General features: G+C 38.7%; 6 protein-coding genes across 7 annotated transcripts; 4 read left to right on the top strand and 2 right to left on the bottom strand.

Moving 5' to 3' along the window:
* Positions 1-8,736: 8,736 nt before the first annotated feature.
* cdk19 (cyclin dependent kinase 19) lies at positions 8,737-70,776 on the bottom strand. 2 transcript variants are annotated; one of them, XM_066698984.1, is made up of 13 exons: positions 70,446-70,776; positions 61,450-61,525; positions 42,301-42,372; positions 41,570-41,710; positions 30,703-30,760; positions 28,914-29,045; positions 27,955-28,098; positions 26,989-27,058; positions 26,733-26,805; positions 25,941-26,038; positions 25,201-25,279; positions 24,579-24,827; positions 8,737-13,967 (listed from the first exon to the last, which is right to left on the bottom strand). In XM_066698984.1, the coding sequence occupies exons 1-13, from the start codon at positions 70,571-70,573 to the stop codon at positions 13,842-13,844; spliced, it is 1,446 nt and encodes a 481-aa protein (XP_066555081.1). In that variant the 5' UTR covers positions 70,574-70,776; the 3' UTR covers positions 8,737-13,841. The 2 variants fall into 2 exon arrangements, with proteins under 2 accessions (XP_066555081.1, XP_066555071.1); XM_066698974.1 differs by having other exon boundaries at positions 42,262-42,372; positions 70,446-70,775.
* A 1,893-nt stretch (positions 70,777-72,669) lies between these two features.
* Positions 72,670-91,259, top strand: amd1 (adenosylmethionine decarboxylase 1). Its single transcript, XM_066698962.1, has 9 exons — positions 72,670-72,995; positions 81,072-81,158; positions 84,917-85,043; positions 85,193-85,295; positions 85,752-85,794; positions 86,235-86,379; positions 86,709-86,801; positions 87,024-87,179; positions 87,381-91,259. Exons 1-9 carry the CDS (start codon positions 72,886-72,888, stop codon positions 87,522-87,524), a joined length of 1,008 nt encoding a protein of 335 aa, XP_066555059.1. The 5' UTR covers positions 72,670-72,885; the 3' UTR covers positions 87,525-91,259.
* A 2,295-nt stretch (positions 91,260-93,554) lies between these two features.
* Positions 93,555-97,542, top strand: rpf2 (ribosome production factor 2 homolog). The gene is made up of 10 exons (XM_066698949.1): positions 93,555-93,699; positions 94,772-94,904; positions 95,074-95,111; positions 95,340-95,379; positions 95,687-95,768; positions 95,876-95,952; positions 96,113-96,212; positions 96,560-96,662; positions 96,790-96,934; positions 97,209-97,542. Exons 1-10 carry the CDS (start codon positions 93,677-93,679, stop codon positions 97,413-97,415), a joined length of 948 nt encoding a protein of 315 aa, XP_066555046.1. The 5' UTR covers positions 93,555-93,676; the 3' UTR covers positions 97,416-97,542.
* A 9,764-nt stretch (positions 97,543-107,306) lies between these two features.
* On the top strand, positions 107,307-152,562 carry slc16a10 (solute carrier family 16 member 10). Its single transcript, XM_066698939.1, has 6 exons — positions 107,307-107,925; positions 133,256-133,400; positions 133,951-134,377; positions 142,424-142,567; positions 142,880-143,108; positions 147,425-152,562. The coding sequence occupies exons 1-6, from the start codon at positions 107,586-107,588 to the stop codon at positions 147,646-147,648; spliced, it is 1,509 nt and encodes a 502-aa protein (XP_066555036.1). The 5' UTR covers positions 107,307-107,585; the 3' UTR covers positions 147,649-152,562.
* A 3,815-nt stretch (positions 152,563-156,377) lies between these two features.
* Positions 156,378-167,000, top strand: slc60a2b (solute carrier family 60 member 2b). The gene is made up of 4 exons (XM_066698927.1): positions 156,378-156,898; positions 160,065-160,233; positions 161,052-161,168; positions 161,640-167,000. Exons 1-4 carry the CDS (start codon positions 156,617-156,619, stop codon positions 163,013-163,015), a joined length of 1,944 nt encoding a protein of 647 aa, XP_066555024.1. The 5' UTR covers positions 156,378-156,616; the 3' UTR covers positions 163,016-167,000.
* rev3l (REV3 like, DNA directed polymerase zeta catalytic subunit) lies at positions 166,988-238,603 on the bottom strand. Its single transcript, XM_066698917.1, has 32 exons — positions 237,764-238,603; positions 214,041-214,230; positions 213,137-213,211; positions 210,590-210,750; positions 204,896-205,046; positions 203,734-203,828; positions 202,777-202,881; positions 202,532-202,616; positions 201,197-201,339; positions 199,590-199,718; positions 198,766-199,000; positions 196,767-196,909; positions 191,277-195,375; positions 186,888-187,807; positions 186,645-186,724; positions 186,075-186,200; positions 182,466-182,658; positions 182,220-182,331; positions 181,265-181,380; positions 179,591-179,709; positions 179,218-179,336; positions 178,676-178,817; positions 177,597-177,841; positions 177,234-177,342; positions 176,619-176,825; positions 176,150-176,259; positions 175,759-175,873; positions 174,532-174,669; positions 172,757-172,947; positions 172,014-172,260; positions 170,182-170,391; positions 166,988-168,216 (listed from the first exon to the last, which is right to left on the bottom strand). Exons 1-32 carry the CDS (start codon positions 237,900-237,902, stop codon positions 168,076-168,078), a joined length of 9,390 nt encoding a protein of 3,129 aa, XP_066555014.1. The 5' UTR covers positions 237,903-238,603; the 3' UTR covers positions 166,988-168,075.
* Positions 238,604-239,391: the final 788 nt, after the last annotated feature.

The raw sequence follows: 239,391 nt of genomic DNA, 5'->3' as shown, positions 1-239,391 counted from the left end.
CACAACGCTCCCATAGTATACGTGCGGCTTTTGCATTTGTATGGAAAGATTGAAAAGTCATAAATGCAAGTGCAATACCATCTGCTCCGTCTACCTGCTTTTTTTTTTTTTTTTTTTTTCCTGTTGTGCGTTTAGAAAAAACTGTTCTCGGATGCTGTCACTTTCATCTTTTGCATTGCATTCAAATTCATTTGCTACTGAGGTGAAGGACCGTTACCCCTACGCATCACTGCTAGTGTTGATGTGACAGGAGGAAACTCAATATTTTCAGAAATATACATATTTATCTTTAGTGCCGCGCAGTGCTTAAACGCGACAAAATGTGAAACGGCATGCATGCATATTAAGTTAAAGTGCATCTTACATGTAGTAAGAACAATGCTTTACATAAGCGTATACAAATACATAATATCTGACAATATGCATAATGTATATGCTTGTCTTCCAGAAGAGGATAATAATTGAACACCATTGTAACCATTGTTTCCACTCACAGGTGTCCATATTCCATAATGCTAGCTAAATGGATTAAGTTAGAATATTTGTGCCATCCAAAGTCATGAAAAAGTTCAAGGAAACAGCAGTCCTTCACTCATCACACACACACAAAGTCTGACCCTAAGCTCCTTTATTTAAGAAACATTCTGTCATTTAATAATATGATAATAATACAAATAATAATTGATTGAAAAGTAATATTAATCTAGAGAAACATTCAGTGACCAATTATTATAATATTAGGGAATTCATACAGTGCATATTTCTCATTACATAGATCTGACATTGAGGGGTGCATTTCTAAATCATACAAGATTGTCAAATTAAATGGTTCTGATAGCAGCCTTTCAGAAAGACGTATCATAAGGAGATCTCACCTATTGTACCAATGGATAAGGGAATGAAACTGCATAGGAGGATGGATATGTGTGGCAAAACAGTGTATAATTAATATGCAATTCTGTGATTGCACTGTACAGCTCCCACTTCAAAATGGGCAACATTCACTTGAATATAAGTTATTATTTAAAATGTGAATACTTTCAGCTGCTTCTGCTTGTTTCCCAAGAAAAAATACATTATTTATTTATTTATTCTAAGTATATAGATTATAAAGAAATGTAGAGCTAACTCCACATATACCCAAGATGATGAAGTGACAAGACATGTGAAAAATGAGGTGCTTGAGGTCAGTGCCCTTGCGTGGGTGGTCGTCTTTGTGGTAATGGCGTGCGGGGGAGTCGCAAGGAAATGGCCCAGTGCTCACGATAACATACAACACAGGGTAACAGGGAGAAGGTCATTCTTCACAGAAAGGGAATTCAAATAAGCAAATGTATTTACATTTAAACAAACCCCCAAAACTGATAGATTGAAAAATTGAATATTTTTTAAATGTATATTTTCCAACCAACTAACATTCAAGTTATATATATATATATATATATATATATATATATATATCAACCAATGTATTTATTTAGAAATATGCAAATTAATTTATGAAAATGCAATTAAGTTTTTTGTAGTTTTTCTGCTATCCAGGATGTTATGACACAACACACCCTGAAACCCTAAAAGAGTAGACATTTGAAAGTTTTAAAAGTTGTTTATATGATTGAATCAATCTGGAAGAGTGCTATACATCTTATTTATACACTATAGCATAAAGACTAATAGAGGCATAAAAAACATAATTTTAGGAACCATGCATGTTCCCTTTTAATGATTATTTTTGGCCCACATTTATCTTTAATGGGACTTTCACAGATCTGTGTTTTTGTTGTTTGCATGTTTATGACTGAATTTTTTCCATGTGCCTGTGGAATCTTACAAAAGTCCCACTGTGTATTTGCTTTAGAAATCAAAATACTAGGGTGTTGGTCTTCAACTCTAACCTGTTGTAACTTGTTATGCAATTAAAAGAGAGAACAGATGTGAGTAAAACATAGTTTCCATTTAGAATTCACATTATACACAACAGAAGAAAAGTATGAAAGTAACCATACAATAAATAAAGAAATACATACATAATTTAAATAGTATATAAAATGCCTGAACAGATTGTTAAATGTCAAAGCTGTTAAATGTTTATATATTTACCATGAAGAGCACAACTGTTTATATGTACATACAGACAGATGTGTGATACATGTGTGCATATGGACTTGATCTAAAAAACTTTTTACCAGCAATTCTTATTTTAATTCTCTTGGACACAAAATATTAAAACGAATGACTCATTAATAAGTTACAAAAACTATGACACATCAATGACTTAGTAAGGTCTAGGAGAACAAGAACAGGAAATTCCAAAGCAGGTGAATGTACCGAAATGTGAAAATGTCAGTTGCAAACAGATTCTGGCAAATGGACAGTTTTGACAATGTATTACAAAGTTTTAATGTACTATTGCAATTTAAGATTTGATAGTGAAAAGCGTTACAAAACATTCAAAAGGTCAAATAAATTGTACAATTGTGTATATATAATATGGAGAGACAATTGTTTTAGGATTTAACATTAATTATTAGTAATAATATCAGCTCTACATAATGATAGTATCAACAGCTGTGGTCAGCTCTTGTGTTTTGAGCATGAAAAATGCAGCTTAATTTTGATGTAGATGTACAAACTATCTTTTCAAAGCAATCAAAACACTTGTTCAGGTATCTTTTATTATTATTATTATTATTATTTGTATTTCTTGGCAGACGCCCTTATCTTGTTTGCTTCTTTATTAGTTTACATTAGCAAAAGGGTTTTTACATTTCATTGATTAAAGAAATGTTCTTAATTAATATGAATAGCTATTTTTTTAATATATCTGAAGCGTTTCTGCATCTTACATATTTTGATTAGTACTCTAAATCATGTTATCTTAGGTTTTCTATGTTGGACGAGAGTAAGTGAGAGAACAGATGTTGAAAGCCTTGCTCTTGAGTTTCTTGGAGAAATGAAACTACACAGCACAGTGTGTTCAATCCAGTGACTCACTCACTCACTCACTCCAGCCTAGTATCTGAACAGCGAACGACCCCCACAAACTTAATTGCAGAAACCACACAATCGCACAAGCCTGGTGTTTATCCACACCACAGTAACATGGCAGAGAAATACAATTACAATCACTTTTGTTTGGGCTTCTAACACTACCTGCTATTGTTTAAGGGTATCTTGACAAACGTTTGATGCCAAAGGGGGTGGGGGGCAGGGAATACCTTCACATTTGAAAGGTACAGTTTGCATATAATACGTGAATAATATGTCCAAACCACACAGTCAAATTAAATGTAACTACTTCCTTTGATTTGATTTTTTTTTTTTTCACATTTTATAAAAAGAGGTATGTGTAGCTTAAGCAGTATTTTGGTAACCTTGGGAAAGCCTGTGTCCCCTGCACTCAGCACAAGCAGGGCAGGCTGAACTCCTCGCCGGACTGAGGCGTCTCTCTGTGCCAGGCAGGAACTCCAAGTAAGGAGGCTTTGACACTGACTCACTCTCAGAGCGGACACACCCATCGAGAGTGGGATGGGAGGAGGGGACTGCTCCAGTTCCTTAGGTTTCTTGTAAGTAACTCATTGCCATGTAAGGCAGAGGCATCAATTACATTTTTCCTATCATTTCTCTCACGCAACGAGAATGAATACAGTTTCTGATATATGAGGGGAAACACAAAATAATTTTACTTTACCAGGATTCAGACTGGCATCAACCAAATGTTGATAAAATGACATGTAAAGCACTTGTGATATATAGGGAATCATACATAGGCATTAGTAGTAGTAGTAGTAGTAGTAGTAGTAGTAGTAGTAGTATTGTTAGTTGCCCCTGATTTGAAGAGAACTTTCCCATGTTCCCCGATTTTTCTGGTTCCTTGATTCATTCGGATACATTCCTCTCATATTCCATCTGAGCAAATTCACTGATGACATTTGAATATCCTATTGCTTAAACAAGAAAGCATTGAGTGAGTGCTTGTTTCTATTAATCAACAAAAATTGTCACCAATTGCCATGAGTACTTTGCAACAAGTCATATCTTGCCAATAATTTCAGGAATGAGTCTTTGCTGCAGGTTTAATACGTCGCTTGAAATGTGCGTTGGTCATGTTTGCTTGAAATCTATATAATACGATAATAAGATGTTTTGTTAGTCCTGTATTAATACACATTTAAAACCCATTGTGTGACATTATACAGTGCAATTGCTATACCGAAGTTACTATGAACCATGACAATATTCCCCTTTATTCTGACCCCTTTATTCCCCCTTCTCCTTTGTCTCGTTATTTAGATTTGTTGCATGAACAGTTGGAGAAAGCAATTTAAATGAGTAATAATAGTGCTGTTTTATTGTACTGTACTGCACTGTAAAGTGGACCCGACCGATCAAACACTGACAGTGTGTAGTATACCGTGACATCTGGGTGTAACTGGTTCTTTTCAATTTTATATTTCTGATTACTTTTCCTTTTATACATTTATACTGAAGTGACAATTGTGAACTATATAACTTTTTATAGTTCCCATTTATGTTTATAACATAGGTGTCGAATGTGAGTTATCTTGGGTAATCAATCAATCAGTCAATAAATATGTAATACAATTCTTCATATATTAGGACTTTCTGTGCTAAGAGCTTTTACAATGATATATATTTAGAAAAGCACAAAGGTCCCAACAGACTTCTTCCACTACTGACTGAAGAATTATTCAGTCCAGGACCAGTAATTTAATCAGCAGAGCTGGCCATCTGGTTTATGTAGGTTTCCAAAACAGAAAGTTGCAGGCAAAGCAGGCCCTACAAACAGGCCACTCATACGACTCTGATAATCACCAAGAACCTCCAGATAATACAGCCAGCTCTGGCAGAGACTATATCAGTACAAACATTCATAAGCAGGCTAAAATATTGTCCGTGGGAAAATAGACAATTAACAGGTAAAGATATATTGGCAATTTATCACCTGGAAAGAAAAAAAACAACTACACATAAATATCAATCAAAGGAGTATCAAGACTTTTATTTTGGATACAGCATTCAAGTGTTTTAGTGTTGTTTGTTTGTTTATTGTCTCATAATTATTATTTTGATCAGTTTCTACATGAACTGCTTTCTCAGACCTACTTGCTGACACAGTCTAGTCAGTTAAAGTTTTAGGGGAATTTAATATTTGATTTTTATTAAGAAACCTGCGTGACAGGCCTGGCATTAAGGAGGCTGAACTCCGAAGGAGATCAACTGCACACAACAGCTCAGCTAAACTTGAATTTCCAGATTCAGTTGAATATAACAGCTTGTTGGACTCAAATACAAGCAATTCCATGTACGGTTTTTTGTTACACAGTCAGTTGAATCATTTTCTTCATCCTATAACACCATGTTCCAAAATGGAGATTGGAGCAGTAGGAATGGAGACTCCCAATGGAAAATACAATTAAAATGGCAGTTGAACTAACATTCATCACATGGCCCCACAACTTATCAGTGCTTCTAGTTTATTAAAGCCTTTTAGCAGCACACTGGCATTCCACATGTAGAGTACAGTGTGTGTTGTGATAAAACACAGACCCGGCACCACTTCCAATCAGCAGCTCCTCAGAGGATGGTGTAAACACAACTAATAGCATCTTTACAGAGTGATATTTCACCTGCGCTAAAACGTTTACCTAACCTTCACAAACAATGCTGAATAATACATTTGATGAATAACTTCCCTGTTTTTTTGTGGTTCTTTTCCTTTTCTTTGAATATTATCAATAACCTACAAGATCACAGGTGAACGAGCACTAGAAATGACACCGCAAAGGATCACTTATAAGGTCTAAATGCAATCCCGCAAAGCAAGAAAGAAATAACCTTTTAAACAGGCATTTTGTCTTTCTGTAGTTGATATCCCTTACATTCTTACATTTGTCCAGCTGTAAAGAAGTTCTAGTTTGCAGTTGGCTGTGGGTGTGTAGGCAGTCAACCGGCAATATAATAAATTGAGGGGAAGGGACTTTGAGACAGAATGGAAATATGATCAAAACATGTTAAAAACATTCTACTGCTATCTCTGCAGCTCTTAAATGTGCCTGGTTCACGGGTTATTTCATTTGATTTTCTCCGTTCTCCTGCTTGTGCTGAGTGCTGTAGACACACTCACACACATTCCTTTACATGCATCATCTTTAACCCCAGTCTTAAGCCTTTTCTGAACCTCTAACCATATCCTTATCCTAACCACATGACCCTGATCAAAGCCCAATCACTAACCTCAGCCTTAACTCAGACCCTACCCATTGAAATGAATGCTTAACACACCTTATATCATAACTCGGATTTATCAGATGCAATCTATACAGTTTTCCCTAGGCTCAATCAGTGTTCAACAAATTCTGAAAATACATACTTGATAATTAAATATGATTTCATGAACAATATCAATGAAAATAAATGAATCACTGAATTATGTTGTTTCCAAAGAAGGGTGTGGATACTTTCAGCTATAAATGTATGTATATAAAGAGAAAAATACCCAGGTAAACAGAGAGCAGGCTGTGCATAACTGCGGGAGAAGAGATGTCACAACAGAGATGTGCTTCTTACTACACAGAATTAATTCGATAAGTACTGAGATTAATAGTGAAACACTTCATTAACATGTTTTATATACATGCAAAGCAAAAATTAATCTCCTGCATAATCACATTTTTGTTATGACAGGAAAATCCATGACAGCTTTTTTAACATCTGCTCTTGACCACAATAGTCTCTCACCCATGTAGAACAGGAAGTGAGGATCGGTGTCTCATGCCCGGCATTGCCAAACAGGTTTGGGTGGGCATGTCCACACAGAGTAACTTTGATCCTGCCCTGTTGGAGCATAGCATCTTGAACAAGAAAGAGACAACAATAACAAGAGAAATGTGAAATAAAAAAACACATTGTCACTAAATAAAACACATTTTTTGTTTGATGATTATTATTTGAATAAATTTAACATGGCCACCAAAATAAAAATGAATGAATAACAGCGGAGGTGATATTTAAAACTTTGGTGCACAATATGGTTCCAGTAATGGAAAGTGAAGGGGGAAAAAAGTGACATCCAGTATTCTCACTGTTAAGGAGATAAACCCCTCTGGGTGAAAAGTACAATGAAATCAATTTCAGACAAGTCTCCCTTGCCCAACCATTTGACTGAAAATCGAACACTGCCATCTATTGGCCGAAAAAAACATATTTTTAAAATGTTTTGATTATATTTCTGGATTTTCTGATTTTAATTTCAGAAATTTCTGATTTTTATTTTTTTTCCTTATTATTTTCTGGTTTGTATAATTTAACTAAAATATCATTCAAGCTACAGAATGCCTTTTACAGTCTAAAATCTGATTTGTGGACATCATATGATTGAATACACAACTTACCAAAAACCTCATGAAAACCCCCCAAAACTAATAGAACAATTGAACCTTCCTACAAAACCCCAATGTATAAGATTTTTTAGATATTAGATATTTTTTGTATTACATATTAGAAATCCCCAACCAATTAGAAAAAAGATAATTAAACAACTTATTAATTAGTTTAGTAAACAGGAGTTCAGTGAGATTATGTATCTTCCCCTTTTCCCTCTTCAGTCCCTCTCATAACCTCATATCTCTTGCTGTCTTTGTTATTTCCTCCTGGATGCACTCATATCATCTCAAGCTTAACCTTTCCAAATCGGACGATCTCTTCTTTCCTTCCTCCTCCTCCTCCTCATCCTCTTCTAATCTCTCGTTTAATCGCTCGTCCAGACCCCGTTTCTCTCCCATCTTGATACCTGCAACAACCGCCTGCCTGGCCTGCCTGCATCTGCTACCCGCTCGCTCCTGCTCATCCAGACCTCGGCTGCTCATCTGGCGTCTCTCGGCCTCGATTCACACAACCTACTCCACTACTGTGCTCTCGCCACTGATCTCAGCTCATATTCAGTTCAAGACTTTGGTTCTTGCCTACCGTTGCATTTCCTCAACCAGTCTGCCCTGAGATACCTCCACACACTCCTCTCCTCTTCCTCTGCGTCAGTCTTCCCCTGCCAGAAGTCTCACTGTATCCCCTCTCCACTCTCCTTCCTCCAGAGACGCTCCTTCTCATCCCTGGCCCCTAAGTGGTGGAACGACCTGCCCACCGAAGTCAAAACCGCAGAGTCTCTGACCTCCTTCCAGCAATTACTCAATACACGTGTTCAGCCTGTACCTGTAATACAGCAGCCTTATCTCCTGGGCCGCTCAGCACTCTGGCTCTTTATGCACTTTTTTTTAAATTATTAAACTATGGTCCCTCATGGTCCTGTTTACTTATGCATTGTTAGCACTTATATAATATTACTGTGACTTCTCCTATGCCTACCCCACCTTTAAGCACATACCTGGGATTTAACTGTGTTTTGTCTGCACTTGTAGCACTTTTGCCCCAGGATGCATGCTTATTGTAAGCTGTATATTATATTTTGAACTGATTGTACCTTATGCTTGTAATACTTGGAAAATGTAAATGTTTCTTGTGAAGTCTCCCTGGGTAAGGGTGTCTGCTAATACATTAATAATAATAATAATAATAATAATAATAATAATAATAATAATAATAATAATAATAAATTAAAAGCTGCAAGAAAATTACCATCAAGGAGATTTTACAGAGCTCAGTTCTTACTCACAATACACATTTGTCGAGTTAACAAATCAGTGTATGAAAACCAGCACATCGGAAGCAAAATTGATTTTATTACAATAGAGGATATAAAATAAATATACATGACTTTTTCATTTAACAGTCATTTATACAGTGAAGTTAGGGCAAGTTTGCTAAAAGCAGCTGTACAAGTATAAATGTTATTCCTGCACTGTGCTATTCTCATATTGCCTTATCTTTAAAAGCTATGGAATCACAGCCGTTACTTTACAAGTTTGTGTGTGTGGATATATATAAATAAATACATACATACACACACACACCAGAAACACTCACACACCTACACAGAGACTAGATGAGAGCAATTTTCCAATTTTGGAAAAGTACGAATGGGGTCAATAATTTGTGGTGTTGCACGGCAACACATTTGTGTGTGATTGAGCCTCGGCCCAGAATATGTCGGATGGGGAGCTGAGAAGCGTGCTTTTGGATGCTCTCATTGGGAGGGGCTGGGTAGAGCTGACAATGGGGGTTGTGTCTGGTAATCAAATTGGTCAGCCAATTCTTTGCAAAAATGAAATTGAGAAATGCAGTACGGCCTGAGTAAGTGTGATAGACATAGTGTACACGGTTCTAGGATAAACCCAAACCTGTGTTCTTTACAAATAAGGGGAATCTATTTGCTTATGTTCAGTCTCTGTGAATAACTATGTACATGCATGAGTGAAGTAAGTGCTAACGTTTTTGATTGGGAAAGACAAGCACATGCAACACACATTAACAAGGATAAATGCAAACAGTGCAGAATTAGAAGTGCACTATCAAATATGTATGTTTGTTTGTATGCATGCATGCATGTATGTATACACACTTTAAAAAACTCTCATACATAATTGTTAAAAAGGACATTCTCTGCCCGTTTTTTGTAACTCATATTTTTGTGTCTAAACAAGACATAGAAAATACATATTAAATAGCATTAATTACCACTAAATATTTCGGCAATGACAGTGCATTTAGGACAGTTATTATAGAAATACAATTCTCTATTCCACGATGAAGAATTCTCAAGATGTGGTTTTATGTACAGCACTTCAAATTCATGTTAATGATGAAAAGAACAATTCCTTGGAACAGACAAACCATTTCATTTGCTAAATAGTCTTTTCACAATCTTTTCTTTACATGACAGAATTATTTCAATCAATAGCACTGTATCTAGCTGCTGCGGTCACACTGTGTTGTACATTACTCTGCAAAGACATTAACCAGTAAATGAAACAAAACTCTCGGAGAAGGCAAAATAAAAACGTCCTGAATGCTAGATGAGACACCCAGACTTGAAAAGGCACTGTCCACAGACTGAAATGTATTGTTTTACTTGAACTCAAACAAAAAGAAACAAATTAAGTTTGAAGATCCCTGCTGAAAATACTGACCTCAGAAGAATGCACAGGAATTGGCATAGGGCAGCTGACAGAACAAAGTGATTATGCAGCAGAGAAGATACTTCAGCAAAAAATATATTTCAACCACAAATAATAAACCGTCATAGTAACAACCCAAATAGCTGACAACCTTTTCTCCTTCTTTTATGCTAATGTTATGTCTGTTTTCTATCTAATTTGGACTCCCTCACTGCTCACACAAGACAAGAACCTTCACAATCATCAGGCATTCATTCCCACTGACAAAACAAACATACATTAGAGAGGGAGCTTTAAGAAATAATTCAATGTACAAAAATCCTCTTGATATATATATTTAGTTGTTTTGCATGAGGAAATGTTAACAACAGGATTAATAAGCATCACAGAAGCTACTAGAACCTTAAATGATTCCATATTATTTTTACAGTGCAATACAGATTTTTCTTCTACCCTGAAAGACAAAATACAATGTTAGCATCAGGCAAGCCCAAAGTTGTATCCTGGTTGTTGTGTAATTATGCAATTGGGTTCTATCAAGCCGAATTAAACCCACTTTCCACTGATTTAACATGTCTACACCCCCTGGTTACAACATCAAAATGCATGTCCCGTTTCTTCTCAGTTTAAAAAATATTACCTAAATATTTATTAATATGACTGCATACTGTTCCTGTACAATTCTCAGATTTGGTGAATTCATAAGTTGTATAACAACATCTATAAAACTAACACCATCCAAACGAATTAGTTAATTCATTCATTAATTTCTCAAACGGTCTACACTTTTGAAATCTGTAGAAAATGCAACTCCTTGTAAAATAGTACTGAGTTCACAGTGCTTTAAGTACACAATTTGGCATTTTCGTCTCAAAACAAAAAACGACAGGGTTTCTTAGTAAATATATATTTTTTAAATAACAAACTGATACTCTTAATCAGTTTGGGAAATTATTTAGTTTTTGCATAGGAAGCACATAACTGCATTTATTTGTCTGGCCTGACATTGAGCAAGCGGAAAAATAAATATTAGGATACAGTTATAAAGGGCACTCAACATTCAATACTTCAGACCTCGGCTTATCGTTTATCATTTTTTACATTATGGATGTAGATTCTTTTTCCTTCAGCAAAGCATTTAAAAAAAAAAAACTAATATTATAACATTAACATGGTCAATACATAAATGTGTTATTTTAAGACAATGTAAAAGCTGCTGGTATTAGTCAGAATGCATGCAACAATTTTTAAAACTTGACATCACAAATATTTTGCAGTTTTTCTTACTGTGAGACCAAAAAACAGAAACTTAAAAATAAAAGAATGTAACAAATACTCATATAAAATAGATATAAAAAAAACTGGTCAGACAACTCTTAAGAAATCCATTTAAAAATGAGCAGTGCCTTTTACATATCTGGTGCCACCTCCATATAGCCAGAAAGTGTAAATGAAAACCCTACTTGGCAATATTGCTAGTTTCAAAAGATCTTGAATAAGTCAGTCTATAAAAAAACATAAGAACCATGTATGGGTGGTCAGTAGCCAAAGAGGGGGTGAAATACTTGTCTAGGTTGCTGTCAGTCAGATGTTCTCTTGCTCAGATTGGAACCAAAACACCTTCAAAAGAACCAGAATAATGCAAAACAGTAACAAAAAGAACTGAGGATGACTAGTTGTAGCTCATTTGATTCTTGTAAAAGCATCTCTTTTGTCTGTGAAATGCCAGTACCACTAATCGACACAATCAGTGCACCATCGCAAAGCAAGACTGTAAACTCGTCCTTTCTAGAATGCCAATTTCCAGATTTTTATGGAGTGACATTTGTAATTCCCAGTGTGTGCCAAGTGAGTTTTACAATTAATGTAATTTGTTTTAAACGCAGGTTCATCTTTTCTTTTTTTGGATCGTCTGTTGGTGTGATAGAACAGAAAGTTACATGGTTTAAAGGCATTGCTACTTCCTATTCCTGCTTTGTGTGCTAAGCAGTGGCGTTTGAGAGAAGCTCAGATTGCACTGTGACCAGCAGAGGTCAGTATGGCATTGCCTTACACTGTCCTTGTTTCTGGCCCATGCTGAATGTTTGGGTGGGTGTGATTGTCCATTCCTCCACATTAAACTTAGTTTGAGTTTGCACAGAGTAGCTCCTGTATAATATTTCCACAGAAGAGACACCACCAAGAGTGACACAAAAGAAATAAAAAAGAAGAGTGTAGTTCTCTCCTTTTTAGCTCCAGCTGCTTTGCTGGGACAGCATCCAAGTCTTCACATTCAGCTACTGTATTTTTCTGTTCTTGTGTCTCTTGGATGCCAAACTGGCAATGTCACCCCTTAAACCAAGATAATAATTAATAATTAATAATAATAATAATCATCATCATCAGAAAAATAGGTAAGTCTCTGCAATGGATGCAGGCAGTTTCACTGGTTTCCTTATCCTCATTATAAAGGCCTGTCTACAATCCTACATATACATCATTGGCAGCTCTTACAGGAGGAAAAAAAATGCCTGATGTGTTCTTAATAACAAATTAAATACAAAAATAATGGTTTGTAAAAATGTAAAAAAAATATACAAAAAAATGAAATAAAACTCCAAACCCCTTGAGTGAATACAGTGATAGGCTAATGCATTTCAAAAAACAAAAAGCCTGATTAACTTCAAGGGGAAACATTACTGTAATACAGTTCATAAAAAAGAAAGACCAAAACGTGTTTCATATACAGCTGGTTTGAAAATGATACCAGTGCTGACCGATGTTGATGACATGGTATCTTCTGGAGAACGTGTGTCAAAGAATGGCTTTAGGAAATTCAAGGACATATTCCAAGTGCTGCTGGACAGGAGCTCGATTGCTGTGTTATTGCCAAGCTCAGCCGGAGACGACCATCTTTGGAAGGCAGGAGGGATTGGAGTATTCTGTTCGCATATCCAGTAGTGCACATTTGTACAAATACAGGCATCTAACTCAATCTTAGAAAACAAATAAACATCATAAATTTACACATACAATATATTTATACATTCCCTGCAAGGACTTCAGCTGCTCAGTTGTCATGCCACCTTTACAAACTAATTTGCTAGTAGGCTGTCAAGGAAGAATTTCCAATAGCTGTTTAAGGTAAACACTCCTTTCTCCTTTTTTCTTCTTCGTTTTTTGTTTTCAATTTCAATATCCAAGAGAGAAACTGGATAGTGTGTGGAAAAAGACTGAATATAACGGTGTTCATCTGTGCATCTTATCCCATCAGTCAAGTTTAGAAAAATATTTACAAAAACACAACAAACAAACACGAAAAGCTCAAAGTCAACTTAACGCTCTACTGAGCAACAAACAAAACAAGGCTCTGGTTAAACACATATAAAAGGTGCTGTTCAGCAATAAGAGCTGCAATTCCTCCAAATGAAGGATGTTTGTGTTTTAAGTGCTGTGGTTCAAAATGACGGTCATTTGTGTGGCAGGGTTTCCACAGACACACGAGATGCATCTGAACCAAGTTGTCAATTTATGAAGAAAACAAGACAAATCTCCATCTTCTTTTTCTTTTGTGCTTTGCTAAAAAAGCATGGTAATACTCTGAACAAAATCCCAAATTCCCTTTTCCCTTTATTGTTACCCAGTGTTTTGGGTATGGGAGGGTGCCTGTGTCAGTATTTTTTGGTTCCTCTTTTCAGTTTCACTTCATATTGTGGTGGCACTGCGTGTTTGGTGTGTGGCGATACTGGTCACACAGAGCCGGCTGGGGCCTCAGTACCGGTGCGACTGGTGGGAGTACTGGGAGCTCTGCTGAGATGACGAAGAGTATCCCATGGTGGTCTGGGACTGAGTGGAGCCCTGGATGTTGCTTTGGTAACCCAGGCGTGAACCGGAGTGCTGAAGTGAAAACGAGAGGGGAAAAAGAAACTGCCAGTCATTCTCAATGAAGTCATGTTTATATCTGGCTTACACAGCAGGTAAAATAATCATCATAAAACTGTCCTGTTGGGAAAAAAAGTCATGTCATGTGATATAAACACAACCGCCAACCAAAAAGAAATGAAAGGGTTTACAGAATTACATAAGCCATGTCTACAGAACACAACCCTCCACCTCACTGACCTGGGTGGATATAGACAGCGCTCCCTACTGCCAAACAGAGACACGAGGAAAGGTTGTCAAGAGTTGAGTGAGTACGTTTTGGTATAAATCAGAAGAAGAAAGCCCATAGGTTTAACGCTGTAGTGTAGTGAGTTCAGACTGGCCGTACCCCTGCTAGTGATATTTATACCTCTGCTGAGATGTGACTTTGGATCTCCTCACAGCTGCCTATGTGCCGGCTCAGGCCCTGCTAAATATAGCGCTGTGCATTACAAGGTGACACAGAGTTTGCTATCAGGTTAGAGGGAGATTAATAACACAAAGGGGAATCCTGTCTGCTTGAGTCAAATGCAATCTTCTCTGTCCTCCAACAGCGATTCCTCTTCAGGGAGGAGACAAGCTGAGTCGACACCCATCGTCTGAGTGACAAAGCAGGTGATAGACAGGATGATGCAATACCGTCACCGCATTTTCAGCACGACTGGGTGAATCCAGTTATACACTTGTTTCCAAAAACTCAAAAGAAAGAGAATAAAAATCACCTCAAAAGGTATTTCTGAATTGTAGGAAACTCAAGACTGCTGGTTGTATTTTTAGCTATGGGAGATATATTTATTTTCCTTCCATATAGTCAGAGACTCCCACTTCTGAGAATGCATTTACACAGAGACATTTCCCAGAGTGTTTGCATGGTTAGAATACTATGAACACTGCAGTCTATTTTAGGTGCTTGTGTTATTTTTTTTTTTAATTTCTTAGATAACTAACAACTACAGAAAAAATAATAACCACAAAGCTATTATCTATGGCAATGCTAAAACTAGTAAACCTAAAGATAACAAATTACTTTCCAGTGTATAGAATCCTGCAAAATTCCAATTAAACCAAACAAACAAAATACATTTACAGTAATTAAATTCGTCAATACAAATTGGAGTGGAATGTTTTGCAAAAAGAGATTAGATTATGTGCTAAATTTGAAGTATGACTGTGGAGACTTTGCCAAAATCTTGATCGATATTAACAATTATATAAGGACCTCCAGACACAAGTGGAGCTTAAAGGCATTCAAACAGAAAACGGAAGACATTTCTTGGGGGGGTCTGGAACAAACTACATAGCCATTTTGTTGAAACACTGAGTGATTATTCAAGAAGAGACTTGATGTGATTATAGGAACATTAAGTTGATGTAAATAAGTGGGACATAATATGTAGAAAAATCCTATTAAAATATGAACTCAAGATGTTAAATACATTATCTATGACTAATACTGTGAAGAAATAAGTTACATTAACTTTTAACTGCACAACAGAATGGCCATAACTGTGTTAAAAGCCACTGGAATTCAGACAGTAATCTGCAGTAATCAGCAAAACACTCAGTTAAATTGTGAGATATTAAGGTTATGAAATACGAATTTGTATTTAAAGTATGATGACAGAGCTTAAAGGGGAACACAAGTGATTAAATTGTTATGCGCTTTAAAAAGTTATGGGATTGTATGTTGTATCACAAAATTACTATTCTAAATAAATCTCTTGCTATATATTGTGTTGCTTTATACACAAACACGTGTTATGAAGTGTTGTATAGGTGTATGGGAAGCCAAATTAACATTTAGAGATGTTGAATGAGTAAACAGGAAGTGATACAGGAAGTGATACTCTCTGCAAAAAAAAAAAAAAACAGTTTGGAAAATCTCGAAAATCCTTCTCCTTGGACTCATGCGTATGCGTCCACTGCAACGCTGGGTAAGCACCCACAGGCTGCACCCAGCGAGAGACAGACACCGTGACTCTAGCATGCAGGAGGGCAATCCCTTGGTAGCAGGAGTACTACAATTTATGCCTCGGATCCTGTCAGACAAGCATGTCTTAGATCAACCACCAAGGGGGCATGCACTCAGCCGAACTGCATCATGCAGCGTGCAAAATTCTCCTGTGGCCTCAGGACCATCTCGCTTGATAAGGGCAATACACCAGCCAGGTGTGTCCAACACAGTGGTGGATATACTCTCTTGAGGAGGACCAGACAGCTCAGAGTGTAGATATAGGAAAAGGTTGGACGAGCTCAAGTCAACGTCTTTGCTACTCAGGAAACGACTCAGTGTCCCCTGTGGTTCTCACTGGAAGCAGGAGGGGGACCCCTGGATATGCACGCCCTTGCTTACCTGTGGCCTCAGGAACTGCTATATGCCTTCCCCCACTGCCAATTTTTCCACTGAAACTGGAGAGGATTTGCCAGGAAGAAGGCCCACGTACTCCTGATCGGCCCCAAGGGGCCGAGACAGTTATTGTTCGCGACACTGACGCAGATGCTCAGTGGGGAACCCTGGCAGCTCCCGCTACGTAAAGACTTGCTGAGTCAAGCGGACAGACACCTGTGGCACCCTACCCAGCACAGCTGCAGCTGTGGCTCTGGCCCCTGAAAGGCTCCATCTACTGGCAACGGGACTGCCAGATAGCGGTGTGGAGATGCTGTAGTCGGCCAGAGCCCCCACTACCAGAGCTTAATAAGCCTACAAGTGGACAATCTTCCAGAACTGGTGTCTGGCCAGCCAGGTGGACCCGGTGTCCTGCCCCATAATGACCATACTGTGCTTCCTACAAAGTTTGCTAGAGTAAGGCAAGTCGGCATTCACCCTCAAGGTTTATCTGGCTGCTATCTCAGCATGATCAGAGCTCACTTCTTGGCTACCCAGTTCCTGAAGGGAGCGAGGCGGCTCAGACCACCATTGAAGGACACAATTCCAGTGTGGTATCTGGAGCCGGTCCTTCAGGGGCTTAGCGGAGCTCCCTTTTAGCCCATTTCCACAACGGAGCTCCGCTTTCTCTCGCTCAAGGTTGCCTTCCTTGTAGCGATTACTTTGGCAAGGAGAATTGGGGAATGTGGATAAAGCCTGTCTGACCTTCTCTGGAAGCAACGACAGTGTCACTCTGAGGACAACCGGCCTTCCCACCTAAGTGTGTCAGTGTTACACATTAATCAATCAACCTATCGTCCTCAAGACATTTCTCCCCCTCCACACGAGTGGGATGAAGACTGCAGATTTCACACACTGTGTCCAGTCAGGGCTTTGAAGTGTTATATGGAGAGGACTGCTCACCTTTGCAGCTCCAACCAACTTTTGGTCTGCTATGCGTCTACCACCAGAGGGCAGGCGGTGACGAAACAACGACTGGCTCACTGGGTGACGGACGCTATCCATCTCCTCTACAAAAATGCAGGGGTTTCCGTACCAGAACACAGCTCGGCACACTCCACAAGGGGACAGGCCACGTCATGGGCTCTCTTTCGTGGCGCTTCACTGGAGGACCTGTGTAACGCTGTGACCTGGTCCGGTGGTCAAACTTTCACACGGTTCTAACGTCTGAATGTAGCAGACTGGGCACTCAGGTACTGCAGGTGACTCCGTCGTGAGGCTCAGCTGCACTTGCCATGGATGGGATGAGACATGAATTAGGTGTCAGGACTTTGCGACAGCTCTAGTATAGCCTTCCCATTCGGTAATGACTGTCTTTCAATTTGAAAGGGAACATTGGGTTATTATTATAACCATGGTTCCCTGAAAATGAAAGACAGCCATTACCCTTCAGGGGTTGCATGGTCAGATGACCTTCATGACGAAGAAATGGCAGGCAGCTACTTAAGAGAAGGGAGATTCTGCAGGCACGGTGGTACTCCTCCTTCCAACAGGGAAGCTAGTGTGCAATTCAAGGATCATGTATACATTATACATTGCATATATAAGTATATTTTACTTTTTATTGAGTGAGTGTTGTGCTATTTTGTGGTTTAAGGAACTTGAGGCTTGCAAATTAGCGACAGCTTCCTCTGACATTCTGAAAAAGGTCAACATACATCTCTGAACTCCACAGGCTTGTGAGATGCAACTGAGTCTTTAGGGCAAACCAATCTGATAGTTGATCAAGGGTATTACGTACAGTCTTACAGTAAGACTTACAGTCTTGTTTTCTAACATCAGTTACTACCATACAACCTTAATAACTAAATAGTTACAAGGGCTCCTGAGTAACTGAGTAGGACTTCTACCAAGACTTCTGCCTGAAGAATTGCTTTAACTCTATAGTTCAGATATTACTAATCTGAGAGCTAAATGCTACTGGAATTTCCCAAAGGGTGGGGAGCAAAGTGGATAAGCATTTCGGGGGCTGGGTAGGCCTCAAATCAGCAAGGGTTTCTTCTGCCATTGTGATTTAATCCACTATGGCCATCCACAGGATAACTTAAGAGTGGACAGCACTTGTTGATCTCAAAATGTAAATTCTTGTCTAGAGCAAAGTGGAATGATTCCAGTCAACTGAAGTGAGTTAGAAATCAATAAAGTAACAATCCAATGTTTACATACCTCTGACTCAGTAAACTGAAATCTTTAACATTTTCTGTCATATACATATATACACAAACTTATATATATACCAATATATAATGAACCTTATCTAAAATTTAAACTTTCATGTTTGACAGCAAGTCAATTGTTGTAACTGTTATGTATTTGATGTCTTACACAGTGTACATGTTGTACTATGCATACTGTATACTATGTACAGTGAGGGGAAAACGTATTTGATCCCCTGCTGATTTTGTACGTTTGCCCACTGACAAAGAAATGATCAGTCTATAATTTTAATGGTAGGTGTATTTTAACAGTGAGAGACAGGATAACAACAAAAAAATCCAGAAAAACGCATTTCAAAAAAGTTATACATTGATTTGCATGTTAATGAGGGAAATAAGTATTTGACCCCTTCGACTTAGTACTTGGTGGCAAAACCCTTGTTGGCAATCACAGAGGTCAGACGTTTCTTGCAGTTGGCCACCAGGTTTGCACACATCTCAGGAGGGATTTTGTCCCACTCCTCTTTGCAGATCCTCTCCAAGTCATTAAGGTTTCCAGGCTGACGTTTGGCAACTCGAACCTTCAGCTCCCTCCACAGATTTTCTATGGGATTAAGGTCTGGAGACTGGCTAGGCCACTCCAGGACCTTAATGTGCTTCTTCTTGAGCCACTCCTTTGTTGCCTTGGCTGTGTGTTTTGGGTCATTGTCATGCTGGAATACCCATCCACGACCCATTTTCAATGCCCTGGCTGAGGGAAGGAGGTTCTCATCCAAGATTTGACGGTACATGGCCCCGTCCATCGTCCCTTTGATGCGGTGCAGTTGTCCTGTCCCCTTAACAGAAAAACACCTCCAATGCATAAAGTTTCCACCTCCATGTTTGACGGTGGGGATGGTGTTCTTGGGGTCATTCCTCCTCCTTCAAACACGGCGAGTTGAGTTGATGCCAAAGAGCTTGATTTTGGTCTCATCTGACCACAACACTTTCACCCAGTTCTCCTCTGAATCATTCAGATGTTCATTGGCAAACTCCAGACAGGTCTGTACATGTGCTTTCTTGAGCAGGGGGGCCTTGCGGGCGCTGCAGGATTTCAGTCCTTCACGGCGTAGTGTGTTACCAATTGTTTTCTTGGTGACTATGGTCCCAGCTGCCTTGAGATCATTAACAAGATCCTCCCGTGTAGTTCTGGGCTGATTCCTCACCATTCTCATGATCATTGAAACTCCACGAGGTGAGATCTTGCATGGAGCCCCAGACCGAGGGAGACTGACAGTTATTTTGTGTTTCTTCCATTTGCGAATAATCGCACCGACTGTTGTCACCTTCTCACCAAGCTGCTTGGCGATGGTCTTGTAGCCCATTCCAGCCTTGTGTAGATCTACAATCTTGTCCCTGACATGCTTGGACAGCTCTTTGTTCTTGGCCATGGTGGAGAGTTTGGAATCTGATTGATTGATTGCTTCTGTGGACAGGTGTCTTTTATACAGGTAACGAGCTGAGATTAGGAGAGTCCCTTTAAGAGAGTGCTCCTAATCTCAGCTCGTTACCTGTATAAAAGACACCTGGGAGCCAGAAATCTTGCTGATTGATAGGGGATCAAATACTTATTTCCCTCATTAACATGCAAATCAATTTATAACTTTTTTGAAATGCGTTTTTCTGGATTTTTTTGTTGTTATTCTGTCTCTCACTGTTAAAATACACCTACCATTAAAATTATAGACTCATTTCTTTGTCAGTGGGAAAACGTACAAAATCAGCAGGGGATCAAATACTTTTTTCCTTCACTGTACTATGTATTCATTCTACTTTATCATAGAAAGGTTACTAATTTAGATAGTATTTACAAGTCACAAGCTTATGTTCTTATGTAACTTCTCATGTTCAGAACAAAACTGTCAAATTCCAGCTGAATTGTGTAGAACCTGATCATATGCTGTAAATAAATAATATAATGATAGAAACAATATATTTCCAGAATGCCTTAAACTCTTGGAGACCAGGACGGATTACATCACATATCCTACTATCCTCCAGCAGGTGATCTGTTTTAAAAAGTAGAAGCTGCCCCCTCTTTAATGACAATAAAAAAGTGAATGTTCTGGATGAGTTTGTTATGCCTATTATACCATGTTTCCTGAGAAGTGGTAAAAGCTCAAATAAATACATATTTATAATAGCTCACAGCTTCAAAATAAATTAAAATGATTAAAATATATATATATTTGCAGATTTGATGTATGCTTTTCTACAGAGCACTTAAAGGGGCATGGTGTAATATTAAAAGTAGAATAACTCGTGAGCACGCGAATAACATATGTTGTTCTCAAGACTTAGTATATCGTGCTCACGAGTTAAGCCTGATTTATACTTCTGCATCTGCATCTCTGTGTACATGCGCGGGCGTCATATCTAATATAAGCATAATCTGAGGCTTTGTGGAAAGGCTTGAAACATGAGAACGATTGTGTTCAACTTTGCTGGAGATGGGGTGCAAACAACATTTAAAAAAATAATCCAACCAGAAAATAGGACACCACTCAATCAGTGAAGTTTAAATATACTTCATTAAACCGTAACATGCATGGTTCCTAAAATTATTTTTTTAAACATCTTTAAATGTTCTTATAGTGTATAACTAAGATTTATAGCACTCTTCTAGATTGATTCTATCATATGCGTAATTTTAAAAACTTTACCATTTAAAACGTACCAAATAATGGCAGATATAAAAAGAGAGCATGTATGTTCCAGTGTTTCAGGATGTGTTGTGTCATAACTTCCTGCATAGTGGAAAAATGCACACTAATGTATGTTATAATGTGTGATTTCTGATTAAAAAATACATAGATATTTAAATATATATTTTTAAAATTTATATTTTCAGAAAGTATTTAAATAAAAACAACAACAAATGACTGAAAGTTGATGCTTTTTTGATTTTTCATACAGTATAGCCTTCCTTTTAATCTTTTGGAAAGACAACTGAGTATTTCAGCGCTCTCTTGGCTGTTTGAGCTGGGAGCTGGGCACTATTTTCATTACAGTGCATGTAAATGTAATGTAGTGTAGTGCAATGTGAAATACACCAAATTGAGAATAATTCCAATGAATACAATGTATTGCAAAGGTATTCACCCCCTGGAAAGTTTCCACATGTTGTTGTCTGAGTTTGCAATCATGAAACTTTCAAGTAGGGGTGAAAGATTTGTTTGAAAGGTTACAAACTTTGTGTTATGCTCTCTGTCTCATTACAACCGTAATTTAACGTTTGATCAAACATATTACGTTTGCAAGAGATTTACAGTCTTGTTTTGGCAGTTACTCCCATACATCCTTCAGAACTACAGTTACAAGGAATTCTAACATGACTGCTGCCTGGAGTGTTGCTTTTGCTAGTCTGAGAGCCAAGTAATACTGGAATTCCCCGAAGGGTGGGGAGCAATGTGGATAAGCATTTCTGGAGCTGGGAAGGGTCCAAATCCTCAAGGTTTTCTTCTGCCATTGTGATTTTATCCACTCTGGCTTTCCACATGATAATTTACGATTGGACAGCACTTCTAAATCTAAACAAAAGAGTGCCATTTTAATGTAATTTAATGTTAAGAAATTTAGCATAATTAAAAAATAAAACTAAAACAAAATCAAACCTGTTGCAAAATTCTGTTAGACTATAACATGTTAAAGCAAATAAGAAGGAAGCTCAGTTCAAGTCTTGTTACAAATTTGCGGAACGCTGGTTCAGTTCAGTGCAGTGTCTCAAAGTGTGGCTCCTGGACACCAGTGGTCCATTACGGGCCTGTGGTTGATGCAAATGCAGGTTAATCCAAAAATAATGACAATGTTTGTACCTTTTGTTTTGGAAATTAATAAAAATTTTACATATGATATTTAATTAAAAATGAAATTAGCTAAACTACCCTGATTAAATAAAAGCAACACTCTTACCAGCTGGAGAAGCTGTCCCCACTGAGCTGCTGCTCTCTGACACCGCAATGAAGCACCATTCGTCCCATCAGGAGGGCGAATGGGAGAGGATGAGGTAAGTGCAGTGGCGATTTAAGTGTTATATATAATGTTGGGATAAGATCTAAATGTCCCCCTCCCCACATAAAACTAAAAGTATAGCTGCATCAAAAAAAGTGTTTATGTTCCGGTAATATCAATCATTTTGTATTACTGGAATTTAGAGATAAGCAAAACCACGGGTGGGGGGCTGGGTGGTCCGCAGAAATTGTTTGCATTGGCTGAGTGTTCTGTGGGTCAAAACAGGTTGAGAAAAACAGCCTAGTCTTGAGAAAACTGGAATGATTTCACTCAACTGAAGTGAGTTAGAAATCAACAGTGACAATCCAATGTTTACATACTCTTAACTCACTTGAATAAACTGAAATCTTTAATTTTCTCTCAGCTGAACTCACTGAACTCTGAAAAGATATCACTGATACACGTATATAGTTTATTTAATAAACTATAACAATCACAGAATAACACATTCAAATGAAGGTCAGAGATGGAGTCTCAAGACAGGGCTCTTGGTCTTGTTTTCTGCACCTCAAGTCTTGGTCTGGGTCTCAGTCTCTGTCATGGTAGTGGTCACAGCACGTAAAGTCTTATTTATTTAAATTATAATCATGATGTCTGTGTTTTTGCAAAACAAAATAAAGATTTTCAAAATTCACAATTATTTATGAGTTGTGAGTTGTGTATCATACAGTACTCTCTCTAGTAACATTCAGAGTGATATAGTTTAGTTTTCTTGATAAAATGACTGATCAATTTTAAATTCATTAAGTACAAGTGAAAGTATAATACAATCAAATTATCATTCAACCATCTGTTTTAAACAATGCATAACGAATCCCTCCGCTCACCTACCTAATTTGCCTAATTTTACAATTACGTTGAAAACACGGAAACAAACCACTTGAATAATTTGCCCTTTAGTTATGGTTTTCATTAAAAACTTTCAAATTTCAGCAATTTTTGACCTCTGCTCTGAATATAGTCCTGAATATATCTGCCTTGCTAACGCTCCAACAGTAAAACATGTTGTTCTGAATTTTAAAAGCATTAAAAAGCAAACTAATTATTATTATTATTATTATTTCTTGGCAGACGCCCTTATCCAGGGCAACTTACAACATAAGTGCAAAAATACAGTAAGTACAAGGCATCAATCATTACAAATTCAATTTAACTATAGCAATTCAAGATAATACATTTTACAAATTCCAATTATCATTGCAGCTCTAGTTTCTATTCACAATGTTATTTAGATTATAAGGCTGGTTATATTATACAAATATACTGATCTTGGTCTAGATCTTGAGCAATTCAGACTTGGTCTCGGTCTCGACAGCTTGGTCTCGGTCTGGGTCTCAAGACACCTGGTCTTGACCTCATCTCTGATTAAGGGTGTGAATATTTTTCATCAATAGTCATATTTGTATTTAAGTGCCCAGATATACAGTCCAATCTACATATACCACAGATGTCCAGGACTATTAAGATGAGTCTATCATTCTGAAACAATAATATTTAAAGCTTTCTTTACCAAAAAAACAAACAGCGCTCAATGTTAACTTCAGCTGCCAATGGCCACATATATACACTCATCCCGTGACTTACGACGTCTCGTCTTACGTTTACAAGTTAACACTGTGCAGAGCATAAGTTTGTTATGTTTAATTTAACCATTTACTCCTGAATTTTCACGATGGCTTCGAATAGGGACGATACTGCTTCAACATACGTCTCCACTTATGTTGCCGGTATGGAAACCAATTACGATTTCAGGGCACACAGATGCAATTGATCCACACTCACAGCAACTTGATATAGCAGACAAGCAAGCTGATACGCACTGGAGCTTAGTCCTAAAGTCACATACTATCTGTGTGTGTGTTTAAAGTAGGATGTCCACGATCACTGAAGGATACATTTCCTTATTTATTGATATTAATAGCTTTTACCAGTAGTCATTTCTCAGGTTTTCTGCCCCGATATGGAGATACTAATGGAAGGAGATGGGAGTGTTACCTGGTACTCTGACTGCATGACCCCAGCGCCTGAGCCTGCTCCAGATGGGCCGAGGCGAGATTTCTTGTTGGGTGGGCCCTGGTCCTGGCTGTGCTGCATCCCCCCACCCGTGGCACCTGCTGTGTTGCCCCCAGTCCCATTGGTTTGCGTGCTGTTTTGCTGTGAGGGGGCTTGCTGTGGCGCGGCCTGCTGCTGCTGCTGCGCCTGGGGCTGGCCGGCCTGCTGCTGCTGGGGCTGCTGCTGCTGGTTCTGGGGACACAGGAACACAGTCACACCCTGCCACCCTCGCCCCTCAGTGGGGCAACGACTTAACATGTGATGAGATACTGAAAGAATTCCTAAAATATATTTCAAGTTATCTTACAGATTGACATACCCTTCTTCCACTGGCATGGAAGGTACCATTTAGAGTCAAATGATACGTTTAGACTGTTTAAACATCCTATACCATCATCTTGTGTGTCATCTTGTAAATATGTAAATTTACATACACAGTATTTAAGGGGCATGACGAGAAGAATATACCATATTTTATACCATATACATATACTTTCTCTCAGGCAGTTGGTTTTTGACACTTTTGCATTAATATCAAAATGACATGTAAAGTTCTCATTTTTACCTTATCGGCTTTTTCTTCTGGTTCATCTTCAGCTAGAAATTCTCTTCTAGGGTATGGTATCTGACACCCAGCAAACACACTGGAAGTAAAATAATGGCAAGGGCTTTAATGTTATTTGTATAAAGCCCTCCACTTCCACAGCTAAACTAACTATAATTAAAACTGCATGTATGATTCTTACATCCTATTTCACTATTGTCAATGAATACTTATGACATTGATTATATATTTCTACTTCAAAGGGCCCAATAACTTAACTTGTAAAAAATACAAGCTTTTGAAAATTGTATTTAATAAATTAGGAGGGGAAAAAAATGTATGTTTAGGATTCCATGTCACAGTGCTCTCAGACATGCATTAAATTGCTCAAGAATAGTTTTCATACTTTCTGATCCACTATCAAACCGGATGTTTTCGGATCCATAAATCACAATGACAGTTCCTCCACCCCACCCCATCAACACAAGTGATTCACTGTAACGTCTTTCAAGCACTCCTGACACTGTTCATGTTCTCTAATCACGAAGATTTATCCACATCATTGTCAAAAGCAAGCATTTATATGCCAATCAATAACAGTATTAACACAACACACTCCTAAATTGTAAAAAAAGTGTAATGCATTTATGGGGGCAAGGCAAAGCTGAAAGATCTTTGGACAGGCATAATGAAGAAGATGTCCTCAGAAAGTCAGAATTAACCAGACTTTATTGTGTGGGAGCAATATAATATACACATACTCAGATGTGGGTAAGGGATCCTCCAGAAAGTAAGGGTCCTGCAGTGCCTGTTCTGAGGTAATCCTTTTCGTTGGATCCATTGTGAGGAGTTTTTGCAGCTGAAAAATCACAAAAACGCAAACTTAATACTGAAGACAGGCAAACACAATATGTAGCTATAGTTAATTACAGTACTTTTATATTTCCACATTCCTGTTCTTGTTTTGGGCTGTAAGTAATGATTTGTTAGAGCCTCCCCTTGTAATTTGCTAAATATATTTTTGCATGAGTTCAATTAACACTCCTTAATAAACTTGCATGTAATCCATAATAATAGAATAACATGTTGGTGCCTTTTTTGAAAAAATCTTTAGATCACTAATCCTATTTCTGTCAGTTAAATTTGTTGAATGTGTAATTGATATTTATGAAAAACACAGAGCTATGTTCCTTACTAATTAAAGGAAAACATGACAATATTTAGCAGTCACATATTCTGCTGGGTTTTTTCAAATGATTTTCTTGCCAATTAAACATACATAACATTAATCAATTAAATGAAGGTAGATTATAAATTGAATAGTTAAGAAGCACCTTGTTTCTTGCCTTATTTATAATTACCATTTTCAAAATTTAGATTCTCACTCTTTGACTTCATTTGTATTTAAGGCTATATAATAACTAGTTAAGAAAAGTTAAGAAATGCAAAGAAAGTCAAAGTTGTTAAAACAAAAATACTTAAAATAACCCCCTCTCCTCTCAAAGGTATTAGTTCAAATCTTTGACGTAATGATGTATATAAAGTCCACTTACCAGTAGGAAAACTTTGCTGTCAGGTTTTACTTTATGCTTTTCCATATATTTGATGAGGCTGCTGTTTGCATACCTGAGAAAGTAACCAAACAAAATAAGAGTACAAAAGGAAGTCATGAGTTTCAAATAATTAAGAATGATTTGAAATAAACAGTATAAAATAACTGAAAAGGCCTGGACTGAGCCATCTGCTTTAAACAGATGGCAAACAAAAAAAACACATTAATGAAAAAGTATCCAGAATACGCCTACTTACGTTGTTCTTCTGAAGTCTTTCTGAAGTGTTGGGTATTCTGGCATTTTTCTAATATCTTCCCAGTCTTTATCTAAAGAATAGAAGGAATGTGCAGAACAGATAAGTAAAATGTTGCAGGAGATGTGCATTACTGTATATATAAACTTTGTATAAATCAGTTGTTTGGCAAAGCAATGTTGTTGGTTGGATAGACTGTGTGGCTACAGTAAGTATTCATCAAAATACTTTAAAGACATTCAATGTGGATTTACATATATACAATCTGAGCAAAGAAAAGTAAGTAACTTTAAGACAAAAATAACTGCTCACAATGTATTCCACACTGCTGAGAGATAGACAGAGAGAGAGCACTATTCTAACTGGGAATGTTATGTTGCCAGTGATGTTACTATCCTTCCTCCAGTTATATGTGTGTAAAATGTCCTTTATTTAAGCTTTGTGAAACTCACAGAAATTACATTTTAGGAGATTTTCCAAAAAGTGCAAATAACACAATAAACTTAGCTTCTCAGATTGCCAAAGGAAAACAAACAGTACATACAGGAGTTTCCCGGACTTTGTTTTAAGTAATCAAAACACTCTGTTCTAAGCTGTTTAGTGTCAAATTAACTCTGTTTGGTAAGGCAGGTTCAAGTTACCTTTGTATCTGGTGTTTGAGCTATACATTGAAGGCATATATAGTAAATAAGACACTTGTCTGTATTATTACAGTTAATGACCAATTCCTTAGAGATCACATTATTCCAATAGATAAATATACTTCATTTTTCACTTGTTGATACTTCTGTCATGACTTTAATATTAATAGGAACTCAGTAAAGACTGCTGTGTGTTCTTCTTTCAGGACTAAAGTTTATTACTTTTCTATAGAGACAAACAGACTTGTGTTTAGCAATATTAACCATGGGAGTTTATACTCTGTGATAAAGATAATTGATTGTTGACTCATAAATGTATGATTATTACCTGCGGGAAAGCCCATCACACTGAATATCCTGTCCAGCTGGTCATGGTGAAAAGGGTTGCTGGTTTTGATGTCTTCTTGGCGACAGTGAAAGATAGGTTCGGATGTAAGCAGTTCTGCAAAGATACACCCAATGGCCCATATGTCTGTACAGAAAGAAAAGTTTTCAGACTCACGACTGACAGTGTGTATGAGCAAGACTGAACACAGACATCCTAAATTAATAACAGGGTGTCATATAAATGCTCAATGTTTCTTCAAAGTATGTACAATAATCCTTTATTAAACCCTTCTAAAAGAAAGTCCTTCAATGTGATTACTTCAGAAATGCTGTATATCATGAGTCAACTAGTGTGAGCATCAGCAGACAAGCCCATAGCTTTTGGCGACTAGCAGCACTGTATCATAAGAACATCATTCAACAGAGGTGACAGTGTATCGAGCAGGCTGAGGACTTACAGAGGTACTGGCACAAAACATAAAGGTGTTCTGTACAAACAAACCAGATTTCCTGTCATGAGCTCTAACTATACAGCTCTGGACGTGTATAGGACAGTTAAACACTGTACACTAGTGTTCCCTTATAAACTTAATATTTAAACAACAGATACAATTACCGTGTTATTCATATACAGATGTATTTAAAAGTATTCACACCCTTCATTTTTCTGTGATTCACTTAAAAAATATTGTATGTTAAACAACACATTTATCAATTATATATTTTCAGAGTTTGTTGAACATTTCTTCAGTCTAGAGAAAACTGTGAAGAATCCAGTTAATTGAAGATAGAACCGGGGATGTGGAACGTGAGGAAAGCTGCTTCTGTGTAAATAAATATAACTATATCAATCAATCTAATTCCATATATGATTGCAATGCCTGGATGCTGTGTGTTTGGCTATTTCTTTACCTCCACCATATCCTGCCATGTTTATCACATCCCTCCTCAAGCACTCACCGATTGCTTTAGTGTAATGCCTCGCTCCTAGCAGCAGCTCGGGCGCTCGGTACCAAAACGTCACCACAACTGGGTCCAGGTCAGCCAGCGGCTTCAGAGGTGAGTTAAAAAGCCTTGCAAAGCCCATGTCAGCTACAAAGAGAAGAGAGAAATATATATTTATAAATATATATATATATATGTATATATATTGAAAACTACTGTGTGAACATAATTTAAATATATTTAAACATCCATTTGACAAGTAATATCTTGGTGGTTAAACATTGTGTAACAGAGGTCTATCTGAAATAGGTTGCCAGCATTAGTTAATATTCCCATAAGGTGCTTTGCAAAGTCAATGGGGATGTTTTATTTCAGGATAGGATTCATCATGAACAATTTCTCCACATGAATAATTTAAATAGTTATGGGTAATAATATCCCTTTTTTTTAACAATATAAAAATAACATTCTTGGGGGCTCTCAAGTAGCTAAACCGGTAAAAGCCTCCAGTCGGAACACAGGTAGAGCCCTAGAGTCCAGACATCGCTGGTGTGGACTTGGACTTTGGTTTCCCCACGTGGGCAGGGCACAACGGGCATAGCGCGCTGCCAGGGGTGCGTGGGCTTGATTTCGGCCAGGGCTTCTCTGCCCAGCTGCACAACAGCGCCCCTTGTGGCTTACTGGGCAACTGGAAGCCCATAGTGTTCTCAGAGAGAGTTGCATTAGTCCTTCCTACAATGCTATCGCACTGCTGTTTGCGCTGTGGACTCACAGTGTGAAAAGAACCTGATGGCTTGACAGCGCACGTTTCGGAGGACGCATGTGTCTGGCTTCGTCTCTCCCTTGGTGTGAGGGTCATGGCGGTGAGCCGAGTTGATTGACAATTGCCGATTCCAAAATTGAGAGGGAGTAAAAAAATAATTGCAGATTCCACATTTAAGGATCAATCAATCAATAACATTCTTTATTCTTTCCATAACCAATTTTCTGCATTTTTCTCATTGCTAATTTTTATCCTGGCTTTTCGGTGACATATATGAATTCCCCCCTTGGTAAAAATGTTTCTATTTCAGTAGAAGAATGCCTTCCTACTATATAAGACCCCACATCACATGTTATGGTAGACATGAGGCTCAGCTGAGCTCTAAATATCAATAGCACAGTAAATCAAAAACATCAAAAACCATGCATCCTGCAGACTAAAGCCACAACATGAAGAGCTTCATTCATTACACCAAGTCTTGAGGATAATATAGAACACACTTACAAGATGACTTTCAAAGCTTTTTTCCCCAACAATGTTTAAATGAAAAACATTCATTGCATTCTTTCCACACACGCCTAATTTTCTCATTCTGGAGTTCAAATATTTCACATTTACAATGTCTTACAAAATAAGGATTCAATTTATCCCTGCAGCCAATAACCTTTGAAAACCACTGTTTCAGTTTGGGCAGCAAAGCAAAGACAATTAAGGGTATTATTAACCTGATAAAGAATGTAAACAGAGTAGAAAACTCACAGTATAATTATTTAAATGCTTGGAGGCACAGGACAATGTTTCTCGGAGTGTCTGGTCATCTGATTTGAATAGACCTACAGACCTTTATAGAGTTTATCAGAGCCTGAGAGACCACCCCAGTAGATTTGTGTATAATGCTAGACATGACTGTGGGAAAAACTCAAATGAAGGATTTCTTGGAGCCCAGTTTCAGTAATCAACCCTTTATATTTTGAGCAGAGGTTAAATATTAAAAGAAATATACTGAAAACTATTAACTTGTAGGTTTCTGCACTGACTTACCAATTTTAACTCTCCCTCGTTCTGGGCCCTCTCCCATTACCAAAATGTTTGCTGGTTTCTAGGAAGAAACAAAAAAAAGACAAAATCTTAGACAACAAAGGCTCCTCACTGTTAAAACATTCAAGAAAAGGTTCATGCCTATTCAACACAACCATGAATAAAAATTAGTTGTTTACATGAATTTCAGCAGAGATGTTAGATGGCAAGTTTGTTGGAGCATTATTATTATTAACAGCTGGAGGTTAGCAAGAAAAAAAAAAGAAACATGGGTTTGACATTTCAAATAGTGCAGAGCAGTTGGCAATTAAATAAAGTGCACACATAGTTATTATTTATTTTGTATTTACTTTTTATTTTTGCTGACTGACAAATGAACAAAAAGAAGGCAAACAATACAAATACATCACTCAGGCAACCATGTGTTAAAGGCTTAATATATTATTAAATACCTTTTCTTTGTTAGGATCTCTAAATTATTTAATTTGATCGTTTGCAATTATTTATCATTTTTTAATGACTTATAAATGTAATCATGTTGGCTGTCATGATTGAGGCGATTTGTAACTTGCTCTTCTTGAAAGTACAAACATCTTCATAGAAAGTGACCTTGTGACCTACCATTGTTATTATAATAATTATAATATATTATATAATAAATCTCTCAATTATTATTATTGAGGATGAAGGACATTTCAACAAGGTATGCTAATGTATACAATAAAGTGGTCTAAGCACACATATTGTCCTCTGTATCATGAGTCTCATTGTTTGTTAGTGCAGGCAGGATGGCGTTAGAAGGCTATGGCAATTTGCCAATAACTCGTGTTGTTTTCTTGATGTAGCCCCTCCCTTCATAATATTAAAATAGGAAGAAATAATTTGCCTAAATAACATGAGAAAGTCACTTAAGCAATATCACTATATGTTTAGCTGCCTGTGAGACTGAAATTATAGCAGTAGTTTTTTGTTTTGCTTTGTTTTTAACACATTAAAAGGAACTTGTTCCACTGATTTCTGACAGGAAATCATATATAAGTCATAGCGGCTACAATAATTATTTATATACCAGGTTAATAGTGCCTGCAATAATTATGTATACACCAGATGTACACATATTCACTAAACGTAAATGTAAATGATTATTAATGCTTAGAAAATGTTGCCACTAGCTAGTTTATTTGTATATGTTATCTGGAATCTGTCTACTTTTCACATCTCCTTTAGAAGAAGATTTTATTGTTATAAAATATTTGATGTACACCTAGTTCTTTGCAAGTAATTATTTTATCCACTGTATACATTTTATATTGTAGCCTATACCTTTGTAAAACTATTCAATGCATAGGTTTTAAATGTTAGGCATAGGCTGCACTGATAAGTGCTGAATAATGGAAAATGTTATTTTGTGTATGCTCAGGAAGGTCAAAGAAATGCAGTGTGTTATGTCCTTATTAACTTGAATACACTTGTTGCAATGCACTGGAAACAACAAAAGCACAACACATATGACACTTCAGGTTCTGCCAGAGAATTGAATATGCTGCTTAGCTCTCAGCTTATTCCTTAAGCAGTTTTGTTGCTATGAGAACAGCACTACTAATGAGTCCAATAATTCAAACATACAAGATGCTGCTGCTGTGAGAAGACCCGCTGAATGTGTTACTCGCCCACATTACGCAGACAGTGCACAGCAACCAATTTTTCAGCACTGCAAAGCAGACAAGTACATTGGGAGAAAAGGAGTATTTCAAATTGAGATTGCACAGTGAATTAACATTGACTGGTATATTTTCATACAAACCACCCCCAGAAGTATTTATAATCATAAAACTGCACACTTTTCGGTCACAATAGGGTCTTTATGTAGTGAATATCACTTGGGAAATACAATATTCTGTTTTCTCCTTGTCATGATTTGTGTTACATGCAGGTCACACAGCAAGCCTGTATTGAAAAGGCAGTATAGTCAACATTGTGAGTTAAAAAGAACAAATGTTTTTATAAATGCAAACCAATTATGAGAAACAGGGAAATGATTGTAAAAGTAGTATGTTCCCCCAGTTGTCATGTAGTATTATCTTTCTTTAACTAAGTGAGTCAGTAGTTTGGAGAGCCAAGGCCCACACAGAGGGCCGGCCTCTACGATGTCTCCCTAACTCTGAATTTAGACCATCACTCAGCAATCATACATACGCAAAATGAGGTGGTCAAAAGCTCCTTATAAGGACACACTGCAAGCAAACCAGGAATTAACAAAAATAGTAATATGTTTTAAATACACATCTGCTGTTGTAGTGTAGGATTCATTAGTGGGTCTACACATTATAAATAAATAGGGCAAAATCCAATGTTGATAACATTCTGCTTTCAGATTACTCAGCAGCTGTGTTTTTTAAGAAAAGATCGAAAACTGTATACAGGTAATCTTGTCATCTTAAGTAATACAGAATGCTATTTTGGGATTGCTAGTAATATTTCATCTGAGAAGGACAAAGTGACATTAATGATTAAAGTCACTGTACAATTTACAGATATACATATATACATAATACTTTCTTAAATTTCTTTCTTAAGTTGAATGTGGTTTCCGTGTCATGTTATTTAATCCCTTAGAGAGAGGAAAAAAAAAACTGGTTGTTTAAAACATGACAATTATTTTTCCCTCCTTAATAAACTAAACCATGCTTCTTAAATTATTATTTTTGGTTAAGGAGTTTCCATGATTTTCCACATAATCTAAACAGGGAGGCAGTGTATAATGTACAGCTGACTGAGTGGGCACTTCCATTTTGTCCAGTGCAGGAGATCTCTACGTCACAGAGTATCTGACAGAGATCAGAGAGGGCTGCATTGGAAGAGAAGGCAGCTGAAGCTGTGTGTAAGAACACAATACAGCAATCAGTGTAACCTGCTGTTGAACTCCAATACTTTCTAAATTAAAGCTTAATAATAATACAATTCATTTTTCACAATTTACTGAAATCAATGCAGTTACAGTGAATATATATTTATGTTCTACTTTCTACAGCAGATTAAATTGTACAGTTTAATTAAGGAAGGTTTCATTATTAATAAAAAAGATAATGAAGTCCATGTTTTCCGAGCCCATTCTGTTCCCCCAAAGATAAGGTTTATTCAGTTGAAAGTGCTTTTACAATAGTGTTGAATGTTCTTATGCTTCAAGTGTGCAAATGCAAAGCAAATTTACATCAATGTATTGCCTTTCTAACCTTGCTGCTTTAACAAGAGCAAACCATTCAAATGCCTGCTTTCTAAAGCAGACTGAGCTATTCTGTGATGCATTGTAGGCCTTCGCGAATACAAATTCCCAGCAAGATCAGAAGGGAAGGCCGAAAAGGCAACCAAAAACAGTTATATGGAATGGGATTGGGTTTGTTATATAAGAGGTTTAGCAGATGAGGGCATTTTATTTTAGCCGCTGTACAGTGTAAATATAATCATCCAGGAAAAGTGTTGCATAAGAGAAAATTAGTAAAACACTAATATGCTGAGACCAATATCTGACACTCTTATTGGTTAGTGAAATCATTCACAACAACAACAAGCCCCAAACTGTCCCTCCGCCCTACACATGGCCCTGTGTCCATAGGCTTCTCCCACTGCAGTCCATCAATACATTTTTTCATTGAGTACAGTCAGCTCAGCCCACTGGCGCTGTACTAGTGTAGTGTTTGTATAGCAAGAACGCATTCCCCAGGGCTGAGGGGCATCACGTGCATGTGGCCACAGCACCAAAGGAGAATCTATCTGAAAGAGTTTACTTAAAAGCATGATTCAGCTGAATTGAGAATAATAAATAAAACCTGAGGAAAAAAAGAGAGGGATACAAATGGAAAAGAAGCATGTAACAGTGCATGTAACACCATCTTTTAAAACACGATTCATGCAATAATAATACAAATTCAAACTTATACCTACACAAATTACTGCGGAAAAGTTTAGTTTTAAACAATGTTACATTATTTGCATCTTTTTATTTTATTGTATTAATATAATTGAAAATGCAAAACTTTGACAACACTAGTGTATTATTTTTCAAGCTAACAGCTACTAGTTTAATGAAAAAGTCCAAATAAGTACCAAGCCAAGAGAAAAATAAGAAAATAAAAGAAAATACAAACTCACTAATAACCATGTTATGCTCTCACAATAAACATTTAGACATTTCAGACTCCTTAAGGTATAATTTTAGTGAAGATTAAATTTAATTAATAAAACACACCTCACAAAATAGCTTGAAGTAACTTAGATACTAGTACTATCCACTTAATTGCAATTTGTGACGCCACAACAGGAACTGTCAATTAAGTGGGTATTTTTAAGATGAGGATATACTCAAGGGATTGGCAAACACAAAAATGTATGGTACATGTTACTACTATTAACTAAAGGGGAACAAATGTTAAAAAAACAACATTCAAAGCTTCACAAACACTACATTCTTTATAAAATAAAGATAAGATTTTCAGAAATCAGCAAAAATACAGATTATAAAATGTAATTGGTGTCCTGTCATACAACATGTACAGTCAGACTTTATTAAGTAGGCTATTCAGTTAAAGGTTCAATCATCTACCCAGAATTAATTTAGATTTTCCACATACAAATGTAATAAAATAATACAAAAACACAATATATATATATATATATATATATATATATATATATATATATATATATATATATATATAAGTTATCAATCCCCATTCCCCTAAGTTTTCCTGTGTTCTCATTTGTGAACTCCTTTATGGGGTCTGGTGCACCAAAATGATAATTGATGGATTAGCCAGCTGAAGAGGAGACCAACGCACCATGTCTGGTCAATCTGTTAATGAGGTCTTGGCACAGGCTTAACCCACAATTAGAGTTATGCGATTGTTTGAAATAGGTATTTACTATATGCTGGTGCCTTTCTCCTGTTTTGTTCTGGAGATGTTCAGTGGAGATAGACATTATAAAGCTATAGGTACAAGAATAGCGTGTAACATCTTCACTAGACAAATCAATACATAATTAAGCATAATGCTTTTGTAGTTACAACTACCAAACTATTTCTGATGGGACAGAACTTTTAAGTGAAACAATATGAGGTGTATGCGGTAACAATAACCAAATAATTAAAAACACACAATTTCCTTTTGAGTACAAAACACAAGATATTAAGCAGAAACTATTTGTGTGGTTTATGAGCAGAACAGCTTAAAAGCTGAGGCTGCACAACCATTAGCTTCTATAGGTTTAATAGCTAGGTGTGCAAGGCCTAGAGGAATAGATGGTCTCCATGAATTACAGCAGTTTTGACAAGGAACAGATGTACGGTATATATATACTGTAGGGTGGTGCTGTCTTAGTCAGGAATTGGTGTTGATTTTTGTGTGCCTTACAGACGTAACAGTGCTACAGCAAAGTCAGATATTGGTGGAGACTGTTCTGTTTTGTTCTTTTTACTTTACATAAATAAAAAGATTCAAGAGCACAGCCCGTTCTTCCTCCTTATTAAATCAATAATACGCAAGATACCTTCTACTGTGGTACAATAGAATTAAAAAATAAACCTTGAAAAACATGAAAACTATGCAGATGTATACTGATCTAATCTTACATTGCTACCATACAGCAGAAGTTGGTGGTTATTCGCCATTGAAAAACAGAACCAAATATTCACACACAGCATTCATAATTTCATAATAATGTGTAATAGTGTAAATGGAATTTGAATTACATACATACAGATTCAAATTATTCAGGATTATCTTTACTTTCACACACTCAATCATAAAAAGCATAAAAAAACAACACTTCTACAGAAAGAGAAAATACGAAGGCACACCAATTTACATGTGAAACCTATACAGAACAACGATCGGAATTTAACACACTGAGCTTGAATCGTAACAATAAAGAAGCCTTGATGAATAATCCGATATATCCAACAACAAAAATCATGCTAGGTTTTAAGAGGGCCATTCAAGACAGGAAGAAACAGCATAAAGAAAATAAACAGACACTTCTAGCTACAAGTAAATAGGCTGTCTCAATGACAGTACAATAAGAAACTTTAGAATGAGAAGGGTATGATTGCACCATTTAGTCTTGAAGCAGGAACAGCTGAAAACCATTTGGCTTGAAAGCATAACCAAGGGTGGGACACAGCACATGGATGTTTTTCATTTTTGTGTGTAAAGACCAATCAAAGGCCTCAATAACTCAAAACAAACTGTGAAGGAGGATACAGACATTGGCACACTCCCTTCACAATATAATATATTTAAAAATCTTGTTCAGAAACATATCAGGAAGAGCTTTGCAATCTGCAAATTCAGAAGGCAGCATGGGTTCAATATCTCAAGATCTATATCAAACCTGATGGTCTCATGCTAATTATCTTCTAGACATACTGGCACCATCTGATTAATAATATTTAAAGGAAAACTCTGGTTCTTAAACTCTGCTAATAGTAAGCCTAATGCAAATGTTTTAATAAATAAAAGGTGGGACACTTTTTTTGTAGCACACTGCAAAGAGAAAATAGAATAAATACGCTCCCGCTACAGAGGTAAAGACCTGATAGTTGGTTCATAACTGTTCATAGCCTGTTAGGTGCACCTAACACCGGTGCGTGCTGATGCGCTGGGGAGGAAAAATAAACTGATCCCCAGAGTCGTCATTACAGTTCAGCAATCAGTACCAGGCAGAAGTCTACATCTACATCATCAGTTGGAAGGAAATGTAAGAGGCTGCACATGCAGATTGAGTCCTCACATACAGATGGATTACATTAGGTTACTGTAAAGGTAAGTATGAATTATCTTGGAGAGAGCTGAGTTCAAGTATACATACAGTTTCAGCACCTCCTCTCATGTTACGGAAATCAGCTTTATTCCAAAATGAATACATTAATTCAAAGTAATTCTATTTTCTTTTACATATGGTAAGTATTTGTCCATTTCCAATTTATAGTCAACATCAAATCCTGGAATAGATTATAATGTGCGGCACCGTGGTGGGTTGGACCCGGTGCTGGAGATCTCAGGCGGGAGCTCAGGAAACACAGAAGCAGTTCACAATGCAAATAATGTGATTTATTCTGCATGTTCAAAACAAAAGGACATACAGTAAATCAAACCCTAGCTCCTCTCAAGCCTAACTAAAAAAGTGAACAGGTCCCTTTCTAAACATACAACTAATAATAAGACAAACCGCAACCATACAAAATTCATGATCCGTAATCATACTCGTAGTTCCACAGCAAAGCCCAGACCATAATCCTTCTTGTTCGCTTCCCTGTTTTATTGAGGAGGGGAGCCAATAATTGAGCATGCCACATGTTTTTTATTCATTGCCATGTCCTTACCTATTTTACATAGGGAAACGTGATTTTTATTTTCTTTCTAAATGCTTATTGTTATACTTGAATGTCTAAAGTGAAGCATTATATATTAGGGCTGTCAAGAGTCCAGCTGTTCAGATTAACGTTTCTTTAAGTGTTTATCTGAACTTACACATAGGAATTGAGTGTTTCAGTTCTTGAATCACGCAATTAGGTATACCTGATCAATATTCATTTATATATATAGTTAGGTGAACACTTCAGGTTTGCAATAGACGGATGAAATAGGCAGAGGACTCCACAATAATATCAAATGAGGGAACTTGTAGTCACTAATTAAAAATTTAACAAATAGAAACTGGCTTGGTGGACCAAAATGAAAATTATAACTTATTAAATATGAATATCAGCTGTAGCACTATTAACTTTCTCTGCTAGCCCAGGTATGATGCCATTTCCACGAGACTCCAACTTCATTAATTTCAACAGCTCAGTTCCAACAACTCTCAGCTGGAACTATCTACTTATAGCTTGCCTGATGTCCATCCCATATGTACATATCAAGAGATTTCTAGCTTTTTCTACATACAAGTCAATGGAGCTAAAGGCAAACTTAAATGCTGAATAAGTATATATCTAATCTATATTAATGATCTGGAATCTGGGATAGTTAGCAAACTTGTCAAATTTGCAGATGATACTAAAATAGGTGGCTCAGCAGATACAATCTTGGCAGCACAGGCTATTAAAAGGTACTTAGATAATATTAATTTGTGGGCCGACACCTGGCAGATGAAATCAATGTGGACAAGTGCAAGGTATTACATGCAGGTAACAAAAATGTCCACTATAATTACACTATGGGAGGTACAGATCTAGATGAAGTATCGCATGAGAAAGACCTAGGAGTCTATGTGGACTCCTCACTTTCTCCATCCAAGCAATGTGGGGAAGCAATAAAAAAGGCAAACAATGTTAGGGTATCTTGTCAAAAGTATAGAATTGAGAACAAGGGCAGTGATGTTCAGACTGTACAATGCACTAGTTAGACCTCATCTGGATACTGTGGACAGTTCTGGGCTCCACACTTCAAGAAAGATATTGCTGCTGTAGAGGCAGTTCAGAGGAGAGCAACCAGACTTATTCCAGGTCTGAAGGGAATGTCCTACTGAGAGACTGAGGGACCTGAACCTTTTCACCCTGGAACAGAGGAGACTGCGTGGGGACTTGATTCAAGTCTTCAAAAGCATGAAAGGCTTCGACCACATCAAAGCAGAGGAGCTTTTCCAGATCAGCAGGGACACACGCACCCGGGGACACAAATGGAAATTGGGCTTCAAGGCATTCAAGACAGAAAACAGGAGACACTTCTTCACACAGAGAGGCGTCACAATCTGGAACAAACTCCCCAGCGATGTGGTAGAAGCTGAAAGTTTGGGAACATTTAAAAATAGACTGGATAGGATCCTTGGATCACTTAGATATTAATGGACACCAAACGAGCACGATGGGTCGAATGGCCTCCTCTCGATTGTAAACTTTCTTTTGTTCTTATGTATGAACTCTGGAAACGTATATTATCGAAAGTAATAGGATACAATTAAAACCCACAGTGAAAAGAACTTAAGAACAGTCTGGAATATTATATTACTGAGAAAGTATGCTATTCAGCTAATTACTAATTTTTGGAACTGTAATAAAACTTTTTTTTTTAGCAAAATACACATTTGTACCCCCCCCTCCCCACCCCTGGGGTGAAAGGTGCACTCAGTAAACAATGGAGGGTGCAGAGCAGGTGAAAAACAGCCCTTATCAGGGAAGGACTGTGGGAAAACAAGGGGAAAGCACTCTCACAGGAATACAATGGGAGGCGACAGTCTGGGCAATGAATTTTTCTAGGCTATGAAGAACAGTTTATACATTCCATTAGAGCTAATCACGAACTGAAACTACCCATAGCACTCACATCCTGAGGAGTTACATAAATACAGAGGCTAAAAGCAAGACTGAATTACTTTTTATGTTTCCAGTATTAACATCTATGCATCGAAACAAAAGGGTATTTGAAAGAAAATACCATAAATAAATGATAAATGTGGGCACACTGAAACATTAATTATAAGAGTTTTACAATAAATAAAAGGTCATTTGGTCACATTTGGAATGAATGGGCAGTAAACTGCACAAATTGACCCTTTTATTTTTTGGCAAACATGTCCAGAGTTTAAATTTCTAGGACTTCTTACTCTTCCCATGCACAATGCAATTATTATGAACTATTGGCAGATTAAATAAATAAAGGAATCATATATTTGATTGATTTTATGAAGATACATGGATTTAAATGAACCAGATTTCTGAACTTAACATACAGGTTAAATAAAAAAGTATCTTGACTGAATATTATAACTCCTTGCCATGCCTGAGTACATGTGTCACATAAGCCTTAAACTGAGGGGAAATCATTCTACATGTTGCTAGAAAAATGTATAAAGTTTGTTTTCGTTGTTACAGAAATTACGTGGATTGTGCATTTTTGAGCAACTTTGTTGCTTGCAACTTTATCAAATGAGTTTTGATTTTGTAGAAGCAAATTTATGTAATAGAATTATTTAACTAATCAAAGTTGTGAGAAGAGTCATGTGACTAACTGCTGCGCCTCTGAATAAGCCGAAAATGGGTTGTCGATTTTTTTCTGGGTGGATATAAGTATTTGTACTTATTACTAGAGGCGAGTCAATAAGTATTAAAAGGTCTCTTCATTTTAATGCGACTAGGTGAATTTTTGCAGAATTAGTTAGAGAGTAACTTAACTTCTTTGATGGACCTGTTTCCAAATTGATGATGATAACCTATTTTGGAATATTTAATTTATTATGTAGAACTGATACTGACTGGGCAAATTTCAACTGTGATGTATTTATTAACTGCCATTTTGCCACCAATCGACTGAATTTGTATTGGCATGTTCATTTTAAAAAGCAACACAAGAGACAACACATTTCTATTGCATTTCAGATCTATGGAAAGTAAACTATAGTTAAATCATACTATACAAAGTATTTTAAGTTGTATTAAGTATTTATGTTGTACTGTTGGTTTTGTCTCTGTTTTTGTGCAAAGTTGTTGCATATTCTAAGAGAACACGATTTTCATCGATGAAGATCGAGGGGCGCAACAATAGCTTATCCGTTGCCTTGTTTAATGATGGTACTATAGAAAACATGGAACAAACATTTAAACGTTTTCCTATTTACAGTTAGGTTCATTAACACATTTATTTATTCAATAATATTAAATATTGTAATAATATAACCTAATAATAATGAAAAATATTGATGAAACATATTCAATCTTTAATTGTTAATAATCTACATTATTACAGAATGTAGAATGGTGTCCCCTGAAAGTAGAAGCAACAACAATTTTCTAGCAAAATGTGGACTGGTGTCCGCTCAGCTTTAGCTATTGGGATTGTGCAGTTAATGTGGTAAAGCTCAGAGATGCATTACTTACAAGGTCCCTGTGAAGCACCCAGTTTGCATGTAGATAATGAATTCCATCAAGAATCTGGTAAAGTAGTGATTTCACCATTCCTCTTGGCAGCTGCATGGGCTTCTTATTTGCTTTCGAGGCACGGTGATATTTTATAATGTGCTGCAAAAACAAAAAATATATGGGAAACAATAGTGAAAAAATTAATGTTTTTTACTATATAATAGTTCAACACATTAAAGACAAACTGGATTATTTCTCTGAATCTGGAAGATACTAACAACTTAACAGACTTTTATTATTATGATTTAATTCTATATATCACAAGCATTCTTATGTATCTCACTGTAGGAAAATACAAAACAAAATGCCAATACAGAAAGCTCTTTAATAAAACACGTAAAACAAACACCACAGGTACACATAAGTGGTAAAAGGTGACCAATGTTAAAGAATACACTTTGTAAAACACTTATTTAGTTAATAAATACACAGGCAATTAGTCTGTAGTCATCCTGCATGGCTTAATGAGCCATTCTCCTTTACTGATCTCTCCTGTTCTTAAATTGATTTCTGTGGAAAAGTGAATTGTCCAAAATGTCATAATTTATTAAGAAAATGGCACAATTGCACCAAACTCCATCATAGTTAAGCAATAATAATAATAATAATAATAATAATAATAATAACAGTGTCGTTCTGCTGACACATACCCATAAATCATGTTCAGCATAATCGAAGAGAAGCCATACTTTCCTATCGCTGTGAGACAGGAAAACTTTCTGCAGTGCAATCACGTTGGGGTGCTTCAACTCTCTCAACAGCTGAAAAAGGCATTATATACAAGTTAGTCGTGAATATATATAATTTAAAGGAACAGAAAATGACAAGCACACAATATAAACAGCATTTACTTTAAACTATGTTAGTCAGGACCATTCAGTAGGTATAATACAATCAAGTGCACTCGTACAGTTGTAGAACTCAAATTAAGCATTCAACTGAAATAATATTATTTGCAAATTATGTGATTGTTTGGGATTCACTCTTGTTTAACTAAATACATAATATGACTTATACGTTATAGATAGGTCTACATGCTTTTTTAAACCTTTAAAATCCTAACAGACTGGAAAAAAATGTTTTAATTTTAAAGGTGTCCTGCTGGGGTGCCATGCTTAATACGCATTCACTATGAACTCAACATGAGAAAGTATTTAATTCATGGATAATAACATTTAATGGAATTTATAATACTCATAAAACTGAACGACTGTAAAGCTAATATATTAAAAGCATTTTATCATTCAAAAAAAAAAGTTCTGGAGAATCAAGGCTTAGTTGCACTTCTTAGACTACGAGACGATATGTTAAAAAATGTTCGCACTGTGGATCGCTCACAGAAACATTTCAGTGCTAAACATTTGTGGTATCAAATAAAAAAAGATATACGGTGCCAAATGAGTTTCTAACAAATCTTGTCTCACACAACAATGCCTTAGGATTGGTCACATTTAAGCATTATTAAATTAAGAAAACACTTCCAATAAAACCATCTGCAAAGGCACTCACAACTCCTCTCAGGATTATTCCAAAATGCAAAAAAGGCACCTTAGGCAAATATAAGAGATAAAAGTGGTGCATTATTCAACACATTATTCATAACAAGTCAAAAATCAAACAAAGCACATTTTCCTTAACTGCAGTCAGACTAACCCTTCTCCTTGAAAAAATTGTTGACAACGGTAGATCAGTTTAACTTCATTATTATATAAAAAAAAAAATGTAAAAATGTTGAAAAGGAATATAAATAATGGGCCCAAAATATACCGGAAATGAAAGTTCTGACGGAGATTCTAAAATGAACATGGAACTTTGGCAGATTCAAATTAAAATTCCAATATAGAGTTAATTATTATTTGTATTATTGTTAATTTATCAAACCAATGTTTTTATTAACAGCACATTTATATTAGTATTTTACGCATTTTAATGGTTGTTTTTGCACTTAGGAAACCTATCCCCATTAATTCAATGTATGCATGACCAAGTTTAGCATGAATTTCGTTCCCCTGTTCTCACCAACATGGAGGACAGTGCGGTGTCCTCCTCCTCTCACTCCAGAGGTAAGAGTGTCGCTAACGTTCGTCCAGAGAGCGTGCAATCTCCCCTGTCGGAGTAGACCGGGCTGAGGCTGGTTCCTGGGGCGGCCAGATTAGAGTGACCCAATAACTGGAGCTTCATTAGTGCGGGTTCTGGTGTTTAGAGTACCTATGACAGCTATGATGCAACGTGTGAGAGTGCGACGTCGAGGGAGACCACTGGGGCTTACTGGCCTGAGGTGAGCCAGCTCGATCTGGACAGCATGTGGGCTAAGGTGATAGTAGGGAAGCCAAAGACACTGGAAAGGGTCTCAAAGACAGGTATAGGGGTGGATCCAGTGGAACAAGGGGAGCTCCAGCCATGCACAAACTCTTTACATGTTACGAGCGCTCCACCATAGCTAAGGTAGGGTATGTGGTTCAGTGGTTAAAGATCAGGGCTTATAACTAGAAGGTTTCTGGTTCAAGTTCAGCCACTGACTCATTGTGTGACCCTGAGCAAATCACTTCAGGTGAGATGTAATTGCATAGTTCACACACCCTACCTAGTCTCTGTAAGTCGCCTTGGATAAAATACAAAAATAATATGGACTGGTCCGCTGCACTGACAGGCCTCAGTGTGGCGAAAAGCAACCGAATGATACATGGCTTATATAGACAGTCAATAATATGTGAAATTTAACTGTTTCAGTGCGTCTGTACACTGTATTGATAATGCAGATGAGGGAGAGGGCTTGTCTGAGTAACTAGGCCTATCCGCAGCTTTTTTCCATAGTCCCCTTTGGGAGTTATTTTCGACTTTAAAGGAAACTTAAATGAAAACAAGAATCTTAGGCGATGATCATCAGAGCCATGGGCAGAAATAGATCAGAAAACTCAGAAATAAAAGCATTTCCTGAAACTGCACTAAATGTTATGGACCGGTTTGTTAAATAAATCATAGAAGGCATGCTATGAAAATACAATAACATGACTTGTATTTTTTTTTTTTTAAGTTCATATTAATGACTATGCTACTTTTTCCAAAACAAACCCAGACTAGAGAAAACACATATTTCTATTCAGTTACTTGATCCTTCAGAAAAGTTTGAAGAACATCTATTTTCATGTTGCAACAAGCTTAATCTTCTGAAACAATATTAATATTCTACTGGGTTTTTTCAGGCCTTCTGATTAATAATATGCTGCGCAGAAAAGCTCTTGGAGATGTGCCACCGTTCATCAGAAAGCCCAGTGGGAAAGGAATTGTAAACACGACTGTGGGAGCACACCCATAAGGGAGTGGAACAAAACAAGCAAGCAAGCAATTTATAAATCCCACAGAAATGTGTGGCAGTGCATAACAGGGCTAAAATAACCCTGGCACACAGAAATGGAATAGTGATTAATGTTTTTTTCTCTGATTTGTATTCATAATAACATGCATCTTTATTGTTATTGAATGACCTTTACTAACCTTTACATTGTATTTCCCAGCCAATTTAAGGCAGCAGGGCAATCATTATGTAATTGTGTTTCAGATGCCTTTAAAGTGAGTCTTTTGATGTTCAAATGAAAATGTAATTGTGTCATACTCTGTAGTATTTCTTAGAATTATACTAAAGGTTCACACACACACACACACACACACAAAAAAACATATCAACCTGCCATTCATATTGCACAATTTTGTGAGTCTGCACACCTGATTTGATTTTAAATTCAGTTGGACTGGATGTATTAATCAGGAAAAGTTACCAGGATGCTTAGCATTACATGTATTCAAGTGGGATTCCCCACATAATTCAATCCACAGTGGTAGGACCAGAAATACCACTTTGGCGTCACTGCATAGCTGTGGCACAACGTTTGTGTGTGCTGCAGATGATGTGATTAAGTCCAGGGCTGATGGCTGTCACTAATACAGTCCATCTCTCTTACAGATATTCAGCTTTTTACAGGATCCATTTCAAAAGAAACCTATAAAGATTTACTGATCAATATAGCTGTCTACGATCATAATTGTGGGGTTCTAACAATTTATTTAATCTTCTATATAGATATTAAACTTTTGTTTTTCAGGAAAAGGCTATACATTATTAGACTATTTTGTTGGCAATGGTTGGCAACCATTTGCTTGTTCAAAACACTAAGAAAATATGGTAAATAGGTAAGTCAATAGAATTTTTTAAATTAAAATACATGTACACTATGTGTCATGATATCTTTCACGTGACTATGTGGTTCACCCTACTGGCTTTTACACGTTTAAAAGTGTAAAAACACATTCTATCCATTTTAAATATTGATCATTGTGATTATTGTAGGACAATTAACCTTTGCAAGCATGCTCAAAAGATATTGGGTATTCCTGGTTATTAGACTGAAATATTATACTGTACAAGGTTTACATTCATTATTTTTTAAAGAGGGAAAACTAGTGTTATGAACAGGTTTGTAATTTCAGAGCTGCTTTGATGACTGATGACAGAAGGACATGGGCCACCTCTATGATTTATTAATCACAAGCTATTTTGTGGATAGCTTGTGAAGTACTATCCTGTAGACAATCTATCCTGTCCACATGATAGTACAGAAATTTGATAATCCCCTGACTATTTTCACATTGCCTACAGCAGGTCCTAACATACTGCTGGAATAAAAACATAAATTAGAATAATAATACACTGACTGTTATTCAGGACTGCAATGGTGCCTATTATGAGTTAGCATTTGGTAAGGGAAATCAAGATTGTGGTTTCCATTAATCAAAAACTACTCCCTTGTTAATACACAGCATTGTACTAATGAGCTCTGAGCTTAAGGGCCTATTTCTACAATGCAGTACTGTCTAGATATTAGAATTTGTAGAGCTTCTGAATTGCATTTTACACAGACAAAAAGCATCTTCCACCTTAATTCATTTGTTTATGTCAACCTTATTCAACCTTATTCTTAACTACAAACACAACTGAACAATTCTGGTAAGTGTTCATAACTTGTTACGTATTGCTACTGTTTAAAAATAAATCACTAGTGCTGAAAGGTTAATTATATATTTCACTTATTATAAAGTGTGTTTCACCTGAAACCAGGATGTTACCCATATGTTAATTGTGCCCCATGCAACAATATAATTAGTGATTCTTTTGCTTATTCCACTACATGTAAATACATTCACTGACTATCAGAATGGCTTACAAAAAACTCAGTATTAAGGGAAGGTTAAAAGGTAAATTAGAGCCGCATGAATAGAGATATTTTATATAATTAAACAACATGCAATGCACAGGAAACATCATATAATATTGAAATGGGATTAAGATATATTAATAGTACCTGTAATGGAAATGTAATGTAATGCAGAAATATCTTCAGATGTCTACACTGAGAAAAAATGAGAACAAAAAGAGTGAGGTGACTACTCTGGACAGCACCTCAACCCTCTGTTACTGAACGTTTGTAATCTCCTTTCTGTAGCCTGACTCAAAAAGGCAGACATCTAAAAGTCTTCTTTTATATTCAACAAAAAGCAGTTTCTTTGATACAGGGCTCTGTAGGAGTCAAGTGAAGGTTACATTTCCATCACAATGCCTGCCATTTCACTAACCTGTTCAGAGCAGGTGGACACATAAATCCTGCTCACCCTGACACCACCAGCCATGATTCACCAGAACTCAGCACATTTGTATTCACAAATCTTATTGATTCAGCACATTGGACAATATACAGGCAGATGGAATAATATTTAACACTGAATGATATCAGGTGCATTTCAGGAACTTTGGCCGAACCCTAATTACACTTCGATGGATGGAGTGTAATAATATAATTAGACTTTTAGATGAGGCAACAGAAACTCCAAATGCTGTGGAATAGCCAGTGTGTTTTCTTCAACAATGGTGTTTGGGGAGGATGGAGGAATGTGAAGCAACAAATGCTGGGAAAGCCAACTATTTATATGTACTGTGGTCGGGATTAGGGTCTGACCCCTGTCCCGAAATTTTGTTTACAGCTCCAAATCTAATACTGGGATTGACAGCATAGGTCAGATGCCTACACAAGGAATGTCAAGCTAATTGCTAGTGGTAAGCAAAGCCCCTGAACTGGACACTGATATTGTGTACAACAATACAAGCACAATCTAAATCTCAACTTGCATTCATTTGTAAAAGCATGAAAAGCAGAAAATGAAAATGTGATTATTTTTATTCCAAAATATATTTTATTTTCTGTGCTCAGTAACCATTTAAAACAAGGAATAAGGAAAACAGGCATTTAATAATTTGCTGCCCAGAGTTAAGCAGAACCCAACTCAACTACAGGATGGTAATGAAGTGTGGAAAACCATGAGATCTCAAGTTCTGCACTTCTTTGCTATTGTTGTTTATGTTTTTGTACCATCTCTTCAGAAAAGTTGAGCTCCTGTATCATAGACATAGGCTATGTTACAATGGCATTAAACCCCCAACCTGAATCTACCTATATCTTTCATAGGTGAAAAACTATTTGAATAGGAATACATTAAACAAGATATTTACATTTGTGAAGACAAGAATGTTCACCTGCTTTCATATAACACAGGTTAAAACAGCATTGATAGCATGCATATATCAGTGTGCAGTAATTATTAGTGCTTGCAAATACAGTTAAGCTTAAGTAAACATTTGGAAAACAGTACAGGATGTTCAAGTTCACAAATGCATTCAGTAATAGCAGTATGGTTTAGACACTAAGACTAAGAGAAAGCAAGGAATAAACTATAGCAACAAACCAAATAATAGAAGACATGCTTCCGACCTGTCCTGAAATGTTTTAAAAGTGATTGCAGTGTGACTAGTGTGATTAAAGGCTGTTCACATAGTTTTAAACAACATGTTTAGAAGATTTTCAAATGTATGCTTTTATAAGGATTCACTTATGGAAATGTCACCAGCTTTTATACTCCACATCAAATTCCAATCATGCCAGCTTTGGATATTTAATTCTAGCCAGTTCCACCATCTTTATATAAAGATGTTGGAAAAGCAACATACAAATGCACTTGTAACTATCCAGGACACCTACACAGATGGCACTGGCTCTCTCCTGTTCATGGTTTAATCAGACATGAAAAAATCACTCCTGGGTTCCAGGTTTTATGAGGTACAGCAGACTCCTACATATCAATCTCCATTAGATGCAGTACAGTTAATTCTTGCTACTTTATCCATTTGCATTATGACATTAGATTAAAATAATATTTACAGTGAGGGAAAAAAGTATTTGATCCCCTGCTGATTTTGTACTTTTGCCCACTGACAAAGAAATGATCAGTCTATAATTGTAATGGTAGGTGTATTTTAACAGTGAGAGACAGAATTTTCCCAGGCCTAAGAAATATGACCATATCCCTCACTGGGTGTAGTCTACATGGGATTTGTATATGGCTGGTAAAGCATGTAAGGTAACATCAAGCAAAACAAAGCAGAAATTATGTAGTTTACATGCATTAGTAGGGCTGTTCCAAAGGGCAATTTTGACCATCAAAGGTCCAAAACACATTGCCAAATGAAACATTTATTTGTGAAGTCATTGTAACTTTATATTTACATTTTAAAAATAATCTTGTATAAGTACATATATTAAATTGGTATGGAGATTTACATAGAGTAACAATAGGTAACAATGCAAGAGCACAGTATTGCAACCAATAAAGAACTGCAGTTCAATTAAGCAAAATAAAGCTTTCCTTAACAGTTCCATTAAGGTCAAAAATCATACTATGAATTATTCTACCTAATAAACATCTAAAAATAAATAGCAATCAGATCAGAGTAACTGTAACAGATAGATCATCAGGTTATTTAAACTGCATTAACTACTCAGGTTTGGTTTTTACCATACTGGTACTCATAACACAAGTACTTCTGCATACCATACAAATGTTTATTATAATAATATTATTATTATTTGTAGTAATAATAATAATAATAATAATAATAATAATAATACAACTTGAAATGTCAGAGAAACATACCAACAACTTGAGTATTAGTGAGGTTTTCATTTTGTTCTCAATCCACATTTTACAATTTAGCCACAATAGCAATCTTTGTCTTAAGATGGTATTCATAATTACCCTTGCAAAATCAGCAATATTGTGTTTTTAGGATTTACATCAGTACCATTTCTAGAGTTCTTCAAATGAGCTCTTTGTTCCTAGAAACAATTTTCCTATTGTTACCCCACCGATCTGTGGGAGGAAACTGTCACAATAGATAAACAGATCCCTATTATATCTCTGTCCTATAAAAAGGCACCATAAATAAAAAATAAAGCAAAATGAGAAAAACAAATGCGGCTTTATATTCAGATAAAACAGAGTGATAAACAAGTTGGCTGTTTATGCCAACATGTGGGTTTGTATTCATCAGTCATATTGCTCAGGATTTCAACTGTGGCCAAAAAACTGAGTGTTGTAACTTGGCTAAGGGGGAAACAAGGGTTGGAGAGCCCATGTGTACGGCGTTGTGGTAAACATGTTCAGCAAATGTTTTCCATGCCTGCAGGCATGATCCTATCGAACTAAAATAATATTGTAATATTGTGTGAACTTAACTGAAGCAAAAATGAAAGATTTATTAGCTAATATAAATCATATTATTTCCCCCTTCATAAATATTTAGGAATGTAATGTTTAGGTTCACTAAATACATTAAGGATTTTCACAAAGTCTCACAAAGTTTCAATGAGTTTCCAAAGAGGGCATCTTGAGTGGCTGCTGTGATAAGATTCCCTGGAAGCAGGAAAAGCAGGGCCTATAACTTGGATCTCCCTGGTCCAAATCCATTCCAGGCCAAAAACCCGGTATGGTGGGTAGCCTCAGGATGTTTGCACACATCTGACTGAGTGACCCAGGCAAGAGCGGTTAGCAGGATCTGTGGTTTACCACACTGCACTGACACCTCGGCCTGCTTTTACCAGTCCTGGACTGGGGTGCCAAAAGAAAAAAATGGTGAGCATCTAAGAGGATGTGTGAATGTGTGCACTTTCAACCACATGCAAACTGTATTGTAGTGAGTCAGTAATAATTGGTTATTCAAAATTGGTTGTTAAAAAAAGTCCAAATTTATATTTTTCTAACAATACAAAAACAAACACTCCCAGAGAAATAGAAAGACTATACTTAAATATGCTGCAAAATAACAAAGGAAGTCAGCCATTTCACAAAGCCCTTCTATGACTTAGCAGGTTGCTAGTTTGGAAAGTTTTAAACTGGATTAAACTTTTTGCTAGCTACAAGTGCTTTGTGAAAATGGCCCAAGGTTCAGCTTCATATACTGTACATCCATCAATATGTATGGTGTTTAGTAAAATAAATACAAACTAGAGTATATTTCATTACTTTATTGTTCGTGATGATATCAGCCTTTCCTGGTCCTTCGTTCCCACTGCCATTAATCTCTGGTGAAAGTACATTATATTTATTTATCCTTACTTGAGCAGCTAATTGCTGTGATGTTGCCTGAAAGGGTTTGTTTAAGGAATTGAAGCTTTGCCCAGGGTAACAGAGTGTGTGGGGGTGCCTGATCGCTCCCTCTATAAACACAAAGAAAGCATGTGGAGCACTCTCTCCTCCCAGTCACTCATGGTCAAATACACGTTTTCAAATGTATTATGCAGAGTGCTATGGTGTGTATTCTAGCTCCTGCTCAAGAGTCAACTAAATCACAGTTTGACAGCACTTTCATGGAAAATATCAGACTCTATCATCTTTTGTGGGGCAAATACTCTTTAACCTGAACATCACTGAAGTAAGCATTTGATTGTTGCCATTGTTTTAACAGGTTTTATTAATTATACTGTTTTTGGTGCAGTTTAAAACAATACTGCTTGTTTTCCTCCAGCAAACAAAAACTGTCAGAAGGCATTTTATTCCTTCTCCACAAACCCTCAGAAGACAAATGAGCGCATACAGAGCTCTACTGTTTATAGTGTACCAAATTATTAATATCAGGTATATATATCAAATTATTGTGTGTTTATCCCACTGCAGCAGGATACATTATTTATGGCACACAATACAGTTTTTTCCAGGGCTGAACAGTTCAGTTTTAAATAACAGCCTACATCTTTCAGTCCCAGGAAATAAGGAATAATATAGATTGTTTTTAAAGTAGAAGCATATCCCCAAAATAACTTTTTTTGCAATAGACTTAAACAAAAGCCATTGTCAGATAAGGAGAATTCAATGGAAACTAACGGGAGAATGAGCATTGTGTTGGAAGGACAGCTGATATGACAAAATACATCTGGACTCAAACCCATAGCAAACAACAACAAAAAATACAGCTTGTCTGGGAGCTGCCTGAAACTTGGAAAAAGAAATATCATATTCATATGTGTAAGGCATATAGTTCCTCATGCTCACTGGTGTTTACGGTTACATAAAACTCCTGAAGCTGACCTCACTCAAACACTGCTCCTGGAAATGCAATAATGCAGAAGGCTGTAATGTAATGAAACAAACAACAGCAGAGAGACTGAGGACTCACTGAACCAATCCTACTGAGTTTAAATAGAGGTAAACACCCTGGTTTGAGGGGGATGCGTTAGTTAGACTTTCTGTATTGCTAAATGACATCCAAGGCATCATATTGATTAGCAAGACAGGAGGTCTAACAGTAACTATATTGCTTTTATTTTCAATAAAGTTTGAGATGATTCGTTTATAAGAAAAGGCATGTGAGGAAACCATATTGGACACTTTTGAGTTGACATGGAGACATTTTTGTTATAGGTTGTTCTAATGATTAAATTATTATTGTTTAAAAACAAAATGGTTAAATATAATCATTCCATTTATTCTCCTGTACTCTCCTAATTTAATAGAGGAATCTTAATTGTTAACGGAAGGCCTACACCTAAAAAATCTTGGTGATTGTTGTTCAAGCTGTGCTGTCAGTTATTCAAATCAGTTCTTAACGAACAACTATTTAACAGCTGGCAATAAATGAAAAGGTCAAATTAAACAATTAAAGGTCAAGTAAAGGTCAATCTAGTACTTTTGAAAAATAAAATTGAAGACAGTCCACTTCCCTAATGGACCTGTTTACTGTATAGAGTGGACATAAGAAGCCAACCTTTACTCATACATTTCTAAGAACAAAAGACAGGGGCAAACCTATAACACATGAGACCTATCAGTGACCGATCAACCTATCAGCAACACTGTAACACTCAGTGTCAAAAGTGTTTGTAGAACTACAAAATAGAGCATCCACAACGTTTTCCAATTGTGCCCAATTATAAACAACTACAGGGGAGGACAATTCATTTGGAATCAAAAACTTGAAATTACTTCATGTAATTTACAAGGTCTTTAAATGTATCAACATCTGAAAGCCTTGTTATAAAAAACGTCCTTAATTACTTGAAAAGAGAATTGTAAATCTTAAACTTGCACTGTGCCACTTACCTAAATATGTGTCTGCCCAGCGTCCTTTCAAAGCAAAATTAAGCTACTATTTCAAGAGGAGTAGCATGTTAGCTGAGATATCGACAGACTTGCTCTTACACTGTAACCATGAAACCCATCATTAATCGGGGTTGCAGGTCAAACCAGTAAATCAATGCAGGGCGTTCCGACGGGTTATAAGGAAAACATGACAAGTATTCCTCAGGTCTATATTAATAATAAAAAACTGTTCTGAGTAATACAGTAAACAATTCAGTTTTATACTTAGAGACATTTTAGTACATGTGAGGATGTGTACCCTGTGCTCTTATTAGATTTTGCTCCTGGGCAATATTAGCAAAGCCAATTACCTCTCTTAAATCTATTTTTACTATATTTCATACCTCCCTTTACTCTAACTATCTATTTACATGTTTGTCTTTCTGAAACATACGAGTAAACTGAATATGGTACTGCACTAATAAACTGAGTAGCAAACACAGTGAGATTCAGAATGATTAATAATCTTAAAAAATGAATATTCCATGTGACCGGCACAGTTTTGTTTTTGTCTCTTATTTCTCTGAAGTATGTATTTAGTGCATTCCTGTGTATGTTGGTATCGGTTGTTTTGACTGAATCAAGTGTTACATTCTGTTAGCTACACTGCTTCTTGTAACATTTATTTTGTTTTAGTTTATCTGTTGTTCAAATTCCCTCAAATATATTATATATAATTTTGTTTTATTTTATTTATTTATTTATTTTAAGAAAGATCAGTCCAAAGCTGACTGGGTTTGAAAGATTAAACCTTTAAGCCAAACCGTTTAATTTCCCACTGAATATTTTTTAAGTTTAAAAGTTTACTTTTAAATAAACAGTGAACTTTTTCACATGTTGTTGTTGTTATGTTGCAATCTGGAACGAAAATTGATTCAATTGGGATTCTCTAATTTTGATTAAGACTACATACACAACACCTTGAAGGTGCAAAATATTTGTTTATTGTGAAACAAAAGTTAATTAAACATACAAAACTGAAATTTGTTTGTTGCACCAGTATTCACAGCAATGAGTTAATACTTGGTAGAACCACCTTTGGCAGCAATTACAGCTGTGAGACATTTTGGGTAAGTCTCTAACAACATCCGTTACCTGTAATTGTGCAGATTCTTCTTGATGAAATTGCTCAAGCTCTCTCAATTTGGATCGGCACCAATGGTTAATGGTAACTTTCAAGTCTTGCCACAGATTCTCAAATGGACCGAGGTCTGAGCCTTGACTGGGCCATTCTAGGACACTCAGCCTCGTTTTTAAACCACTCCGGTGTAGCCTTGGCTGTGTGTTTAGGATCACTGTCTTGCTGAAAGTAGAAACTCCAATAAAATAAAATCAATAACCTCAACAAAAAAAAAACCTACGTTTTAAAAAGGTGAAAGATAACGACAACTTTAAAATAATGTATTCTAGAGTAATAATTTTACACAATACAAGGATTGTTCCGGATAGGATATTTTAGTTTAATTAATAGTGTAGTTTGTCCCTCTTTGGTTTGTTCTTCTTGCAATGTGTCCGGTCCACTGCCATTTTAATATTTTCACTTTTTTAATGATGTCAGATACTCTTCAAGCAAAAGTAGATTTCCTTTCAACAAAGTGTAGTTATTTTGATTTCTTCCATAAGATCTCCATCTGTGTTGTTTTTCTGTGCAAGGTGGACATAACTTTTGTCTTATTCAATCAACTTTGAAACCAATATTCCAGTTTTCATACTTACATCCAAAAGTTCTTGTCAGGATTTCAGCTGTTCAAATTATTTTTCATTCATATCTTCTTCTGAACAGATGAATATTAATTCAATGCATTTCAGTTCTTAAATCACACAACTAGCATCTGCTGCATATAGTCTCATGCTCTCTAATCAAAATTAATTGTCTCTATTTACCAGTTCATTGTCACCTCATATCTACAAACTATTTGTTTTATCTAGAAATAAATATATTAAATACATCATATTTACATGTTTAAGTGTAACACTTCAATTTCATTTTGGCGAGGGTCACACAAGTTTATTGCTGTACATAACCCAGTATCATTATATTACATTATAAGTAGCCAAGAGTGAAGCAGTTCATGAGTCCCTCTCGCCAGGGCCAATAAGCAGTGCACTGCACGATGCCAGTGCTCCCTGTCCCTATCTTGTGGAACAAATCTAATGGAACATTTATTTTATTGTGTTTTTGATAGTGCTAAAGTAATTTTATTACCCTGGTTATGTCATCCAAACAACCACCTAATGCTAATGGCTTTACTGGGCAAAACATGCAGTGTAAATCCATCGCTTTGGAATTGAAAATGCAGATGGTAACATCAGAAGTGAAGAGGCTTGTTCCCAGCAGACAAAGTGAAGGGTTCCCTTCAATGCAGCAATCTACTGCATATTTTATGGTTTTTGGAAACATTTCACATTATATTTGTTTAGCATTTAATTCTATTTTCCCACTGTAACCTGACACCCACCTTTTTGTGAATTCCTGGAACGCATCCCTATGCCTCCTATGTTACTTCTAACTCTCATATGAAGTTTCTTATAACAAAGTGCTGTCATGGAACACATATATCTAGTTAACCGAGATATTACTGTAGTTTGTCCTAAACAATGTTCCTCAAGTAGGTGTATTCATACAAACATGCATAATGATTATCAACTTCATATTGTGGGTGTTTCTGTTAAAATTGTATGCATTTTAATTAAATTCCATGTTAAGCAGAACGTTTGCAATAATAAATCAACATTGTATCAATCAATATATAAATACATATAAACTTATCAAATAGATTGACAGTACCATTGTCAAATTATTCTGCATATTGAGGACAATTGGCTCATTATGTATTTTCTCACAAAAATATTTCAAATGGACACAATTTGGTGGCTAAAATTTACGGCGCTGTTTAGAACTGAAATATTGTTTTATGCTTGTAATTACCTTTAAATAAACCTAAATAAAATCAGCACATACACATCTCACAGAAAGACCTAACTGTAGATGACACTTATGGGTGTACTTCAGTAAAATGTAGTTCATAATTAAATAACCTTTTCAGTTTGAAATACTAGATATCAAATGAATGTATGGCATCATCTGAATCACAGTACTGTAAACTTTTGAAATATGCATCAAAAGACTTTTGGTGGTAAACATTGTAGAACAGAATGCTAGCTAACCTGAAGGTAAAGCACTTTTGTGTCGGATGAATGTCACACCAAATAATGGTTTATTACACTTAACCACAGCTCTATATAAACAGCAGATGCTACATTTATGAAAGGACTTTGATCTCTCCAGGTAAACTGTCTGTCTCCACAGGAACAGCACTGTTGCCAGGGAAGAACCTATCCAAAGGTCATACGTGACGTTAGCATGAAACAAAATGAATAAACAAATACAAACAAACATCAAAGGAATGAAAACAAGGCATATCAGTAAATCGGGAAACCTTCTCTTTATTTACTAGACATGAGAAGCAGCATGGGAAGGAAACTTAGGAGGAAAAAAATAATCATTTTGTTGGCTTTATATTGTGTTACATCAATGGCATTCAAGCAACAAAGTATAACAAATGTATATAAATTGACATTAACCCAACCATACAGTAAACATCATCAATCAAGGTAGAAGAGATAACCAGCCTGTAGAGGGGTTTTGTGTAACTTACACAAAGTACTGAAACAGATCCTAATTTGTAACATATGATTAATTTTACTGCTTTACCTTCTGTGACATAGTGAACAATCCAAGCTCCTTTTCAGAAGGACCAGCTACAAAAATAAAATAAGGACACCAGTAAAGCAAGTAAAGGAGACTTGGCATTTCAAGGAATACACTATGTACTATAAAGGTGTAACTCTAATAATACATGTAAAATGCCTTATTTGTGAATTTGTCCTTTTAAAAAGCATTCGAGCATCGTCTGTTCTGTAATTTTTAAAGTTAAAAAGAACATAAACTACTGTAATCCATATATAATTAATATTGTTGGATCTGACAGGGCAGCACCTTAACCTGATATATTCTACAGCTTCAAACCTTCCCTATCCTCAATCAGTGGTGGAACTAGAGTTTTATACACGGGGTGGCCAGGGGGTGGCCAAGGCTACTTCAGGGGGTCCATAGACCATGATAGAAAATTTGTGTGTAACCCTAACCTGGCATCTAAGGAGCATGAATGAATCCTATGATTGCTGATTAGAGGTAGTGATAATTCACTTAACCCGGTGTTCTTCAATGTGGTGGATAGTGTGGTCTTAAAGGGTTACTTTCCTAGAACTCTTTAACATGATATAACTACTATAACTAGTCAGTGTCTCTACCTGGGAACTGTTTGCACCTGATCTGCCTGTTTGTGCTTCTTTAAAAAGAAGTCTGATATTTCTCCCTTTCTTTTCATGTTAAATTGACCCTATGCAAAAATAAGACAGTCTAAGGTTACATCTAAGCATCCAATTATCCACATTGTAGTCCAATCTCAATCTTAATTACAAATCGCCATTATCATAACTGTATCCTTAAAATTGACTAACAGTCTAAGTTACAAGTGGCTAGCCCTACTCTGCAGTAAGTAACTTAGCAAGCTATAATTTCTTACACCTTTACGATAACAAACAGGCTATCTGCAAATAGTGGTAATCTTTTGAGTAACATTAACAGATTGATAATTGTTCGTTTTGAGTTCAAGTTCGAAAATCTAACCGAGTTCAAATTTCAAATTGTTAAATGTTAACTTGCTGAACACTGACAGCTGTAGCCTACTCGTTACCCCACATTAGCTAAACATGCGTATACTGTAACTTACGACACTGTACTGTATGCGTGTATCAATAGCACAGATGTAAACATAATATTAGGGTAAATGTTAAACAGATCTCTCATCTGATTAACTGTCTGTTAACTTACACAGCGACTCAACTTTTGTAAAAGTTGTTCAGGAAACCTAAACCCGATGCTAAACCTTAAAACTTTAACGCCAGTGTCCTCAATATAATAAGAAATGCAAAGATAATTAATTTAAGCATATAATTCATAAAGCAGAAAAGGCACAACTGATGTGAAATTTCCATTCCCATTTTCTTTCTGTTAATTGTGTTATTGCACTTATGTTGTAAGTCGCTCCTGGATAAGGGCATCTGCCAAGAAATAAAAATAAAAATAATAGAAGTACAGAAAATAAACTATTTGACTGAAGGGTTTATTATGTTTTTCTAATCTCCAATAATTTTTCCCTCTTTTTTTAACCAATTTAGGACCAGCTCACCACTACAACCTCCATACTTCTTCAGGAGGGATGAGACAAAACACACTTCCTACCAATTGGAGGACTTGGTGCAGATGAAACAGCCAATGTCCCAAACCTATAGGTACATGAGAAACTATTGGCCAGCTTTTACCCACTATTCCTTGACACCGCTCTTTTGTGCACTGCACTGTGCGAACTTCTGGCCTAAGCCAAGATACACACATTTACTTTAAAAAGCGGTTAGGTTTTCTCATAGATGTTTGAATTTATTTGTGTGGTTTCCTTCCATATCTGTCTGATATTATTTAATACCCCATAAGGTACAAATCACAACAATTGTCCTTAAATTCCTGCAGCTGTTTCTCAAGTGCAGACAATTCGCCAGGAAAATATAATTACCCAAAGTATCACTTGCAACCTTATTCACAAAACCAGGTTTATTTCTTTAGAGAGATAGTAAATCAAATACAACTTGTTGTTGCACATTTCTTCCACTCAATCTAATTAATAAACAGCAGTAGCATGACAGCCCCTGGATACACTATTTTCATCCATTTGCATGACTGAGGAAACTTTTAAACCTAGTGGTTAGGGATTCCTGGCTAATGTGTAGATCAAATCATTACTATAGCAGTTCACATAGAGAGAGATCACATGCATTAGCTCGCTTGTTTTGTTGTTTCCTTAGTAATAATTTTCAGTTCTTGTAATGCAATTTTGACAATGAGCAAGGACCAAGAGAGACTAACTGAGAAAGCAATTTCCCACATCAGAATACAATGAATCCAGAAATCTAAAGATACCTTTAATACAGATACTCACCTCAAGAGTTGACAGTCAATGAAGCAAAGATAATCAGTGCTAACTGAAGCTCACTAAAGAATGAGCATTTTAAATGAGAATAGTTTTTTTCTTTTGCAAGAGGTTTCTTTTTTGTGCTACATAAACAATATCTCCATATGATATGAGTCAGTGAAAATACTACAACAGTGAAATAAAGAATCCAAAGACTTGTAACCAAAAGGAAAAGCTTATAATATAATCATGAAGAGATTTTTTCATTAGAAGAAATTAAACCTGCTATAAACACACAGCTGAGAAAATGCAGACAATGACGAGCTAAAGTGAATCACATTTTTCAAATGTTAGTGTGAGAGGTTTATCATCCCAGGAAAATGTTCTACCACACTGTTCTAGTGAAGATCAGGAAAAAGCATACACTCTCCTTGAATACTAACTAATAATAATTTTACATTGTCAAAATAAAGAAGAATTATTTGTCAAGGCCTCATGTTCATTTACTTATATCAAATAAGATACTACAGTAACTAAATAATTTACCCACAGGGTCACTAGATATGACTTCACAGCACACAGAACACTAACCTAGAAAAAGTTAAAGAAATCTGCCTCTAGACTCGGAAAGCCTGTCCAATCGCCATGGTTAGTGGACATCTCCTTCCAGCAATAAGACCCTTTAATTACACTCTGTGCTTCTAGAGGGCAACCTGTTTTATCTGTGGAAGAGCTAAAACCTCGGGAGCAATGAATGCTGTGAATCTGCTGACAGCCACGGTCTAAAAATAGCCAACTGTCTGTTTTCAAAGCATTTCCAGGAACCTTCACTCCCTGGTGTATATCAAGAATCAGATGAGATTGCTGCTGCACAGTCCCTCCCTTCCATTAAGTTCAGTCAAGCCCAAATTGCTTTAAACGGAATAAATAGGAATTTGTGGACACATTATTATTTTTTATTCAGATTTGATCTTTTTTTATGCAAAATGTTTAATCATGGTGATACTAAATCATAGTCCTGCCCATGTCAGCAGGTTACTCAACTCATTATTGGAATACACAATATAATGGCATGCTTTCCCATGGCATTGTCCCATGTTTATTCTACCAGTCTCACAGTGTGAACCTTACAGTAGTAAACAACAACGTACCTTATCTAAGCCAACAAAGTGTGTTTTCCCAATGCCACAAGATATGGCATCATATTTCCCAAATCTGCTTGCCAAGGTCTTCAGAAATGAGACAATAAACAATGAGCTGCCTTATAGTACTCTTGCTATAAGTTCCTTGCTTTGCATAATAAGGGCTATAATAGCAATCACTAAGCACAAAAGTACTTTGTTCTGGATTTATAAGGTACAAAAATGTTCTTATCCTCCTTCTTATAGTAAATGTAACTAAGTAAATGTAGCTGTGGGTGAGCAAAGTTATGCATGTATAATACAACCAAATAATTATTTTCACTGAAGAATCTAACTCCATCCATTCTGCAAGCCATTCAGCATTGCTATCATTTTCCGACTACTGTGCATATATACAGTAAGGGATAAGAGTCACACAACATTCCAAACCTCTTGCATAACAGTTTACCCCTCCGTCTCTGGGTTTACATGTCCTAATGTCTCAGCTCCCATTTCTTGCAGATTGCAGATTTCTCTCACCACACCACAGAAAGTTTTGAAAAGATTTTGTGCTAACAAATAATATAAGCCTTGCTTGATTTCAAATCATTCTTCTGCCAAATGTATCTGCCAAGACATCTGTCCAATTTAGATTCTGGATTTAGAGGTCTGGATGGTGAATTCTAAAATATGAAATGGTAGTAGGGAAAACATCCTGTGTTTGATTTTAGATGAAAAGCACCTTTCTTTTAAGTACAATTTAGCCTTTAGTAGGCCGATCATGAAAAAAATGTTGTTTTGTTTTTGTGTTACAGTGAAGTCTTTGACATGCATGTGTCTTTTGTTTTGTGTTTTGTCTCTTTTTGGTTGGCCCTTGGTTGCCTGTTTGTTTGTTTTTCGTTACCTGCGGTCTCTCTGAGCCTCCGGCCACCACAGCAACATAAGCAGTAAGAGCATAAGTGGATACCCCTAGACCAGGCCTACCTTTTACAGTATTGTGACATTAGTGATGTTATATAATTTGATAATGTTTTGACAATAAAGATAGTAAACATTAATAATCAATGTTAATCTTATTGCTTACATATCTATGTAAAATCTAATGTGATTAACCAGGGCATGCCATGACTCGAGTTGAGCAGTTTTAATAGTAAATGTTGTAACTTACCGCAATCTCCCTGCAAGCTGACATTGATATTCCAGTACCTTCGATTTGTTTCAGTGCATATTCCTTCTCATCTTTCCTACAAAGCCAAGAAACAAAGAAAAATATCATAAAAACAATCGGCATAACATTGGGGCATTTTTTTAAATTAAACCTATGGTAGCTACACAGGAAAGTCTCATTACATGACATAGAGATTATATGTATGTGACAGCACGGTAGGGTGAGGTGAGGGAACTGCATGTGTAACCAGAAACTATCTTGGCCAAGTCATCATTAAAGGCCTAACAGACTGACGATGGAAGCATAAGTTCTGTGGGAATTAAATAATTCTGCTGTTCAGCAATGTTACATGGCCTTAGATAATATGAGTCTATTTTACCTGACACTGTTTGGATACATTCTTTAGCTAGGACACAATTAAATACATGCGTGTGTACAATTTAATCTGATCTTTTCACACTGAGTACAGCAAGAGTCTAGAGAAAAAGCAAAAAAACATATCAAAACAATACTATAACACTGTGGTTAGCATCACTTCACTTCATAATCAGAACACAAATTCGTATTAGTTAAATATGTCTAACCAGATATTTATTATATAAAACATACACCAGCACGGAGAAGTAGGGAATCAACCAAGAATTGACACAATTCAACTATTAGTTTCACTATCAATGGTAACACAGACCAATTGCAGGTAAAACAGAACCAATTTATATTGTTCTTCAATGTTCATTTTTACAATGCTTTTCCTGCTCAAAACTAACAGTCCCTTCTCTTCCAGATCCTTTTTATTCTACTTCTGCTCCCTTCCGTCTTGTTTGGGATCTGAAGTGTTCTGTAACTGCCTGGTGATATTCAAGAGGATTATTCTGCATGTAGTGCCATCAATATCCTCTCCAGAAACTCAGACTAGGGGTCTGATCTCCTCCACACACAGTATGTGGACCATGATTATAAAAACATATCACTAACAATTTGACTTTTATTCACTGGAATATTGTATTTAAAAATCAAATATTAAGCAAAATATTGTGTTTTGGCTTGCTGTCTCTACATCTATAGGCTATTTATAACAAAGTTATCTATACCAAAAACGGTACTTAGTAATAAAGTAATAAACATTCACTTTTACAAATATAAAGAGCTATAGTTCCAGATTTTCTCAATCACATCTGGGGGATGCCTGGAGCTGTCAAAAACAGCTGACAGCACAAGCTGCTTTTAAGAGGCTCAGTATCAATAATTCACTGATAGATCTATGATCTACATTCAAATGTATACTAGCCAACCAATTCTAAAAAAACTATTGAAACTAAACTGAAGACACTTAAAGTAACTTCCAATGACAATGCTGAATAAAGGCCTCCATAGCTGTCGGCCTTTCTGTCACCCGCCACACTCTCCACCTGTCTTTATCTCATGGAAACTCATACACCGCTATGTTTGAACATCCAAGTATAACAAAAGCTGCTCAGGACCTGCACAACGCTAAACTCTGTCCTAAAATCTCCTTTGTGTCAATGCTTTGTTTGCACTGTTTGCCTTAACAAATACATAAACGGGAAGTTTAGCAGAACCGGTTATTAGCAACAACTAGCCATACCACAATCCCTACTTAAAAAAATTTAAAAATTAAAATTTCTAGTTTTCCTTTTTTTGATTTTGAAATACCTTATCAAAATAATGTATCTTCATAAACCAATGACAACATGATAATCAAATATAGCTTTACTGAAGGACAGTAACACTGCTAAATGCATCATTGGGGTTTTACTTTATTTCTTCCTATCTTTTAATCATTAGGTATTTCAAATTCCAAACAACTCTTTCCTTTAAGCTCTAAATAATGGGAATAGCAAATTACAGCTGTTATGAGCATTCACGTTCAATTAAAATCCAAACCTACTGGCAACTTTGGATCGGAGCCAAACTCAGAAGAACTGCCGCAGAGTCTACAACACCTTTTGTGCCTCACAGTCGGCTGCACTCTGCCATTTGCTCAGTTCTCACACTGTTTTTGTGCAGTTATTTTTATTTTATTAAAACGACTGTTGGTTAAATATGTTTATAATATATATTATACAAACACAGGCATACATGCACATTTCAGAAGTCCCTTATTACAAATGATTCAGAAGGAAACAATGTTTTGTCTGGCCAGTATTAACAAATACAAAACAGCAACATCCCTTAACTGCTTTTTGCTTGTCAACTACAGTTGAATGCATCCTTGGCTCTTTCTTTGATCTATCAAGAGCATGCATGCCTCTAGATCAGAATGGTGCACGTAAATTGCCAATCCAACAGTGTAATCCAGGTATTTTTTAACCATGGGTTCATGCACCCGGGGATGCGAGATGCCCTTCCTGGGTGTGTGAGACAGACTTTTTTTTTTTTAGAACAGGGTTTCTTAAAGGGGGGTGTCCACCCAGGGGATAAAGGAAGGGAGTCCAGGTCTGATAATTCAACTACACAGCACCAGTACCCCCCACCCCGGTCAACACATTGACCTGATGGGGGTGTGGGGTTTCCCTGGATCGCTGCACTGGGTGCGAGCCTGTAAAAGTTTAACAGCCACTGCTGTAATCTAGAGCTTTGTGCAGAATAAGGATGTCTATTTCTCAAGCAGCTACATTTTAAAATAGTTGAATCCATGTTATTATATAATCTTATATTTAAGGACATACAATGAATGTGAACTTTTTCTACTTTCCAGTTATATTTTTGTGTCAGGACAAATGCATCCTTGTGCAACTGCCTCTGTACACCGACATTCAAATTTGTTACCAAAGAAACTACAGCGTTTGCATTGCACTATTACTAAGCAATAAGAGAAGATACACATTTCCAACTTTCAAACAAGGCAACAAAATAAGTGAGTGTATGATCAATTACAGCTAGAGTACATGTTACACAATGTTAATGTCAGGTTGGTCAGATTTGCAGTGCAGGTTATTCTGTAAACCAACCCTCCTGTGACCCATAGTGGCTATGCATGATCAATTTCCATGGCCTGCCTGCCTGCATCTGTAACTACCTGCATTACCCTGACTGCACACTCAGCCTCTTAATCTTAACAATCCCTAATGGAGAACAATAAACACGACAATCAGAAGATCACAAAGAGATTGAAAAAGTTAATAACACTAATAAGTATTACAGGTGATTTAATACATTAATCAATAATGTCTCATTGTGAACTCTGTGTGCAGGCCTATCACATGATCTCTAAAATAAACCACCCACTGCAAATGTTCTGTGTCCTAAACACAGTATTTTACTATTTTAGTATTGTAAATGCACCATTATTTTGTATGTACGTGTTAAATACTGGTTTTGTTTTTGTCACATTTCTCAATCAGTCCATTCAAACAGACAGACAGCTTAATCTGTCAACAAATACATTCTCAACTTACCTGTCAAATCTTGCAAATAAGAGCATTGTAATATATTGTAAGCAAATTTGAGTCCAAGAATGGCATAAGAAATTAGAAGATATAAGGCTTGAATAAAAAAATATACATTTAACTTATTATTGGTATTTAACTGTACATAACATCACTCAAAATCCTTCTAAAGAAACCTATGATGTTAGGAAACAAAAATTACTATGTCTGATTTTATGGCTTTCTATTTTGTACTCCTGCAGTGGGTATTACTTTTAATAGCACATCCTGGGAGTCCACAGTGTCATCAGTGCATTATACCTCTCTATGACCCTACAGCTGTTTTTGAGCTGTGGACTCACAGTGTGAAATTAAGCAAATGGCTTTGCAGCATGTTGGAAGCCATTTAACGCAACATTAAATGCAGGCAGATTACAATCATAAAGTGGTAAAAAGACCAGAAAATAAATAGAAAAACACTGACATTTAATGAAATATTTATATTTCCAACATTTAGCACCCAAATATTTAAACGTTATGTAAAACATTTGCCCCATAGCAAATTTAGTTTATGTGAAATTAAAAAAAGGAACTTAGATTATAAATAGAATGTTAAGCATGGTTTAAAATGCCAATGTATAGTTTTATCCATTTCAAAAACTGTCCTATATGCACATTACCGGTCAAAAGTTTTAGAATACCTCCTTTTTTCCATTTTTTATTGAAATTTACACAGTTTAATATCTCAGTTTACTCTCTGAAATTAAAGCATAGAACAAATAAATAATTTGTTTGTTTGTTTTACAAAATGTAACCCATATTCCAAATCCGTGTGCTTCTATTTAATCCCATGTGTACTCTCCACTGTTGTGTTGTTTGCCAAGTGTTTGGTATCCCATGAAAGCCGAGACTGTCAGCTTTCTAACGATGTGAAAAAAATGTTTTGTATACCCCCCCTGCATTTAAGCCCCCCCCTCCAATTCTGCAATGGGGGGGTGGGGGGATACTTGGTCTGAGTAGGAATACAAAGTTTCTGAAAATATGGACAATTACGACATTCTGGAACCAGACAGACTACTGATCAAAACAAGACATCCACGTTTTGGTAGAAGCAACACACACCCGTAGAGAGCTCAAAATGTCAAGATGGAAAACTCTGTTTACAGTGTACTAATACACAACGATTTTACATGACTGGATCCAAACTTCTCTGTATTTGATAGATCAAGTAATATATACTAGATTAATCGTTAGGTTGTTCTGAACAATACAAGCCTATTTGCAAAGAAATCCGATTGAAACCGAGTGATCTGCGACCGTCTGAATGAGACCCCCCCCCCCCCCCCACCAAGCAGACTGTGCGTTTACCCCCCGGGCTCTGAATGATGGCGGGCGGAAACTGTAAATCAGATGTGTTTAAGAATGAAACGCACTGGTAGCCAAGAGAATAAGCTTTCAAACGATGTGTGCATTGTAGGAATACAGTATAACTTCTGTACACAGGAGCTCCGCATATCACTGCCAAATAATGCTTAAGAGGGTGTAGTAACACAGTATATAACACATTATTTTTCAGTGTTTGGTAACCTAAACTTTTATTTTAACGTCTGTCAGTTCACCGCTTAACTTTGTACCATTTCAGGTAATTCACTGGACTTGAACTGCTTCAATTTCAATAAAAACTGGAAAAATGGGGGTGTAATAACCGGTAGTGTATATCTAACTTGCTTTATTTACCTTTTCTTTCAAATTAAACTGCATATTTTTCTGTGTGATGCGTTCAACAAATTACTATCTGCCGTTTAAAAAAAAAAATGAAGTTGATTTTCTGATATAGCCATAATACCCCTGCCAATTAGTGTGTATTTTACTACAGATCCTACAGGCTCTTTGTGTATCAGCACAATCTTTGTGTTGTCTGCCATTAGTTTTTGTAAAGATTTGTAAAGATGGGCATAGATGTCTGATGGTGGCTCTATTCATGTTTTGGTACACATCCATGTTCCCAATTTCATGGAGAGAGAGTGTTTTTGAATGGGAATCAGCAGTCAAAGGACATAAGAGGAGGGACGGGTTGATGAAATGAAATCTAAAACTAGAAACCACTGAATGCATTACTGTTTTGCATAATTAATGCATTAGTGTTTTTATCAATATACCATATTACAACACTTTTTGTATTTCATTGCCAACTTTGGTTTCTAAGGATGTACAGTTATTGAAATTTAAACCTAAAATGTCCTAATTTTCATGAACAAATCGGGTGATTCTCATTATGGAAAGGTGGGGACTTGAAAACCCAGCACATGCATGTGCCCTCAAACTGAGTGTATAGTCACTGCTAGTACCAGACAGGCGTTGTGACCTAATGTAACTCAATCCAACAGTCTTGAGTTGACGATTGGAGTCTGTAAAGATGCTGACTGGCACCAACTGGTGATTTTCTTAGCTACCTAGTGTCCAGAAACTTTGAAATGGAGTCAAGTGAAGATGAACAGCTCTGAATTATTGCTATGATGGGTATTGTTTTGGTGTTCAAATGTCAATGTTAATGTAGGGAGCAGTAGTTCATGCTAGGACAAAAAAAAGCATGTTTCTGGTACTTTGATCATTGCCCACTGTAACAGTAGTTTTGTTTTTCGCTGACAGGAGTAGACGTTGTTTAGGTCTTCGGGTGCCCTACCCCACCTGTGACAAGGTAAGAAGAGTTGTGTGTTCTGATACACCTCTACAGCACCACTATTGTGCTCAGCTGTCATTTGACCGAATGTAGCCTGTTTGTCACCGGACCGCTGTTAGCTGGGTGTTTATTGGGTGGTGGACGATTCTTGATACACCCGTGACATTGTGCGTGACAAGCCCAGCAAGGTTACTGTTTCTGACACACTCATACCAGCACGTCTGGTGCCAACTGTTATGCCCCTTGAAATATTTTGTGTTGCCAATCCTCCATCTAAATTGCACACACACAATCACCATGTACCTGCTTAAATAGCATAGTCAGCACCACATAATAATAATTACCTAATTAATAATTAATATTAATTATAAAACATCTTTATATCTTATGGATTTATGGCAAATATTTTACTTTTAGTGCTCTCCTGCTGGACCTGATAAGCATGTTAAACAATGTGCTGAATTACTTGATAACTGTTAAAGTTTAGACACACTGTTTTGACTTGACCTTCACTGTTACAATGCCGTGATGAGAAATTCTAATTATAATACAACACTGAGACACTCATTTTACACATTTTACACCTCCCAAAAAAATCAAGTCAAGCCTAACTTAAAAATCAACACACTAAGTGAACTATGAAAAAATTACATGATTGACGTTAAGTGAAAATGGTGTACATTCTCCTTGTAAATTCAGTGTGAAGTAGCCTATATACATACGCGTTTGTTTTTTTGTCTGTTTTGTGCATGTATGTCTATCTACACTACTGGTCAAAAGTTTTAGAACACCTCAATTTTTCCAGTTTTTATTTAAATGTATGCAGTTTAATGTCTCAATGTATTCTTTCCACAATGGAAATCAAATATTGTTCAGAAAGTTCTTCTTCCCAACACTGTTGCAGACGTTCCCACAAACGTGTTGCACTTTTTGCAAATGTGTTTTTTTTTTTTTTTCACCCTTCTGTCCAGTTGTCCCATGTTTTGTGTCATTATCTTGAGGTTGGATTAACCCCCGACCAACTAGGCATACACCAGAGAGTATTGCATGGCGCTGCAAAATGTTGTGGTAGCTGGTCTGGTTCAGAGTGCCACTCATTCTGCGCAAGTCACCGACTCTGGATCCAGCAAAAGAGCCTCAGACCACAGTTGGTGTCACACACTGAGGAACCATCCTTTCGCCTAATCGAAGGCGTACAAAAACCCTGTGTGATGAACCGAAGATTTCAAATTTTGATTAATCGGTCCATAAGACCTTCTTTTAGTCTTCAGTAATCCACTGGTGGTGCTTCATGGCCCAGGCACGCCTCTTTTTCTTATTTTGCCATCTTCGCAATGACTTTCTTACTGCCACTCGACCTGTCAAATCTGCAGCTCAAAGTCTTCTCTTCACAGTTGACACTGAGACTTGCCCACTTCGACCAATGTTAAGCTGTGCTTGAAGCTGTTGTCCTGTGAGCCGCCTATCATGCAAGCTGTTGACTCTCAGAAACTTGTCTTCTGATTCTCTTGTGGCTTTGGGTCTGCCAGACCTCTTCCTGTCAGAGCTTCCTCCAGTTTCCAAGTGCCTTTTGATTGTGTAGGAAACTACTTAAAAACTGTGCTTAAATTTCAGTACAAACTGGAAATATTGGGGTGTTCTAAAACTTCTGACCAGAAGTGTAGGTACTAATGAACACATCTGGTAGTTTGAACTAAATAAAATTAGCTTATAGTTTGAGAAATGCATATACAGTGAATGCTTCAAATAAAATGTACTGCAACAATTTTGTATATTATTCCTGCAATATTATAAGCAATAATAATAAATAACTTGTACGTGTGATGGTATCTTACATCTCAGGATCAGTGTTTGTTTTCATGCAAGCACAATGCAGCACATGTTCCCCAATAATAGTAACGCATTATTACATCTAAAGCAAAGCAGAAACGAAACCATTACAATTCACTGGCAATGAAGAAACCGCGCTTTTTGCTGGCAAGTGTACAATTATTCATAGCATAAGGGTGCATGCTTAGATCGTTCATACTGAAAGTGTAAAGGAATCAATAGGAAACACGCATGTACGTTTGCGGTATAGTTTGCGCAAGCATTATCCGCAGAGTCCTGTGGTGTCAGGCTGTGCCTCGGCGGGCTCCAGTGCAGTCCCTACAGTCTCTCCATCTCCATACATGAACACACCGCAGTTCCAGCATTTTATCATTGTTATACACACATCGGACACAGATTAAACATCCTCAGAAATGACACACAACACTGAAGGCTGATCGAGGGTGGGTAACCTCAGAGAAGTGCCTCCATGACGGACCTCAAAACAAACAAGTGCAGCAGCGCTGAGCGGGGAAGTCACCGCACAATAGAACCGGCCCTACGTGCATATCAACAATGTGCAATCGTTCAAAGCATATTCAAATGCATCATATATCAACTACAGTGCTGGTAACCTAACCATAATATTATTATCCGTTTGCTGTGGCGGACTACTACTTTTTTGGGCAAGTGTTTAAGTAGATTTGAAGGTGCGGGAGCAGCCTTCCCTTGAACAATATTGACTGGACCAGTCTGAACGGATACAATCCGCAGTAAAGCGCACAAGTTTTCAACCGACACGGAGGCTGGGCTTGTTGCATTGCCAGCTGTGCTCAAACCCACGGCGGATTATTGTTATGTAACGGGCTATATCATGAAAGTGTTGCATGTCAATATGTTTCTATACGACCCCCCTGCGGACTCGGACAATAAATAAACACGTTATTCGCCGTGTTTCACTTGGGGAGGGGGGTCTGTGAGGAGCTGAGTGCATAAAATACAGTCAAAGTAGGTTTAAAAAGGCTTTCAAAAATATCTCCGGAAAACAAACAGCGCAGCGCATGTATGCAAAAATGTCCATGTTTAAATCATAACACTATGTTTGCTGTTTTTCTTACCCGTCTTTGCGCTTGGCTTTATAAACATGCCCGTAGGTGCCTCGACCCACTTTACAACCTTCATATTCAAACAGATCCTCCACTCTCTCCCTCTCGGCCGCCAGCTTCGTTTTGAAATCGTAATCCATTTTAACCCATAAACATTTCTTAATTTAAAATAAAAAATAAAATATTAATTATCAGATGCATTAATTAAATAATCTAAGCGTTTTATTCCCCCATCATTTCCTTGTTTAGGATTTTGGTCTGCTCCGCTTAATGTTCACTGGCTCGTTGACGTTTCTGACGACCGCGCTAGGAGTTCTGGGTAGCGTAGTCTTTGCACGCAACCCTGTCGCTGCGCCAGAGTGGAGCCGATGCGGCCCAAAGACTACAATCCTCACAGTGCCCTGCGCTCGCCTGCGCCTGCGCACCCTGGACTTACACTCCAAAAAATGCAGCGGCACGGGATCGGCTGCTAATTTCGCACGTTTTAGTCCTAAAACAATTCGATTTTGGAATGCAGTGTATTCTGGAATGTATTAATTAAATCGCTGTTTGTCATTTAAGCAGATTTTTCTCATTTATTTCGATTTTTTGCCAAGTATAATGCAGAGCGTCAGTTTTGACGGGCTCTGGAATGTCCTGTGATTACCTAATCGCTTTCTGACGCTGTCCCTCCCCCATCTCATCTGCAAACCCTGACTGGCTACTAGTGTTGTTGTGCAGCGGTCATCTCAAGAGCATGAGCTGCATTTAGTTGTTTTATTAAACGAGAAGGGAGATCATAACGTTTTTATTGTTATGTGTATATGACAAGGAACACTATCAATCATGTCATCAGTTGTTGTTAATATGATTAAGGGGTTCATAGTGTGGATGTGTATAAACACACTATTGGGTCATGTGCATAAGTGTCATATTTCCCTGCACTCTCATATGACTTAAATATGCTAAACTTGACACAGTTATCAAACTATTTAGTTGTCAGCACATCTTTACAAATATAGGCATACACATAAGAGATTCATCTCATAAATATAATCACCTAATGTCCACATATCACAGAACTGGTGAATATTTATTTATTTCCATGTTTGTTTGTTTTTTCCCAACGTGTTTTTTTACATCAAGTTGTATATTATTCAATTATAAATGATCTATGTTCTGGATTTTAAAGCTGGCCTGTATTCTAATGCCAGATATTTGGGCCTAGAGTAAGGACACGCACATTTGTGGATGGGATTATAAATTGAAGATAACAAATATTATAAATTGGGCACAGGGAGCTAGGGAAGACATAATGTGAGCCTCGATATTTCAACTGCAAAATAAAAAAAGATATCATTATTACAGTATTAATAGAGCAAGTAGGGGGTTATACTGTCAAAGCTGTTTTTGTGAAAAATACATTTGTATAGATGCTCTCCTCATTTAGTTCATTGTTGTTTTATGTAAAGGACTTTTCAACTGAAGCATTTCACTTGAATTAATGTTACAATTGCCATTTCCAAGACAGAGACATTATTTCACTGTTCTGATATCTATTGCACAGTATTGAATACGTCTACCGTACGCAGAATGCATTCAACTGGTGACATGTACAGCGTGCAAAATACCAGCAAATGTATGTCAGTTTTCTTGTCCATGCATTTTTATTCATAACACAGTTATATTAACTATTAACAGAATCTCGCAGCGTTTCTCTCATCTGGATTTGGTTACATTTGGATGTCTATGAAACGAGTTGCTAAATAAGGGTCCCAACCTGTTATTTATTCTCACGGAATCGCGCATTCTTAAGTTCCAAGCATTTATTAGAGGTGCCGCAAATCTTTAGACGCATCGAAGCAACACAATAGATGTGATATCTGAAAGCTCATTTATAGCTGTGTGTGTTAGATTCGGAATACGTTGTTTTAAAACTAGAAAAGAAAAGCAGGGTTTTTAGCAATGTTATATTTCAAAGGCAATCGTATGTGGAACACCTGTTATATAACTTGTCACTATTAACGTCATGTACTTATTATTACTACTTAAAAGTGGCTTTTAGCAAGCCAGCATGTTTTCTCAGTATATTAGCTTATTATACGTTTGGGCAATCACCGACACATTGCAGTCGGAGCCTTTGAAGAGTTAATGGCGGCCGTCGCGGCCAATGAAATACCCGCCGAGGGAAAAAAAAGCGAGGCTGGGGCCGAGGATGACGTAGCAGAGGAGTTTATAAAAGCCCTGCGCAGACAGGCATCTTGGCTTTACACAGTATGGCCGGCGATATTAGCTAGCGCTCGCTAAACGGTATTCTCTGCAAAAGGGAAGACGGTAAAATCAAGCAAAGACACCTGGATTGCTAAAGGACTGTACAAACAAATCTTAAGTTATAAATCTCAAACTAGGATTTACTGAATTTGGAAAACAAAACCAACGTATAATTTCTGTTGTCGGTGTCTGTTGTCTCACGATGGAAGAGAACGGTGCACACTTCTTCGAGGGGACCGAGAAGCTGCTGGAGGTGTGGTTTTCCCGGCAAGATGAGACCAAAGGAACAGGGGACCTCCGCAACATCCCGAGGTGAGTGCGACACGGGTACAAGATGAATATATATTAAAAAATAAATAAAATAAAAAAAACTGTCCACCATTTTTAAAAATCAATATTAATGTGAGGTTTGTTTTGCCACTCAAACTGAGTCGATCGGTTGTTTTTTTTGCGTGTGAAATCGTATTTTACATCCCGGAAAACGAGCTGTTTGGCCGGGTCTGCGGCGCGTCGTGGAGGCGAGCCGAGAGCCGTGTTGAATCCGCGAACTACCATCCCCCATGAGCGGCCATTCAGCGCCCATTCAAAGTGTCCTACCTGCTCCCCACGGCAGCGTGAACTGCGCGGAAATACGGCCTTTAACACGATTGCTTTCTTTTAAAAACAGCTCCAGGGCCGTTAAATACCCTGTCGTTTATGTATAAATGTATTAAACGAGCTGGTCATCGCCAACAGTGAAGTAGCTCGTCATGACCGTCGCTACTGCGCATGATTATTACATTATACGTGAGGTTGCTTTTTTAAAGATTTTAAGATCGTGATTGGACTTCCTGGTACTAGTTAGCACTCGGAGGGCATCCAAAGTTGGTTTATCCCGGTTGTGCCCAAGTGATTGACCGCCTGTCGGGCCGGGTGACGCACGGGCGAGGCATGTGGTCCGGCGGGGCAGGGGCGGCTGTCTGCTCCGGGTTGACGGGCACGGTGTGGGCTTGTGCCGCAGTGGCGATCCGTCAATCGCCCAAGATGTCCTGGCATTGCTGCCCGACAATTCGTTGATACATCCTGTAATTTCAGCAGCCATGACCAGGGTTGAATGCAAGCTTGATTACGACTATAAACTCTTTAGGTGTCTGATCTAATCTGGAGCGATAGCTGCCGTCTGCTGATAATTCGTGTTGTAACATGAGGTGTAGCAGGGGGCGAGCATGTCAAGGGAGGCAGCAGCAGCCATGTGCATGAGCTGATCCAGCCCGGATCGTCGCCAGCAGCCCTGAAGGAAAGACCCCCGCCACTCGAGGGCAAGATTTAATTTCCCGTGTGACGCCAGGTTTTATAGGAATTGGATGGCTAGTTGGGGTTTTCTTTTGTTGGAAGGTAATGTCTCTCAACTCCAACGTGCCTTTCGACCTGGGGGACATTCACGTTTTCAGTCCAGGACACAACGCCCCTCCCAGGCCTCCCATTGGCCAGCGGCGCGCTGGGGTTCGGAGATTACGACATTCTCGAACGCTGGCACCTCCGGGACAGAGCGACCCCAGTCACACGAGAGTGCCTAAATCGCGGCAACTCTTAAAGGAGACGTGCAATGCGCATGTCTGTAATTCACATGTATGAAGGGAAATCACTGTCATGGACATTAAACAACGAGAAAAAAATCGACTTGTGAAAGTAGTCTGCATTAAACTCCCCCGATCTCTGTTAATATAGCTCTAATAGTACATTCTAAGCAGCCAATTTACAATACCTATATAGTCAGTACACTTCTTTGTGAATCCATTTGACAAACGCAAAATGTTTAGCTGTGTTTTGTGGTTTTAGCTGCTCTAGATCTGTTTAATATTACATTTTCTCAACCTGTTAATGTAGAAGATGCATAACATGTTGGGTGAAGTAATGAGTAGTGTGGCAAGTTGTTACTTTATGTGTACAGGGCAGGCAGAGGGCCACTCCTCAGACTCCGAGCAGGCTCCTGCACAGGCTTGCGATTCATAGGCCCGCGCTGCCTGGTGGCGGCCAGCTGTGGCACCTGCTGCGTGCTGAGGTGTCAGTGCTGTCACATGCAGCTCCACATGAGAAGCCCATGGCCAGCTGGGGCCCCGTCCTCCTCTGAGGATAGGGGCATTTCTCATGGGTGTCGCCAGCTCGTGTGTCAGAGTTACAAAACCCAGATGTCAGGGCTGTTTGCTGAAGGTGATTGTGTTCAGTTGTGAAATGCACATGTCAGACTGCCCTTGGACTGCACTGTGGTTTTGAGCAAATAAGGTGCTGCAGTCCCTGTCCTCAGAGTGAACACCAGTGTATGAGGCCATATAATTTGGTCGCTTTACTTTGCCAAATACTAGAGCATTATTTCTAGAAGTTTATGAAGTTAGATTTGGGAAGTTAACTTGGCTTCCCCATTCCCCCACCCTCTCTACTCTGTAGTGTATTGTGTAAAAGGGATAAACAGCAGCATAGGTCTTTCCTGCTTCAGTTTTTATGGTTACATTTTTTGGCATAATTGGATGTTGCACATTTCCATCACTTCAAATAAAGTTTTCACCGAGGCTTAATAGTTAATTCTAGAGATTTGTGTACTTGGAGGAATGTTACCTAACTAATCTGCTGCCCTTCTGATCAAGTTTCCATTGAATCAGGCCATGACTGTGAATATTTTCTAGAGTTCTGCTGATTTACAGTAGAATAACGTTAGGCTGAAATTATACAAGGGTGTTAGTGCATTTTCTGCATTACACAAATATATGTATGTATTTGATTATGCTTGTGCATAACATCTGTCAATTTCAGTCCATTTGTTACCATGAAGATTTTGGTTTCAATATATTTTGCAAACCCTTAGGGGACATAATCAACATATTTAGGCCTAATTGTTTTTATAGATTAGTTTGCTTCTAATGAAATACTATATCTGACTAAATATTTCATTGATACCGCTGTGTGAATCTTTCTACAACCTTGAGAATTGAAATTGTGCATAGCTGTTTTATATACCCTGTATGACACATTTCTGCATTTGCACTCACCCGAGTCTTGGATAAGCACAGCAGTACATTTATGACTGATCTTTATCATAAGTTTTAAATTACCACTTACATGCAACTGGGGTATCTTGACTTGATGCAATTACAATTTTTTGATGAGATTGCTAATGGATGCAAATTAGTGTTACTTTAGAAAAATGTGAATGTAAGTTGAGCTAAAATGTGAGTTCAGTATAATTGTAAAGTTGAGACTTTGCCCATTGTTTTAAGTGTTCACCTTTTTCCATGATCTGATATTCATGTCTGTATATAAGGGTTCTAGTTTCAACTCACTGAACATTTGTTTGTCTTTCCAGAAAGTCTTTTATGCGTATCATAATTGACATTCATGTTAATTTTGTTTAATTGTTTTTTCCCCCCCTCCAGTATAGGGAAGATATTTATTCTGGCATTATTTTCATTGTTCAGTATTTAAGAAGGCAATCTTTTTGCATTCGGATGAATGTTTAAAGTATGTTCTGGCCAACACCCTATTCAATCCCAGTTGGCAATGTTGGCAAGATTCTCTTAGTTGTGATCTTACTTTGTTCAGTGCGTTCATGATTTATGAAACCTGAACATGGTTAATGCCATTACTACCTTCATGGTTCAAAATACATTACTGCAGAATGTTTTTTGAGACTAATGTTTTAGTGCATTTTATACATTTAAATGCTTTTCCCCCCACCTTTAATGCGTTTCAGTACTGTGAAATCATACACCTTTACAGTGTCCTACAGATATCAGATTCTCAGTGGCTATATTATTGTTTAGCAATACAGCAATAATTTCAGTAACCATGGTACTACAGGATGGTTTGTACAAAAAGGTTTGATCGTAGCTTCAGTGCTAATTCTGCAGCACTAGATTTCTACTAGAATGGTCAGGTCTGTCTTGTGCAGCCAATACTTTGACAGATTGTCTAATACTCTTCTGTGGAAATGTGTTGTGCTTTGTTTTGGCAAATGTGCAGTACTGAAGATTACACACCTGCAAACAATGTATTGAAGGTCTAACTTATTTATCGCTTATCAAGGTCATGATTGTTTTTCCCATTTTAACTTTAATATGATTTCTGATGCTTAATTGGGAGTTGCAAAATATGGGAGTATAAAATATTATACTGGTAAATGTACTGAGAGCATTAATTTGCTTTCTTCTATCCTATAGGGGAATGATACCTTATTCATGTTAATATGGTAAATCATGTTGTAATAGTGTAGCATAGTAATTCAGATTGGAAGCATCTTCTTGAATAGTGTATGCTTTAAGTGGAAAAAAACTCAACACTACTTAAGGATGTTACAAGTAAGAAATGAGATCAATTATAGAGATACTAAGACGTTCCAGAAATGTTGCTGGTATTTAGTTTTTTTTGGTCATGGATGAGAAACTAAATTTCAACAAAAAAAAAAATTAGACTAGTGTGTAAAAGATGTGTATGACAGCATGGTTTATAGAAACAGTTTCATGAAGAGCTTCTGCAGTGTGACACCTTGTGCTGAGACGGTTAGAACTGGCTCTCGAGTGATCAGACCGAGGGTTGTGCGAGAGCGGCTCTGGAACGAGATCTTCACGGCTAGTGTTACAATAAGTGAAATGATGGCACTTGAGTGAGGTGCTGATGAATTCCTTCTGCACAGTGAATGACTCCAGGATTTAATTACAGCTGGCAAACTTAGTGGGTAATGTCAAGGGGGACACCAGTAGAGGATAGCCTAATCTTGTAGTGGCTGGTAGACTGCCATTGTCCAAATAAGTTCATGAGAAAATCTGATTCACAAAAATCACACCCATCAATGGGCTTAAGTACAGCAGTCACTGTGGTTTCAAGGAATGTTTAAAGCTAATTTATACCTTGTTCTTAAGTCTCACTCTTTGCCCAGGGTTTTATTTTAGTATTTGAAGGCTTCTGCTTAAGCCGGGGGCAGTTTAGCCATGTCCTCCAGTGATATTAGAATCCACATTCTCTAAAGGAGGTCTACAATTTCTATTTAGTATTAAATCCTTTAATCAGATTCAATCAGTACAGTATATTAGACTATTAATTGGGAAGAGGCCAAGAGGATGTTGGATTAAGTGCAATTCAAGTTGGTTATGCTTGACAACAGCTTGGATCAATAAACGCTCCTATAACTGGTGCTGTTTGCTGGTGGCACCTTTGCCAGTTTGGTCTGTAAAACTGCTCCTTCATATGCAGGAATTGTGCTATAGTATCTAAATTTAAGAGGCTGCTTTGACATATGTAGCAGTTTCTCCTTGAAGTGGCTAATTTTCTTTTTTGGGCTATTAATACACATTTGGGAAAAACGCATTTGGTTTCAACTGTACTTAAATTGGTTATTAATTGAATCCTAGTTGTCATTGATTTTCCTTCATGCTCTTGTTAAATTTGCAATTCGTAAGTATAAGTAGATGCACTATATGTGAAAGTTACATTAAATTGTTGAAATACTATGATGGGACGTGGGGAGTAAGCAGGTGTTGATTATACGCACATTTTTTTAAAAATAGGAAGGAAACAGTCAATGTGAAGGTTACTTGCAAGATTGTGAATATATTTTAAATTGCGGATGCCTTACTGATATTGATGATAGAAATTTAAAAATGACAAATGTAAGATGAAAGTCACAGCCAGCTGCTGTATACAGTTAATTTGCAACCATGTTCATGGATAGTCCTGCATGTTTTATAGATTTCTCAATCAATAACCAAGTACATTGACCACATTGAACACATGATGAAATCAGATGTGTTTTTCCCCCTCAAACTGTTAAATAACTTAAGATTGCATGACTCTCTGTGACCAGGGTTCTCTGGCCCTGATGTAAAGCCTGGTAACAAAAATACAAATAGTGATTTTTAAGGTGTGTAATTGAAAAAGGGTTCACTGAATAAAATGTACATTGGTGCTTCTCTGGGGTTTAGATCTTGTAATTCTGCAATTCTAAATAAAAAAATATGGACTTCAATAAAAATCTTAATATAATCAGTTTGATTAATATGATCAGTTTATTTTTTGGCCTCTTGCATTACATTGTTAGGCTCAACTGACAGTCCCAATTTAAAGCATAATTTTAAATACTGAATTGCATGAAACTACATCACTCAATGAATGTGTGAATTTCGGTTATTAGATTTAGATGCATTATTTTTACATTGAACAGAATACTTAGTGTCTTGTTTTGTTATCTTTGCTATGGGGTTTATCCTGGCAGATTTTATGGACAACCTTTTCCACAGGCGAGTAAGATTCATTACAGTACCTGATCCCTGTACTGCAGTAACTTCACTCACTACAGTATTCAGGTCTTAACTCATAACTTATTCAAGCACAGATGGGCGTCATGTCTCCAGCTGATAAGAACGGACTGAAGAGTCTGAGAAAGGCGTGGGAAACAGGTGCTGAATCTTCATGACAAGTGTGTCCTGTTTAGATTGACTCATACTGCTGGCCAGCAGATTAATATAACATGGTGTACTAGGACTGATATGTTTGTAGTTTGCAACAAGAATTTGGTCAGAAGTATTCTAGAATATCCACTTCCTTTTTCAAGTGAAAGGTTACAGGGTTATCACGACTATCTGCTTACTTTTTACAGAGAAGTTCAGCTGTAGTGAAAAGAACAATGTCCCTTGAAGAGGTAGGGTCAAAGATTTTTCTTTTGTGCCATGTTGCTTAGTTTCCGATAAATCTTGGGCCTCTTCAGGAAGCTGTCCTGAGGACGAATGGGCACTGCAGCACAGAGTCCAGATTACCAGAGCTGAACACAGGCTTCAGATTAATCAACCTGAGACCGTGCAAAGCTGTATTCCATGAAATCTAATATGCTGAATATATCCTTTGTTTTAGTTCAGTTGACAGTGCAGTGTTCTCAGATCAATTGATAAGTACATTATATCATGATACCAAAATCAAATAATTACTAATAGAGATTTTAAAAAATCCTGAGAAATTGATTTATTTTTTGCTGTATGTGTATTAGTTATCCTAGACTAATTGTGAAGCTTCACCTGCAGAGAAATTGAAAAATACTTTTTTAAACTGAAAAGCATTTTTGAAAGATTTCACAACTCATACAACACTTTGTAATAAGCATATATTGTGCTCTGTGTAATTTAAAATATTCTGGAAAGCAATGCATGAATCACCAGATCTCTGCAAATACAAAAAATACATGGATTGACACTAAGTGCCAACTACAGCTTTAAAACTAGTTGCCAGATCTAAACATGCAAAGCAGGCAGCCCAACTTAGTATCCTCCATATGTATCTAACTGTGACATAATTTAACAGCAGGAAAAATGCAAGTGTACTTTTTTGGGGTTCAAATGGGAAGTGTATAAAATTTTAAAAGTACATGAAGCAACATATATTTGCACACTTGCATTTCTTTGTTACAATTTATCAAAGGTATTAATGTCCTAAGTTCATGACCGCTGTTAGAAGTGGTCATTTAATGTTAGTTGCACATTGATTTTGTCAACAGGATTGAGTTTATATTTGTAAAATGAAACCATAAGATCCCCCCTATAAAATATGTACATATATAAATAACTGTAGCTTTTCAACATTTCCTAAACCGTATCATTATGAAGTGTGGTGTGACCTGGAACAAGAAATCCCAGCCCAGTGTTTAGAGTCCATTGACCCTCATCTGACCTGATAACACGTCTGAAGACTGAACTGTTTTGTTTTTCAATTCATATAGTAAATGGCTTTTGTAAAGCAGTTTTTTTTCCCTTCTGGACAAGAATAGGATTTTCAAATCTGATTGTCTGCTGCAAGTGTTTGGTCTCCCATGGAGGTGGGTGGTTGGCTGTGGAATTGAGGGGGTGAGGTAGTTATATTGACACCCAACTATAAATGAAAGCATTTTTTAGATGCTGTAATGCAAATCTGTTTCAATAGTCTGCTTGAGAAAACAGTTTTAGATTGTCTGCTGAAACCAAATTCTTAAATGCATTTTCATACATCTGACACTCTGGGCTCTTCCTGCAATCCAATATGGCGAGTTTTGATTTTTAACAAGTCGGGTTCAGCTTTTCCTCGGGCTTCCCCCCCTCCACCATGTGAAACTGCTGTGTTTAATGACGTGTCTTAATGTCTTAACATCTTCACAGGTGAACCATTTGTGTGAGGAATCAACTTTTATTAATGAAAAGGTTTAGTAGTTAATTTTTATTTCTTAGTTAAATTTACTGTGCAATGAACTTGATTTGATTTTCATGTACATGTGTAAGACTTCTGTTTCACAAGTCTGGTCCTGACCTTGGCCAAAAGAGGGGAAAAGCATTTGGGGTGAATTGCTGGTCAGCTGCTCTTGACACATTATGCCATTTAACTCCTCTTTCTGTGTTCCTGTAGGTTTGAGTGGGACAAACTGCTGGAGAATGTGCATTGTTTGATCATAAGTGTGACAAAGACTGACAAGCAGGAAGCTTATATACTCAGGTGAGTATTCGTTCACATTTATGCATGTAAATGCACATTGGAAAGGCTTTAATTTATCATTCAACCATTTTAATAAGCAGTGATAAGTAAGTATTCATGTTGACTTAAGAATCATTGACCCAGACCTTGTTCATTTGAAGGTTGATTCCTGGCAGGTGTGTGGTAAGAGAAGTACTTTGCCTTGTGTGGATCTGGTGAAACTGGTGTAACTAATGTGTACAAATGAATAGTCAGGACCTTTTAAAGTTGCCGTTTTGTTTTTTGGGGCTGCCTGCCCTTACTATAGCTGCAGGAAACCCTGTATACAGACAATACATAAACCGAAGTAGTACATTTTGAGACTAGTGTAACATGGAAAATGATGTACAAGATCTAACCTCATATCATTCCTGTAGTCTTACAACTGCTTTAGAACAATTTTTCCCTTGTCTACAATGTGCAGTGCAATATTTTAGTTCTGTTGCAACAATCTTGAAAAAATGACTGCAGTAGGTTGGACAATGTTCCATATTACTTTGAATGTACAGTCGGTAAGATGTCCTAGTTATAAATGTTTTCAGATAATCTCTTAAGTATTCCAAGGATCATTTGCAGAATTTCACTTGGTAACTCAGTGGTCTGGTGGTTATGGATTCTCAAGCTTTTTGCTTTGCATTTGAAAGGTGGCCAGCTTCCCACAGTCATTCAGGTCTGAGTCCCATGAAGATAAATCAGCCACTAAGATCAATGCATCACCAGTGACACTGTGTAGTAATTAGTATTCACTTTCAACTGCTGCAGCACCTTTCTCTTCAAACAAGTTAATCTGTCACTTTCAAAGTTGTCTTCATTGACAAGTGATGAGCACAACTGAACCCATGCTTGTAGATATTTTGAAAAACATGCTCTTGCATCAGCCTACCCCCTTCATTAGGGAACCTGCTGTGAATTGCAATATAGTAGACTTGTGGTTATCTGAATGTCAGAGAGTGAGAACTGTCCTGCTTCCCGCAGGTCGAGTTAAGGCTGCTGAGAATAACAGCAGATTAGGAGATGAGACAAAGCCGATTAGTCTGCCTGTGAAGTTGACCTTGGTTCAAATAAGTGTGCAACTTGCAGGTGCAGTAGTCTGCACGGTGGTAGAAAACTGCCAACAGTTTGTATCCAAGGAACCATGGTTTCCTCTGCAGATTCCCGTGTGTCCTGTGGGTTGAAAGTGTGCTTATTGTTAGTTGTAGCTCTTGTTAGAATGGTATCTTAGGAACTCATTGTGATTGGTAAGATCCGCCCAGAGCTATTTAACAAGTTGGACCACAACCGAGTGCTGTGCTGCCCTTACCTCTGCATTGTACCGTCAGTCTATTGGAAGGGAAGTTCCAGTAGGTTCATTTTGACCTTCGAAGGTTCAGAACAGGCTAAAGTTAATATCTTTTATAGTGTGAATTTGCATAATTCGTAATTTGATTAAAGGTAATCAAAGTGAGTTATCAAATTTTTATGTATTCTATAAAAAAAAGTGTAGAAACAGTTTTTATTGTACATGCAACAAATGTTTAAGTACATATCAGATGCATCTTACCATGTCTATATATATATAATCTTGCATTGCAATATGTAATGAAATGCAAATTTGAACAGTAATGGTAAGAGTACATTTGAAAATATGGACCTTCGATTTTAACAGCGTTATTTGTTGGATAAAAAAAAAAAACATACAAGAAACCAGTGTGCTGTATTATAATTTGCCTACTTCAGTTTGATCAAGCTTGTTATTACAAACGTGGGTTAGTACACCTCTACCCCGATATAACACATCTTACTGTGTAATAGGTGAAACCATATCAAACTTGCTTTGGCCTCAAGCATTTACTTTATTAATAGTCAGCAAATCATTTGTTGAAACATGTTGTTCGCAGTAAATCTGTTCTACAGTGGTTAAATTGTTTTTAAAATATGTACAACACTTCTAAGCTTACTTTAAAGGTAGTGTATTAATACAGTAAACACTGCTAAATGCAAACCATGTGGTTTAGGTTTCACACATCAATACAAAATCAGATGGCATTATATTGAGGTAGAGGTGTATTTGACTGACAAGTACTAATCTGACTGCTCTGAAGAACCTTTGAAGGTTCATAACTCTTTGTATACCTGTCTGGTAAACAAACCTCCTAGCCTTTGAGTTCAGTTCTGAAGACACTATCTAGCACTTTCTAGAAATTCACATCCTACTTGGATTACTCTCATACTATGGTTGCTTTATTAACTTATAAACTACATTTATAGTGCTTTTACAATAATTTGGTTTTTATCTATACTATAAGGAATGTTTGGAGCCCTGCCAGATTTCACTGTTGTAATAGCCTGCTTTCATCATCCATCATGCATAAAATGTTAACGGTTAGTGTTTGTCAGTTTTAATTGTGAAATCTGTTTTTACACGAGTCTGAATGTCAAAACATCCTTACTACAGTTTTGTTGCAACTTCTCCCCATTATCAAACAATAGCTCAGGTTCCTAAACAATAGACCGAGCCCTGGAGCCTGAAAAGGTGCAGGTCCGATGACCTAGACCACTCCAAATTATATCCTATCACTGATTGTGATTCCTCTCGGAGCAGAACTCAATTGGCCGAGACAGAGTTGGGTACATTTCAGTCTCACAGTTTGTCGGTTAAACAGCCTACTGTGGCGTATTTGGTGCCTGTGAGCAGGCAGGGTTATCAGTGAGCCACATACGCTCTCCTTATGATACAGAGCTGCTGTTGGTGTTGGAGAATTGCAAAGAAAATAAGCTGGTGGATTGACATTGTGTATTAGGTATATATCCCAGGAATGCAGGGTTCTCTCCAGTGAGTTCAGATGAACAATTAATAGAAACATATTTAGGTGAAAACAAGAACAAACATGATCCAGTAAACGTTTTCTAAAAGGTTTCAAGAACATTAGTTTGTAAAACTCCACCTAGCTTTTCTTCTGAATGTTTGGCTTACATGTACATTTATAATCTAAAACCTTTCAATGAGTGATTTTTAGTTAATTACAGCTTGCAACTTAAATTTCAGAACTTGTCCCCTCAATAGTCAATGCACTCTAGAGTTTTGTTGCAGTTATGCTCTCATTTATTCAGCAAAGCTGATACTCGTCAGACCTACTAGTGTCTTATTTTACTCCTTCCAGACTGACTTTGACATGTTATCACTAACCCCCCAACCCCTTCCAATAGCTGCGTCTCAGGCAGCAATAATCAGTGTGAATGTCTTTGACTTTACTAAATGTCTGAATTTGATTCTTTGAAGTAATCAAGATGATTGTTTAATCAAGGCTTAATAAAGTGGCAACCGACAAAACTGCCAAAAGTTAAAGTAAGCAGGTTTTATTTTCTTTCAAATTGAGCAAACAGACAGTGAGTGTTTGGTAATAGGAATCCTCCCACCCCACAGACAAAAAGGAGCTAGTTAGTTAATGTGCTTAAGTCTTCCCGTTTATCCTATAACAGTCCTTTACTAAAAACAATTATCAGGAGCCTTGAATAGAAATGAAGGCAAATTAAAAACCTTAGATGAGTACTGAACCTCTGCACACAATTCTGAGCAGCCAACCACTAATGTGATGCTTTCCATGGTTTTATATCTTTCCATATATGTAAACAAAAAATCATTTACCTTACAGATGTTGCCCCTGATTCCCCTCAGACAATTTACTGTCCCAGACCTAGAAAGCCCCCCTCCATATGACTTTTAATAGGACTTGGCTAATCTTTTTTCTTCTCTTCAACAGTGAGAGTAGTATGTTTGTCTCCAAGAGACGTTTCATTTTGAAGACCTGTGGTACCACCCTCTTACTGCAAGCACTGGTTCCTCTGTTGGAGCTCGCTCGGGAATACTGTGGCTTTGATGCAATTGAGGTATGGACTTTCTCTTGCTCTGTCCAGGTTCATCAATTCAAAGAGAGAATCCAAGGATCATATTCCAAGGGCTTTTGTTGTTTTCAGCTCCACCTATAAATACATTTAGTGGACAACAAAATAATGCCATTGATCTTTGAATTCTACAGAACTTCTTCTATTCCCGCAAGAACTTCATGAAGCCAGCCCATCAGGAATTCCCTCACAGGAATTTCCAGGAGGAAGTGGAATTTCTCAACCAGATATTCCCAAGTAAGACCTCTAACTCAGATCTTAACATAGTTCAGATTTAGGAGCTTTCCAGGACCTTAAGGAGCAAACCACTACTGTAGTTGAGTTTGCATGTATTCAGATTGTTCTCAAGGCATAATTAAGTGGCCCAATCCTTCTCAGGGATAACGTGGTCTGTGTTTATTTTACTCTGAAGTGTTTGCTGTTAACCTGACATGCAAAAGGACACAATTCATATGCAGCTTTCTGTGTTCCTCTTGTGCTGTTGTCACGGGAGAATGTCAGGAAGTGTTTTAAATGCACAGAGAATTACATAATTACATAATGAAATCCTTTGTTGTCCTGACATCTTGTAACCAACATATATATAGTATATATTAGTATGTATATTGCCAATGAAATTTAGGCAAAATTTAGAATTGTTTATAATCTAATAAAGTGCCAGTACATTCTACATGAATTATATTTATTTTACAGATGGGGCAGCATACTGTATGGGACGTTTGAATTCTGATTGCTGGTAAGACTTTGCTTGAAACATTGCAGTTTTCTGTCTGCATGGAGCATTTTTAGATTTAAAAAATACTTAATACATTTTAGAAGATACCTAATAAAATAGTAGATATATTTGAGAATGTATTTTTCTTAATTCATTATAAATTTGCATATATATAGTTTTTAAATTAAGGTCCTTTTAGTCTTGTATGGCCCTGGATCTCTGCAGCCCCTTCTCTTTTTTGAGATAACCCTGAACTTGCTCATGCTGAGTCAGCTGAGCGAATTTAAATGGCCAGCAAAGATTAAAAGAGCACAGAGCCATTGTCTGATACCAGCGCTTATCAGAGGGAGAGGATCGCTGTGCTGCACAGGAGCATGGGTGTGGCTGTTGATCTGGAATTCATTTCTAGCAAGACGAAACACGGCAAAATTAATGCTGGATCTGTTCTCCATTTTCCCCAGGTACCTGTTTACTCTGGATTTGCCAGAGTTTTGGGAGAACAAGCAGGCGGATCAGACGCTGGAAGTCCTGATGAGTGATCTTGACCCAGCGGTTATGGACCAGTTCTACATGAAAGATGGTGTTTCTGCAAATGATGTCACTCGTGTAAGGAGACCACACCTACATTGTTGTGTGTAGTTTAATGTAATGTCTAACAGCCTACAGAATGAATTAGTTTTACTCTTCATTCCAGTGATATTCATGGACTGTTCCATTGCTGCGGCACATATGGTGTTTAGAGTTGTTTAGCCAATTCATTTTTTTTATAGTTTAGAAAGTACACTAGAGAAAACCTCATGTGGACTGTTTAAACGCATAAACAAAACTATTTACACACTGCTGCTTTAACTGGGATTTGAAATGTTGTGCATTTTTCTAAATTGTTCCAGCAAACCACACTTGGTAACAATCTCCTTTTTTTTGTTTTTGTTCAGATGAGTGGAATTCGTGACCTGATACCAGGTTCTGTGATCGATGCCACCATGTTCAATCCATGTGGCTATTCTATGAATGGAATGAAAACTGATGTAAGTAGAAATTTTGTTCATCTTAAGACTGTTCTGTTAAAGTGTATGTGTGTTCCAAACGACAAGACACTTCTAATTGGAAACTATCATTTGAAAGGATACATTTCTGTACTACCTCATGGATGCTTCATTTCCCTCTGCAGTATTTGGTAGTAAACTGAGGGTGACACTGCTGTTTGACAGTGGCCATGAATTCTTATTACAAATGTTTTTCTTCTGCAGGGAACTTACTGGACGATCCACATCACTCCAGAGCCAGAGTTCTCCTACGTTAGCTTCGAAACCAACCTCTCCCAGACCACCTACGATGAGCTGATCAGGAAGGTTGTGGATGTCTTCAAGCCAGGGAAATTTGTGACTACACTTTTTGTTAATCAGGTATGCATTACGACTAAACTATCTGCCAAGAAATAAAGTAATAATCCGGCTGATGCAGCATTCTTTACTTTTTTGTTGCTTTATCTCTAATACTACTATACATACAACACAAGTACCAACTGAAACTGACAGTGGGAATGCTAGAGTATACATTTTTTCCTGTCACTAATCTTGAACTGTACTTTTGTTTTTGTTCTGCAGAACTCGAAATGTCGCAGTGTCTTTTCTTCCGCCCAGAAAGTCGAAGGGTACAAGCGCCTCGATCGCCAGTTGGCCCAGTTCAACGATTACAACTTTATTTTTACCAGTTACGCCAAGAATCGTCAGCAGAATCAGCAGAGTTGAGCCGAGAATATGAAGAAGCGTAAAAAGAAAGCCAGCTGCCGGTTAGTCCTCAGTGGCAGCTGGCTTCACCTTTGTGCAGAGTATCATCTGAAATTCTGCCGCCACTGTTTAGAATTCATTGGCCATGGTGATTACATGGGCCCTAGTTTAACCTCGAGTTTGAATTGTACACATTATTGTATCTATGACTTAGATATCTTGCATGAATGCTCTTTTCTCCGTTTAGATATTCTAGCTCACTCTTGCTGTGATCTTGAAGTGCATGTAGAGAAATTAAGCACTTGCTGTATGAGGCTTTCCAACACTTACAAGAGTGCAAGCTGCAGCTCGGTCTCTTGTGGCCCTTTCTTACAGGTGTCTCCCCTGATTCCCCACAGACAAGGCTTTCGTGCTCACTAGGCCGAGCCCTGGCATGCTGAGATGGGATGTGTGTTTATTGTAGGGTTTACACATTCACTAACATTTCCCCGAGTGTTAAGTAATTCAACTTTGACCATTACTTGTTAACGATACAAAAGTTTTAGCTTTTTAACAGAGCACACACTTTTTCAAGGGGAAGGAGTGTGGGATAATTACTATACTAACTTTGTGTTCCAGTGTTTGCAGTTTTTTGGTTCGACGCACAACTGTTAAAGCACTTGATTGAAGTCTGTGGCATTCTCGTATTTTGGGTCCTTGTGTGGAACAGTGAGGGGGTGGGGAGGCACTGTTCCTTGGTTTGCCCAACTAATGTGTACTGTTTGCAATGTTATTTAATCACTTTCCCTCAATTTAAAGAACTTAAAATAATAAAATTGTAAAATGGCAGATTGAGTGACTCACTTATCCATCAGCTCTCCCTTTGAATCTAAGACGTATGGAACAATTAGTGACCAGTTACCAATATTTCTCTTGCATTCACCTTTAGATTAACCTCTGCACACTAGCCATATTCCAAACCTATATGTACCTCGTGCAAACCCAAGAAAGGGTTGTATGCTCATCATTTAACTATTATGAGCCAAAACCAAATAACTATTGTCTCGTCAGAATTAGTTAACCAATTCTATACCCAGTTTGACCTTTAAACTTATTGTAGCTATTAAAAAGGAATGAAAATCTAATATTAACCAAAGGTTCATGGTTTTACACTGATACTATCCAGTTAATTACAGAAATATATAGTTCACTGACACCACAAACGGAACACAGGATACATTTAAAATTCACTTTGTATCAACATATGCACTAGTTTGTTTTTGCAATTAAGGCCATAGTTAAGCATTTAAACCATTTATTTTTATGGTAGCGTCTGTGTTCTTCCCTTAATCCTGCCATATAGTTAGCTTTTCTTTTTAAAAGCTGGAATTAGTTTTAATAGGTCTTAAACTGTTAGTGCTCAGGTTGGAAGAAAACCGTGAGACGCCATGGATTAGGAAACTGATTTAATAGTTAAAAGTATCTTAAGCTTTGTTATATTGAAACCTGGATTGGCCTGTTGATTTAAAAAAAAAAAAAAAATCATGAGTATTTTTTAAATGACTACAATTTGTTATTCCTATGGTATTGTATACTAATAGAAAATCTGACCTTGCATCTTAACTCAAATAGAAATAGTCAATGCAATGTGTACGGCAGACTTTAATTGTTTTTTCATAGGCAAGATCACTCCAGGCTTAGTTTCACTGGTGTTGGGTAAAACTGGGATACAAGAATAAAAGACTGGTTGATATTTAGAGCACCGAACCAGATTATAAAGCCTCACTACACATACCTAATATTTTGCAATTTGTGGATGCTGTACTCCCTAACCGAAGATGGACCTTGATTGAAAAGTTGGTAATGATTAGAAGACCTACATTAAAAGGTCTATGTAATATTTAGTCAATAGCATGTTAGTCACCTTAAATACCTAGATCTGTGGTTTCAGGTAAGCAGGAGGAAATGCCAAGGAAGTGTTAGTCTGAGCTGATGCAGTAATGTGGCCTGGAGTAGAACAATCTACCAGCGTGATTTCCCCTTTGTAGTGAGACCGTGATTGTACATGAATGACACTGCAGCCAGAGAATGGTGCTTGACATTGTGTGTAGCTCCCCCAGTAGCGCCGTGCTGGACTGACTGAATGTAATGAATTAGATTCTTTGCTTAGAGAGGTGGTTTATTTAAACGATATATATATTTTTTTTTTGTAGAGAAATTGGTAACCATACAATAGACGCACACTGATCTGAGCATGCCAGGGTCATCCCGGATCATTCTACATATAAGTGTTGCATAAACTGTCACTTTATTAATTTAATTGTGAACAGATGTTTCTGCAGTGAATTGGTCCAAAATGTGACTGCATTGCAGTTTTCGGAGCAGCATCAATGCCCTTTGTTCAGTGACGGAAAAATCCTGTGACATTGTGGTGCATGTGACTACTAGTGCTGTATTGCTCAAAAGTGTTGTTCGCTGCGTTCTGTTCCTCCTATACAAGGTAATGTGCTAAATCTTAATGACGTTTTGTCAGCTGTAATTACCATAATGGGACGGGGTTCTTCTGGTAATGGTTTAATTGAACTTGATCTTTTTTTCTTTGCCATGGTTAAGAATTGGACAGTGCTTGTAAACTACATTTCTTGCCATGTAAAACTATAGTGCTTAAAGAAAATCCTAAATACACTGACTCTGGTGTTTATTGAATGATTAAATGGTGTCATAATTAATGATGTTGGGCAGTGAATCAATGTTTTTAATTATGAATCCAAAATGCTTCTGCTTCTACCAGAATCGCATACATTGATCTGACCTAAGTAACAGGTGCTTGCAGGTGACTTCAATACTGTATCAAAAAAACCAGGACCACTTTCAGCACTATAGCTAACTTTTATGTTTTAATTTTCTTTGTTTTGAGTTTCTTATGGGATGTTAAAGAAAGCTCCTAAAAACAATAAGAGTATACTGCTGAATGAGCAGAGATTCAAATTACTGCCTCAATTACTGATTTCTACTGTAAAGGACCACTTGAAACCCACCTGCAGCTCAAGCAAGGACCCAGTAAAAAAAAAAAAAAAAAGACACCAGTAAAGTGTGCAGTCAACTGACTTACTTGGGTCTGTATTTCCTAAGGACCAACCCTAAGAATGGTCCTTGCTGTGGCTGCCAAGTTGAACCCCTACGGGAAACTGCCCAAACATTTTACAGCAGCCACACTAATAGGAGCTCTGAGGTAATTGGTTAAAGGTATTGGCACCTGTCCTCTCCAAAAACATCTTTGAGGTGACAATTATGGATTTTTTTTTTTTTTTAACTTAATTTCCCATTACAAAGTGATTGGGGTCTTCTAGTTTGGAACATTTTTTTCTTCTATAAAACTAGGTCATTTGCTTTAACTTTTGGTATTTTATTTTTATTTTTTTACTGAAAAAAGAAACAAGCATTTTTACTGCGGACCAATTTTTTTCTTCTGTAATTTTTATTTTAAGTGTTCCAAATGACTGGGGGATTTTTGTTCACAAGTTGGGTGGTAAGAATGGAGTTTACCAAAATAAAAAAATCCCCCCTTGATAGTGTGTGGTGGATATTCAGGCGGAAATTATTACACGCCTCCGATAACAATAGGTTAATAGGTGCCGTTGCAGGACTGTGTCGGGATGCTTTGAAGGGAAACTTTGGTGTTTAAATTCTGTTTTTGCTCTTCCTTGGTTGGTTAAGATGTGCGAAAATATATCTGTACCATGAGCTTGATGCTTTAATAAATGAGTTTGCTTTCTATGTTGTTTTACTTTATTTAAAGAAGTTCCCCGGATTCTTGCATTTCGCCTATGCAGAGTGCACAGCACTGGTCCTAATTAATTTGATTCTCTTTAACCAGGAGCAGGCTTAAAAATAGTTATGTCTTTAAATAAGAGTTCTTGCAAGTCATAGTCAAAGATCTGTATAGTATGTATACTCCACACAAAAAATAAACGTCTCTTTTTGTAAAATTCCAAATAACTTTACAGGTCTTTATTGTAAAGGGTTTAAACTATGCCTGTTCAATGAACCATAAACAATTAATGAACACGCACCTGTGGAACGGGCGTTAAGACACTAACACCTTACAGACGTAGGCAATTAAGGTCACAGTTATAAAAACTTAGGACACTAAAGAGACCTTTCTACTGGATCTGAAAAACACCAAAAGAAAGATGCCCAGGGTCCCTGCTCATCTGCGTGAATGTGTTTTAGGCATGCTGCAAGGAGGCATGAGGACTGCAGATGTGGCCAGGGCAATACATTGCAATGTCTGTACTGTGAGATGCCTAAGACAGCACTACAGGGAGACAGGAAGGACAGCTGATCGTCCTTGCAGTGGCAGACCACATGTAACAACACCTGCACAGGATCGGTACATCCCAGTATCACACCTGCGGGACAGGTACAGGATCAACAACAACTGCCCGAGTTACACCAGGAACGCACAATCCCTCCATCAGTGCTCAGACTGTCCGCAATTGGCTGAGAGAGGCTGGACTGAGGGCTTGTAGGCCTGTTGTAAGGCAGGTCCTCACCAGACATCTCCAGGAACAACGTCACCTATGGGCACAAACCCACCTTCACTGGACGTGATTTCCTGCAGGACAGGAATGTCGGTGTTCTGCCATTGAAGAGCGTGGATCTCAATCCCATTGAGCACGTCTGGGACCTGTTGGATCGGAGGGTGAGGGCTAGGGCCATTCCCCCAGAAATGTCCGGGAACTTGCAAGTGCCTTGGTGGAAGAGTGGGGTAACATCTCACAGCAAGAACTGGCACATCTGGTGCAGTCCAGGAGGAGGAGATGCACTGCAGCACAGATACTGACTGTCCCTTTGTTCACGGACACATTATTCCATTTCTGTTAGTCACATGTCTGTGAAACTTGTTCAGTTTATGTCTTAGTTGTTGAATATTTTTATGTGCATACAAATATTTACATGTTAAGTTTGCTGAAAATAAAAGAGAGGACGTTTCTTTTTTGCCGAGTATATTTGTCTTAGTCTTTGGTGTCTTAGTCTGAAACCTGGTGTCCTAAATCTCGTTAACTGTTCATTATCATAAATATATATTACATTCATGACACCTAATTCACCTAACATGTTAATTTAACTTGGTTTGTAGTTCTAAAGTTAAAAGTCCACTACCAACAAGAGACTTTTTTGAGGTGTATTAAGAAATGAAGTGATACACACTGATCTTTCTGGTAAGTCTTAATTTAGGATGTAATGGAGTATGATAGTCCTTTCTTTGTGAAAGTTACATAGGGAATAGGCTACATATATTTTTGATCCATGAAGAAAGACTAACAGCTGTGCAGAAATCTTTTGCAAGATTGCATTTCACACATGGGTTTCTCTGGGTATGTCAAATGACTGGCAATCTGAATGCATTTGTTGAATAAATTATTTTCATAAAATCATAAACAAGGAATATATTAAATACTGATGACTCAAAAAATGTTAAATAAGTTACTTTCCATCATGCTACATTTTTCCTTATTCGGAAAGAACAGGTGTAAATTAAATAGTCTTGGATACATGTTTTAAGCGGCCTAGACAGTTTGCGGACAATGGCCATTCATTTGCATTTTTTTGCGTTGCCAGAGACGGGCCAAGACAGTGTTTTCCAGCACCTATATGATTTTATATCCCCGCCATCCCCAACAAAAAAAGTGTTATTTTGTTAAAAGTCTCTTGTGTTGAAAAATACAGCGAACAGTATGGCCTTCAATTGTAAGCAAGAGCAGCATTGCGTCCGCTGTCATTTGGAGACATCTTGCGGCGCTGCCGTCCCCTCGCCATGTGCCACTGCCACCCAGGCGGGCGGGGCAAATAACACCATTGTCCAGGGAATGACATGGATACGATAATGCAATAAAACGGTGAGAATAAAATGTTGTTTAACATGACTTTCAGGCAGGCTTTTATATTGATACATTAACGAGTGCAGTAAAGTAACATGAATATTGCTGTCCAGGCGACGTCTACAATCCAGCCGTGAAAAAGTGTCGTGAACACGGAACTGCGACTCATCGATATCTATGGTCGCAGCGACCGCTCTTTCAAAGGAAATGACGCACTGAGAGGGGAGTGCGCGGAGTGCTTCCGGGTCGCCTGCTCTGGTGGACTCACGTGTTTCTAGGCGATACAAGCGTGCTCTCTGGCCGGTGAAAATGACGCAGCTGGACGCAGTGGTGTAAGTAACATATGTTTCTATATGTGCATTATATTATTGTGTAAGAAGTTCTGTTGAATGGTATTTTTTTGTTCTATTTCTCACGTTGATATAGTATGTTATGCTGTATTTCACATGCCAGAAAACAGTAGGGGGTGATCAGAGATTGGGATCCGGTCTCAGTTGTTTAGAGTTGTTGAAATCACAAAAATGTCTCGAATATTTTTATTTTATAGACACTTTGTGTGTATATGTCAGTTTTAAATACTGGGGATTAATGAGATGTAAAGATACATTTTAATCTACCATATTCCCCTTCTTTCTCCAGTGACCGGAAATTAAGTGATTTAAAGTTTTTTAACCCCCAATAAATAGCAGCTGCATGGATTCCCGAAGAGTCTGACACGTGTAACTCCTGACCATAATGCTGTCTTCGTCAACACCGTTACTTACAAATATCTGCTGACACAGCATCATTGTCAGATCTGTGTACACTGATATGTTGTCCAGTTAACTGACCGTCAGTGCAAATACCATCTGCTCATATTGGCTTTTGTTGATTCTAAAACAAAACAAAAAACGTATGACATATAATATATAATAAATGCTTATTTATTACTCAAAACTTTACTTTGTCACTACATGGTTTTCCAGACAATGAAAATGGTAAGATCTTAATGTAATAATGTTATGCCACAATGTTTTCACTATGTATAATTGAATTAAACCGTTATCAATAAGCTGGGTTACATATGTCATGAATTTTCATTCATAAGATAAGCTTTAATCCAAATCAAAGCTTTAATACACTTGAAATCAAGATACATATGTAATGCATGTATTGGATCATTACAGTTTGAGCTTTGCCTAGGTTTAACCACGATAACAGAAGTCTAACCTTGGTATATTTGTATCTCATTTTAAAAGGCAATTTAATCTTGTTTTCCAGACTGTCTTTAATGAACATGCGTTATTCTGAATTGAAAGCACATTCCTTGAACATGTAGACCTACAACTGACATTTGTCTTTATAATATCACCCATCTCTTCCATCTTAAATATTTTAATTTCCCCTTTCTTTTCTTTCTTTCAGGAAACCAAAAACAAAGCGGTCAAAAAGATTTCTCCAAAGTAGAGAGCCCAAGCTTACAGAGAACACTAAAAATGCTATGCTCATCAAAGGAGGCAACACAAGTGAGACTGTCACACAGGCCCTGAAGGACATCGTAAGTGCTTATTTTATATAATGTATATATACTGTATATATAGAACACTTTTGTTGTGTACTGCACATAAAACTTTATGGTCCTTAATTAGCCTAATCATATTTTGTAATCCTGCAGGCATTTTTGTTTTATTATGCAGATTGCATTATAATGTTTTCTTCTTTCATAGTACTCCCTGAAGAAACCAAATGCTGTTTTATACAAAAAGTAAGTAAAAAAGGAAAGATTTAATTCATTAAAAAATAAAAATAAAATAAAAAAATCTGCTGCTTTTATTATTTTTCAGAAGTTCTTTTGAACAAAGTGTTAATTCCTACATGAAAATCAATCAATTAACCATCCCTTAAAGTCCCATCACGCACACAGTAAATACAAAATAAATCAAAGTGTGACTACATAAGTCTGTATTTTTATTGGATCCATTATATTTTCCAGAAAAAATATAACGCGGCCCTTTGAAGACCAAACATCATTGGTAAGTGAGGAATTGCTACTTCCTTTCGCTCAAATAAGTACCCTGCGTATATTTATAGAAACCAGCATTCATTATCCAGCTCACATTGTCAATTTCAGCCCATCATTGAATTTTACAAAAACTTAATTCCACCAGTTCCTGTAAGATCCTTGTGTGTTACACCGGGGTCTCATTGTGTTGAAGGTGTAAAATACATTCATGTACTTAAGCTTTTCCTAAAAGATGGCGGAAGGTGTTGCTTTACAAACTGTATAGTAATATCAATTGAATCCATAGTAATGATGTGTATTATTTATTTTTCTTCCAGGAATTCTTTTCAAAGAAATCTGACTGCTCTTTGTTCTTATTTGGCTCCCATAACAAGAAACGACCAAACAACCTGACATTTGGTAAGGTTACTATTGTTGACGATAGCATGCATTTTTCATTTAAGCACCAAAGCACACTGTGCTGCAGTTAAGACTCTGAACATCTGCATTTGTTTTTCACTGTACAGGTCGCATGTTTGATTTCCATGTGCTGGACATGATTGAGCTGGGCATTGAGAAGTTTATTCCTCTGAAAGGTATCAAGGTAAGGTGGCTTTAAAGGAGCAACATACATGATTGCTATGTGGTAAACCATAACAAGATAGTGTTTCTCTGAAAAAACACAATCAAATTTACAATTTATAAATATGAATGTAATTCATGTATATTTGTAGTTTGAATATAATTTTGTTTTTGGTTAACAGAACAGTAAGTGTCCTGAAGGAACAAAACCCTTGCTAGTATTTACCGGCGACTCCTTTGAAACAGATAATGAACTCAAAAAGCTGAAGAGTCTTCTAACAGGTATGTTCTCTAGTAAACGTACCAGTTTGGCAGTGAATGTAATTTGGGAGTGAAATCAACCTGTACATGTGTATCATTTTGATCTCTAAGCAAGTAATGGGGTTCCAAGCACATACTGTTGCACACTACAGAGGTTACACAGTTCCAAACGAAACGAGACACACTTCAGTCTGCATCAAATTATCGGTGCAAAAGGCCCCAAAGATTCAAGACCATCCATCTGTGTGCCAGATATGTAGATTTAAAAGAAATATTGCTCACATTATCAGTCTAGCCTCCTGTGCCATCAGCTCCTAACATCTTAGGTTGAGTTTATTTGTCACACCTGGTTGATGTCTGTTTTTCAGATTTTTTCAGAGGGCCAACGGTACCCTCAATACGTTTGGCTGGGCTGGAGCATGTTCTGCACTTCACTGCCCTGGATGGGAAGATCTACTTGAGGAGCTACAAGTAAGATTGCAGATGCTAGATGTTGCCTATAGCTCTTGTTAACAGACGCCCACACATTCCCTTAGAGTTTAACACCTCGATCAAACTCTTGGGTAACTTCTGTTTGTGTCCTCTGTGTTTGGTGTAGAGTGCTGCTGAAGAAGTCCGGATGCCGGACTCCCAGGATAGAGCTGGAGGAAATGGGCCCGTCCTTTGACTTTGTCATGCGGAGAACACACTTGGCGTCCGATGACCTCTACAAGACAGCTCACAGGCAGCCCAAGGCCCTTAAGGTATAACGATCACTTTCTGTGAACTAAAACCATTCTACCCATTTTTAAGAATGATTTGAAACTAACCATATCCGAGGAAGAGGGGTTGTGATTGACGTGTGGTCATATTTGATCATGAAAATGTTTGCTCTTCTGAAGAATAAGCTCAGCACATTTTGTGCTGTGTTTATTTACTCTGCAATGCCACTGAACTTTAGAAGTGGGAAACCATTGTTTGGTATTACTTGTTATAATCAATCTGTTCTTTAATGTTTGTCATAATTTATCCTTCCAGGCTAAGAAGAAGAAGAACATTTCCCACGATACCTTCGGCACCAAGTATGGTCGGTTGCACATGCAGAAGCAGGACTTGAGCAAGCTGCAGACCCGGAAAATGAAGGGGCTGAAGAAGAGGAGAGGAGAAGCAGCAGCAGCAGCAGCGGCGGAGGCAGAGGAAGACCCCGCCGCAAAAAAGCAAAAACCGAATGAGCATGATGCTTAGGAATGCTTCCAAGCTTTTTGTGAACTGTGGACTTTCTAGTGGTATCTAATGGAGGTTGTCAAATTGTCACACTTCTATACGAACTGTTAATAATTCATTAAAATACCAGCATGGCTGTCTGTTTTTAGTTCTGTATGGTTATATTTTCTTATGTTTTTTTTGCTGTGGGATGCCCTTCAATATGTGAGATTTCAATATGTGAAAATACAGTATACAACTTCAGTCCTAATAAAAGTCAAATGAACTAGAAGGCAGTACACTGTACACTTCATGATTCTGCTAAGGGAGAGTTCAGGTAAGATTTCAGATAAGAGCAGAAAATATGGCAATAGTTAAATTGGTGCTGCATGCCCATGTTCTGTATGTAATCAGACAAAGTATAAATGTCACTGGGATTTTTTTATTTACATTTATTTGCTGTCTGACCAGGTAAGAATGTAACTCTACCTCCCATTCTCCAACCAATATATTTCTAACTTTGGTATAATTCCTGCTTGAATTCCATTAATTTATTCCACAGTTCTTTGCTTGAGATTGTTTCAACTGCAACTCTGTGGTGTTCTATGGTCGACACCTTCATCACCTCTCTACTGCTGGTGTAATACTATGCTAGTCAAAATCATGAGTGAATGCTGCTCCACCCTGTGTGTGTGTGTATACAGTGAGGGGAAAAAAGTATCTGATCCCCTGCTGATTTTGTATGTTTGCCCACTGACAAATAAATGATCAGTCTATAATTTTAATGGTAGGTGTATTTTAAAAATCCAGAAAAATGCATTTCAAAAAAGTTATAAATTGATTTGCATGTTAATGAGGGAAATAAGTATTTGATCCCCTATCAATCAGCAAGATTTCTGGCTCCCAGGTGTCTTTTATACAGGTAACGAGCTGAGATTAGGAGCACTCTCTTAAAGGGACTGCTCCTAATCTCAGCTCGTTACCTGTGTAAAAGACACCTGTCCACAGAAGCAATCAATCAGATTCCAAACTCTCCACCATGGCCAAGAACAAAGAGCTGTCCAAGGATGTCAGGGACAAGATTGTAGACCTACACAAGGCTGGAATGGGCTACAAGACCATCGCCAAGCAGCTTGGTGAGAAGGTGACAACAGTTGGTGCGATTATTCGCAAATGGAAGAAACACAAAATAACTGTCAGTCTCCCTCGGTCTGGGGCTCCATGCAAGATCTCACCTCGTGGAGTTTCAATGATCATGAGAATGGTGAGGAATCAGCCCAGAACTACACGGGAGGATCTTGTTAATGATCTCAAGGCAGCTGGGACTATAGTCACCAAGAAAACAATTGGTAACACACTACGCCGTGAAGGACTGAAATCCTGCAGCGCCCGCAAGGTCCCCCTGCTCAAGAAAGCACATGTACAGGCCCGTCTGAAGTTTGCCAATGAACATCTGAATGATTCAGAGGAGAACAGGGTGAAAGTGTTGTGGTCAGATGAGACCAAAATCGAGCTCTTTGGCATCAACTCAACTCGCCGTGTTTGGAGGAGGAGGAATGACCCCAAGAACACCATCCCCACCGTCAAACATGGAGGTGGAAACATTATGCTATGGGGGTGTTTTTCTGCTAAGGGGACAGGACAACTGCACCGCATCAAAGGGACGATGGACGGGGCCATGTACCGTCAAATCTTGGGTGAGAACCTCCTTCCCTCAGCCAGGGCATTGAAAATGGGTCGTGGATGGGTATTCTAGCATGACAATGACCCAAAACACACAGCCAAGGCAACAAAGGAGTGGCTCAAGAAGAAGCACATTAAGGTCCTGGAGTGGCCTAGCCAGTCTCCAGACCTTAATCCCATAGAAAATCTGTGGAGGGAGCTGAAGGTTCGAGTTGCCAAACGTCAGCCTCGAAACCTTAATGACTTGGAGAGGATCTGCAAAGAGGAGTGGGACAAAATCCCTCCTGAGATGTGTGCAAACCTGGTGGCCAACTGCAAGAAACGTCTGACCTCTGTGATTGCCAACAAGGGTTTTGCCACCAAGTACTAAGTCGAAGGGGTCAAATACTTATTAGAGTGCTCCTAATCTCAGCTCGTTACCTGTATAAAAGACACCTGGGAGCCAGAAATCTTGCTGATTGATAGGGGATCAAATACTTATTTCCCTCATTAACATGCAAATTAATTTATAACTTTTTTGAAATGTGTTTTTCTGGATTTTTTTGTTGTTATTCTGTCTCTCACTGTTAAAATGCACCTACCATTAAAATTATAGACTGATCATTTCTTTGTCAGTGGGGAAACTTACAAAATCAGCAGGGGATCAAATACTTTTTTCCCTCACTGTATATATACACACACAGTGTACAAAACATTGAGAACACCTGCACTTTCCATGAAACAGACTAGCTATGATCACTTATTGATGTATTATTATTATTATTATTATTTCTTAGTAGATGCCCTAGTCCAGTGTGATTTTTTTTAAGGTGAAGAAGAGGAATGTTCTGCAGTGGCCAAGTCAATCACCTGACCTGAATCCAATTGAGCAGCATTTCACTTGCTGAAGGCAAAACTGAAGGCCAAACGCCCCAAGAACAAGCAGGAACTAAAGACAGCTGCAGTGCAGGCCTGGCAGAGCATCACCAGGGAAGAAACCCAGCATCTGGTGATGTCTATGGGTTCCAGACTTCAGACAGTCATTGACTGCAAAGGATTTGCAACCAAGTATTGAAACTCATAATTCAATTCATGTTTGTCCAGTTTGTCCAATTACTTTTGAGCCCCTAAAATTGGGGGATCACATATAAAAATTGGTGTAATTCCTACACCGTTCACCCAATGTGGATGTAACTACCCTCAAATGAAATATGAAAGTCTACACTTTAAGCACATCTTAATTGTTTCAAATCCATTGTGGTGGATGATGACAATTGTGTCACTGCTCAGATATTTATGGACCTAACTGTATATATCATAGAGGGATGTTAGTCATAACTCACTACGTTGGCCAGGTGGATTGAACATCTTTAGACAGATGTATTGGGTGTTTTACAGCTCTCTCACCTTACACATCTACTTTCTCCACACCACGACAGTACAGTGAAGTCTGTTTATTAACAAACTGAAAAGTGTTTACAGGCTGTTTCTCAGCTTCCCCTTAAATAGCCATATAGCCAACTGGTATCAGTTAATATTAGCTTTTTGACACCAGTACACAAGAAGATGGAGAAGGAATGGAAAAGATTTGTGCAAACATTTTCACAATGTGTCTCAGAATTAAACAAATCCCAGATAAATGGAAGAATGCAACTTTCACAGGAAAGGACACAAAGTTTATCTGAAGAACTACAGGTCCATAAGTCTATTTCCCATCTTATATAAAGTATTTACAAATACATTACCACCTCCTTCAAGAAATCTTGGCTTTTACCCAACCAAAGGATCATGCTGTTTCAGAAGTGGATATAACATGATGGATCATATACAAGTTGTCCAACAGGTATTACAAAGATGTATAGAATATGAGCTTCCCCTGTGCCTGGGCTGTACTGACTACATGAAAGCATTTGATTCAATATATACAAATCAGGGCACCACAAATCAACATTGAAGAAACATCTATAACTCAAATTAAATATATACAACAATGCCCCATCAACAGACCAACTCCACAAGACACTGTCAATATCAAAATCTGCAAAGGAGTACGTCAAAGGAGACACAATCACTCCAAAACTCAAGTGAGTTTTAGAGAGATTGCAGAAGTGTTCAAGACTTTGGACTGGGAAGAAAAAGAAACCAAGTTAAACAGTTTATTTGAACACTTACAATTTGCTGATGACTGTTATATTTGCACACACACACACACACACACACACACACACACACACACACACACACACAAATGAAGAACTGCAAAATGAAGAACTTCAAATTCAAGAACTCTCAAATGGAAGCAAGAAAACTGAACTTAAAATTAACTCGAGTAAAACCGGTCATGTTTAAAAACTTAGTTAAATCTTTAAGTAGTTTTAAGTAATGGATACTTCAAGGAATCAAATTTGATGTCTACCTTGGGCATAAAATGAGTGTGGTTGGAGATATTATGGAAGAAATGAAAAGAAGAGTGAAAATGGGATGGAGTACTTTTGTATGAAATAGTACACCTTTGAAAGGAAGTCTACCTGTTTGGCTGAAGAGAATAGTATTTGATCAGTGCATACTATCAGCGCTCACATACAGCTCTGAAACCTGGGCACTTCACACAAAATATTACAATGTTAAATGGGCCACACATTGAGACAGAGAGATATTGTAATACTGTACATTAAAGCATATGTTAGATAAACATAATGTAATCACAACTTTTCTGAATTACCCACCGTCACCACATTAAATTATATGTCCACATCTGCGAACTTTTTGATGTCTCTTTTATCAGTGTAATTTCAGTTGTGTATTATTTTAATTTGTGTTTTATATTATTACACTAGGTGTCGCTATAATACGTCTAATTCAATCTCAAAGACGCTCATGGAATGATTTATCTTTGAAACGAAAACACATAAAAACTGTACGTCGAGTATTTTTCAATTAGATTTATCGCCAGGTAACAAAAAGTGTTTTATCAAGCTATTGGAACGATTTCATATACTTACAGGCTATAGAAGAGAAGAGAAGAGAACAGAATATAGTGGAATAAAATAGAATAGAATACAATGTAATATACTGTAAAACAATGTAAAGGTTTATGAGTCGTTTTATTTTAATTAAAATGTAGATATTTATAACTACTAGAGATTTAAAGTTTCACAACAGCTACACCCCGATTCTTCTTTAAGATATACAACTCTGGAAAAAAATAAGAAATTCAATTAACATTGATTTCTGAACTTGGAGTGGTCTCTTATTTTTTCCAGAGCTGTATGTTATATGGAATGTAATGTATTTTTTAATGGAATTCAATGTGGGCCTATATATCCACAGGTCTTTCACGTTTTATGAAATAATAACTTTCTTGTTATGTGTCACTGTATTTTACACAATTAGTTTACTGCAGTGAATTGAGTATAAAACAGTGGTACATGACGCTACAACAGATAATAAGATTCATATAATGATCAAATGCACACAAATATTGTACTGTTGTACTGTATTGCTAAAGGGCTCAATTATGTGTATTTCAAATTTAAAGCAGTGTTGCTTTCCAAGGATTAAGATAGTTAAGTTACATTTTTAAATCTGATAAAGGCTCACAAAAAGAGCAGTGTTACATCCCCCTAATTCTGTCCTGCCAGTCACTTAAATCAGGAGAAGCCCAGAGTGGAGCCATTAAGTCGCCCTTCCACTTTCACCACGTCCCCTGTGGTCAAGAGACTAGACTGGTGATCACAGCCGAAATGGCAAAGGGCTCGTTACGTGAAAATGTCGTCTGATTTCGAGTTGATAGCCAGTGTAAACAAGCCAGGTTTAATTAAAGTGTGTTTGATATTTGACTGATATCTCCAGTTATATATATATATATATTTAAAATGTTATTTAGTTGTGTTTCAAACTATAATAATAGTAATAATAATGTTAGCACATTGAGCCTGTTGACACAGCTACATATATACAACAATGCCTGAGACAGTGACGTCATAGACGTCATTGCTCATCAATTTCTCAACAGTAAAAAATATATATTTGAAAACTTGGCACTCCCTTCAGATACTAATATAACACATTTTAAGAATATCTATATACTTTTTAAACATATTAAATATGAATTTGTTAAATATGATCCCACAAGGTATGCTCAAGGGGCAAAATGAACTAAGAGACACAGCAATGTTGGATCATCCACTTCTCAACATATTACACAGATCTACTGTAGGATTCTTGGGATCCACAACCCAATCAGATGGTACATTTACAGAAGAGAAATAAACACAACCCAGCAATGTGGCAACATCAAACATATGGAAATCAGCAGTGTGCCCGGCGGGTTGCCCCTCTCTCAGCAGTGTGCCCGGCGGGTTGCCCCTCTCTCAGCAGTGTGCCCGGCGGGTTGCCCCTGTCTCAGCAGTGTGCCCGGCGGGTTGCCCCTCTCTCAGCAGTGTGCCCGGCGGGTTGCCCCTCTCTCAGCAGTGTGCCCGGCGGGTTGCCCCTCTCTCAGCAGTGTGCCCGGCGGGTTGCCCCTCTCTCAGCAGTGTGCCCGGCGGGTTGCCCCTCTCTCAGCAGTGTGCCCGGCTGTTTGCCCCTCTCTCAGCAGAGTGCCCGGCGGGTTGCCCCTCTCTCAGCAGTGTGCCCGGCGGGTTGCCCCTCTCTCAGCAGTGTGCCCGGCGGGTTGCCCCTCTCTCAGCAGTTTGCCCCTCTCTCAGCAGTGTGCCCGGCGGGTTGCCCCTCTCTCAGCAGTGTGCCCGGCTGTTTGCCCCTCTCTCAGCAGAGTGCCCGGCGGGTTGCCCCTCTCTCAGCAGTGTGCCCGGCGGGTTGCCCCTCTCTCAGCAGTGTGCCCGGCGGGTTGCCCCTCTCTCAGCAGTGTGCCCGGCTGTTTGCCCCTCTTTCAGCAGTGTGCCCGGCGGTTTGCCCCTCTCTCAGCAGTGTGCCCGGCGGGTTGCCCCTCTCTCAGCAGTGTGCCCGGCAGGTTGCCCCTCTCTCAGCAGTGTGCCCGGCGGGTTGCCCCTCTCTCTGCAGTTTGCCCCTCTCTGAGCAGTGTGCCCGGCGGGTTGCCCCTCTCTGAGCAGTGTGCCCGGCGGGTTGCCCCTCTCTGAGCAGTGTGCCCGGCGGGTTGCCCCTCTCTCAGCAGTGTGCCCGGCGGGTTGCCCCTGTCTCAGCAGTGTGCCCGGCGGGTTGCCCCTCTCTCAGCAGTGTGCCCGGCGGGTTGCCCCTCTCTCAGCAGAGTGCCCGGCGGGTTGCCCCTCTCTCAGCAGTGTGCCCGGCGGGTTGCCCCTCTCTCAGCAGTGTGCCCGGCGGGTTGCCCCTCTCTCAGCAGTGTGCCCGGCGGTTTGCCCCTCTCTCAGCAGTGTGTCCGGCGGGTTGCCCCTCTCTCAGCAGTGTGCCCGGCGGGTTGCCCCTCTCTCAGCAGTTTGCCCCTCTCTCAGCAGTGTGCCCGGCGGGTTGCCCCTCTCTCAGCAGTGTGCCCGGCGGGTTGCCCCTCTCTCAGCAGTGTGCCCGGCAGGTTGCCCCTCTCTCAGCAGTGTGCCCGGCGGGTTGCCCCTCTCTGAGCAGTGTGCCCGGCGGGTTGCCCCTCTCTCAGCAGTGTGCCCGGCAGGTTGCCCCTCTCTCAGCAGTGTGCCCGGCGGGTTGCCCCTCTCTCTGCAGTTTGCCCCTCTCTGAGCAGTGTGCCCGGCGGGTTGCCCCTCTCTGAGCAGTGTGCCCGGCGGGTTGCCCCTCTCTGAGCAGTGTGCCCGGCGGGTTGCCCCTCTCTCAGCAGTGTGCCCGGCGGGTTGCCCCTCTCTCAGCAGTGTGCCCGGCGGGTTGCCCCTCTCTCAGCAGTGTGCCCGGCGGGTTGCCCCTCTCTCAGCAGTGTGCCCGGCGGGTTGCCCCTCTCTCAGCAGTGTGCCCGGCGGTTTGCCCCTCTCTCAGCAGTGTGTCCGGCGGGTTGCCCCTCTCTCAGCAGTGTGCCCGGCGGGTTGCCCCTCTCTCAGCAGTGTGCCCGGCGGTTTGCCCCTCTCTCAGCAGTGTGTCCGGCGGGTTGCCCCTCTCTCAGCAGTGTGCCCGGCGGGTTGCCCCTCTCTCAGCAGTTTGCCCCTCTCTCAGCAGTGTGCCCGGCGGGTTGCCCCTCTCTCAGCAGTGTGCCCGGCGGGTTGCCCCTCTCTCAGCAGTGTGCCCGGCAGGTTGCCCCTCTCTCAGCAGTGTGCCCGGCGGGTTGCCCCTCTCTGAGCAGTGTGCCCGGCGGGTTGCCCCTCTCTCAGCAGTGTGCCCGGCAGGTTGCCCCTCTCTCAGCAGTGTGCCCGGCGGGTTGCCCCTCTCTCTGCAGTTTGCCCCTCTCTGAGCAGTGTGCCCGGCGGGTTGCCCCTCTCTGAGCAGTGTGCCCGGCGGGTTGCCCCTCTCTGAGCAGTGTGCCCGGCGGGTTGCCCCTCTCTCAGCAGTGTGCCCGGCGGGTTGCCCCTGTCTCAGCAGTGTGCCCGGCGGGTTGCCCCTCTCTCAGCAGTGTGCCCGGCGGGTTGCCCCTCTCTCAGCAGTGTGCCCGGCGGGTTGCCCCTCTCTCAGCAGAGTGCCCGGCGGGTTGCCCCTCTCTCAGCAGTGTGCCCGGCTGTTTGCCCCTCTCTCAGCAGAGTGCCCGGCGGGTTGCCCCTCTCTCAGCAGTGTGCCCGGCGGGTTGCCCCTCTCTCAGCAGTTTGCCCCTCTCTCAGCAGTGTGCCCGGCGGGTTGCCCCTCTCTCAGCAGTGTGCCCGGCGGGTTGCCCCTCTCTGAGCAGTGTGCCCGGCGGGTTGCCCCTCTCTCAGCAGTGTGCCCGGCAGGTTGCCCCTCTCTCAGCAGTGTGCCCGGCGGGTTGCCCCTCTCTCTGCAGTTTGCCCCTCTCTGAGCAGTGTGCCCGGCGGGTTGCCCCTCTCTGAGCAGTGTGCCCGGCGGGTTGCCCCTCTCTGAGCAGTGTGCCCGGCGGGTTGCCCCTCTCTCAGCAGTGTGCCCGGCGGGTTGCCCCTGTCTCAGCAGTGTGCCCGGCGGGTTGCCCCTCTCTCAGCAGTGTGCCCGGCGGGTTGCCCCTCTCTCAGCAGTGTGCCCGGCGGGTTGCCCCTCTCTCAGCAGAGTGCCCGGCGGGTTGCCCCTCTCTCAGCAGTGTGCCCGGCGGGTTGCCCCTCTCTCAGCAGTGTGCCCGGCGGTTTGCCCCTCTCTCAGCAGTGTGTCCGGCGGGTTGCCCCTCTCTCAGCAGTGTGCCCGGCGGGTTGCCCCTCTCTCAGCAGTGTGCCCGGCGGTTTGCCCCTCTCTCAGCAGTGTGTCCGGCGGGTTGCCCCTCTCTCAGCAGTGTGCCCGGCGGGTTGCCCCTCTCTCAGCAGTTTGCCCCTCTCTCAGCAGTGTGCCCGGCGGGTTGCCCCTCTCTCAGCAGTGTGCCCGGCGGGTTGCCCCTCTCTCAGCAGTGTGCCCGGCAGGTTGCCCCTCTCTCAGCAGTGTGCCCGGCGGGTTGCCCCTCTCTGAGCAGTGTGCCCGGCGGGTTGCCCCTCTCTCAGCAGTGTGCCCGGCAGGTTGCCCCTCTCTCAGCAGTGTGCCCGGCGGGTTGCCCCTCTCTCTGCAGTTTGCCCCTCTCTGAGCAGTGTGCCCGGCGGGTTGCCCCTCTCTGAGCAGTGTGCCCGGCGGGTTGCCCCTCTCTGAGCAGTGTGCCCGGCGGGTTGCCCCTCTCTCAGCAGTGTGCCCGGCGGGTTGCCCCTGTCTCAGCAGTGTGCCCGGCGGGTTGCCCCTCTCTCAGCAGTGTGCCCGGCGGGTTGCCCCTCTCTCAGCAGTGTGCCCGGCGGGTTGCCCCTCTCTCAGCAGAGTGCCCGGCGGGTTGCCCCTCTCTCAGCAGTGTGCCCGGCGGGTTGCCCCTCTCTCAGCAGTGTGCCCGGCGGTTTGCCCCTCTCTCAGCAGTGTGTCCGGCGGGTTGCCCCTCTCTCAGCAGTGTGCCCGGCGGGTTGCCCCTCTCTCAGCAGTTTGCCCCTCTCTCAGCAGTGTGCCCGGCGGGTTGCCCCTCTCTCAGCAGTGTGCCCGGCGGGTTGCCCCTCTCTCAGCAGTGTGCCCGGCAGGTTGCCCCTCTCTCAGCAGTGTGCACGGCGGGTTGCCCCTCTCTGAGCAGTGTGCCCGGCGGGTTGCCCCTCTCTGAGCAGTGTGCACGGCGGGTTGCCCCTCTCTGAGCAGTGTGCCCGGCGGGTTGCCCCTCTCTCAGCAGGGCGGCAGGCAGACAGACAGCAGCATGTGTCCAATAAGCGCACAGCCTGGCCCCGCCCCTCTAGCGTCTATTTATACTACACTGCAACACTGGCATTTGCCACTAGACAGAGCGGGCTGCGTGTGGGCGGAGGTGACTTGGTGATCGTTCATCTGTAAAAGGGAATTCAGAGCAAAAGCATCGTCGGCTTTGTAGCGTAGAGGCCGTGCATGCAGCAGACGCAGCTGTACGGTACAGAAGGCAGTCCAGAGCCCAGCCTGCACACGCATGCACTGACAGCGCGGCGCGGCGCGGAAGGGATCCGGACGAGGCGGGGGGCTCTTGGTGTGCTGTGGGTGTAGCGGTGCTCCGAGTGCAGCGCAGAGATGACCGAGGACAAGGACGGCGGCGCGGACCACCACGGTGCCGCAACACAGGACAGCGCCGAGCCGGCGGAGGAGGCTGCGAAGAAAGCGGAAGAGAAGCCTTTAACCGCAGAGCAGCAGCAGGAGGATGGAGACGACAAGGGCGCCCCGCTGCCGGCGGACGAGGCGCAGGACGGGGGCTTCGAGCCCCCCGAGGGCGGCTGGGGCTGGGTGGTCATGCTGGCGGCGATGTGGTGCAACGGCTCGGTGTTCGGCATCCAGAACGCCTTCGGCATCCTGTTCGTGTCGCTTCTGGAGGAGTTTGGGTCCCCAGATGACGAGGACCTCAAGTTTAAGACATGTGAGTGTGTGCTGGGGGGTCCAGGCGCACAGAGCAGCTGGGGGCACAGGCTCGAGCTGGGGCACACATGGCTAATGCATGCTCTGAGTGCAGGCGTGTGTGCAGGCGTGTGTGCAGGGTCTGCGCTCAACTGTGCAAAGACATGCTTTCTACTATCTCTGTTCATACGGTGTGGTCTAGGAAAAACAACATGTGGTCTTTGTCAGTGGAGCTTTGCTAGTTACACTTAATGCTCATTATGACGTGTTCATAGTACAGTGATAGTATCAACTTTAACTCCACGTTTTATTTTATTTGATTAAGATCAAGAATATAATAGGCTACTGTTTACTCTTTATTAAAGTTATTATTTGAATGAGGCGGTGTGCTCAGTTTCGTCACACTGAAACAATGGTGAGCTCATTAGCGCTGCTAATCGCCCTGCGTTTCTCGCGTTTGCTTGCGGACGATAGTTTCCTGCAGAAAGCTGTGTCTTATCTTGCCTAAAAATGTTCAACTAAGACAACTTTGCTAAATAAAGTTCATGTAGGCAGACGTGACGTCAAGTGAGTCCTGTAGTTCATGTGCTGTGCTGAGACTATGCTTGGAAAAAACGTGTAAGTGTACTAAATTGGAATCAACTATAATGTCGGTTTAATTAATCCCAGGATATGCAGGATTTGAAAGTAGTAATTCAGACTTTTAACACGTTGTAAGTATGGAGCAATAACCTAACGGAAGCTATAAGATTAGCATTATTATTAAACGCATTCAGTAGAGAGGTAACATCTTTAAAACGACATGCGCTGAACTTCCTTTGACTTTTAATTAAACGTGCATTGCCAACAAAGCTCTCTCTCTGTGCTGTGTAGAGAGCTGACCTTAGTGCTGCACCATGTGTCAGCAGGAAGGAAACTTACGTGTCCTATGTGAATCGATTTAAAGCTTACAGTAACACATTTGTTTTATAAAAGTGAAAAATGATTCACAGTGCAGTGGAAGACATTAAACAAAACACTGAAAAAACAGTTAGTCTACACATACACTATTTCCACTAACTCTACTTTTTGTAATTTATGTTATTAACTAAAACCTCTTTTTCTAAGCAGTTCAAAAGGATTTAACCGTTTTCTGTCTCTCATGGAAGTACTGCTCTAAACTATTTTGCAACACCCTATGGCAGAGGTCTCAGACCTGTAACAGATCTAATTTGTCTAATTGATCCAATAATGAGATGAATCAAGTTATTGCCAATGTGCCTCAGCATCCCAGCTGTTCTGTTTTGATCTCCTGCTGAAGGTAGGTGCTGAAGGTCTTTGATAGCAGGTAACCGTTTTGACAGCGAAGGAGGTTTCTTAAGTTCAGCCACCTTGGTGATCATTTAACCAATGAGACAGGCTGCCAATTCTGTCAGTGCAAAGCTGTGCCAGGCTAGATGGCTCGGGAGTGGGTGTGCTGTAATACTGTTCGGATGACGATGTGCCAGTGTGTATGAAGCCTGTGTGGGAGGTAGGATTATTAATACTTGTGTGATTATGAAATCTGTTGGAGGTTGCTCAAGAGGGACTGATTGAATGACTGTTTAGAAACAGCTGTAGAGTGTATGAAAGGATTGGCAGTCATGTCTCCACTTTGTATTTGCAGTCAAGGATCTAAATGTACTCACTGCCCTGGTTTAAATGATGAGGCACTTTCACATTTCAAGATGCAGAGTTGATGTTACATAGACAATGTGAATTTGCTCGAAAGAAGGACAAAAATCTGAATTTATATGGAATTTCCTGGAATAGACAACCCTAATTCTGGTCACTCACTTCCATCCAATGAAGTATAAATACCCAGTCCCTAAAACACATCACTATCTTTCATGACTTGACATCCCACCTCTTCCTTGGTCAACACCTCTGCAGCAGCTCCTTGGCTCTTTCCCCATAATCAAAAAGGAGAGTGGAGGGGGATTTCAATGGCCCGGCTCTATCATTCCCTACATCAAGCAAGTAGAGCCAAACCTCAGTATAATTAACTACTCACACCATTTACAATTGAAGTTGAAAAGTACTGAAATATTATTTTTCAGTCTATTTTATCCAGTGAAGCTTGAATCTTGTCACACATTAACAGAAAAAATATTTACTACGAGATCTGTGCTAGAAACAAAAGCATATAGAAGCATCTCAAGGAGTATTCTTTAGAAGAGGAGATAATGCCCAAACTGAAAATATTATGGCTTTGTTTCTAGGAATATGTGTTCCAAACAAAATGAGTCAAGGAACCCTGGGCAATCTTATATTGTCAGCGCTATTCCTCTGAAATCACTTCTTCCCCATGATGATTAATTCCCTGATTTGGTTCCTTGAGCTTTCCTAGTTCTTGTCCCTTGAAATGTCTGGCAGGGATTGCATCAGAAATTACATCGTACTACAGCCCCAGGAGCAGACCGTGGCATATGGCAGAACACAGCATATCTGCAGCTGTCACACTTCTATCTAGCAACGTGTTAAAGCTGTAAGATCCTGGAGTGTCAGAGGTCAAACACACTGAAAGGAGCAACTGGGGAAACCCCTGAAAAAATTTAAAATAAACCTTTAGACGGAAACGCATCTTCCAGCATTCTGAGCAGTTGTGACATATCCTGCCCAATTCCGTCGGACAATGTTCTCAGTTCCTTTATTTTAATAATAGTAAGTATCACTGAAATAAATGTGAGTGCTGAGAGGTTTGATGGAGACTGAAGAAGTCAAAATTTAAAGAGAAAGAGTACCGCTAAAATATCTGGAATATACACATAAGGTCTGCATTCGGTTACAAGAGTTCAGAGAAAAAGTAATTTAGCCTGATAAATTGATTATCCATTTAGATGTAATACATTGCAGTAAACTAAATCAACAGGTGTTTTTATTCTGTGTAACTTTGCTCAGATATCAGATTTTAGTCATTGACATTCAAGTAAATTCTGATACAATACAAAATGGGGTGGCCAAAAATACTAACATTTCTTGAACTACCCATTAAGACTCAGGGCCTCTTAGATTATCTAGTTCTCACACCATTTGTCTTTATGACCAAGTGATCTGCTGAAATCATTAGGAACAGCATGAATCTATTATCCTATTTTAACAACTAAAAATGTCTTCATTTGGTCACAAAATAACAAATCAAGAGAAACCTTTACTCTGCAAGTCTTTTCTTGACTGTTGCTGAAGGGTGTTTCCCAAATATTTGCTTTCTCTTCGGCTTTTTTGTTTGCATGTTCCTATTTTAGCTTTAGCTTCTTCACTGGAACTGCAGAGATTTGCAAAACGCACTCAATACGTCATTCAGGACACGGCTAAGGGAAATGTTTAAAGGGAGTTTGAAACTGTGATATTTACCTCAGGGATAAATTTGACTACAGTACTTAAACAATAAAGTGGAACAATATGTTGTGCTTTTCCCTGTTTCCCCATTTCCTGTGTTGTTTGATGTTCTTATGCTGACAACAAAAAGTGCTGTAACGCACAGAGCAGCAAAGTGGCCCTGTGCATGCCTCCTTATACCTGCAGCACAGAAGAAAGCCACACGATAAAGGGTTTGTGACCAGGATAGGCTGGCATTAGAAAAGTCAAACTTAATCTAGTATGTGTTTATAGTTAGTAGTTCAGTAGATGTGCACTTAAAAACTCAATACCATGTATTTTTGTATAGTTTATGGATTAGTACTTGAAATCAATGCTATGCATGCCTCATTGACAAAACAACTAGACTGAGGGATTTAGAGGCCCATGGATCGACAGGATATTTATCTAGAAGTTGAGGGGCCTAATACTGTTTTTAAGGGTGGGACCTGGTCTTCAGTTGAGGACCTCAGGCACATGTGTTGGATAAAGATTGTGCTTGCCTATGTCAACAGTATATCGCATATTTACCACTGGTGTTTTTGCACAGGAATGACACGTCCTTAGAGTTATACTGAGATGTATTTGCTAGAAAATATTATAATCACTATCCACTGCATTCCTTTCTTAATATTAGAATTGTTTGCTTAATTGCATTCTGGAGGTACATTTATGCTTAAGAAATTAAAGGAAAAACATACTTGAATAGGAAATAGTGTGTATAGTGAGAGTGAGGATTGTTTCAGGAGCTCTGGGGAGATATTGAATTGACCTGGAAATAATGTATTAACACTTTTTACATCTTCTAGTGTTAACCTAAACAGTGTTCTACACATAGTGTTTAAAATAATCAGCTATTTAATTGACAATAAATATATTTAAACTAATCTCTGAGAAAAATAACATCCATTTATTTTGTTTTGTTTTGGCAATAATAGTATATTATTAGTATATTAATTGTAAGGTTTTATAAAATCACCTGTTAAGCATTCTGTCCTTCCCCTGATTAAAACATCAGATGAGAACATCTGAGAAAAGTGCCAAACCTCTTAAACTATTGATTGTATTGTATTTGACATAAATGTATGTATACAAGAGGGAAACTGTAAACAAACCTCTGTAATTTTCGCTCTTTCTTCTACTCAGTTTTAGTACAGGTACTTGTCCTATTTAGAGACTAGATTAAGGAAACACTCTTATCTGTGGTCTTCCTGATTCCTCCATATGCCCTCTGCAAACATATTCTGCTTCTTGCATTATATTCTGGCCTGTTCATTCAACAGTTTGATTATTGGTATTATTATTATTATTATTATTATTATTATTATTATTATTATATATTTCTTAGCAGACAGCCTTATCCATGGCAACATACAGTGTACACAAGAAATTACACTTGTACAATGAGCTAATAAGTGCAGACATAATACAGTCTTAGGCATGTGCTAAGGAGAGAGGAAGACATAGGAGAAGTGGCAGTAATTCAAAAGAAGTGCTAATGATACATAAGTACGCATGAGCACGAAGAAGCACAGTTAATATGTAAAATAGTGCTGAGCAGCCCAGGAGATTAGGCTGGTATTACAGGTACTGACTGTACAGATGTGTCTTGAGTAGTTGTCGGAAGGTGGTCAATAGATTGGGACAAATTTGGGATAAGGGACAGCAAATGCGCAAGTGGTGGATTAACTCTAATCGACAACACTAGCAGAGGGAACACAGTGTCCCAATCTGTACAGTGTTACATTTACACTTTTATGTATTATCTTTTGTATTCTGTCCCAGAATTGCAATAACACTAGACACTGTTAAAATTGAACACTGAGTATCACCAGACATTGTAATGATCTACATGCAACCCCTTCTTTCTGTGTGTCAGAGCAGAGATGTGCTGGGAGTGGGAGAGAGCAGGGTCAAGGGTGACTCCAGGATTCATGGTGGAAGAAGAAGGAAAATGTGGTTGATTCCAGTGGGATTGAAATGGAGAGAGCAGATCAGTGTAGAATTTGGTGGAGGAGGGAAAGAGGAGATCAGGTTTGGAAAGGTTGAGCTTGAGATGATGTGAGTTTATCATCATCCATGTGAACAGGTTATTTAGTTTTTTCACAGACTAGTGCAGGGGGACTGTAAGAAACAGTGTGACCTCCGACACAGGGAAAATCCATGATCGCAATGCTCCTGGGTTGTTAGAACTAGGTCAGGGACAACAATTACTTCACACAGTGGTTTTAAAATTATGTCACAGCTTTTAACATTTCCAGCGTTGTCAAAGTGAAATGAAAATCCCCCAGAAGTACCACTTAATCCAATTAGCTTCACCCGCTCTGCACTCTCTTCAGACCAGGCTGTGGCCCGGCCTCTATTCAGCAAGAGCCCTGGCCCGGAAGGAAAGACCAAATCAAAGCAGTTTGATCCCTATTCAGTCTACCCTCTGCGAAAGATAAACAGATTATTTCAGACTAATCTCGGGATCATTTCTCCAGCTTCGGACATGGAAAAACTCAACTGATTTTGACAATGCCAAATCATCTTGTCTTATCTCATTGTTTGCATGCAATCTAATATACGTCCATGTAAATGACACTAATTCTGTGTAGCCTGTCACTTCCCTAACCCTGACTGGAGTTGCAGTGTTTAAAGAAAGGAAATAAAGTGGGAATCGGGCAGGGCTGGCTGTCTCCTCCATCTCTCACCACATTCACACTAATTACCACTTCTTGCTAAGACACAGCGTTCCATCGGCAATACTCTACCACAATTTGCTGATACTTCAACAACAAGTCATAGGAAGGACAATTAAAAGACCCTTAATCAATTGTATTGAAAATATTCCTGTACGGTACTTAAGTCTTGTCTACCACAACTCTGGATCAATAGTTAACAGAATGAGAACCATATTTAATACAATCTTCACATTACATGCAAATGTGCACAAACATTGGTCAGGATCCTGTACATGTTTTTCAATTCTGTATAAATCCAATACATGTTTTTGATAATAACTGCAGCTTTGACACATATATTGTAATTGATCCCCCTCTGCTTACACAACAGAGGTTTCAGTTCTTTTAAACGTGCATGTGTATATGCAGTTTACTCATACATGATGCAACAAGAGCTCACGACCCAACACAAGGATATTTCTGAGATTGAAAGCTTATTTAATATATATTTGATAATATTCAAGGTTATCTTATTTTAGTGCTGCAGCTCAAGCAAAGTGACCCAGTATCAAAACATCCTCCTTTATTATGTCAAATAAGCAATGAGATTTATTCAAGATAAACTTTTCTTGAAACATTAATCTCAAAGCAGCTCAGATTAGATTGTAATAAAGGAAGTCCATCTGATATGAGACAGTGTAATCAAGCTTTCACATCCCTGCGGTTTAGTTAGTTAAAATAAAGGCTACGGGGTGATGCCGGCGTCCTGACTAGATCTGATGAAAGGGGAGCTTTTTTAGAGGTGTATGGGAGAGCAGCGAATCACCCTGCAGAACGTCAGGGGGGCGTCAGGGAAACACAAACAGTCTGTTGCGCTCTGTACTCGCTGCCTGGCCTTCACATCTGTTTAGGATTTCTTCTTTAAAAAAAAAAAAACTAACAGGCTTTTTACTGTCCATGCGGAGCAGGGAAGTCCCACATTATATATTTCGACATCTTCAAATAACAAAACAGAACAACTTTAAATTACCTGGGGGAATTGTGGAAACTGACATGAAGTTTTCTTACATCTTACTGTCATTTCATTGCCTTGAGGAAATAGCATGTAGGCCTTAACTTGCAACTCATCACAGCAGTTAAACACGTGCAGCTGAATGTTCTCCCTGACCTCCTAGTGGCTGCTATTGGTTATAATCCTTGGATAGTCAGTCTGGTTATTGTCCTGCTGGATAAGAAATAATTGCTAATGGCACTGGTTGTGTTTAATTACATTTCTTAACTACCTTTCTCTCTAGGACAGAAGTTTTCATGTTTTAGCTCATGTACCCCTTTACAATGTTTCCTTTTTAGAGTTAAGTTAATTCAGTTTTAAAAGGTATAGTTTTAACAGAAAATTAAACATATTTAATACTTTTACATGAATTGAAATGATTCCTGAAATAATGTATATTTAAAAATACAATTTCAGTGGGAAACTGTGGGCCTGGTGTGCCACAGTGTGATGATCCTTGGTTCAATGCCAAAAATACCAAACTCTCAACTTATCCTTCACATCTAATTCTGCTCTGTTTTTTAATAGCAGACAATACTGAAAATCAAGACATAAAAGTATGGAGTTGCAAATGGCAGCAGGACTTTCAAAGACATAAAAAACTGTCATTGCTCAGTTCAATCAGTTGGTCCTCTTCGTGGACAGAATTAATGCTGCCAGTTTGGGTCAATCTGTAATGTCTTCACTGAAATACACATAAAACTGAGCAACAAGCTCGGGCTGCATATTATGGCCACTTCAGATGATCCACTGCGTAGTCTTTTAGGTAGGGGACACTGATGTTGTGTTCTCTGTTTTCACTTGTTCATTCCCCGGTTCTGTTTGGCATGCATCCTTTGACTTTGTCAGAGAAATCCATCACATTAGTGTCTGGTTCCTCCATGCTTATGTTCCGCCTGTGAAATGAATCAGATACGTCGGCCAGGTATGCTAGGTATGGCTTTCTGAAGTAGTCAGTTGCTGGAAGATTCTGCTCCTGCAGAAACTGAGTTATCTGCACATGCAACTCAAACACTCGTCTAAACACAGTTCAGCAGGAGAGGCAGCAAACTTCAGAATGCCTTAGAAGGCCCTCTTTCTTACTCTGCACCAGTTTCATAGCACAAAGATGAAAAACTGTGAGTTTCACAATTTACACGTGAGAATAAAATTACATATGTGTCAGAGCAGAGTTCTTTCGATTCCAGTGCCTCTGTAAAATACAATGTGTTGAATCATTTGGTGCTGCCAGTTGTATTCTCGCTGCCTATTAGCCCATATCCTGTCTGCAAGACACAGCTTGTCCCATGCAAGGCTTTTTGTTTTTATTTACCCATTAAACAGATCAACAATATCTGCTCTTGTGGTTTGTGTTATAGTGTAAGACAAGAAAAAGTCTTGAACCAACATTCTTCCCTGAACGTTGTAAGAATTGATTGATGCCTTGTACTTCTCTGTATTTTTGCACTTTGTTTGCACTTATGTTGTAAGTTGCCCTGGATAAGGGCGTCTGCCAAGAAATAAAAATAATAATAATAATAATAAAGAATGAAGGTATAGAAGTGTATTATTTGTGGTATTGCATGAAAAACATAATTAGATACATAGGGCATTACTCCACTACCACCCAAAAAAACTCCACTCTTCCTGGAAAACCTAATGTAGTATAACCACAGGAACATTGAAGGTTCATGACTCTTTACATTTCCTGATAAGGCAGACATCCAGCATTGTTTGTGCATGGGAATCATATATATGCCCTCAAGGTGGATACAACTATAGAATCATATCAATTGTAGATCTGGTTTATTCTCTGGTTCTTGTTTATATATATATATATATACATAAAAAAACACCCTTTGCAATGACCAAGAACATTTACATGTTGTTGCCAATAATGGTTCTGGCTGTTGCAGAATATCTTTGCTCAGACTAATAACCCAAGACTCAACCAAAATATTTATGCCAGTAAGGTTACACAATTCTGTTACACAAGGACAGAGGTTTGAACAAATGTTCTGTGCTAAGCTTTGGCAATGATGTTAAATTACCAAAGTACTGATGGAGGGGATAGGGTCACAGTGTCTGGAGCTGCATCACAGAAAAGCACTGCTCTGCGCTCAGTAGGATGGCTACATTTAGACAGGCTGAGAGCTCGGGTTGTGCTAGGAAATGTTTCAGAAAATTAACAGATTAATAAAAATGAACTTAGCTAAAATGCTTTTTAGGACTAAATACTTTTTGGCAAAGACTGTCTGCAAGCACTAAGCCAGGGGTTTCTCTCTGACTAATCTAAATGTGTTAATTACAGCTGTTGGATTAAAAGACATTTAATTATTTATTTTGGATTTTGAATATTGCTCAAGGCTGGCTTAATGTTGGCATTTTTTCCAATGCAAGATAAGAATAGACATGAATAGAAACAAATTATTTAATTGTGGAAGTGGTGATCACTGAAGAGGCATAGGACAGGAAAATCTCAGGAAGCCTATTACAGAAAGGAGTCAACACTTTTCAATCTATTTGATTGGTGGAGTGACATACTGAAATTGCACTAGATAAGTGGACTTCTGAGAGAGCACTGGAACCCTCCTTCCCATCTCAACAATATTAAATGAAAAGACGTTTTGCGTACTGTGACGGTGTGAGGAGGGGCACAAAATGTCCGACAGGCTGGAACTACATCTCCCAGAAGCCTTGGGAGACTGATTCACTGATTGGAAGCACCTTTCCTGTAGGGCTCGTATGAATGGACAGTGCCAGTATAAAAGCAGGAAGCGGGCACATGCTTGTTATAGGGCAGTAGTGGCAGTAGTTTGAGAGACCTAAGAGAATATCTGCTTTCTGATCCCAGAGAGCTCAAGGGACAGGACCCCACAGTACACAAACTTTGATTTGAGTACGGATTGCGATTTGAACTGTTTAAAGGCTTTGTGTGTTTGGTTGGTTTGCATTAGTGTTTTGTGTTTAGAGAGGGACCTGTGGGAGAAGGCTAGACTTTTTTTTGTCCCCCCCCCCCCCCCCATGGTTTTACAGTATCTTATATTAAGCGATTAAACAAAGCCCTTAAATCCTGATTACCTGCAAGCTTATCTTAGGTAAGGACTCAAGGTCTTATGAAGTTCAGGAGGGTGGGAGTGTACTGATTAGTTTTTAATATGCACAGTAAATTGTGGGTGCGAAGGACTGTACTTAATATCTTGAAGTTTGCCAACAACATAGATTGCTGATTTTCAAAAATCGCTCTTGTATTACAAGAACAACTACATCATGGTTAATGATCTATAAGGTTTTTGATCTCTAGCTGTTTGATGTGAGCTTGACATTGAGTTAGGGTCAAGGTTGTTGGGGAAAAAAGATAGATAAGGTAAGGGGCACGTAAATAATGTATCAAGCTACTGGTGTGCATGGTGTCCTGCACGAGTCTCAACTTCAATTTCCTTGCTTTAGGATCCGTATTTGTCAATATCACAACATCACCCCATACTGGCGTGTGCTTTAAAATAATAAAATAAACACAATGAACAAATACAACACTACAGTAGGAGTTAACCAGAAAATATGGGCCCATAGTAATCAAAAAAAGTAAAACTTTGTAAAATGTAGGACTTTAACCTGTTGTACAGTCCTGCCTGCTTAACAATGATACATGTTTTGTGTGTTAATTAGATTTATATATTCATAGTATACAGTGATGGAAAAAAGTATTTGATCCCCTGCTGATTTTGTACGTTTGCCCACTGACAAAGAAATGATCAGTCTATAATTTTAATGGTAGGTGTATTTTAACAGTGAGAGACAGAATAACAACAAAAAAATCCAGAAAAACGCATTTAAAAAAAGTTATAAATTGATTTGCATGTTAATGAGGGAAATAAGTATTTGACCCCTTCGACTTAGTACTTGGTGGCAAAACCCTTGTTGGCAATCACAGAGGTCAGACGTTTCTTGTAGTTGGCCACCAGGTTTGCACACATCTCAGGAGGGATTTTGTCCCACTCCTCTTTGCAGATCCTCTCCAAGTCATTAAGGTTTCGAGGCTGACGTTTGGCAACTCGAACCTTCAGCTCCCTCCACAGATTGTCTATGGGATTAAGGTCTGGAGACTGGCTAGGCCACTCCAGGACCTTAATGTGCTTCTTCTTGAGCCACTCCTTTGTTGCCTTGGCTGTGTGTTTTGGGTCATTGTCATGCTGGAATACCCATCCACGACCCATTTTCAATGCCCTGGCTGAGGGAAGGAGGTTCTCACCCAAGATTTGACGGTACATGGCCCCGTCCATCGTCCCTTTGATGCGGTGCAGTTGTCCTGTCCCCTTAGCAGAAAAACACCCCCAAAGCATAATGTTTCCACCTCCATGTTTGACGGTGGGGATGGTGTTCTTGGGGTCAAATCTCCTCCTCCAAACACGGCGAGTTGAGTTGATGCCAAAGACCTCGATTTTGGTCTCATCTGACCACAACACTTTCACCCAGTTCAGGGAGACTGACAGTTATTTTGTGTTTCTTCCATTTGCGAATAATCGCACCAACTGTTGTCACCTTCTCACCAAGCTGCTTGGCGATGGTCTTGTAGCCCATTCCAGCCTTGTGTAGGTCTACAATCTTGTCCCTGACATCCTTGGACAGCTCTTTGGTCTTGGCCATGGTGGAGAGTTTGGAATCTGATTGATTGATTGCTTCTGTGGACAGGTGTCTTTTATACAGGTAACGAGCTGAGATTAGGAGCACTCCCTTTAAGAGAGTGCTCCTAATCTCAGCTCGTTACCTGTATAAAAAACACCTGGGAGCCAGAAATCTTGCTGATTGATAGGGGATCAAATACTTATTTCCCTCATTAACATGCAAATCAATTTATAACTTTTTTGAAATGCGTTTTTCTGGATTTTTTTGTTGTTATTCTGTCTCTCACTGTTAAAATACACCTACCATTAAAATTATAGACTGATCATTTCTTTGTCAGTGGGCAAACGTACAAAATCAGCAGGGTATCAAATACTTTTTTCCCCCACTGTATACATAGAGAGATACAATACCTGACAATTAAGCATACCACAAAGAAAATCAACCCATATGGTCACTTTATTATCTGGTTCTGGGCATCTCTTATCAAATTGCTTGGGCACATTACTGATGTATAATTCAGAACAGATTGATAATTCAAACAGAGATTACTTTAAGCACTTTGTGATTCTGTTATTGTTGATATTGTTTAAATGATGTATTTGTATGAAAAACTAAACAAAATACAAAATACTGCTGTCAGACATATACAGCATATGTTTCTTGCCCATCCAAGTTAAGTTGAGGTACTTTCTTAAATCCTGTATTTATGGGATTACTTTTAATGGTTGAGTTGTAACCATACTGAAAGGAAATTTAAATTTCTATTAGGACCAGTTAACAACTGTAGACTGACTGATTCACAAAGATAGATTAAGACCTGTATATTTATTTGTCCAATACTGTACAGATTTTTTTATATATCTTCCCCAACTGCATATAAAACAAAGACAAATACTGATGGGTCACATCATATGATATTAATTGTAACAATTATTTAATTACAATTTATATTATGATGAACCACAGTATTTTTAACTTGAGGCAAAAGAAACATGCACATTAACACTAATTTAAACATATCAGCATGTAGATTTGACAATCAATGTCAGGTGAAATGATATGCATACACATTTGCAAGCCACTGAGAATGGGGCTTGTGCCAGGGACAGTGTACAAAGACTGTACATAGCGTTTACATGTGAGTTTAAAGGGCAAAACATGAAATCCTTTGGCCATTTTCACATTAAGACATACTTTCTCAATTTTTCATGCTTTTTCCTTACATAACAGTTTGGTAAAAGTTGCAAAAGTAACAGTTTGATTACAGTATTATTGTGTGTGCCCAAATTGCATTGGCTTTGATTATCAAGCTATATGCAGATCATAATGTTTATAGGATACATCTTTCAAAGGAAAGTTATAGCATCCATGGTCCAAGTCCACACCCCTAGCATCTAGGGGTTGAACATCTTTCAGTTTTCACACTGCTCATCTGCTAAAAATGATCAATAGCATTATTGAATACTGAAGACAGTCCGCTCACCTGACCTTTACCATGTATCTCAATGGTGACTCAAACCTGTGGGATTTCTGAAATGTTTTATGTGTGTGGAAACCTTTCCCTTTCATTTTGTGTTGTGAAAAAGTTACAGACTAATAACCCTTCTGTTTATAAGTGCTAACAATCTGAGCCACTGTTGGAGTTGTGTGCATTACCTGCTGTTTTATTGTACATCATGTACTGTATAGCCGATAACCATTTCAGCTGTATTCCCCAGACTGATTTCAGAGCATTAAAGCTCTGTGGATAACACAATATCATTATTATAAGCTACCTCTTATAACAGACATTTGTGTATGTGTGAGTTTAGTTCCTTTGACATTGTCAACTGCTCAAGTTTCTTTGAAGTTTAGCTACTTGTTGGTTTAACTGCCAGTCAGTGTAAATGGTGCACTATTGAGAACATGGTGCTGAAAACCCTTTCCACAAAGTGTACTTCAGCCTGATCCATACATGGAGTTATGTTCATGACTTTGTTCAAGTTGGTGAGGTGGGGTCGGAGTTCTTAGACTAACAGTTATGTCTGCCGATCAGCTTTCTGTCGTACAGTTTAGTGCTTAGTGCCAAGTCTACAAAGGAGCTATGTAGTTCTGCATTGATCATTAGATGCTAGGGGCTGTTCTTTATAAGCTGGACATGGCAGATGATTGGCATGTGATTAGCAAACGGTTGTGATCTGGTGTTTTTTACTTTCTGTGCCAGTGAGCTGCCTCTTGGGTCACATAGAACTCTATGTATCAAATCTTGAAAATTACTGCTGTTATACTACTGCATTATTATATTAAGCTATATTTTTCACCTGAATAGTATATTATGGATTATTATTTAATTTGTTGCAATTCCAGAGATTCAGAGAACACTAGAGCTGGTATACCACAGTTATGACACTGAACTGCATTTAATTTAAGCTGATAAATAAACACATTTAGACACTTAAAATCATGAATGAGATCAGTAATATTGTGAGCAGTGATTTCAGCACATGCCTACACTGGTAATACTAAAATACAACTAAGAAATGAATAGGTCTAAACAGGATAAACAACTGATGATGTAGAACCATTTCAAAAGACAATTCTGCATTATTTCCCTACCCTTTTGTTTTCACTGATTTTGTTTCTAAAATACTAAATGCTACATTGTATATTTTGTGATTGCATTTCTTGGATCAAAGATAACATTTGATATTCCTTTTTTTCCCCTCATGATACCAAAAAAGTCTGTAATACATTTTATTTTGTGAAATTGTACTAATTACCTGCATTTGTAACTTGTTTAAATAAAACTTAAATAATCTCATAGTACTATATCTAGTAGCGTTCATCATCTTTTCAAGATCATTGTATGGATCTGTACAGATATTCTCGTACTGAATGAAATTCCTTTTTAAAATCCATATTTTGCCTCATTTAAACTTTTTCAGCAGTGGTTAATAATCTACCAAAAGCTGGCCTCGTGTCATGTCACATGCAAACCTCACAAGATAACCCCAGCCTGTTCCCTTCAAACACCTCACAAATAGGCGGGCGAGTAAATCTGCAGATGGGGTGAGGCCAGTCTTTCAATACCCAGGACTGTAGTACACCTGCAACAGCACTGTTGTGTTTGTTTATTCATATAGTTATTATATGTTCATGTGTGGTGAAACTGTATATGACAGTATGAGTTACATCACTCTAAATAGAATACATTTTAATGAACTCAAAATGTGGAACATCTATCTCATACTGAATATATTAAATATATTACATGATTATTGCATCAAGGGTAAAAACGAGTTCTGCTATAATAAGGCATTAGGATATATACTGACCTTGGCAATTGAACTTTGCCCACAAGTCATGGCTCCTCAGTTCATTTGAAACATCATAGTTTCTGCAGTCCCTGCTCTTTTTCGTTGTATCTGGTTTTGGTTGAGCAAAAATGGTGAACAGACTGTCTGTCCTCACTGATCTTTTTTCTTTTTAAGGAGCAATTTGTTTGTTACTTCTTTTTTAAAACATATTTCTCCACTTACTTCATATACTTTATTGATTGATAAAATGCACACTTTTGTCAGTAAAACAATTGCTGTTCCACAGGGAAATAGTAGCAGCAGATGAGAGTTGTTTTTAATGAGCACAGTTATAATTCAGAAATTGCACATACATAGAATAAAGTAAACATGAATTCGTAAATATATTTGTTGTAGCATAATTAATACTGCACTCATCTGAGAAAAGAACTGCCATTACATTGAATTACATTATCCTGCCATTCTCTGTTTCTGGCTTTGCCATGTGCATCTGTTGTAATGCAGCATTTCCTCTTGCTTTTCACCCTGATGAACTCGCTGCTGTCCTTAGCTGACAGATCTGCAGTGTTCAGGCTGGAGGGGCACAGCTGACAGCAGGGGGAGTCTGGACAGGGGCCAATTTGTCAGCATCAAGAGGCTTACCCTCGCAGATCAAACCACAGGTCTGGCAACATAAACATCTCTACCTCTGACAGGGCAAGACTCTAAGACAAGTCTCCTATAAGGCACAGTATGCATATTGCACGCTAATTAAAGCATTTGCAGACTTCAAAGAACAGTTTTTTTGCATCGGCTGATGAAATTTGAAATATGTGCATTCAGATTTACAAATCCTGTACCAAACAAAATTATTCAGTCAAGACAATTAACATTTTGCTTGTAAATGTCACTTGGATTGACCCAAACGAAAAGTTTGGACATACATTTTTTTCTTTTTCTTTTTTGGTTTTGTTTTGTTTTTTGTTCCAAATTTAGTTTCACTTTTAATCCCATTATTCCATCACTGTATTAGTGAATTAGTGTATGCTGTGTAATAATAGTATTATGTCCAGATGTACATAACCAGGCTAACTCCTGGCATAACTGTACCAATACCACCCTTTTCTTTCACGCCTTATATTTGTTATGCAAGTAACATTTAAACAGTAGTGGTGAGATGATTCATTGTGTATTGATGAATCACAATACTTCTCAGTAAATTATAATGGTTTTCCTTTAAGCCTTAAATTGCTTATGGATTTTTTAAGCTTATGAACAGGAAGAACCCCCTGAACATGGTGCAATGTGTAATGCTGGCAAATAATACTTCTTAAAAACCTTAATTGTTATTTTGCAGTGAGTAGTCCATGTATGCCATGCTTTTAACAGTCAGCTTAAATATAAAACCTGCTGAAGCATGATTAAGGATATAAAGTGACTTCGAATTTATATCTGGTGAAGTCACTGTACTGTCTATTTAATGTGATGGAAATACATTTGTAGGTGAATGTATTTTTCTATGGTATTGATTAAAAGTAGGATGTTTTAGCAACAAATGTAGTATAATGTCTTCATACAGTTTAAAATGCAGCAGTAGATTGTCATATTGGGTGAAATTAGCAAAACAAAACAAACTGCATTCTATATCTTGCCAGAAAAGCTAATATACCTCTCCTAAAATAAATACATGCATACATAAGTGTGTCTATTCTGTGAATTTCTGATTTGTATGGTTTACAAGTCCAGTACAACCCTTTCTTATGTATGGGTTTAAATTGTCCTGAGTCCAGTCACTACAGAAGGGGAGAGGGAAGACACATTACTGAATTATTTAAAGAAATTGGTTTGGCTTTCTGACGTTTTCTTTTAGAGACTTCTCAGATTAATCATCATAACAGTCCTTGAATTAAACTGCAAGTAGCAGTTGTCCATGCAGCAGGAAAATATGTTGTAGGAGTGTTGTAATGAGAATGTACCAGGAGAAGGGACAGGGCAGAGAGGACCATGGACTATCTCATGGACTATGTACGTGACTATATTGCAATTTAAGGGTATAAACGTTGAGTCAGAAAACACATCTGGAATTTTTCTCACAAAGGAGCAGTGTGTGGAATTCATTAGGCTGTGCATTGAGAAGCTAGCAGTTTTCACTAATCTGAAATGAAGCATCTATTTCAAATCAGTGTCTGCGGGTGTTGTAGTTAAGCCAATGAGGGTTTTTTCAGGGCATACCCCAGGGTCTGAACCACTGAGCTCGCCTCAACCTGCTCTTAATTAGCTGTGCCATTTCCTCAGGAATGTGTAATTGGTTGTGTGAGCGAGAGGAGAAATTATTCCTGCCCTTGCTAGAGCTTTTGGATGGATATGGTGACCAATTACTGGCACACTAGGAGGGTGCTGAGCACAGTAGGAGAACACAGGCGATTGTCTAGCTACAGAGTGGAAGTCACCTGAAAAGAGGGCTGCCAATTCCCTGACCCTGCCAAGAACCTGAGACTCCTTCCCCACCTTTGCATGTAAGGTCCCGCAAGCTATAATAAGATAGGAAAAGTGAAGTCAGGGCTTTATCGAGGGCTTACAGGTAGAATATTTCATTGATAGATAACTCTCATAAAGTCAGACAGAATATGAGTAAAACTGGACGTTGTGAAATTAGACTGGATTTAAGTGCAAATCCTTTAATGCCTCGAGAACCCATATTATACCTGAAGTCTGTGTGGAGAAATGAGAAAGGATATCTTTGAACAAGGTCTAGTTTTTTTTACCACAATAAATGTAAACCTGAGGGTTTGTATTGTGATTATTTAAAAGTAATGAAGTAATGAAAAGTAATGAAAGGATGTCATCTAACCACTTTGTTAGGTGTGCTGTGCATGATGACAACTTGTTTTGTTAAACATAGCAGCAGACTCAAAGAGAAGATCAAAAACCTAAACCCTGTGGTAAATTAAGGGAGAAGACCATGTTGGTAATTGATTTTTAACAGGTTGGTGTGGAGAATACACAATGCAGTTACTTAGTTAAGAACATAAGAGCATCAGAAAGTTTACAAACAAGAGGAGGCCATTCGACGCATCATGCTCGTTTGGTGTCCATTAATAACTGAGTGATCCAAGGATCCTATCCAGTCTATTTTTAAATGTTCCCACATTTTCAGCTTCAACCACATTGCTGGGGAGTTTGTTCAGATTGTGACGCCTCTCTGTGTGAAGAAGTGTCTCCTGTTCTAATCACATACAAGTTAATTTACCCTTTTGATTATTTAAATAAAAATATGTATTTAGTTTTACATATAGATAGTAAAATAAATGAACATATATTTATTTTGAAGGGGCAGCCTTCAAAGCATGAATAGCAACGGTTTTGAGATGCTTGTTCTTAAGGTATGAAAGGAGAGTTTTGCTAAGCTGCTTGTTAACAGCAGCAGCCTGGTGTAACAGTCCTCTTTGCCAGCTTGTTGATAGGTTGTCAGAGCTGTTGACTTTGCAGCCTGGTATCAATACAATTGAAGAGCAAGGCCTCGATCACTGCAGACCGGAGGTGAAAATAAGTCACAGGAAATTCCCAGCCCTGTCTCTGGGATTCGGAAAACGACTGCTCCACAGAAAACATCCATCCATCTTACTGATGCGTTCACTGTGAAACCAAAAACAGAACGATTATCACCCTTACTCCAACATATGTTTTTTGTTTCTTTCCTAGAATTCTCAAGACATGGTCGCATACATTCCACAGAAAGTATTTATTACAGGCATGTGAAGTCTGGTCAGGATACGCTCTGCTAGGGAATTCTGCACATAACTGGGGCCTTGTGTAGAGACTGGGAGGATAAGGGTGTTTTAGAAAATCTTGTCCTCACTTAATATTATTGCACACAAAGTCTGTTGAAAAACTGAACTTTAGATACACTTACCTTCTTATAGCGCTTGAATGAGCTTGTTTTAATATGCCTTGTAGTTTGGGAATTTAGTATTAGATTGTTTTTACTGTGATTAAAATCTGAGCTCCAGAATGTGATTCTGTTCTTAGCGAAAGAATCCTAACAGCAAGGGAATTGTATTTATTTTTTCACAGGAATCCGGTTTAACTACTGGTTTCTGGCTTTATGATGTTTTTCTGATCAGTGTATATGTTAGTGTGAAAATATGAAAGATTTACATCTTTTATGTTCTACAACCATATTTACAGCTCCCGGGTAGTTCAGCATTTTGTTTATTGTAACTTTTCTCACTGATTCCTAGCTTGCTGTCAAATTTACTGACAAACAGAATTATCCAGAAAGAACAGCATTATTACTTATGTAGTTTTTAGTAAAACACTTCAACAAAAAACCTGCTCAGTGGTATCATTAATCCAAAACTGCGCTTTTGCTGTGAACCCATTTTTTGCTGTGAATTTGACTGTAGTGAGTCAGCACACTAACTATGTTACTCATTATGTGTAACACGATCTGCTACCCCTCATCTTATTTGCTAAACAAATATGCGCCTGAAACATGGAAACAGCATAATATTTCAGATAACGGAATATCTGTTATATATTTATTTCTTTTTTTTTGTATGCATTGTAATACAAATGTATATCAGTGCTCAAATAGATTTTGTTAAAAGCAAAAAGATAATTCTCTAAACTCAAAAATATAAATGTCTCAGTATATTACAGTACTTTGCATTATGGTACTAATTCTTTGTAACTAGGAATGTGGGTACCTAAGATGACATCAAAGCAAATACCTTGAAAGGTATTGATGAAAAGCAACATCTGTGCAGCAGCTGTATTGATATTTGATCATCTGTCTGCCTGGTGGCTATTAATAAGACACAGATGAGTTTCGGCTGATATACCATCCTCAGGTCCGGCAGAAATCCTCTCACCTGACCTAGGGCATCACAATGTAAACATTACACTGATCTAGAGGTATCAAAAACTTCAACAGACAAGCAAATCAACTCTGGTCACACACTACACAATTTGAAAATAAAAATGAAATGTTATAAATCCATCAACCAGTTTAAAATGGGGGATTTTAAAGAAACATTAATGAGCTTACATAAGATTTCTTCATGGGATGTCTTTCATAGTTAGGAAAGATTTGCAGCCGTTTTACAATATTCTTGTCCTATGTACAATTTGAGGGAACTGTGAATACTTCACTGAAGCACAAAACAATACAAGCAATAGAATCACTTATTTACATACAATACATTTAATACTTCTCCACTGCCTACTCAGTGGTGGATCTACCTTCCCACTGAGGTCAGGACCGCACAGACTGTACTTGTAATATAGCAGCTTTTGGGCTTCTCTGCTATTTTGCACTTTTTTTTGAGTCTTTACGTTCCTGTGTACTTATGTATTATGTTAGCACTTCTTTTGTGTAACTGACTCCTCTTAAGCCTACCCCTCCCTTTAGCACATACCTGGGACTTAACTGTTTTATGTCTGCACTTGTTAGCTCATTGTACTAAGATGTAAGCTAAATGTGTTTTGACTGTATTACGGCATTTTGTTATGCTTTAAAATGTTTCTTGTATATACTGTAAGTTCCCCTGGATAAGCATGTCTGCCAATTAATTAAATAAGCATACAATAATCACCACACATATACAAATGCCATAAAATTGTCCATGACAATTCACAGAAACATATACAGATCTGGAACACAATGTATAGAAATGGTCAACTGTAATGAGAAATATTTCTAACAAATTCAAAATTCAGATTATTCCCAGAAGAGACCGAAGACAATAACATTATAGATTCGTGTTTCCATCAGGTTATTGAGCACTTTCAGCCATTCCCCTCCTCCACACCGACTTGCTGAAAGCCACTGCAGCATGAGAGAAGGTTGCTTAATTCTCCACTTCCACTTAACCCAGTGAAATCAACATCTTTGCTAAATTTACCATTAAATTAGCTCCCGATAGTTGCTAGGCTCAGCATTTTCCTTCTATGAGTAATAAATCATGTGCACAGCGTTAGGTCACAATTTGAAACAACAGTGTCATCACAGATATAACAGGAGAAACTAACAGTGCACTTTATTATCTTGTGTAGAATTGCGTAGTTTGAAGCCATATAAATCTAATATTGCTGTTAGTTTAAATACATTTGAAATTAAAATATTAACCTGAGAAAAACTGTGTCAGCATAAAGAGCTGAACAGCTATAACGATAGATGTGGACCAAGTTAATCTACTAACGACCTTTGCTTGTGAGCATCACATTTTTATTCATATGTTTATGACATTAGCAGTGTGTGCTAAAGGTTAAACTTTGGAGCATTGCGACACAAGAGACTTGAGATCATGAATTGTACGTAAAGTAAGAGCATCATGTGACCATTTTATCTGACATTTATCTGATAATTCAGAGATTAATTTAATTTAAGGGTGCTTTTTATTATATTGTTCTTCAATTTTATTGATATCAGGCTGCAAAGTCATGTATTATATATATATACTGCTTTTATGTACACAATTATAAATAATATTATTTTCCTATAGGAAAGCTGATACATATTTCAAGTAGTATTGTAAGACTTTGAATAACAATTGTATAAATATGTTCATTATTTACAACTCTTGTGATTTTTACAGCTGAGCCAAAACATGCCTGGAAAGATGCAAATACTTTATTTAGATGTCACTGGGGAAAGAAAGATGTTTACTCTCTACAATTTAGCTGTACTACTTCATAAAACCAACCCTGGTTGTGAGCAATATATAGCGTGTCTTTTACTCAAATATTTTAAGGTGTACATTAAACATGAACTGTAATGTTTTGTGCTCTTCTTTCTGTGGAAGCTAATGAAAATATTTAACAAATATATTACAATCCTGACTAAGTATCCCTAGTTATATATATATAAATGGGAATCAATTGTATTTGTATTTCACTGGGAATGCCTATGATTAAGTTCAGTTCAATATAATTAACACTGTTTAATGGGACAGATCCCAGTAAACAGTGGTGCACCGACAACATCGGAAGTAGAGCAGTCCATTTTCTCCTGCACGTGATCCGAGATGTATATTTCACCATCAGCCTGTGGGAAGGCAGTAACAAATAAACTGTATTTCTGTGTTGATTGTAAGCTTTCATTCTTCCACTACAAACTGCAGCACGTTTGATCTGTCTGGCACATTTCGTTCACTACAGATAGTCAGATCTTTTGCCTATGAAAAAAAATATGATCTGAAAGGAATCACCCTAACAAACAAAGCAACCTTGCCTGAACTGAAGCAGCAATCATGAGAGGGTTTTTAAGTAATAAAAGGCTTTCTGAATGGGAAGTGAAGAGGTGAGCTGGAGAGACTGAGGATTTGAAGCTGAAATCCCAGCTCAGACAGTCATTCACGGTGTGGCCTTTGGCTAAATGGGATTTTAAACACATATTAACTGTGGAAGTACAGCATAAATGGTCTTTATTGCATTTTTCCATTTTAAATCCCACTTTATTATAAATGTGAAGCTTGTCCTTGTCCTTCTTTTATTCCAAATCCCTGGTAAAAGTAAAACAAAGCTTACAAAGGAATATATAACAGTGGTTTCCTGCAGGACTTAAGTTTAAAGTCTTATATTACTGTTCTTCAGAAAGATTTTGGATGGGTTAACATCATTGTGAAAAAGCAACTGATGGAATTATTACAGTAATGATTTACAGAAGCACTTAGTCTTAAACAAGGTTACAAACATTTTCAAGATATTTTAACTTTTTCAGATTTAATTTGTTCACAAACCACTCGAATGTATGTCTTTGATAAACAGAGATATTCCAGTTCTTATAATTTTAGCATATTGGAGTCTGCTTCCTGCTTTTTACCTGTTGTACCAAAGTACTGTGTAAAATGAAAATTAAATCTTTAATACATTGCAATTATTGTTATATTATCAGGAAACATAATTATAATGCTCTTTGAGGAAATTATGAATAACTTTGTTTGAATACGTTATCTGTTTCTAAATGTGCTATTTATTGAATTTGGGGGCTGGCTTTATACATTTTTCAGGCTGAGAAAGGTTGGCTATCCTTTATACTGGAACTACACTGGACTGGAAGTGAAATGAAGTGATAGTTGCTTTTATTACATATACCAGCAAACAGGGATTTACTGAACTTTGAATGAGTGTTGTCTGAAGACAGCCTGGATGCCTCTAAATATAATAAATAGCCTAAAAAATCTGAGTCTCTTGCTGTGTAACAAGTCTGCTTTCTCTTAAATAATTTCCCTTCTAAGATAGTAACTTGCAAGCACAGCAGAACATATTCAGAGTGTGCAAGTTAATGAGACTCCTTATTACACAAGTCCAGCTAACCTGACTTGCCAGCTGTTTACATTTACTTTGTTTGGCACTTTTTGTGTTATCAAAGTTCATGTGTCTCTTATGTAACAGCTGACAGTATGTCCTTCTCTATCTGTCGGTTATTTTTGTTTTTAATTGTTTTTTTGTAAGATAAGAAAAGCGTGCGCAAACAATATTTTGCAGTTTCATGCTGTGTTTGTTTGTCTTATGCTGTCGGGGTTTTCTGTAGCTGTGAACTCCTTCTGTTGTAAAACGAGACGGCATGCTGGGGGAAGGAACTGTTACTGAGCCAGGAAACAGCTCCTCTTGATGACTTTTATTACCTCTTTTACCAGAGAGCACCACCATCAGAGAGTGATATACTTTTCTTGATTTAAAACATGTCTCCTTGTAAACATCAGAAAAATAAATGTCAGGTTATTTCTATTTACATTGAAAGCAAACAAACAATGAAAAACAGCATTAGACATATACAGTAGGGTACCAAACTTATCATAATAAACCATTTTAAACTTTATTTATTATTAATTTTATACTTGATGTCAGTTTCTAACAATGTATAATCATGATCATGATCTTTAACTAAATCTGTTTTGTCATTTTCAAAATTCTACATATCAAATTTTTATCAAACTTTTGTAGAACTTGATTATTCAACATTTCTTTAAATTATGATAAATGGCAGAAATATTTTTAAAAAGTAGTTGACTTCCTATTCAGGCTCAGTGAAATTGTAACACATTTTGAATGCCATATTCTTTTTACATTGATGGTCTGACCTGGGGACAATCTACCGTAAACATTCAGCCTTCAGTGGAAACACGACCACTGGTACTAAATTGCTCTTGACATTTCTGTGCATAGTGGAAAGCTGTTTCAATAAGATTTACCTCAACAGTCAACAACTGAACATCTTATTTTTTTACCAGAAAAGTCAGCTTTTGAAGCAATACACAATATATTTTGTGCCATGCTAGGCTGATAAATGTACTTTCATCTTAGAAGATTATGTTTAACATATTACACATTTATTTAATACAAGAGGATTGGACATTTTCCCTAAATAGCATGTAGTGTATTTCAGTGGGTTTAGAGCAGATGAGATTAACCATATCCTCAGCTGGTACAGTGGCAAGGATCATTGTCCTATATTTACACTGCATGTCTTTGCAAATAAGATAAGGAAAACATAATTTAATCTAAATAAAGTATCTGTTAGCTTTCCTTAATTAAGAATAAAATCATCTGCTGTGTTCTGTACTAATGTGCTAACCTTGTTGCTTGTTTAGTATGTGTCATATGCATTATTTTATCTGATTGAGATTCAATGTTATTTGAGGATTTTCCAATGTAATTAACCTGTTGTTTGCTGATCATGTGAAAGGATTTGCTCAATGATTTATTGATGTTACGGAAAGGACAATGGGACAATAGGGAAATTAAAGTGGAATAGAAGAGAATTTTGGAACTTTATAGGGCATGATAAAGGGACTGTATCCAAAAACAAAAAGAGTAAACTGAGCTGGATGTACAAGTAAAACTATGATAAAGGCATGAAGCTAGTAATTATGGAGTAATAGTGTTCAAATGACTGGCAAATGAATCAAAGAACACTGTTACACAGCTGTTCACTAAAGAATAAGGCATAATACGTGTCAGGTGAAGAGAGACCTTGAAACATATTGAATTAACTCAATTTAAAAAGGCCATAAAGTCACAGAGCTTAGGAGAGCTTAAAACTAACAAAGACATGAGGGATGTTGTTTCTAGAACATGCACTAGCATCTTTTAACAGACAATTTTATTGTGAAACACACCAGTGGAAAATTACTCATCCACGCTCCAGACAATTCAGTCTTACATCTATTATTTGTAATGTTCTTTCATATTTATATTAGGAGAGGTCGGAACAGTATTCTAGAACACGCGTTGATGGTTGAACATACACCGAACACACAATGGTGGCAAATTATACCAGCAAATGCATATGCATCAAAATATTTTGATTGTGCAGGCCTGTGTTCTTGCAGTGCTCAGTGCTGACATTGTTCTGTCTTGTGTGTGTTCTCTCTACAGCTTGGGTAGGCTCTCTGTCCATGGGGATGATCTTTTTCTGCTCTCCAATCGTCAGCATTTTCACAGATCTGCTGGGATGCAGAATAACCGCTGTGGGTGGAGCTGCTGTTGGCCTTGTAGGACTCCTTGCCAGCTCCTTTGTCAAGTAATGTTTCTTACTGTCTCTCTATTATTTACAGTATATAGACAGTGTATAATATATAATACACATATCAATATCAATGGATATTCTCCATTGATGTGTGCATAGTTGAACCAAAAGTCAAGTTCAGTATCTATGTGTCTTCTGCATTCATGTGCATACATTTTCTGTAAATCCTGATGAAATGCAAAAGAATGATAATTTATTACAGATCTAGTTACTCTGTTTAGTAAAGATTTTGTTAAACATCATCAATTGGGAGCTGCAGTGATTATATAATAGGTTAAGGCACAAAACTTGTTATATCCAGTGGTACAACTGAAATAACATGCTGTTCCCTTTGTAGTAATCAATAAACCCAAGCTTTATCTGTTGTGTTCTGGCAAGTAGTACTGAATTTAAAATGTAGCAAACAATATGTTTTTGTTCTTTCATTCATGCATTTTTCTTTTTTTTTAGCTTCCCTCGATATGTAAAAGGACATTTTAAATTCTGTCATATATTACATTAATGACTAACTTCAGAACTGTTTCTGCTCTCTTGTCTTTGTCAGATCTCTAGGTCCATTGTACTTCACCTATGGGATAGTATTTGCCTGTGGATGTTCCTTTGCCTACCAGCCTTCCCTTGTCATCCTGGGACACTACTTCAAGAAGCGTCTGGGGCTGGTGAACGGCATAGTGACAGCGGGCAGCAGCGTGTTCACCATCACGCTGCCCTTCCTGCTGTCCATCCTGTTGAAGAGGGTGGGCCTACAAAACACCCTGCGCGTGCTATGCATCTTCATGTTCATCCTCATGCTGGTCAGCTTCACGTACAAGCCGCTCCTTCCCCAGCCGAAGCAAACTAAATCTGGGAGCAGGTGTCCGCCCATGAACAAGATCTTCAACGTGAACATCTGGAAGTCTCTGGGCTACCGGATTTGGGCGTTTGGAATCCCTGCAGCACTTTATGGATATTTTGTGCCTTATGTCCATTTGGTGAGTATCACAATGGCCTTTTCCACTGTACCGCACTGTACATGATATATACGGATCAGCCATAACATTATGACCACTGACAGGTGAAGTGGATAACACTGATAATCTCATTATCATGGCTCCTGTCAGTGGGTGGGATATATTAGGCAGCAAGTGGACATTTTGTCCTCAAAGTTGATGTGTTAGAAGCAGGATAAATGGGCAAGCGTAAGGATCTGAGCGACTTTGACAAGGGCCAAATTGTGATGGCTAGACGACTGGGTCAGAGCATCTCCAAAACTGCAGCTCTTGTGGGGTGTTCCCGGTCTGCAGTGGTCAGTACCTATCAAAAGTGGTCCAAGGAAGGAAAAGCGGTGAACCGGCGACAGGGTCATGGGCGGCCAAGGCTCATTGATGCACGTGGAGAGCGAAGGCTGGCCCATGTGGTCCGATCCAACAGACGAGCTACTGTAGCTCAAATTGCTGAAAAAGTGAATGCTGGTTCTGATAGAAAGGTGTCAGAACACACAGTGCATCGCAGTTTGTTGCGTATGGGGCTGCGTAGCTGCAGACCAGTCAGGGTGTACATGCTGACCCCTGTCCACTGCCGAAAGCACCTACAATGGGCACGTGAGCATCAGAACTGGACAATGGAGCAATGGAAGAAGGTGGCCTGGTCTGATGAATCACAAGTTCAAGATGTTGACTTGGCCTCCAAATTCCCCAGATCTCAATCCAATCGAGCATCTGTGGATGTGCTGGACAAACAAGTCCGATCCATGGAGGTCCCACCTCGCAACTTACAGGACTTTAAGGATCTGCTGCTAACGTCTTGGTGCCAGATACCACAGCACGCCTTCAGAGGTCTAGTGGAGTCCAAGCCTCGACGCGTCATGGCTGTTTTGTCTGCAAAAGGGGGACCTACACAATATTAGCCAGGTGGTCATAATGTTATGACTGATCGGTGTATATATATATATATACTAAATACCAAAAACTATGTAAGAGCTGCCAAAGCTGAAAAAAGACACCCATGTTCTGACCAGGCTTTCCAGCACACACTGCTTGACTGGTATGTAGGTGGGTTCACGTCAGATAACAGAAGTACTGTAGTCGCCACCACTGGGCAGGTCTATGGGTCACTGAGGATTCATAACAGCCTAATATATACCTTAGAACAGTGGTTCTCGATTCTCATCCTGGGAACCCAATATCTATATATTTTTTAATTGGGACTGCTTAGACTTATATTAAACAGACACACTTCCCTACCGAGGCCCTTTACCACATGGTGTTATAGTGTTATAATATGTGTGATATTTTTTTTATTACTGTTATTTCATTTCATATGTATGAAGGATTAAAAACAAAAGTTACAGAGAGCACACAAACTACCCCGGATTGCAAATCAATGGAGCCAGTATTTTCAGTGTGATTTTTGTTGATTTGTACATTGTATAACTGCAGTTCACTGTGTGATCTCTGTTAGTCTCGGGTCATTCATAACAAGCAAGTATGCACTGCTCAGGCGTATTTTCAGAGTCATACGGGCGATAGAAAGTACAAAGTACTCGCTAATTAGTTGTTTGATTTTACTGGTTTCACTAAAAAGCACTCATAATTAACAAATTCTATCATATATATCACTCAATTTTAATATGGAATATTGTTAAAGAGTTTATTTTGTACCTGATCATTCTATTTAAAATCTATTCAAGCAGAGTTTCATATAAAAGTCATGCGGAGTCTTGCATTAATCACGGTATGATGATTGGCTCAAAAGACAAAAATATCATGAGACTCCCACCCAGTAAACAGAGTATTTGGGAAACAGTATGCATACACACCGTTTGTCCTTAATTTATTTATCATTTCACACCCATTTATCTTGTTTGAATTTTGTCAGGAGTTTGGATGTTTGTGCTTATCTGTCATTTGGCTTATTATAAATCTCTTGAATACAGTAAATATTTCAAGAGTAACATTTTACATCCAGATGGTTTGCAGAAGCATATTGCTACCGAATTGATTTCTATTGATTGAAAAACAAAATCCATAAAAGAAGACTCTAGATAGACTTCCAGAGTAAGGATGAAAAAGCACATCTCTCCTGATTCCACTAGTGATGCGTGTAATATTAACTCCCCATCCCCAGGCTTACTAGTCAACTGTCTAATTAACAATTGATTTAGTGTGGGGGAGTGTTTTGTTACGTAATGTCCTTCTAAAACAAAGTTAGTAGATTAAATGATAACTGATTTATTTTTATGAAGAATGTTTAACAAAATCTGAAATAGCCAATTGTAGGCTACATTACATGTGTTTCCTACTACATTTCTGCCTTCTGGCAAATTACTGCCGCCCTGCAATAAAGAATTACTGAATCCTGAATTACCAATAGCTGTCATTGATTTATTTTAATGGGAATGAATGCGTTATTAGACACCCAGTTATGCACTAAAGAAAAAACATACTGTACAGAGCTCTTGTGCAAAGAAAATAAACTATTAATTGTCACCCAACTATTTCACTTGCACTTCACATTGAGCGCAAACAACACTGGTGAAAAAGGAACTACGTGGGCTGTTCACTGAAGTTTACTTAACAGCCAAAGCTAAACTGAACCCTGTAAATATATAACAATAAAGTTTTAACTCAAAGGCTAAATAGGAAAGATTTTAGGAAGAACAATTATCAATGCATACTGAAGGTGAACTTTATTATTGTCTTCATCTGGTTCACAAGCCAAAAACAAACAGGCCAAGTCCCTTTGGAAATAAACTTGATTCTGGAAGTGCAGCTGTAGGTATATACACTCACTGCAGATATCTGAGAAATTGTACAAGCTATTGTTTGTATTGAGGAGCAAGGGTTACATGTGTCAGGTTGATACTGTATTTTCAATTCAGCTATAAGTTCATTTGGGCATGTCAGTTCTTATTTCATAGTTTGTGAGGATGCAGTCAAAAACAGCAAGTATTGAAGAAAGCTATCTGTGATCTGGGTTTCATTGCCTTGGCTGTGTTTCAAGTCAAAAGGTCAGAACATCCTGGAAAACTCTTATCAGGGGCCAGGGCATTGTTTCCACAATTATATAGGGGAGACATCATTTATATTTTTTGCCAGTTGCCATAAGTTAAAAAACAGAAGGCCGTCTTCGGGTAATAGTGATAGAAGAGGAATTCCGGATTCAGCAGTTAAAACAATGTCCACTGCATTTCCCAGTCTTTGACCCATTAAGAGATAAATGGGTGTGGAGATAAAGAACATAGTGGAAGAACATTATTGGAACACAGTATTGGAACATAGTGGGCAGGGAGTTCTGTTTTTCACCTACTTGGCCCCTAAAAATGTACTTTTAAATTTACACTGTGTAAAGTTGAAGGGAAATTCACTTCCAGAATTGAACAACTCATTGTGTTTTTAAAATTCTACTTGTATAGCACAAAATAAAGGAACACTAATCATCGTTTATTTGATTATTAAAATGCTTGTATACTTAAAAGCATGATTAATTGTATCAGTTTTAAAAACAGTCATATGACTTTTCATTGTACTAAGCAGCTGTAAAACAGTACTGAAGCATAGTGAAATTGTGGAAACCTTAGTAACAACAATGAAGCGTAGTAAATATGAAAACCAGGGACATTGTTGTTTAATTATGAATTTACTGTGGCTAACAGTAAAATGAAATTAATCATGAATTTATGCTTACTTCACTGATGCTATGATAATGTGAAATTCAGCAGACGTCAAATTTGATTAAATGAAACTATAATAGTAATCTATAGTGCACTGTTGTAGTTCTCAATGTGACAGCTGGTACTAAACTAAATCAATATGAATAATTGTCAAAAAATGAAATCTTAATTAGACCATATTAAAACATATTGAACATGATTTTATTTGCAATTGATCTGCATTAAAAGGGATATATCATTGTCTTGAGCTGTCACTGTAATCAGACAGGTCTATTTCAATATCCTGTGTTCCTCACTGGGATAAAAGTCCGCCTTGTCCACACTATTGCCTCTCTTACCCACTTTCACAGCAGCACTCAAGTGAATTATCAGTGTACACAACTGCACATGGCTTCCTTCATCCAGTACTGGGTCCCTTGGCCAGTTCTGGGTTCCGCTCGGTCAGGGCCGTGTGAGGGAGCGGTCTCTGTTTGGGCTATTTTGTGTTACTCGGTGTAATGGAGAGTTCAGGGACTTACACTCAGCATTAACTAGATCTCTGCCAGTTCAAAAGCTATTATTGTCTCAAGAGTGAGACAGACACAGCAGACCACAGTGCCGAGGTGTACATTGCAATACATGTAGCCTTTCAGGGCCAAAGGAAATGTTTTAAGCACTCTTGTTACATTGTTGGATGCAGGGAGTAGACACTCTTTAATTGTATTCACATTTCTACTTGTTTCTTTGTATTTTACAAATAACATAGAGTGTCTTGGGATGGGGTAGGCCTAGGAGAAGGTTACAGTAAAGTGATAGAAGTGCTAACAATACATAAGTAATCAGGGTTTAATGAACACAAAAGTGCATAAGAGCAAGAGTACTGAACAATATGTTATTATGTTCAGTGTTTATTTAATTGCACAACACGTTAATTTCGTGGAATGTCAGTAGTTGAATTATGGGTATTCCAGAATACTTTCAGTTCTAGTAAGGTAATTTCAAGGAATATTTTGTATTGTTTACTCCCTGGAGTTGTTGCTTATGAGAACAGCTTAAATGAGTACTCTGTATTCCAGAGGTGAAAATAAATAGGACTGCAAGAGGTCTGACCGGGGGGAAATGACGTATTGTCGGTAAATATGTATACAGCGTGGGCACCGGCGAGGGTTGGGAGGGCACTTGGCCAAGAGGGCAGGGGCTTGCACACCCCCAGCCCCCCCTGTGCACATCAGTGTTTATCATATTCACTTTATCCTATTACTCTTGCTTCTGAAACTAGCTTTCCTCCTCCTTGTCTCCCTTTTGATTTCACATGCTTTCAAAATCTCTTAGAACAAACTAATTAAAGTTAGTTTACACTTAAGAGTGGATATTCAGTTGATCCTGCTTGTTCACTTATTGGATTATAACTAGTCAGTTATTGCTTCAGGAGGCTCATTAAAATGCTTTCTTAAGGCCCACTTTGAATCAGCTTCAATGGCTTGGTTAGGAAGTCTTTTCAAAGTACACACAGGTTTGTGTAAAGGAGGACCTATTGTTTTGTATCCTAAATGCACTTACACTTATGCACTTACACTTAATATGAATTATAGCAGTTATTTAGGTACCTTTCAGGATTTTGAATAAATACATTGAACACTGAAAGGTCAAAGTGCACTGTTAAACTGTCAGGGGAGGGAATGGAATAAGAAAACACCACCTGTTGTTAGTTTACTTTAAAGCAGAGAACCAGGCTTTGCCTGACGACGTCTGTTTGTGTGTGACTGTTTGTGTTAATGACTGATGGGAATGAAATGGATTGGCCTTGTTCAAGGTGAATGTGTGACTTTGAGCTCTTGCTTGCATGCTATGGCAAAATGCAGTGAGAGCAGAAGATAGCAGTGAGGTGGTGATAGTGCACAATGACTGATGATGGAAAAAGAAAGTTTCTTCCATTATTTACACAGCTGTAATTCTACAGTGTATTTCAGAAATAGTGACAACAGTTTTATTTCAGTATTGAGACTTGCAGGGCCAACTCAAAGCCACTGGAGTGAAGTTTGCACCTCTTTTGTTTTAGGTATATTTATTTGTTTTATTATTTGACATAAGGATGCTGTATTTGTGAACGCAATATACATATGGGTTTATGGATCACAGTGTCTAATCACTTTTCAAGCGATCAAATAGTTGGCTGTCACATATATAGCTGGAATATGTCAGTACATGTAATACACTAACCATGAATACAGCTCTATCCAAGACCAGTAGTAATGTTCAGCAACACCAATTGAAAGGTATTGACCGGGATCGTGGTGGGAGAATGTCAGAAATGCTCTTATTATATGAGGTTTAGTGGCTTTTGCATAGAAGTACTTTGGGAAAACTATTTTAATAATGTGTCTACTGTCTATTACTGTAGTCTCAGATCTTACAATATGTCAGCACACACTGCCTATATTTTACTGCATGCCGTAAACTAGCATGATTCAGTGTTTTACATTTTTGATGGTGTCAGCAAAAATTAGTACATGTGAGTGTGCTCAATTACAGCCTGCCTTAGCCTTGATCGTACTGTCTCAACACTTAGAGAGTGGAAAAGAAATTAGGCATGAACAAGGATATTGGGATGCTTGAAAATAGAGGAATTCAACATGAGGATGCTAACCACTTTGGAAAGGACCTTCAATATGTAATAGGAGTTAGAACTTGTGCAAAGATCATTTCTGGTTGACTTTGTGGGGCTTTTTTGAGATCGAGGACAGGACTCTTGTGGCAAGCTGGTGTCTGGTGAAGATGTTTTCAAATGTGTTGCCTTTCTTTGCAATTATTTAGGGCGCTAATGCACACTCTGTCTTGAAAGGAGGTTTCTGTTAGCTAATGTTCCAAATGTTCAGTACCTTTAATACTGTTTTTCTTGTGCATTTATGGTTGTGTAACAGTGTTCATTGTTTACATTACCTTGTTATGGTGATGGTTTATAATGCAGTGTCAAAGCAAAGTTTTTTTGAAAGGTGTAAAGAAGAGATGTGGGCACTGTAACAGTAAACAGGAATTCACACATTATTTTCTACTAGCATCTGATATGAGGATTGTGCTATATCTATGTGTAGACTGAAAAATGCATCACAAAAACACACTTGCTGTCAGTGTGGCACAATCATATGTAATATGTTCTCCGATAATGTGCTTCATTATTCTTCTTTTATCTTTGTTTTCAAATTAAAGAGTTTCCACAGAGGAATACGTAAGCCTGTTAGAAAGCTAAAACTGTTACAAAACAATCTACATTTGTCAAACTAGTGTTTGGCCAGGTATCTCTGAATTCCACTAGAGTTTCATTAAATATCCTTCCTTCTAGACAATGTAGCCAAAAGCCCATAACACAGAACATTAAACAAATACTTTTGCATTATTTTTAAACAGTTACATTTAAGTGCAAATCTCTAAAATTAATCTGTGTACAGAATAAACTGTATCCTCTTGAAATCACAAATAGAAATGAAATGTAGCATGAAATGTATCTTAACTGTTCTATCATTGTCTTTAGATGTATGTGCTGAGACTTTCATAAGCCTTGTTGGGTTGTGCTGTGCTGTGGTGTAGTGTGCAAGCAAGGAAAATGTGCATTAAACATCCGACCCTGTGGCACACAAGGGGAGCGGGGCCTCTGTGCCCCTCACTGAGGAATGTCTGGGATGTGGAAATGGCTGAGGCTTTGAACACTGTAACTAAACATATCAGAGCTTTAGATAAGGATGATCTAACTGTTATCTTGTTATCAACCTATTTCCTTTTCATTCCATGTAGGCTACATGCAGGAGTGCCTTCTCTAAATAGAACAATTATCACAATCAGAGACGGTCCAGCTAAATGACTCCCTTTTAGAGTTGTGATTCTCCCAACTCCTTAGTAAAAGTAGCTAGAGCCATTGGACACGTCAAACCAGTCTTTTCTCTCACTGTGAACTCAAGACTAAGGGCAATATGCTACATATTGCATTGCTTTAATTACAGGTATACACTTATTTTGCACATTTTCAAATGTCTTTTCAGTTTTAAATTAAGATATGAGAAATGAGTACAGAAATCGAACGTAAGCTGTATTATGTAATTTTGATTAAAGTCTTCGATTTTGGCTCTTGAGTGTACAGTGAAAAGAAATGTCACAATGGCCTCGACAAATAAAAACCAAATACAGTACATGATTTGCAACTGTAGGATTAGCACATGTTGTTTTTCCCAGGCATTGCATACAGACATAGCTATGGTAAATAAATAAATAAATAAATAAATAAATAAATACCACTAGAATACTATGTTAATCCATGAATGTACGCAGCTGGCAAAATTGAACACTCTGGACTGCAGAGTAAACGTTGGTGTGTTTCTCTGCCCCCTCCCCACAGATGAAGCACGTGGAAGAAAAGTTCGGAAAGGATGCCAATAAAGAAGTCCTGCTCATGTGCATTGGCATTACCTCTGGCATTGGCCGCCTGATCTTTGGTCGGGTGGCTGACTATGTGCCAGGTGTCAATAAAGTTTACCTTCAGGTAAGGCTTATACTGCTATAACCTTGTACCATAGATAAACAGGATGTTATTTCCCTCTGTTACTTAAACCGAGTCACAGATGAAGGGATGTTTCATTACAGGCCTCCTTCTTTGGCATGTTTACTAATTTTCCTTACAAAAATCAGATCATATGATTCATAGTTTACCTATAGAATGTATAGATATATGTATATTGATATTGACCTGCAATAAAAAACTGCAGGCCTGTTGGTTATTGACAAACTGAAAATGTCGTTTTAGCTGAGGTGTTCCGGGTTCAAAACCTGCTGTTCTTTGTCCCCTGGGATGTAGGTATCTTCTTTCCTTGTGATCGGCTTGATGTCCATGATGATCCCCCTGTGCGACATATTTGGAGGGCTGATAGCCGTCTGTCTGCTCATGGGTCTCTTCGATGGCTGCTTCATCTGCATCATGGCCCCGATCGCCTTTGAACTGGTCGGCTCTCAGAATGTGTCCCAGGCCATAGGCTTCCTCCTGGGCATGATGTCCGTACCCATGACCGTGGGGCCCCCTATTGCAGGTACAGTGTGTGCTCTCAGATAGCAGCTCAGCACTGCTAACAGTTTTGCTGCTTGTTCACGAGTGCGTTTATACTGCCATCTATGGGCACAGTGTGCAGATACCCATATGAGCAGCATCATAAACCAAACCGTTATGTTCAAATTTAATTGTCAATCTGTTGGAATGAAAGAAATATTTTAATTTGGAAACAAAATGGTCTTATAACTGAAGTTATTAAAACTGTGATTTATTTATTCTTAAAAAAATATATATACATATATATATATATATATATATATATATATATATATATATATATATACACTCACCTAAAGGATTATTAGGAACACCTGTTCAATTTCTCATTAATGCAATTATATTTCAGTTGCTTCAATGCATTTAGGGGTGTGGTCCTGGTCAAGACAATCTCCTGAACTCCAAACTGAATGTCTGAATGGGAAAGAAAGGTGATTTAAGCAATTTTGAGCGTGGCATGATTGTTGGTGCCAGACGGGCCGGTCGGAGTATTTCACAATCTGCTCAGTTACTGGGATTTTCACACACAACCATTTCTAGGGTTTACAAAGAATGGTGTGAAAAGGGAAAAACATCCAGTATGCGGCAGTCCTGTGGGCGAAAATGCCTTGTTGATGCTAGAGGTCAGAGGAGAATGGGCCGACTGATTCAAGCTGATAGAAGAGCAACTTTGACTGAAATAACCACTCGTTACAACCGAGCAAAGCATTTGTGAAGCCACAACACGTACAACCTTGAGGCGGATGGGCTACAACAGCAGAAGACCCCACCGGGTACCACTCATCTCCACTACAAATAGGAAAAAGAGGCTACAATTTGCACAAGCTCACCAAAATTGGACAGTTGAAGACTGGAAAAATGTTGCCTGGTCTGATGAGTCTCGATTTCTGTTGAGACATTCAGATGGTAGAGTGAGAATTTGGCGTAAACAGAATGAGAACATGGATCCATCATGCCTTGTTACCACTGTGCAGGCTGGTGGTGGTGGTGTAATGGTGTGGGGGATGTTTTCTTGGCACACTTTAGGCCCCTTAGTGCCAATTGGGCATCGTTTAAATGCCACGGCCTACCTGAGCATTGTTTCTGACCATGTCCATCCCTTTATGACCACCATGTACCCATCCTCTGATGGCTACTTCCAGCAGGATAATGCACCATGTCACAAAGGATAAATCATTTCAAATTGGTTTCTTGAACATGACAATGAGTTCACTGTACTAAACTGGCCCCCACAGTCACCAGATCTCAACCCAATAGAGCATCTTTGGGATGTGGTGGAACGGGAGCTTCGTGCCCTGGATGTGCATCCCACAAATCTCCATCAACTGCAAGATGCTATCCTATCAATATGGGCCAACATTTCTAAAGAATGCTTTCAGCACCTTGTTGAATCAATGCCACGTAGAATTAAGGCAGTTCTGAAGGCGAAAGGGGGTCAAACACAGTATTAGTATGGTGTTCCTAATAATCCTTTAGGTGAGTGTATATATATATATATATATATATATATATATATATATATATATATATATATATATATATATATATATTATCGTGCTATTGAACACTTAGTAAAAGCTCTTTGGGGCCACCTGGTGTTAGATCACTATTCATGTCAGTTCCTTCTATATTTAGTCAAATTGCTTGTTCACCACAGTGGTAAAATCAAATAGTCCAGGAAGACTTTCATAATTCCAATGATAGTATATCAGTGTCATCAATTTTATGTTTTAAATTTTAAACTACAAACTTGTATTTTGCAGCTGGCATACTGTATTCAAACATTTACAGATAACATTGAAATATATTGGAAACTGATTAGCAAAATAATATTTATGTAATATGGTGACATAAGAGATATGGGCTTTTTTAACATACAGTATAGAAATATTTTACTTGTGTTAATTACACCCTTTAAGTGATCTGTTACACTATTTAATCAAGTGGTTATTGGTGTTGCAGGTTTGCTGCTCTACCTTTTTTATTTCTGATGTTGCATTGTGCATGTAATACTACAGTCATAGGCCTCCGCCCTTCATTTCACATATAAGACCCCGTTCTCACTTGAGATTTTTAACTCATATGTGAACGGGGTCATAGATTTAGGCCGGCCCTGGGCCCTGGTCAAAACTAGTCCCTCTTTTCGACCCGGCCTAATGTCGGCCTAACGTATCTGTGACGCGCCGGCCCTGGGCCGGTGAAAAGCGTCAGCGTCTGACGTAACTCAAGCCCCGCCCCCCGGGACGCGGAATAAACACAGAGTAAACACGGGCACCGACACAGCTGCACTGCAGGACTCACAGTATTGTCTCTGTATTGTTTGAATGTCATATCGATCTATAGCCTTAAATGTACTGTTACATTTCGCTAGCTCACATCTTTATATATATTATAAAAGTCTAGGCTAAGTAATGAGTTATAATGTAAACAGTTCAAACTACTCGGTCGATTAAAATAAAAGTGTGTAGCTGGTAAACTTGCTATTGCTTGTTCTTGTACTAAGTATGATTGAAGTCTGAAATTTAACAGTATGCATTTTACACGTGGAAATTGCCTTGTGAAATTGTGAACGGGACCATAACTTTATTAATTATCCGCATTTTACATTAAAACGGTATAAATTAAACCGAAGCAGGTTTCCATTCAAATCAGTGCATTTTAATACGAGAACAGCTGTTCACTATGCAATCCGAAATGCGATTATATTGAGCTGAGCAGGACAATCACAAATGCCGGCGTTAGAGGTAAAAACTGGGCCGATGCAGAAGTGAAAGCGGTTTACAATGAGGATGAAGATACAGTTACAACACAAACCGCAGGACACAGCGCTGCAGTCTGAGGATATTATAACTATAGACGCGTCAGAGGCTGCTTTCCATGCACACGGTTTCTTGTGATTCAATGCAGATGTGCTAATAAAGATGCTTCGCTTTCGGGTGAATTGTATAACGGCACTTTTAGACTTGCAGAACCGAAGATAGACATTTGAAAAGGGAAATATATGCATTAGATTCCCCATTGAAGCAGCACATTTTTAATTACTTTAGAAAGCTTCGGCCGCAAAGGGTAAGATTACTTTCAAATACAATATAGAACCGAACAATAGCCAATCGATGTTAATAAGTTGTGATTATAAACACATCGCACACACCTGTAAGCAGATTTAATGTCCTGCTTCACTGGTTGTTTGAGCAGATGTTTATTCCCGGCATGCATTTCGTTTAGGCCGCTTTTCGCCCGCATGTGTGACGCACTGAGGCTCCTAAACCCGCCAGAGTGAACGGGGTGTCTGAGAAAAGCCGGACTAAGTCTGAGGCGGCCAGGCCGGCCTAATAAGTGTGGACGTGGTCAAAGACAAGACTCCCATTTTTCACACTAATAAGAAATAGAGAGAAATACAGTCAAATACAGTCTACCAAGTGAACTTCATTGTCTTTTTATTTGTCCAATCGTGTCAGCTGTGATTGGATTAAAATATATTATAGTTTAAGATCTATTTAGCAGAAATAGAAAATTAAAAAAATATTTAGACATCCTTAAAAGCATGAATTTGGATTAGCTTGAATAAATCAGATTTCATTTAACTCCATATCTGATACTTTGAATGAACAGGGAAAGTACTGTAGCTTTAATTGCAGTTCTCAGTGAGCTTAGCCCCTCCTTTATTGGCGTGAGTCCAGGAGGTGCGACACTGGCGCATGCTTTACGTATACGTGGATGTAAGGGATGGTCAGGCCTGCAGTGCCTTTCAGCTGTGGGTTGTACTGCAGTGATAACTGGTTCACGGTGTGATCGTACTTGCCCTGGCTGCTTGCATTGTCCTTTTTAGTTTAAACCTCAATCAATGTTGTAAAAAGATGGAAATAAGAATGATGTTGGAAGATGAAACATTTTTAACATTTTGTTTTTCAATGCTCACTAACCAATCTTAAAAAAAGCCTAGAGCTTCAGAATGACTTTGCCAGTGTATTAACTGTGCCTATTGAACCGAAGTGGGCGCAATTTTTAAACAGCTGCGTTTTATAACTGTTGAATAACACTCACTGCCCAGCAGTCTGCCATGCCAGCTGTATAGGCTGCCCCTTGAATAAAGGAAGACAAGCAGGGATACATCGCCTTGCAGTGACTTGCATTTAAGCATTTTAACCTTTCTTAAAGATTGTGAGTAAAATGTTATATGGCTTGTCCATGCTGAGATTATTTTACAGAGAGCGGAGAGGAGGTGCTGAATTATTCAGGTGACAGTGTGTTTGTAGTCGCTGCACTCGGCTGACCCCCATGCTGCTCGTTTGCTGGCAGGTTTCCTCCGCGACAGACTGGGCTCCTACGATGTGGCTTTCTACCTGGCAGGGATACCTCCTCTCATTGGGGGGGCAATGCTGTGCCTCATCCCCTGGGTAGAGCGCAAGAGGAAGCTGCAACAGCAGGAGGCCGCGGAGGAGATCGCGCAGAAGATGCTGGAGAACAAAACCAACGGTGTCTTTCCGCCCGAGAGCGTTCCGAGTGCAGAGTCCGTCATCTGAGAAATGACGGTCATACCAATTGGCATTTTTGCGTGCTTATATTGATGCACACACATATTGACTGACAAACATTTAAATTAACTGCTAAACATGTTTATGATGCACATATATGCATATGCATATGTATATGTGTATATTTTTAAGGCTGCTTTGCAGGAGAACTTGGGGGAAAATATGAAGTAATGCTGCATATCGGAGAATTACAATAACCACAAAAACAAATTGAAATCTTTGTAATGATGCTTAACTCTGTATTGTCATGTATTTTTTTTTTCAGAAAACCTATAGTTCTACAAGGTGTTAAAATGTAAAGAAATTGAAAGGCTATTTGAAAATATGTTAGCTTTTTAAGTCTGAAAGTTTATTTCTCACAAGGGAATGCATACATTTCAAAAGGTGCTTATTTTTCAGGCTGCCAGTGAGATGCCTGTAGAGAAATGGACCTGCGTGTGAACTAGGCTGTGTCCAGTGCACTCACTTTGCAGGACTTGAAGCAGCAGCACTTTGTTTGGGAAAGATAAGACTCGTTTCAGTTGCACATAATTAAGAACCAAATATTCGTGAAACGCCCATCATTTACCAAAGAAATGTATAATAGTCATTACACTTTGTATAAGTGCTCTTGCCAAATTTGAATTGGATTTGGTGGGAGTACATATAAGGTGAAACAGACTATTTACAGACCCTAAAAAAGATTGTCTGCATGCTTTAAGTAGCATCTTACATGGATCAATTTAAATTAATTTCTGTAGTTAAAATATAGGCTAATAACAATTGATTAATTAGACATTAAATACCACATTTAAGCATAAAAACCTAAAGACATTTGATCTCTAGTAGAGTGGATGATTATGAAGCATGATATGCTTCCTGGTGACAACGAACCAGAAACTGTTTCATTTTTTAAAATGTGTGTAGTGATTATTATTTTCCCTCAGTAGAGTATTTTAGTTATTGGTTCCTTCCAAAAATACATTACGGGGATGAATTGTGAATATGCTGGAACTTAAAAAAAACAGTATGAAGATGAGCTTCTGAATACAAAGTAGCAGGGGGTACAATTACACTTGAAGAAGTAACGTGTAAACAGGTAGTGTGAGGCAGGTTATTTTTCTATGAAACATTAGAGCTTTGAAGTAATTTTGTAATGAGAAAGTGAAGGTGAAGGTGAATTTTGCAGTGAGAAGCTGCAGGGACACCTGGAATTAATGTCTTTCTCTAGATACCTGGCCTGTTTTCAGAAGAAGGAAATGCAAAGTTCAGGATCAATCAGCTAAATTGTATTTTTCATCCTTTGTTAGGCCTGATGCTTTTTCAGTCTGGAATGCTAGTTCTACTCAGCACTAGCTTTGGCACACAATTTGGAGACTAGAGTTCAATAGTGTTAAAGAATACCATGAAAATGTTTTATATATTTTTATCTAAAAACATAAACAAATATATAGTAGAGACGTTCTTGTCTGCTTTTCTATGCAATGCAAATGCAAGGCACTTCTGTATTGATTTGATAGATATGTATTGACATATATTACTTTAAAAGAAATGTAATTGCAATTGTTTTATAGACGTTGTACAACAAGATGTATTTTATTTAGAAAATAATAATAGTAATGGAAGCAATCAGTTTTAAAATCAGTAACAACTTAAAATAGCAACTTTAGCAATATCATCGTGAACACAGTGCTGCATTCAAATAGTGAACGCTCCCCTTATTTGTTGAGTAAAGCTGGATTGGGTTTGATGTTAACCAATCACCCGCAGCTATCAAAGAACGGATACTTCAAACACAAATCACAATCATTAAAAAAGGATCACCTTCACTGTTTGAACATTGTTTTTAGGTTATGAGTTAAATAATATTCTGAACCTGGTCCCCCACTAAATAATCAGGTATAATAATAGTCTAGCCAGTCTGTGTCAATGCTACCATGTTGAATTGTTGTCGGACAAAATGTATACTTGTTTTTTTATGTGATATACAATAGGGCAGGACACTAGACTGTATTATCAAGCAATTACACTCTGTCTCTACAGTCTTACGATAGCCCTGAAAAAGCACAAAAGACCACATATCAAAAGGAGCATGTCAAATTCTGCAATATACTTTTGTGTAAAATATTGACTTATTTGTAACTTCTTCCATAACAAAATCATTTAGTTACACCCATTATATAAATACACTGGTCCTTATTTCCCCTGTAGTTAAACTGAGGACATGTAGTAAATGTATTAGAAGGCAGTTTGTCTATATTGTTCTTACTGGGAAAATTAACTTTTGCTTCATTCCTATACAAAATCAATAAAGTCTACCTCAAATAACATTTGAATTCCCAGGATTCATCTTAAAATAGAAGGGAATCTTTGCTGAAAATAAGCTGAACATACATATGGGGAAATTAATGGGGATCAATACCCCTGACAAATTGCTGACCTGTAACAAGTTATATTTGCAGTGGGACTTTGTAGACAGTATTTTCCCCTTTGGTTTGAAATCCCTCCAGTCTTTAAGGGACAATTTTGATCTGCTCCTACATACACCAACTATATAGTTGGCAAAGGAATTATGTAATTGAAAATTCCCAGTATAGTTAATGTAAACATTCATGTGATATATTCAAAAATACAGGATAAAATAAATGGAAATTCTTTCAAATGGATTGTATTTCAGTGAAGGAATACCTGAACTCAAGGTGAATATACTGACTTGATTTAAACGCTTTCACTAAGTGTGGATTTGTTCATGCACCACAGTTGTAGCTGTTTAATGATTGGCTTGGTATGAATGTGCTAAATAGAAAAGCATTGTTTGTAATCTTTATTTTCACAGAAGATAGACGAGTAATAGATAGAAATTTCAGTGGGGAAAATATTATTATACAGTTAAGAGCCATTGCAAATGTATCATTTAAAATGTCTTATTAAATCAGTATAAATATTCTGTGAATCTAAATATTGCCCTCCTTGCATTGTGAAACGTATTTCATTATTTACATCCTAATGGAAACTTAAAACAGGAGGTGGTACACTATTTATACAAAAAGAGAGACAAGAAAAGAGAATGCAACACAGTTTTATGTGCCAGGGAATTTAAGTGCTAAGACATAGACTGCTGTACTTCGGATTGTTAAATTGGACCAACATGGTCATGCCTTAGGAAGAGGAGGTTTCTCTCCATGAAAAAGATGTCCGTAACTCAAAACCAAGTTGATAGTTCAAGAGATAGTCTTTATATCCAGATATTCAGAAGTAAGTAACAACTTACTTTTTACTACATCTCAATGTACTGTCAAAAAACAAACAGAAATCTTCCATGTTTATAATAGAGTGTTTGTATTAATTAAATACATATTTTGAACTTGTTTAAAGTGATTTACAAGTTGTGGTACAGTGAAACCACGGAACCGAAACACTGCCACAGAAATGAATTATTACGTTGTGTTTTCTGGAGAGAAATCTGTTTACAGAATACCCACTCTAATGAGTGTTGCCATTAATGTGACAGAGGAATGTGGTCGCCGAAAGTGTTATGATCTTTCCATTGTGGAATTCTTAAGTATTTTATATATCAATGCATATTTATAAAAATAAAAGATTTTAATTTCATGTGAATGTTTGTGATTATACTATGCTGGTCAGGGCATTCATATGATAAAACGGGAGTAGACAATTCCGGTCTTCAAGGGCCAAAAGGGTTTTAAAAAGTACCTTTAAGACCTGCAGGAAAGCAGCCTGGAATTGCTCACCTCTCATAATATATCACCTTCCTCTTTTACAATGACATTTTAAAACCTCATCTGTTTTCTGTTGTTTGCTGATTTTCACATTCATTATCAGAATATATGTTTTTGTTTGACTGTTAATAAATAATTCATGCCCTATTGCAAATGGGTTTTGAGAATAAAATAAAAAATTATTTTGGGGGAAAGGAAAAGCTTTGGGATTTTGAGAATGAAATGTGTCAAATATTTTGAAATATAAATAAAGCTGAATACTATAGATTGTTCAAAAGATTAAATATATGACAACTGTAATTATACAATCTCAAACATGATATTGAAAATACTTCTGTCGCATCCTTGCATTTCCTGGAATGGCTCATATTAAGTTTACTGTCTTGATCTGTGTTATAAACTCATGGAAAGTATTAAATTATTGGTAAACAGCCATTCCAGGCGCAAATAAATACAACCTGCCAATGCAAAGAGTTATAAAGCCAATTACATTACGCTCATAGAAATACATCTGTATGCTCTTTTTAAATTGTTGGTTTGTTTAATAAATTAGTGTCATTCATATTATATTATTTAAGAATGTGGCTAAATACCAAATAAATCAGTGTATTGCTGGCAAAGTTTTCACTGTTCCATTAATGCAACATGAATAGTTACATTTGCATTTACTTCTACTAGTTCTACTTTAAGTACAAATGTTTAATATCTATTATTTCTGATAGGCATAGTTTTTTTTATTATCCTGTAGACAGCTGGACATAGTTAAGTTTTATTACTCTGTCTACTTACATGAAGTAGAGCCTACAATTTAAACTACTATAGGTCTTATATTTTATTTTATCCTTTGATTTCACAAAAAGCAAGAAAGTATAGATGCATCTGTCTTTCAAGTGATCTTGTGTTTATTGTTTTGGCATTATTGTTTAAAGCTTGTTTTATTTTATTTTTATTTTGCATTATCCCATTATTGAAACATGACTATATTAGTATGTTGACATTGTATATTTTTAATTATGCAAATTGTTCATGTATTCATTTCAATCATTTTATCATGTGGAGTTTTGTTCTTTTTAATTGCATGATTTTATATTATTTGATCTAGACTATAATATGCAATCTATCGTACAAACTGAAAACAATGTATAACAAGATTTTCAACAAAGTAAAGATATTTTTAACTTTTTTTCTTTATCTTGAATGTCTTTCTTTGGTGTGAGATTACTGGACACCAGATTACTGGATGATTTCATTTTTGGTCTTCTTTTGGAGAGATGCATTAAGCTGCTAGGTCTAGACAACCACAAGAGGGCTGTCAGCACACAGACATGCAGAAATCAGCTGATCTGATTCAATACCCCTCCCATGCCCTATTCATCAGTGAAACAAATATGTCATCTCATAAGATCACACAGTGAAATGCACTTTTTAATAACAAAAAAGTATTGGCTATTGGAGTTTAGTTTTTCATTCAGACCGATCTTCAAAATCTATAATGTTTTTATAAAAATGTGTGACTGCAGAAATGTGGATCTGGATGAGTCCATTGTTTAGTAAATTATACTAATTTCTTGATTATATATCAGATCTGCCATTATTGAAATGTATGCAAAATTCACTTAAATTCACATTACTCTCTCTGAGACACCCTTCGACATCTCAGATCACCACTTTATCTCGTTCTTGTTTCACTTCTGCTTTCACAGTAGCTTAGGGTGATTCCACTTCTACAGTGAGGGAAAAAAGTATTTGATCCCCTGCTGATTTTGTATGTTTGCCCACTGACAAATAAATGATCAGTCTATAATTTTAATGGTATGTGTATTTTAACAGTGAGAGACAAATCCAGAAAAACGTATTTCAAAAAAGTTGATTTAAATTGATTTGCATGTTAATGAGGGAAATAAGTATTTGATCCCCTATCAAACAGCAAGGTTTCTGGCTCCCAGGTGTCTTTTATACAGGTAACGAGCGGAGATTAGGAGCACTCTCTTAAAGGGAGTGCTCCTAATCTCAGCTCGTTACCTGTATAAAAGACACCTGTCCACAGAAGCAATCAATCAATCAGATTCCAAACTCTCCACCATGGCCAAGACCAAAGAGCTGTCCAAGGATGTCAGGGACAAGATTGTAGACCTACACAAGGCTGGAATGGGCTACAAGACCATCGCCAAGCAGCTTGGTGAGAAGGTGACAACAGTCGGTGCGATTATTCGCAAATGGAAGAAACACAAAATAACTGTCAGTCTCCCTCGGTCTGGGGCTCCATGCAAGATCTCACCTTGTGGAGTTTCAATGATCATGAGAACGGTGAGGAATCAGCCCAGAACTGCACGGGAGGATCTTGTTAATGATCTCAAGGCAGCTGGGACCATAGTCACCAAGAAAACAATTGGTAACACACTACGCCGTGAAGGACTGAAATCCTGCAGCCCCCGCAAGGTCCCCCTGCTCAAGAAAGCACATGTACAGGCCCGTCTGAAGTTTGCCAATGAACATCTGAATGATTCAGAGGAGAACTGGGTGAAAGTGTTGTGGTCAGATGAGACCAAAATCGAGCTCTTTGGCATCAACTCAACTCGCCGTGTTTGGAGGAGGAGGAATGACCCCATGTACCGTCATTGGGTGAGAACCTCCTTCCCTCAACCAGGGCATTGAAAATGGGTCGTGGATGGGTATTCCAGCATGACAATGACCCAAAACCAAAACCTAACAGGTGTGCTGCCAAGATCTGTCCTGGACCCCTTTCTGTTCTCTCTCAACACACACCCTCCAGACCCCTTCATTGCATCACTGCTACACAGATGATGGCCAGCTCTTCCTTTCTCTCTCTCTTCTGACCCTCTCATCTAATAACTCAAATATCTCACCAGGACTCCTTGCTTTAAGATGACACATGACCATTTGCTTCACAGACTAAGAGCAGAGGTATTCATATAATTTCTTACAAACAATATAGAACACAAATACATATTTCCTTTTCTACCCCTTACAATTGCAACAATTAATTAGTGAGAAAATCCAAAGACTTAAAAACATGAATTAAAAAAGCATGCCACTTTAGCCCCCTTCACCCGCGCCAATGGATGGAGGTTGGCTGCCACCGATGATCTCTTCAATCCTATAAAATTAATCCTGATCACTTGCAGGAACTCAGCTACTGCAGCTGTCACAAATGATATCAGTGGAAACAATAGGTGCAAACGTGTTTATTTTAATCAATTCGATTGCATGGTAAATAGATACACGTATACGATAAATAAATGCCAAAACTAGTTTGTGTAATTAGTAAACAGAAGGCTGATTTACTCCCAATGTGTGTGTGTGTGTGTGTGTGGGGGGGTTATTATAAACACAAATTGATGTGAAGATTTGATATATATTTAAAATGTATTTATTCTTCTTCCATCCGAGGCTGGGATGTGCGTCCATCTGTATCCAAATCCAACGTCATGTGACAACTGCTCCGTGCACTTCCTGCAGCATGTGTGCAACCATAGACAAGATCTCTAACTGCAGAGCTCTTGATCTTTGTAACACACACACACAAACACACAAACTGTATGTGGGTGCAACCAAAAATGAATTGTCCAGCAAAAAGATGCTACCAGATATGGCTCTGGTGCTACTTATTATGAGGAGAATTAAATGATCAACCATAGAATTATATGAATCTATAATATCTGTCGGAGCATCCGGTAGTAAAACTAACCTCCGGTAAGGTTGGAATTAAACATTAAAATAAAAGTCACGTCGGCTCAATCAAATGCTGAATGTCACCTGCCAATGAAATGTGTTACATAAATACCGTGCTATACCCTTCATCTCACATTCTCGGTTATAAGAGCAAGGAGAGTATCAGCTTTACCAGCAGTTTGCATTAGCACAAGCCACTACTAGTAAAACAATGATCGGGCAAATATTAAAATGTGTATATGCCTGCAGATTGCGCTCCCTCTGCCACAGCTGTCAGTGCATGTGGACACATCTGTGCGAAGGCAAAATGCCTGGGATCTTTTATTTCAGCTCATGAAACATAGGACCAACACTTACCATGTTGCGTTTATATTTTGAAGTTTCATCGAGGTTTTTGGGTATGTACAATAGTAATGTGTTCATGAGATTGTTAGTGTTACCTGGAGCGTCTACTGGTCTAAATCGGCCTCCAAACTATGGCCAACAAGGTTGAAAGTCGCCCTGGATAAGGGCGTCTGCCAAGAAATAAATAATAATAATAATAATATTAATAATAATAATAAAAATAAAAGACATTGGACTGCCATTGCATATCTGTCGCTTTCTCTGCTTATTTCCGAACTGGACTATTATGTTTTTTTAGTGTTAAAAATACACAAACATGCAATTACAGTAATGTAAAGTGTGCAATGTTGAGTGCAGAGATGTGCCTACCTGAATGCACATACATGTAGCGTGGTGACTCAGTGCTATTTTGGAAGGGGGTGCAATGGTAGGTGTAACCCCATGCTCTATTAAAAAGCCAGAAACGCATACAATGATGAGAAACTGGTACATCCCAATTCTATAGTGAAGTCAATAGGCGTCTGTACACTTCAGCCTGCTTTGCGGGGTGCGGGGTGCGGGGTGCTGGGTGCGGGGTGCGGGGTGCGGGGTGCGGGGTGCTGGGTGCGGGGTGCTGGGTGCGGGGTGCGGGGTGCGGGGTGCGGGGTGCGGGGTGCGGGGTGCGGGGTGCGGGGTGCTGGGTGCTGGGTGCGGGGTGCGGGGTGCTGGGTGCTGGGTGCGGGGTGCGGGGTGCGGGGTGCTGGTTGCTGGGTGCGGGGTGCGGGGTGCTGGGTGCGGGGTGCGGGGTGCTGGGTGCGGGGTGCGGGGTGCGGGGTGCGGGGTGCGGGGTGCGGGGTGCGGGGTGCGGGGTGCGGGGTGCTGGGTGCGGGGTGCTGGGTGCTGGGTGCTGGGTGATCGCATCCTGCAGGCACAGCGAACTGACTCTTATTTTGAAGCGCACGCAGGCGTGCCGCTCGCCGCCGCGCCGCCGCTCACTAGGGCTCCCTGTGCGGCCGGCGCGCCACCTGACCCCGCAGCTCACAGGCGCTGCAGCGGGGCTTGCGAGGGGATCCGCCGGGCTCGTACCGAGGGAAGTCAGTGGCCGGGTCGCAGATGCGCAGCCATTAGCGTCTGTTGTGCAGCGTTGTGTGGATTTGCTTCCGTGCAGCGGTGACACACACACACACACGGTATCCGGCCGTTGGCGATTGTCTCTCACAATGTCCGCTCCTGCTGTCAGCGCCGCCGCCGCGGTGAAGAAGAAGCATGTGCGCTTCGCCAGGACCGAGGAGGACAACGACGACCAGGAGGAGGACACCCTGTTTGACAAGAGGACAGACGCCATGAAGAGCGCCCAGAGCTTCCTGAAGGCGGGCAGGAGGCGCGGAGAGCCGGCCTCGGACACCGTGGCGTTCGCGGGAAGGAGCCGCTCTCCCGCGGGCTCTGGAGGGGCCGTCAGGTGGCCGGTCACGGCGGCCTTGTGCACCTCGTTTCTCGGCCTGGTAAATACGTGTTGCGCTTCTGTTTTCGACGTGTTTGACTGCTGTTCGCATGGTGTGTTATAGATGGTCTGTGCCCACTCCTTGCCCATACATGTCATTGAGAAGGACGAGCAGCCTGCTGTGCAGCTGTGTGGTGAGATGGGCCGAGCTCTTTAGGCTTTACATGTATATCTGACACATGGGTCGTTATATTATTATATATATTATTAAGTCAAAAGTGATTCAAGTTTAATGAGCCTAGGATAAAGAAGCCCATGCTACCAGTACATGAAACCATTCAGGGGTAACTTTGGCCATTGGGCTGCACTAGAAACTGGTGCGCTTTGTGTGTCGTCTCAAGCTGTGCAGTGATGCTCAGTGTCCATCAGTCTGTGCACCGCAGTGCAGGTCACATCTGCCAGCACACACCTAGGCATGTTTCTTTGATTTAATATGTATTGTTTAATTCCTCAAACTCACTGACTTAGGCTATACTGTTTATGAGAATCCGGTAAAACAATGAATAGAAATGTGTGATGATGTGTATAGGGAAGAAAAGTGTTTGAGCACTCCTGTTTTGTTTGACAGACTTCTCACCATTTCATTACTTAATATTATTTTCCGTATTAAAATACAGTAAAGATTTTAAATTAAATTTAACCTGTAAATCCAAGGGATGGACATAATGGACAGCCTTCAGCAGTGGAATTATGAACACCCTTCTTTAGAACAATTGTTAATTGGTGATTCATTTTGTTAATAATGTTCATTAAACTGTTGTTGTTTATTGATTTTGTGTTTGTTTAACCCTGATTCCAGTTCACTTTTAAGATTATAATTGATTTAAGTGAGAACTACCAGAATTTAGGACTCCCAAAACTAAATACATTGCCTCAATAGAAAGGGAAGTTCAGGTTTGCATTAAAAATAATTACAGCTTAAGCTGATTGGCTGGTACTGCTCTAGCCATGAGACAAAGGGTGCGTTTGTGTAGACTTTGTATCAAATGATTTGAGTCTGCATGCATCTGCAATTAGAGTTTCACTGAACGTTATCTCCATATTTGAGTAGTCTGCTCTGCAGGTCCTCTGCCAAGGCGGAAAGAAAAGTGCTTTACAATCCTGGTTTATTCCCAACAATCCTTTAATCCACACCCAGCTATAACATCTTCAGTGTACTTTGTTTAGAAATGTCAAGCTCCATGGACCCAATGCTGAAATGTTCATAACAATCAAATACAATTATTCCTTCAGTTGTATTCTGTGAAAAAGTTACGGTATAAATGTACTACTCTTCTGTAATAACAGAAAACATTACAACGTAAAATAGAAGCATGCTATGATTTTGAACAATATTCAGCATCTGAGAGTTCATGTGAATAAAAATGATTTGCCTCTCCCTGCAGAAAAAAAGACTTACTTAAAAGTTTAAACACTGATCTCAGCAGTGAAAGTAAAAATGACATGCATGTGACTTGTTGATACAGTATGTTTGTTCTCTAGGCTAGTAGTTCTAATTCCTGGTCCCAGAGGGTTACAATGTCTTCTGGTTTTGTTCCACTAATAATTAAGTAGTCTATTGTTTGTGCTTGATTTAAAACGCCTGCAAAATCTTAAGGACTGAATCCCCCAGGATCAGAGCTGTCCATCACTGGTCTCTTGTACTTTTTTGCATTCTCAATATTATGTTACTTGGGCCTTGAGAAAAACTGACCGTATGAATTGTGGATACCAGGGTAATATTTTCAATACATTGTGTATGTGTGTTATTTATTAATTTGTATACCAGAAGCTTTACTTTTCCCTTTGTATTGTGGCAGGAGCAGCTGTAAATGAGCGTTGACGCAGTGTAGTGCAGGCTTAAACTAACATAAATTTGCATGTATAGTGATTTGCATAACTAGTTAAACGTGTTTATAAGTTTAAAGGCTCCAACTGTATCTATAATTGAAAATGAAGACAAGACGAAACACTTGCTATTGTGTTTTGATGATATTGAGCAAACCTGCAGAAATACGCATTTTAAACTGATATTACAACAATTAATGTTCTATTAAATGTAGAAACGGTTGGGTAGCTACTTATCCTACTACAACACACTGTTCAGCTTTTTGCAAAGCCTTTTATTAAAGTGTATGGTAATTAAAGCTGTGAATCATAATAATCTCCCAGCATTATAGCTTGGTAAGGAATTCATATGAGGTTCAGGTAAGGCTCTATAATGTATCTGGAGGAAAAAACATTTTTAATTATTTACAAATATAAAATGCAACAATATTACTGCTGTTGTATAGTCTTTTTCTCAGATACATAACCATTTAGTTATTAGAAAACAGACAGCATGCATTTTGACATGTATTGACATTGTTGGACATTGAAGAGAGTACATCTGCTTCTTCCATATCTACATGATTATTCTCTTAAATCCTTCAATTTGTTGGGATGTAGACAGTATAATCTGATATTCCACATGTACAGGTTTCAGAAACTTCTCTTCCACACTATGGGTATACATATTGTAAAGCAAATTGCTAAATCATTCGGACATTAAATCTCTGTAAACCTTGGTAGTAGAACAGTAGAATATTTTTTTGTAATGTGTCTGACTGACAAAATATCAAGTCTGTTGATGCCATGCCAAATAACAGCCCATTCAAGATATACCCTCTAAACACAGGATTGTCCACAGAGGACAGTGATGTAAGAGGTTGTAGTTGATTATTTGCTACACTTGTTAATTATTGCTGCAAACTGAACTTATGGAGTAAGAAAGGGTTTGCTATGTGCTATACATCTTGGACTCTTCCCATACTTAGTCAACTGATTGTGCTGTCCTCAGATGGGAGACTTTTTTAATGTTTAGATTTTTACACTTTTGATTCCATGTTTAGCAACAGAACTACATCTAAACAAAGTATTAGCAAAGTATCCGCCTGTTTAGGGCACGTGCACAGTGTGCACGTATCGTATCTTTTTGATGCATGATGCATGATCACATTTGTTGCAGTCATATTTTTGAAGAAAAATAATTATTAATGTATTCATTCTGAGATATATAGGCTGTCTTGTGTATTTTTGTTCTTAATTCTGAATCACAATTGTCCCACGTTTAAAATGTGAAATATAAAATTGTAAAGAGTATCCTCTAGCATCTCTTGGGAAAACCACCCTTTGTCTGTGTATTTCAGGGGATGAGTATTGCGGTGCTCGGCCCTACGTTTGAAGACCTGGCGATCAACGTCAATAAGAATATCAGCAACATCTCCTACATTTTCGTGGGCCGCTCCCTGGGCTACATTGGAGGCTCGGTGGTCGGGGGTGTTCTCTTCGACTGCATGAACCACCACCTGCTGCTTGGTAAGACTTCTGTCTCCATCTGAAATGAATAGGCATTATAGCTGATATAGGATCCTGCAACCAGGTTTTCCACTGTTCCGGCCTCAGGTAGGGTGTATTTGCAGCTCAATGCCAATATCGTTCTCAGGTTCATCGAGTATGGTTCCCAGGGAAAGGGAAAACAAGGTCTCAAGACATGTACACTCAACCTGTCAAATTGGTTTTGGTGATTGAAATGTTGCTCTGACTGCTTGGAAACCCAACTGTTTTTGTGGAGAAAAAAAAAAACACTTACATAGGTCTAGTCTTTTAAAAATAGAGAGTGCTTGTGAAGGAAATGCCATATCCCACTATTGCATTATATAGCTATTTTGTGTTACAGTTTTCATTTTGTATCTGATAATAAATGACTAGCACAATGTAGTTGTACTTGTAATTCAACCTGGGTTGGGTTGGTGTTAATATTAGGGATAGTGATAAGGTTAATGGCTGAGTTTGTTAAAGTGTACATTTAGGGTTAGTGTGAAGGCTATGAGTAAGTTTATTGTTAAGATTTGAATTAGTGTTAGAGTAACTAATACATGTATATGTACCATTATATTTACTGTGATTTGTAACTGGTTACTTTTAGTTACAGTAAATAGGTATAAATGTATTAAGTGTATGCTGGTTTGTTAAAGAGTGATGGTCATATATAATATCATCTATTTTGCTTTGATTATTCTGAGAATTGAAATTGTTAAATGCATCCTTCTAACAGAAAAGTCTGTATGTATGTTTTGCTCCTGCTTTAACACATGATTTTGGTTCTGTTTTTATATTTGTGTTTTTTTCTTCAGGCTCTTCAATGCTGGTCACAGCCTTTGGCATGTTTGCAATTCCTTTCTGCAAGAAAGCTCTGCTACTTACAGTTTTCATGTCCAGCATCGGGATCTCTATGGGCTTTTTAGATACAGGTGGGTAGAAAAGAAGAAACATCTCAGCACATGTGTGTTGTGCTCCCTTAATTAAACGTTTTGCTGATTATGCCCAGCCTGAAGCTGAGTGGAGGATGTACTTCAGAACTGACAGTGGTATACTAGGGAAATTGTTTGTCATTATATGGATATGTCATCATTGGAGATCTTAACAGTGTCACTGGGGTTTGACTAAATGCAGCTGATTGTGTAAAACAAAAACCATAAAGCTGGGTTTAAGCAGGCATTTCACCAGATGCTTTGGTGGGGGAGGGGGCAAATTACAAAACATATATAGGGGTTAAGGGGCCCACATTTTCATTGAAGCCTATTTATTTATTTGTTACATTCAGGCCCTCCCAAATGAGGCTTCTAAAGAGAAAAATAAATATATTTTGTAAATGTATGCTTTTTTGTGGCTCTAGCGTAGTGTATTTTTTGTATTTATATCTTGCTTGTTTTCTCTGCTAGGGGGCAATGTGCTCATTCTGAACACCTGGGGAGACCAAGCTGGACCACACATGCAGGCCTTGCACTTCAGCTTTGCTGTGGGAGCCTTCGCATCACCAATTATTGCCAAACTGCTCTTTGGCAGCGTGCCCCCTGCAGGCACCAACATCAGCATAGAGGCAAGAGATTCCCAGGCAGCAGAGCTTCCTCCCGAAACCACCGACGCATCCAAAGCCCTGACAGTCCTGAGATTCGCTCACAGCAAGAGCAGCTCCCTGAAATCCATGTGGGCCTACATTGTGATTGGTGCCTTCATCCTCCTGGTGTCCCTCCTTTTCTTCATCCTCTACTCCAGGAGCAGCCCCTCCCGTGACAGAGCCAAGGCCTCCCCGGAGAAGCACCTGGTCGCCAGGCATCACAACGCTCTCATAATAATGCTCTTCTTCTTTTTCTTCTGTTACGTGGGAGCCGAGGTGGCCTACGGCTCGTTCATCTTCACCTACGCGAAGGACTTCGCCCACATGGATGAGACCCAAGCTGCTGGCCTCAACTCCGTCTTCTGGGGCACGTTTGCAGCCGCCCGTGGCTTGGCCATCTTCTGTGCAGCTTGTATGCACCCAGGCACCATGATCCTGCTGAGCCTGGTGGGCTGCACCATGTCCTCCCTGTTTCTCTCCCTCTTCTCCAAAAACAGGATCTCTCTGTGGTCCGGCACCGCTTTCTATGGGGCCTCCATGGCCACCACCTTTCCAAGTGGCATTTCCTGGGTGGAGCAGTACACCACGGTGACGGGGCGCTCAACGGCGGTTTTCGTGGTCGGGGCAGCCCTGGGCGAGATGGTGTTTCCAGCAGTGGTGGGCCTCTTGCTGGGGAAGACGCAGGATCAGCCTTTCTTAATGTACACTGCCTTGGGGACCTCTACCATGACCGCAATCCTGTTCCCAGTGATGTACAAATTAGCCACTTCCCACAGTAGCGAGGGGAGGAAGCTGAGGGAAGGGGGCCGTACCGGGGAAGACGGTGAAGACCGCAAAGCGCTGCTGGACTCTGGAGCCAACGAAGAAGAAGAGGAGGAGGAAGAGGAGGACGAGGCTGAACAGTGGAATGATGCTGACTTTGAAGTGATAGAGATGGATGATGCCAGCCTCATGAACTCGGCCCATGATACTTACTCGCCCCCCCGTGTTACCCCTGTCTCTGAGACTAGTGCAGAAACCACCACTTTATCCAGCACCACCCCCCCCACCACCACTCCCCCCGCTGCTGCTTCACCAGATTCAAGCAGGCAGCCAGCAGGACCCAGCTCTCCCTCTCCCTCCCACTCATCCCCAGCGTTTCTTGGGGGTTCACCTAGGAAGAAACTGCTGCTGAACCTGGACAGAGAGAAGAAGGACTGAGCATTAATCTGTGAACCTACTGAACTCCTCTTTCACTAAAATGAAGTGCTTGTAGGACATGCAGGGTGGTTTTTAATTCATCATTTCAGTTGCAAACCCCTGCAATCTTGGACCGACATTTTAGAAGATTTTAGGAACATATTAGGACAAAGTTTCAACACTAATCCCTGGACAACTGGTGATTTGAAGGAGGCAACAGAGCAAGAGGTGATCTGAGTCTCCACTGAAACTTTCATTATTCAACTAATCATTCCACAAAGAGGGGGGCCTATTGAATGTTTCGCATAGAGGACTGTATTTCCCACATGTACTGGTACTTCTAGTAAATGAATAAGCAGGTATGTACTGTTTGCTTTAATTTTATGAGTAACTGAAATGGTTTGATGAGTAAAAAATCACCCTGTATTTTTTTTAATGATGGAGGAGCACTTTTACTGTGGGAGTACCTGCGTTTGTGAACACTACTGTCCGCCGTCTGTCGTGTGAGCTGTGTTGATTGTTCATACTGCATGCACTCAAGACTGGGATCCTCCACACGTCTAGACATCCTCTAGCTTCCTGGTGCTCGGAAACGATCAAGGCCAGTGCAGATTCCCTGCGCGTTTTTGTAATCGAAGCCGGTAATCGTTATTTTATAATAATTTTGAAATGAGAATCATCTCTAAGTGGCTCCAGTCAGATGTTATATGAAGGGACAGGATTGCAGAGTTTTTATTTTGGTTAATGACCTACACATTAACTCCAGGACACTTTGTAATGAGGGTTGACGAGTCCAGTATAATTACACATTAAGTAATACGTCATCTCATACCAAGCCATTTCTTCCCCTTCTGCAACATGACCGAATCACGAGCAGGTTATTGTAGTGTGTTTTGTTGCCCCTGTGCTTTTTGTTCTTCTCAAGTTTCACTTAGAAACTACAAGAACTGCATTCTCTGCCTTGTGTAGGTACACTTTCTATTTAATAAGAAAAACACCAAATATGTTGACCTTAATGAACATTCCCCTCCCCCTGGGAGGACGACTTTATTGTTTATTTAATCACTTTCACAGTTAGTTAAAAAAAAAAAAAAGAACGTTCTTTACAACACTGAATTGAAACAAAATCGTAAAGTTGTGCCTTGACCGTAGAGTGAAGCATGATGTCATGTCTGCTACAGAGGAGGGGAGGCCTCGCCCATATTGGCACCTCTACTGACACGTCTTTCATTTTGCCACTAGAAGCGAACACAAATTCCAGGAGAAATCCGAGACCTGCACTGGGGTAGCTAAGGGCTGTGGAGAGTGAGGTGTTTACATGAATGACTATTAATAATCCAGTGCGTTAGACACAACGATATGTGCGGTGTATCACGCCAACCAGAGAAAAACTCTTCACACAAAATGTAGTGATGGCACAAAGCACTTACTACCCTTTCTCTTCTCTCATTGCCTTCAATATTTGTTTTAATGTTTTACTGTTATTTAGGTATTTATTTGTCTTGTCGTTCAGGATAAATATAAACGCACTCTTTGTGTTTAAGAAATGAAAGTTCAGTTTATTAAATGTCACCTTTTCATTTGACAATGTTTATTGTTGTGTTTCATCAATATGTTGGGAGATTTAAAAGATTTTTTGTATTGATGCTCCGTTCTGAAAGGGGATTGCCTTCAGTTCGCATGTAGAAACCCTTGGATCTCATAGAAGCTACTTTTCTATGGGTGGTTATGATACCTTCCATTTTTTTCAAGAGCAATATCATCTTGGCAATTCCCAAAATGAAAGAATAAGAACACGTCTCGTATGGAGAAGGACTAGAATAAAAAAAAAATCAAGAAATGGTGCGTAGCCTACGTAGAGATGTGGATATGCCTGTTGCAAGAGTGAAAAACTAAAGAAATCGGCATTCATCGCGGACTAATTTCCTCTTTTGTGTATCGTCTGTGAACTGAGGTTGTTGTAGTTTTGTGGATTTCATGATCTTGATAAACAGTCCCACGTCCATTCATACCACATCACAGAAGGACGACCCTTCAGAAAATTGGAACAATCAAATCCTGTGGTAGATTCAGGAAAGTTTTAATTATCCATTTGGCCTTGGAAAAAGCAAGGGCCCTCAACAGTTTAAACTTGGAGCTGGTGATTTAGATTTAATCAGTTGTGGAATAAAGTTAAATGTGAAACGTGAAAATGATATTCTGTCCCTGGTATGAATCTGTCTTACTCATTTCTGTTCATTCTGTTCACATATTCTTCCCTTTTTAAAAATCAAAATGTTATATTCAACCAGGCTGCAAAGTCAGGCTTTTCTGGAGGAATAGGATTGCTTTATGAAAAATATAGCCACTACTATCCCAAAACTGCCATTGCATCCCATCACTTTCGGAGAGATTAATTGCATTTATTTTGTAATGGATTATTGATGCATATTCTAAAGATGTGCCCGGTGTTTTCGGGGGGTCATGAAATATGTGTGTGCCAAAGATAATGTTTCTTTATTTAGCTTTTATTTTTTGAGACTGGGCAGACTATAGTCTATATAATCATAAAATATGAGGAGACCTTTCTCCTGTAATTATAAAGGAGATTTAATACAAAGATTACTAAAACTTGCCTTCCCTTAAAAAAGTATAAATTTTCTATGCTAAATGCATTAACTAGAGGTAGAAAATTATACTTTACATAAAGCAACCCATGTGACTCTCAACATTATATAAAATGCTATTTACTCCAAAAATGGCTTGATCCAAAGCCTTTTCCAATTCAAGAACAGTATCCTCAGAGCACTGTGTTAGAAACTTGATATCTGCCGAGTTTTAATTGCGCTTTAATGTTTCACTTCAGCTTAATGTTTGAATGGTTTAGAATGCAATCTGTATTGGACTGAATTTACATTTTATTTACTGGCAGTCATCGTTGGGAAGCTCTTTATTCATTGTCCTGAAGTGGGCTGATTGTAAATATTTCTGTCACAGAATGTCGTGTAATAAAAGGTCTTTTAAGACACTGATCTCAATACATTATAAAAGAGAGGAAGAGCGAGCCCCTCCCCGGCCCAGCAGAATCATTTTTTGTGGTTAATTTCAAGACTGAAGCAGAGCCCGGCCCCAACCCCAGATACTTTGAAGGTGAAAAGGCGTTGGACGTTCCTCTGAATTGAACATTAAGATTGTAGTCAGTTCAAATCCAATTCAAATCCAGGTGCAGCATCTGTTTCTGCAAATCGGGTCATTGTTCCTGCGGTTATAGTGCCAGAGAGGTTCATATACAACATCTCTGAGCATGCAGTGCTGTGTGATGGCCTCGGAGCTGCCAAGTCCCGGCGGAGCCCCTCTCTTCTGAAAGTCTATTGGCTGTCGTCAGCGTTAGTGCCAGAGGGGCAGTGTGAGGTCCTATACCAGAACCTTGATATCAAGAGTGCATGGCGTGCTGGTCTGTAAGCTGACAGGACTGGTGTTCACATCCTGAAACTCTCTTGATCATGTAAGTTGCACTGGATAAGCATGTCAACATTATAATCATCATAATGAGCTAGCACTTTGTTTTAGGGCCAGGAGGGCAGTGTGAGGATGATATACCAGATACTTGATCACTACGTGGCAGAGTACACAGAGGGCTGGTATTGAAGCCAGCAGGACCCAGGTTCAAATCCAGGCTCAGGAGCTTGTGGATGAGTGAGGTATGTACCTCATGATATATGATCATTGTGACAGAGGGAGTTGTATTATGAGGAGCCACAAATCACAACCCTTTTACTTGTGTGAAGATCTGGCATATCCACCTCACAAGTTTGCCAATGTATCTAATTATGGAGCAGCCCTAGTTTGAAAACTCAAATGTAAGCTAGTGTGCATGTGTGTGTTATTTCAGGGATCCATCTGTGTCTCTGCTTGAGGTTTAGTCAGGTATCAACAGCTGCTGGTCTTCCTGTTGCTTCATTGAATTACATTTTTGAATATGTAAACAACAACAAAAAAGATTAAAAGAAAATATTTTATACATTGAGTTTTATTAAATCAATTGTATGATTTAAATCTCCACCCACAGTAATATCAATTTAAAAAAACAACAACTCTCACATTTCCTTCATTTTTTTTTCTTTTTTTCCTCATTTTTTTTTATACAGTTATACAAATACACTTATCCTGTGTACAATTGTTTGGCAAATTATATAATCAGTCTTTACATAGGTAGGGAACATTTACTATTGAGCATATAGAAAGCATTAGAAATGTGTGTACAAAACAAATATGCACAAAGAAATAATATATACTCTTGCCATAAATTATCAAAATACAGTATTGCAACAGTCCCAGAAGCTTTTTGAAAACTCTTTGACATGTATTTACTCTTCTCCACACTTTCCCACAGGACTGCCATGGGATTCAGAGTTTGAGGACTATTTTTGCAGAAATACATAAATAAAACCATCCTTTTTCAGGCAGAAAAATATGAATGAAGACACATACACATTGCACCCTGAAACGAGTAATAAAAACAGTAACTTTCTTCCTTTTCTTAAAGTCTGGTGCACATGAAGAGTTGATCAGCCACTTTACAAGGGAAGGATTTATTTACAAAAAAGTAATATTTATATAAAAAGATTATTATATATATATTTTTAAACAGTGGTTAATTTGTCTGCCTCAGGTTAGAAGGTGCTCAATAGAAATCAATTTGAGACTTGAAAGTCCTGCATTTACAAATTGATACAGCGCATAAAAAATGTCATCGACTAACACGTCCCGTGTACGGACGGCACTACAAAGCCTTCTGAAGATGCAGACTTGAACTGAATGCCTTCATATTGGACTAACAAAGGCAGGTGAGTTTATTCATTGTATTTAGCAGCTGGTTATATCAGCAAATTAGAACGACTTTACCTTTTTTTTTCACTAGTGGGACCCACCAGTGCTTTACAAGGCTGCTGAAATATGAAGGTTAAATAATAGCAACAAACCGCAAAAACAAATAAAAACAAAACAGGGTTAAACCAAAGCACCATTGATAAAAGGAAAAAAGTGTCAAAAACTGGTTCAGCAGTAATGGTTTAGCACCAAAGTTGTTGTGCGTTGAGGAGTCAGAACTGGTCCAGCAGCTGGCGGAGATATGGCGCCTTAGCCAGCTGGCGGCTCACCCGGGACAGCTTGTACAGCACGGGGCAGTCGAGGGAAATGCACTGCACCTGGCGCTCGCCACTGCCCGTGCAGTTCTGGCAAATCTGAAACGACATGTTCATTACTGAAGTCAGCTACGTCCTCCCAGGGACCTCAGTACCAAAGGTCTAGTATTTATCTTGTTATATCATATTCTACTATTTAATACTTTGCAAAGGTTATGATGGTCACAGTTAACAACGGTGGCCTGAGTAAAGGGGAGCAGTACAGTGGGGGAAAAAAGTATTTGATCTCCTGCTGATTTTGTACGTTTGCCCACTGACAAAGAAATGATCAGTCTATAATTTTAATGGTAGGTGTATTTTAACAGTGAGAGACAGAATAACAACAAAAAAATCCAGAAAAACGCATTTCAAAAAAGTTATAAATTAATTTGCATGTTAATGAGGGAAATAAGTATTTGACCCCTTCGACTTAGTCCTTGGTGGCAAAACCCTTGTTGGCAATCACAGAGGTCAGACGTTTCTTGCAGTTGGCCACCAGGTTTGCACACATCTCAGGAGGGATTTTGTCCCACTCCTCTTTGCAGATCCTCTCCAAGTCATTAAGGTTTCGAGGCTGACGTTTGGCAACTCGAACCTTCAGCTCCCTCCACAGATTTTCTATGGGATTAAGGTCTGGAGACTGGCTAGGCCACTCCAGGACCTTAATGTGCTTCTTCTTGAGCCACTCCTTTGTTGCCTTGGCTGTGTGTTTTGGGTCATTGTCATGCTGGAATACCCATCCACGACCCATTTTCAATGCCCTGGCTGAGGGAAGGAGGTTCTCACCCAAGATTTGACGGTACATGGCCCCGTCCATCGTCCCTTTGATGCGGTGCAGTTGTCCTGTCCCCTTAGCAGAAAAACACCCCCAAAGCATAATGTTTCCACCTCCATGTTTGACGGTGGGGATGGTGTTCTTGGGGTCATTCCTCCTCCTCCAAACACGGCGAGTTGAGTTGATGCCAAAGAGCTCGATTTTGGTCTCATCTGACCACAACACTTTCACCCAGTTCTCCTCTGAATCATTCAGATGTTCATTGGCAAACTTCAGACGGGCCTGTACATGTGCTTTCTTGAGCAGGGGACCTTGCGGGCGCTGCAGGATTTCAGTCCTTCACGGCGTAGTGTGTTACCAATTGTTTTCTTGGTGACTATGGTCCCAGCTGCCTTGAGATCATTAACAAGATCCTCCCGTGTAGTTCTGGGCTGATTCCTCACCGTTCTCATGATCATTGAAACTCCACGAGGTGAAATCTTGCATGGAGCCCCAGACCGAGGGAGACTGACAGTTATTTTGTGTTTCTTCCATTTGCGAATAATCGCACCGACTGTTGTCACCTTCTCACCAAGCTGCTTGGCGATGGTCTTGTAGCCCATTCCAGCCTTGTGTAGGTCTACAATCTTGTCCCTGACATCCTTGGACAGCTCTTTGGTCTTGGCCATGGTGGAGAGTTTGGAATCTGATTGATTGATTGCTTCTGTGGACAGGTGTCTTTTATACAGGTAACGAGCTGAGATTAGGAGCACTCCCTTTAAGAGAGTGCTCCTAATCTCCGCTCGTTACCTGTATAAAAGACACCTGGGAGCCAGAATCTTGCTGATTGATAGGGGATCAAATACTTATTTCCCTCATTAACATGCAAATCAATTTATAACTTTTTTGAAATGCGTTTTTCTGGATTTTGTTGTTGTTATTCTGTCTCTCACTGTTAAAATACACCTACCCTTACAATTATAGACTGATCATTTCTTTGTCAGTGGGCAAACGTACAAAATCAGCAGGAGATCAAATACTTTTTTCCCTCACTGTAAGTACTTTAAGATGCATTTTAATTTGTCTCTGTTATACATTTGATGAGAAATGTCAATAAGCATGTACATTTTCCTCTCCTACCCTGTTTGACTGGAGGTAAGCATTTTGGTTTTGTATAGATTTCTTCTTAAAAATAAAAACATTGCAAGCTGTGTTGCTGAAGAACAGGGAACGCTGCCCCACTCTGCCGTGCCCCGCCAGCCAACGCCTACCTTGAGCAGCTGGTCCTGCTGGCTCTCCCAGAGGCGGATGTCCTGGCTGAGGGTGACGGCCACGCGCTGGGGCTCCCGGCGGCAGCGGCTGCACACGCCCAGCTGGGTGAGCTCGTCACACACCGGGCAGTGCAGCGTGGTGAAGTACTGAGAGATCGTGCCCTTGCGGCCCGCCTCGTCCCCCCCTGCTGTGGAGCAGGCCTTCTGGATCTGCGTGGGCAGAGCACAGCGCCCGCTCAAATACACAAACTGACACTGGCACAGGGCTGGTTTTCAAAGCAGATTACAAGCACGGCCAAAGAAAGTAATGTTTCACCACAGCTACATACAAAAGGGTTTGCCCTTCAGCTGAACTAAATTAAATCCTGTGTAACAAACATTATAATAGCATTCTTAGCTGTATGTTTAAAGACAAAATTAGCAAGCTAGGAATGTAACCGCTACATGAGTATGAACACAAGTACATGGTTTACATCTCCACAAACAAATGCTTCCATACAACAAGCACTTCTTATCCAAATGGTCCAAACGACCAGAAAATGCTAGTAAAGAAAATATATATTTTTTTTACCATAACAATGGCATATTGTTTTGCAGTATGTGGGCTAGAATGAAGAAGAGAACATTTACAGCATACAGGTGTGTGCTGCAGATTCAAGAATGAGGAAGTCTGAGCTATGACCATCTTAACTCTTTACACTCTGAATGCATAACCTCATTCATAAAAAAAAAAAAAAAATCAATCCTGTTGATATTCTGCAATTTACAAATATTTTAATGAAAGAAGTTATAATGCAACTGGGTATCCACTCAGGACAGAAACATAAACTTACGTGCCTTAATTTCAGAGATTTCAAATTAAATTATTGACATAATTGACAATAATTGACAGATACGACCAAGGCTCAATTGGAGACCAAGTATACAGTATGCAAAGGGAGAGACAAAATATCCGAGGTGAAAAACCTAAAACAAACCATATATACGCAGAGAAAGTACATAAACAAGCCTCACAAATGCGAGCAGGACAAACTGAAAATGAATACGCAGTGTAATTGGACTTGTACGTGCATGACATCAGTATTCGAGGAATCCCTGCGTACAGGAGAGCGTCACACTGATGTCACTGCCCAGATTTGGAAGAGCACTCACCCCCCACAGCTGGGGTCAGTTGCTCAGTTCAGCCTATGCAGTGCAGTGGTTGGTGGTTTTCCTGTGATAGCAGTTAAATTAAATAAGTAAATTACAATTATATGCTAAATCCCATTATATATTATACTAATGTGTATATATATATTCAGTTTGGTTATACATTTAATATTTTGGAGGAGAATCTTACATTATCTATACTGATTTTAAAACAAATTAACAATATTTTTGTTTTCCCTTACTGTTGCCCCCCACCAATAGAAATTATTCAGTCTGGATTGTCTCACTAAATATTTAGAAAATAAAAAGTGAAACAAGCCACCAGGTGGCAGTGTTGCTAGACCAATCTAAATTTTTTTCGCAGCATTTCATTCTGCCGACATTATCCTTTTATGCCCAAGTAGACAGTCCTTCACAACAGAGAGCCCTCTACACTGCAGTTGCTTCTCGACTGTGCTGTGGGAGAGCTTGTGTGTGGCTTTCAGATCCTCAAATTTGTGAAACCGCTGCAACTTCGAAATAGGCTTGAAGAACCATTTACAAACATAACAATAGATCTGTAAGTCCATGAAAAGTACCTGAATCTGCTCACTAAGCCCTGCCTATACCGGTAGCTCCTGCTCCACCTGCAGTGTCAGAGCCCTCATGCACCCCAGACCCCATGGCCGAGCCGCTGTGCTCACCCTGGGGAGCTCCTGGTACCAGCGGAACACGTCCACTCCGATGAGCGCGAAGATGCGGTCGAGCGGCGGCAGGATCTGCTTCGTGATGTAGTAGGTGGTGTTGAGCCTCAGGCTGGGGTCCTGCAGGGTCTCCATGGGCCGGCGCACCAGCTGGATGAGAGGCAGCCCTGGCATCCCGTACACGATGACATAGGGCACGCGCTCGCCCACCCGCGGCTCGGAGCGCCGGTCATAGGACAGCATGCGCCTGCGGGGAGGCAGGGCTCAGCAGTTACCCTCAGCAGAGCCACACCCATTACAACTCACGCCACGCAGCACGTGCGCTTCATGTTTAAAATACAAAAGCTTGGAAACTTGTGTTGGTTTTTATTTATTATTTGTATATTCCCCCAGGCCCCTTTGTTATACTGTTGAATATGCAACATGAATGATCATTTTCAAGAGTAACTGACCACTACAAAGTCTGGCCATTTTCTCTGGAGTTATTTGTAACAGGCAGATGGTTGCAGACACACGGAGTTCAGTCACATACTTACAGTTGTACAGTATGAATGTTTTTTAAACTAGACTCCTGGAATTACACCCCCCCACATAAAAGGCAGTTGCTTAGCAACTCTCTCAGGTGCATTTGAAACCATCATGCTGCCGGCAGACGTGTAGGGATCTGGAGACACTTTACTAAGAGAAGCTCAAGAGAGGACGTGTACCCAGGCAGACAGTGACAGTGAAGGCAGTGGCCGTACCTGGTGAGTTCCAGAGCAGGGACACACGCTCCCGGCCGGTACGAGTTGCTGCCCCGGTATTCCTTAGCAAAGGTCAGGTCCTGCATACTGGCCTTGCCCTCCAGGATCTTCACACACTGCCTCTGGACAAACTGCTTCACTTGGCTCACATCCCGCGTCTCAAACAGCAGCTTGATGGAGCGCTCCAGAATCTGAGTGGGGGAGAAACTATGGAAACTCACACAAGATCTGCAACTTCAATGCTTGTTTTTTATTATTAAATATGCTTGATGACATTGAACATATTTCTTCTTAACTTGGTATTTGGTCCTCGTAGATAACTTCCCATGTTAGCAATACTGAGATAATTGAATAAAAACTGAATTAATTACATCTTTCAAGTTTATAACTTAACAGACCAAGAGAGACAGCATCCCGTTATTCTTTCCCCACTTGCTGTAATGATTACAAGACTTTACTACAAATAATACGAATAATTTTGCACTCCTGCTGTCTAGAAGGAGACAAACTTGAAACAGATTGGCAAACTGGACTATTCCAAAAGAGCTGGAGAGTATCCTAAATAAAAGATGAACAGATTAGCCATTTGCTGAAAGAGTAGTTGCAGGAAGTGTCTGGCACTGCTGGACAGTGCACTGGCAAAATAAATTGCTCTTCACTCGCATGTAAGCAGATGCCCAGATCTTCCTTTCTTTTCCCTCTTCAGACCCTGTCATCCCCTCCTGTGTCTCTTATGTTATTCTGATCTCTCCATTTCAATTGCACTAGAATCTACCACTCTCCCCCTCTTCTTCTGCTGAGAGTTCTGGAGTCACCCTTGACCCCACTCTGTCCCGCTCTCAACACAGCTACACTCTGACACACACCTGCCAATTCTTCATGATCAACCTACACAAAATCTGTCCCTTATTCACCAATTACTCAACTCAGCTGCTCGTCCAGACCCTGTTTATTTCTGCATGGATTACTGCAACTTTGCCTTCACACCTACTCCACTACTGCACTCTCTCCACTGGCTCCTGATATCGGTTCACATGGCAGTTTGGCTTTGGTTCTTGCCTACTGTTGCCTTGACCAGCCTGTACCTCGCTACCTTCAGTCTCATCCCTACTGTACCAGTCTTCTGGTGCCAGAAGTCTCACTGTATCCCCTCTCCACTCCCCTTCCTCCAGAGCCGCTCCTTTTCATCCCTGGCTCCTAAGTGGTGGAACGACCTTCCCAGTGAGGTCAGGACAGCAGAGTCCTTGACCACCTTCCAGCGATTACTCAATACACATGTTCAGACTGGACCTGTAATACAGCAGCCTAATCTCCTGGGCTACTCAGCACTCTGGCTCTTTATGCACTTTTTATTTAATTTCCTCTGCTCTCTCATACATAGCAGTTAGCATAGTTAGCACTTTACTGTAACTTCTATTATGCCTACTCCACCCTTTAGCACATACCTGGGATTTAACTGTATTTTGCCTGCACTTTTTAGCTAATATTTCTTGTGAAAACTGTAAGGTTAAGGGTGTCTGCAAATAAATGCATAATAATAAATGTAGAAAGCACCCTAATCAGGTTGTCTATCTTGGGGGGAAGCCACTGAATAACGTTCTTTCAGATAACATTACAACTACATTTTTTAAAATCACCATAACATTCAACAGGCTCAATAGTTTATTTTAAGTGACAAAATGCAAACATTGACATTTTCCTAATAAAGTTGCTCATTTGGACAAAATATAGTGAACAAAGTTTTGTTGTGTACATTGATTAAAACCTAAACTTACCTTCGCTACAGCAGGGCAGCCGTCTCTTCGAACAGTTTCAATCCCCTTTGCATCAAAGACAGGATCCTTCTGGTCCAGGCTTTCATACATGTAACCCACATACCTCTTCTTAGTCTGCAGTACACATGGCAAATACACCTACACAACACAGACATAAAACAGGAGTAATTACATCGAAATGAAATTCTTTCAGACAAAATACCAGTGTCCTAAGTGATATACATTTGTAACACAGAATACATATTTTCAATTTAAATTTTCTTAACTTACGTAATGTAAGGTGAGATAAAGGAAGAACATTTAAAACAAGATTCATGTTAAAAGAACCAGGTGGTAACAAATCTTCAAAATCTTGAAAATGTATTTGACAAAAAAAAGTACTGAACTGAAAAAGTTTTCTTCCATTACTCAAACAGCAAACTACTAATTACTGTAACCAAGTTTATTTACCAATTACCTTTCCTAAATACAGGGATTACATGTTCATGTGTTCTCAGCAATTATTGTGAAATAGTGTGTCTTGGAACTTAGAAAATATTCATGTAAAAAGGGTGGCTAATGTTTTAGATCAGACCTTTTTTTCACAGATATTCATCTTTATGTTGATGTTGATATGTGATTATAATATTACTTGCAAAATATAAATGATGTAAACTATTCAATTACTGCACACCACCATGGCAAAACGTGACTTGGCGGGTGATGTGCAGTTTGTCAACGATGTTTGGGAATGAATTACACAAGTGAATCGGGGGAGCTGGTTCCCAGTCCAGTTTGAATCAATTCTTCTGACTGTGTGCAGGTTTTTATGAACATGTATTCCATCTAAGAGCATTTGTTCTGCACCCCCGCCTGACACTGGGCTGGCCTCCAAATGCATTTCATTGGTAGACAAATAGAGAGATTGGATTCTCCAGTAGCTTTACTTTCCTAAGACAGGATTGAGAGTATGCACACTTGTAAGAAATGCAGAAAGAAGGGAACTTGGTTCACCTCACTGATTTGTTCAAGAAGAATGAGGTCTTCATGAACTGAAAACTGAGCTGGTTGGCTCAGTTAAAGAATGAAGCGCTGGCCTCATTCCACTCTTAGTCTTTGACTCAAATCAAATCTGAACTTCAGCTCACTGCTCCCTCTTTAAAAAACATAATAAAAACAAAACACTGGTGCATCTCACAATAATGCCCAAGAATGAAAATTGTGTATAAAACTGTACATCACGAGTACCTTCTCAAACTTCAGTTTGACAGGCTTTGGGTTGGTTGCAGTCACAGCCTCAGCAATCTCATTCCCGATCTTGAATGCCTGCTCCTTGGTGGCTCCTTTCAACAAGACAAACATGCTGGAGAAAGAACACTGCAGATTAATAACTATAACACTGACGACAGATAATGGAGATATTACTGATGCAATTTAAACTGCATATGTCATGCATAAATGTCACTTGTGTGGGACAGCTGTAGCCTGGAAGGGTAGTGCATTTAAAATCTATGGGTTAACATAGTTTAGATGAAAACCAGTAGTAACCAGGACTATGTATCCTTAAACATGCTCTTTTCCTTTTATCACAAAAGTTGGAAATCTAAGGCAAAATGTGTTGTGTACAGCTAGTGCTTACCTGTCTGTATCTCCGTAGACAACATGAGCTCCCCATTTCTTAGTGTCGTTGACCAACTTGATGGCTCTTTCTAACGTCTCCCTGGCTTTGTGAACAATGCTGTCACCAACCTAGAATCACAGAAGAACAGACAAAACAATCCCAGTAAAAACTTTATTTATAAGTAACTTTATTCATTAAGGCTGTGTTGTGAGAGATGAAAGACGAAATAAAATAAAATAAAAAACTAAAGCAATACAGATGCCCCAAGCATAAAGATTGAATACAACAAATCCTGCAACTGTTAAAATCTCCTGCAATCTTTCAAAGCATTAAGAACATCTTAAATTCAGTGAAGTGCTGATATACAAGGTCAATCACTCATACCTAAAAAGCTACAGAGAGAATAAGACTCACATTATACTATATACAGCTCTAGCCACGCTCTGCTTGCCTTGATGGCAGAGATGGGCCTCTAACAGCGACTCACCTCCACGCTGGGCATTCTTCCAGAGTAGTTAGCAGATGTGTACCCATACGTAACATTGGCGATGAGCTTGAGACCCAGCTGGCGTGCATCCAGCATGCGAGTGATGGCGCGGTCGTGTTTGTAGGCCTTCATAGACTGCTTCACCATGATTCGGGTATTCAGAATCTCCTCAAGCATGCTGGGAAGAACCCCTTTCCTCACAGATGACTATACAAGGGCACAAGAGAATCATAATTTGAAGTCCCGTCTCACTGCAGGCCTTGCAGAAGAGCAATACAGTGAAAGCTTTCGTTAGCATTCTTTCATTTTTAATATGATATACCTTAGGTTAGGTTAAATTAGATAAATGTGCCAGAGGCTACCAAAATACAATTGTATTAGAAATAGCCAGGGTAATAATAAAATCCTTTCATCACCCCATCTCTCTGTGACCTTGTGAGGGGGGTCTTCATCTGTAGACCACAATGAACAGCAGAACAGCCCTCCCTTTATGAATCAGTTGATTTTTAGTAAGTATATGCCTTTTAACCCAAATCAGAATTCAGAAAACGCAACAATTACAGCAAAGGTTAGACTTCTGCTGACACTGGAAGCCGCTGTAAGCTTTACAATTACCTTCACAAAGGCAACTCCATTGGGGGAGACAGAGACGTCATTTCGAAGGAGGTACAGCAGGTCTGGAGGAACTCGCAGAGAGGTGCAGCCAAATTTGAATTCATCATGTCTGTAACACAGCATTGAGAGATTCATTATTGTGGTCTAATCAGAATATGGCTAAATGTTCTTCTGAATGTGATCATAAAGAAATCAACGATTTACATATTTTTTTTTAAATTAGGAAACTGATCAAAACCCATTGAGCTTCTCTGAGGGAATTTCACTTCAAATTAAACGGGTTGACAGTTATTTAAATGTCAGTGCTTTCACATCTGAGCACACCCTGGAGAAACCGCTACTGTGTGGCGAGAGCTTCCTTACACTCCCAGGTTCTCCACGTGTCCCAGGCATGTGGAGAAGCAGTAATTGTAGGCGATGACGATGGAGGGGTAGAGGGACTGGAAATCCAACACAACCACAGAGTTGCTGTAGAAGCGGGATTCGGGCTCCATGACCAGTGGGATGCACTGAGGGGCCCTCATCTGGGCTCTCTGCTGGGTGCTTGGGGTGACAGCGATGTAGTTCATGGGCTTAGCGATCCGCAGCATCATGGACTCCACCCGATACTGCAACACAAACAAAGCCACGTTCAGAGGTGACCTGGTAGCTCCCTCTCACAGCTGTTTTAAATACATTTAGAAATCCCAATTATTCAGTCGTCGTCCCCCCTCTCTGTTTTTTGGACCAATTTGGAATCACCTATAATTGAACTTGCTCACTGCCAGGACATCTATGCTTCTGAAGGAGGGATGAAGGTACACATCCTCCTGATCAGCTGCTGTCAAAGCTATAAGCTATTTCTTGGAATACGAGATCAGAAGTCTTAATATCCATCCTTCACAACAAATTAAGATTTTTTACATAGACAGCAGCTTGAGTGGCCGTAAGTGTTGCTCAAATACAGACAGACGAGTAATGCCCAGCTGGCCGCCTCCCTCTCTCAGCTGCACTGGGCCAGGTCTGCATTGTGCTCCGGGAACTTCCAGCAGGCCTACAGGTGGGATTCAAAACCACTTCGCCCTCACCTGTAACCCTGTAGCTGGCACTCCAGGTGCAGGCTTTAACTGCTACACCAGTTGGAAGCCAGATGTGTATCTGTTTAAAAGATAACCCACATCCCCTACTTTACAGTTGCAACAAATGTAGTTTGGCTTTTATATGGGAAAATAAGCCGATGTTGTCACAGTTGAAGTGATGCTGAAATATATAGAGATGTGAGGTGATCTATGAAAAGATAAGATGACAAAACAGAACAAAACAAACAAACAAACAAAAAAAACACTAAACATCGCAATAATCACGATTCAAATTTTATTTTAAATCTGCAATCTGCAGAGGACAATAGCTATCCTAATGTTTTCACTGGAGTTGCAAGCAGTAAAGTGAGCCTGAGGCCTGACCTGGGAGCCTCTCGTTAGCACATGGTAGAACTGGATGCCAAAGAGCCGGGCGAGCTCGCTGGTCCTCCCGATCAGGTCATGCTGCTCCAGCAGCTGCAGGGTCCCATGCACATGGCTGATGTAATGATCCACCATCTTCCACCTGCAGGAAGGAAGTACAGCTTACAGGAGGGGGACTGCAAAAAAGGCCACTGTAATAATCAACAATATAAATATGAATGGATAGATATATAGATAGATAGATAGATATTGCCTTAAGTGAGGAAATGTCTCAAGTATTCAGACAGACACACCCCTCCTACACAAATTTAAACTGACATTTTAAAAGTGACTACACGGACTAAGTCTGAAAGTATATTCAGGATGTGAAAATGGAAAACTAAACAGACAACTGAAGCAAGATAGTGGTGTAGAATGCCATATCAGAACTCCAACCTCCAAAAATTATATTTCTAAAAACAATGTGATTTTAGCAATGTAGATTGGATGCCACACATATGGGTTTAAAAGGGATTTAATACAACATCAGGCCGAGCAAGCACCTGTACAGGTGAGTCTTGTGGTCAAACCAGTCAGAGAGGGTGCGAGGACTGAACAGAGGAAACCGCTGGTGCAGAACATGGAAGGCCACATTTTCAAAGCTGTAGTTATTCAAAGTAACCTGGAGGAAAAGGAAACCATGAACACATTCTGATCTTTAAGCATTTATTCCTCACATTAATAATCACTGAATTATAGAACAAAATATACCTAAAAAGCCAACAACACAAAACAAATCCATCTGTCTTGTAGGGCTACATTTAAATGATCCTTTAACTAAATTACTTAAGTTGTATTTATCCCTTTTCCTCTAAAATGCTTTCTTCTAAAATTCTCAATTTATTTACTGTCATTGATCGATTAGTTCTGTCTCACCTCAGTCTTCATCATTCTCCACACATTTAGAATAATGCGTCCAATAATATTGATCTCTGACATGGTGTCTGCTCCGTACTCGTCACGCTCTGCAGAGAAACGGTTCTGTTTCGAATCATCTAGGAAAAAAATACATGAAATATAACTATACGTACACACACACACACATCTATAAATCAACCATACCAGTGCAGAAAGCAGAGAGATTAAAAAAAAATACAAAAAAACACATTCACAAAGCACAGGACAGGGTGAAGGCTTTAAAATATGGTACATTGCCTACACTTTAGCTGGATTTTAATATAATTTTATGTTCATGTTTTTTTCCCTAGAAGCAGTAAGAAGCAATTACAACATTTCAAATTTCATTAGTGCTTTCTTTGGCTTGAAACAGGAAAAGCTTGTCAAGTTCAAGTAAAATAGGCATTTCAAACTCAATACAAATATACCAAGATAGTTAATTTTACACAATAACCCTACTGTTCAGGAGAAAATAAACAATACAATATTTTCTGATGTCATCCATTAATATACGAATTTCAGCCATGGACTAGAAACAAACATCTTGTGCGACACCATCTACCTTGACTAGTATAACCATTTCCTAAAATCTGCAGTAGGTGGCAGCATGAGGAACATAATGCTACAATGCATATTTATAATAACCTCAAATCTACAATGCATATTTATATAATTATGTGAGAAATAATATGTTGCTTTACAATGAACAAACAAAACATCTGGATGGAACATAGATAACTGTGATAGAGGGTACAAATAGAAGATGGCTGTCTGCAATATACAGAAACTTGACATTCGAAACATTTGGTGCTCAGAACACAAACACAACATTTTCTTACTTTGGAAATAATTTTAAAAACAATTAATCATCAATGCCTTAGTTTCTGACAGTGTCATAAGCCAAACCTTGGAACATGTTGTTTGACCACAAAAGGTTCGTCTAGGTTCATGAAAGAAAAAAGGAGTTGAAAGATTGGGTGCGCCGTGCTCAATTGTTAAATAAACATTTTCAGACAGAATTCATGTAAGCCATTTGGATATAGTCATACAGGTGTCATTTAACAGTGAAGACTACAGTTTATTAACATAGTAAATTGAGAATGAAAATGCACCCACCAAAAAGCAAAGTGATTGAAAAAACAACAACAAAAAGGCTAAAATGTTGGCCCTTCTGAAAACAGAAAAATATTGATGTTCACAATGTTCAGTGATCACTACAAATGAATGAACACTTATCTAAAAACCTAAAGAGTGGAGATTTCACAAAAAAAAATCACATCAGGTGGATTAGTGTACTATATTTGTTTTTTTAGATGATTTTACATAAAATAAAATAAAAAATAATAATGTTCAAAGATCATAATAATGTAAATAGTTTTTACATTCACAAAACATGCTGACCTGATCTTTATATTAAGTACTGTATTGTATGTGGCAGCGGAGTGGTCAGTGTTGCTGCCTCACAGCTCCTACGTTCCGCGTTCAAACTGAAGAACAGTTTAGCAAACAAGGTGTGCAGAACACAATGGTATATATAAAGATATATACATTAGCACTGTCCTGACACTGTATTTCTGTTCTCCTCCGATTCCACCCTGCTGCGGGGAGTGAGGGTCATGTGACTCCAGCTCCAGCACTTCAGTCCATCCCTACCTGGCACTCTAGAGAGCTGCTGACATAGGTCCGTGCCCAGCGCTGAGGCTCGCTGCAGAAGGTACCCCCAGGAGCGCATCTGCACCTCGTATCCCAGCAGGATGTCAGGGTCAAACCTGCCAGACAAAAAAATAACTGAACTGGATATATGACATACTAGTTCTAGTTCCCTTCCCCCCCACCAAAAAAAACTATGGAATTAACTTTGCACATCTGTAAGCAATTTCTGGATGTCTTTTAAAGACTACACTGTTTGGTGGAATGTACATTTCCATTTCTGTGAAGCCAGATTAAAACGGGATGTATTTGGATTGATATTCAGCAGCAGAATGCCAAGTGCCCCATATTGTTATGCATGGCTCAGATGGTAAAGTACAGCCTTCTCACGTGTTTTTTTTAACACAGATTTCTGGCTAAGCAATGTTTAAGCATGTAACTGTTGCAATCAGCTTGCACTCCTTTCAGAAAATTATTTGACCACATATTGCGGACAATGGCTACTATGTAGGCATTACAAGTCAAATTGACTGAATTTGACTCTAAACCTCTAAGAAGGTCATTGTATGCTGATCATGCAAACGGCATTAGATTGTTCTGGGAAACAGTGTCAATATATACGTTTCCTCTTTTCATGACAGAATATATAGTAAACTATGTAAATTATACATTTACACAATCTAATAAATAATATAGAATAAATCATATTAGTAATAAAGGCATGTAAACAATATTGGGATATTAGTCATCAGTAAATGGTTAAATTAAGCAGACATGACCACCTTGCAGCCTAAAAAGGCTGGTTGTGTAAACAGAGCCCTAATTATGACTGCAAACGTGATTATGCATAATGGCCAAATAAAAAATGTAAATAAGTGAAAGGAGATGTACGATTCAACCCATTTATATTTCTGGCTTCGTCGAGATAGAAGAAAGACAAAAAAACAACTGCAAATACCTTCTCATGATGTCAATGACTTCCTGAAAGAGTTCCTTCTCATCAGCAGTGTATGTGACCTGCAGACCACTGATCCCAGATCTGACCAGCAGGGGCACTGTGCGTCTGGGACCTGCACACACAAGAGCAGCATGGAGTCAGAACACCAAAATTCCTACACAGTCTGTGAAAGGACTCATTATAACATGAATAACATTATTCAAAAGCAGATTTTGAATTGGGAAAGGTGTATCACAGGAAGTTCACCTTGTCCACAATTTGTGTAGTCTTTGTCTACCACTATAGCACCAGTGAGCTCAGTCTTGTCCATGTCAGGCAGTCTTGCATCAGAGGTGATACAGTAGAATAAGGCACATATAGGGTCAAACTCGGGGTCAGGCTCCAGGTCTCTCCTAGTCCTGGCGTGCAGCTCCATGCTCATCAATGTCAGGTACTGCACCTGCAAGATACAAGCCAGTAGTCGCTTGAAGATTAGCCTCAGTAATTATGAAGAGTAACAACAACTGCTCCTGCTGTTATGTGCTGTAAATGATTGAATTAACATGAAAAATAAGATGCGAAGTACAAAATATGTACATTTTAAAGAAAAATTTATTACGATATGCCTCATTTTCAATTGGCATTGCCTTACTGCTTTAATTGAACTTGGAAATTTAGAATCATTACAAATAAATAGTGTGCGTTTGTCTCTCTCATTATATATATCTATATACACTCACCTAAAGGATTATTAGGAACACCATACTAATACTGTGTTTGACCCCCTTTCGCCTTCAGAACTGCCTTAATTCTACGTGGCATTGATTCAACAAGGTGCTGAAAGCATTCTTTAGAAATGTTGGCCCATATTGATAGGATAGCATCTTGCAGTTGATGGAGATTCGTGGGATGCACATCCAGGGCACGAAGCTCCCGTTCCACCACATCCCAAAGATGCTCTATTGGGTTGAGATCTGGTGACTGTGGGGGCCAGTTTAGTACAGTGAACTCATTGTCATGTTCAAGAAACCAATTTGAAATGATTCGACCTTTGTGACATGGTGCATTATCCTGCTGGAAGTAGCCATCAGAGGATGGGTACATGGTGGTCATAAAGGGATGGACATGGTCAGAAACAATGCTCAGGTAGGCCGTGGCATTTAAACGATGCCCAATTGGCACTAAGGGGCCTAAAGTGTGCCAAGAAAACATCCCCCACACCATTACACCACCACCACCAGCCTGCACAGTGGTAACAAGGCATGATGGATCCATGTTCTCATTCTGTTTACGCCAAATTCTGACTCTACCATCTGAATGTCTCAACAGAAATCGAGACTCATCAGACCAGGCAACATTTTTCCAGTCTTCAACTGTCCAATTTTGGTGAGCTTGTGCAAATTGTAGCCTCTTTTTCCTATTTGTAGTGGAGATGAGTGGTACCCGGTGGGGTCTTCTGCTGTTGTAGCCCATCCGCCTCAAGGTTGTACGTGTTGTGGCTTCACAAATGCTTTGCTGCATACCTCGGTTGTAACGAGTGGTTATTTCAGTCAAAGTTGCTCTTCTATCAGCTTGAATCAGTCGGCCCATTCTCCTCTGACCTCTAGCATCAACAAGGCATTTTCGCCCACAGGACTGCCGCATACTGGATGTTTTTCCCTTTTCACACCATTCTTTGTAAACCCTAGAAATGGTTGTGCGTGAAAATCCCAGTAACTGAGCAGATTGTGAAATACTCAGACCGGCCCGTCTGGCACCAACAACCATACCACGCTCAAAATTGCTTAAATCACCTTTCTTTCCCATTCAAACATTCATTTTGGACGTCAGGAGATTGTCTTGACCAGGACCACACCCCTAAATGCATTGAAGCAACTGCCATGTGATTGGTTGGTTAGATAATTGCATTAATGAGAAATTGAACAGGTGTTCCTAATAATCCTTTAGGTGAGTGTATATATACACACACACACACACACGCTATATACATACATACAGTAAGAATGCAAGTAAGAATGCTTTCAAAAATAGACATGTTGATAGATTGTATTTATCAATGAACTAGATGCAAAGTGAGTGAACAGAAGACAAATCTAAATCAAATCCATATTTGGTGTGACCACCCTTTGTCTTCAAAACAGCATCAGTTCTTCTAGGTACACTTGCACACTTGAAGGAACTCGGCAGGCAGGTTGACCCAAACATCTTGGAGACTAACCACAGTTCTTCTGTGGATTTAGGCAGCCTCAGTTGCTTCTCTCTCTTCATGTAATCCCAGACACTCGATGATGTTGAGATCAAGGCTCTGTGGGGGCCATACCATCACTTCCAGGAGTTCTTGTTCTTCTTTACGCTGAAGATGGTTCTTAAATGACTGTCGCTGTATGTTTGGGGTCATTGTTATGCTGCAGAATAAATTTGGGGCCAATCAGATGCCTCCCTGATGGTAGTGCATGATGGATAAGTATCTGCCTGTACTTCTTCGTATTGAGGAGAACAATAATTCTGACCAAATCCCCAACTCCATTTACAGAAATGCAGCCCCAAACTTGCAAGGAACCTCCACCATACTTCACTGTTGCCTGCAGACACTCATTCGTGTACCGCTCTCCAGCCCTTCGGTGAACAAACTGCCTTCTGCTACAGCCAGATATTTCACATTTTGACTCATCAGCCCAGAGCACCTGCTGCTATTTTTCTGCACCCCAGTTCCTGTATTTTCTTGCATAGTTGCGTCGATGGCCTTGGTGCCACGTCGGAGGTATGGCTTATTGGTTGCAAGTCTTCCATGAAGGCCACTTCTGACCAGACTTCTCCGGACAGTAGATGGGTGTACCAGGGTCCCACTGTTTTCTGCCAATTCTGAGCTGATGGCATCTTCCGTTTGGGAAGGGAAGTAAGCATGATGTGTCTTTCATCTGCTGCAGTAAGTTTCCTTGGCCGACCACTGTGTTCCTTTGTGCTTCTTCAAAACCGCTTGGACAGCACATCTGGAAACCCGTCTGCCTTGAAATGTCGGCCTGGGAGAGACCTTGCTGATGCAGTAGAACTACCTTGTGTCTTGTCGCTGTGCTCAGTCTTGCCATGGTGTTTGACTTTTGACAGTAAACTGTCTTCAGCAACCTCACCTTGTCAGCTGAGTTTGGCTGTTCCTCACCCAGTTTTATTCCTCCTACACAGCTGTTTCTGTTTCAGTTAGTGATTGTGTTTCAACCTGCATATTTAATTGATGATCATTAGCACCTGTTTGGTATAATTGTTTAATCAAACATCTGACTATATGTCTACAAAATCCCTGACTTTGTGCAAGTGTACCTAGAAGAACTGATGCTGTTTTGAAGGCAAAGGGTGGTCACACCAAATATGGATTTGATGTAGATTAGTCTTCTGTTCACTCACTTTGCAATCTATTAACATGTGTATTTTTGAAAGCATTCTTACTTTACAGGATTTTTTCACACCTGCTTAAAACATTTGCACAGTACTGTACATACACACAATGCATACATACAAACGTAAAAACAGTAAATATTTGTGCACGGTTTATTTCGCTTTTATATATTTTAAATTGAAAAATTTCAATAACTCTGAAAGAATAATTACTATATGTAGAAGGTAGATTCAGATCAATACACCCAAATGGTCTCTAATGACTGGAGTTGGGAACTAATGGTCCAACATTAAACAGTGTAGCAAGAAGCAGCACATTGATAACAATACTGCTCCAGGAAATACACACTTATATTACAAGAAACCACCTCTCTACATGACTAGCTGTATAGCTCTGCAGCTGGAATGCTTTACAAGTGCTTTTACATTTCTGACTATTTAATTCAGGGCACAATACTGAAATATTAGCTAACGGGTTGCTGTTACCTCATGCAGTGCTTTGGCATCCTGGAGGTTGTTCATACTGATTTTAAATCCATACGAATTATTGAGGCTTGGTCCTTCAATCTGGGAAGTATCTTTCTTTGGAACATTCAAGGCAGCAAATTGATTCTGAAAGGGAAAAGTCAAAACCACTCATTAAGAAAAGAAAATGCAACTAAAATTAAAAATACCTGCAGAAAGATTTATTTTCCCATTATACAAGAGCTTAAAAAACATTGAAGCCCTCCCTCCCTGGCCCCCTGTAAATAACGTACATTAGTTATTATAAACTATGTAACATATAAATCACTGATGACATGGCACTCTGCAAGATCAAACACAGACAAAATACAGTTAAAATTGTAACCTCTTGTCTCCAATAGTAGGGGGTTCAGAGTGATATCAAATGTGCTCACTGAATGGCATTCGTCTGGAGTTATTTTAAATGGTGTGTATTGATTATGAAACTGAGCATTCCAAATTATAAGCTATAATAATAAGAGTACAATTACAACTGATTCACAATTAACAAAAAACAGTAACAAAAAATTATCCTATAATCTTTCAATTTACCTTCATTTGTGTTGTTAAGATAACTCTCCGGAGTTTGTCAGCACTACCTCTTTTCTGTCTCAGTTTTGGAGATCTTGAGTCTATTTTTGTAAACAGAAAAGGGTAAAAGGGGTTATAAATGCCTTTTGGGTGACAGAGTAATTATATTTAAAGCATTTTCTCAATTTACTTATATGAAATGTACTTTTATTAATTACATTGACAGTTTCACTGCAGAAAGAGTAATAAAAAAAAACGTCTTACCTGTTAGTATTGGGGTAGAGCAAATCGGTTCAGTATCCCTGTCATTTTTCTTTCTCTTGTTCACAGGTGTGCTGTGGAGTAAGATGGGGCTGCATTTCCCAGCTGCCTTAGCGATGTGCGTAAGTGGAGATGGGCTCAAATGCGCCTTGTCATGCCTCTTCTCTGGGAAAGGATAACTGCGGTTGAGCATCACATCGGGTTCAAGAAATCTGAGTGTCAGGAGATCAGGCCCTTTCTCCTCGGTCTCTTCAAGCTCACCCTTGGAAGAACTGGGGGATGCAGTTTGCTGCCAGGGCGGGAGGACTGGGGAATCCGGAGAGCTGTAGCTCCTGTAGTAATCATCCTCCTCCTCCTCTTGTTCACTGATAGCCCCAAGAGGTTGTGATTTGTGGTCACCAGGGCTCCTCTGGTTCTCCAACACATCCACAGGGGAGACCTGGAGAAATGCATCAAGTCCTTTCTCCCTCAAAGCCTGCATGTCTGTAGTCTTGTCCGATTCATCAGGAACCACCTCTCTTTTTAATTCGGAGTCTCCTGAAATGGTCACCCCACCAAAAAGCTGATTTATGGCTTTGTCTGGCTTTGTCCTTCCTTCTCCCCCAGCCTCGATCATCTCCCTTTGACGTCGTTCAAACTCCTTTTTCGCTTGAAGCCAGAGCTGCACCCTCTCCCGGCTGGGTGCACTCTTACAGGGCACCACGACCACCTTTTGATCATTGGAAATAGCAGGACTGTGATCCAGGTACCCATTGGTACAATCTACACTTCCAGCCCCATTTACTGTGGGAGAGCCTGGCCGAGTCATCACACAGAAAGCGGTCTTCCAAAACTGCAACCCTTCCGAGGAAAAATCCCCATCGAATTCAGTGAGCTGGTTTGCAAGCCTCGTATCCAATGACAGAACACGACCACCTATCTCCCTAAGGAGATAAAGAAATTATTAAAAAATACTGTCTACCTATGTATCTAAAAAACATACATACAGTGAGGAAAAAAGTATTTGATCCCCTGCTGATTTTGTACGTTTGCCCACTGACAAAGAAATTATCAGTCTATAATTTTAATGGTAGGTGTATTTTAACAGTGAGAGACAGAATAACAACAACAAAAATCCAGAAAAACGCATTTCAAAAAAGTTATAAATTGATTTGCATGTTAATGAGGGAAATAAGTATTTGACCCCTTCGACTTAGTACTTGGTGGCAAAACCCTTGTTGGCAATCACAGAGGTCAGACGTTTCTTGCAGTTGGCCACCAGGTTTGCACACATCTCAGGAGGGATTTTGTCCCACTCCTCTTTGCAGATCCTCTCCAAGTCATTAAGGTTTCGAGGCTGACGTTTGGCAACTCGAACCTTCAGCTCCCTCCACAGATTTTCTATGGGATTAAGGTCTGGAGACTGGCTAGGCCACTCCAGGACCTTAATGTGCTTCTTCTTGAGCCACTCCTTTGTTGCCTTGGCTGTGTGTTTTGGGTCATTGTCATGCTGGAATACCCATCCACGACCCATTTCCAATGCCCTGGCTGAGGGAAGGAGGTTCTCACCCAAGATTTGACGGTACATGGCCCCGTCCATCGTCCCTTTGATGCGGTGCAGTTGTCCTGTCCCCTTAACAGAAAAACACCCCCAAAGCATAATGTTTCCACCTCCATGTTTGACGGTGGGGATGGTGTTCTTGGGGTCATTCCTCCTCCTCCAAACACGGCGAGTTGAGTTGATGCCAAAGAGCTCGATTTTGGTCTCATCTGACCACAACACTTTCACCCAGTTCTCCTCTGAATCATTCAGATGTTCATTGGCAAACTTCAGACGGGCCTGTACATGTGCTTTCTTGAGCAGGGGGACCTTGCATAGAGCCCCAGACCGAGGGAGACTGACAGTTATTTTGTGTTTCTTCCATTTGCGAATAATCGCACCAACTGTTGTCACCTTCTCACCAAGCTGCTCGGCAATGGTCTTGTAGCCCATTCCAGCCTTGTGTAGGTCTACAATCTTGTCCCTGACATCCTTGGACAGCTCTTTGGTCTTGGCCATGGTGGAGAGTTTGGAATCTGATTGATTGATTGCTTCTGTGGACAGATGTCTTTTATACAGGTAACGAGCTGAGATTAGGAGCACTCCCTTTAAGAGTGCTCCTAATCTCCGCTCGTTACCTGTATAAAAGACACCTGGGAGCCAGAAATCTTGCGGATTGATAGGGGATCAAATACTTACTTCCCTCATTAACATGCAAATCAATTTATAACTTTTTTGAAATGCGTTTTTCTGGATTTTTTTGTTGTTATTCTGTCTCTCACTGTTAAAATACACCTACCATTAAAATTATAGACTGATCATTTCTTTGTCAGTGGGCAAAAGTACAAAATCAGCAGGAGATCAAATACTTTTTTCCCCTCACTGTACATACATACATACATACATACATATAGACCACAAATCTTTTAACCACATGCCACAATTGTTTCAAATCAGCTTTCTTGAGTAATGGGCTCCTACTTGTCATCCTACCATACAGGTCAGATCTGTGATGTGCTTGGGATATTGTTGTCACATGAATACGAGTAGTCTTGGCCATAAAAGATTAGAAGATATAAATCTACACAAACACACAACAATGTAATGTAATGACCATTGCATATTCAGATTACAACAGTTAAAATGTATTCCGTTAAGGTAACTCATGCTGGGAAGTATTCTGTTAACTTGTAACCAATTGTGTTTTACATCATGATCATTTTATGAACAGTTACACACAAGATATGAGGTATAGGATTTTTTGGGAAATGTTGCTGTGTGATGGTTGGTTTCTTATATGTGATTTATAATATTTACAATAAAAATGTGAAATATATTGAGTTGCTAATATTTTCCCTCCATCTAGATCCCAAGCCTTAAAACAGTTAAGTGTAACCCTCCCTCAAAACACCTGCAATAAAAAAAGATAATTTAGCATAATAATGAATGTATAATACTGAATTATTACATTTAAGGTATAAAGTGGAATTCTGTATAATCCTGTGTGGGGGGGATGTTATTTTATTATAGTGCAAGAGCCATCATTTATGGAAAAAAATATTCTACAGAAGCCTACTGCTTTCAGGGAAAATCTAAATAAGATTAAGAAGTATGGAGTAGGTTTAACATTTTATCAGTCAGTACACTCAAAACATTATTAATAATAATGGTATCATCCAGCAGCGATTTAGAGAAAGTTTGGAAAATTCTACATTCTGGCATCGAAGAAGCCCAGGCTTTTGTTTTGTTTGTAATGCAGTCGAATTTAATTTGATTTAAAATCATAACAAGCTTCCCAACCTGATTAAAATTTTTCTCAGTTTTGTGCAGAACTGGGTGCATTTAATTCAATTCAGGGAGACTTTCAGTTATGTATGTACTGCTTACAAGTTACCTACAGGTAACGTACATTTTAATGGGGTTCTCCCCAATAATTCTCTTGCTGGATGGTAGAGAGCAGCCAGGCAGCAGACATTTATCAGGAAGTGCATCTGATGCAATCTTGAGTTTGATTCGATTCAGAATTTGTTCAACATTTTCACTTAAAACAATTGCTTATCTTTTGGCTTGCTCTGTTTCTACCTTTGTTTTTCAAGGGCATCCATTACATAAAAAAATCACCTGCAGCAAATGTTGAATGGTTTTGCCTGAAACCTGTTAACTGTGTTATTCGTCTGCCTGGGGATGGGGAGTTAATATTGTCTTAAATGATGTGCATCACTAGTGGAAGCGGGAGAGGCATGTTTGTTCCCTTGTGACATTCAGTGAAATTCAGAGCATAATCCAGAATGTGGACTAATTGTAAACTTGAAATGACAGTGAACAAAAACAGTTAACTATTTTGTTTTCAATAGGTTTTCAAAAGCATTTGTTCATATACTCGGATACATACTGCTCCACACTTTCAAAGAACATAAAATGTGTTTTTAAAGAATCATGAGAGTGGAAAAATTAAACACCTGTAGACCATTAACGTTTGAGTAATTATCACAAATGTAATGTTTTGGCATTAATTCCCTCAGTATTAAAAATGATAATGCATCAGCTGGTATTATAAAGTTCTAAAATTTACCACAACGAACTGAAAACCAACTTTATTACATTGTATTAAACTCTGGAAAAAGGGAAATTCTGAAGGCTGAGACATGTTTAAGTTTTGAATACCTGCCAATCAAACACTTTATATTATACAGATACGAATAAACCAATCTTAATTTCTCCTCAGCTTATTACTATATCTATGCAAGTTTCAGAAAAGAGCTGGGGTTCTACCATGCAAAGCTGATAATATAGGTAGAGGAAAATGTCCTTCAGAATTAGTTTTAATGTCATTTAAATTAATCCAGGTACAAAATAATTAATACATAATTTACCTTCGCTTTTCTGGAGCATCTGAGGGATCGCTGCAGTAAGGCTCCTGATATGTGGTCTCTGAAAGATCCAGATCGAGCAATGTTGACATAATCTCATCTCGGCTTGGCGGAGACATCAGTGGCTTAAGGATGTGGGCACCACCTGTGCTGCGGAGCGGGTGGTTACCATTCCTCAGCTGGGACAGGGAGCTGACTGACCGAGGGGAACTGCTAGGTGTCGTCGTTAACGTGTCGTTCCCTTCCATTAAGTCACCAGTTGGGGAACCCAAAAGATCCACAAAAGATGTTGAATTTAATGGCAGCGGAAGAAACGGGTCTCTTCCAACGTCAAGAAAGCCTTGACTACATGGCTGAAGGTGGCTGAAGCCCTGTCCTTTGACCAGGCAATCTGCATTCTCCCTGGTCCTCATGATTCTTGAAGCTGCCAACTCTCGACCACTGTCAGAATCCAGCAAAGATGCAGCGAGATGAGTTGGATGTCCGTCCCTGTTTTCAGAAGATGACTTGTCAAAGAGGTCAGGACTAATCGGCCCTGTCCTAAACCACTCGGAGCCCCGGTGAAGGTCCTCACCAACACCAGGTACCCTGTCTGACATGCTCTCCATCCCCAGAGCAAGGGCAGGGACAGGATCCTGGATCACATCACTGAGGAACTTCTGGGGAAGGTTCTTGTCAGCAAGCACAAACTGGCTACCCATGTACAGACTGCAGAACTCAGTTTGCCCTATTGTGTTTATGTCAAAGTTGTAGTTATGTGGGAGTTCAGGTGATAAGCTGTCCTCAAAAGAGTAGCAGCTCTCAAAGCCTGGATCTGAAAGAAACACCGGGCTGTCATCTAGTAAAGGAGGGTCGGGCTTTGCAGGCTCCTCTAGCTTTGCGTTTTTACTTTTTCTACTTCTGGGCTTCTTTTCCTTTGGTGTTTGAGGCTTGGGGTTTCTAGGTTTTCTGGGGGTTGATGCAGGAGCTTTTTTTGCTTTTGTCGGCTTGCTCACAGGATTAGAAGTACTCTTCTCAGACTGTGTTGTACAGGATGGATGTTCTGATGCTGTTCCTTCCAAGATCTTCTGTTGCCTCTTCTGTAGAAGCTCCTTCAGAACAGCAAGACCTGATGGTGCCTCAGCAACCGGAGGCAATCTTTCACCATTTTTGTAATTGGGTTGTGGTGGGCAATCTTTGGTAGTTCCCTCAGTATCTTCTGGTTTGGATTTTGTTAAGGGTTTAATTTTAATAGGGGTAAACCGTGCTATTCCAGCATCTTCCACTTTTTCCTTCTTTTTGTATGAACGTCTTTTAGACTTTCCTGGAGTCTTGCCATCAGGAGGCAGAATAAATCGCTGGCTGTCTTCAGAGCTCAAAAGCAGAGGAGATGGGATTTCCACCTTGAATTCAGTATGCGCCGCTGTGTCAGAAATCTGTTGTGAGGCAAGAGATTGACAAGATGCATCTGAGCTGGTTCTTTTACATGTATTAGTGGGAGGAGTACAAGGAAGGTTAGCCCCCTGTTCTATAGGTGAAGGACAGCTGCTTTTAGGATTCACACATGCAAGTGATTTTGTTGTCCCAGTCTGTGAACTAAGTGATGCTTGAGAAGATTCATTTGCACAGCGTGAATTATCTTGAGTTAGTGAAGGTTGTACTTCACGCAGGCCAAGCCTATCACTAGAAACCTGTTTAACTTCAGAGGTTGAAGCTTCTGATTTATGTTCACTGGCAGGTAATGTGAAGATGTTTGTTGTACTTATAATACCAGCTGAACTGGAGGCATCTCCATTTCCTTTGTCAGACACTGGTAGTTGGGATGTCCTGGGTTTCCCATTTGCACATTCTGAAGGTGGGTGATCTTCTTCAGAAAAAAGAACTTGAGAACTATTACTACCTGCAGTACCGAGGGACTCATTTAGCTCTTCAGCTTGTTTCTTTTTGCGAGGTTTTCTGCTTTTCTTAGTAGTTGCTGAACTTTCACATTGGCTTGCATCTGGTACGTCTGCATTTTTCTTTCTCCTCCTCTGCTTTCCTCCAATTGTTTTCCTTTTGGGATTGTCTTTTTTGGCAGATTGTGTTTCTGAGCTCTTAGTGCGACCCTTGCCCTTTTTCCTTTTTGGGCTGGTGGAGGCTACCTTCCTGGATCTGCCAACACGAGATCTACCGCGAGCCCCTCTAGACTCTTTGCTGGATTCTTTACTAGAAGAGTTAGACCCTGGTTCATGGAAAAGGAAACCGTCCTTGTGCTGATCTATTGCAGTGGGCTCTACATGCGGATCACTAGGTGACCAACAGCGAGGTGGGGAGGTATCAGTAGGGCTGGGCACTCTCTCAGACAGATAACCTAACTTGGACATAACATCAACATATTCAGTGGAATAATCATTTGTTTCTTCATTATAACTTGGTGCTGGTGGGGGGAGTGTGGACAAGGTGCGTTGTTTTTTAAGAGGTTTAGTCCTTTTTATTCTCCTAATTTTTCCACATCTGGTTTTTGGAGGACTACAAATTTTTTTCTTTGATGTTGAATTGACCTTGGTTTTCTTTTTCTGTGACTTCTTTGCCTTTGGTGGATACACTGGGTATTTAACTGCAGTTGACTCTGGAACCCTAGGCCAGAATTCCTTGAGGGGAGCAAGTTTTTTATACTCCTGTAGCCTTTCAGGAGTCAATATTACTTTGTCTTCCTCTGCACTGATTTTAGCCATCTTAATGAGCATGTTCTTCTGCCCTTTAAACCTGTTGATGATAATGTACTTAATGATAATCGGGGGATCTTTTTTTGAGATCCTCCTTCGTTTTTGATACTTGTGTTCATGACCACTGAGAATGTAATCATCTTTGAGGTTGTCTCTCAAGGCAAGAGCAGATTTGACATGTTGAGAGCCACAAGAGGGTTCACCATCCTCACTCTCATAACTCACCTTACGTTTTGCTCTTAGAGTGTATTTGCTACAGGACAAAAATGAAGACTTTGCAGATGCCATTTGTTCAGCAGACTCTGTGAAACTTGGTAGGGCAAGCCTATTTTCTTCTGTAGGGACCACTGTGATAGGAGTATCTGCAACTGGATCTGAAGAGCTGGTCAATTCCTCTCTTTCCACACTTTTACTGCAGAGAGTTTTTAATGGAGTCAAGGCAGCATCATCCTTACTCTCATCTGCTTGAATTTCCACATTTCCCCTTGATTTTTGGTAAGTTACACCAGCTTTCTTTTTACTCAACTTCAGCCTTGATCTTCTGTCCTCTTGGTCAAGTTTAACACCACCTGGCTTGCTTAGACATTTGATGGAAGGCCTATTGAGACAATTCGATAGGATCACACTGGGGAAAAACTTATAGTGAGCTTCCTGCTGAGTCATGATTGTCTTCTCAGTTTTATTCTCTTGATAGTCCTCATACCTAATCTTCAATTCTCCCATGTCTCCTTCCTTGCTGTTTTTTTCAGTTTCCCCTTCTTCTGGAGCCATAGAAACATCTTCTACTGCTGGACTGGGCACTGGATTGATCTTTCTTAGTAAAGGACTATTGCTGCCTTTCTGACTGATCTCCAGTTCGGCTTTGGCAGGAGAGTTCCTAAGATCAGAGTAGCAGAGGGAAAAGCTCCTGTGGTTCTGAAGGATGGCAATGTGACCCTTCTCTGGACTTTTAATGCTTGTGTACTTCTTTCGATTTTGAGTCTTGCCATTCTCAAATGGGATACTGTCCGGATCTGGTTTGTTAATAGACATAGCTTTCTTTTCATACGGGAATACTGGAGGTACGTCGATTTTATCAGCATCCATTTGGAAGATGTCTGTCTTGTTTGTGAGGTTGCAGGGGACTGGGTATTTGATGGTGTATGTGCTTTCTTTATTCATTTTGTATACACTTGGGTCTGCTTTATTTTCCAGGATGACTGAGCTCTTTGAAAGGAAGTGCTTTTCAGTCGGTTCCTCCGTGTCCAGCGAAAGGGCCTGCCGATGCTCAGGATGTTTGCATTCAAGCAGGATCTTAGCCGAAGAGGGGGGTTCAAGGGTTACAGTTTCATTGGGAAATGGATTCCTTTTTCCAAGAATGATGTCAGTGGCAGGTAGGGATGAATGCGTCCGAGAGCTTTTGTCATTCAATGAGGTATCTGTAGGAAGAAAAGCAAGGAAAAATAGCTATTATACATATCCAGGGGAGATATTGTAAAAAATAATACACAATGCAATACATTTCTCCCTGAAACTGATAATTGAAATTAGTTTATTTGAAAGCTGAATCTGTCATAGGAGACCATATCCCTTTTGTAATAGTAATTTTAAACTTAGTAACTTAGAAATAAAGAAAAATCTCCTACAGCAGGGGTGAAAAACAGTAGTTCTGGGGATGTATTATATTTGGGAAGTCTGCACATAAGTAAGTAATGTTCTTACATTTGTTCAATTAAACCAATAACAATTTTAATTAGATACTTCAGAGCTCGAGTGGACTGCAAACCTCAAGACACTGCAGCCCACCAGGACCAGAGTTGTCCACTCTATCCATGAGCACCTTCTACAGTGTTAAAATGACAAGGACTGTCGGAGAACCTCTTGGAAATCAATTATAGCTTATAGTCTTGAGTTACTGTTATAAATGGAATAGCGTGGAAAGGGAATAGCAATTGAAATTAGGCCAAACAACACAATCATCAAACAATCCTCAAAATACAATCAAAGAAGTTCAAAATACCTTAACATTAAAAGTTTTACTCATTTGTTGTTCAACAGAAATATCAAGATATACATTTTACAATACAGGGGCATCAGTAAACTTTTCAGTTTTCACTAATACACTAATCAAAATATAAGGGATCCATAATGTATTTGGGTATTGAAAATATATAATTAACTTAATTCTGAATCTCTTTAAATTAGTAAAAACTAAAAAACAAAAAACTATTGAAAAACAAAACTGAAGTGTACGCCTCATTTGTTGAGTCTCTGTGTTGAATCTCTCTGTGTCTATTTGTCACACTTAAACCTGACACATTAATCCTTGCGGCAACTGCAGCCCTATCAAAACATACAGCTAGCTCTACTTGACAACAGCACTACATTATAGGTAGCGGGGTACATGACACAATAATAGAGAGGGCTTTAATTTGATCTGGCGACTTCACACTTTTAGAATGAATTTCATGAGCTGGATAAAGCGAATTACAAAATATGAGGATCGTCAAGTGCCAGCTTTCCACATTTTGCATGAGAAAGCATCTGAATAAACAGAAGTCCACTGTTATTCTTACAGATACATTCTTAAATTAATGTGAATATCCATTATTTCGTTGTGGTTGTAAAAACATTTTAATGGACCTCAAAATGTTTGTGCAACAATGAGAACTGGTGAAATTCCAGTTCCAGTCGACACGGTCAGTCAGTGGTAAAAAGGCAATATTGAGCTTTACCAGTAATCTATATGAACTTGAGCAGGCTATTTGTAACATAAGCCCGGACAGATTTACGAATTGCGGTGTTTTGTGTGGCTCGACTGCTCTCTCACCACTGTTTTCATCAGCAGCTCCATCCAGCTGTGGAATAGACAGGCTGGCGAAGAGAGCGTTGTTACTACTCCAGTCCATCTCCTCCTCCGAGGAGTCCTGCTCCTCCTCACTTGAGCTTTCAGCTGAATTCTTCCCTGACAGCCTGAAAATTACAGGGCCGAGAAAGTAAATAATGAGATCACATATAACATTTACATAGATGTCTATATAACCTAGTACTGCATGCCATACAAAACTGACATACTAAGAAAATAGATTCTAAAGCAAGTTAATTATTTAGTGGTCTTAAATTGAGAATTCAGGAATAGCATTAATATGAAGAAAACATCCCTTCACAATAGACAATTTTACAGTAAGTGAGGTCATTTTCAATTTGGCATTCCTCAGAAGGAGCCATGTAAATTAGCATTTAAAGTGTTCTTTTCCATCACATTTTTGTCTTTCTGTAACACAAGGTTTTATAGTGCGTCACTGTGCACTAATTAGACAGTGTACCTCTACCCTGTGGCGCCAAAAATCTTACCGTGTTAAAGGTGAAACCTCATTATATAATACTTGCTGTGGTCTTAAAGCTTTTCCATTATTAATAGTCAGCAAATATTTTTTGTTAGAGCTAACACTGTGTATGCAGTAAATAAATCTGTTCCACAATGGTAAAATTGTATCTCCTTTCTTTAATAACAAAAAATATTTTATAAGCTTACTTAAAGCTAGGGTGTGCAATCCTGAGAGGCGGCAGTAGCAGCTTGTTCTGAAAGCAGAGCCGCCCTCGCTTCAGAGCGTCTCCAAAGCCACGCCCCCTCCACCACACATGCGCACACAGAGCGGAGTCTCAGCGCCAGCAGGAGAGACGTGTGGGTGGAATCGATCGCAACGCTTTGAGAAACGCACGTCTCATTCCCAGGTCAGACATTACAATAATAACCAACGTAAACATCTTATTTACGGTTATTATGTTTTTAAAAATAGTAGCTGCGGCTCGCGCTCGCTCTGCACAGTCAAGGTTCCCGCGCTGATGACGTGTGATCGTCTGCGCGAACAAGTTGCGCGGCGGTATGCAAATATAGATTGACAGACAGGAAGGACATCCTATCATTACGAATGCAATGATTGGTCGATGCTTTTTTAGTCCTGTCCCTTCCACAGAAGATTATACATATTTTATTATTATTATTATTTTTTTTTTAATTTAGACCACTTAAATTATTGATTTCTATCAGGATGTGAAGAGACTTTCAACCAGTATAACAAAAAATGTTTCTGGAAAAGATTGCATACCCTACCTTTAAAAGATAGTGTATTAACAACACCTTAATTAAATCCTGCTAAATGCAACAATGTGGGCTCAGTTTCACCATATTGTTTGGTCTGCATGTAATTCTTATAAATCATACGCATAAAATATCAAAAAATGCTTTTAATTACAACAATTAGGATGAACTTGAGAGAACAAGTAAGGATGTGTAAAAGAGGATTTTGGTATTTTAGCAAATAGGAGCATGGGCCACTTTGTCACTCAGCCAACTATGTTATACACAGTTTAAGTAATATGAACTGTTAACTATTAAATAGTTTGAAAACATGTTGAAGGTGGGATTTTTTATTATTATTTTACTTATAGCAAAGGTTACAGTGAAGCTAAAAACAATTATTTAAAGATTGCTGTCCATCAACACTCCCCAAGGAACTTGACTGAGCTTGAAGAAGAATGGTCCCATATTGCCAAATCTATGTATGCAAAGTTGGTAGAGACCTGTCCCAACAGACTCACAGCTGTAATTTCTGCCAAAGGTGCTTCCACAAAGTATTAACTCAGGGGGGTGGAGATTTATCCAATTATGATATTTCAGTTTTGTATTTTTAATAAAAAAAAGATTTTCCCCTTAACAGTGTGGAGTATGGTGTGTAGAGAAGTGGAACAAATCCTAATTTAAATGCATGGAACTCTGAGGCACTGACAAAATATGAAAAAAGTTCAAGGTGGTGTAGACTTAATACCTGCGTTTAGCAGAGTGGTCTGGAATGTCACTGTCCCATCTCTGTGACATCATCAGACTGAGCTCTGCTTCCTGCCTCTCAAGTTCAGGGCCCGCCTCCTCCTCGTCACTGTTGTAATGATGGCCGCTATTTCCCGAAAGTTGTTGCTGGGAAGACTTCCTGGGCCGTTCAACCTGGTAGCCATCATCCTCCAGACCAGCCAGCAGGTTCATCAGGGCATGATCCTGACTGCCCTCTGCAGGCAAACACACAGCAAGTTTACCTGGAGGAAAGGCAGTGCTGGCCCTGTGCTTTTTATTCAAATATGATCTCTCGCTTTAAGATTATAAATTAACACAGAGTTGTTCTTAACACCTGCTTTCTTTTGTAAGAACAAAACAAGCTTTCAATGCATATCTATCAGAAACTAAAGCAAAGGACACACATCTAGGCATGAGCAATCTATGCTATTTTTCTGCACACTGTTGACACAAAATCACAGTGCTTCATCTCTATTAATTAAATTAATATATTTTAGCAGCACATAGCAAGTTAAGCAACGTTATAACTGTCAGATACTGCACAAGCATTTAGGGGAGAAATAGGGAACTTTATTCATATACTACATCTCCAGCCTTGTGGGAAAGCAAATAACTGTTAGGTAAGGAATACTGTGCCCCTTTCTGCACTGAGCTTAACACGGCTCATTTACTAGCAATTACCACAAAAGTGAGGCAAATCAATAGATATTACATAAGGAGTAAAACCAAACTGCACATAGTAGCAATACAAATAAGCCTGTACCTTTAACTTATAACAATCTTAACAGATTTTGTAATTTGTACCTAGTATAGGAGACTGTAGAAGTCTCTGCGATGAAGACTGGAAGGTCTGACTACTCTCCAACAGGCTCAGAATGGCTTCCTCATCCACGATAGCGACTTCAGTTTCAATAGCAGGGATTTTCTTGTAACCTATAAAAAGGAAAAGTTAAGTCCATGGTCCATCCCCTACACATACACACAGACGCACACACAAATGTCTCTACCCCGTTGTTGTGGTTATATTTAATCATTATATAATAATAGTGTGTTCAAAAACATGTTCATAATATCAATGCAATATACCAAATCGTCCTGCTGGGGCTGCTTTCTAAGAGCAGTCTAACATCTTCTGTGTACCAAGAGATGCACTGTCATCAGGCCCTGATTGTTATTGACATGTGCCCTAAAGCCATGCTGTGTACCCACTATGCTGTCCAAATGGAAGTTTTCTAGTTTAGCTAAGTGATGTGGTTATTGCACAAAACATATCAATTGTTCTCTTTAATCATGAGTATTCAAATTCAAATTTAGAAGTACACTCTGATACAGGATGGGATTTTAAATTTGCAAGTAAGATGGACGCAATTAACATGAAAATCTGGCATTTACATAAGATTAATATTGGTGCTAAGTATTGCAGCTGACATCTGATCAGTAACACTGATCAGCTGTTCACTACTCTTGCCGCTGAGCAACGCCACTGATTTGATTGGGAGATAATTCACCATTTAGCTTTTAGAACTGCAATTTATTAACAGGAGATACATAGTAATTTTACCATATTGTGAGGGTGTAGATTTACTATCGGCAATGAAAATATATTTGTTTTGATGTCCTCCTTTGTCTTATCGGGTATGGGCTACATAAATTACAATAAACACAGAAATCAAACTGGATAGCAAAAATCACACCTAGAAATACTAAGCAGTTTATTTATTAATTAAGTTGCAGTAATTAGCAATTTAGAATAGCACACTGCTGGAAAACTGAAAGGGCCTGGGGAAATACAGAATCCAGACGAAGCACAGTAATAGTGGGCACATGACTCTGCTTTCGGGGGGTGTCAGTAGTCCGTAGCCTACGTTGGTACATTTTGTATTATTTCTTGGCAGATGCCCTTAAATGAGCATACAAAGCACAATTTTGTCAGTACCACGAAGACAAGGAGGTGGATCCTAATCAGACTGCACCTATACACTGAATTGTCAGAATGGTGTTGCATTATAAATATGGTTTGGGTCATGCTGTTATTATATAATAATTAAACACAAAGCTGCAAGGTAAGAGATGTTTTTGGTTTATTTTTTATGGGTCTTCATATCCCCTATATACAAAACTAGCAATGACATAAATTAAAATAAGTCCTTAGGCTCATGCAGAATAACAAGATTTGATAACTCACTACATCATCCAGTTACTTGATTTGATTATAGTTAGTTAAGAGAAGGGGGGGGTGGGGGTAAGGAAATGGAACGGTACCTATTCTAACCTCACATTGTAAACTTACCAACAAGATAGCAGGAAATGGAAATAAAATGCATATTTACTTTTCCCCTTTAAAACTCAAAGGGTCCATTAAGGCTTGAACGTTTTATCACAAAAACAGGCGCAACCGAAACATAACCCACCTTGCTGGCTGTCTTTATGAACCTCCACTAAGTTGGCAGGTGTGCACTGAAGGGCTTCAGGGGTCAGAATGTCTGAATGCAGTGAGAGGTCCACTGGAAACATGTCGGTCTCATCCGCTTCATCCCCAGACCCCGATAAAGAACTAGTCAAGTAAAAGCAAACAATTAAAAATTAAAAGCTCTTGCCATTAAATTACATAGGTTATCTAAACTAGAAAGTTTTCCAGGCCTTGCTACTCGTTTTATAAAAAATCTACTTTTTAAACTGAAAGGAAACAGTTGCAGTGTGTGCTGAGGAGAGATGAATGGGACAAATTGCCTCATGACTTACTTTCCATTTTTATCATTACATCCTTGCAATAATACTGTCCCTTCCTCAGCACTGATTTTGAACATCCATAAGGGTTTTTCATTGCACTTGGTAACATGCAACATCCTGCTTCCAGGGGCATGTATTTACAGATCAGTTTAGCTTCTCTATTAGCATATTTTCTGCAGTCCAACATTTACAGGAAAGCTGAAATTACTTCAGTGTGTTGAAAGATAAGGGCCAGGGCCATACCTGCAGGTGTCTACATCTCAATACATCTCAGTCCTCACCTGAAAATTAACAGCTCTACATCCTAAATATTAAAGTATGCCCATTTTATTTAGGTTGTTTTACAAGAAGGCTATTCAGAGGGCTAAACTATACTCCAAAAGTACATTTCACTTTTTTATGAGCTGCACTTGTAATAGTCATATGCTGCAGTTATTTTATTGCAAAGTATTTTATTAAAAATAAGCAACTTCAAGCAATTTTTATTTTCAGCTTTTAAGGAATTGTGTGTAGCTAAGGTTTAGCATTACAGTCACACTGTCACATAACGGCTTCTTTGCCATACTGCAGCAATGGACCATAAAATAATAGCTAAAAATGCTTACAGGAATAGTAATACATTTTTCTGGAATACAGCAGTTTAAGAAAGTAAGAATTGGTGAAATGCCAAGGGGAAAGAAAAGAAAAAAGTTAATTTAGACAAAGCTTGGCATAAAGCTATGCCCCTTTTTGCAACCTCTAGAAATCCCCTATGGACATCCTTTCTAGATAATAGGAATTGGTTCATGCTTACATTAGATTCACTGTTTGAGAGTAAATGCACAGCCATTTGGTGACTACAGGCCTGTTTCCATACTCTATACAAATGGAAAAGACTGACTTAAAATTACTGTAAAAGACCATTCATATCTATATTGAGAAATAAAAATATTATGTACATTTACATGGCTTTCTTCTGCCATATTTACAATGAATTGACCATGGTTTTATTATAATTTAATTCAAAAAGTACTTACAGAGAAAAATCATTTTGCTTCAAGATCTCCCTCAGTCTCTTCAGGAAGACTCTCTCACTTTCTGCAGTAGTAACAAAGCCCCGATCTGGAACATCAAACACAAGGTAAATTTAATGAAAAATGTATAATTCACTATACATCCTAATGCATGAATACGGATGTCTTCACATTCATATTCTACAGAAGCTAGCAAGTGAATACTCTTATGCATTCATCACATGACAACACCCCCTTCCTTGGCTAACCTTGGGAATCGGCTGGCTCTATCTGAGAGGACTCATTCTTCTCCCTGCGACGCTGCTTCTCGTCCTGCCAAATGGCCTGCAATCCAGGATTCCTCCCAATCTGAGCTGCAACAGCCCCACAGAAAGAAAGAAACAACACTGTTTTACAGGTGCATGATTAGAATAAAAAAAATAAAAAATAAAAATTGGGGGAACAATAATAATATCCTAGAGAGGTCTACTCATATTACAGAATGTGTTTTGCTTTCTTTTAGTTTTAAGTAAATTTGTAAAGATGTTTTTGGCTAGATATCAAAATATTATAATTTTGTTAGTTATTAAGAGTGCTTTGATTCTGATTGCATCTATCCAGTAAAAGTGTGCTGAAGATTGGATTCTTTGATAAAAATGGTTATACAGAATACACAATATTTAAATAAAGTACAAGTCTAGTGTTTCATCAGCAAACTGAAAATACTCTCACTAGAGCATTTTAACAATGTTGCCCTTGAGCTCAAGTCATATTGGTACTGCTCCTGCAATTTCTCCGTCCCAACAGCTGAAACAGCTCTACTACCAGACTGAAAGAGTCAAGCGATGCAGGGAGTCACTTGGGGGAGGCGGCGGCTTATTTTCCATATTTATTATAAGTTATAAGTTATAAAGAGAATCTATAAGTGGTGTTGAACAGAAATGTATGTTCAAGACTGCAGTCAGTCAGTAGAAACAGGGCTGCCTTCCGGTACAGCCTCCTACACAGTATAAATGTTCAGAGGACACATTCTGAGCCCATGTTAAGAGGGAATTACTCCTCGCAATCCCACTACTCTGATTTCAGTTCTCTGGAGTTTGAGCCATTCACCAAAGGGAGTTGCACAGTGGGAAGCTCTCTGACAATAGTTTGTTGTAACAAGTTAAAAACACACATTTCTTTTAGCATTTGAATTTGAGGTTGTGGAGAGAAGCCAATTTCCTTACTCTCGATCTCCAGCCGGTTGAGGATATCTGCTGCCACGGCGTCAGCCTCCAGTTCACAGGTGCTCTGCTTCTCCACCCCCTCCAGGACTAGAGAGCTGTGATACAAATACCCACACTTAGGCACTTTCCCCCGACAGAGTCATTTGAGTGTAGTTGCGAACTTGAATTCTGCATATTAACACAATAGACGTACATCTATACAGTCTACAACCTACACAAGCATGTTTTCAATATCAAACGAGGTAGGCATAAAAAAAAAAAAAAAAGCAAATCTATATGAACAATATACTGAACCACTTTAATGAAGCACCACATGTAACAAAGAGTAATGTGTCAGATTGTTCTGTAAATGCTTGCTATTAATCTCAACTCAACTTAATTGGAAAATGTAGGACATAAATGTTGATTAATGTTCTTTAGTGGGGATTGGTCTGGTACTGTGTGTGAAATACACAAGTAGATAGCCTTTACACTCATCTGTGCAAGGCTGGTACAGTAAATCTAGGTTGACCAGAGGAAGAACAGTGACTAATGATGCTGTCGGCAGGTAATGCACACGCAGTCATGTAATGCTTGTGTGACTGCAATGTAATCTTCCTCCAAGCACACCACAACACTGTACCACTCAGCATTTCTGCAGCCCTTTTTTGTTCCTCCGATATTAATCACGGCCAGAATGATTGAAACCGTTTCTCGCTTGGCAATCACTAAATTCTCGGAAGCCTTTAAAAAGCTTGCATGTAGGCTCATGTAATGATCTTCTGGTGAATTCTCCCAATGTGTGGAATGTGCTTGTGTGTAATCAAAACACACAAAATCATCTCAATATCCCCACTGCCACTGAGAACACCTATTGAATTTCCAATTGGATTCTGTGAACTGTATCTGAAGGAATAAAAGCAGTTTTACAAAAGGTATTCTGAAAACATGGTGTAGAACGAAAGCCCATTTTCATATTAGAAGGAACTACGGTACTATATATTGCAACATCAGGTATTTTAGTTATTTGTGATTTATCAACAAGTATTAAGGCTTTAAAAGATGCAAGAGTTGGATCCCAGTCTTTTATGTCCCTAATGATATTGCCTATTTTAATGATCCGGATGCAGCAGAGAGCCACACCTTCACAGCACAGTAAGTGTGGATAGCTGGCGCCTCTCACCTTGGTATGGATTCCTCCTCCCAGCGCACAAATGCCGCTCCCAGGGAGGAGTCGGACAGCTGGACCTTGGAGGTGCAGGGACTCCGCCACAGACTGCTGGTGGCTCGGCTGCTGCTGATGTGTCCGTCTCCGAGCGAACCCCCCTCATCATCTAGGGGTAAATGAGATATTAGGAAAAGGGCTGCTTGTTTTTATAAATGGAAGAGAATCTTCTCTTCTGAAGGTCCAACAAGGTTTCTGTGGAACAGTTAGGGTACAGTGAGTCATTTCTACAGAGAGCTGAACGCATGGAACTGAGAACTGGAAATATTTATTTATTTTGAATGTAATTCCCATCTGCCCCAGTTGTTAATAAATATTACAGACTGTTCATGTTCATAATTTCAACTTATCACATGTCAATTACAACCTAAAGGTAAAACATGTTAATTTCTGAAATCAACCTATCTGGGAAATTATGACGCATCCTGAAGCCCTGAAAAAGCATACATTCTTGCATTTGACATCCGTCATTATTTGGCAAGTTTAAATTTTCACAAATTAAAAAGTGGTAGAATCAATCTGGAAGAGCTATACAAAAGCATAAAACAATAGTTTTAGGAACTGTGAGTGTTGACATTCCCATTATCTGCCTATTTCTGCTCAGTTCACTTGCTGTGCTAACAGATCCAGTAAAAAGCACTTCCTAATACTGAGTGTACAAAGGAAACCGGCATTGCTCAGTTCTTATGAAGTCTATTGGTAGTTCATCATTAGAGGAGGCCTGTGCACTGAAGTATTTCTCCTTGTCATTTACCCTACTTCAGCTTTCAAAAAGGCTTCTGAGGGCTGATGTTTTTTCATGCTTTGAATTTCTTTAGGTTGGATAAGATCCTCAGATCAATACACTAAAACCATAATTTTTGGAATTATGCATGTTCCCCTTTAAATAACGTAGAAGAAATATAATATAAGAAATGAAATGACTGGAAATGCAGTTAGTATAAACTACTGGGAAACTACTGAAATCACAGTGAACTTTGCATACTCTTTTTATAGGATCCTTTCATACCCCTTACAATTATTTCCATGGTAGCAGTTTCAACATGTGGTGATACAGAATTTAATCCATTCTCCATCAAGAACCAAACAGCCCTGTAGTTGGAAGTCCTTCAGTTTTTAAAGATGAATGCACTGCTCTACCTGGCAACCTTGAGCAGGCACTCATGCACAGCCAATGGAAAAAAGCAATTCACAAATCCCAGATCTGCATGCGACTATTCAGCAGGTCCTGCAGTATTTATGGCAATAAAGACTATAATGTAAACACAGTGAAGCTCTTCTTCATCAGTATCATTAATGTACAAATAATGGGCACTATCAGATTCAAAGCCATTTTCATCCCATTTCTGCGTTTTCTTCAAAGGTTTAACGAGACAGAAAGGAATCCTATAATACAATTGAGATATTTACGTTTTGTTTCAGTTAATCTTAAGTCTTGTGAGGCTTTTTCAAGTGAAGTTGTTTCCACCCATCTGACCTAGTTTTGAATTACACAAATTGGCAGTTGGGTTGTTGAGCTTCCCCCTTGTACAAACCCTAAGTAACAAAAAAACACAGTGAAATCACACTCCTGATTCCACTACATATTAAGATGGAAAAAGGTGATAGCGTTAGCAATAAATTAATGTGCCAATTTTATGAAAGTTTCCATATTTAAGAAATAATCTCCATATACCCTGTCAGACTAACAATGCAGTTAATACGTGTCTGGGTAGGCTTGAAGAAAAGTATTGACTTAATTTATTTTAGTGGGAGATAATGAAAAATAGGGTGAAAAACAGCAATCCACTACAGCAAATAAGTACATTCGTGTGGAAAATCCAGAACGGTTTACTTGTGTATGGTAAATGGCAAGTGAAAAGACTGAAACCGTATGTTGAAGGAAGGGTTATAATATACCCAATTGTTCTAAAACAGGATGTAAATAAAAGGAACCGTTTCCCTTTTAAAGCAATTCACCAGGATCTTGGTCAAGGCCCCCTGGCCAATACGTTAGTAGCTATTGCTGTTCATGTGATTGTGATCTCTTTTTTATTTTTTTTATTTAAAACATTACTCGTCTCGTCAAGCTGGAAGCCATCCAGAGTGTTCTCCAATTTCAACCAAAACGCGTGGGATCTGAGAGAGTGATTATCTTCCCCATGACCCGACCCACCAATGAAAAACCAGAGGCTGCCAGACGCATTAAGAACGGAGCTAACACAATTATTCAGTTTCTCATTCTCTCCTTGCCTCTCGTCATAAGCAACAGGGCGAGGTAAGAAAATGCTGTAGTACAGCTGTCCTTGGCTGAACCCGTGCAGTGGGATCAAGAAAGTGATTGCAGATGGGAAGTGGGAGGGGAGAGATTGCTGTGCTGCTCACGTCTGGCTTCCTCTGCCTTATAGTGCTGACCCTCTGCTCTCTGGCTATGAGAGGCTTGTTGTGAGGCTGTGGGGAGCCACAGGGATGCTGCCAGGACAGGCATGGAAGACAGCAATCACACTACTGTTCCACTGGTAGAATGAAATTAAATTAAATGGAGCCACCCATGCAAAGCCATTGATGGTTATGTACTATAGTTAGAACAACACAAATACACAAACTATTGCATGCAATAGTATTCTGCCCCCTGAAGCTCACTACATAGGTCCAACCACTGTGGGTTATTAAGCTAATTCCACATCTTAGCTTGCCACTTGGGGGGAGTGGAACACAATGAGAAAGACAGCAAAAGCCCCCTTTTGTAAAATCAGGTGTATGCTGTACACAAGGGGGGGCTCTCGGTTGAGAAGAAATTAGGATAAAACTAGTGCTTTTATAAGGATAAGCTATAACTGTTGAAAATGGCTAAAACAAATACATAAAGTACAGTGAAATATGAGAGTATTTACCACCAATTGGAAAGAATGGCTCATTACAACATTAAACTTATTTAAATTTTAAAAGAGGATTGATGCGGGACAGTGCCCACTGGGATGAATAGACAATTACCACAAAGATGCAAATTACAAAGGAAATTCAAGTTTGTTCATGCATGCTTAACATCTTTTCAGTGATTATATCACTTAAATATTACCAATCTGAGATATTCATAATGCATAGTTTTATGGTAGTGTTCATCCTGGAGTATCAAACAGTTACTGTGGACAAAGGATTGTGAGAGATTTTCAGTTTACCTAAAGAACATTTTGGAATAGAATATATTCTAATTCTCTAATACCTCAGATATTAATTGTATAAAATAGTACATGCTGATTGCCAACAACTGAATTTGCCAAACTGAACTTTATAGTTCAACCTCCCTGTAGTTACCTATCCACAGACATTTACACTGCGACCAAACTTAATCCAATAAGACATCAATATCAACCCATGATATGGACTTAATTTGTCGGGGAACCTCCCAATTACAATGCTATGTGCCCTAGCACTCCTGTTGCATATGGCATATTCCTAGGCCTATATGTAAGGAATTAGTCCCAAACAAGACTAATCATGTACAGCTCACCGTATAACACCACACATAGCACTAGTCGGGAGCTGTATCTCCTGATATGCTACTATACTTACTAATGTAGCTATACAAAAATATTAAAATTATAGGAAACAACTTAAAGTATGCCGGCTTCAACACCCAACTGCACTCTCTGTGATGCCATTAACAGGTCATGTAGTGTAACAAAACCCCACCAAAAAAGCATTTGATTCTCAGATGAGGCTTCTCTCTTCCAGTGTTGGCAGTTTCACTTTTATTAGCTTTCTGGCTTCCTCCACTTCCCTTGTGGCATGAGGTATCCAAGCAAACACACAGCCTCTCACAGGAAAAGAAAAAAAGAAAAGAAACCCAGCTCATTAAAGACCAGTCTGTATCAGGAGGCCCAGCAGCAGCTGTACTCAAATGGCTGCCACTGAGAGGGTCTCGTTCAAGCCAGCAGATTGAGGAAATGTGGCATGTTGTCACAGATTTATGAGAGAAACAACGGCAGGAAGAATTGTAAGCACACTGTAGTGCCTGGTGGATGCTACTGTTGAGTCTAAAGTGAAAAGAATGTTATTTACATTGATAGCAGTTACCTGCTGTTTTTCAAGTCACATTGTCAATAAGACAAGTACTACATACATGACAACAACATAGAAAAGAAAGAGAAAGTGTGAATATGCCCTGTTGAACTTTAATATGAACTTGTGATCAATTTTCTATTTAACTAACACTGTAGCTTCCATGAAATACAGGTCTGTGAATTACATGTTACTTGACTGAGCAGGTTCACACATTTAACACATCCCAAGGACACACCCTTGTCCATTACAAATGTCTGAGCCAGTGCAATTGTTCAATTGTTGGAAATTCAAGACTTGCCCTGGCTCAGACATTTGGAATGGACTAAGAAGATCCTGTGTTTTGTGTGTTTTAGTTTGTTAAATTGTAATTCCAGTTATAGTAGAGATATTACGCTTTGACTAATTAGACAAATTAATTGTGTCAAGTTTAAATTGTAATTGAATAATTGTAATCGAGAAATATAAACATGAAGTCAAAGTCATCCCGATCAAAAAGCATTAATTGAGCTAACGAACGCAACCTACACCTGGATGTTCTATACAATGAAGGGTATAATTTATTTTTAGAAACTTACAATTTATCTTTGTACTAAACTCAAAATCAACAATAGACAGATATTTAAAGAAAATGAAAGGCTGAGATCGACAGATTGACAGTGTCCTCCAGTAAAAATAAAAAATAAAAAGGGGAAAAACTTATGAACTTATGATGTTGCTTGCAATTTGACAGAGGCATTTGTGCGAATATTCCCCTGGAGAATAAAATGGTGATGCCAAAGTACGTGCATTTCTGCATAAATATGTTAATATGCACCCTGTGAATTACTCATCGATGGCACAGGGCATTATGAAATATTTAAATGCATTAGAGGTTAATTTTAATAATGCATCTGTATTTATCTTAGATAATGCCAGTTACGTGATCAAGGCATACAATTACATTCTTCGAAGTTTCCTGCTAAATTCTGTACATTCGACTTGTAATGCCCACACTAAAGCTCTTAACAGCAATATCTAGGCCAATTATTTTCGGAAAGCAGAAAAGCGAATGCAACCATTAAAAAATACAGGCTAAAGGCCACCTGACAGAAGCAATCCAACAAGAAGGCTTCAATTTAACCATCAAGTTGCCACCTGAGCCATCCGTAAAACAATGGGGCACTTGGTATTCTGCCAATTCTATTGATGATGGAAAGCCTGTCTTCTTATGACCAAGTTTTTACAGAGCATAAATCTATGACATAAAATACAAATTCTGAATGCATCATCTAAATCAGGTATGAAAAAAAATCTTGGCCTCCACTTTCATATTCAAAATTTTCCACATATAAAAACTACGATTGTACCAAATACATTTTCCTAAAACAATTACATATCATATATTTCTAATAACAGGGCTGCAGTTAATGGCTGTTCCAAGAAAAGACTGGGCCCAATTTTCATTAAAAACTTTACTATTCAGAAAAAAAGGCGATTCCAAATAACAAAAGCAAACCTGAATGTATGTTTCCCCTCCTCTTTCAAAGAACTGACCCTAGAAGACAAAGATCAGGACCAGGCCCTGGTTTCTCTACACAGCCTTGCTCCTGAAAAACCCTACAGTGGTACCTTTCTTGCGGCTCTTCCTGAACTTCACTGCTCCCAGGTTGATGAGGTTCATGCCATAGAGGTTGTAGTCAATGAAGAGCTGCAGGAGGTAGGGGATGTGAGCTTCATGAGGCTGGTAGCTCTTGTTCATGACAGCTCCTCCTTGCAACAGTTCACAGACCCTGATAAAAAAAACAACAGTTACTCTATGCAGCTATAAGCTGTACAAAAGAAAGTCAGACACCTTTCTGTACAACTTTGCACCAAATGCTCAGTAAGTTAGAGCAGCTATAAAACAAACCCAAAAAAACTCAATTAAAGCAAACATGTTTTCAGCATGGCTTAAAAAGCTTAGAGGCTCGTGTTTACACTAAAGTCTATCACGTTGTGATGTGTTTGCAGACTGAGGAAAAGCTTTGAAGAGCTTGGAAGAAATCATATAAATAATGTATTTAGTATGGGCATGTTGGTATTGTACACTTTCAGTTGGCATTAGAGGACAATAATTACTTTTATGATTGAAAAGAAACCTTAAGAGAAAAAAAATACTACTGTGGTCCCAGATATCGAACTAAATTTCTCCATAAATTTCACCCCATGTAGTTCAACCAGCTTCCAGCATTTCTTTAACATTAATTGATTAAAGCAATCCAAGAAACTCAGCAAAATTCACATGGCATTTATACCTACAAAATGACTATGCTGATTAAAAAGGTGAATGATGCACAGTAAATAAATTATTGTCAATGATTAATTGTGTTAAATAAATAACTTCCTACATTTACAAATAAAAATCACAAATCATTTTTTTTAATATGGCAGCATCTATTGGAGTCAGATTAGGTTTTATTTATATTAGGCCTTATTTGTGAGTAATGTGTAGCTTCAGCTCAATATGACAAGTCTACTTTTATCTTCTAAAATTGTTAAATTAGAAATTACAATTCAAGTAGTGTCTTCATGTACAAGAATTCAGGTTATTTTCAAGAATTCATAAAGCTGGATGACATCGAAGCTGCCTGAATATGAATGAATATCAAATGAATTACACATAATAGCAGTGAAAGCAAGTTACATTGAACACAAAATTTCAGGCTATTTTCTTCATGTTCCTTCAGAGGAAAGGGTTTTCTGCATCTTATGTGAGACATAATGTGTTAAAATATGGATTAATAGGGATTCATTTGTTTTTCTTGTAGTTTTAAGTGTAAATAAAGAAGATATGTATGTTTATGTTATAAGCAAGCAATACATAAGCAATACATATTTTAAATGCATTATTTTTTACAAAATACAGGCACAGAAGAATAAACTCTAAAGCTAATCCAGCTGTGTACAGAAAACAATTACCAGGAAAATGCAAATGTCTTGGAGCTGGGCTGGGAGCAGATGATGAAGTACGTCCCACTGAATGCTTTTTGCTCCTTCCTTTACCTTATTCCATCACTAACTGAAGGGCATGCTCTGTGACTTCAGTAAAACGTCACACAAAGTGTACACTTTCCCAAGGGAGCAGGGAGTGAAGGAGTGGTTTGTGAAGCAGTCTTAAATCAAAACCCTGAGTTCCTCACTGTATAATGTCTCTAACAAAACAAGTGATTATTCAGTGCACAAATATTTGGTCAGTCTTTTTTAAAACCAAACTAAAGAGTGACTCATTTTCTCTATTCTATTAAATGAGCAATACAGTTCAGTAAAAATAGTTTGTGTAATTAACAGATCCAGGTTTTCAGATAAAATCACGTTCACTAGTAAAGGAACTAGTAAAACACACCACTGTTCACATGCTGCTACATGCAGAACATCCTCAAGGAGCATCAAAATGTTTACATCAAAATTGGATCATCAATGAGGCAGTGATTACTGAAACATCATGCACATATGCTGTTAGAAATGAAAGGCCTAGTAAAGTATACAAAAACAAAACAAAAAAAACATGTTTTCTCTTAGTATGTGGTTTTTGAGAATGACCAAACCCCATGATACATAGCAGTGCCTTCTTAACAGTGAGACAGAGACCCTATTGTGCCACTTTCTCAGAGGAAAGTATAGACCTACATTGGTCTAATAATGTAAACCTGCTGTTGTACTACTACTATTACTAGTAATAATGCTGCTGCTTGCTACTTTTCAGAGAAACATGAAAAGGGAACAGGCTGCTGAGGAGTACCACAGTATGCAACACACTGTGCATAATTTTAAAAGGGTGGGTATTGTGTTAAGAAAATTCCAGAAGGGGCAACATTTGGTGTGTATTTATTAACGCACTTTGCATGTTTTATTGTATTGTATCATTATCAACACTGGTCAATTAAATGAGATCATGACAGCTGGAGTACTGAGCCAGAAATAATGTTAAGCCTGCAACTGCAAAACGAATGCACACCAATCAAACAATTTACTGAATATATACCAATTGGCACATTTTAATAAAGAAATCCTATTTACTTGACCTTAAAATTAAACCTATATTGTTTGGAGTTTATAAGAGAACAAAATAATCACCAACAATGAGTTTAAGCTGTTTAATATAATTCACTTGCAAAATTCATAATATGAATAAGCTACCTTTTTACCATCAGGGGATTGTACAGATAAATCTTCATGAATTGCCTCTCCTTCGCATGGTATCCATAGAAAGGCCTAAGGAACAAAACACACCGTCAGTCAGTTTCTGTGTAAAACTCACCGTCTCATCAAGACATTTCTTTTAAGCACCATCAGCAGATTTAGACCTTTTCAGGCACAAACAACAACAAGATGTTATGTGGCACAGATGACATGTTATACCTACATTACATTATCATTTTTTGGTAAAACCATTAGGGTGTTTTTTCTTTCAGTGTTCAATGCAGCTCTTTTCCCACAGCATATTCACAGTAGCCCATTTTATTTCTGTTTTGAGTTTAATCAAGCTTTTAAAATAGGTCTATATGAAATAACTCTTCCACTTTATTCAAACTAGGCATCTATTTTACACTTTATGTTACATTATACCAAGACTTATAACAAAAGTTACTAAGAAAGAGTCCCTTAAAACAGTAACAGCGTACGTAGTTCCACTGTAGGCCATACAGACAGCTGAAATGCACTACAGCATTTTGTAGTGAAAAGCAAATTCTTTCAAATAAAACCCAGAGGTAAGAGTTCAAACCATTTGGAGGGAGTCTTGAATTCAGAGTATTATGTTACCTATCAAAAAGGAAGAATTTAAAACAGAAAGACAGAATTTAATTATAGGAGCCAAACCTCCAGACAAAAAAATTAAATGTTGTCTTGTATGAAAACAAATCCACAGATGAACATGATTTAACATGCCATTTATTATATAGACTTAAGCATGCTTGGAGTTTATCATAAGAAATTCAATAATTTCCAAATAAACATAATAACCCAGGAGGCTGTATTTAGGTTGTATCCTTCTACTGACCCCTTTCACCTGCTTGAGAAGTGACAGGAAGGCAGGACTTACATTCCAGAGACCAGCGCCACCTTGAACACGTGCTGCACAGCGGAGGAGGGGTTTCCCATGGACACGTTGAGGGCTCGGTCGATGCTGAAAGCCACCTGCCGCAGATAGCGCTCCGGCTGCTGCCCGTAGCCATCGTAGGGGACATAGACGTAGGGGAAGATGCCGTGTACATGGAGACATGTCTTCTGGCCTAAATGAAGACAGAGTGGATAAACAAAATGGTTAAGTGATTTTAGACCTGACTGATGTTAGGGACAGAAAGCTATCCTTAGGTAATTTAAACTATGCAGCATCTTATATTGTACTCTACACATAAAACCATTCCATTCCAGAATATGTCTCAAATGAATGCAAACAATATTAGTAGACCTTCACTTTAAAGATGAAAACCATTACAGCACAACTGAATGAAAAATGTCCTCTCTCAAAAAGAATTGACTGACAACAATGTTCTAGACTTTGGCGATACATTTAAGTATGTTTTTGAAAAGTATATTATTAGGAAAAGTGACCTTAACATAAATGTGACCGCCTTTTAGCAATAATAGCAGTAGGGTAGTTGACAAACCAAAATAAAAGACCAAATAATTAGTTCTAAGCTTCTCAATCAAAGGGAATAACATCAATGGATAGTAGAGATGGGAATTTCAATTAATTTAGTGCTTGAGTACTAAAAAAAAAGTACTGAATGCCACATAAGTGTCCTAAATTCAGTTCACAAATATTACTGACATGTCAGGGTGATGATTCTTTAATGCCCATGTGGCAATTAAACAAAAATAATAATAAAAATCTTACACATTACATTACGCAATTGTTTAAGTACCATACAAAGCAAATGTGCACCTCTATTCATAGAGAACAGTTTTCAAAATATGTCTTATTGTTTCCACTGTGCAAAACAAGTTGATATTCACACATAAATCTGTAAAACAATATTCAAAAATATCTAGGCCTAGATGTTCAACAACCTAGGTTAGTGGTAAGCAGATAACTGAAACAATGTAGCTTTGTAGAGGTTAGTTGGAAAGTTTTGTGGTTTACACTTGAGAAAGTCATGCATGCGTTTCTCTCTTTAGATCAATAAAAAGGGCAGTATAATTTAGGTTACATTTTCCATTCAATTACAAATACCAATACAAATGTAGAGTGTTTTTCACTTTGATCTTTTTTGTATGTATGTATTTAGATGAGCAATTTAGAAACTGAAGACTACAATTTCAACATTTAAAATACAGTTATAGATTAAGCACCACAAATGAAAATGTGTTTTTCTGAATGACTACTATGAGGCCTCTTTTTCTCCCAACATCTACTGAAGCATATTTTGTAGCCTATCTGAACAATCGTCTGTACACTTCATGCAGCATTGTATTGATATGGACTGATGAGATTATCTATTATTATCTATTTATCCTATTTTTGAGGCGGTCGCACAGAAGATAAGGTGCTCCACCGGGTACCTGTATTCTTGTATCCAACATGTATTTGCAATTTGAGTAATCTATAAAATATTAAAAGATTTAGGCACTATTGTGATGTTTGATACAGTAAAATGTATATGGATTTGTCAAATGATTTTTATAAAACTAAATCACATTTCAGTATGCAAAATGGTCAGGGACATGGCAATCACAAATCTGTTGTATATGACTTACCATGATTTGGAGAGCTCTCAATTTTAAAGTGTTATAAGTTGCTTGTAAGATAGAATCAAACAGAAACAAATCCCATATACCTTACTTATTCATTATTAGCAACACAAAGATGCATAAAACCAGAATTTTAGGAACCATTTTAAATTCCCCTTTAAGATTCACAGAAAAGGAAAAGCAGTTTTGAAAAAAAAAAAAAAAAAAACAGTTTTACTAAAACATTGTGATCACAAATGTAATCTACCATAGATGGCAAAGACACTATACCATTGATCCAAAAATTAATGTGTTTAGACTGGACTTCTTAAATTTGGTCATATTTCCCACATCCTAAAAGGTCAGATACAATAGTTTTTCATATATAAAAACGCATTATCTTTGAATGGTGCAGATCATGCCTGTTATTAATGTCAATTTATCACAAAATGCAGGTGTGTCTCAATCTATAATATACCTACAAAAACAAGTGATTGTTGACATTGTAGGACAGATACAGAAATATAATATAATAATATGAGAGAGGTCACAATGCTGCTAAATGCAGAACATCCTCAAGGAGCATCAAAATGTTTACATCAAAACAATTGGATCATCAATGAGGCAGTGACTATTGAAACATCATTCACATATGCTCTGCTAGAAATCAAAAGCCTGGTAGAGTATACAAAAACAAAACAAACAAAAAAAATAGTTTTCTCTTAGTATGTGTTTTTTGAGAATGACCAAACCCCATGATACATGGCAGTGCCTTGAGACAGAGTGTCCTTAGGCTTGTTGTAAGACTTTTATTGCACTGGAGAATAAACTAAATGTACTCTTTAATTAAATATATGGTTGTATGTCTGAAGGGGAATTAATTGTTGATTTGTAGGGTTTTCATTTAGCACATCTGTTGAAAGGCTGTGACTTCAGGTGTATAGGGGGAAACAAACTAAAGAGGGGTCAGTTCATGCAAGATGCGAGTCTGTTGTGCAGGTTAATGAGAGTCTTTGAAAAGAGCATGAAAGGTGGCTGTTCGTATTCTGTTAGTTTTCTTTCTTCCATTTATTATAGGCTGGGGAAGTCCCTGTGTGTGGGTGCTTAACCACGTAGGAAAAGAAAGTTATGGTGAAGACACAAAATAAACCACAATTAGTTGTTTTAAACTATTCCTAAGAGTGGAGCCATTCTTGATTAAATTAACATTTAGGTTTATGAACTGTGCAAGAATAATTAAACCTAGCAAAACAAAAAGTTAAAATCTAGTTAAATACTGTGCATATAATCATTTAATACTAATCTATAATAATCTTTATAATATCTATATAATAACAATATAATTTTACTATGTTGTCTGTGATGTTCAAAACTAGATTATGATTAAAGCCAGCTTCCATGCCACCTATCTATCCACAATGGGTGTAAATATCGGGCATGACACATGTTTGTACATCATCGGTGTACAGGGATGTGTGTTGTTAATGGTTTATGGTAATTTAAGATATTCATTTTTCAGGGTGCAAGGAGGAGCAATACTGCATAGGAGGTATCCATGGCAACCCAGACTGCATGTTGGGAACACAACAATTATAATAAAACTCAAGACATCTGTAGTACACTTTTGTGTCAATTTCCAAAATAAAACCTCTGGTACACAAAAATTGAGTGTAACATTAAGATTAATAAATAAAACTGTAAATACAACACTGAGTGTTAATATAACTAGTGTAGGTGAGTATTACACTTATTTGTATTTTATTACAAATGTATATTAATAAATGTATCTTTAATAATATTATTTATTATTAATAATATTATTATTATTATTATTATTGTTATTATTATTATTAATATGCATGGACAATACATAATTGTCCTGGTTATGGCTTGCTACTTTGTTTTAAATAGGGAATACACCTTTCAAAATGTAGATAAGAGGTGTATTCTGTTAAGAAAGGTTTAGAATGGGCAACATTCGCTAAAACAAATTATGCACTTGGATTTGTCTGGCGAATTTGCCAGGTTGATAATGCCATTAACACAAGTACAAAAAATTGAGGTTTGTGTTCAGAGCCTCAAATAATGTTACAGTACATTTGAACAGCAATATAAAATATATGTATGCAGTCATGTAGGGCCTTACGAAATGCATTCTGAGAACACATTAATATAATTAATAAGTATATTATTTGTTACATCCATTAGTTTCACTTTGACACCTACTGTAAATATATCCCTTTAAGAGAAATTGTTCTTTGTATATGCCAACTGTCTAAGAACAAGAAAGCACTAACGATAAAGTAAAACAAAAAACGAACAAAACAAAAAAATAATGTTACTGAAATCAACATGAGATCAAGCCACTTGTTTAACTCAAGATATTAATATATCAACATCTAAGGAATAAAGGTGGGAGAATTACTCCCTCACTGCTCGCTCGACAACTTTCCACAAAATTCAGTATCAGACTGTGCATGGCATAAATGCATTATTGAAAAAATAGGCTAACATTTCTAATACTAGAGACACTGAATGCAGCATCTGGTTATTATGAAGCTGGTACACATAAAATCATCTACAGGCCATCCACAGTGCCCAAAGCCCATCTGTCTACATGTGCGTTGGGTCAACCAAAGCCCCTAGACACTCATCACCATTTGTAAGAGAGCTTTCGATTTTTCAGTGACCAATGTCATGCAACATAGCTTTTGGCTCCTGTAGGATTAATTGCTTAATATCAATATATTTTGATCAACAGGGCTTCAGTAAAATAAAACATGCATTAGATGTGATCTGGAAATAATTACACTGAAATTATAATTTGAATAAATTGAATGAAAAATAACAAAAGCATTGAAAAAGCTGTAACGATTAATAAATAAATAAATAAATAAAAATGATGATTTTGCTGGACACAGCAAAAGATCCTGTGAGCATTGGAGTAGTTTTTTTGTCCTTTTAAGTAAAGCTGTTCTAACATAGCAGACACTGAGTTCATTATAAACAGGGCTGTGGAGAGGAATCTACACACCAAGGAAAACTGATACCACACACTGTGGCCACACACTGCTGGCATAGATTTGTTTGGGTTTGCACACTCAGTACAGTAGTAGTCCAGCTAGCAGACACCTGTGGAGCAGCTCTCTTACCTATGAGAGTTGTGCCATTCTTGGCTTGGTCTAAAGGGAGAGTAGAAGGCATCACTGTGGCCTGTCTAGACAGCCCTACCTGGGGAAGCCCTTGTGTGCTTAATTCCCTGATCAGAGCATTGCCAACTCCCTGTGGACTAGAGCTTCTGCTCACTCGTTCAGCGCAAGACATTTATTGCACTGACACTCAACTTAATCCACTGTCCCCAAAACCAACCTGTTATAACTGTTCTGGTTATTTACCATAACAATCAAAATAAAGAAATAAACATAAAAATAAAAGAAAAAAGCAGTGCAATGTAATCAGACAATTCAAACACATAAGAATCATAAGAAAGGTCCCCTTAGCAGCTGGAGTTTTTTTGTTGTTGTTTTTCTTAGATATTGAGAATAATTACAGGGGAAATAGCACAGTAAAAAAAAATAGATCTTATGAATGGAACATAATTATTGTCATAATGATACCCAAACCACTCTGCTCAGTTTTTATTCCATAGAACAGACCTTTATTAGAAGGATTATTCAAAATCCTCGCTTTTCGGTGTGTGCTATTATAAAACCTTGAAGAAAAACAATCAAATGTTTGAAAAATATACGTTTGTGTCAGCACAGTAAGATGCACACAGAACTGAGGCAGGGGAAACACTGCTCTGGATGAGCTGCACATTTAGAGGCACCATCTAAAAGGAACCACTCTGGTTGCTAAGTAACTGTGTTCCTGCACAGAAATCCCAGGAAGGGAGAGCAGCACTGCACTGTAAACAAACGATTTCCACACTATTGCTTGACATCCTGGGTGATGTCTGGCACTGGCCTGAATTTTCACTAGTCTATCACTGGGGGCATGGTTAGAGTTCATCAGTCTCCAGCTCTGAAATTTGTGAATGAACCAATACCCAGAGGTGTGCCTACTGCAAAGCCTTTTGTGGGCCGTGATGTGATAACACGCATGATATCTTCACTAACAGGTCAGTCCCTTGGATTTCCAATGGGTCTCTGCTAATCAGCAAAAAATAAAACCTGACACTCTCTCCCCAGGGAATAAACGATTTTAAATACAGATCACGTAACACATTCTTAAAACTAGGCTACATGCTGTTTTTCAAGGATGCTAATAAAAATAAAAATAAAAACTGAAAATATATATGATCAACAAAATACACAGCTTAGCCAAGATAATACACCTCTTTCATTCTATCTTCTCCCTTTTAAATGGAAGTATCCATTGGCTTTGTGCGAGTGCTAGGAAGCAGGTGTAATAAAACATTTTTTTAAGTCCATTTAACATTGTAAAAAGGTTCAGATATTTCACACATGAGCAGGAGGGCAAAAGATGGCTGTCATGTGAATCAGCCAAATACTTTCTCCTGACAAACCTTTAAACTTCAATTTCAAGGTCACAGTCCGCAGAGGACTGATATTAGACCAGCCAGTCTGCTTCAGGTTTATACACCCTTTGGGAAGAGGATTTAAACTGCATTCACTTATTTTTCCTATGTAGCCAGTTTGGATTCAAGTAGTGAAGGAAGGCTCTATGACACAGGAACTAGGTGTACCTAATGTACATGACATAGACTACACATGGTGTCGCTCAGGCAAATGAGTTGGAGTGGGTCACTTAAAGACATGAAGTTGAGGGGCAGCCTCCTTCGCAACAGCATCCAAGTGTAGAATTGAGAAACGGTCAGTGGCTAGTCACTAGAAACTGGGACAGCTTTCTAGACCTTTGGCTATATACAACTGCTTAGTGTTTGCCATTTGATCAAACAGAAAGCTCTTAAGGAAGAAGAAAAAACTCTCATAACTTCTGTATCTCACATCACTGTTGGACACCTTATTAGAGTTTGATGAACTGAGTAAAGAGGGGAAGTGAAGGGAGATTCATAAGACAGAACAGATTTACTATAGTACTGCCTAATACACCATCACTTACAATCCGTTAAATCGAAATTAATCCCACCTGGGATGAACCCACGACCATCCATTCAAAGTCCAGAGCCCTAACCCCTACTTCACACTGCTGCCCTGGTGGGGGCCTGGGGTCAGACAGCCCATCCTGCCAGCTTTGATCCCCGTCTGTTACTCACAATGCTGCACAGAAGAGAGAAAGGGCTTTGCTGTAAGATGGTAATCCCTCTTTGCGCATCACTTCACAGAGATAGCTGAGCCACAGCACTTCCCTTCACACTTGGCAGCTTGAAATCAGTCGAACCTCTGCAAATACACATTTCAGTGGCTCCAATGCAGACCTCTCATATTATCCCCTTAGGGTTTAGCAGCATTAACCCATTAGATGTTGGAATTAAAGCAGACCACCATTTGGAGAGAAAGCAATTCGATTCGTCAGCATAATGGATGCGGTTCTGCAGTTTAAATGCTATGGACAAGGGTTTAACTCAGAGGAATCACCGGGGAAGAGCTTTCTGCACTGTGCCAAGTCACATTTAAACACAGGCACACTAGATGAATAAACAAGAAATTATCCACTGGCATCCGAAACATTTTCAATACAAATCAGAGGCCCTGTGGTTTTCAAATAGGAACTGTTGCAAAGAAACATATTAAGATTGTGATGTAACAGGCTCAGTAAGCAGAATAAATTCACATTAAAGCGGTAGGGAAGCATTTTGATTTTAAATGACCATCTACTAAAAAAATTATAATATGTTAAATATTTGTACATACTAATACTGCGTTATCTAATAGTAATGCACTGACAACTTTTCTTTGTAAAATGGAGTTCAAAGTCATTTGACCAGTAAAGCTTTGCATCAGAGATGGGAATTTCAAATAATTTTGTGGCAGAGTACTCTAGTGGTCCAATAAATGAGTTATCCAGCACCTCAGAAAGTCCGCTTCAAATTCTAAACAAAAAACAACCTGCTCAACTTAAAATAACACTATCTTGGCCTATATTTGGTTTGAGTCACCATCACTACAGCATTGCTGTCTAATATAAAAACCTGCCTAGTATGCGAGTAGTGAATTAACGTTTGAGTAATTCTAATTAGAGTACTCTAATCTATTGAAAAAAAAAAAAAAAAAAAAAAAAAAAAAATGCGTGCCCCAGTACTTACAAGAAAATAATTACTGGGCTACTGCAATTAAAAGATCACAGTGATTGAAATAAGATATTGTGATAGAAATGTTTAATTGGTTTGTAAATATTCAAAGTTATAATATTAAATATGAAACTGCCTCATCACCACCAAGCTTTCAAATATTTTTCATAGCATTGATGTATGGCAATTTGCATGCATAACCGAGCAAGGACAATCACTTAAAATCCTCTACCATTAAAAACTGTGGAACACTACCATATAAAACAAATAAAATAAAAATGCAGGAAGAAGGGAAAACCAACCACCACTATTGAATTTACTGCAAATCGTTTGATCCCCGATTTTACATACAGCTCTAAACATGAGGAATCACTGTGCTGAACAAGAAATTCACCCACTGATTTATAAAATAATTAACCATGATCCTAAACTTACACATCTACTCTGACTCGTATAGCGTATGGCACCTAGGGTGGGAGTATAGAGATGCTACCAGTCACAATTTACACACTCAAAACTTGAGTGCATGTAAAAGCAGATCCACGGTCATTTGGAGAAAATGACAATCTCATTCTATTTAGGCATGTGGAAGAGAGCCAAGAACTCTGAACTGATGCTGGCAAACATCACCCTGGCACAGCTGCTTGGCGCGTGGTGCTATTTTTGGCCGAATCGACTTCAAGTCTGCTGATCTGCTCCTTTCAGGAAACCGGGAGCCCCCAGAAATCAGAAGGGACATTCAGGTCAGACTTCTAAGCACTTTTCACTATAACACCTCCTTAAAATGTTACCAACAGACAGAGATCTTCATTAAAAAAGTTGAAAACACTATGGAAATGTATTGCAGTGAGAATTTAATTTTGTCACCAAAGCCAGTGAAAAGCAATTGAAAAAAAAAAATTAAAGGATCCTTTAATTGTATTTCTTGTTCTCTTTCTTGATTGCTTCTCATTGGTTTTCTGGATTTTTATTATTTTTTTGTCTATAGCATGATGACCCCCATCCAATAACATTCTCCCTTCCTCAGAAAATCGGTAGCTTTATAATGGTGAAAAAAAACTAATATGTATTATGGATAATTTGCATAATTAATGTAGTATAAAATTAAGTGAATCAGTTGTATCAATTAACAACACAAAAAATCCATCTGTACCCCTGTAGAACAGTTTAAAAATTGAGACTATCCTTCATGATCTTGATTAATTCACATAAAAACTGAATTATGCAAAATAGTCAACAAAAATAAAAATGGAGAGGTTTACCTGGATGTGTGTCTTATTGAGCTCAGACAGACTGTATGTTGTTGTTGTCATGTGTGGGCGACATTTACTATGAATACTGAGATCTGAATGGCAATTTACTACCTAAGTGGAACAGTGAGCTGTGATTGCTTGTTATGCTGTGTTTCGATTGCAGGTGGTGCCTGATCTTGCAAATGTATTAGCTGGTATGGGCTACTGCTTGTGACTGCACATTTCATCAGGTTACCAGCCATAAGTAGTAACATGTCCATCTCACCAGATGCTATAAGATTTGACAGAGGGGTGAAAGTTATTTTGAGCAATCTCAGCTATAGAACGCAACTTGCAATTTGCAGAAGCGATGTGTATTTATGAATTATGGAAATTAGATGTAAAATAAAATCTTAACAGATGTTCCATTATTTTTTAAAAATAATGTAAATGTAGAATAACCTAAAAGTAGCAAGGCATACCTTCATTAAGAATAAAAAGCTTATCAGCAATATTTCAAAGCAGCTGCACACAGAGTGCAGTTATTAAAAAAAAAAACGAATTTATTCAGAAGAAATATTGTTCCATATTATTCCAAGAATCAGAGCAATCTGATGTACTGCAGACAAAATAGTGAACAACTGTACCAAAACAGTTATAGTTTATACACCCCCCCTTTCCTTTCCTTATAGAACAGTGTTACACACTCTACCTGGATCATAGGGGTAAGAGTTTGCTCATACTTATTCATGTAAGCAAGTGAGTTGTTCAGTCTTTTGCAAGGATGTTTGCTCCTAGAAACCAAGATCTGCTCTTAAAGCCTGTGTTTGCATCTGTGTTGTATTTACTTGAGGTTGATTCTCAGCAGGAACACTGTTTTGGCCAACAGCCCACAGACCGCACGTCCAGAATGGAACAAATCCTGTAAAGTGACTTCATACAGTATTGATTCCAAACTTTGAGCGGCTATTCTGTGTGCAACATGCAAATCCTCCAAGGAGTTCTGCCACTGTAGTCATGGAGGGAATGACACCTAGCCCACACTCCCAAATCCTTTCTATGCACAAAGCTGGATGAGCCATGGAAAGTTAGAAAATTCCTGTAACCAGATGCTCCACCACCAAACTACTTTTGAGCCATAAATGGGTCTCCTCTGTGGAAGTAAAAGCACTGCTCTGGAAAATTAGTCAATACATTTGGCCTATAAACAACAGCTCATATACAGTGCCAGTTATCTTAACACGCTGTAGGCAATGTTTATTTAACAGCAAGCTTTTCAACCTTTGGGGGGCAACTTGGCTCAAGGCCCTACTTCAAGAAGTTGATGCAAAAGAAAACTTCTAATCATGTGACACTGACACTGACATTCTGAACCCAGAATTTAAAAAGTGACTTCTATCATGCTCAGCTTACAAGATTTCAGTACAAAATGTCAAATACCCCTATAATTGTTAAAAACTGATTAGAAGTTATTTTGTTTCAAATATGTTCAACATTTCTGATACTGAAATTCACAAAATGTTGAGCAATGCAATTCTAAGGCATTTAAAAAAATATCTGCCCTTACTTACACAGTGTGTGACAGGATTAACTTAATGTGTGCATCCAGACAGTATTCATTTGTTACAGTTAAAGGATTTCATGACCTTTCTGGTAGTCCTTCCATCAGTCTTGGGCACAAAATGTGACTTGTTTGACAAGATTCAGTTTATCAATCCCCCTGAAATGTCATTAATGATTCTTTTCAGAGATTAACCATCACAATGAAACTGCACTCAGGAAACATATCAGGGGAGCTGACCTGAAAATGGAGTCCAGTAATACATTTAAATGATCAGAGAATTATATCCTGTTTCATTGAAGATAAGTTTGTGCACAAATGCCATGATATTCTGAATGCCATCAAGACACTTGGGGCCTTCACTTTACAGCGCTTTAACTTATTGATGCACAAAGTGTAGAATTCCATTATTTTTTAATTCAGCCACATGATTCAATGGATATATTCCATGGTGTGTTGGCACAGATTATGGGATGTTGATGTTGATGTTGAGGCCAGGGCAACACCCAATTAGACTGAGGGGTGAGGTGCAGACAGGGACAGTGCCATCTCAAGTGCCTGTGTAAAGCTCTACCGTCACAATCCCACTAGGACCCCCATTTAAAGCCATCATGACACCTTTGCAGACCACCAACATTTTTCTTTTAGTTCCTCCAAATTCAATGAACATCGTTTACTTTACTGACCAGTAGAATGTACGGTAACCTGACAGCAGGAGGAGATTGTCAGCCCCAGAACCTAATCCTGCCGCTCACCAGACAAACTCTCACTCTGAGCATTGCTTGACTGGCTGATGATACTTGAAAGCTTTCATCAGGTCTGTCACAGCTTGAGCAATATCCAAACATTCAACAGGAGGTACTACTAAATGCACTCAGAGAAATGTATTAATTGCAAAGATAATCAATGAGGAAAAAAATAAATATAAACCGTGATAGGGTTCAAGAATATAATTTATGTTTTGGGTAGGTCATATTTTATGTTTCTTGAATATAACCAAGAGTTTGTAGCATTTCGGTTATATTACGGTTTTATAATATTTTTAGGTAGGAACAAGTATTCAGCTAGAAAGAAAATCCACACTTTTTACAGGACTGACAGTGGAACATGCTTACTTGCATGTATTGTGAAATGGTGAAATTATGCAAATTCACTAGTTAAGTCTCAACTTATTTTAGATGGGGTATATCCAACAGATGAAAATCAATTTCAATTCAGACCCCTGCATATCAGTTTATGTTAGGTGCATTCATGTTTAAAAACATAAGCATAATAGCATTTCCCAGGTTTAAGTTTTGATGTTGTGGTGTTATAATAGGCACACTTATTGCTGCTACATCCAGATGTTGCAGAGCAATGACACTATCTACATACATGATAACATGTACTGCAGTTACAATGGCCACTAATATTCCACTAGTAATGTTTTTCTCAACATATTTCAGCTGTACAGGTGTCATTTTAGCCAATCAGGGAAAATAATCTAAGAAAGAGTTAGGAAATTGAAAATGAGGCAGTAATTATACAATGTGTATTTGTTTACCTGTTGCCATGCAACATGTGCACCTGTAGGATTGTGGGAGCGCACCGGGTGGTCACATCCATATGTAAGAAAACAGTGTGCAAGTTCAGTGAATAAACAAGTTAAAGGCTTTCTGTGGTCGACTCATTCACATATTAAGGCAACGTAACATGGTGTCAGAAGCTTGTCGATGTGGCATAGGGACTCCAGCACATCAAAACACTTGTCTTTCATAAGAATACATGAACTGCTAGACATACATAATGTAAATAAACCATCATGGAAAGGTCTGGATGATATTAATGGGACAAGCTGCTTGAAACATTAAATGATAAAAGGCCCAATGATCCATCTTCTACATATGGTCTTATGTTGAATTTGCAACATACAACTATGCCCTATATGATTTATTCTTCTTCCATTTTAATGTGGATATTTTTGTATTATCCATTTGTATTTTTATAAACCTGTTCATATTATTAATAGTATGAATAAGTTAATAATAAATCATTGTATAATTAAAATTAGGTATAACCTTTTGCTACCTACATCTCTGCAACATTGTCTACAATACGAGCAGAGAACACACAGATCTCCTCCCTCCCCCCTTACTTCAATATCATCTGCTGTGACTCTCACAGTAGCTTTTCTCCAGCTCACTTTGTAGGCCTAACCAGGTCTCCTCCCTTTTCACAGATATTTTTGATTTCATACAGTGTGATATTCAGAGATACAATATTCAGAGTGATTCTCATTTTAATGGCATTCAATATTTTTGTATTTAATTCAGCTCTAAGTGTTATATGTTAAAAGATGTGTCATTTAACTAGCTAATAATTGTGGTATAGATCTCAATGTGAAGGATTAATAAATCATAGTGTCACAGTCTATAGGTTTAACAGAGGTTTAACTCCACATCCCATTACAGTCCTGATGCCATTTAACTAATATGGCTACAATCACCCAATCCTTGAGTTTGAATATAAATTAAATCTTTACGTTTGCAAACTTGATCAAAATTAAGGTATAGGCCTACACTTCGATGCTGAAGTAGGATTAGGGTTTGGCTTTTCCCTTAAGGAAAAGCTAGTCATCTTATAGGCAGTTTAAAAAGCAGAGCTCTCCCAAAAGCCCAAACCCTATATTATTTTAATTTACTTGCACCATCATGTTAAATTTCAAGATAGAAAATGCTATTTTAGTAGCTGATTTGCTGTAATTTGGTGTAAATTCTAAATTACTTCTCTGGGTATCAGGAAAAAAAGTAAAATTAGTAAACTTCTAGTTGGCAGGGAGACACACATCTTTTCTTAATAAATACCCTCTAGGCAGTTCTTAATCTTAATTTCTTGGGAGAACCCCGGATATAATTTCATAATACAAAGGGCTAATTTTATCTTCAGCCTTTGATGAATATATAACTTTTCATTTAGCATTTTAGGTACAAATATTTAATTTGCTGAAGCTGCTTCTAATATGAAGCAAACAATATTAATTAAACAAAATTACCTCAATTTGCAGTGCATTACATTAAAATAAACAAATAAAGGTGCACTTGAAAGGTAATTGATAAGTAACATCATCATATTTGCATTTACAATTATGAAGGGTGTGCCAAGTTTCAAATGCAGATGAACCTGTAAAGCAACTAAACTTAGGCACACCTCCATAATTGTAATGTTTCTGTAAATCGGAGCAACGAAACCTATGAAAAGTTTAGTTTTAATGCACTTTTTGACTTTATTTCACAATTATTTAGCACATTCCATATTGTAGCCTTGTGCAGATGACACCATTACATAAGTCAGTGTATGTATCAACTAAACCTACAATTCCATTATGTTAAAAAAGAAAATAATATGAGAAGATTTGGATGGTTTTTGTTTGATGCAATCACTGCTTTGTATACGTTTGTTTCCGAGGCTTTTTGTAAGCCTTTTCATTAAATGTATCTTTAGAAATCACTTCTGCAAATACCAGCAGATGTGCAATAACTATTGATCACAGGTTTTTAAGCTCATGAAGGAGTCTCATCACCAGCTTAATCTAGGCAGAAGAAAAGCTTACCTATAAACTGAGCCTGGTTTGTTGGCAGGAAAATAATGGAAGTATTGTTGTTATCATATAGCCTAGATCACAGACTTCAAACTCTCGTGTTATAGGTGACTGCAAGAGCTTGCATCTAATATATGAGAATACTTAAGTCATTAAAATATCTATCTCAGTAATAATACATAATGGACAATGTGTTGTCCCAACACCGGCAGGGCTTCGGGGAACAACACAATCCTGTTTGTGCATGTACCACTTGCCCTGGCAACAGCAAATTAACCTGAATAATGTACATGTCTTTTAATGTCTTTCTGTACATTTGTTAGTGCTTCTTTCACCTACCAATTCAGCTGAATATTTAACAGTCACTGAATTACAGAAGAAAAAGACAGAGAAAACCTTCAAAATCTGAAACTATAGCCAAAAGAACACTTCATTACATAAATGCAATTCTGTATTAAAATCTGCAAAAAAAATACCTTCTGCAGATCTTGTACTTAGATCAAGAGAAATGGGCCCAGACAATAATAGATTTTTTTATTTTTGTCTGCCCGTTTTTTTTTTCCTTGCTTGCGTAAATTTGATATTCACTGCATGTCTTTCTGACACACATCAGAGCACTATGAGAAGCTGGGCTGGTGCATTACGAGGGTGAGAAATACACACACACACTGCTCCAGCAATTTGACAGAGAAATCTTGCTATAAAAGATAGCAGAAGAAAAATAAAACCTGATTTATTTCTGGCTATAAATAGTTAAAGATTATATTTTTAATGGAGGCCTACAAAAAAAAAAAAAGTGGAAACATTACGAAAAAAAAAAACCTAACTGCTCTTTGTTTCCTTTACAATGCACATGATGGGGCCTCTTTAATGTGTTTTTTCCACCAACCCAAACTTCGAAGAAAGCTTTGCTGCATTTAAAGAAAAATGCAGGTAGATGTTTTATACTGTAAATAAAAAAACATGTTAAATCTTACAAATTTACAAATGGTAAGTGTGCAATGCTTTGACATCCCATCATCTGTATGAAGGTTAAAGGCTTAGCCACAGTATACTTATCTTAGTGGTCTATGAAGTAAATGTGGCTGAAATGCAGATCAGTTGGTATGAAATAAATTACTCTCTCATAAATTGATTCAAAAGATCCCAAAAGCACATTGATCAAAGCAACGAAAAGTACACCAGAAAATGCTAATTCGTTGTTTATCGGTTCCATTCACAGCACTACCTCTACTGTGAAGTAGAACAAAAAACAAGGTTTTACAGTCAACATTCATATTTTCAGCTAATTCTGAGCAATAAAATAAAGGTAAAAAAAACTTTCCCCCAAAGTATGCAACACTAAAAGCAAGTATGTGATGCACTGAAGAATTAAATAAAGACAAACTGATCTTAATTAGAAGACCACAATTCCCTGCTTGCACTTAGTATAGCAAAACCTTGCCTGTAAGCAGCTCTCCCACAGAGGCCCCCCGTGTGCTTCCTGCTGATCTGATCAGCTCTCCACACTGGCACTCCTCTGGGGGCCGGGGCCCTCCTCACAGCACACAGCCAGAGGCCACTCGGAGGGTGCAAGCCACCATGTCCGTCATCGCTTCTTCACTCACTGATCCGCTAAGTATTTGCATCCCAAATCAAATATTTGAGTACAGATTTGGATTTATCAAAAATCATAGGCAATTAGATATTCCAAAGAATCACCTGAGTGAGTCGGTCGCCTTTTCGTTCAAACAAAGGGCGTTAAACAGGGTCTTTTAATAACCACTTCCAATTTTCATTTTATAAGGTCATGGGGGATGTACAGAATACATACAGGAACAATATACTGTTCAGACATTACAGTGCACAAAACATTTTGAAACCAAATGGGCTCTTTATATAGTTAATTCTTAGGTGGCATTAGGGCGATTAACATCAGAAATCAGTTGACAACTTTGAATAGGCTACCTGTATAACAATGTAAATCAGTTTCTCTCATTGAACCACAAGACAAAGTATCCAAAGAAGCCCTGAAAGATTTCTAAGCTTCAATTCCTAGCAAACACAGGGGGTTGAGTGCTCCAGGCAATTGGTGGCGTTTAGGTGATACAGCCATGCAGTTAGGGATTTGCAAGCAGCAGACTGCAGACATATTGACCACACATCTCCTCACCTAGATTACCACACATGTAACAGACAAACATTTCCTGAATTGATCAGAGCTGGAACTAAGTTTCCAATTACACAGCACAACACTACTGCACTTCAACTGACTTATTTTATCGGGTTATAAACACAGTCATGAAACTGAGTATAATTAGGTATGTTTTTAAGACTGAAAATCTGATGTAAAGCTTTCACAAACAGAAACAGCTACAGTGCCTTGTGAATGTATTCACCCCCTTGGCATTTTTCCTATTTTGTTGCCTTACAAACTTGAAATAAAATGGATTTTTTGGGGGTTTTGATTTACACAACATGCCTACCACTTTGAAGATGCAAAATATATTTTTTTATTGTGAAACAAGAAATAAGACAAAAAAAAAAAAAAAAAAACTTGAGCATGCATAACTATCCACCAACCAAAGTCAATACTTTATATAGCCACCTTTTGCAGCAATTACAGCCGCACGTCTCTTGGGGAACATCTATAAGCTTGGCACATCTAGCCACTGGGATTTTTGCCCATTCTTCAAGGCAAAAATTTTCAATTGGATTGAGGTCTGAGCTTTGACTAGGCCATTCCAAGACATTTAAATGTTTCCCATTAAACCACTCGAGTATGCTAAGGGTCATTGTCCTGCTGGAAGGTGAACCTCCATCCCAGTCTCAAATCTCTGGAAGACTGAAACAGGTTTTCCTCAAGAAATTCCCTTTATTTAGCACCATCCATCATTCCTTCAATTCTGACCAGTTTCCCAGTCCCTGCTGATGCCACCACCATGCTTCACTGTGGGGATGCTGTTCTCAGGGTGATGAGAGGTGTTGGGTTTGCGCCAGACATAGCATTTTCCTTGATGGCCAAAAAGCTCAATTTTAGTCTCATCTGAACAGAGTACCTTCTTCCATATGTTTGGGGAGTCTTTGGCAAACAGCAAACTTTTTTTTTTTTTTTTCTTTAAGCAATGGCTTTTTTCTGGTCACTCTTCCGTAAAGCCCAGCTCTGTGGAGTGTACGGCTTAAAGTGGTCCTATGGACAGATACTCCAATCTCGGCTGTGAAGGTTTGCAGCTCTTTCAGGTTTATCTTTGGTTTCTTTGTTGCCTCTCTGATCAATGCCCTCCTTGCCTGGTCCGTGAGTTTTGGTGGGCGGCCCTCTCTTGGCAGGTTTGTTGTGGTGCCATATTCTTTCCATTTTTTAATAATCTGTACTTCTCCACAACTTTGTCCCTGACCTGTTTGAAGAGCTCCTTGGTCTTCATGGTGCCGCTTGCTTGGTGGTGCCCCGTGCTGTGTGGTGACTCTGGGGCCTTTCAGAACAGGTGTATATATACTGAGATCATGTGACAGATCATGTGACACTTAGATTGCACACAGGTGGACTTTAACTAATTGTGTGACTTCTGAAGGTAATTGGTTGCACCAGATCTTATTTAGGGGGTGAATACATATGCACGCACTACTTTTCCATTTTTTATTTTTTAGAATTTTTAAAACAAGTAATTTTTTCACCAATTTGGACTATTTTGTGTATGTCCATTACATGAAATCCAAATAAAAATTCATTTAAATTCCAGGTTGTAATGAAACAAAATAGGAAAAATGCCAAGGGGGTGAATACTTTTGCAAGGCACTGTATGTGACAAATACATACCTTACATCAAACTGCTTAACTGGTTACAGACAGAGGTCTGTACAAAATAAGAGAAATAAAGCCAAGCAAATTTTAATTTTAATAGCTATGTGGAGATCAGAAAACATAGAAGACGTACAAGATTGTAATTAAATGGGTGTATTGCACTGCATGGCTGCAGGATCACTTTTAAGGATACGGTTTTGTGTCTCTGCATTTTTTCTTTTGCATTTCATTGATTGTAATTCTGTATTACTCAGTATCATAATACTGCACTTGTATATAGTATTGAATATTGATTTTTATTGCATTCTTTGTAGTTGAAAATGTATACTTACAACTGAAAGCAGGCCACACTGAACCATGCCTCCAAGTGCTATTCCACTTCTGATGCTGCTGCTTTCAAAATCTCCTTTGTTGCACAAAGAAGGAGCTATGAAACATATCAGTCACTAGAAATGTGACGCTGCAGCAAAATCATTGTATTACAGGCAGTGTAAGATCATAGATGAGAAAACTATTTAAAATAGTCGAGCACAGATCATTAAATTGCAGAAAACATTGAAAAACATGTGAGGGTTCTCTACTGTAGGTTGTAAAACTATAGGCATGTTTAAACCCACAAAAGACTAACTAGCAACCTAATATATATTTTAAGCAACAGTAATTAAAAACCATTATAGAAACCGTTATTGCAAATTAATAAATGAAAAGCAAAAGGTTACATCAGAAGTGCAGCTCACATTATATTAGTCTCTGGAACGCAGAGTCCGAGAATGCTTTGGTCTTTAGAAATAACAAAAGCAAATATGTGACTTATAAACAGACAATAACCTTCCAATTAAAGAAAAACAGAATCTCTTAATCCCCATTTTCACATTAATGGAACACTGAGGAATTCATTCAGAAGGTATTTCTTAGTCTTCTTAGTAAGTGAATGCACATTCACATTTATCCTCTCAGCAGTAGGCTGCTTGACCCCTTATTCAGGTCAATTGGTCATGCAGGGTTCTCTACACAATCAGAGCAAGCCTGGAATAAACAAGTTCTACGCTTCTTCCGGTAGGGCAGTGACAAATCAGAAGCCCACTGCAAAAAATGTCTACCCAAACTTTACAAATAATACTTAAGCCTAATAAAAACGTAAACCACCTCAAATCAAATCCACAATTTCATATATGCATAACTGCACACCACACTAGCTTTAGTAGCTCCCACTATGCTTTCATAAAGAATCTCCTTGTCTGGCCCTCAATGAATGTAAAATACTCCACACTGAGTAGCACGGCTCCAGGATGCCATAATACATGACTTGGCAGTTCCAGCACACTCATCTGTACCATAAACCATAAACTAGACACAAATTAAAAACATACTTAATCCAACAGAAAGTATTCTCAGATAAAATGTGAAGGCTTCATTCAGCAGAACAAGTGGAGTCTTCCCATGAATAAAAATACACAAAACAATCAAGAGAAAGTGGCGTCAAATGACAACGAAAACAAGCAAGCTGGCTTAGGTAAGGCTTGCAAATTGAGGAGGAAACAGCTAGGATAAAAATGCATACGATTCAACTAAGGATTAATGGTGCGGAACTGTGGATCATATCAAAAACAACAGGGGATTTACTGTAAATTATTCATGCTGTGTACCTGCAAGAGACTTTCACCAATTCAATACAGTGAGGCTCACTTAATTGGGTTATTAAAATCAAAAACATATTACAAATGAATACATACATTAACAATAGTATTTTGGCACACATCAAATAAAATCCCAATGAACCACTCAACTCTATGCAGGTGTATAACAAAGTCAATATCTTACGGGCCCCACCCTGTTCCAGTTCATAGTCTATGCTTCACATGGGTGTTTTAGCAGAATGGTGGAAAAGTCCATTTTGAAAAAGAATCTACCTTTCTAGATAATATTATGGACAAACCAAGTAAATACAACATAACTCAATTTTTGGGATTCATTCTCATCATCCTCTACAGTAAAGATATGTTTCGTGTTTGAGCCTGTAACTTGCAGATGACACAGGCTACTGCATGTAAAATACTGCACAGTTTTGGCAGATCGAAATCAGTCATTGAAATCTGTTCACACTACCAAGTTATTTTTCCTTCGGTTTAGTCCATCTCTCAGTTCTTATTAACCCCATCCATAAAACATTGCCAGATTCTCTATCTACTGTTATCATGGGTAATTCCACCTGTATAGAGTGTAATTTGATCAACAAAGATCTTTAATTGGCTACCATCTAATTCAATTTCATCATATCATGAAAATGTTAAATTTAAATAGACATTTGCAAGTGGAAATGGTTCAACTTTTTAATGGAGTACTTTACATTGGTTACACAAATAGAAAATGTGTCCTAAAGTGTCTTGATTAAGTACACATTGTGAAGTTTAATAAATTGATTATTTGAACATACCTGAAAAACTAAATATTCAATAAACTAAATCAACAAAATATTTAAATACAATTATTGTTTTAAGCTCAGCCCTACATGGAACTGACATTTTTTTCATGGAAGAGGTGGTCAGTAACAAATAAACCAAGTAAAACAATTGGACAGATAGATTTTGAAAATAAAACTTTGCCGATACTAAATGTACAACATCAGGGTAAGATTTAGATTTGAAGGGACAGCAAATATGACAAGAATGCCTTTTTAAAGATGTGGTTTTAGAATGTCTCACAACACAAAGCCTTTAAAAATGCACAGAGCTGCCATCATACAGTAGAGTACATTGGTCTACCCCATAGCAACAGGACTAATTTGTGCTAGCATGCATAAAATTATGAAATATTCACTACAAATCTACAAATTCATAACTGGTCTCTGGAAAAAAAAAAAAAAAAAAAAAAAGGAACCAAATACCAAAACATAGTGCTTTATTTTTCTCTAGTGGTTCATTTTCTATTGCACAGAATTATTGCAACAAGAGGATGCACTTGTGACTGGGAAACCAATGAGAGGCAAGGAAACAGAAGGCACATGCACAGCATTCAAATGAGAATCTGACCAAATAACCTCAAATGAGCTGGTCCTATCACGGTACCCCAAGATTATCTTCTTTATTCTCTAACCAATATCTGATCATCAAACTTTCTAATTCATACATATATTCATATATTTCATTACATATGCATGTATTTTTCTATATAGTCACCATTTAAGATACGCGATAGTTGCCTTCCTGCGTTTTTGTCAATACTTTATATTACAACACCATATTCAGTGGATATTGATTCAATTAAGATGGGAAACACTATAAAATAAAAAGGGACTTCTTGTTCAATTGTGATCAAGGACAATCTTAACAATTAAGAACTATCGCTGCTACCAGGCCACCTGGAGCTCATTGTCAAGTCTCTTTATTTGCGAATTCAAGCCACAGGCTTTCACAAAGGCCAAACTCTGAGTGGACTGGCAGGTCAAGCACCCCCGCTTCCTCCACAGGAACCCAAGCTGTGCATGACTGCTTCACAACTTTCTTTATTGCTCTGTAATGCTCTCAAACGATCTTAAGTTTTTGGAGTTATACATTTATGACAAAACAATAAGGAAATACAGGTTTAAAAATATACTTGTGTCTCTGTTTCTCTGTTGTGTAATTACATTAGTCAAAATTGTTATATTAAAACTCTTTGCATTCATTGTTCAGATTTATGCACTTTTCATTAAACTAAATAAGAAGGTTGTGCCAGTAAACATATTTGTTTTAATTTTAGATTTTTTACAATGCTCTAGTAAAATAAATTCTTGTCAGCTTCCTGTGCTCTGGAAAGGACTTATATAAACATTGAGAACAAAGGCCTGCACATGTATATACACATTTTGATACTGATTCTCCTGCTTCTATGTCCATTTATAATTTGCATAATCACAAAACTTGAAATTGTTTATCTCAAAGTTACTGTATACATGTGCATATATATCACCATCACCTTCAGCCTAGCGATCCACTGCCAGATGAAGGCCTCCACAGGGCCTTTCCACTTGCCTTTTTCATGTGATGCCTGCAAAGTTTATGATTTCCGCGAATATATACAATAAGCGTATAAAACATGAGGAACACCTGCTCTTTCAATGAAATAGACTGACGAGGTGAATCCAGGTGAAAGCTATGAGACAGTTTGAGTGTGTCAAGAACTGCAACACTGCTGGGTTTTTTACACTCAACAGCTCCCTGTGTGTGTCAGGAGTACATACATCCATCATGCCACGTGTCAACATTGCAGGCTTGTGGTGGTGTGGGGAATGTATTGATGGCACACATTGGGCCCCTTAATAAAAGTGGAGCAACGTTTGAGTGCCACAGGATATCAGGTGCATCCTTTAATGCCAGCTTTGTATCCATCTGCTAATGGATGTTTTCAGCAGGATAATGGGCCATGCCACAAGGCTAGGATTGTCCAGGAATGGCTCCACAGACATGACAGTGAATTCAGCTCACTGCAGTTGCCTGCCCAGTCACCAGATCTCAATCCAATTGAGCATCTGTGGGATGAGATGGGACGAGCTATTTGGAGTAGATTTCCACTACCAGCCAGCTTGACAACTGTTGGAAGCATTGGAATCAACACGGGCCAGCATCCCTGTGGAAAGCTTTCGACACCTTGTAGAGTCCACATCTCCATGAATTGAGGCTGTTCTGAGAGTAAAAGTAGGAGCTACTCAATATTACGAAGGTGTTCCTTATGTTTTTTGTACACACACTTGTATCGATATATAAACCTTTCAAGTTAAGGAATCCAGAGTATGTTGTTAGTATTAGAAATTAAATACCACCTTTAAAAATGATAGATATCAACTACATAAACTTTTACCTATTGTGGCAGAGTAAGTTAATAAGAGCTAATCACCAACACATACATCCTATAGCCAATACAGCTGCAAATATGCTGTCAGACATAAATCTCAGATCAATGGCTAGACAAACCTTTTTGGTTTTGATGATGACATCAGTGACAAAACCTTTACATAAATGAATCTGGATGAGCAGTGAATTAGAGGGATACATACCTACATACCATACACAAATCTTTTAAAGGCTTTCAGTTTGTAGTCCATATAGACATGGTTCAAAATATAAACAATTCGTCAAGAGAGACCTGGGGCAGCCTTGGTGGAAGGATGGAAAGCCACACATGATTATTTTTTTCCCCAGCTCAGCATCCTGTGAAAGCCCACCAAGGCAGACAGACACACAAGCACTGAACTTCAAAAACACAAACTGGGTGCCTTCACAACGCAGCACAACCAGAGTTCATTATCTATCAACTTCTCAAATGTGTGATGAGCACACAAGCGGATTTTGAATGCCAGGAGGAAAAAATAAATAAAAAACACAATATCATACATCTATTACAATTATGCAAAAGCTGGAAACACACCCTTAGAGATGCCGGACTAATAGCACATTTTCACGACTTAAAAACTGCAAAGAAGTGAACAAACTTAAGACATAGTTGAAGAATTGATTTGTGTTCTAAATGAACTCTGCACAAAGCATACGTATGTAAACACTGGGCATTGGCTTTGATCACTTACCAAAAACAATTCCTCAAAATGCATGCTCAATCTAAGGATCTAAACTGAACAGCTGAAGTTAGGAAGATAAATGATAAGCTACATCATTTGCATAGCAGGTACAAACGGTTTAGTGGTCGTGCACCGCGGGGTGACCCTGCCTCACCCTGCCGACACTGGGGCACACGTACCTGCGGGGGTGGCACCGAAGATCCGCACCACCGGGACCCTCTTCACGTCGCTCTCCCTGAATTCAGAGTGGCACACGTCCAGGTCTTTGAGAGGGCTGGCGGTATAGTAGTCTGCGGTGACGATCCGGACTGCAAACATGATTGCTTAGGACTGGAAACTACCGACACGTACTACACAAACAGGGGTCGCATCCAATGAAAAACAATAATAATAACAATCAAAATCAGTCTTTGTCCCGGAGAAGACCGGGAGCGAGTGGGATCTGCTCTGGCTGTCTTATACACAATCCCAATTATATTCTAGGTGTGTGCAGACAGCCCGGGTTTCTCTCCGTGTCGTCAGAAACATGATTTCTCTCAATCACGGCAGTAATCCGAGCTGCAGCCGCTGTAAGCATGATGGTGGTGCGGCCAGGTCGCTCTCAAAACCGCGGTCCGACTCTCCCAGCATGGGAACTGAAGCGCTCTCCCCCACAACACAATACCGTTTTCGTCGAGCCCTGCCTAGCGCACACCGACCACTTTCTCTGCCTCAGTTACCGCCGGCCCATTATCTATCATTTTCTCTATCCGCTTCACCTTGGGGAATCTTTTTCAATTTCATCATCATCACCATAAAAAAGAAACGGTCATGAGAAAAAGAAAGGGAAAAAAAGACTCCAAACGAATCCAATGTGGCAGTCCTTTCAGTCTCTGGCTGTGTGCTTGCAATTTGCCATTACATACATTGTTCCCCCCTTCTCTGTAATATGATCACAGTACTCTTCGGTAACCCTAATCAACACCATTCCTCACTGGCAGACCCTCCTCCTCCTCCCCCTCTCTCTCTCTCTCTCTCTCTCTCTCTTTCTTCCCCTCCTCCTCCTCTACTGGCTCCTGACACACTGCAGCATTTTCCACAACACTATTGCAGGTCAGAAGGCCCTACTGGCGGAAGTACCGCCCTCCTCACAACTATTGGCTCTCATCCGTGACCTACATTATGAAGGACGGGCGTTCCTACCAATGGCGAACGCAAGTCCGTGTTTACTTTCCGCTCGTCTTGTTTTTCTTACACCTGATTGGATAAACTGCGTTTCTTGCCGACATTTGATTGGACGAACGCCTGTCAGTGAAGAGATGCTTCCGGACATGGAGGCGGCCGAGACACACCTCCGGCTGGGTTGCTAGGCCCTCTGGTTGGACTGGAGCGCCGCGGCCGGTGGAGCTCCTCCTCCCCGTGTGAGTCCCAGCACCGCCGCGGTGTGGTACGTAGCATCGCCTTAGCGGGACACGTTGAGGGCGGTTGTTTTAATAAAGCCCAACTTGCAAAATAACGTGTTTGCGACGCATGTGCGTAGCTTTTGATTAGTATTATTGACTGGAAGTGCAGAACTGTTAAAGACTGTACTGTCATCCTGAGTATCAGCATTATTTCCATTCTAGCAAATGGGGCGTGTGTACTGTAATTCATGATCATCTCGTTTTATTTAAGTAGGCATATATGAACGTATGCATTCAATATATAGCTTTCAAAATTGCATGGGACGTTGTAAAATGTTTGCTTTCCATATACTCTTGTTTTTGCTTTCTAACCAGTAAGGTGAACAAAAATATACAGTGAGATTCAGCATCGAAGGACGAGGATC

Source organism: Amia ocellicauda, chromosome 1, assembly GCF_036373705.1.
Source record: "Amia ocellicauda isolate fAmiCal2 chromosome 1, fAmiCal2.hap1, whole genome shotgun sequence".
Lineage (NCBI taxonomy): Eukaryota > Metazoa > Chordata > Actinopteri > Amiiformes > Amiidae > Amia > Amia ocellicauda.
This window is presented reverse-complemented; position numbering and strand designations above follow the sequence as displayed.

Coding starts and splice junctions, on each gene's coding strand:
- cdk19 (XM_066698974.1), bottom strand. CDS start 70,573: ATGGATTACGATTTCAAAACGAAGCTGGCGGCCGAGAGGGAGAGAGTG. Junction 26,806..26,988: donor AAAGACTTCAGAAGAACAAC/GTAAGTAGGCGT, acceptor TTACTTTCTCAG/GTATGCAAACAGCAGCCTCA. Junction 25,280..25,940: donor GATCCCTTACCCACATCTGA/GTATGTGTATAT, acceptor TTTTACTTCCAG/TGTGTTTGCTGGGTGTCAGA.
- amd1 (XM_066698962.1), top strand. CDS start 72,886: ATGGAAGAGAACGGTGCACACTTCTTCGAGGGGACCGAGAAGCTGCTG. Junction 81,159..84,916: donor CAGGAAGCTTATATACTCAG/GTGAGTATTCGT, acceptor TCTCTTCAACAG/TGAGAGTAGTATGTTTGTCT. Junction 85,795..86,234: donor CGTTTGAATTCTGATTGCTG/GTAAGACTTTGC, acceptor CATTTTCCCCAG/GTACCTGTTTACTCTGGATT.
- rpf2 (XM_066698949.1), top strand. CDS start 93,677: ATGACGCAGCTGGACGCAGTGGT. Junction 95,380..95,686: donor TTGAAGACCAAACATCATTG/GTAAGTGAGGAA, acceptor TTTTTCTTCCAG/GAATTCTTTTCAAAGAAATC. Junction 95,953..96,112: donor TTCCTCTGAAAGGTATCAAG/GTAAGGTGGCTT, acceptor TTTGGTTAACAG/AACAGTAAGTGTCCTGAAGG.
- slc16a10 (XM_066698939.1), top strand. CDS start 107,586: ATGACCGAGGACAAGGACGGCGGCGCGGACCACCACGGTGCCGCAACA. Junction 107,926..133,255: donor GGACCTCAAGTTTAAGACAT/GTGAGTGTGTGC, acceptor TTCTCTCTACAG/CTTGGGTAGGCTCTCTGTCC. Junction 134,378..142,423: donor TTGTGCCTTATGTCCATTTG/GTGAGTATCACA, acceptor CCCTCCCCACAG/ATGAAGCACGTGGAAGAAAA.
- slc60a2b (XM_066698927.1), top strand. CDS start 156,617: ATGTCCGCTCCTGCTGTCAGCGCCGCCGCCGCGGTGAAGAAGAAGCAT. Junction 160,234..161,051: donor GAACCACCACCTGCTGCTTG/GTAAGACTTCTG, acceptor TTTTTTCTTCAG/GCTCTTCAATGCTGGTCACA. Junction 161,169..161,639: donor TATGGGCTTTTTAGATACAG/GTGGGTAGAAAA, acceptor TTTCTCTGCTAG/GGGGCAATGTGCTCATTCTG.
- rev3l (XM_066698917.1), bottom strand. CDS start 237,902: ATGTTTGCAGTCCGGATCGTCACCGCAGACTACTATACCGCCAGCCCT. Junction 195,376..196,766: donor AGCTGCTGATGAAAACAGTG/GTGAGAGAGCAG, acceptor TTCTTCCTACAG/ATACCTCATTGAATGACAAA. Junction 177,343..177,596: donor CACGTGGAGAACCTGGGAGT/GTAAGGAAGCTC, acceptor GCTGTGTTACAG/ACATGATGAATTCAAATTTG.